At 35.2% G+C, this 288,358-nt stretch overlaps 2 pseudogenes; both read right to left on the bottom strand.

Moving 5' to 3' along the window:
• Positions 1–142,380: 142,380 nt before the first annotated feature.
• Positions 142,381–142,786, bottom strand: LOC140509091 (large ribosomal subunit protein eL32 pseudogene; annotated as a pseudogene).
• Positions 142,787–194,606: 51,820 nt separating this feature from the next.
• LOC140509090 (L-lactate dehydrogenase B chain pseudogene) lies at positions 194,607–195,744 on the bottom strand (annotated as a pseudogene).
• Between the last annotated feature and the right edge of the window lie 92,614 nt (positions 195,745–288,358).

The raw sequence follows: 288,358 nt of genomic DNA, 5'->3' as shown, positions 1-288,358 counted from the left end.
TTCTCCCTCCTCCCCCTTTCCACCAAAAAAAGAAAAGACAAAGAGAAAATGAGATTCCCAGTTCATATCTCATTGGGCTTTCTCTCTACATTTAATCACAATTCTTGTGAACACACAAAAGTCTCTGCTCAGAATCTTTTGGTAGCTAATTTGTAAATGCAATTTGCAACAGTGGTAGCTAAAATGCCATTAGCAACAGTGCGAATGGAAGCCACAAGATCCGAAGAACTGTTTTCTACAATATCTTTCTTAAAGGAGTAGGCAAGAATCAGAGCAATGTTGAGAACAGGAGGTGGTTTGGAGGCTAGCAATTATACAAATAGGCTTGGATATTGATAGGAGTTTGAAACTGAATCAAATCATTTATTTAACAAATATTTATTTAGCCCTTATCACGTGGAAAATAAAGTGGTTGGTGCAGAGAGTGACAAAAATTCTTTAAAAATATACTCTGCTGACTAGGATTTATAATGTAATAGATTGCATTAGCAAGGTTAATTTTTTTAAAAGAATATCTGAGTGGATAGTTTTGAAAAGCAAATAATATACTCTACAGGAACAATAGGGGTAGTTAGGTAGCATAGTTGATGGAATGTTGGGCTTGGAATCAGGAGGACTCATTTTCCAGAGTTCAAATCTGGATTCAGATACTTACTGGCTGTGTGATCCTGGGAAAGTCATTTCACCCTATTTACCTCAGTACCCCATTTATAAAAATGAGCTGGAGAGGCAGAGCCAAGATGATGAAGTTTTTAGCATGGACTTTTCAGAACACTGTCCCCAAGCCAAACCAAATACCTATAGAAAATGGCTCTAAACAAATTCTGGAGCTGCAGAACCCACAGAATGACAGAGTGAAGCAAATCTCCAGCCCAAGACAGCCTGCAAGTTCACAGGGAAGTGTCTATTCTGCATTTCTGCACACTGGGAGCAGAGCACAGTCTAGTGTGTGTTTTTTGTGCACAGAGGGGACCTGAGCAGGCATTGGGCAAATTGAATCTCTCACACTGTAGTTGTTTCCAGACTTCACAACCCCAAAACCCTGAGGATGAATTGAAAATTCAATGGGAAAAGTCTATGGGACCAGTGCAGGAGAGTAGAACAATCTGGCGCCAGCGCCAGGAAAGCAGAGGTAAGAGAGGGTGGAGGAGCCCATAGCAGCCGTAGCAGGAGAAGCTACAGCCATTGTTTTTGGAGCTGTAGGCCCACAGATTGTGGGAGAATTGAGCAACTGACAGTACACCCTCCACCTGTGCAGGAAGCAGAGAACTACCTTGAAAAAGAGCTCAAAAGTCAAGTAGATGACTGGGGAAATGAGCAAAAACCAGAAAAAGAATAAGAGTGTAGAATCTTACTTTGGTGACAAGGAAGATGAAAGCATGCAAATGCAAGAAAACAAAGTCAAAGCTCGTCCGTCCAAAGCCTCTAAGAAAAACATGAATTGGTCTCAGGCCATGGAAGAGTTCAAAAGGGATTTTGAAAATCAAGTAAGAGAAGTAGAGCAAAAATTGGGAAGAGAAATGAGAGTGATGCAAGAAAATCATGAAAAATGAGTCAGCTGCTTGCTAAAGGAGACCCAAAAAATGCTGAAAAAAATAACACTTTAAAAAATAGACTAACCCAAATGGCAAAAGAGATCCAAAATGTCAGTGAGGAGAAGAATGCCCTAAAAAGCAGAACTGGCCAGATGGAAAAGGAGATCCAAAAGCTCACTGAACAAAATAATTCCTTAAAGATTAGAATGGAGCAGATGGAAGCTAATGACTTTGTGAAAAATTAATAAATTATAAAACAAAATCAAAGGAATGAAAAAATAGAAGAAAATGTGAAATATCTCATGGGAAAAAAAACAACTGACAACTAAAAATTATGGGACTACTTGAAAACCTTGATCAAGAAAAGAGCTTAGGCATCATCTTTCATGAAATTATCAAGGATGATTGCCCTAATATTCTAGAACCAGAGAGTAAAATATTGAAAGAATCCACCAATCATCTCCTGAAAGGGATCCAAAAAGAAAAACTCCTAGGAACATTGTAGCCAAATTCCTGAGTTCCCAGGTCAAGGAGAAAATACTGTAAGCAGCCAGAAAACAAAACAAAACAAAACAATTCCATTATTGTGGAAATACAATCGGGATAACACAATTCTAGAAGCTTCTACATTAAGGGATCAAAGGGCTTGGAATATGATATTCCAGAAGTCAAAGGAGCTAGGATTAAAACTGAGAATCAATGAAATAGAGGACTTTCAAGCATTCTTCATGAAAGGACCGGAACTGGAGAGAAAATTTGACTTTCAAACCCAAGAATCAGGTGAAGCACAAAAAATTTAACAGGAAAGAGAAATCATAATGGAGTTACTAAAGTTGAACTGTTTACATTCCTACATGGAAAGATAATACTTGTAACTCTTGAGACTTTTCTAAGTATGTGTGTAGTTGAAGGGGTGGTATATATATGGAGAGAGCTGAATAGGAAGGGATGATATTTAAGAAAAATAAAATTAAAGGGTAAGAGAGGAATATATTGGGAGGAGAAAGGGAGAAATGGAATGGGGCAAATTATCTCTCATAAAAGAGGCAAGAACAAGCTTTTTCTTTTTTTAATTTTAAATTATTTCATTTGTTTTCAGTTTTCTATAATCACTTCCATATAGCTTGGATTTTTCCCCCTCCCTTATCTTCCTTCTCCCCTCCCTCCACACTCCCTCTCTGAGACAGCATGAAATTTTATATAGGTTCTATATATGCATTTCTATTAAATACATTTTTAACTGTCATGTTGCATAGAAAAAGTAAAATGAATGGGAGAAACTATAAAACAAAACAAAACAAAGCATAGCACAAAAGAAAACTGTCTGCTTCATTTTGCCATCCAATTCCATATTTCTTCCTCTGAATGTCAAAGGCATTTTGCCTCGAGTCCATTGGAAATTTTTTAGGCCGTTGTGTTGCTGTAAAGTAATAAATCTACCAGAAAAATTCCTCGCACACTGTGATTGTTGGTGTGTACAAAGTTCTGCTCGTTCAGATCCTTTCACTCAGCATCAGCTCATATAAGTCCTTCCAGGCCTCTCTGAAGTCTTCCTGTTCATTGTTTCTCATAGCACAATAGTATTCCATAACATTCACATACCACAACTCGTTCAACCATTCCCCAAGTGATGGGCATCCCCTCAATTTCCAGTTCTTTGCTATCACAAAGAGAGATGCTATAAATATTTTTGTATATGTGGAACGTTTTCCCATTTTTGTGATCTCTTTGAGATACAGTCTGAAGGGATACTGATGGGTCAAAGGGTATGCACACTTTTGTAGCCTTTTGGGCATAGTTCCAAATTGCTCTCTAGAATGGTTGGATAAGCTCACAGCTCCACCAACAATGAGTTAATGTTCCATCTCTCTCATCTTCTTCAACATTTATCGTCTTTCTGTTTTGTCATGTTAGTCAGTCTGAGAGGTGTGATATGGTACCTCAGAGTTGTTTTGATTTGCATCTCTCTAATCAATAGTGATTTAGAGCATTTTTCATATGACTATAGATAGCTTTAATTTCTTCCTCTGAAAACTGGCTGTTCATATCCTTTGGCCATTTATCAGTTAGGGAATGACTTGCGTTCTTGTAAATTTGACTCAGTTCTCTATATATTTGAGAAATGAGGCCTTTGTCTCAGACACTAGCTGCAAAAATTCTTTCCCAGTTTTCTGCTTCCCTTCAAATCTTGGTTTCATTGGGTTTGTTTGTACAAAGACTTTTCAATTTAATGTAATCAAAATCCTCCATTTTGTACTTCATAGTGTTTTTTCTCTGTAGTTTTGTCAAAAAATTCTCCATAAGTCTGACAAATACACTATTCCTTGCTCCCTTAATTTGTTTATCATATCAGTCTTTAAACCTAGATTATGTATCCATTTGGACTTTATTCTTGTGTACGCTGTCAGGCATTGGTCTATGCTCAGTTTCTGCTACACTGTTATCCAGTTTTCCCAGCATTTGGTCAAAAAGTGAGTTCTTATCCTAGAAGCTGGGGTCCTTGAGTTTATCAAACAAAAGACTGCTATATTCATTGACTACTGTGTCTTCAGTGCCTAACAGATTCTGGTGCTTTACCTCCCTATTTCTTAGCTAGTACCAAGTACTTTTGATGATTGCTGCTTTATAATACAATTTGAGATCTTGAATGGCTAGGCCACCTTCCCTTACATTTCTTTTCATTAGTTCCCTTGATATTCTGGACATTTGTTCTTCCAGATGAATTTTGATATTATTTTTTCTAGCTCTAGAAAGTAATTTTCTGGTAGTTTGATTGGTATGGCACTGAATAAATAAATTAATTTAGGTAGAATTATCATTTTTATTACATTGGCTCAGCCTACCCATGAGCCAGTGATGTTTCTCCACTTACTTAGATCTCACTTTATTTGTAAGAAAAGTGTTTTGTAATTCTCTTCATATTGTCCCTGGGTATGTTTTGTTGGGTGCAATCCTAGATATTTTATACATCTACCATAGCTTTAAATGGAATTTCTCTTTCTATCTCTTGCTATTGGACTTTGTTAGTAATATATAGAAGGGCACATGATTTCGCTGGGTTTGTTTTGTTACCTGCCACTTTGCCAAAGTTGTTTATTATTTCAATGAGTTTTTTTTTTAACTTGATTCTCTGGGATTCTCTAAGTATTTCTTCATATCATCTGCAAATAGTGATAACTTGTTTCTTCTTAGCTTATTCTCATTCCTTCAATTTCTTTTTCTTCTGTTATTGCTAAAGCTAAGTTTTCTAGCACCATGTTGAATAACAGTGGTGATAACGGAGACCCTTATTTCACCCGTGATCTTATTGGAAATTGATCTAGCTTATCCCCACTGAAAATAATGTTTGCTGATAGTTTTCGGTAGATATGGAAAGTTTCATTTATTCCTATGCTCTCCAGTGTTTGCAGTAGGAATGAGTATTTTATTTTGTCAAATACTTTTTCTGCATCTGTTGAGATAATCATGGTTTCTATTAGCTTTGTTTTTGATGTGATCAATAATGCTGATAATTTTCCTAATATTGAACCAGCTTTGCTTTCTTGGAATTGATCTTATTTGATCATAATGTATCATTCCTGTGATAAGTTGATGAATTCTTTTTTGATAATATCATATTCAAAATTTTTGTCTCTATATACATTAGAGAAATTGTTCTATACTTTCATTTCTCTATTGTAGTTTCTCCTATTTGAGGTATCAGAACTGTATTTCTATACTCAAAATATTTTGGTAGAACTCTTCCATAATTTTCAATTTTTTAAAAATGTATTTATTTATTTTGTTTTCAACATTCATTTCCACAAAATTTTGAGTTCCAAATTTTCTCCCCATCTTTTCCCTTCTCCATCCCAAAATGCTGAGCATTCTAATTAACCCTATCGCAAATCTACCCTCCCTCCTAACATCCCTTCCTTCCCTTATCCCCATCTTCTCTTTTGTCCTGTAGGGCAAGATAAATTTCTATACCCCATTACCTATATTTCTTATTTCCTATTTGTATGCAGGAACAATACTCAACAGTTGTTCCTAAAACTTTGAGTTCCAACTTCTCTTCCTTCTTCCCTCCCCACCCATCCCCATTGGTAAGGCAAGGAATTCAATATAGGTCATATATGTGTAGTTTTGCAAATGACTTCCATAATAGTCATGTTATGCAAGACTAACTATATTTCCATTCATCCTATCCTGCCCCTCATTTCTTCTATTCTCTCTTTTGACCTTCTCCCTCCAGAAAGTGTTGACTTCTAATTGCTCCCTCCTCCCATTGTCCTCCCTTCCATCATCCCCCGACCCTGCTTGTCCCCTTCTCCCTCACTTTCCTGTATCAGAAGATAGGTGTTAATACCAAAATGAGTGTGAATTTTATTCCTTCCTTGAGTCAAATGTGATGAGAGTAAGCTTCATGTGTTCTCTCTCACCTCCTTCCTTTTTCCTTCCATTGAAGTATTTTTCTTGCCTCTTTTATGAGAGATAATTTGCCCCATTCCATTTCTCCCTTTCTCCTCCCAACATATTCCTCTCTCACCCCTTAATTTCATTTTTTAGATATGATCCCATCTTATTTCACTCACCCTGTGCTCTCTGTCTCTGTCCCTCTCTCTACGTGTGTGTGTGTGTGTGTGTGTGTGTAATCCCACCAACTACCCAGAAACTGAAAAAAGTTTCAAGAGTTACAAATATTGTCTTTCCCCGTAGAAATGTAAACAGTTCAACTTTAGTAAGTCTCTTATGATTTCTCTTTCCTGTTTACCTTTTCATACTTCTCTTGTTTCTTGTGTTTGAAAGTCAAATTTTCTTGTCAGCTCTGGTCTTTTCATCAAGAATGCTTGAAAGTCCTCTATTTCATTGAAAGACTATTTTTTCCCCTGAAGTATTATACTCACTTTTACTGGGTAGGTGCTTCTTGGTTTTCGTCCTAGTTCCTTTGACTTCTGGAACATCATATTATATGTCCTTCAATCCCTTAATGTAGAAGCTGCTGGATCTTGTGTTATCCTGATTCTATTTCCACAATACTCAAATTGTTTCTTTCTAGCTGCTTGCAATATTTTCTTCTTGATCTGGGAACTCTGGAATTTGGCTACAATATTCCTAGGAGTTTCTCTTTTTGGATATCGTTCAAGAGGTGATTGGTGGATTCTTACGATATTTATTTTGCCCTCTGCTTCTAGAATATCAGCACAATTTTCCTTGATAATTTCATGAAAGATGATATCTAGACTCTTTTTTTGGTCATGGCTTTCAGACAGTTCAATAATTTTTCAATTATCTCTCCTGGATCCATTTTCCAGGTCAATTGTTTTTCCAATGAGATATTTCACATTATCTTCCATTGTTTCATTCTTTTGGTTTTGTTTTATGATTTCTTGCTTTCTCATAAAGTCATTAGCCTCCATCTGTTCCATTCTAATTTTTAAAGAACTATTTTCTTCAGTGAGCTTTTGAACTTCCTTTTCCATTTGGTGAATTCTGCTTTTCAAAGCATTCTTCTCCTCATTGGCTTTTTGAACCTCTTTTGCCAATTGATTTAGCTTATTTTTTAAGGTGTTATTTTCTTCAGCTTTTTTTTGGGGTCTCCCTTAGCAAGTTGTTGACTTGCTTTTCATGATTCTCTTGCATCTCTCTCATTTCTCTTCCCAATTTTTCCTCCACCTCTCTTACTTGATTTTCAAAATCCTTTTTGAGCTCTTCCATGACCTGAGACCATTGAATATTTATTCTGGATGTTTGGGATACAGAAGCATTGACTTTTATGTCTTTCCCTGATGGTAAGCATTGTTCTTCCTCATCTTAAAGGATAGGAGAAGATATCTGTTCACCAAAAAATAACCTTCTATTGTCTTATTTTTTTCACGTTTTTGGAGCATTTTCCCAGCCAGTTACTTGACTTTTGGGTCCCTTGTCAAGAGTAGGGTAGAGTCTGGGGATCTATAAGATCTCAGTTCCTCCAAGGTGGTACAGTCAAGTGTGTCCACTGGTCTGGGAGCAACAAGAAACTTTTGTGTCCAGAATCTGTGAGTAATAGTGTTCATTCTCCACAGTCACCTGGCCACTAGTTTCACCAAGTCAGCACTGGGGGCTGAGATTCAGATAAGCTGCTCAATTCCCCCAGGGGCTTTCAGTGGTGGCAAAACAGCCACACAGGGTTGAGGTAAAGGTCAACTCCTCAGTGCCCCCAAGGATTTTATGATCCAACAATGGATGTGGTTTGCTGTGGGTGCTGCTTTAGCCCAATAAGACCAGCTGATATCTTGGTCAACTGAAAAAACCCTCTCCCTGACCTTTGGTGCCTTTGGGTTGAGGGATTTGCAAATGGACACTACTGCTGCTGAGAATTCTGTCCCTGAGCCCTGCTCCAGTCCTCCTGGTGCCATGCTACTGCACAGCCAAGGCTGGGCTGTCCTCTTCTATGCATCCAGTATGACAGACCTTCCCCAATAGCCTTTCAGGTCACCCTGGGCTGGAACTCTCCTCCATTCCATTGTCCTGTGGTTTCTGCTACTCTAGAATTTGTTGAGAATCTTTCTTCACAGGTATTTTATGGGTTGTGGAATAAGAGCTATTGTACGTACATCTTTCTACCCTGCCATCTTGGCCCACAATTTTCACAAATAGTCTATATAGTATTGGTGTTCACTGTTCTTTAAATGTTTGACGTAATTCACTTGTAAATCCATCTGGCCCTCGAGATTTTTTCCTAGGGACTTCATTGATGGCTTGTTCCATTTCTTTTTCTGAGATGGGTTTATTTAAGTATTCAACTTCCTCTTCTGTTAATCTGGGCAATTTATATTTTTTAAAATACTCATCCATCTCATTTAAATTGTTGAATTTATGGGCATTCAGTTGGGCAAAGTAATTTCCATTTATTGTTTTAATTTCCTCCTCCTTGGAGGCGAGTTTACCCTTACCATTTTTGATATTGCTAATTTGGTTTTCTTTTTTCTCTTTTTAGTCAAATTGACCAAAGATTTATCAAATATATTGCTTTTTTTAAATAAAACTAACTCTTAGGTTTATTTATTGGTTCAATAGTTTCCTTAATTTCAATTTTATTAATCTCTACTTTGGTTTTCAATATTTCTAATTTGGTATTTACTTGGGAATTTTCAATTCATTATTTTTCTAGCTTTTTCAGCTGCATGCCCAATTCATTGATCTCCTCTTCCTATATTTTATTCCTGTAGGCATTCAAAGATATTAAACTTCCACTAAGAACTGCTTTTGCATTATGGATTTGGTAGGTTGTCTCATTATTGTCATTCTCTTCAATGAAGTTGTTGATTGTTTCTATGATTTGTGTTTAACCCACTCATTCTTTAGCTAGATTATTTAGTTTTCAATGCATTTTTGGTTTATCTTTCCATGTTCTGTTATTACATGTAATTTTTATTGTATTATTATCTGAGAAGGATGTATTGACTATCTTTGCTTTTCTGCACTGGATTCTGAGGTTTTTATTTCCTAATACATAGTCAACTTTTTATATGTGACATGTACCACTGAGAAAAAAGGTATATTCCTTTCCATTCCCATTCAACTTTCTTCAGAGATCTATCATATCTATCTTATATGGAGTTTTATTCACTTCCTTAACTTCTTTCTTCTTTGTTCTGAGGTTAGATTAATCAAATTCAGAGAAGTGGAGGATCAGGCACCTCCAGTAGTATAGTTTTCCTGTCTATTTCTTCCTATAACTCCCTTAACTTCTCCTCTAAGAATATGAATACTATACCATTTGGAGCATATATGTTTAGTAATGATATTACTTCATTGTCTATGGTGCCTTTTAACAGGACATAGTTTTCTTCCTTATATCTGTTGATTAGATCTATTTCTTTCTTTTTTTTCTGAGCTTAGGATGCAACTCCTCCTTTTTTTATATCAGCTGAAGCACTATATATTTTGCTCCAACCTTTTAACTTTAGCCTGTATTGTATGCCCTGTTTCTAATGTTTCTTTTAAACAACATATTGTTGGATTATAGTTTTTATTCCATTATGCTATCTATCTCCATTTTATGGAAGAGTTCATCCCTCTCATTCACAATTTTGATTGCTATCTGTATATTTCCCTCCATCTCTCCCCCCCCCATTTGTGGTTTTAGTTCTCCTTTCTCCCTTTCCCTCCACAATAGAGTTTTAAATTTTGACCACCACCTCTTTCCCTTTTCCCTACCTTCTTTGAGCTCCTCTCCCTTTTACTCACCTGTTACATTAGTGCTCCTTCCCTCCCCTTTAGTTTCCCCTCCCTTTTCTTTCCCCTTACCCCTTCTACTGCCTATAATGCCAGTTAGATTTTTATACTTAACCGAGTTTGTTGTTTCCTCTTTGAACCAAATCAGATGAGAGTAAATCTCAAACAATGCTCACCTCCCCCCCCCCCCTTTCCCTCTACTGTAATATATTTTTGTGTCTCTTCCTGCTCCCTCTTTCTATGTAGATTCCTTTTATACATCATAATAAATATACAATTCTCAAGATTAACAAGTATCATCTTCCCTTACGGGTATGTAATCTTTTTGCTCATATTGAATAACAAGTTTATTTTTCCCCAAGTTACTCATATTTTTATGCTTCTCTTGAGACTTGTGTTTGAAGACTGAATTTTCTATTGAGCTCTGACTTTTTCATCAGGAAGGTCTGGAAATCCCTTATTTCACTGAATATCTATCTTTTTGACTGAAATATCATGGTAAATTTTGCTGGGTAATAGATCCTTGGTTGCAGTCCCAGCTCCTTTGCCTTATGGAATATTTTATTCCAATTCCTTTGACCTCTTAATGTGGAAGCTACAAGGTCCTCTATGATCCTGACTATAGCTCCTAGATATTTGAATTGTTTCTTTCTGGCTGCCTGCAGGATTTTCTCCTTCACTTGATAGTTCTTTAATTTGGCAATGATATTCCTTGGTGTTTTTAGTTTGGGATCTCTTTCAGGAAGTGAATGGTGGATTATTTTCATGACTATTTTGCCCTGTGGATCTAGGAATTCTGTGCAGTATTCCTCAATGATTTCTTGAAAGATATTATCCAGGATCTTTTTTTTCATCGTGACTTTCTCTTAGACCAATACTTCTTAGATTTTTCTCCCCTGGATCTATTTTCCAAGTCAGTTGTTTTTCCAGTGAGATATTTTACATTTCCTTCTATCTTTTCATTCGTTAGATTATTTTTTGACTGATTCTTGATGTCTCACAGAGTCGTTAGCTTCTACTTGCCCAATTCTAATTTTTATCAAATTGTTTTCCTCAGTCAACTTTTGCATCTCCTTTTCCACCTGTCCAATTATTCCTTTTAAGGAGTTATTTTCTCCAATTAGTTTTTGTACTTCCTTTTCCATTAGTCCAATTTTGTTTTTAAATTCTTCCATGATTTCTTTTTTCATATTTTTAAAATCCTTGGCCAGTTTTTCTTCTACTTCCATAATTTGCCCTTTAAAATCCTTCTTTAGCTCTTCCAAGAATTCTGTTTTTGGTTGAGACCAGTTCATCTTCCCTTCTGAAGTTTCACATGGGAGTACAGTCTCAATGCTTCCCTCTTTGGTATTTGTGTTTTGGTCCTTTTCCCCCTAGAAATATTCTATAGTCTTATCTTTTCTGGTTTGCTTCTTGCTTATGATGATTGCCATTTTCTGTGCTTTCAAAGTGGATCTCTGCTTTCAGGGCACAGGGGCCTCTGTGCCATGGTTCTTGTGCTCAGAACTTGACACGTTGTTTATTGTGGCCTCTGTTTCTTTCAGTTAGAAGCTAGAATGCTGTAACTTATCTGATGTTGAGCTGGCTGATATTCCAAAGCAGAGGCCAGGTGAAGTCTTTCTGAGTTTCCCAGGAGTTACCCTGGAACTAGTTGTGTTAAGTGTGGGGGATGGGTGGTCTGGCCATAATAAATCTCTCCTGAGCACAGCCAGGCTCAGTAGTTGGTGAACTAGCGTCTTCCCTATTACCCTGGCTATGCTGAGGCACTCCTGAGGTGCTGGTGTTGATGATTGTGGCTCCAGCACCCACGGTCCCAGGATCTCCCCCTGGTTTGGCTGAGGTGGGGATATCTGGGATAGCTCTGATCCTGTATTGGTCCCCTTCATCTACAGCCAGAGAGACCCCCATTTGAGATTTTCCTAGCCTCATGGGCTTTTGGTTGATTCCACTCTTCCAGAATTTTTCCTGATGAAATATTCTATGGGTTTTTCAAGGTCAACAAGGGGAGAATTAAAGCATTTACTGATCACTCCACCATCTTGGCTCCCACAAGTTCAAGTAGGTGGCTTACAAACATTTATTCTGTGGGCTGATAGTCTCAGGAGTGGCTGCTGCAATCTCCTGGAGTTGTGTAGTTCTCTCTCACTCAGTTCCACTGGTCTCCAGTCTTGTGGCATTATGTTTGAGATTCCACAATGAGACTGTTGCTTCACATCACCTGGAGCTTCCTGCTTAGCTTTCCTATGTCAGGGTCTGCACTGGTATAACCTGTGTGCTGTGTGCTCCTCCAGCCCCATGAAACAAATCCTTCCTGTCGGCCTGGGTTGAAAATCTGTGACAAGCTATCTCCTATTGGATTCTACCACTCTAAAATTTGTTCAGATTCTCTTTTTAGAGGTATCTGAATGATTTTGTGTTAGAGATTAGGTGAGTAGTTGCTTTCATTCCACCATCTTGGCTCTGCCCCCAGAAAAAGCTTTTTCAATGGAGGAAAAAAGCAGGGAAGTGAGAGGGAAAAAGTGAAGCTTACTCTCATCATATATTTGCCTTAAGGATGGAATAACATGCACACTAAATTTGCTATGAAAATCTATCTTACACTACAGGAAAGTAGGGAAGAAGGGGGTAAGTGGTGTGTGGGACCAATTATAGAAGGGAGGACAAATGGGAGGAGAGGCTTACTAAAAGTCAGCACTTTTGGGGAGGGTCAAGGTCAAAAGAGAGAACAGAATAAATTGGGGGCAGGATAGGATTGAGAGAAATATAGTTAGTCATTTGCAACATTACTTTTATGGAAGTCTTTTGCATAACTACTCATGTGTAACCTGTATTGAATTGCTTACCTTCTCAGTGGGGATGGATGGGGAGGGATGAAGGGAGAGTAGTTAGAACTCAAAGTTTTAAAGGTGAATGTTAAAAGTTGTTTTTACATGCAACTGGGAAATAAAAATTACAGGTAATGAGCTACAGAAAACTGTCTTGCCCTACAAGAAAATAGAGGAGGTGGGGATAAGGGAAAAGAGGGGTGTGATTGAAGAGAGGGCAGATTGGGGGAAGTGATAATCAGAATAGATGGTGTTTTTGGGTGGTGGGAGGGAAGAGATGAGGAGAAAATTTGGAACTAAAATATTGTGTAAATGAATGTTGAAAACAAAAAATAAATAAAACAAAAATAAAGGTGAGATGGAGAAGAAAATGGCAAAACACTCTCGCATTTTTGCCAAGAAAGCCTCAAGTAGAATCATGAAGAATTGGACATGATAGAAACAACTCACCACCATCACCAAGAACCTCAACAAGAAGAATGATGCATAAGTTCTAGTTACACTCCACGATGCACACTGACTATATAATTTCTCAGTTGGCCAGTGAGCTCCCCAATATTAATAGTTAAATAACTAATACCAATCAACTTTGGCAAAGTAAGTTCCTCATTTGGAGTTTCGTACACCAAATGAAATGGGTATTTCAGTTAAACAAACAAGCAAATAAGTAAACTCATATTCTACTGTGAAGACTAAGTGAAATAATGCTTCCAAAGAATGTTGAAAACCTTAAAGAATTACATACTTTTTATTATACAAATTCTCTAACTTAAAAGAAGACAAGGGCATGTCTTTTATATCTTTGCATACATCCCTCATACCACCATGCATGCAATAGTACATAATACTAGACTGTAAGAAGTGACATTGTGTTGGTAAATGTTTCACAGCTGGTCCCCTGCACGAAAAAAATGTATGCATGAAATACTTTTAAGTCTGATCTCTTTTATTAATTTTTTTTACCACTTACTTAAGAGTAGATGATCAACAAAGCAATAAACCAAGCCCTAATTTATAGGTTTGCAGATTTCTAAGCTACGCATGCTCATAGCAGCACTAGAGTTCATGTGGCCCACTCCTGACTGACTCTGCCATAAGGGTAGAGATCATACCTTAATTTTGCAGTTTCCAAAGCCAAGCACAGTACTGTGTGTAGTACAAGAGTTTAATAAAAATGTATTGAATAAGCAAACACAAAGGAAAGCTCCATTGCAGGTACAATATTTATTGAATTTACAGTCTAGGTTTGTGTCTAAGTATTATTTTGTCCTTTACTTTATCAGTATGCAAATGTCCAGTGTAGAAACTTCCTCCATTGATGATCATTCATTTCATTTAACTTTGGAAAATCGCCTGGATCTGTGAGAGTTTAAATGCCTTGAGCACAGTCATATAACTATCATGTGTCAAAGGCAGTGCTTGAACCCAAGTTTTCCTGTCTTCAAGGTTGATCCTTTATCCCATGTGCCATGCTCATTTTCAGTCTAGTTGCAAAGATAATTTATACCTCATTATACATGTAGACTTTAGGTGAGAACATATATTATCGAGGCCAAATTTGCAGACTGCAAATTCAATAAATTTTTCATAAAGGACCATTTCAAAGTCACTTTAATTATTTCCCCTATCTTTGTAACTTCTTCAAAAAAAAAAATCCAGGAGCTTTCTGAATTAGTTGACTTTCACTTGGAAATAGAGAAAACCTGAAGAACAGCTTGACTTGAATACCATACTCTATAGGTGTGATTATGATACTTTGTTGAAACATTCTGAAATCTTAGCAGAATTAATTTAATTTTACATTCACTTACAATTTGTGCTCCTTTCCTTATTCATTATGCTGCTTTCCACTGATTAGGTAATTATAGTATAATCAGAAAAATGTAAGGAAAAATTACTAATCTGATATGCCTTCTTTTACCTCATGCTCATGATCCCATTACAAAGTGCCATGAATTAGATGGACAGGTACTATGGAGCAAATACAAAAACTAAAGCCATGAAATTAGATGAATTGTATTTAATAGACAGATAGATAGGTAGATAGATATAGATAGATGGATGAATGGATAGATGTAGATCAACATAGGTAGAAAGATGGATAGATAGATGTGTATATGTTGAATATCACATATTTGTCAAACAAAATGAATACAGTTTTTTTTTTTCTGTACTGGCATTCTTTGCCCATTTCTACAATAGAAAATAATCTCTAAAATGAAAATATGTTTAAATTAGATTAGAGCATTTACACTTAGAAGAGAACCCAAGGATCATACAACTGAAGTTTGTCCTATTACAGATGAAGAAACTGAATCTCAGAGATGCTAAATGAATTGCTCAAAATCACAGAAACACTAAAGATCAGAGTTGAGATTTCATAAGAATGCTCAGCCCCTATTAAGTACAATAATGTCTCCAAGATGTCATGATGGAACTCTAGTCTCCAAAAGGAATAAAATATAATCAACTATTTCATCTTTGGAAGAATCAACTAATTTGGACAGTTTTACCCCCAAACAACACTAGCTTCTTTAAACACCTATCTCCCTCTGATTTGATTTTTCATCAAAATTTGCTGTGAGGTACTTCATTGCCTCTTAATGTACTGTAGCTTCTTTCTGTTTAAACAATTCTGTTTACTCTCAGTACTACTTAGAGTGTTCAAAATAATCTCATTCCAATTTTATCTGAACCTCTTAATTCTTGGGACTCAACAAAAGGGATTTCATTTCAGATATTTTTCTCCTCACCACTGTCATCATTCAGAATATTTTTGTTTTGATCTTTCTTTTTTAAAAATAGAGTATACTTATTTTGATTAGTTTTCCATCTTTATCTTTCTACATTTCCTTGTGTTTTTGCTTATTTCCTATGATAAATTATATCTAATCAGTGGACAAAATATTGAATTAGTAATTGGAAGAAATAGTTTTTCTGTCCTTTCTTATGCACAGACATACTTGACAAGTTTTCCTTTACTTTTACTGATCTTAATTTCTTTGTCTGTAAAATGAAGTAGACTGGACTAAATGATTTTTAAGTCCCTTCCAGGGCTAATTCTATGAGCTTTTGTAATGGTGATTTAAATGGGAAGATCTTTCCCATTCATTAACAGGTCCATGTGACCTGCCTGAGTCACATGGAAGTCTAAGTCACATGGAATCTCTGGTGGGAGGACTTTACAGAATGGGTGGAGAAGGAAGGGTGGAACAGGTAGGGAAGTCATATTAGAGATGCAGAATGAAGAATGGTATTTCACAAAAGACTTCTTAGCACAGTGCCTGGCACATAGTAGGTGCTTAATAAATAATTGATTTAGTCAAGATAATGTGAATAAGCATGTCATGTTTCTCCTATTTGTTTTCTTTCACATGTCACTCATTCTCTTACTGAGATGGCATTTTGTAAGCCTCAAAATACTACATAAATGGGAATTGTTCAGATGGAGGTTTTTGAGCATTTTTACAATTTGGAGTTGAAGAGTTTTATGGAACTAGTTGTGAAACATGAAATTTCCACTGAAATGTTTATGATGTTGAAGTGAATTGTTTTGTTAAAAATGGATCTACTTTACACATATTGTTGATCCCACACATATCTTCCATGAATTTACATGTAAAAGTAGATTAATGACATGCTTCTTGATGGGAAATACTTCAAGTTATTCAGAGATCAGTGAAGTATGAATACTGGTTGTTCTTTTGCATAAATGAATTAATTTATGTAGGCCTGAAAGTTTTTAGTCTACAGATAGTAGAATCTTAGAATCAGGACAGGGTTCAATAACTCTATGGTGAATATATTTTTATATTTTATTTTGGGTCATTTTTTTTCTCAAGCCCTTTACTCAAATACTTTTTCCTAATAAAATGCTGACCAGCCAAACAATCATTTTGGGAGATGAATTTGGTTTTCTTGTGACGTACAATTGATTAAATAGCAAGAATGACTGCTTTTCAACTACTTTAGATGTTGTGTAGACAAAAGACTATAGTTAATTTGCTAGATATCTAACGACTTTGTTAATGAGAACTCATAGTCTCTTAGGCCAATGAGAAAAATATGGACATAAAGTAAAGGTTACGTCGTCTGCCTGTGAATGTATATGTATATATTGGGGGCAGGCAGGGCAAGCAGAAAGGATAGCACAGAAATCTTTTCTTCTATCCCATAAAGCAGATAAGCCTGTCTTCTGAATCAGAATGAGCCTCAGTGGGTGCTGAACCATAGAAGCTTCTGCAGAAGGCACCCAAGGAGACCTAATTTTGTGGTGAATAGAGTGAGCATGTTTCTTTATGGAGGTCCTCTTATCACAGACCTTGCATATGTACTGTGCAATTCGGCAATCCCTATGATAAGTAGTATCCCTTGTTTTATTGAAAAGCAGAGTAAATAGTCACATAAAACCCATATAATTTGCTGGCTTGTAAGTTAAGGCCCGAGGCATTCTACTCTTATCCTTTCTTTTGTTGAGTCCCCTGTACTTCCAGGGCAATTCTATCATTAAATTGCTCTATACTGAATGGACATTTTACACCAGCAACAATAAAAATGGTAACCTTCAAGGCCTTTCAAAAATGCTTTACATTTGATTTTTTAACTCAACTTATCATTTTCCTTGTTGTTTATTAAACTTTGAGCTAATCTGAGCTAAGTGTATGTAGTTAGCAAAAAATGCAATCAGAAGATATTTATTCTGAGAAAGTAGAATGGAAAAATACTGTTTGACTAACTTTAAAACTGAAAGTGAAAGTGTTAATGATACAGTGTTGGAACTGGGCTTACCTTAATACTGATGTTGAGGCAGATACCATATTTATCTTAAAGTACCCCAGAGCAAAGAACCTGTGAAGAAGACAGTTACCTTTGGAACCATATTTATCATGTAAATAGCTCAGAAAAGGATACTGCCAGTTACATCTTTAAAATACAAAAATGCATGCATTTCACTATTTTGTAAATGCCAGAAAGATGCAGCATCCGTTAGAGTTAACGGTGCGGCACTTTTGTGTTCAGTAGCATGAATCATTAATCATGAGACAGGCCATATTCTTGTACTGCTTCTGCTTTCATTACTTGGCCTAATTAAACAGTTCTCTGAACTGGAATCTCAGATTTCTCTGTTAGAGATTATCATTAATTACGGTGAAAGTGCTCAGAGATGTTGGACTCAATTATATTCTGCTCAACCCTGGCACTGTGTGATTCATTGCACAGCCTGCTCTGCAGATGTACTCTTTTCTTATCTTGCACTCCCACTTTTGTAAATTGGGCTCTGCCAGCCAACAAACTAAGAGTTATGTGCTGCGTTTTCATTAAAAACATGTTGGAGAAGCACAGACCAATTAAGGATTCTGTATTTTATAAGGAGTGATGAGATGAACAGTGGATTCTGGGAGAATTAGCTTGGTGAAGAAGCGATCCCAATTCCATTGCATTATAAAATTTTGGTGCCTATTTCTTGTTGCAGCCTCAGCTGGTTAGATTTCAGGCTGGAAAACTTTTATTTTTATTAAATCAAGTTGAGAACTGTGATTTGTCATAAGTGGATAAGAAAGGATGTATTTGGAGGAGGTGGCAGGATTTGTGTGGGCTACTAGTAAACATCTTAGTGACAGATGCCAAGCACTTTGAATCTCATAAAACATTAAATTCGTCAATATTGACACTTTTTTGTCCCCAATAACAGTGGTCTTTTCAAGACTTAGCACTATAAGGCTAAGAATGACAGTATTATAACCTAGCATTTTGCTTTATATGCTTGTTATGATCCCTCCCTCCTCATATTTTAAAAACAAGACTGTCTGGACCACTCCTATGCCAGTATCATATTTTCCATCTTTTTATACTTGTTTGTTGTACAAATCATACTTTCCCATTTTATGATAAGCTCCTTGAGGGAAGCAACTATTGTTTTTCATCTTTAGATTCCCTGAAGCCAATAAAGTGCTTCTTCAATGCAGTAGGTACTAATAAGCATTGAACTGAATTGCCTCTCTTTGCCTTGCCTTGTCTTGTCTTGCCATGGACTTGACTTGAATGGAATCAAACAGAACTACACTGTATTTAACCTATCATACAGCCACAGATTTTTAAAGGCTGCATATTTTTAAAATTTTGTTTTTATGAAAGAAAATAAAAATCTTTTAATTTTTTTTATTATTCTTAGAAATTATTTTGACTTACCTAAGAAATTTGTGTAAAAATCAATTTAAACTAAACGAACTAAACAATGGGATTTTTTCCAATGCCTGCTTTGCCTAAAAAACTGAGATTCACATTTTTTAAATAAAGAGTGACTTGCTGATGAAATATTATAACCACAATTTAGTTAATAATATATTAATTTTAAAAAGTGAAAATGTGGTGATATTATTTGTAGATAAAACATAAATAGAAACATATTATTTGGATATATACAATATCCACTGATAAAATTGACTGAGTTTCATTTCTTATAGGACCCCCAATTATCACTTGTGTATAAATTAAAATTGTTTTATACATGATGATCACGTACGTAAATTCATTTTGGACCTGGACCTAGTAGAATCTGCCTCAAACTTTTCTTTCATGAATTTGATTTGCTTTTTTTAATCCAAGTTTCCTTAAGTCATATCAGTCACCTGCCAAATTTTTTCTAGTTTTATAATTATCACCTGATTATTTTTAGATTGTAGGGTGCCAGAGCATATGGAAATAGTAATAGTAAGGGAAAAGAGGGCATGTAAATCAAAGAATTAAGTTGGATTTTGGTCATTTTATAAAACATGTTTGTCAGCAGTTCATTGTGATGGAAATATTTCCATAGACACAGATGATTATTTTGTTCACTTGAAATACCTAGATCTGCTTTTTTCCAATGGCAATATAAAGATTCAGTGTTTTATCTCCACTTAAAAATGCTGCTGTGTACCATGTCATTAACATGAGCAGATCACTTGTTTTATTTGAGCACTGTAGTCTGAAATGGGTAGTCCCTGTTTAGATGGTCATGAGAGTACCTTAATTAATTTCTAACCTGTGAGAGGAATTTCCTTATTCCATCTGAAGCCTTGCCTTGTCCATTTCAAATTTTCTAAGTTGGAATAATCTATTTTGGGGTACTATAACTCAGAGAGTTCTGAAGATTATCTTAGCTGTAAGCAAGAGGTATTGGTTACTGAAAGATTTGGTATTAATAACTAGTCATCCGACCTTAATGAAGTCACATCATATCTCTACATCCCAATATTCTATGAAGACATTCGATTAGATGATTTTCTTTTTGAATCCAAAATTATGTGAATGCATCTATGAATATTTCTTTGTATTCAAATTTGTTTCATAGTAAAGTTGGGTTTTTTCTTCCTATCCTTTCCTCTTTTTAAGAATCCTTGAATTCAAGTCTGAGTCACAAAATTTGTTTGATCTATTGTCCCTCTTTAGTTGCCACTTTTGTAAGTCAAAATCATCCCAGAAATGGCAAGCATTATGCAGTTATCCTCAGAGGCAGAATACGAGAGGTGATGCCTTATATGGCAGAGGTGCACTAACAGCGTATCTAGTCATCATTGTATGTCCCTCACTCTTATAACTGCCAACATAATTTACCTGACCTTAAAAAAATGCCACCATCACCATATAAAGCTTTATTTTCAAATCAAATGAAAAAAAGACAACACAATTTAGTGCATGATCTCTGTGTATTAAATATCAGCTTTAAATGTTACATTCTTTCCCTATTTTTAGATTAAAATATATTATTTGGAAATCTAAGCACTAAGTGCTTGTTTTCATTTCTATTAACTAAATATTCTTATTTCAAAAACCAACAGTCAGTAGGATGACAGAATTAAAACAATGTGGAAAAAAGTTCTGGATGGAAGCCTTTTGGCTTAACAGTTTGTAGGTTTTCATATCCTGCACTAGTTGCAGGTTTTAATATATATGAAAATCAGTGGTCTTGTATCCATGCATATGTGCCGTCTATAATATAATTTTGACAGATGGTGAGCTGGATAAATCTAGCTTCTGACTATAGAAAACCTTGGCTTGACTTGCACTTCACCAAAACTTGTTTAAAACGGCACTCACATTTATTTATTTTTAAGATACAGATTCATTTTTGGGGGTCTGCCCTTATTTCCATTCATGATGCCTAGCTTCTCCCATCATTGATAGAATTCTGCATATACATTTTACCTGAGCTGCTCTGATTTTTATAGTCTTATTCCATGCATATTGTCAATCACTAAACCAGTTTACATCCCCCCCTTTATTAAAAATAAATATGGTCTCTTGCCCCTGTTTACACCATCTAAAATTCTTACAACAATATCTGACTCAAAAAAAAAAAAATCAAAACAAAACCTCCACAAACCAGGAAGCAGTTTCTTCATATTGCAGCTCCAGACAGGCTGCTCATTGAAAATGTAATACACTGCTGCCATGTCACAGGTCAGCTGGCAAATGGCAATCTGAATTTTAAAAGGAATATGAATAAAATTCTGTTTTATTTTGAAAATGAACTTTCTGCCCTCCATCATGAATCCAATATATGTCTTAATCTTCTATGCTCTTGAAGCCTGCGGCTCCTGGCTGAGTCCTTTGACTCCTGAACCTAATAAGGAAATAGGTTGTTTTCTCATCCTCGTCTCATTTTTAGAAGGGCTGAAACAAACAGTCCCCTATTTCAAATGTAATTGACAAAGCATAAAAACATGTATGTTATATAATTTTAGGTTTACAACCGAGCTCAGCATGAGGATGTTTTATTTTAAAATTTGATTAAGATGTTATACCTTTGGAAATGTGCTGTCAAGATTGCAAATCAAAATTTGCCAAGTGTGCTATTGCATGTTTACCTTAGAACTATCCTCATGACACTGATAAAGGAGGGAATAGATAATAGGGCACATCAATTGGGGATATTTTCATTTAACCTGGACATTATTTTAGCTTGATATCTATAGGTTTGTATTTATGGGAATTCATGTTTAAAAACAACTAGCTATTTTTGTCTGTATTTGTGTTTGTGGTTCTCCCTCAAACTCATAAATACATACACACACACACACACAATTTCGTATGATACCTGCTTCTTTCCAAACATTGTTTTGTCTAAATTATTTTCTTTCATTTGAAATATATGGCTTCTTAATAAAGCTTAGAAAGTTGTATATATCTATATATCTGTAGATATGTGTGTGTATATATATATATACATATATATGTATATATATGTATATATATATATATATATATATATAAAATCTTCCATTGGAAAAATTATAAATGGCTATTTCTAAAATGTTTGTTTTTCATAAAATATATAAAGAAGAATGTTCTGTCATTTTCCTTAATTTGCTTATGTATATTTTGGAAAAATAATTATGAGAATCAATTTTTAATGTGAAAACCAGAGAATTTACACACTTTTAAGTAAGTATAACCAGGCATCTCTATGTTCTTCTCCTGTATCTTCCCTCATAATCACATCTGTATAACTTCAGCCTAGCTGCTCATTTGCAGGAAATCAATGCCTGCATTTGCTTATACAAGGAAATATAAGATTTGTGAACATATGTGTTATGTGTCTATGGGAGTGAATACATGTGTATGTTAGGAACTATTTTAGATGGCATGTGTATTGGACTAAAATAAGTAGTCTCTATAGACTATTATTCTTATTCTTTTTCTCAGTTAAATATTTAATTTCTTCTATAACAAACAATGTTATTGGAAAGCTACTCTAATTAGAAGTGATAAAATGTAAAACATTTGTAGGGTTTTACTAAAATTAATACTGTTAGTTCCCTATTTTTTAAAAAAAATAATTTAAGCCTAAATTTATTTAAGAGTAAAATTCCCTAAAGCTCCACATGGAAATAAGTAAACTCCCACAAATTCTGATATAAGCTCTTTTGTTTCATATCCTGATGCTCAGTGCACATGAAGCTATTTATGGAATACTTTTGAGACTTCAAATATTATGCAGAGGAGATATATTTTCTACAAACAAGAAGTAGAGCTGAAAGTTAATTCTTTGTATTAGATTCAAGAGGATAATTTCAGAGAGTTGATCAGTTTCTCCTGCTAAGTTCCCAACATTTAGCAGTGAATGCTCTCTAAATGACCATGGCTCTTTAAAAAAAAGTGTAGAGCCCAACATACATAACGGATAGGACATAACACAGCAGACAAAGTTCCCATATGATATAGAAGGGTACAGGAAAATTATTATCTCTGGTGTTCCTTCCAGGACTATGATTTGGGTAGTTCTCAAATCTGTAGCGGGAAGGTAGTATATGGTCTTTGAAGGCATTAGTCTTTGCCAGCAGGATTTTTTGGGAGCAGGGCATATTTGGCTGAAAGTGATTTGGGGCTAAATTTGAAGCTAAATTTGAAGCTCTTATTTATTGAGAAGGGGTAGAGGATGAAAAAGTACTGGGAAAGAACATAAGCACTCAAAGGACCAGTTTATCATTCAGTGGCATGCCAATATATGCCCTCGTCCTTCAGTCTCATGACCACACACTTTAACTTAAGCAGACAGGCAATGTACCTTGATGGAGAGCCAAAATCACCTAGGTCTCTGCCGTTTTATCTGATTATCTATTTTGGTGAGATTCACAAAGACTGAATGGGAGGGAGAACTTAGGAGCAGTCAAACAGTATGTGGTCCAAGCTGTAAACCCCTTTATAAATCACAAGGACATCATGATTAGTAAAGTTTATTAACCACATCTGTATTAGATGAAGTTTCTTAAGCTGATAGTTTGCTAAACTTGCATTCTTAACCTTAAATGTAGCTGACTACACTAGTTGCTGTGTACAGGGAAACTTCCTTGTGTATAGGTAGACCAATCAGTGGTCAAAAATGGAATTTCTTCCATTGTTAGGATCAAACAATAGGTCAGTTCTCATATTTATACAAAGAATATGTCTTACTTCTAACAGCGTGTTATCAGATTCTTTTTTTCCAATCCTGTTTTGTAAGTTTAAAGAGTAATCACTTGAGAGGGTCTACACCACTGAGCTCACAAGCAGTGGTTTCTCTTTTTTTAGTAAGCAAAATGCTTCTTTTTAAAAAATTTATTTATTTGTTTTCAGTTTTCTACAATCACTTCCATATGTCATGGACTTTGCCTCCTCTCACCCCTCCTCCCTCAGTGAAATGGCATGCAATCTTATATGGGTTCTACATATACATTCTTATTAACTACATTTTCACATTAGTCATGCTGCATAGAAGAATCAAAATGAATGGGAGAAACCATGAGGATAAAAGAAAAGAAAACATAACATAACACAAGAGAAAATATTGTTTCATTCTGCATTCCAATTCCATAGTTCTTTGAATGTGGATGGCATTTTGCCTCAAGAGTCCTTTGGCAATGTTTAAGGTCCTTGCATTGCTCTGAAGTGCTAGGTCTACCAGAAACAGTCCTTCTATACTGTGCCTGATTCTGTGTACAATGTTCTGGTTCTGCTCATTTCACTCAGCATTAACTCAAATAAGTCCTCCCAGGCCTCTCTGAAGTCCTGTTCAACATTTCTTATAGCACAATAATATTCCATTATATTCATATACCACAACTTGTTCAGCCATTCCCCAACTGATAGGCATCCCCTCAATTTCTAGTTCTTTGCCACCACAAAGAGAACTTCTATAAATATTTTTTTTTTACATGTGGAGCCTTTTCCCATTTTTATGATCTCTTTGGGATACAGTCCTAGAAGCAATATTGCTGGGTCAAAGGATGTGTACATTTTTGTAGCTCTTTGGGCATAGTTCCAAATTGCTCTCCAGAATGGCTGGATCAGCTCACAGCTCCACCAACAATGAATTAGTGATGAACAGTGTTTTCTGAACTCATGATTCATTGTCTGGACAATTTGTCCTGGGAATGTATTCAACACTCTTACTAATCTTGAATACAGGTGACTGTTACATAAATAAGAGACCTGTATTAGGCAGTTTTTCATAATTAGCCCAAGTATTGCTCTCATACAAGCTCCTAGGTGATGCAGTGAATAGAATATTAGGCATGAAGTCATGAACATTTGAGTTTAAATCATGCCTCAGACACTTAGTAGTTATATGATCCTGGATAAGCCACTTAACTTCTGTCTGACTTGGTTTCCTTATCTGTAATTGGTAGTAATAATGGAACTTCAGTAATAATAATATGAAAGTAATAATGGCACCAAAAGTTGTTGTGAGTATTAAATATTTGTAAAGCACTTGAAACAATGCTAGGGATATAGAAATTATTTAATTAATCCTTATCTTCCTTTCTTCCCTCCTTTGGCAGAAGCTGTTATATTGGGATGGTTTGACCAGAGCTCATATTAATAAAATAATTTTCCATATAATGACCTTGGAAGATAATGTTATCATCTGAGTGACAGATAGCAGTAAAGGAACTTGAGAGATGGCAAAGCCCTGTAACATTTCATGCAAAAGTTGACTTTTATTTAGAGGGAAGAGAAAGAGAAACTTGAAATTTTAGTAGGCCAACTAAGAGGTTACAAGATTACAAAATATCAACTCAACAAAGAATTAAGAAGAATTATAAGGGTGTTTTCTATTCAGGAAGGGAGTTTTCCAAAATGGAGGTGGGGGAGAGGTCACATGGGTGATTTTAGTGAATAAGAAGCTATAAATTTATATAATTCCATGACATGGCTTAGTGCAGAATGTAGCTTTACTTCTACAAGTAGATATTCATCCATTAGTAGCAGCTTGAAAATATGGGTGGGGAAACAAGATCATAGAAAGCCCATGAGGCAATGGTAAATTTTAAAAAAAATAAAGCTATTCAGACCTCTTTCTAAAACTACCTGGAAATTAATGGGTTCTAGAAAAGGGACATGTCTACAAAGTCAAAGTAATTTGATTTTTAAAGCAAAATCAATGGAAGATTAAATAAATCTATTCCTTTTAGATGTAAAGACCAGGAATAGCAGTAAAGAAAATAATGATCAGACATGAGAAATAAGTTATAGACCAAAGATCCAGCTAGTCAAGACCAGAGTCATAGATTTTTTTTTTTTTACCAATGTTGAATTATATTCAAAAAGTCAAGGAGCTAGGTAATCCAGAATTGCATTTAAGATGAAGTGGTTATCAGAGGTCAAAAGTCCAAAACACAGAGAAAGTTAGGTTGGGCCAATATGCCAGCAAAGCTCAGTTTATTGTGATGTACTTCCTGATTCTCAGGAAAAATCTCTTTTAAGGAGGGGCCTCTTTTGTATTCCTTGCCAAGGCATAAATTAACCCCAGGATATGTGTATGGCAGAATATTTATGGGTGGATAAATAAGTAGTCATCCCTAAGAAAGCAAATATCATTCTTGAGAAGATCAATGAAAGAAATAGGATATTAAAAAAGGAAAATCTTTTAAAAATTGTATGATTTTTAGTGATCTTTGAGAAATTGTAACACATAGGAGAAATGTGATGGAGCTGAACAAAGGGAATTTTCTTTTTCACAAAAAGAGTTAGAAAAGAAGATATTGATCTTGGTGTCTCAAAGTGGTCAAATTGGAGAATGGAGTACCAAAGAGACTGTGAACACTTAGAAAGGGAGATAGGGATAACTGAGTCAAGATAAATTCAATATTAAAGTCATGTCAATTGGTTCAGTAGAAAAATGCCCTAGCTATAGAATCAGAGAGTCTGTGCTCAAAATTACTCTTTGGTGATTATTTTATGGCATTTGACTAATGCTTTAATCTTTCTGGACCTCAGTTTCCTCATGTGTAAAATAATAGGGTTATATTAAATTAGTTTTGCCATCCTTTCCAAGTCTATTATTCTAACTTATCTTTTTTATTTTTTTAAAATAAAGTTTCCATAATAATAGCCCAGTACAAGGACATGAACATAGCATTCTTGAATTTTTGTGGAAATTTGAACAAAAGAGTCATAATACTATAATGGACAAGAAATCTGAGACGTGGGCTAGATGACAGTAGTCAAGGGATATGAGAACTATTTACAAATCCAAAGGGAGTTGATTGATGGATTGGGATTTTTACTGTCTTTAAAATCTTTATTGTAGTGCCTCAGAGCATGCCAGTAGTCTGATTCAGTCAACACTTTTATCTGTGACTAGAATGAAGGCATAGGAATTATCTTCAAATTTCTCAGTGAAAAGAAGTGTAGCTTAACTACACTTAAAATCATAGATTCATCTAATTATTGAGTTTCCACATCAGTCTTGAACTTCAATTGACTGAAATATTTACTAGAGTCACAACATTAGAGATTTTTTCTTTATAAGAGAGATTTAAGAATTAGGTTACAGGATCAAGATCATGGAGGACTGGACATTTTTTCCAATAGTTATAGTCTCTCAAATCTGTTCAGAATAGGAGTGATGTACAAGAAGTAAAGTGTTGCAATTTCAGCTGTCTCCATAAGTTAAGATATTAAAGGCCCAAATAAGGTAAAAAAATGAATGAACTAATTAAAAATAGAGATACCTAATAATCCCTAATCTCTAACATTATGATCTCCATTGCATACCCACCACCCAGCAGCAGGAGAATTATGGAGGCCAACTCAAAAGATTTCAGCCAAACTCAGTTCTATATGTCACTCTTGCTCTTCCCAGTGCCAAGGAAGTTCAAACGGTAGAAGCTAGCTTATGCTGAAACACCAGAACTCAGTCAGAGAACTGAGGAAGAGAAGGAACTATACAAAGATCTTTGTATAGATATGTGACACTCTATTAAGCCTAAGAAGGGGAAGGAAAAAACAAAAAAAAAATCAATCATCCTCCTAGGACAGATTTGTCTCTTGAGAAGTCTCTTTGAGCAGAGACTGAGTCTGGTAAAGAGAATTGTCCAGTGTCAGATGAAACTATCTTTGAGGTCTAGCCCTAAGAGGAACCATACTTAAAGGGAAGAGTCAAAAAGTGAGTGATAGGGAACTGTAAGAAAAACAAACCTTGAAATTACCGAAGTTCTTAAGAGGAATAAAATTCAATTTCAAACCTTTAACATAAGCAGATAAACCAACAGGGAAGATATTAATGACAGAAGAGAATATGGCCTCTAGATCAGGTTAAAGAGTTCCATCATTTTTAAATGAATATCATAAGACAAAGAAAAATGAATATCTGATCAGTCAAATGACCAAGTGTATTACCAAGAGATCATGAAAGCAGTGCAGGTTGATGTTAAGCATGGTTTAAAAATACACACACATATATGTATATATACATATACATGTATATATGCATATACACATATATATGTGTATTTTTATATACACATACCTGCACACATGTATATACACACATGTATATATTAATACATACAGATATTTATGTGTATATGCACATGCACATATATGTGTCTGCATATCTACATATATCTGCATAAAAATATGTATGCATATATTTATATGTATATACATGCATATACATATATACATGCATATGCACATATATACATAGATCCACATATTTATATGTGTGTATATGTATATATACACATACATACAATCATACATGTAACAAAATTTCTGACCTGCACAGCAAAAATAATTGGCAAAATAGAAACATTTGAATTCATGATGATAATTCTCACTATAGAAACAAAAGAGAAAATAACTGATTGAGAATGTCAGTACATGGAAGTGAAGAATAATCTGGAAGAAGAGAAACAAAAAGGAATAATATAAGAAGAAAATGTGATGTCCATATAAATAAAAACATATTGATCTTGAAGACAGGATGCCTAGGGGTAACAGGGACTACAGGTCTTCCAGAAGAAAACAAGTTAAAAAAACCCAAAAAACAAAAAAACAAACCTCTGAACATTCTATTGCAAGAAGTTACATAAAAAACAAACAAACAAAAAAAAACTGTCCCAAACTTCTGAACATAGGATATAAAGTATAATTGAAGAAACTGACATATTGTACCCAGAAAAAAAAAAAAAAGGTTGTTTGCTGCAAGCTCCAAGACACATAGTGACTGAACTAAACAGGTTCCTTAACAGATAACAAATTTTACAAGTGACCGGGAGAAAAACCTTCAAATATAATGGAAAGGAAATTAGAAGAACACTAGAAATCACAGGAGGGAATGGAATGCATTCTGATGATGAATGGAGTTCACAATGCAACTGAAGGTGACATGCCCTGAACATCTGAAACAATAATGAAAAAAAAATGTTGTTCAATAAAAAGAAATAGGTGTTCAAAATATTTCAAAGAAGTAAATGGTACCTGAGAAAATTATTTGCTTTACAAACACTACAGACAAAAGAAAGTAAGAAGAGTAAACCAACAGAGAAACCAAGAATAGCAACAATAATAAAATAACAGAGAGACCATTAAAACCATTTATTTTTTAAAAATACGACAAGGAGATGATGGTGAAAATAGAAGGCAGGTAGAAGTGTTGATGGAAAAACTAGCTTGAAATATCTTGAACTAAATCTCACAACACCCTATCTATAAGTGAATTAATGTATTTTTGTTGGTCTAAGATACAGAATAGGAAGGTTCATGAAAGGGGAGGAGGAAGATAATGGAGAACAAATGAGCTACCCTAGTCAAGTCAAAGGCTAACAATGAAAGTAAAATATCTCCAGGAGTGGCCCTGATGGAAATAGCCTCCAGGAAGTGGTTGAGAAGGTAAAAAGAGGGAATGAAAAAGAAGTAAAGAAATGGGGAACTATTAGTTCAGTGGTGGGAAGGGGGTCCCAGTGATGTAAGCTCCCATGGAAGAAGATTGATATCTATAAAGAGAGATCAGTACCTTGCAGAGGATATAACCATTAGGAATTTGGTAGAGACCACTTAGGGTAACCACAAAAGAAAGGGAACAGAGCACCTGTGGACAGCTGACATGTAGAAGAGTAGGAGAATATGGGGCCAGTAAGGAGATTTCAAGCAGACAGGGGCAAATGACAATGGGGAGGACAAAGATCGATAATGAACTACATTATCAGGAGCATAAGAAAATTGCTACCCTGGGACAATATTCTCTCTATCATTTGCAGGCACTGATATTTCTAGGAATGAAGAAGAGAAGGGGCGAGGAAGCATGATTACAAAGAAATAATGTAGAATCTGTTTTGAAGAAGGCACTAAAGTGCCTTAGATGTTTTAATTCCATGAGAAATAGAGATTAAAAAAAACTAAATAAGTGTGAAGACTGTAAATTAATAAAAAAGAAGTCTAGAACAAACAGCAATGGAAGATAAATAAATAAGTAAGAGAGTGAAGGAAGAAAAGTCACTTTTAGAAAAAGGTTCAGAATATTGAATTTTAAAAATTTAATTAGAGAAAAATTGAAGAAGAGGAAAGAAGGGGAATTTTATTTGGCTGCTTAACTGAAAGAGGTGGGGAAGAGAAGGAGAATCAAATAACTAGATAAAAGCAAACAAGAAAAAGGACTAAATAAGCAAAACTTTAAAGGGATTAGGGAAAGGGGTAACAAACTGAAGGGACAGAGGTTTTAGAGGAAGGTGAAGAAAGCTGGTGAGAATAGGATTGCCTGAAAATGCATTAAGTTAAAATAACTGAAAAGACATAGTGTAGTATTTACAGAGGAAGAAGGAAACAATCCTAATTTAGAAAACGAATCAATCTAAGAAATAAATGAAAGAAAACATCAACTTATATCTCACATATCTTTAAGTATGAATTGATAAAGCAATCCAATAAATGAAAAAAAGTTACACATTACGTAAGAAAACAATACCTTCCAATTAGTTGTTTACAAGGAACACATTTAAAAAAAAAACAAAAACATATGTAGAATAAAAATGGGGGGAGGCTAGAAAAAACGTATTGTTCATCATGTAAATAAAAAAAAAACAGGAGTTATAAGCATAATACCAGAGAAAACAAAAACAAACATAAGATATGATAAGCAAGAAAACTCATTTATGATGAAAGGAATGATATCACCATCAAACTTGTATGCTCCAAATGTCCTGGCATCTAAATTCATAAAGAAATAACTAGCTGAATTAAAAGAAAACATGGTAACACAAAAGGGGCAGAAGTTTCAATGTCCCTCTCTCAGACTTGGATAAGTCTAACAGAAAGATCAAAAGAAAAAAAATGTAGAACTGAACAAATTGCTGGAACAATCAGACCTAAATCAGTAAATCCAACACTTAAAGCCTTTCTCAGCTCCAGATGGAATGTTTATTAAACTGAACATGTATTAGAACACAGAGATATTGCAAGTGAATCTGAAAATGTGGAAATATTAAATACATACTTTACAAAGTATAATGTAATAAAAATAGTAATAATACATCCATGTCTACCTAACCTATGTGACTCTTATCTATATTCTCCCAAGACTTCACCACAGGGAATTCATCCAATACGTTCAGACATCCATCTCTTGTTTCATGAGGATACATGGAGCACTAAGGCTAACTATCTCTTATTCTCATCGTATGATCAACCCATTTTCCTTTATTTTCTTGATGGCATCTTTTACTTCTAGTCTCAAAAGTAGAACCCATAAGCAGAAATGTAATGTTGAAGAAACTTGTCTTAACTCATTACTCTTGGGCCGGTTTGTACCAAGAAAATTCTGAGAAAGTTGGTGTTCTGAATATTTTTACCTTTCAATATATAGATTTCAGTTCAAGCACTTGTAGAACCAATGTGATATTCACAGCACTTATGGTGTCCATGAATATGCCAGCACAGTTCTGAATCACAAAATACAACAGAATCTCCAAATGGAAGACAGAACCAAAACATTTATTCAAACACTCAAAAGATGTGTCCTAGTACTGGAAAGCCAAATCAATCATAGCAACAAAGATACCCATCATGGTAACCAAAAGGTCTATATTCATTTTCAGGTTTTCCCACAAACAGGCTTCCCTAAGCAAAATGTCCTTCTCTCGTTCATAGTCAGCTGCCTACTTTCTCTGTCTGCCCCAGCTCTGAACTAGTCTGAACAACTTCTTCTCAGCTCTGCTCCAGCTCCACCTGTTCCTGCTCCATCCTTTCTTGTTCCACCTATTCAGCAAACCACAGGGACCCACCACAGGCTTCATGTGACTCAAACTCATGTGACTTAGGCTTCCATGTGACTTAAGCAGGTCTCACAGGCCAATTAATGGATGGGAAAGATCTTCCCATTGCACTAAAAATAAATTAATTCCATGAAAAATACATTAACAATACATTTGGCCCCACGATCTTTCATATCCATTATATAGGTCAAAGAGGCAACTGGTATCAACAGAACTTTACAGCAATATAACAGGGACTACACAAAATAAGCACATAAAAACAATATCTTAGGGTGGGGCTTGAGTACAAGCACCCCATCACTCCCTCCTAGAATGAATAGGACTTGAAATCTTGGGGTAAGGAGTAAAAGTCTCTTCTTCTAGAGCTACTTTCTACTGAAATTGGATGTAGAGTTGTCCCTGCCCCAAGAGTTTCCATTTGAGAGCTCAGTTCTTTAGCTGGCATGCATAGCAGGGATGACACAACACAGTTGTGGACAAGGGGAGACATCCAGCTTAAGCAATCAGGCATCTGCATATGGAGGGTACTAACCTGCAGGAAAAAAAAATCTGACAAAAGAGGTGAACAGTCAAAAAAGTTAAAAATAAACAATGAGACAATAGAGAAGCAGAGTAGATACAGGGTCAGTCATGCTTCTGGAGTCCATGAACCCACTACCATAGCCTCATTCACTGTTGTTCACTGTTTTCTAATTGGTAGTTTTGTAGTCATCATTCCAGTTAGAGGTATACTTTCTTTAATCTGAGCTGGAGCCTGGCCAATTTCCTATTCTCCCTGCAGGTGTTATGAACTTATATACAATGTTTTAGGAGAATCTGTAAGGGGCAATTCTTATTTCCCTGCTCAGTCTTGTATGAAGTCCCTTTTCTTGACACATTTTGTTTAGTTCATTAGTTGGAATGCCATCTATTCTTCCAAAATCTATCCCTACTCACAATAGAGCAACAAGCAATTCTTTTTTTTTTTTTTTTTATCAATCTGTTCTCACTTTGAACCTACTGGCTATTTAGTCTTCTCTCTTCAGAAAACCTGTCACTGATTCTCACCATCCAAGATACCAATCATTCTTCCATCCTATGGGTGAACCCACTCAAATTCTATGAGCTTCTGAGCAGTAAAATCCTCAAGTACCTCCCCCCAAACTGTGTGCCTCCCCTGATTCCACTGCTTTCTTCTTAGTATTGGATGAACTTCAACCTTCTCATCTAACTTCATTTCATTCTCCTCCCACACATCCTGTTGGCAGGTGTTTGGTCCCCAATCAAGCCTGGCCTGTGCAAGAGGTATTTGCACCTTTCTCTTGTTACTTTTTTGCTTCTTTTTTGAACTAAACTAACAACAGCTTTTTCTTCTACCACCTGAAACTTTCTAGCTTGCTCTTCTAAAGGAGAGTTTGAATGCTGCAGTATAAAAGTCTTCTCATCCAAAACAGCCAACTCCCTTTCCATCTGAAAGTTCTCTTTCAGCAGCTTGTCTCTGCTTTTACACATATGGTGATAACTTGTTAGCAAGGCCCAGCCTATCCTACATACCCTTGCCAGTTGATTCCCCGCTTTCACAGAGCCGTGTGTTTTTAGCCCATTCTCTTGCTGGGGAGGAATAAAGTAAATCATCCCATACAAGAATATTCATTTTTTCTCAAGTCTTTCTGCCTCCAAATTAAGGTCTGATATTTCACGATCCCATCCTCTTCACCAAATATAGGACCAATCTGATATAGCACCTATGGCAGCCATGAACATGCCTGTACAGTTCTGAATCACAAAATACAACAAACTCTCCACATGAAAAGCAGAACCAAAACATTAAAAATACATTAATTCCATTAAAATACATTAACAATGCAGCACTCAAAAGAGAATAATTTAATTACAAATTTAAACTTGTCTGACAAAAGAAAGGTCTTTTTAGATTTGAATATATGCATGTAAGTGTACATATATGCATATGTGTGTGTATAATTTTAGTAGTAATCATGAGACTGCAGTTAAAGTATTGTCATTGAGGGGCAGAGCCAAGATGATGGAGTAGAAGCAAAGATGTGCTGGAGGTCTCCCTCCAAGCCCAGCCAAATGCTTTTAGAAATGACTCAGAATGGATTCTGGAGCTGTGGAACCCACAGAATGTCAGAGTGGGGCAGGTCTCCAGCCTGGGATAGCCTGAGGGGGGGGTCTATGAGAAGCAGCTGTCATGCTGTGGTGGGAACAAAGCACAGTCAGGCATGGGCCATGCTGGCATGGACAGGACCTGAGCAGGCCTCTGGGGAAGTGAGTTCCTGGAAGCTGTGGACAACCCCAAAACACTGAGGACAAATTGGAAGGTCAGTGGAACAAACCTGTGGGATCTGTGTGAGAGCACAGTGATCTGGCCTCAGCCCCAGGTTGGTGGAGGGGGTGGAGGAGTCTGTGGCAGTGTCAACAGCAGCAGCAACAGTTATTTCTGGAGCTCTAGGCTTACAGACTATGGAGGAGTTGAGCAGCTGATAGTACACTCCCTACCTTTACTAGAAGCAGAGAACTACCTTGACAAAGAACTCAAAAGTCAAGTAAATGGCTGGGGAAATAAACAAAAATTGGAAAAAGAAACTACACACACACACACACACACACACACACACACACACACACACACACACACACACACACACACACACACATATATATATATATATATATATATATATATATATATATATATATATATATATATATATATATATCTTTGAAAAAGACTATAGAATCTTACTTTGGTGACAAGGAAGACCAAAATGTTTAAACAGAAGAAGACAGCAAAGTCAAAGCTCCTTCATCCGAAGCCTCCAAGAAAAATATGAATTTGTCTCAGGTCATGGAAGAAGTCAAAGAAAATTTTGAACATCAAGTAAGAGAGGTAGAGCAAAAATTGAGGAGAAAAAGGAGAGTGATGCAAGAAAATCATGAAAAACAAGTCAACTGCTTGCTAAAGGAGACCCAAAAGAATGCTGAAGAAAATAATACTTAAAGTGTTGACTTTGGACTCAGAAACCACTGGGCTCAAGTCTCACTTCAGACATGTACTGCCTATGTGACCTTGGAAAATCCAATTGATCTCCCATTGTCCTGGGTAACTTTAAGAATGTGGATTAGGAAGTTTCTTTTATGGAAGTTTCCTTTACCAATAAGATAACAGCTATCCATCTTCATGTTAGCCAAGACTGAAAGGCGACAAAGTGGAACAAGATATCTGAGTGATACGAGATAAAAAGTTAGCAATAGGGGAGCTCTTGACAAATGACCTTAATTTCCTTTTTCATTTTTTTGATGATCTAGAAGACAATGTTTTCAACAAAAAGTATGAAAGTAGAAGGTAGCATGGGAGGCTTCAGGATGAATGAAAAGGTTTAGAAGAGCTACAGTGGTGAGTAGAAGAATGAGTCTATTCATCTATAAAAGAATTGCCTTGTGGTAAGGGACCAGTTGAGATTATATATAAAAAATTTCTCTTGGATGCAGATATTATGGTTTCATAATTTTCTCCACGTTTTTTCAGTAGTACATGAATAAGAGTAAAAGTGACAGACCATGGGAGTAATCAATGGTTTTGATTTGGGAAGGTGTGATCAGCAATCAGATAAGGGTACAAAAAATTTAAATAAAGATGGCATTATACAATTGAACTTATTCACCAAGGAGCTTAAATAGGAAAGGCAAAAGAGGCTAGATAACTGTATTGTTAATGTATTTTTTTTTTTTTGCTTAATATGAAGATCTTGCCAATCCAATAATAGGCCCATGTGACCTGCTTAAATCACATGTAACCCTAAGTCACATGTGATGAGAGGAGGTTGCTGAATGGCAGAACAGGAAGGGGTGGAACAGGAAGAGGTGGAGCTGGAGTAGAGCTGAGATGAAGTTGTTCAGACTAGTCAGATCTGAGAGAGAAAGCAGACAGCTAGGGCAGCAACTATATGAATGGAATAGGTTGTTTGCGATTTTATATAAGAGAGCTTGTTTGTGATTTATTTAAGGGAGGTGATTTGTGGGAAGCCTAACAGAAAGAAAGCTTGGGAACAGTAGCACCCCCTACATTGTTATTGCATATAGATTTCTTTGTTACAATGATGAATTTGTGTTTTTGGTGATGGAATTTGACTTTTGGTATTTGAATAAATGTTTTTGTTCTGCCTTCCATGTGGAGAGTTTGTTATATTTTGCAATTCAGAACTGTACTGGCATATTCATGACTACCATAGGTGTTGTGAATATCACCCTGGTGCTATAGTCCCTGAGTATAAGGGCAGGAGTAGAGTAGTAAGAAATACTGTGACCCAAGCACTGAACTCATTGACAAAGGAAGGGAGAGATTTGGGGGTACACAATGGTTACCAGAACATTGATTGGGTGATAAGTTTGGATTGAATGAACCTCAAAGGGAGATACTAAGTGATGGTGGTACAGAGAGAATCTGAAAGTGGTAATAGAGAGTAAGGGGAGTATTTTTACTCTCCCAGCACAACTAATGAGTTGATGAGTTTAAGTCAAAGTGTGACCAGTACTAAATAGTGCAGTCAGCAATGCACCGTCAACAGGGTGGGTCCAGGTGTCAGTGAAAGACAGAGAATGGCAACAGTGGGAAAGAAGTTTCAAGATGAAAGGGAGAACACAGTTTAAAGGGCAGGTAGATCTAATTTGGTGAGAGAGTATTGTTGAGGGATTGGAACTAAGTGAATCAGCAATAGAGATGAGGAAAGGAATTTGTACAGTGACAAATAGAAGGTCCAAATCCCTGGGATAAGAAAAGAAGATGGTATATGAAGTATGGTAACCTGTGAAGAATGAACCTAGGCATTTTATCAGTGGCCAGAAAGAGGTTCATTGAAGAACACAAAAGAACAGAATGCTCAGGGCACCCTCTTGAAGTCTAAACTTTTGTCAGGTCAGGATGCTGTTTCCTGTGAATCCTTGGTGGCCTATTTTTCTGCAGACAAGTACAAAGATATAGGGTGTGTGTGGATAAAAGACAAGAGCTTTAGTTCAAGGAGGGTGCAGTGATTATTGTTGCCTGTCTTTCATTTTCAGAGGACCCATGGCATCACAGGTGATGTCTTCACTTGTGCTTGAATTTGGTTTAAGTGAGGCAGAGTTGCACAGTGTCAGACTCATTCTCTCTTCCTAAGTCATCAGAGTTAAGTGGCAGGACAAAAATCAAAATGATTGGTGATGACCTGGAATGTATTGGATAACCTTGGTGTGTTCAATGCATGATCAGACTCTAAGCACTCCATAGCACCTACTGCAGCCACCTTTATGACTATTGGAATAAATTGTTCTCACCTATCATTTCCACCAGAGAAAGTCTTCACATGCTTGTGGTAGACATTCCCCCAACTCACCAACAGTTTCAAAACCTTTTGCCTACCTGTATCACCAAGGCAAGGCAATATTCACAGCATTGAAGGTGACTATGAATATGCCAGCATAGTTCTGAATCACAAAGTATGACAGACTCTCCATATAGCAAGAAGAAGAAAAACAGTTATTCAGACACCTGAAAGCCAAATTCATCATAACAATAAAGAAATCCATCATAGTAACCAAGAAATCTACATACATTATCAGACCTACCCATAAATGAACACCCTCAAGAAAAATGCCCTTCTCTTACCCACAACCAGCTGCCTGCTTTCTCTCTCTCAGATCTGATTAGTCTGACTCACTTCCTGCCCTACCTGTTCAGCAAACTTCTCCCACCATAGACTTCATGTGACTCAGTCTTCCATGTGACCCAAGCAGGCTACATGGGCCTATTGAACAAGAAAGATTCCAATTTAAATTACCATTACACTACCCTCAACCTGGTTCAGCCCATCTGCTAAAATGGTTGACTAGGGTGTGGCTGTTGTACATGCTACAGGTCCTTGGAGCTACAAATGAGAGTTGGGTGATAGGTGGACACCAAAGGTAGATGAACATCCCCAAAAAGTACTCAGCAAGCCCTCACATCAGGGATGCCAGTTCTTCTGAATACATAGTATATCCTTGGATGTCTGGAATGGCCTTGAAAAGATTCTGGGGTAAAGGCAGAATTTGGTGGGGATTTAATGTTGACACAGGGCCCCTAAGAAAGGCTCTGGAGCAAAGAAAACCAACGTAGTCTTGATTGATTGACTTGTGTCTCTGCTGTAATCTTTGGAGGCATTATTCTATTGAAATCAACAGGTATTTCAGGTAAAATACATTATTAGTAATAAAGATATATTTTTTCTGCCACCGTTTTGTTCCCATCATATTTGACAATTTTTTTTTATAAATAATCATGCCAGGTGACTCCAGATTGTCTTTCCATAAAGCTACACACTACAAGAGAAGTTGTACCTCTGAGACTCTGCATTAGTATTTTCACTTTTATCTTACACAATTGCATTCTACAGATTTAGTGTCTCTGATACCAGCCCAATCCAAGGCCCCCACTGTTGTTCTCCTGGAGGACATGGTTCGACTTTAGAGAAGATGCTCTTTTGGGGGCCCATTGTATAAGACTGCTGCAGTGGCTAAAGCCTCAGCTCAACTTATAGGTGTAGTTAGCACTTCTAGACTCGATAAACCCCTTTTATCTGTGGGAAAGCCTTCTTTACATAGTATAACTCCCAACCTTTTAAGAAGTTATTCTACCCCATAGAGTGTGATGATAAGTTGCTTTCCCATAACATTTCTTACAGTCAATACTTCAGGTAAACACTCACTAGAAAAACTTTCTGAGTTGTATCACTTGTTTTTATGATAGGAGTTTTAATTGTACAGTCTTATAAAATTTTCACATTCCTGCGCAATGTCCTTAATGTGTCTTTGTCTCCAAAATCTAGATCTATGCCTAATAATCAAACTTCTAAACTTTTCAAGCACAAATATGTAACACTGGAACTCAAAGGTCTTAGTTAAAGTCCTTTAGATATGTTGTATGATGAGTGATATTATCAATTCCCCAAATATAAATTTAAGCAAGAAAAGAATGATCTATGCAATTAATATACTGTGTATAAATACAATATAAACGCAAAAGGAGTGAATTCAAATTGTAAAGAGTACTAGTGACTTTTTTTCCTATAAATAGAACCCTGTGGCAAATAATTAGGCATACAGTGGGCATTCAGAACCTATTTGCAAACATATAGCACATCACTACTATGTAGCAATGAATTATTTCTTTTTTTTTTTATTTTGTAATGTTTAACAATCACTGCCATACAATTGTGATTTTATCCCCCCCACCTACCCCCCACTCCCCCCCTCCCTCCCCACGACTGCATACAATTCTGTATAGATTCTACATATACTTTCCTATTGAGTATATTTTCACTATAGTCATGCTATGTAGTCAGACTAAGATAAATGAAAGAAATCGTATAACAAATCAGAACATGATACACAAACACATACACATACACAAACATGATCTGCTACAATATGTGAGTGACTTCCATATTTCTCTCTCTGAGTGTGGCAGGCATTTTGCCTTGAGATCCTCCATTGGGATTTTTTTTTTTTTGGTAAGAAGTTCTTGTGTTATTACAAAAACCTAAGTCTACCAGAAAAAACTCTCACACACTGTGGTTGTTGCTGTGCATAAAGTTCTCCTGGTTCTGCTCCTTTCACTCAGCATCAGGTCATATAAGTCCTTCCAGGCCTCTCTGAAGTCTTCTTGTTCATCATTTCTTATGGCATAATAGTACTCCATTACATTCATATACCATAATTTATTCAGCCATTCCCCAATTGATGGACATCCCCTTGACTTCCAGTTTTTGGCAACTACATAGAGTGCTGCTATAAATATTTTTGTACATGTGGGACCCTTTCCCATTTTTATGATCTCTTGGGGATATAGTCCTAGTAGCGATATTGCTGGGTCAAAGGGTATGCACATTTTTGTAGCCCTTTGGGCATAGTTCCAAATTGCTCTCCAGAATGGTTGGATGCGCTCGCAGCTCCACCAACAATGAATTAGTGTTCCAACTTTCCCACATCCTCTCCAGCATTTATCATTTTCTTGTTCTGTCATGTTTGCCAATCTTATAGGTGTGATGTGGTACCTCAGAGTTGTTTTGATTTGCATCTCTCTAACCAATAGTGATTTGGAACATTTTTTCATATGATTATAGATAGCCTTAACCTCTTCCTCTGAAAATTGCCTGTTCATATCCTTTGACCATTTATCAATTGGGGAATGACTTGTATGATTATATATTTGGATCAGTTCTCTATATATTCTAGAAATGAGGCCTTTATCCCCGAGCTTAGCTGTAAAAATTCTTTCCCAATTTACTACATCCCTCCGGATTTTGGTTGCATTGGGTTTGGTTGTGCAAAAACTTCTCAGTTTAATGTAATCAAAGTTATCCATTTTGCATTTCATAATGCATTCTATCTCTCCTTTAGTAAAGAATTCTTTCCTTCTCCATAGATCTGATAAATACACTATTCCTTGCTTCTCCAGTTTATTCATGGTATCAATCTTTATACCTAAATCATGTACCCATTTGGACTTTATTCTTGTGTACGGTGTCAGGTATGGGTCTATGCCTAATTTCCGCCACACTGTTGTTATCCAGTTTTCCCAGCAATTTTTGTCAAACAATGAGTTCTTATCCCAGAAGCTGGGGTCCTTGGGTTTATCAAACAGAAGGTTGCTATATTCCTTGCCTACTGCATCTTGAGTGCCAAGTCTATTCCACTTGTCTACCTCTCTGTTTCTTAGCCAATACCAAGGGGTTTTGATAATTGCTGCTTTATAGTACATTATGAGGTCTGGTAGCGCTAGGCCACCTTCCCAAGCATTTCTTTTCATTAGTCCCTTTGATATTCTGGACCTTTTGTTTTTCCAAACGAATTTTGATATTATTTTGTCCAGCTCTAGAAAGTAATTGTCTGATAGTTTAATTGGTATGGCACTAAATAAGTGTATTAATTTGGGTAGAATTGTCATTTTTATTATATTAGCACGGCCTACCCATGAGCAACCAATGTTTTTCCACTTACTTAAATCTGACTTTATTTGTGCAAAAAGTGTCTTGTAATTGTGTTCATATAATCCCTGGGTTTGTTTTGGCAGGTAGACTCCTAAGTATTTTATACTGTCTACCCTAACTTTAAATGGGATTTCTCTTTCTATCTCTTGCTGTTGTACTTTGTTGCTAATATATAGGAATGCAGAAGATTTGTGTGGGTTTATTTTGTACCCTGCAACTTTGCCAAAGTTGTTTATTAATTCTAGTAATTTTTTACTTGAATCTCTGGGATTCTCTAGGTAAATCATCATATCATCTGCAAAGAGTGATAACTTAGTTTCTTCTTTGGCTATTTTAATTCCTTGGATATCTTTATCTTGTCTAATTGCTACAGCTAACATTTCTAGTACCGTATTAAATAATAGTGGTGATAATGGACAACCTTGTTTCACCTCTGATCTTATTGGGAATGCATCTAGCTTATCCCCATTGCATATAATGCTTGCTGAAGGTTTTAGATAGATACTGCTTATTATTTTATGGAAAGTTCCCTTTATTCCTACATTCTCCAATGTTTTTAGTAGGAATGGATGTTATATTTTGTCAAAAGCTTTTTCTGCATCTATTGAGATAATCATGTGGTTTTTGTTAGCTTTGTTGTTGATGTGATCGATAATGCTAATAGTTTTCCTAATATTGAACCAGCCCTGTAGTCCTGGTATGAATCCTACCTGATCATAATGTATTAATCTCGTGATAAGATGCTGTATTCGTTTTGCTAGAATCTTATTTAAAATTTTTGCATCTATATTCATTAGGGAAATTGGTCTATAATTTTCTTTCTCTGTTTTGTCTCTTCCTGGTTTGGGTATCAAAACCATATTTGTATCATAGAAAGAATTTGGGAGGACTCCTTCTTCCCCAATTTTCAAGAATAGTGTATGTAGTATTGGAATTAACTGTTCTTTAAATGTTTGATAGAATTCACTTGTGAATCCATCTGGCCCTGGAGATTTTTTCCTAGGGAGTTCATTGATGGCTTGTTCAATTTCTTTTTCTGAGATGGGGTTGTTTAAGTATTCAACTTCCTCTTCTGTTAATCTGGGCAATTTGTATTTTTTAAAATATTCATCCATCTCGTTTAGATTATCGAATTTGTGGGCATAAAGTTGGGCAAAGTAGTTTCTAATTATTGTTTTAATTTCCTCCTCATTGGAGGTGAGTTCACCCCTTTCATTTTTAATATTAGTAATTTGGTTTTCTTCTTTCTTTTTTTTAATCAAATTGACCAAAGGTTTATCAATTTTATTAGTTTTTTCATAAAACCAACTATTGGTTTTATTTCTTAATTCAATAGTTTTCTTAATTTCAATTTTATTAATCTCTCCTTTGGTTTTCAGTATTTCTAATTTGGTATTTACTTGGGGATTTTCAATTTGTTCTTTTTCTAGCTTTTTCAACTGCAAGCCTAAGTCATTGATCTCCTCTTTCTCTATTTTATTTATGTAAGCATTCAGAGACATAAAACTTCCCCTAATAACTGCTTTTGCAGCATCCCATAAGTTTTGGTATGTTGTCTCACTATTGTTATTCTCTTGAATGAAATTGTTGATTGTTTCTATGATTTCTTCTTTAACCCAACCCTTCTTTAGAATTAGATTATTTAGTTTCCAATTGATTTTTGGTTTCTCTTTCCATGGCCTTTTATTACATGTAATTTTTAACGCATTATGATCTGAAAAGGATGCATTGATTATCTCTACCTTTCTGCACTGGATTGTGAGATTTTTATGTCCTAGTACATGGTCAATTTTTGTAAATGTTCCATGTACCACTGAGAAAAAAGTATATTCCTTTCTATTCCCATTTAATTTTCTCCAAAGATCTATCATATCTACCTTATCCAGAGTTTTATTTACCTCCTTAACCTCTTTCTTGTTTATTTTGAGGTTGGATTTATCGAGTTCAGAGAGGGGGAGGTTGAGGTCCCCCACTAGTATAGTTTTGCTATCAATTTCTTCCTTCAACTCCCCCAACCTCTCCTCTAAGAATCTGGATGCTATACCACTTGGAGCATACATGTTTAGTAATGATATTGCTTCATTGTCTATGGTGCCTTTTAGCAGGATATAGTTTCCATCCTTATCCCTTTTGATTAGATCTATTTCTGCTTTTGCTTTGTCTGAGATTAGGATTGCTACTCCTGCTTTTCTTACATGAGCTGAAGCACAATATATTCTGCTCCATCCTTTGACCTTTATCCTATGTGTATCCCCCCATTTCAAATGTGTTTCTTGTAAGCCGCATATTGTTGGATTATGGCTTTTAATCCATTCTGCTATCCGTCTCCGTTTTATGGGAGAGTTCATTCCATTCACATTCACAGTTATGATTACAATCTGTGTATTTCTCTCCAACCTCTTTCCCACCATTTGTGCTTTTAGCTCTCCTGTCTCCCTTCCCCTCCTCAATAGTATTCACTTTTCTCCCCCTCCTACTGCAGCCTTCCCCTCCTTCTTTTGACCCCCCTCCCTTTTAGTTCCCTTTACTCTTATTGCTTCTTTCCTCCCTTTTAGCCACCCTCCCCTTTCTTCCCCCTTCCCCTCCTACTACCTATAGAGCTAGTTAGGCTTATCTACTTAAGATTATTGTTCCCTCCTTTGAACAAATCATATGAGAGTACCTCTCAAACAATGCTCATCTCCCTCCCCTCCTTCCCTCTACTATAGTTTTGTACTTCTTCCTGTGATATAATTTGCCATTTTCTGCTTCCCCCTTTCCACACCTCCTATTACATTCCCTTCTCATACTTAAATCAAATTTTTGACATGACATCATTTACTTTATGCCCGTTCCCTCTACATATATCCCTTTTATCATAATAGCTGCACAGTTCTCAAGATTAACAGGTATCATCTTCCCTTATAGGGAGGTAAACAGTTTGCCCTAATTGAGTAGCAAGTTTTTGTTTTTGTTTTTTCCCCTCTGTTTACCTTTTTATGATTCTCTGGAGACCTGCATTTGAAGATCAAATTGTCTATTGAGTTCTGGTGTTTTGGTCAGGAAGCTCTGGAAATCCCTTATTTCGTTGAATGACTTTCTCCTTGCCTGAAATGTTATGTTGAACTTTGCTGGGTAGTTGATCCTTGGTTGAAGTCCCAACTCCTTTGCCTTACGGAATATTGGGTTCCAATTCTTTTGATCTTTTAATGTAGAAGCTGCAAGGTCCTGTGTGATCCTGACTGTGTGTCCTTGATATTTGAATTGTTTCTTTCTGGCTGCTTGTAGTATTTTCTCCTTCACTTGATAGCTCTGGAATTTGGCAACTATATTTCTTGGGGTTTTGAGTTTGGGATCCCTTTCGGGAGGGGAACGGTGGATTCTTTCGATGACTCTTTTGCCCTCTGAGTCTAGTACTTCTGGACAGTTTTCCTTGATGATTTCCTGGAAGATATTGTCCAGACTCTTTTCTTCATCATGGGTTTCTGGCAGGCCAATAATTCTTAGATTTTCTCTCCTGGATCTATTTTCCAGGTCAGTTGTTTTTCCAATTAAATATTTTACATTTTCTTCTATCTTTTCATTCTTTAGATTTTGTTTGACTGATTCTTGTTGCCTCATTGAGTCATTAGTTTCTACTTGCCCAATTCTAATCTTCATCGTAGTGTTTTCTTCAGTTAGCTTTTCCATCTCCTTTTCCATCTGACCAATTTTTCCCTTTAAGGAGCTATTTTCTCCATTTAATTTTTGTACTTCTTTTTCCATTTGACCAATTTTCCCAGTTAGGTTTTGGGTTTCCTTTTCCATCTGATCAATTTTCCCAATTAGGTTTTGGGTTTCCTTTTCCATTTGATTAGCTCTTCCTTTTAGGGAATTATTCTCTCCAGTTAATTTTTGAACTTCCTTTTCCATTTCTTCAATTTTCTTTTTCAGGGTGATGTTCTCATCAGTGAATTCTCTTTTTATAGTTTTAAAATCATTGGCCAGTTTTTCTTTTATATCCTTCTTCAGATGTTCCAGGTAATCTAGTTGTGCTTGCGATAAATTCATAGTCCCATCTGAGGATTCAGATGGAAGTACAGTCTCAGCTCTAACCTTTTTGGTGTTTGTGTTTTGGTCCTTATCCCCATAGAAAGATTCTATGGTTTTTTCACTTTTCATCTGCTTTTTCCGATTCATGATGTTGGCTGAGTGTTGTAGCTTTTGGTTCTTTCAGTCAGAAGGTACAGATCTTTAAGTTGAGCTGATGTGTGTCTAGGCTAAAAGCAGGCTTTTGTTTTTTTTTTCCCCGATCAACCCTGGGGTTAGCTTGTTAGGTATGTGGGAGGGGTGGTCTGTCCTCAGGATATCTCCTCAGCTGACTTGAGGCAAAGGCAAGGTCAGGGGATGGTGATCCCAGCTTCCCTATTGTCTTCCCTTTTCCTCTGGAGGGCTGGGGCACGCCTAGAAGCTAACGCATGTTCCCACCCCTCCTTGGGCTCCTCTCCTGGCTCTGAGGCTTGCCTGGGTCTCAGTGCGAATTTTCTCTGCCCTGGGTCATCTGTCCCTCCAGCCGTCTCCACCACCGTAGGAAGAATCCCCCTTTGCCACTTTTCCAGCCTCTGGTGTTATGAGACCACCCGCCCCCTTCTGCTGTTCCCGCTGATCCAGGATTAATCTGGGGAAGAATTTTATGGTTCCCTCACGGTCATCAGGGGGGAGGAGAGAGCACTTACTGATCACTCTGCCATCCCACTTCCTGGAAGTTCAAGTAGTGACCCACCGAAGTCCGTCTTCAGGCTGAAGATTTCAAGGGCTGCTGCGCTGATGTCTGGCACTCAGCGGCTCTCACCGGCTCGGCCTGGCTTATCTCCTGCTCCGCTGGTCTCGCCCGCCACTCTCGGGCTCCTCTGGTTCCCTCCACCCTGCCGCGCCGACCGCGCTGCGCTGTGCGCCGGGGTCTTACCCCCGCGGAACAGATCCCTCCCGTGGACCCTCCGGTCCAGCCTGGGCTCCGAATCCGTCAAAGTCCGTCACCCACTGGATTCTACACCTCCAAAGTCTGGTCAGACTCTCTCCCCGGAGATATCCAGAGGAGTTTTTCCAGGAGCTTAGGTGAGTCGTTGCTTTCATTCCGCCATCTTGGCTCCGCCCCGCAATGAATTATTTCTTAAGCAATATTTCATCATGAGCATCAAATAGGTTATGAGAAGCCAAAGTAATCTTTAATAAAACTAGACGTTCACTAAAAAGAAATTAAAATAAATTTGGAAATAAGCATGGTAATCATGGAATAATCACTGGAAAAACAATCCCCATATAAAAATAAGGAAATGAAACAAAGCTATATATACTTAAAAGAAATAACAAGAAGAAGCACTACTGCTACTACTACTACTACTACTACTTCTACTGCTGCTGCTGCTACTACTACTACAAATGCTACAACTACTAGCATCACCACCACCACCACCACCACCACCACCACCACTACTACTCCCTATGGGAGAGATAATTCCAAACAAAATTGGAGAACAGAAATAATTAAATATCATTTTGAGGCAAATTGCCAAAGAAAATATATGAAAGAACAAAATGTAGGTGGGTGGGGTGGGGGAACAACAATAGATTCTGCAATTGTCCTGTTGGAAAATAATTACATTATTGTTTGGTAAAATATATTTTGGTGTAATCACTGAAACATTCTAGTCATCCAGAGCGGGGGAAAGGAGCTTGATAAGTGACACATTCAAATTTTAAAATAAAATTAAAATACAGAGGTTAAAATCAAAGATAAGTGAAGAAAAAAATCAAGACCTAAGTATGAGACCTAAAAGCAATGAAGCAGGATGTACTCTACAGACAAAGAGGGATGCTGTACCTTAGAAGGTGCTTATAGTCACAAAACATATTTGCATCAAACTACCCATTTAATTTGATATTATATTTGTGAAAACACTAGAGATTGAAAGGTCTGCTTACAGAGAGGGGAGGCACTGGCATCTTTTATTTTTATAAGATAATACAACTGGAAGAGACAGATAAAGTGGAGTCCTGTCTCTGACATATATTTGCTTAGTGACCCTAGGCATAAAGACATTTAAAAAAGTAATTGTCAATCACCTCATTTTGAGGTTCATAGAATCATTTCTATGTGGCTCATACCCTTTTTTTTGGTCTGGACATATGATTTATTGGGGGAACCTTCTTCTGTTTTCTATCAAATATGCAACTCTTCTGCAAGTTCTACAGCAATGTTAGAGAACTGCCTTGGCAATGAGAAGTCAAGTGACGTATCCTAAGTCACAGAACCATTATGAGTCAGAGTCAGGACTTGAACCCATGTTCTTCTCTCTCTAAGACCATCTTTCTATTCACTATACTATATTGCTACGTATGTAACTCCCAAACCTCAATGGGAAGAGATATAAAAAGCCCCATAGGTTTTTCAACGCAGATGGACTGAGGCTCCACTGAAACTAAAATGTGCTTCCTCAACAAATATTATACTGAAAACTTATTGCAATACTAAATGAGATCAGATTCCTAGTCCACTTTATAAAACATTTTAATTAATTAGTTTGTTAATTAATTGATGTGATTCCCTTAGTATGTGCGTTATACCACCAATTAAAGGGTATGCAGCTGGCCCTGTGGATATACACTGTACATTATGACATTTTACTGATGAAAGCAGAATATAATTATAGTGTTAACCACTAAAAAATGAAGGGCTCCCATTTGGCAAGAGCTGAAAATTTTCCAGCTTCCCATTAATCTCAATGAGTTTTCTGCTCTTTTTAACTTGCCTTGTGGGTGCTTTACTGTTTAAAGGTGCTAGTCAAAAGTCTCTGGTCCCCTGGTTTCTGAGTTAGTTAAGACAGTGCTGTTGATGTGATTCCTTTGAGACATGGTAAGGTTAAGAGGACTTTGGGCAAAGAACAGTATAATAAAGTGTACAATAAATCTCTCCATTATGTTTTCTTGAGTGACTGGATTACTTTCATCTGATGAAATGGAAATCTGGGAGTTAGCAAGGGCTCAGCCTTTCCCCACAGTGCAGATCTAGTATGAAAGGGTCCAGCCCACTGGAGCCTTCAATAAAAGTTATTTCCACTTTCAAGGTAAGAGAATTGCTGTCAGTCTAGAATAGGGCTAATGCAGGACAGAATGAAAGAAACGAACCACTCATTCCTTAACTGGTTACACTGGATACACCAGCTACAGAGATGTTACAGCACCCAGGAATCTGGCCTTAAAGAAATCTATTTGCTGTTAAAACAAGGTCTCTTAGCTACTTTGACGCATGTCCATCTGCCAGTATGGGACTGTGCCAGCTCACAAAATGGTCTGCTATTTTCAGTAAGGCAAGTGCCAGAACAGCACATGGTTTAGACTGGCAGATTGAATAATACTGCAAGTATCCACTATAATAATAATGCCATTTGCCCAATGTGTTTGATCTTTAGAATACTTGTCACACATTCACTAATTCTCTAAGAATTCCCTTGAGAGAGGTGAAGAGGCATGATGCCCACTTTATTGAAAATGGACCTATAGTACAAGACGAAGTAACTTAACCATGGTCATGGATCAGGAAGAAATGAGAAGATGGGGCTTGGTTCTGTTAGGCTTATGCTCAGTGATCACACTGTGACATTATTTACCTGAGATTTTGGGTTACATTTTTAAAAAAATATGTCTAATACAGATGAGCGTGTTTAGCTGTTAAAACAATACTATAGGAATTTAGTGAAATGCTAGTCAGTAATAGCAAAGATACACCTATCAAACGCAAAAGAATATATTACCAGATCACAATGATGCACACCAAAGGGTTGTGACTATTGAAGTCTTAAAGTTTGAACTCAGTAACCTCTCATATATTTTGAAGTAAGGCTAAACCTAACCACTCTGTAGTTGGTTTTCAATATGTGCATTTATAATTTAATACACCAATATTATATTTTTCTCCTGACTGTCTATCTCACTAGGACCCTGTAGAAGTACCTTCAAGCATAAAGGCCATGTCACTAAAGTTTTTCTTCTTTCTTTCCACCTGGGGCATATTAGCTAGTCTTCCAACCCAGCTTTTTACATGCCTTTTAAAAACACTAGGTAGACGCAACATAGACAATAGATTTAGGGTTATTTATGATCTGTTTCTATACAAGTTCATCTCAAGGAATAGAAATAAAACAGATTATTTGTAAAGTCACCATAATTGTCAGTTTTTCCACTGTAGGTTAGAATGTAGCTATTTCTGCCTTGACTTTTTTTTTCTGTTTCTTGTAGTCAAAACAGATCATGAAATACCAAGTAAAAAATACCAATCTTTAATTAATAAAGTGGGGCCACATTCATATCTGTGATTTTTTTGGGGTATAGGGCATTCCCATTATTGAAACTTCTTTCTCTGACATTGGTAGGCAATTTAGTAACCTGTCTGTAAATCCGAATTAAGAAAACTGCAGGGAATACAAAGAGATCAAATGACTTATCTGTGGTCATAGAAATTGTATGTGTCAGAGATAGGACCCAAATCTGGATTTTCTGACTGTAAGGTTGGTCCTCTCTCAATCTTCTGTATCATGTTGCCTCTGGGTCAAGCTATAATAGATTTTTCATAATAATATTAGGTATGGGATTTCTGGGAAATTATAATTTTCAACTGAAATAAGAAAGAGATATTGCTATTATATGTGTTTAGACATAATGGTCCCCATCTTTTGGTCCAGGTGAAGTGAGCTTCCTCATTGGATTATCTCCTTAGTTTTGCTAGTTACATTTTTGCATTACTCTTAACCATTTCTTGCAAAAACTTCTTGAGATTTATGCAATCTGAATGGATAGAAGAGGAAATACACATTAATACATGCATGCATACACATGTATTTATAAACACACACACCATACATGTATATGCTTATAAAATATACACATGCATGAACACATGCATTTATATACATACATTTATATACAGCTCAATAATATATACACATATGCACACATGTAGAATGAACTGAAAATTTAAAATCTTATAAAATTTAATAAAAATCTTAGCTTAGCTTTATTCTCTCTTTGAAAAGTTTGACCACATTCTTCTTCTTCATCTTTTTTCACTTATGCAGCTTTACTTTTGATATCTTCAGGCTGACTACTGAACCATACTATAGATTCTGCCCTGTTTATGTTGCTAAACCTTACCATAGATCATAGTGACAGCCTAGGCCAGAGTATGTCAGCAAGATAGGGTAGGAGGCCTGAGAGACAAGAGATAGGTGGGTTCCTTGAAGATGACAAGAAGAAGCTTGGATTTGCTGAGGGAGGCAAGAGGCCGCTAGTCAAAGGATTCTGAAGGGAATGGACTGGTCTGAACAACAAGAGGCAGGGAAATGTTAAGCTCTCAAAAGCTTCCCAAAATAAAAGGGACATGGAGAAAAAACAAGATTTTATATTTCCTAACCCTGCTATCTAACTGAGAGTTGCACAAAAGAAATGGGACAGATAAAACTGCCATTTATCAGGAATGGAGTAGATACACCCTTAACCTGATGACTCTATGGGCCAACTACAAGGAAGAAACTCGCTTGTTGTGGGAGGCCAGTTCAACATCTACACCAGGGGATAAGGCCTGAACAAAGAAAATAAACATGAATCCAAGGACCTGAGGCAGAAGCCTAATGGGATAGGATGACAATCTCCCTGTTCCATTGAGCTAAAGAGGATTTTCCATTAAACTCCAGCCAGGCACTGTATTTCTTCACAGTCAATGTACTACCTTGAAGGCTATAAGTTATTCTGCTTGATATTGTAACTCATGGATTTTGAGTGCCTCCAATTGAGGTTATACTTTATTTGCTTTATAATTAGCTTGGCTATTTTCTTTGAGTCTAGTTAGAAAAATCATCCTCAGTCTTCTTTTTATGCTATATACCCCACTGGTTACATGAATCTGAAGAAATGTGACTTTTCTGATAATTTCTGTGATTTTAAATTTTTGGAGGTAGTGTGGTATGGTGATAAGAACACTGGGTTTGGAATCAGTGGATCTCAGATCATAACCTGATTCTTTCACTTATGGCAAGTCACCTCACCTCCCTGGATCTGTTTTTCAATAGCAAAATTAAAGGCAGTAGACTAGTTTTTTGTCTAAGGTACCTTTAAGGTCTTACTTCATGATACTATAGTCTTAAGATGTCAAGAAATTCCAAAGCAGATGTTCTACTCTACTCCAACTAATAAATTATAATTATAAAGATAACTTTTTTTTTTATTTTTTAGGAAAGCAGAGTTATGTTAATTATGCTAATAAAACAATGCACTATTTACTAAATTAACGTATTAGATTATTTCAGATTTTATATCTTAGCTTCTACATGTTATGAGATGAGTATAAAAAGGTAAGAGTGAAACATGCACACAGGATACAAGGGAGCCTGAGATAAACCAAAATAACTAAGCTTGGGACAGCTCAATTACACCAGGAGCTATTTGACTATCATGCAATCAGTAACATTCATGAAATGGCCACTGTGTGGAGTTATAAGTGGGACCAAGAGGGTGGAAGGGTACACATCTTTTGTAACATTAGCATTTTGCATGCAATTAAATATCTTACAGTCTCCCAGGAGAGAGAGGGGGAAAGCACGTGAAAATGACTGAAGTATAGACAAAGTAAAACATAGGCAAGTGTGTAGATCAGTGGAAAGAGTTCAGAATTTGGATTTTTTAAAAAAATCTTAACTTGAGTCCTGGATCTAATTCTTACTGCCTATATGACGAGTAAATAATTTCACCTTCTTGGGCCTCAGTTTTCACATATGCTGAAAGAGGAACTTTCATTAGATGGCCCTTCCAACTCAGAATTTGTTGATTCTATAATCCTGCGATAAAGATATTGAACACAAGAGACTTCCAATATACCTAGATAATCTACAAGGCTTAAATGAGTATATTCCAATGGCAAGGTTTCCTACGGTGGATCATTCCTTTAGTTGAGGTAGAAGCAATGGTTGCCCCCACCATCTCAAAGAACTGTGAAGTGAGAACATACAGTCAAGATTAGTTGTAGAGAACAAGAAATAGTATAATTCTCTTGGCACTTACTCGGCACATCGGTTCCATCAATAGTCATGTCAATTTCTTTCCTTTTTGTTGAATTCTGCTACCTCAAAATACAAATAGGCTAGGAAAAAAACAGGTAGTAGGAGATAATATAAGTGCTGAAATAATTCAATGATGAGGAAAGGTGTAGAGTAGGGTTGGCCAAAAGTTATGTTGCTTGAGTGGCCAAATAACCCAAGCAGAGATTATTCATTCAAGAGAACTCCAAATCCCAGTCTTGAAGTTGACGAAAAGCTACTGAATAGACAGGAACAGTTATCCCTTTAGACAATGTTTACTTACTTAATAATTTTTTTTCTACTTTCAAAGAAGACCTGGCCTGAAATTGCTAAAAATACTGCAAAGAAAGCAATTTTTACTAATATAAACTTCCAAAGCAACCACAAAGACAGCAGAATTAAGAGACCTGTAAGACATTTCTCCATTATTGTTATCATCATATCATTTATTATTTTTATACTTCTTTTAATCCTTCACACAATTTTTAATTCTTCAAAAATTAATGCTCTATAATAATCCCTTTGAATGAATAGAATTGTACAAAAATACAATGATTAAACTGTAAATGGGCTACTAAACTCTGATCTGGAAAAGACTGTATAACATGTTCTAAGGGAAAATTTGAAATAAAATGCAATGGAATAGTGCTGTATATTTTATGCAATCTTTGACATTCTTTTCCATTCATCTAGTCAGTTTTTTTAAAGATTAAAACAGGAAAATGGACAGAAAAGAATAAAGTGCATGTCAAACTTAAATAATCAGGGAAACTTTAGTCAAGCAAGAAACACTGATTATAACAGAAGTACTTGAAATTACAGGAGAAACAGCTATGACAATTGGCAGATGATGATTCAGGTACCTGTAAATTTTTATGATATGAAAATGTTTTTAAAAAATGTAAGAGGAGAGAATCCATATGCTAGTCAGTTTCCAGTAAAATAATAAAATTTTGCTTCTTATAATCTACCTTAGGAATATTTTTGCAGTGCGTTCAGTTGAAGTCAAAGCATTTAAAATTATCCCATTATAATTACTGATAGAAAACCCGAGTAAAAGAAAAAGAAGAAAAGAAAACCTTGAAAAAAGTACTAACAGTAATACAGCCAGATACTGGCCTGCTGATATCTGACTAGTATAATATGTCATTTGCTATACAACAAAATAGTAGTCCAAGGTGCCCAAAGTCATCATTTAGATTTATTTTTTTCTTTTGTTTTTGTAAAGCTCTGATAGTATAATCATCTTTTGGGGGTTGAAACCTCATATAACCACTTGAATTTTGGTTTAGTAATCCAGTTTGCTTTCTCTTTTAAGAGGTAACCATTTACAATTAGTTTTAGGAGAGAGCTGAGAATTTGACTGCTCTGCAGTAGGAAGTAAGGGAAGGCCACTTTTCTAGAGTCTGCTATTTATCTTAAAAAAAAAAAAAACCACACTAAAGTTTGACTGACACTAATTTCCTGAACAAGATACCCTAGAAACTCCAGTTTATCTCATAAAATCATAACAGACAGGGTTTGTGATGTCCCCTCTGCAAGATTCTTTATTCTGTCAGTTTATAGCATTTGAAATGACGGAAAGGGATGCGTTCCTTTCATATGCCAGCTAGGAGAACAAAACCTGTCACCAATAGTGTAATGTGCTGTGTATTATCACTCTGACTGATCCAGAGGCCCAGAGACTGTCATCTTTTTAGACTGTACAAGTCAACACAAATAAAACTGAGGAGGCAAATGATAATGTCTGAGATAGAGCGAGGCTCATTCTGGCCATTACTTTTTATTCAAACCGTAGAGATGACATGATGTGAAAAATGAGCCTGTGTCTAGTTCAGTGCCCATTAGTGTGTGAGCACATTATCTTCCACTTTTCACATTGAATTTTCCTGTACATACTATGGCAGTTAGAGCTCCCCAGCTCATCAGCTGTAGACAATTTTGACTACCTTTTTTCTCCTACCCTCACTCTCCCCCAATTTATAGCAAACATTACCTCTACAGTGACTTATTACAAATATTTTCAGTTACCCTTTTAAAGCAAAATTTTAGGCATGATGTTTCCCTAAACTTTTTAAAAGATACTCCCCCCTCCCAACACACACACACACTTTAGTGGAGCAGTGTAGACATCTCCAAACCAGTTATTTAGGATTAAAAATTCACTCCCTCCTATACAGCCTCATTACACTTCAGCTCTCTTATGGGGTTCATGATAACTGGGTTCTATGCTGAAATTACCTGGTCATTTGCCTTAACCCTTTCTAGCTATCTTGGCCTCTGTTTAGACTACAGCTTCCTGAGGGCAGGATTTGTGTCATATCTTTTTACATACCTAGCATCACATCGTTATAGAGCAAATATCAACAACTGCTGTTACACTCACTTTTAAAACACTAAGATTCTAGAGTTCATGAAACTGTCTTCCATTATGAACACCTACGTATCACAGAATTTGGATTAAAACAATGATTAATATTAGTAACATTCTTTCAAAGTTAGAGAACATACCTCTGCTTTCTATTGCCAACCAATAAGTTATTTTTCAAGGAATGTGTGTTATAATGTGTTTGTTTGCTATAGATTTTTTTTCTGGATTATTTGCTCTGAAAAAACAAAATGCATCAATAAATTAGAAAAAAATGTGCCTCATTTCAACTAAGCAAAATGTATTCTTACTCAAGCAGGATTGCCCTATACTTTCCATTCTGTAATAATTTAAATACCTTTCCATGACTAGAGTCCTCAGCATTCACCTGTATAAAATGAAATGAGTGACATAATTTTGTGACATGTAAAGGATGCAGAAGTGTTTGTTTTCTATAGTAATTGATTACCTAAGAAACTTAGAAGAGATGGTTTTATACTTCCGGCAGCTGCCAGGACCCTCAGACAGATTCCATAGTCATAAAATAAACATCTTTGTGCCTGCTGATGTGGAGAAATCAATTAATTTCTCATATCATTCTTTAAGTGTCACATTATTTTGGCCAGGAATGGTGAATTGCTGTATGAAAATCTGTTTTTCAACAACTCTATTGGAGACAAAAACTGACAGACCTCAGAGTGTACATTTGCTGCCTTCAATAAATAACAGAAGGAAAAGCATCCCTTCAAATATGAATATTTTTCATGAAGTGATCTTAAAGTGCTCACTAAAGCCATCAATAACCAATTCTCATTTTTCTCCTGTAGTACCTTTAATTATCCCTCTAAATACTAAAAAATATCCTTCAATTTCCTTGAAGGCAGAATTACACATTTTTTAAAAAAGTTCTCCTAGGGACATAATGATAAATTTTGGGGTGCTTTGGTTCATTGGATTAAATTACAATTTATTTAATTAAAAAATTCTAAAACAATGACCTTGCTTTTTTGACATAAAATTATGACATTCAAAGACTTTGATTAGTGTTTTAAATATATATATACACACACAAATATATATATATATATACATATGTATATAAACATGCATATATATTACTATTATGACATATTTAACTTTGCTATCACTCTGTCAATTACTATTGACTTTATGTTAAATAAAAAAACAAACAAACATCACTTTGTGGCCACAGAAATGAAGTAAAAAAACTTGAAAGACCCTAGCAAAATCTTCAGATGGCAAATTTGGGCATGGATCCAGTAAGAGGACAGGAATGGTATTGATTATGGGAAGCCCATTTATGAGCATTAAATGATAGTGTGATCAACTTTATTTTATAATATAAATGGTAAGCCATTCCCTCTCAAAGTATAGTATTGTTCGGAATCCATGATTTCTTACATCTGAAAATGGTTTACAATGTTTTCGGTTTCCCTTTGAAATGTCAATGATAGGCATTACTGTCTGTAGAGAAGTTAAATGGTACCACATTGGAGGAATGGTAGAGGAAGAATATTTATTTTAACTTCATCTCCCATTTTCTTCTGCATGGATTATCATCCTGTTTTTTCTGGTGAGAATAATGCCCTGGATGTATAAAATTGTGTGCACTGTCAGAGAGAGATACTAACCTCACCCTGATCACTTGCTACAGGATATAGTGACTATTTTTGTGACGTATTAGAAAACAACTGGTGACATATCTGTGTCGATGTATGTGTTAAATTTTCATTTAGAAAAAAATAAGTATCTAAGCATTCTGAATAATGATATCATTCAGGATAACAAAGAGCACATTTTAAATCAAGATGTAACATGCCATGTTAAGTTGTGATAAAAAAAAACCAAATAAACAAACAAAAAAATAAACCTTTGTAACCCTGATATTTTATGAGTTCACTAATCTGAAAATTCACCTCCAGCTATGGAAACACTTAGTTTATGCCTATTTGAAAACAACAGAAATTAGATCACTTGTACTAACTAGTTAAACTAGTGTGCCTCTCAGCCCCTGTACATTATTTAGTTTATTGTCTTTTGCTCTTCTATGACCTCAATAATGACCCAACAAAGAGAACTGCATAACTATGAACTATTTTGATTGTGTATGTTGACAAGAAACTTTAACTTTTATTTCTTTCTGTCATTAATGACTGTGCATTAAGTGGAATGATTTAGTTACCTCTCTGTCCTTCCTGATGACATGTTGTTGAAGACTACTTGAAGTAAATATAAATGTTTATAATGACAGGTCACAATGAAGCCTGAGTGATCCATACAGAGAAGAAGATAAAATAGCAGGGACAGCTGATTCCCTAAAATGAAGTGAAATAGCAAATGATCTCGAGAATTGTGAGCCTCTCCCCAGAGCAATGTAGCTGGAATACAAACATACAAACAGTAACACTTTTAGCTAAAGTTGCCAGATGCCCAGAGTTAGGCACAGTAGTCCTGAATTTCTACTCCCTTCTCAAATATCCATTCTTTACATATTTTGTCTTTCATGAGTTTTAGCTTTGGTTATTCTTCTGTCTTCTTCCTTCCTTCCTTGTTCAAATCTGATCATAATTACAAAATTTTCAGATTCTCTTTTCATTTTTGAGAGGCATTTCTACTTCTTCTGAGCAGTCATTAAAAGTCTCTTTTATGACTCATCTCCATTTTTTAACTGAAGTATCCCCTTTTGCAAGATGAGGGGGAGCATCCTAAGGTGTCTCATCATTTGCTGAGTGCATCTACATTGAATGCAGGTGTTTAAAAAATTTCTGCACAATGCAATAAAAGGGGTTCTTGATTTAGTCTAAGAAGGCTTGAGTTTGAGTTCCAGCTCTATAAATTTTGTGATTTTTCATAAATTCCTTCATCTCTCTAAGCATCAATTTTCTAATCTATAAAATAAAAGAGTTGGACTAATTGACCTGTAAAATATGTTTTATCTCTAAATCTATGATGTTCTGATGCTGCAACCTCAATTCACATGTCCAAAACCTGAGTACTCTTGCCCAAAATCAACATACCAAAATTGATTGGCAAAAAGATCCTGAAGAAACGACACATTTCTTGCAATTAGGGATATGTTTATTTTCATTTCAAGAATTTCATATAGCTGGGCTGGAGTGGGAGGGGGGTGATATCTTCAAGGACTTTAAACCTGGCAAGAGGGCGGCAGCAGAAAAAGAGGGTCACCTATTCTAAAAGGTTTAATTGCTTAGGAAGAGTCTTCCTATTAAAGGTATTTATATTGCTGAAAGGAAACTTCCCTTGGGGATATGTTCTTTGAAACTGTTGCTAGCTCTGTCTTTCTCTAAAGGCTTTTACTTCATTAAAAGAAATACTCTTGGATTTTATAGATTCTCAAATTTCAGATGAGCTTTTTATTTTGAAGAATTTTCTACCACAAAAGTAAGTCATCGTGCCAGGAGATTCATGCTTGTTAGAAGGGGAGGTCCAGTTTTTCCTCAATAAATTTGTGACTCTCAAGCCTGCAGTATTATTCATGTGCTGAGGATCTGTAACGCATCCTAATTAGGTTTATGCAGGTAGTTCAAAATCCACTGCAAATGTATTATCATCTTAGTAAATTGTCATTTTATTATTCTTTCAGTGTTTACTGGGGAGGCAAAGTTGAATAGTAGGTATCTGGTCCTCCAACTAACCTGGACAAAGGAAGAAATGCTCCAAAATAATAGGAAGAAAATGACACAATGACTGTAAATTTGAACCCTAGAGGCTTCTGATTTTATTTACATTCTGTTGCTGGTTGATACAGAGCCAGGGGAATTGTCATTTTACAGAATAGCTAGAGTGTTGGGGAAGTGGAAATTCATGTAGAATGAAGATCAGTGACAAATGGTGAAGAATCACAATGTGTGTGCATGTGGTGTGTGTGTGTGTGTGTGTGTGTGTGTGTGTGTGTGCATGTGGTGTGCGTGTTTGTGTGTGTGTGTTACATTAAATTACTAAGCAGAATGATGCTATGATGATAATGCTAGGATCATGAGATCATAGATTTCGAACTGGAAAAAACTTGAGAAATTTTCTTTTCTGTACCACTCATTTCACTTTTAATCCTGTACTATACTGTAATGTCTTTCCCCAAGAGATTATCAACTCCTCAAGTGTTTGGTTCTTATTATTTCTCCTACAACACCCTGCAGAAAAATGATGGATATTTAGTAAGTACTCAATAAAGTGAAAGGCAACATGATGTAATGAAAAAAAAACTCAACTGAAATTTAGGAAAGTTGTCTAGAATATCAGACTAACAGTTTAATCTTCATCTTTTATGTAAGACAGAGCCATTAACAGATTTTTAGGGAAAATGAGAAAACAGAGTGGAAGTATGGAACTCAGAGAAAATAAGAGTAAGGGAGAATAAACAGCATAGGAAAGAGAGGAAGAGGGAACAGTGGGGAAGAGGTGGTATGAGAAAATTTTCTATCAATTCAGAAAAAAGACAACAAAATAAAATCTGGAATACCACTCCAACTCTGCTCCACATCTCATCCCCAAGAACTAGGTAGAGAGTATAATATTAGAATATTTAGAATAGGAAGGGACCTTAAATAAAATCTAGCATAACCTACTCTTTTTACAAAATCATAAACTGATGCACACAGAGGTGAAATGATTTGCCCAAGTTCACATGGAACAGTGGAAGAACTGGGATCCAAGCAGGTTTTCTGATTGTAGATACAATATTCTATTATACCATACTTCCAATGTATTCATTCTAAAGAAAAGTAAAATATGAAATGTTGAGTCATTGCAGGCAAGTTACTTTTGAACTTTCCCTTATCAGTTTAAACCCAGATAAAGCTCACTGTTTCTTAGATATTTATTGCAAATAATGACATGTACATGTATATGTAAATACATACACATAATCATAGGTATATATTCACACACAAACATGTAAGCATAGGTACATGTTAATGCATATGTTTTACTACTAAGTCCTCAAAGGTGAAATTTTCAAAATGTCCAAGATGCAGTGTCTTCATTAACTCTTCTTTGACTTTTTAATTGATACGCACTGAAGTCTCCTTGTATTTATTCACCAAGGTGTTTAATAGCTCATATTTACTACATAGCTCCTTTGAGGCTGCAAACTATATTATTTATATTATTGCTTTTGATCCATGCAATGACCCTTTAAGGACAGTGCTGTGCACATATTAGATATTTAAATCTCTATTAAATTAAATTGAATCTAATTGTGCCAGTGCAGGTAGTCTTATTATCTTTGTAGTTCAAGCTGTGAACTCACTCTCCCAAGTTCCACTGTGAGCAGAAAATTGGATCCCAAGAGGAAAACCACTACTTTTGATCTCAGGATTCTAGGGCTAACCCTGAGTGGTTTGGGTTGCTATTGCTTATGAGCATCCCACAATGTACTCCCTTTCTGATTATCAGTTGATATAAATTAACCAGCCATAATTAATTAGCTTTTAGCAGTGGTTATTTACCAAGGTAGTAAGGTACAAACAGTTAGTGTGAAACATTCTCTAAAATATCTGAGAAATAGCACATGACTGAGTATAGTCCAGGACCCAGGAGAACTTTCCCGACATTTTCATCCACAAAACTTTAAAATAATGTATCAAATCAAATTTTGGAGTGGTTGAGGCAACAAAAATTCAGAGAGGCACATTTTTCCAGCCTAATACAAATTAGGAGGTCTGCAGGTCTATCTATAACACTGAGGTTGATGCAGGCCTGGAGCATGGCTGTAACATGTGGTGAGTGGTTAGCCTTGGAGATGGCTAGGACAGTAGCAGAAGCTTTGGGAGCTCTCAGCCCAGAGACAAAGATGGTGGGGTGCAGTTGGATGATTGGTCAGAAAGATATTACAGTGGACTCTTTGCTGGCTTTGGTGCTAATTGGTAACTCTATTGCCTATAAGCAGTTCTGGATCACAGTTCCAGGAAGGAGGGGAGTGCTTTCATAGGTCAAAAGGGACCAGAAGTCCTAATGAAAATAATACCTGGATTTGCCTAAATAATAAAAGAACCCCAAAAATTTCCTGAAAAAAGCCACCTATAAAAGTAGAATAGGCCAGATGGAAAAGGAGGTACAAAAATTCACTAAAGAAAAGAACTCTGTAAAAAGCAAAATTAGCCAAATGGAAAAAGAGGTAGAAAAGCTCACTGAAGAAAATGATTCCTTAAAAACTTAAAATTGGGAGAGTAGAAGCTAGCGACTCTTTGAATCTTCAAGAAACAGTAAGGCAAAGCCAAAGGAATAAAAGATAGAAGAAAATGTGAGCTATTTAATTGGAAAAACAACTGACTTAAAAAATAGATGGAGAAGAAAAAAACATAAAAATTATTGAACTACCTGAAAGCTATGATAAATAAAAATACCTACACATCATATTTCAAGAAATTATCAGGGAAAACTAACTAGCTATCTTAGATCCAGAGAGTCAAATAGAAATTGAAAAAATCTGCCAATCACATAATTAAAAATATCCCCAAATGTAAACTCTGAGGAATATCATAGTCAAATTCCAGAGTCTCTATATTAAAGAGAAAACATTGCAAGCAGCCTGAAAGAAACAATTCCACTATCATGGAGTCAAATCAGGTTCATACAAGATGTACCAGCTACCACATTAAAGAAGCAGAAGGGTGTGGAATATGCCATTCCAAAGGAGGCAAAGAGCTAGGATTACTATAAAAAATAATCTACCCAGTAAAAATTGAGTATAATTCTTCAAAGAAAACATGGGTATTTAATGAAATAGAGGCCTTTCATGCATTCTTGATTAAAAGGCCAGAGCTGAACAGAAAATCTGACATTAAAACATAAATCTCAAGAGAAGCATAAAAATAATTATGAAAGAGACAAAAAATTAAACTATTTACATTTTTTATTGGGAGATGATACATGAAACTTCTAAGAACTTCATCATTATTAGAGCAGTTGTAATCAGCACAGAGAGAGGGCAGAGGTGCTAGTTGATCATGTTGGAATGATCTTCAAACAACAAAACAAAAAAGAATGTAGGATTATGAAAGAGAGATGCACTGGGAGAAAAGAGAAGGGAGAGGTAGAATTGAATAAATTCTCACATAAAAGAGGCATACAAGGAAGAAAATTTCTAGTGGAGAAGAAAATGTATACATATATATATATATATTCATACACATATATGTGTGTGTGTGTGTGTGTGTGTGTGTGTGTGTGTGTGTATACATGTAGTCAGTTGAGTATAGAAATCTGTTTTATTCTGTAGGGAAATAAGACATTTGTAGCAGTAGGGATTGGAGGAGGCAGTCATTAGATGAAGGACAGAATTTTGAGGATTCACAGGATAAATATAAAGAGAGAAGGGTAAATAGAGGAAAATGGGATTTGTTAAGGGATAAACTAACCCATAAAACCAAAGCAGATAGCATAATGGACTGGAAACCAGAATCCAGCAATATGTTGTCTGCAAAAGTCTGGGAAACAATCTCTTACAAGTATATAGAAAGTCTAAGAAAGAGTGCAATCAAGGCTAGAAAACACTTATGGCAAACTTATGGTAAAATACAGTTTCTGCTTTGATTTAAGTCCTTTTTTCCTTTTATGGAATCCTCATGACTTTCCTGTGAGGTGTGTGTAGCTACCTCCCTGTTAGGCTCCAAGATCTGGAGTCCTAGAATCCTGAGGCTTTTCTTCCCTATATATCTTTTTTCTGTCCTCTCTGAAGTATTAGGTGGATATCTCATTTGTTAGTGGTCCAGTGTCTAACATAATGGTTGATAGGGAACAGGGGATGACTGAGAATATGCTACTTCCTCTGGAGTAACTCCTTTGTATTTTTTTTAGAGTTATTACAGTTTTTATAGTTGTTTTTCTTTGCGGTGTTGCTGACCTTAAATAACTTGTTCACCATCTTCTGCTTCTCCTTGTTCTGTTCACTTCCATATGAATTAACTCATATTACTTGAGATTATCTGAATTCACTTTCATTATTTCTTATAGCTCAATAGCATTCATATGCCATAATCTGTTCAGTCATTCCTTAATTGTTTAAGAGGAACTTTAAAATATGTCATTAAATTATTTTCCTTTCTTTCTCCTTGTTAATATCTCCTCCAAGATTAGGAAGTTTGTCTCGTATCTTTTTCTTCCTTGTATCCTTTTCTCTCTTGCAACACCTTCCTCAATATTCCCATTCCTTATATTGTTGAGATTGATATGTAAATTTTCCATCTTCCTTCCTTCCTTCCTTCCTTCCTTCCTTCCTTCCTTCCTTCCTTCCTTCCTTCCTTCCTTCCTTCCTTCCTTCCTTCCATCCTCTTTTCCTTCCTCACTCCAATCCTTCCTTCCTTCTCTCCTTCCTTCTTTCCTTCCTTCCTTTTTTCTTCTTCTTGTCCTTGTTGCTGTTGCTGCAGCTGCTGTTTTTCTTCTTTTTCTTCTTTCTCATCCTGTTAACATCAGTATTTAATCTCTCTCTCCTCCTATTCCAAACAAGAATGGTTTTCCATTGATGTGATATGGCTTCAAATTATGGAGCACTGTGATTTCAGAACAATACATTTTCAGGAAAGTTGTGTGGAAGTAGGTCAAAGTTTATTATCAATAATGATTTCTCTGCCAGAATTGTCATGAAATACACTATAAAATATGTTAAGAACTAGAAAAAAGATGATTTAATCATGTAGCTTCAGTGGGGAATAGATTGACACATTGAAAGTTGTCTAGGTACCTACAAAATATTAAAATTTCTTGGGGCAAATTCACCTTGTATTATTTACAGAAAGATATAGATAAATTTTGCACAAGAGGAGAAAAGACGCATGATTACTTTGCAGAGATACTTTTTCTCATATAAGAAAAAAATCCATGGATATAATGAAATAGGTTTTTTAAAAATTAAATTATATTTAGAAGGCCTGGAAGAAAAGATATTTGGGACCTTTGAGAAACAAGCACCAACAGCAAATGCTACACTAGAAGAGAAAGAAACTAGTCTTTTATATGGTGGTATATGAGAAAATTATTTTGAAATAAAATTATTTTGTGGAGTTAGGAAGGTTGAAAACTGATAGTTAAAGTTAAAGTAACAGAGATGTGTTAATGATGTAATTAGCAAAAGCCATGAAGATCTGAAAATAAGCTGCAAGTAATCTATGTTGACAGAGAGAATTAGTCAAATGCTGTTAACAGTTAAGTGAGTGATGAGTCCACATTTGTACTTAAAAGTTTGTTTTGTTTCGAACCCTTACTTTGCAAAGATATTAGCAGTTATTAAGTTAATTTTGTCTATAACTACATTGTTTTCTTAAATAAAATTATATATTCAAGTTAAAAATGAATGGGTCATGCATGGTGCCATTCCTATTCTTATTTATCAAATTTGCTGCAGTCCAATAAGCATTATAATTCCATCTTGCTAGTTTAAATAAATGTCTGTCACCTGTTGGGAGTCATTCTATGTAAAGGCATATTACATAGGGCACTGGCTTCCAAACTTTAGGGAGCAGAGTTATCTTTTTTAAAACAAAAGTCAGTCTGATGCTGAGTGAAGCTAGAAGAAATAAGAGACCACGGTACACAGTAACAGCAACATTGTGCAATGACGAAACTTGATGGACTTAGCTCTTCTCAGCAGCACAATGATCTAAGAGAATTCCAAAAGACTCATGATGGAAACTGCTATTCACATCTAGAGAAAAAAAACTATGGAGTGTGAATGTAGATCAAATTATGCTATTTTTTCTCTATTTACCTCATGGTTTTCCCTTTTGTTCTGATTATTCTTTCACATGACTAATGTGGAAATATATTTAATATTATTATACATGCAATAGTCTGTTCCAGATTGCACACTGTCTTGGAGAGGGGAAGGAGGAAGGGAATAGAGGGTAAAATTTAGCATTCAAAATCTTATAAAAGTGAATGTTGAAAACCACAAATGAATAAATAAAATTTTAAAAAAGAATAAAACGAGTCAGTCTTCCCCACTTTTCATAAAACAATACACTCAGATAATTTTAGTTCATGTTCTATTTATGATAATTTTCTAACAACACTAATCTTTTCCCCTAAAGCAAAGTAACATTCATACATATTTGCTAATTGATAAAATCTTGTGTGATTTACATGCTTTTAGTTTTAAAAGCACAATTATAATCTTATTGATGTGATGAGGAGGCTTGATTTGGCACCAACTTTCCCAAAACTTGGTGTAATTTATAGTATTTCCTATCTTTCTTTTTCAACCACTGATCAATAATTAAATTTTCTAATAGGTGACTTCTTTTAATTCTCAGCTCAAATCTCACCTCTTATAAGAGGCCTTTCCCAAACCCTTCAGATGTTAAGTACTTTTCCCTTTGAGATTATCTTCCATCTTAGGGCAGAGACTATTTTTGTCTTTCTTTATGTCTCCAGGGCTTAGTAAAGTCTGACTCTTCATGACCCCATTTGTGGTTTTCTTGACAAAGATTCTAGAGTGGTTTGCCATTTCCTTCATCTCATTTTACAGATGAGGAAACTGAGGCAAACAGAGTTAAGTGACTTGCTCAGGGTCATACATCTAGTAAGTGTTTGATGCCAGATTTGAACCCAGGCCCTTCTGATTCCAGGCCTGGCACTCTGTCATTGAGCCATCTAGCTGCCCATGCTCAACTAACACTTGGTAAGTGCTTAATAGAAGCTGGTGACTGTCTGACTGGCTAAAATAGAAAATTTCAAAACTAAGTTGACAAACACAACAAGCATGAAACTGTATGCCACGAGCTTACATTCTAATGGAGGAGGTGCTATACTTAAATAGGTATGTTTAAAATGCACACAGAATAGATGAAATGTAACCTTAGAGAGGAAGATAATAGTAGCCTGGAATAGGGATAGGCTGGATCAGGAAAGACCTTCCGAAGAAAGAAGTATTCGGACTAAATGTTGAAAAACCTAGAGATAGTACTAGGTAGAGAAGAGAAGGGAGAACATTCCTTGTTCCAGAGATTGCCAGTAAAAAGATTGAAATGAACCACACTGTGACGAACCATAAATGTTAGTCGGAGAGTATTTATATTTGATCCTGGATATATAAGGGAACCACTGGAATTTATTAAGTAGGGAGGTGACAAAAGACAACCTGTGATTTTTCAAAAATTACTTTGGCAGTGAAATTGAGGTTGGTTTGCAGTGGGGAGGAAGTTGAGTCAGGGAGAAATTAAGAATACAACTTAGAAGGCTATTCCCATTTTCTCTTCTTGTGCAAAATTTATCCATATCTTTCTGTAAATAATACAAGGTGAATTTGCCCCAAGAAATTTTAATATTTTGTAGGTACCTAGACAGCTTTCACTGTGTCAATCTATTCTCCACTGAATCTAAATGCTAAAGGCTCTAGGGAGCCTTATAGGATGCAAGCTACTTTTTTGATGTTACTGAGATAGTTTTAAAAATGTTTGATTTCGTTGTAAGCATCTGGCTTTCTCTTAAGGAAAAACTGTCTTTTTTTTGAAGCATATAATTTTCACTTAATTTTTTTCAAGTTTTTTTTTTCCTTTTGCTGTGTTCTTTCATAATAACGTAATTAATGTGGAAATATGTTTTACATGATTGCACATATATAACCTATATTAAATTACTTACCACCTTAAGAAGGGGATTGATGGGGGGGGAGACAAATTTGAAACTCAATGTTTTAAAAAAACATATAATATATTTATTTTTCAGTTTTCCATATTCATTTCTACAAGAATCTGAATGTCAAATTTTCTCCGCATCTCTCCCCATCCCCCAGGATAGCATGCACCCCACTCACCCTTTCTTCCATTTTATACTCCCTTCTATCACCCCTGCTTCTTCTATCTCCTTCCTCTCTATTTTCCTGTAGGGCAGAATAGATTTCTATACCACATAGTCTGAACATCTTATTTCCCAACTGCATGCAAAAACAATTTTTAAAGTTCATTTTTAAAGCTTTAATTTCACATTCTCTCTCTTCCTGCCTCCCCACCAGACCTCATTGTAAAAGCAAGCAATTCAATATAGGTCATACATGTGTAGATATGCAAAACGCTTCTGTAATAGTTATGTTGTGAAAGACTAATCACATTTTCCTCTGTCTTGTCTTGTCCTCCATTTATTCCATTCTCTCCCTTGACCTGTCCCCCAATAATAGTGTTTCTTTCTATTTATTCCTTTCTGTAATTACTATCCCTTCTACTATCTTCCCTTTCCTATCACCTTCCCCCCTCTCCTTCCTGCGGGGTTAAATAGATTTCCATACCCAATTGAGTGTGTGTTATTCCCTTCTTAAGCCAAATCCCATGACAGTAAGGCTCATTATTCCCTTTCATTTCTCCCCTCTTCCGCTTCATTGTAAAAGCTATTTCTTGCCTCTTTCATGTGAGATGATTTCCTATATTTTCCCTTTCCTTTTCTCTTGCTCCTAGTACATTCCACTCTACAGTAAATTTGATTTTTTTTAGGCATTCCTCCTTCATATTCAGCTCACCCTGTACTTGCTGTCTAGGTGTTATATACATAGACCCAGACACAGACATCCATGTACATATACATATCTACACATATTCCTCCATGTATATAATATACACACATATGTATACTCATACACAACATATATACACACATATATGTATATATGTAAGTGTGTGTATATATGTATGTATATACATATATATATGCACATATGTGTATGTATGTTCTCTCTATCTACCCTAATACTGAAAAGGATCTCATGAGTTACAAATATCATCTTTCCATGTAAGAATGTAAACAATTCAACTTTAATGTGTTCCTTATGGCTTCTCTTTCCTGTTTACCTTTTCATGTTTCTCCTGATGCTTGTATTTGAAAATCAAATTTTCTATTCACCTCTGGTCTTTTCAACAAGAATGCTTGGATGTCCTTTATTTCATTGAAATTCCATTTACCTCCTGAAGTATTATACTCAGTTTTGTTGGGAAGGTGATTCTTGGCTTTAATCCTAGTTCCTTTGACATCTGGGGTATCATATTCCAAGCCCTTTGATCCCAAGCAGCAAAAGCTGCTACATCCTGTGTTATCCTGATTTTATTTCCACAATACTTGAATTGTTTCTTACCAGTTGCTTATAATATTTTCTTCTTGAGTTGGGAACTCTGGAACTTGGCTACAATATTACTAAGATTTTTCCTTTTGGGATCTCTTTGAGGAGATGATCAGTGAATTTTACCCTCTGGTTCTAGAATATCAGGGCAGTTTACCTTGATAATTTCTTGGAAGATGATGTCTAAGAGCTTTTTTGATCAACCTTTTGAGGTAGACCAATAATTTTTAAATTATCTCTCCTGGATCTATTTTCTAGGTCAGTTGTTTTTCCAATGAGATATTTCACATTTTCTTTTATTTTTTCATTCTGTTAGTTTTGTTTTATAATTTTGTGATTTCTTATAAAGTCATTAGTTTCCTTCGGCTTGATTCTAATTTTTTAAGGAACTATTTTCTTCAGTGAGCTTTTGAACCTCTTTTTCCATTTGGCCAATTCTGTTTTTTAAGGCATTCTCTTCCTCATTGGGTTTTTGAACCTCTTTTTCCATTTGAGTTAGTCTATTTTTAAGGATGTCATTTTATTCAGAATTTTTTTGGGTCTCCTTTCACAAGCTATTGACTTATTTTTCATGATTTTTTTGTATCACTCTCATTTCTTTTCCCAATTTTTCCTCCACCTCTCTTACTTGATTTTCAAAATCCTTTTTGAGCTCTTCCATGACCTGAAACCACTGCATATTTATTTTGGAGGTTTTGGATGCAGAAGCACTGAGGAATTGTCTTCCTCTGATGGTATGTGTTGTTTTTCCTCATCTAAAAGGATGGAAGAAAATAACTGTACATCAATAATGTAGACTTCTATAGTCTTATTTTTTTCCCTTTTTGGGGCATTTTCCCAGTCAGTTTGTCCTTTGTCAAGAGGAGGGTATATTCTGGGGACTTGTAAGTTCTCAATTCCTCCAAGGTGGTACAATCAAGGGAGAGGAGTTTACTCTTCTCCTGGCCTGCACTCTGATCTGAAAGCAACCACAAGCACTCTTCTGCCCAGGATCTGTGAGTAGAATTGTTTCTCCAGAGCCTCTACCAGTTCTACCATATCAGTGATCCTCCTCATCCCAGGACCACAGCTCATCCCTGAGACCCAGATCAGCTGCTCAATTTCCCCAGGGTCGTTAAGCTGAGGGTTCCAAAACTGGGCACTGCTACATTGGCTGCTGCTGATGGGGCCAGATGGTGTTCCCTTCTCACCCAGGTGAAAGATCTTTCTCACTGAACTTTGAAGCTATCTCTGGCATGTGTGGGTTGAGGGATCTGGGAACCACTGCTGCTCCTGGTGGCACCCTGAACCCTGCTCTGATCCTGCCCCTGCCACACTGCTTGATCAAGGCTGTGCTCTGTTCCATGCCCAGCGTGTTAGACCTTTCCTGTCAGCCTTCCAGGTTGTCTTGGGCCGGACACTTCTTCACTGTCGTTTTGTGGTTTCTGCTTCTCTAGAATTTGCTTAGAGTCATTTTACAGGTATTTTATGGGCTGTGGTCTGTCCTTCTACTCTGCCATCTTGGCTCCACCTGCCCCCCCCCCCCCAAAGATCTTTACTTTTACAAGTTTCAGCTGCACTACTAGATTTTCTCTTTCAATCTGGAATGTGTTTTTCTATCACAAAGGAATATTATTTCACTCTAAAGTGGAGATACTGATATACAAAAATAAATTTAAATGTAATTTTTGAAAATTTCAAAAGTTACTCTAAATTTGTTTTCGAATTTTCATTTTTTTAAAATACTCAATTTTGGGAAAACAATTTTTTACTTTGTACTTACAGGAGTGAATATCATTGAGAGATATTATAGCTGTTATGGTACTTTTAACTTACATGCAAAGGTTCTTATTTAAAAATGAGTATATGCAAGTGATATTCAAATGTAACAAGTAGCATAGTAACATAACTTATCTGTGTCACAAGCCATTTTCTGCTGGCAATGACACTGGCAGAATATATTGGTGTAGATATTTGATCAGTAGAGACTAAAAATTGACCTCATTTGTGCATACTGTGTTAACTAATCACAACCCTGTGTTCACTTAGTGGGAGCAAATTCATGATATTAATCTTGCTTTTCTCAACTAAGTTGAACTCTGCTTTTGCTGAAATAGTTGGACATGTTTATTTGGCTATTGCTTAACAGTGCTCCTTGGAGGTCTCACTCCTTTACTTGCTCTAGTGGTGCAAGCCCCACACTATAGGATTTTTATCTAGGTAAGTTAATTTATCTCTAATTTTTCTATGAAATGATTCAGGAGGGTTTGTTGTGTTTCCGAAAACATCTTTTTTTGCGGGCAGTTTTCTGAAGTATGTAAAGTTCATTATTGCAGGCTACTTCTGCTATTTGGCAGTTTCTAAAAACTTCCATAATCCATGATCTCTTTTCCTGCTTAATTTTCCAGCCAGTTACTAGTGTCTTCTTGACTGACATCAATGAGAAGCACTTAAGCATGAATCCACTCTTCAGTTCCCTGTTGACATCTGAAAGGGCTACCACTTTTGTGGCAACAACCTCATCCATTCCACATATTAGGAAGATTATTAGAGAGCTGGAAAAATATACTGTGTCACTTCTAAGATAGGGGTCTTTTATGGACTATTGCTGAATCACATTTCTGTGTTGTGAAAACCATTGTAGTTAGTCCTACACCCAAGTCTCCTTGGGCCATCATATATCTGAGTTAATGCATGACAAAAAGGCCTATTGCTTTGTGCATTGTTATCTTGTCAATACCATCATCTGTGTCCCTAAATTTCACGAATTATATGGAATAATTTGATGATTGATTTGATATAGGGGAATAAAAGAAAAAGGAACTAAGGATAACTCAGACTTAAAGCCTTAGTGACTAGAAGAATTATGAGACTTATCAGAGAAATGGGTCATCACAGAGAATAGGTGTATGTGGGGCTGATAAATTCAGTTATAGAAATGTTGAATTTTAAAGGATAAAAGTTTATGTCTCTACCTCCATATAAACACACATATATACAGTCCACATACATGCATACACATGCACACATATACATAAACATACATGCATATATACACACAATGTGTGAATGTATGTATACATACATGCATATATATACATATACAGAATACATTACATGCATTTACATACATATATACACATCTAAGTATATGTGTATGTATACACATAGATACACATTATATATGCATATCTATATCTATATATAGGTATATGCATGTATGTGTGGATATGTTCATATATACACACATGTATATATGCATGCATACTTACATATATACATATATGTATTTATTTCATATCTATGAGGTGATGGAGATGTATAATTGAATATCAATGAAACAATCAGTACTAGAAGCATAGATTTAGAGTCACTGAGCAACACTGGTGGGAAGAGAGGAGTTCTCTAAGGGAGAGTATATGGGCAGAATATCTAGTTAGGGCTCAAGATGAATTGATGAAAACAGAAAGAATGTTCAGCAAATTAGGGAATAAGGACTGTGTAATGTTATAGAGGTTAAATAAAAATTTTTCAAGGGGATGGGAGAGGAAGAGAGAAAGAGAAAGAAACAGGGACTGATGGAGAGATACAGATATGAGAAAGAGATAAAAGAGGAGAAGAGAGGAGAGGAAAGGAAGGGAAAGGAAAGAAAGAAGAAGAGAAAAAATGAGGAGGAGAGAGAAGAGGAGAAGAGAGGAGAGGGGCATCTTTGATCTTGTGTGTCTCAAAGGGTTAGGATGGCTTTAGATTCTCGTGCTTAATGCCAGTATCCATAGGTATAAAAAATGAAATACAGTATTTAGCTCAGTAATTAAAAGTTAGGCACACATCTGACAGTCATGTGACATCTGGGCATGAACTTGGGATAATCATTGCTATGTAGAAACTGAGCTAATAGTATGACCTCAAGGTGGTGGAGTGGAAATGTTTGTAAGTTTGTTCTTATCCTAATAAGTTCAAAGGAAATATCACCCTATAAAAAGCTAATTGATGTTAAGTGGTTAAATGGAAGTCAGGCACTAGTCACGGGCAACTCACAATCAGCGTACAGTTAATGGAGACTCAAACTGGTAATGGTAGAAACAGAGGTGTACCAAGAATCTTCAGTGGCAGATATAGTTCATGGAACCTGGAAATAGATAGGGAAGCAAACTTGGTGTTTTCTGCACCTATAAAATCACAGATCTCTTCTCTGCTCCTGAGTGCCCTACAGCATTGACCACAGTAGAATTCTGAACTTATAGGTTCTATCAAAATATTTTAAGTGTTGTACAATGAAAACAGTTTGACCAACATCACACTAGATGATTTCTAAAGTCCCTTTCAGTTTAAGAGTATTTTAGACTACTGGTCATGAGCAATGCTATTTCTTTACTTGAGGTTCAACTTCTCATTAACTGGAGGAAAGAATCTATAGGAAAGGTTCTACAACTTAAAATTAAGAGTGAAAAAAGGCTAAAGAAAGTTGTGAACTGTGGTACTTTAGTCATGATTGACTGGTCAGAATTTTCATATTTGTTAATCTATATCCCCTTCCCCACTGAGTTACCTCTCTGTCCATAAGGAATTTTAGTGCTATCCAGAGTGCAGAATCCGCTCATGTAGATTACAATTAAAACATTGCTGTATTTCTCTTAACAGGACTGGTACAGACAATAAATCTCACATAAACTGCAGAAATGACATTTCAGTAAGAGGTATGGGCCCCAAATCTACTGACAAAGCAAAATGAAAATTTGTAATTTTTTTAAACCAACTGAGTTCAGATTGCATGGGACAGGGGGGGGGGGCACAGTTATTTTAATTTAAATAATAAAGAAAAAAGAAGCTTATTTTACTTAGGTTTTGTTTTTCTTTGTATTGTAAGATGATTTATCTATGCTATTAAAGTAAATTAAGTATTTTATGTTATTTTATAATATAAAAATATTCAATATATTTAGACAATGATCAGAATTTCCTTGGGATTTCACAATTCCCTGGTTTTAAAGCCCTATCTGATGTTTCTGAAATTCTATTTAAAAATAAAATGAGCAAACAACCCAGTACCAACCCACATTATGAGGATGAATAAGTTAGTAAGAGGACCAAGGCATAAACTTGAACTATTTACTACCTGTGGGGACTTGGTCAAGTTCTTTAACAATATGGACCTTAGTTTCTCACTTGCAAAATGACAAGGTTAAACATCTAATATCTCTTTGAACTCTGAGACTGTGACAAGAGTTAGCAAGTACATGCTATTATTCTCCCCATTTTACAGATTGGCAAACTGAGGTAAGCAGAGATTTGAATACCAGTTGAGGGTTAACATAGCTAGGAAGTGGCTGAAGCAGGATTTAAAGCGGGGGTGGGGAACCTGTGGCCTGGAGACCATACTGTGTTTAGATTAAGTCAAAGGGCCATACATGAACACCAAGAGGGCTAAAAGTGACCTTGAGGCAAGGATGCATATCCCTGATTTAAACCCAGGTCTTCTAGACTTCAACTCCTGTACTCCATCTGCTGTACTACCTAGTCACCTAGCTACCTGTCATTCACAGTTTTTAAGGGCATGTACCTTATCCCCATCCTAAGTTAATGTAACTAACCAAAAGATTTCTCAGATATGAATATCTCTTTGATTGAGTTACAGAATCAATCAATCAAAAATAAAAAATAAATGGAAGAAATTTCTAGATGTCTCTGATGAATCAGTTATTCAATTAAAGACATAAACCAGCTGTCATAAAACCTACTTAATCAAATTGTGAAAGAATGAAATGTTGCCATTTGTACCAGAGAATTACTATATAAAATTAGATGAAAATGTATTAGAATTGATTGAAAGAATCATATATACTTCTGGGTTTGTGTATGTCAGAGGAGATTTTATCAGTAGCTTTCCAACACTTGTTCTTAGAGTGAGATCTTAGGAATACTTGAGAAGCCAGATCCTCTGTGCCTATACTAAGAAGGCACTAAGAGGGAGCGAGAGCCCTGAGGGAATGTGTATGAAATGCTAGAACACTAATAAACAACAGAAGCATGTTTTCTTCCAAGGAGAGAGAATAGTCTTAAGACTCTGCAAAGGTTTGGCTTTAAGCATCCAGCAGATAACTTAAGGGAAATTCATTGGGATTCCACAGATAGAGAAAAAAGCTTGAAGAAATCAGAAACTGTGTTATTCTTTTCTACATATGCTTTCTTTTTTTCCTACTTTTATGGAAATCTGACTTTATGGTAACATAAAAAATACACATTTTTTTGGCATTCTTAATTTGACAAAGATTAACAAATATGAGGAATCTTCCTGCACTCAGGGTTTATTGTGGGGAAGCAACAAATGAATAGAAAATTAAGAACAAAATGTATACAAAGTGTGAGGCTGGGAACTATCACCTGGGGAAATCAGGAGTTTTTCTGCAAGAGGAAGCAACATTCATAGCCAGCAGAAAACTACTTGCTCATTTGAAAACTTATGCTGTTAGGCTTCAAACTGCTCAAAATTTCAAGAGATGAAGTCTCACTAAGTACAGAGTAAAGGCCTCTTCCATCATGACAAAGATGGTACCAGGAAATTCCTTGGACAAAGGAGAATAAGAAGAAGCCATTCCATGTACAGCATCTTAGAGCTCTTGATCTGGATAGGTTTTATTTTTTTATTTATTATTTTTTAAAATTTTTTTTGTATTTAAATTTATTTATTTACATTTTCAACATTCATTTCCACAAAATTTTCTCCCCATTCCTCCCCTCCCCAACCCCCAAACCCTAAGCATTCTAATTGCACCTATCACCAATCTACCCTCCCTTCTAACATCCCTCCCTTCCCCTATCCCCATCTTCTTTTGTCCTGTAGGGCAAGATTACTTTCTATACCCCATTACCTGTATTTCTCATTTCCTAGTTTAATGCAAGAACAATACTCAACAGTTGTTCCTAAAACTTTGAGTTCCAACTTCTCTTTCTCCCTCCCTCCCCACCCATCCCCTTTGGGAAGGCAAGCAATTCAGTATAGGCCATATCTGTGTAGTTTTGCAAATGATTCCCGTAATAGTCATTTTGTGTAAGACTAACTATATTTCCCTTTGTCTTCTCCTGCTCCCCATTTCTTCTGCTCTCTCTTTTGACCCTGTCCCTCCCCAAGAGTGTTGACTTCTTATTGCTCCCTCCTCCCATTGCCCTCCCTTCCATCATCCCCCCACCCTGCTTATCACTTTCTCCCCCACTTTCCTGTATTGAAAGATAGGTTTTCATACCAAAATGAGTGTGCATTTTATTCCTTCCTTTAGACGAATGTGATGAGAGTAAGATTCATGTTTTCTCTCACATCTCCGCTTTTTCCCTCCACTCAAAAGTCTTTTACTTGCCTCTTTTATGAGAGATAATTTGCCCCATTCCATTTCTCCCTTTCTTCTCCCAATATATTTCTCTCTCACTCCCTAATTTCATTTTTAAGATATGATCCCATCCTATTCAACTCACCCTGTGCTCTCTCTCTCTCTCTCTCTCTCTCTCTCTCTCTCTCTCTCTCTCTCTCTCTCTCTCTCTCTCTCTCTCTCTGTATGTGTATGTTTTTAATCCCACCAACTACCCAGATACTGAGAAAGTTTCAAGAGTTACAAATATTGTCTTTCTATGTAGGAATGTAAACAGTTCAACTTTAGTAAGTCCCTTATGACTTCTCTTTGCTGTTTACCTTTTCATGCTTCTCTTCATTCTTGCGTTTGAAAGCCAAATTTCCTTTTCAGCTCTGGTCTTTTCATCAAGAATGCTTGAAAGTCCTCTATTTCATTGAAAGACAATTTCCGCCCTGCAGTATTATACTCAGTTTTGCTGGGTAGGTGATTCTTGGTTTTAGTCTTACTTCCTTTGACTTCTGGAATATCATATTCCACGCCCTTCGCTCCCTTAATGTAGACGCTGCTAGATCTTGTGTTATCCTAATTGTATTTCCACAATACTCAAATTGTTTATTTCTAGCTGCTTGCAATATTTTCTCTTAGATCTCGGAACTCTGGAATTTAGCTAAAATGTTCATAGGAGTTTCTCTTTTTGGATATCTCTTTTTGGAGAGAGGTGATCAGTGGATTCTTTCGATATTTATTTTGCCCTCTGCTTCTGTAACATTAGGGCAATTTTCTTTGATAATTTCATGAAAGATGATGTCTAGGCTCTTTTTTTGGTCATGGCTTTCAGATAGTCCAATAACTTTTAAATTATCTCTCCGTGATCTATTTTCCAGGTCGGTTGTTTTTCCAATGAGATGTTTCACATTATTTTCCATTGTTTCATTCTTTTGGTTTTCTTTTGTGATTTCTTGGTTTCTCATAAAGTCATTCCCTTCCATTCTAATTTTTGAACAACTATTTTCTTCAGTGAGCTTTTGAACCTCCTTTTCCATTTGGTGAATTCTGTTTTTCAAAGCATTCTTTTCCTCATTGGCTTTTTGGACCTCTTTTGTTAATTGAGTTAGCCTGTTTTTAAAGCTGTTATTTTCTTCAACTTTTTTTGGGTCTCCTTTAGCAAGGTGTTGACCCACTTTTCATGATTTTCTTGTGTCTCTCACATTTCTCTTCCCAATTTTTCTTCCACCTCTCTTACTTGATTTTCAAAATCCTTTTTGAGCTCTTCCATGGCCAGGGCCATTGCATATTCATTTTGGATGTTTGGGATATAGAAGCCTTGACTTTTATGTCTTTCCCTGATGATAAGCATTGTTCTTCCTCATCTGAAATGATGAGAGAAGATATCTCTTCACCAAGAAAATAATGTTCTATAGTGCTATTTTTTCCCTTTTTTGGGCATTTTCCCAACCAGTTACTTGACTTTTGGGTCCTTTGTCAAGAGTAGGGTATACTCTGGGAATCTGTGAGATCTCAGTTACTCCAAGGTGGCACAGTCAAGCGTGTACACTGGTCTGGGAGCATAGAGAGATTTTTGTGCCAAGAATCTTAGCAGTTTCCTCTCCACAGCCACCTGGCCTCCAGTTCTGCCAAGCCAGCACCAGGGGCCTGAGATTCAGTTAAGCTGTGGGGGCAGGGTCGTCATTCAGTGTGAGATAAATACTAGCTCTCCCAGGGCCTTTACACAGGGCTGACATAAGAATGGGTTGCTCAGTGCCCTCAGGGATTTTACAATCCAACAATGGATGTGGGCTGCTGTGGGAACTGCTGCCTGCCTGATATGGCCTCTACCCTTCTCCCTTCTGGGTCAGCTGAAAAAACCCTGTCACTGACCTTTGGTGCCTGTGGGTTGAGGGATCTGCAAACCACTATTACTGGGACTGGGGTATTCCCCTGCCCCTGAGGGCTGTTTGCCCTGAGCTCTCTGCTGGTAAAATATAAGTTCTGGAAAGTTTTACCAATTTGGAAAAGTCTTGATTACGAGCCTGCTAAAGGTCTGTTGGTCTGTCTTCTCAAGACCTGCGTAGCTTATTACTGAGCAGGTCATGGGGTGATGAATTCTTCAGTTTCAGACATTCTCAAAGATTATACACTAACTTGTAAAAGAGATGTGATCTGTGTGGTTTATTGAGTATTTTGTATCACTGAAATCATAGATCCTTGAAGTTTTGAAATTTAGAGTTTTGAAATTGAGGCCTTGAAGTGATGGAAAGGATTTTGCAGTACAGAAATTTGCCTGAAAAGTATTATTCTAGGTGAGCTGCAGCAGTGGGTGACCAGAAGGCACTTGGAGCCTGGGAAAATAGCAGAAGAATGTAAAAATGGGGTTAAAGAAAGAAGTAAAAGGAGGTAGGGTGAAAAGTAAACTGCAAATTTTGTCTATTTTAAAATTTGGTTAGTGCTTATCCTAGATTGTGCCTTAAAGACTAACCACTACTACATTGCTACATTATGTTTATTCGATATGTCCTGTTTAAGGCCTTTGCAGTAAGCATACAAAATTCTAAGCCCCTTGTTGAAGAAACCTGCAGCCAATGAAGCATCATGGATGGAGATCAGAAAAGCAACACTGAAATCCTGGTTCTGAAACTTGACCTTGTAAGGGTTCAGTTTCATCATCTGTAAAATAAATGAGTAGGAATATGTGATCTTTGAAGTCTCTTTCCATCCTCCATTATATAATCCTAAGTGGGGAGAGGGAATTCTCTTTAACTTTACTGAAGACATAAGAAAGCCCCCTAATTAAAAAAAAATACCTTCAGATGCTTTCTTTTAACAAACAATTGACAATATTTGCCTTCAATGCCATCAAAAAGGGTATGAGAACAGTTTAGGGAAAATATAGGAAAAAGAAAACTGTCTTTGATATCCAATATTAGCTACTTCCTTCTATAGTGAAGTAAACTGAAGACTAGTAAGGTAGTATTACTTACTTGAGGTCACAGAAATGTTCAAAGATAAGGCATGAACAAAAAACCCCTATGCCTTTTGATTCCCCACCTCATTTTCTTGACACTATCTCACTTTGCCTACCCCAATAACGTTTGACATCTCTGTCAAAACAGAATGTGTAATCAAATGCTGCTATATATTATTTATTTAGTATTTGTTTCATGAACATAAGGCATGTCTCCTCAGATTTCTCAGTGACAAGAATCATGGCCACTATTGCTTTTGTGATACTTTTAATTTAAAAAATTGACTTTGATTTAAAAAAAAATTAGATTTAAATTCTTTCCTTCTATCTCAACCTCCTCATTGAGAATTCAAGCAATATGAGATCAATTATACACATAAAGTCTTAAAAACGTATTTCTATGTTAGCCATGTTGCAAAAAGAAACATAAAGCATGAAAAATAGAGTAAAAATAAATATATTTTGTTTTGTACTCAGAGTTCATCAATTCTCTCACTGGAAGGGTAGGGCATTTTTCATCATGAGTCTTCAGGAATTCCCTTGGATGGTTTTATTGAGCATAGTAGCAAATGCTTTCAGAGTTGGAGGTGTATGGGAGCAGAGGCAAGATGGTAGAGTGAAAGCTGGGAATCACTTGAGCTGTGCCACAAACTCCTGCAGATACCTCTAAAAAGTGAATCTGAACAAATTTTAGAGAGGCATAACCCACTAGGAGATAGAGTGTGCCAGATTTCCAGCCCAGGAAAACCCAGAAGATCAATGGGAAGAATCTGTTACAAGGGGGTGTGGGAGTGCAGAGCCTATGGGTTATACCAGCCCAGATTGCACTGTAGCCATAGTAGAGTGGGAACATCACCAGCAGACTGAATCAGAAGCAGCAGTTCAGATTCCCAAGTCTCTCAGTGTGGAATGGAAGTCCAAGACAACTGAATGAGAGAGAAGTGCAGAGCCCACAGCAGCAGCTGCATCCAAAGACTAAATGTTTGAAAATCATCTCCTTGAACTTCTGGTAGCCAACATGATGGAGTAAACTGTAATCACTCTCACTCTCCCCTGGTTGACCTCAAAATATCCAGAGAATATTGCCCCAGGAAAAATTCAGGAATAGTCAAGCCAGGATTAGAGGAACAACAGTCTTTCAACTTGGGAGGCTAGAGAGATCTACAGGATGTTTTTCTCTTGTTGTGTCTGAAGGGGACCAGTGCAGGACCAGAAGTGTGCCAGCAAGTACCACCTCAGTGGACCAGCAGAAGAACTTGAGCCACAGGAAGGTGGAGATGGTAAGCACCAATATCAGGACCCCAGGATTGCCTTAGCACAGCAGTAGTGACTACTGGTTCCCCAGTCCCTGAGCCTACCTGTGCTGCAACATAGACCTAGGGGAAGAGGCGACTGTCAGATCACCCCTTCCCAACACCTCATGCCAAGAACTTCAATGTAACTCTGGGGAAATGCAGAAAGACTTCACCTGGCCTCAGCCTTGACACACACCAGCCAGCTCAGCACCAGGTAAGCTGCAACTGAAAGAACCAGAGGCCACAACACAGAAAGCCAGAAACCAGGCCCCAAACTCCCAGCATAAGAAATGTGGGACAGGGCCCTCTGTGATCCAGAAGCAGAGATCTACTTTAAAATCCAAGAAAAACTCAATCACCATAAGCAAGAATCAAATCAGAAAAACAAAGACCGTAGAGTCTTACTATGGGGACAGGAAAGATGAAAATATGAATTCAGCACTGAAGAGGCCAGCACTGACAATACAGACACATCTGAAACAACAAAAAGGAATATGAACTGGTGTCAATTCCAAAAAAACATTGATGGAAGAACTCAAGAAGGATTTTAAAATCCAAATTTTAAAAATACCATTGACAAAATGAAAAAAAAATCACTGAAGAGAACAGCTCTTAAAAAAGGAAAATTGACCAAATTGATAAGGAGGTTCAAAACTTAACTTGAAAAATTAGACAAATGGAAACAGAAAGACAAAAGCTAAATGAAGGAAACAATTTGTTCAAAATTAGAATTAGGAAAATAGAAACTAATGGCACAATGAGACATTACCAATCAGTGAAACAAAATCTAAAGAATGGAAAAAATAGAAGAAAATGTAAAATATCTCATTGGAAAAACAACTGATCTAGGAAATAGACCCAGGAGAGGAAATGTAAGAATTATTGGTCTACTAGAAAGCCTGGAAAGCCATGATGAAAACAAGAGCCTGGGCAATATCTTCCAGGAAATCATCAAGTAAAACTGCCCTGAGGTCCTACATCCAGAAGGCAAAATAGTTAATGAAAGAATCCACTGATCACCTCCCAAAAGAGACCCCAAATTGAAAATATCAAGGAATATTGTCTCCAAATTCCAGAATTATCAGGTCAAGGAGAAAATTCATATATCAAACAACTACAGTCAGGATCACCCAGGACCTTACAGCTTCTAAATTGTAAGACTGGGGGATTAGAATATGATGTTCTGTAAGGCAAAGGAGCTTAGACTACAAACAAGGATCAATTACCTTGCAAAGCTGAGCATAATCTTTCAGTCAAGGAGATGGATATTCAATGAAATAAGGTATTTCTAGACCTTCCCTATGAAAGGGCCAGAGCTCAATAGAAAATTTCATCTTCAAATACAAGGCTCAGGAGAGGAATAAAGAAGTATATGGGGGAAAATGTTATTCATGTAAGCAAACTCTTTATATCTCTATATGGAAGGATGACACTTCTGAATTTTGAGAATTTTATATTTATTATGATATTTAAAAGTGATATCTATAGATACAGGGAGAGGGTACAAATTAACTGATGGGAAGACAAAAAACATAATTAAAAGGTCTGAATGGATTGTAATGGAAGAAGAGGAAAGGAAAAGGCAGAAAAGCATAAATTACATCACATGAAGATGCACAAAAAATATGTTATAGTACAGGGAAAGAAGGGAGGGAGATGAGCATTGTTTGAGCTATACTCTCATTGAATTTGGTTCAGGGAGAGAACCACATACTCAGTTATGTATAGACATCTAACTTTCCCTATAGGCAGTAGGAGGAGAAGGAGGAAAGAAAAGGGAAGGATGATTAGAAGGGAGGGAAGAGGGAGCAGGGATAATAGAAATAAAGGAAGATTAAGAAAGATGGTAGTTGAAAATAAACTCTTGAAGAGAGGAAGGGAGAAATAAAAGCATGAACAAGAGAGGAAATAGGATGGAGAGAAAGACAAAGATAGCATTCAAAATTTTGAATGTGGAATGAACTCTCCCATAAAATGGAAGCAGATAACAGACTGCATTAAAATCTATAATCCTAGAATATATTGTTTACAAGAAACACTTTTGAAACAGGAGGATACACACAGGGTAAAGATAAAAGCCTGGAGTAGAATATATTATGCTTCAGCTGATATAAAATAAAAAAGCAGGGTTAGCAATCTTAATCTCAGACAAAGCAGAAGCAAAAAATAGATCTAATCAAAAGAGATATGGAAGGAAACCCTCAGAAATGAAATGCTATCATTACTAAACATATACTCACCAAGTGATATAACATCCAAATTCTGAGAGAAGTTAAGGGATTTGCAAGATGAAATAGATAGCAAAACTATACTTGTAGGGGACCTCAATCTCCCCCTGTCTGAACTTGAAAATATAACCTCAAAAAGAATGAAAAAGAAGTTAAGGAGGTGAAGATAATTCTGGAAAAGATAGGTATAATAGTCATCTGGAGAAAACTGAATGGTGATAGAGAGGAATATACCGTTATTTCAGCAGTACATGACACATACACAAAAACTGACCATGTACTAGGGCATAAAAACCTCACAGTCCAGTGCAGATAGGAAAGGATATTGAATGCATCATTTTCAAGTCATGATGCAGTAAAAATTACATGTGATAAAGGGTCATGAAAATATAGACCAAAAATTAATTGGAAACTAAATAATCTAATCCTAAAGAATGAATGGGTCAAACATCAAATCATAGAAACAACCAAGAATTTAATTCAAAAGAATGACAATAATGATACAACCTACCAAAACTTATGGGATGCAGAAAAAGCAGTTCTTAGGGGAAGTTTTATATCTCTGAATGTTAACATGAATAAAATAGAAAAAGAAATTAATGATTTGGGCATGTAACTAAAAAAGCTAGAAAAAGAATAAATTCAAAATCCGCAATTAAATACAAAATTAGGAATACTGAAAACCAAAGCAGAGATTAATAAAATTAAACTAAAGAAAACTATCAAAATAATAAATAAAATTGAGCTGGTTTTATGAAAAAAAATAAAATTGTTAAGCCTTGCTTCAATCTGATTAATAAAAAAGAATGAAGAAAACTAAATTACCAGTATCAAAAATGAAAAGCGTGAACTCTTCAATGAAGAAGAAACTAAAACAATTAGAAATTACTTAGCCCAACTTTATGCCCATAAATATGACAATTTATAAGCTGCCTAGAATAACAGAAGAGGAAGTAACATACAAAAATAACCCCATCTCAGAAAAAAGAAATTAAACAAGACATCAATGAACTTCCTAGGAAGTTCAGGGCCAGATTGATTTACATGCGCATTCTATCAAACATCTGTAGAACAATTAATTCCAATACTACATATATTATTTGAGAAAATTGACGAAGAAGGTGTCCTACCAAATTCTTTTTATGATACAAATATGGCTCTGATACCTAAACTGGGAAGAGCCAATACACAGAGAGAAAATTATAGACCAATTTCCCTAATGAATATAAATGCAAAATTTTAAAATATGATATTGATAAGAATATCAAGGGAATTAATGAAAAGAAATGCTAAGGAAGGTGGCCTAGTCATACCAGATCTCAAATTGTATTATAAATTACCGATCATCAAAATGACTTGGTACTGGCTAAGAAATAGAGGGGAAGATCAGTGGAATAGGCTAGACACACAAGACACCATAGTCAATGATTACAGCAATCTACAGTTTGTTTGACAAACCCAAGGACCCTAGCTTCTGGGACAGGAAATCACTTTTTGGCAAAAACTACTGGGAAAACTGGACATAGACCAATGCCTGACACAATATGCCAGAATTAAGTCCAAATGGGTATACAACCTATGTGTAAAAGTTGATATTACAAACAAATTAGGGGAGTAAGGAAGTTTATTTGTCAGATTGATGAAGAATGGAGGAATTTATAACCAAACGAAAGGCAGAGAACATTGTGAAATGGAAAAAGGATGATTTAGATTACATTAAATCGAAAAGGTTGTGCACAAACCCAATGCAACCAAGATTAGGAGGGAAGCAGAAAACTGGGAAAGAATCTTTACAAAGAGTATATGTGATAAAAACCTTATTTCTAAAATATATAGAGAACTGAGTCAAATTTACAGGAATAAAGTCATTCTCCAACTGATAAATGGTCAAAGGATATGAACTGGCAGTTTTCAGAGGAAATAATTAAAACTATCTGTAGTCATATGAAAAAGTACTGTCACTACTGATTACAGAGATTTAAATCAAAACAGCTTTGAGGTACTACATCACACCTATCAGACTGGCTAGCATGACAAAACAGGAAGATGATATATATTGTAGAAGATATGGGAGAGTCAGAACACTAATTCATTGTTGGTGAAGCTGTGAGTTGATACAACCTTTCTGGAGAACAATTTGAAACTATGCCCAAAGGGTTATAAAAATGTGCCTATCATTTGACCCAAAAATCCTGCTTTTAGAGTGGTATCCCAAAGACATCATAAAAATGGAAAATGGACTCCCATGCTATTTATAGCAGTTCTTTTTGTGATGACCAAGAACTGGAAATTGAGAAGATGACTATTAATTGAGTGATATCTAAACAAGTTGTGGTATATGAATGTAATGGAATACTATTGTGCTATAAGAAATGACGAACAGTTGGACTTCAGAAAAACCTGGAAAGATTTATACTAACTGATGCTAGCTGAAATGAGCAGACCCAGGAGAACACTGCACACACACAGTAAAAGTCACAGTATGTTAGAATGATATCTTATAAATTTAGCCCTTCACAGCAATGCAAGGACCTAAAACATTTCTAAAAGACTCAAGATGCAAAATGCCATCCACATCCAGAGAAAAAACTATGGAGTCAGAATTCATAAGGAAGAGGACTATTTTCTCTTTTGTTATGTTTTGTGTTGTTCTGGTTTTTGTCATGATTTCTCTCATTCATTTTAATTCTTCTATGCAACATGACTAATGTGAAAAATATTTTTAATAAAAATGTATATGTAGAACCCAGAGAAGATTGCATGTTGTCTTGTGGTGGGAGGGGATAGTGAAGGGGAGAAAATTAAAAACTTATGAAAATGATTGCTGAAAACTAAAAACAAAGAAATGAATTATAAAAAAAATAAAAATAAAAAAACCCAATAAAGTCTTCCAGAGTTGGACGTTGCTAAAATGTTTCTAGTACTGTCTACAATGTTCTCTTGATTCTGCTTACTTCATTGTGTATCAGTTCATATAAATCTTCCCATTTTTTTTCTGAAATCATCTTGCTTGTCATTTTTATAGCACAATAACATTCTGTCACAATCATATAGCACAATTTTTTAAATGATTCCTCAACTGATGGGCACCTTGTGAATTTCCAATTTTTGCCACCACAAAAAGAATTGCTATAAAAATATTTGTACTTATAAGTCCTTTTCCTTTTCTTAAATCTCCTTGAGACAAGATTTAAGAACTGATTTAGCAATTTAGATGCTGTTGGGTCAAAGGGTATGCCCAATTTTATATCCCTTTGGGCATAGTGCCAAAATAATGCTTTGGTAGTTTAATTGTTATGGCATTGAATAAGTAAGTTAATTTTTGTAGAACTGTCATTTTATTATTTATTAATTATATTCAATATATGTTTATTACATAGCCATGTCATATATAATAATCATATATAATTAACTATGTAATTAAATGTATTCACATTATCATTTCTTTATGACTTGGTCTGTCAATATAAATTGGTATTTTTCTGTTTTTCAAAACTGTATTTGTGTGAAAGTGTTTTATAATTTTGTTCATATAGTTCCTAGGTTTGTCTTGATATGAAGAGTGTAGAGTATTTTATATTGTCTGGAGCTTTTTGTTTTATTTTTAGATTATATATGCGAAACCATATTAAACATTTCCACATTATTTAAGTTTTGAAAGAAAAAACAGAACACAGGAAAAAAAACTATAAAAAAAATCCAAAGAAAGCAAAAATAGTGTGCTTTGATCTGCATTCAGATTCCATCAGTTATTTCTCTGGATACGGATAGCATTTTCCATCATGAGTCTTATGGAATTGTCTTGGGTCATTGTATCGCTGAGAAGAGTTAAGTCTATCATAGTTGATCATCATACAATGTTGCTGTTACTATGTATAATATTCTCCTGAATCTGCTCATTTCCCTCAGCATCAGTTCATATATATCATTTCAGGTTTTTTTCTGAAATTCACCTGCTTATCATTTCTTATAGCACAATATTATTCCATTACATTCATATGCCACAGCTTGTTCATCCTAATTCATGGTCATTCCATCAATTTCTAGTTTTTGACACCATAAAAATAGATGTTATAAATATTTTTTGTACTTCTAGGTGGTTCTCCCTTTTTTATGATCTCTTTGAGATGTCTATAGTTATATTAAATGGAATTTTTCTTTCTACTTTTTCCTGATTTCTTTGGTAATACATAGGAAATCAAATAACTATATTTTGCCACCTTGCTAAAGTGGCTGTTTTAACTAGCTATTTTAGTTAATTTTATAGGATATTTATATATCTATACATACACCCATATACACACACTATATTTTTATCTGCAAAATGAAAGTTTTTGCTTCCTCATTGTCTATTTTTATTCTTTCAATTTTTTTCTTCTAATATAATTAGCATTTTTAAAGAAACATTGAATAATAGTGGTGATAATTGATATTTTTATTTAATCCTTGATCTTATTGAGAAGGTTTCTAGGTTATCTCCATTAAAGATAATGATTGCTCTTGGTTTTAGATATATATTGCTTAGAATTTTAAGAAAAGTTCAATTGTTTCCTGTGCTTTCTAGTGTTTTTTTAAATTAGAATACACATTGTATTTTGTCAAAAACTTTTGCTGCGTCTATTGATATAATTTTTTGTTGTTGTTCTTGATGTGGTCAATTATGCTTAAAGTTTTCTTAAAATTGAGCCAGTTCTACATGGCTGGCAGAAATCCCACCTGGTCATAGCGCATGATCTTTGTAACGTATTGCTGAAATCTCCTTGCTATCATTTTACTTTAAAAATTTGCATCAATATTCATTAGGGGAATTGGCCTATACTTTTCTTTCTCTGTTTTTACTCTCTCTCGTTCAGGTATCAAAAATAAATTTGTGTCATGAAAGGAATTTGGTAGCACTCCTTTTCCTATTCTTTCAAATAGTTTATATAGTATTGGAAATAATAATTCCTTAAACGTTTCACAGAATTCATTTAAAAATCCGTCTGTTCTTGGTGATTTTTCTTTAGGGAGCTTATTTATGGGTTTTTCAATTTCTTTTTTTTTAAATGGGGTTATTTAAGAATTCTATTTCCTCTTCTTGTTAATTTTAGTTGTTTATATATTTGTATATATACATTTTGCTTAAATTTTCAGTTTTGCTGGGATAAAATTGAGTAAAATAGATCCCAATAATTGCTTTAATTTCATCTTCGCTGGTGGTGCACTCAGTCTTTTCATATCTGATACTCATAATCTGGTTTTCTTCTTCCTTTTATAAAATCAAAATAGCCAATGTTTAACTATTTTATATTTTTCCCCATAAAAATATCTCTTCATTTTATGTATTAGTTCAGTGCTTTTGTAACTCAGTTTTATTAATCTTTCCTTTGATTTTCAGGATTTCCAACTTGGTGTTTAGTTACAGTTTTTTTTTTCATTTTCTAGGTTTCTGAAAATTGCATATCCAATTTGTTGACTCACTCCTTTTGTCTTTTATTGGTGTAAACACTTAAAGATAGGATTTTCCCCCTAAGTAGTGCTTCGACTGCATCCCATAAATGTTTACATGTTGTCTCATCTTTGTCATTCTCATTAATGAAATGATTGTTTATATGACTTGTTCTTTGACCCACTGATTGTCAAAGATTAGATTATTTCATTTCCAAATAATTGTAATCTATGTTTTCAAGGTAATTTTTGAATATATTTTTTTACTATATTATAGTCTGGAAAGAGTACATTTAATATGCCTGCTTTTCTCCATTTGTTCATGTTTTTTTTTATATCCTAATAAAAGGTCATTTTTTGTGAAGGTGCCAAGTACAGCTAACAAAAAGGTATAATCCTTTCTATTCCTATTCAGCTTTCTATAGATTTTTGTGATTTCTAATTTTTATAAAATTCTATTCATCTCTTTAACTTCTTTTTCATTTATGATTATATTTATCTACTTCTGAGAGGGGAAAGTTGAGGTTCCCCTGTAGAATAGTTTTATTGTCTATTTCCTCCTATAGCTCATTTAACTTTTCCTTTAAGAATCTGGATGTGATGTCATTTGGTGCATAAATGTGTAGTAGTGATATTACTTTATTATCTTTGTTGCCTTTTAAAAATGTATTTTCCTTGCTTATCTTTTTTAATTAGGTCTATTTTGGCTTTTGCTTTGTCTGAGATTATAATTACTGCTCTTGAATTTTTTTTTTTTGCTTCTGTTGAAGCATCAAAGATTCTGCTATTAGCTTCTTCTGCATCAAGTCTTCCGTGTGTGTGTGTGTGTGTGTGTGTGTGTGTGTGTGTGTGTGTGTGTGTGTGTATGCTAGTCTTAGAATCAGGCAACAGTACTGTAAACAGTAAGAAAAGTAGCTTTTCAACAGAAAACAAAACTCTTGTGACAACAGTGCTCTTATTCCTTCTGAATATGGTGGATCTCATGACCTGAAGGTCAAACCCTTGTCTTACTGACAAAACAATTAACTGAGCACCACAGTCATGATTGCTTTGTAATTTTTAACATTGAAACTTCCTCTGAGTTGTCTATTGTCTTTTATTTTATTTACTAATCTTATACTAAATTTTTTCCTTTTATGTCTCTGAGCTTAAACCAGCTGGTCTAGGAAGCTTTTCCTGATTAAACCCCCTTATTCTTTACCTTGCCAGTATAACATGAGAGATAGTCACCCTTATGGACTTACATAATGACTGAACTTAAATACAATATTTAATTCGGGTAGCTAATTTTTATACAAACCTTTAAGTTTTACCAAGCACTTTACATATGTTATTTCATCTCCTTACCCAAACAACCATGTGAGGGAGATGCCTTTATTATCCTCATCTTATAGCACTTATTTTGCCTTGATTCTTCTATATAATCTCTCCAATGTTTCAAGAATTTATTTGATCTGTAAGGACCTATTTTCTGTTTCTCAGTAGACTATTTCATGAGAATTGTGGTCCAATAGTAAGTGTAACCTGTTTCCTGAACCTGTGAAAATCAGGTTTGATATCTAATTTATCTACTTCTTCATCTGAAATTACTAAGAGTAATCTTCACACATAGATGTATGGTACAACACAACATTTCAGCTTCAGTTTGGTAAGGATCTACTGGAGTTTTTAACTCATGCTTTTCTGATTTCAAGTCCAGCATTCAATTCTATTGTCATGTACAACTTAATAAATAATTCTTGTGACAGGGAGTGTTGCCTAGGGCACAAAGAGGTATAAGTGTGTGTGTTCATCCTTCGTTGTCGAAGAAGACTATGCCATCAGAGAAATGGTGACATGACTTGCACTTGACTTTACTTTTTGAGGGAGAGCTGTGCAGGTCACCAGCCTCACTTCTCCTCCAGAGCCATCTGAATCCAGTGACCAGATATTCATCAGAATGACTGGAGATGATGTAGGATGAAGCAATTGGTGTTAAGTGACTTGCCCAAGGTCACACAGCTAGTGAATGTCAAACGTTTGAGGTGAGGTTTGAACTCAGGGTGTCCTGACTCCTGTGCTAGTGCTCTATCCACTGCACCACCTAGCTGGCCTAGTTGAACATTGTAGAACAGCATCCTGTATCCAAGGATATACTACTTCACAGGAAATAGGATTTCTCTAGGAGTACTCTTTATGATTCTAAATCAAATAATCTATTCACTTCACTTTATTGTCTTCATCCAAAAGTTATACCATAGAGGAAGACATGTACATTTCAGTGAGTCAAGCTTTTATAGGGCCAAAAAGGTTTTAACAAAATAGAATGTACTCTGAATACACTGACTGAATGACTCTGGGAAAGTCACTTAAATTCTCAGGGCTCTCAGAAACTAAAACTATAAGTTATGGAAAAGATTATGACTTGCTTTGTGAGAGGAAGCTTCATCATCCAGTAGTTCCTTATATCAATGAAATCACAGGTCTGGTACCCTCTATATTTTTATTATCAAGATAATTGCTGACTTAAGTTGCTGTATCATGCTCCAAAAAAGAAGTCACCCATATTACTGGAATTACTGATGCTTTTTATGTTAGTGTCTTGAATTTAGTCTTTCTGTTTTGATTAAGATTTAGTACAAAACTATCAAGGTACACAAGTCACATTGTGAGTCTCACATTATTGATGCTCTGCGGTTGTTTCTATTTTTTTTTTTTATGAAAGACTTAAGGACATAATGCTAGTTGAAGTACTGTGGGTTTTATTTTTTTACATCTTTGATTTGATAGACTGAACTTGATACTTCATTTCATCTGAGCCTTTACTTGCGTAGGAGGAAACTCAAAAAATGGTTAACGCATCTGCTAGAGTTTGATTGGTAGGCATCATCCAGCAGCAGTGAAGGAAAAAACACTCCAGCTGCATTTCTTTTCCAGATTGCCAATTCCCTGCTCAGATGATTTGGCACAAGACAATATCCAGTGAGTGAATTTTTTAGCCAATTAAAGAATAAGATCTCTTCCAGGATTTTCCAAATGCCCAGTATTACAGCATGTGACGTAGTAATATACTGTGGACTTGCAGAACTCTTTCCCTAAGAGAAAAGTGAGCCCATGTGACAATGAATAGATGCTAGTGTTGAGTTTTCCCAAGCCTTCAGGGACATTGTGCCCAGTCCTTCACATGGAAATAAATAAACTAAGAACAAAAACACACAGTCTAACATCTGTGGCAAATCCTTCTATTAAAAAGTATAAAAAAGTTCTTTTTCATCATAAATTTTCTTTCCAGTTGTTTGACTAGTTCATTTGTACCATAAAATGATTTGCATTTTTATTTGGGGATTGCAGGTGGGCCAAGGGATAGATATTGAAATTAGAAAAAAGCCAGGAAGAAAAGGTGAGAGGAAGAGTAGAGTAGGGAAGTATGTATGTGTGTGTGTGTGTGTGTATGTATGTATGTATGTATGTATGTATGTATGTATGTATGTATATATATATATACATATATATGAAAAAATGCCAATTACTGTTTATGCTTAATATATTTTCTCATTAGCTTTGGTGATATGACATGGGAACAAATAAACAAATAAGCTTGGGATCATAGAAGGAAATGGTGAGTTTTAGATATGATATGAGAACTTCTAAAGAGAAAGTCAATTACGTTTTATCCCTAGAAAAGAGGATAAAACTAAATGATTTTTAAAAGACATGTTAGCAGTCTCTACTGTCAGATTAATTTTAATTCAGAGTAGAGGACATGAACAAAGTGAACAAAATTAACTTGTTGTTGATACATATTATTTAATTAAAAGTATCACTTTTGGCAAGTTAAATTGCACATTTTTATTGGACAAATGAGTGACAGCTTCACAGTTGAGATAGGACAAAGCCCTTGGGGAGGTAGTTAGGCTGCACCAGCACCCTGGAACATGGCCAGAAAAATGAAGAGATAAAAGCAGGTCTGATCCACTCACCTCTCCCTGGCTTAATAAATAACTGAGAGGAGATTTTCCTTCTTTCAGGTCATTGTTCTCAATAGCATATACTCTTACTTTGGTCCTTTGGCAACTGAAGTACTCTCCATTTGCTACAGAATAATTTGACATTAGGAGTATGATATGAAACTCATTTCCCACTCTAGCAGTTCATGGAATAGTCTCTGTCTGCTCTATGGTGTGTGTGCGTGCGTGCGTGCGTGCGTGCGTGCGTGCGTGTGTGTGTGTGTGTGTGTGTGTGTGTGTGTGTGTTATATTCAGGACTGAGGGAAAAGATCACTTGCTCAGGAGAGGGTCATCATGCCTCTCATTAATACTGAGAAGACAGGGGCATCAGTCTATTGGGTAAACTAAAGACAGGCAAACTAAGAAGAAAGAATGCCTAGTAGTAAGATTGCTTTTGTAGGATGGTGGCTGAGATAACTACTTCTAACTAGCTACATAACTCTCATCTCTTTGTCTATTGTGATAATATAACCAGTTGTTTGTTTGTTTTGGGAGGGGGAATGGCCAGTGGTTCCAAGGTTTGAGGCCTGTAGAAAATGAGTACAAAGTAGAAACAATAATCCTGTTGGGACTGCAGTTGGGAAAAAGAATTAAAGAATTGGTTCCTTTTCTGCTTGACATTATTATTTAGAGAGATTGGCTATGCCTAGTTCATAGAGGTTTGGCAGCACCACCTTGAGTCCTTACAGTTCATAATGAACAAAGCCTTTCTAATGTTTCAGCAGAAGAATAACTAATATAGATTGCCAGTAAGGAAAAGAATAAACATTTGCCAAACTATCAGCCCCAAGATTGCCTAATCAATTCTTCATCATATATATCTCCTCCCAACCCTCCCATCATAGTATAATCTTTAAAACTGAAGGGGCAGCTAGGTGGTGCAGTGGGTAGAGCACCAGTGCTGGAGTCAGTAGGACCTGGGTTCAAATCTCCCCTCAGACACTTGACACTCACTAGCTGTGTGACCTTGGGTAAGTCACTTAGCCCCAATTGCCTCATCCTGGGTCATCTCCAGTCATCCTGATGAATATCTGGTCACTGGATTCAGATGGCTCTGGAGGAGAAGTGAGGTTGGTGACCTGCACAGCCCTCCGTCACTCAAAACAAAGTCAAGTACAAGTCATATCATTTTTTCTATGACGACTTAGGATTCTTCAGCAATGAAGGATGAACACACACACACACACGCACACACACACACACACACACACACACACACCATTTTAAAACTCACCAAAAGGAAATGGAGTGCCTTGGTGGAAGTTGCAAAGAAGCATATTTAGATAAAAGTAAGAAAAAATACTAAAAGTGTTATCTAATCATAGAATGGTTTGCCCCAGATGGTAGTTGTTTTCTCTTATTATTACATTTTCTTTTTAATTTATGGAACAAAACAAGTGCATATAGAAGTGTAATAAAAAAGATGATTGCACATGAAACTGTAAATATATTATGTACAACTTGGCATTCCTTTCAAATATACAAAATTGTCATGTAAATTTATTTTTTCTTCCCTTCCCCCCACCCTAGAAATGGCTACCATTAGACCCAAATAGGCATGCAAACATATTTGTATGTATATGTCTGTGTCTATATACAAATATATATATATGTATATGTACATATAGAGAGAGAGAGACAGTACATATATTTACGATTATTCTATATATTTATTTATTGTTTCTTCCTCTATATGTAAATAGTGTTATATATTTTATAAATAATTTGGGTATTTTATTATCAAAAGAACTCATTAGTACTGTCATTCTTAAAGCAATATTGCTGTTACTGTGTACAATGTTCGCTTGGTTCTGCTCATTTCTCTTTTCATTGTTTCATGCAAGTATTTCCAAGTTTTTTCTAAAATCATTGAGCTCATCATTTTTTATAGCACTGGAGTATTCCATCACAATCATATACCAAAACTTGTTCAGTCATTTCTGAATTGATAGGCATCTCTGCAATTTCTAGTCCTTTGCCACCACAAAGAGAGCTGCAATGAACATTTTAGAACATATAGGTTCTTTTCCTCTTCCCTTAATCATCTTCAGATACATATCTACTAGTAGTATTGGTGGGTTGAATGGAATAGGTAGCTTAACTCTTTGGTCATAATTCCAGATTATTCTCCAAAATGACTGGCTCAGTTCTACCAACAACGAATTAGTGTCCCAATTTTTCCATGTGCCTTCCATCATTTGTCTCTTTCATCTTCTATCATTTTTGCTAATCTGGTAGGTATAAAATGATATCTCAAGATGGTTTTAATTTTCATTTCTCTAATCAATAATGATTTAGAGCATTTTCCCCAAAGACTACAAATTGTTTTGATTTTTTCCATCAGGACACTGACTGTTCGTATCCTTTGACCATTTATCAATTGCTGAGTGATGTATTGTTTTATAGATTTGACAAAATTCTTTATATATTTTAAACATGTGAATTGTATCTGATAAACTATCTATAAAGTGTTTACCCAGTTTCTGATTTCATTCTGATCTTGGTTACATTTGGTTTAATTATATGAAATGTGTTTAATTTTGTGTAGCTGAAATTTTCCATTTTATATCTTACTTGGCTCTCTATCATTTTCTCTTAGGAAGGTCTTTAAGAAAAGGTAGGATAATTGCAGCAAAGTAGTATAGTACAAAATAGCAAACTTTTTTTCATCTGCAGTTATTTTATTTTATTTATTTATTTTATTTTCAGTGTTCTACAATCACTACTACAAAGCTTAGATTTTTTTTGTCCCTCCCTCCCTGAGATGGCATACAATTTTATGTAGATTCTACACATACATTCCTATTAAATGCATTTTCACCATAGTAATGTTGCATAGAAGAATTAAAATGAATGGGAGAAATCAAGTAATAAACCAAAATGTAATACAAAAGAAAATGATCTGCTACATTCTGCAATTGAATTCCATAGTTCTTTCTCTGGATGTGGAAGGCATTTTGCCTTAAAAGACTATTGGGTCTTGCCTTAAAAGACTATTTAGGTCCTTGGATTGAAATGAAGTTCTAAGTCTACCAGAAAAATCTTACACACTGTGGTTGTTGCTGTGTACAAAGTTCTCCTGGTTCAGTTCCTCTCACTCAGCATCAGATCATATAAGTCTTTCCAGGACTCTCTGAAGTCTTCCTGTTCATCATTTCTTAGAGCATTATAGTATTCCATTACATTCATATACCATAATTTATTCAGCCATTCCCCAATTGATGGGCATCTCCTTGATTTCTAGTTTTTGGCCACTACAAAGAGTGCCGCTATAAATATTTTTGTACATGTGGGACGCTTTCACATTTTTATGATCTCTTGGGGATACAGTACTAGAAGTTGTATTATTGGGTCAAAGAGTATACATATTTTTGTAGCCCTTTGGGCATAGTTCCAAATTGTCCTCCAGAATGGTTGGATCACCTCACAGCTCTACCAAAAATGAATTAATGTTCCAACTCTCCCACATCTTCTCCAACATTTATCACCTTCCTGTTCTATCACGTTAGTAAATTTGATAGGTATGATGTATTATCTCAGAGTTGTTTTGATTTGCACCTCTCTAATCAATAGTGATTTAGAGCCTTTTTTTTTACATGACTATAGATATCTTTAATTTCTTCTTCTGAAAACTGCCTGTTCATATTCTTTGTCTATTTATCAATTAGGGAATGACTTGTATTCTTGTACATTTGACTCAGTTCTATATATATTTTAGAAATGAGAGCTTTATCATGGAAACAAGTTGCAACAATTCTTTCCCAGTTTTTTGTTTCCTTCCTAATCCTGGTTGCATTGGGTATGTTTGTGCAAAAACTTTTCAGTTTAAAGTAATCAAAGTTATCCATTTTGCACTTCTTAATGTTTTCTATCTGTTGTTTAGCCAAAAATTCTTCCCTTCTCCATAAATCTGATAAACACACTATTCCTTGCTCCACTAATTTGTGTAAACTTCAAAAATAAATAGCATTTCTATATGATAATAAAATCCAAACGACAATCATAGAAAAGGGAATCTTATTCAAAATAACTACAAAATACATGTGAGGTTCAATTTACCAAAGCATACTTGATACTTGTATGGATTTAATTACAAAGTATTCCTAAAGGAAATAAGTAACAACATAAATAACTGAAGCATTATTCAGTGCTCATGGTTGTGTCATGGAAATGCCATAGCAATGATGATAAAGATTTACAGAGCTCTACATAGCTAGATAAAACATTTAAAAAATTCATTTTGACAACCAAATGGCCTTAATTCAAGAATATAAAAGGATATTTTAAAGGTAGTAATGAAATGGAAATGGATTTTCTAGACCTCAAAGTATATTATTAATTAAGAAACTTAAAATTTTAGTTTTACTTGTTAAAAGTAGGAAAAAAAGAACAGATGAAACAGATTAGCTAAAGGAAAATTGGAAACAATAGAACTCAACAATCTAATGTTCAATAGCCCCCAAACCCAAATTATTTAGAAAAAAATAACTTAGAAAAATAATTTAGACCAACATCTTATACTACATTCTGCAATAAAATTAAAAGGGATACATGATCTTAATGTTGAAGACCATACTATAGAAATATTAGAAATGAAACAGATCATGTATCTTTTGCAGCTATAGATAGGTGAGGAATACTTAAACAAAAGACTGGAGCAATTACAAGAAATAAAAGTTATAATTTGGATTACATGAAATTGAAAGGTTTTTTGCACAAATAAAAGTAAAACATTTAGGTCAAAATATTGGTGAGAAGACTTTAGTGTGTAAGATACAAAGAAAATTAACAAAAATATGGCAAAAGCTCATTCCTAAATGGAATAATGAGAAGATATGAATAAACATTACTCAAAAGAATTGTATAAAATTAAAAATAATATAAAATACCAAATCATTAAATAAATGAAATTCAAAGCAAATAATCCTGACATTTCACCTCCTCCACAGAAAATTGGCAAAGATGATAGACTATGGGAATAGCTAATCATAGAGGTATTATGGGGAAATAGAAACACTGATGAATCTATAGTGGAATTTTGAACTCAAGCCTTTTGAAAATTAACTGAGAATTATACAAGGATAGCCACAAAATGTTCATTCCATTTAACCCAGAGTTTTCACTACTTGTCATGTACCTTATGAATGGCATTGATTTTTTAAGGAAAGTCTCCATGAATACCACAATATTGATAACAGCAGTTTGATATTTTGGCATAGAAATAGAAGCAAAGAAATCCACTAATTGAGGAATGTGAACCAAATTGTACATAAATGTCATCAAATATTACTGTCAGAAACAACAAACCATGAAAAACCTTACATGAACAGATTCAATGTGAAGCAATTACATAGAGAGATGAAAACAATATACAGAAGTCTGTCAGTGTAGCTAGATAAAATCAGCTATAAATCAATCAAAATACTGTGAAATTATTCAGAAAATGTGGACCTCGAAGACCCCTGAGCAAGCATTTCTCCATTACCCCACTTTCTTGCAGAGTTAGTGGTAAATGAGTTTGAGAAATTATGTATCATCATGATATTTTTAATGTATTGATAACTTTTGTTGATTTTTCACTCTTCTTCCTCTTCTTTTTTTTTTAATTTAAAAATTCTTCATCATAAAAGATGTCCCTTTGAGGAGAAAGAGGGATACAAGGAACAATCTGAAGTCTTTTTAAAAAATGGACGAAAGTAATAAGAACTTGGAGAAATAATTTATACATCAATATGAGAATATAAGAAAAAATTGCAATTTATGTATCAGTGGTCTTATTTGTGACCAGTTGTGATTTCTGAGGACTTCCAATGTAGCATGACTCTCATCAGCTGTTGAAGAAGCGATAGATGATAGATGTTGAATGAAATATATATTTTCAAGTATAGATAACATATTAATTAGTTTGTTTACCTAAAGTTTACTACAAATGTTGTACTTAGGAGAGAGGTGGCAGAATAGAGGAAAGAAATTTGAGGAAAAAATAGGAATCTATAAAAAGAACTTTAAGAAAATATTTTTAAGTCAAGAAAAACATTTTTTCGTTAAGTATAAGTTGTACTAAAAAAGAAGAAAATGCTGGACATTTACTTGTTGAGTGTAATGTAGCAGGAATTAGTGTTCATGTGGGCATTGAAATAGATGGTCTCTGGCATCTCAACTCAGATTTGCTGACTTTTCATATTTTCTAATAGATAGTTATTTGCTTTTCATATTAATGAAGGGTAGGCAACTAGTCACAGATTTAAAGTTGGGAGGAATATTACAGGCTATTTAGGCCAATCCCCTTGTTTCACAAATGAAGAAACTAAGGACAAGAGAAGGGAAATTGGCTTTCTCATGGTCATACAAATTGGAAAAGTTAGAATTTTAAAGCAGGCCTTCCAACTCCATAACACCTTTCCTACTGCACCATCTTGCCATTCCAGGTCCTCCATCATTGATCAGTAACCTGAATGATAAAAGATTCATTAGGCAACCTTGGGGATGATAGTTTGATATGTATTTATTGTTTTCCTTACTGACAATTTATATTGGTTGTTCTTCTTCTTTTTTTTTTTTTTTTTTTTTTTTTATTAATTTTTTTATTTTTTTTAATGTTTAACAATCACTGCCATACAATTGCGATTTTATCCCTCCCCACCCACCCCCCGCTACCTCCCTCCCTCCCCACGACTGCATACAATTCTGTATAGATTCTACATATACTTTCCTATTGAGTATATTTTCACTATCGTCATGCTATGTAGTCAGACTAAGATAAATGAAAGAATCCGTATAACAAATCAGAACATGATACACAAACAGATACACATACACAAACATGATCTGCTACATTATGTGAGTGACTTCCATATTTCTCTCTCTGAGTGTGGAAGGCTTTTTGCCTTGAGGTCCACCATTGGGATTTTTTTTTTTTTTTTTTTTTCAGAAATTCTTGTGTTATTACAAAAATCTAAGTCTACCAGAAAAAACTCTCACACACTGTGGTTGTTGCTGTGCATAAAGTTCTCCTGGTTCTGCTCCTTTCACTCAGCATCAGGTCATATAAGTCCTTCCAGGCCTCTCTGAAGTCTTCTTGTTCATCATTTCTTATGGCACAATAGTACTCCATTACATTCATATACCATAATTTATTCAGCCATTCCCCAATTGATGGACATCCCCTTGACTTCCAGTTTTTGGCAACTACATAGAGTGCTGCTATAAATATTTTTGTACATGTGGGACCCTTTCCCATTTTTATGATCTCTTGGGGATATAGTCCTAGTAGCGATATTGCTGGGTCAAAGGGTATGCACATTTTTGTAGCCCTTTGGGCATAGTTCCAAATTGCTCTCCAGAATGGTTGGATGCGCTCGCAGCTCCACCAACAATGAATTAGTGTTCCAACTCTCCCACATCCTCTCCAGCATTTATCATTTTCTTGTTCTGTCATGTTTGCCAATCTTATAGGTGTGATGTGGTACCTCAGAGTTGTTTTGATTTGCATCTCTCTAACCAATAGTGATTTAGAGCATTTTTTCATATGATTATAGATAGCTTTAATTTCTTCCTCTGAAAATTGCCTGTTCATATCCTTTGACCATTTATCAATTGGGGAATGACTTGTATGATTATACATTTGGGTCAGTTCTCTATATATTCTAGAAATGAGGCCTTTATCCCCGAGCTTAGCTGTAAAAATTTTTTCCCAATTTACTACATCCCTCCGGATTTTGGTTGCATTGGGTTTGGTTGTGCAAAAACTTCTCAGTTTAATGTACTCAAAGTTATCCATTTTGCATTTCATAATGCATTCTATCTCTTCTTTAGTAAAGAATTCTTCCCTTCTCCATAGATCTGATAAATACACTATTCCTTGCTTCTCCAGTTTATTCATGGTATCAGTCTTTATACCTAAATCATGTACCCATTTGGACTTTATTCTTGTGTACGGTGTCAGGTATGGGTCTATGCCTAATTTCCGCCACACTGTTATCCAGTTTTCCCAGCAATTTTTGTCAAACAATGAGTTCTTATCCCAGAAGCTGGGGTCCTTGGGTTTATCAAACAGAAGGTTGCTATATTCCTTGCCTACTGCATCTTGAGTGCCAAGTCTATTCCACTTGTCTACCTCTCTGTTTCTTAACCAATACCAAGTGGTTTTGATAATTGCTGCTTTATAGTACAGTTTAAGGTCTGGTAGCGCTAGGCCACCTTCCCAAGCATTTCTTTTCATTAGTCCCTTTGATATTCTGGACCTTTTGTTTTTCCAAATGAATTTTGATATTATTTTATCCAGCTCTAGAAAGTAATTGTCTGATAGTTTAATTGGTATGGCACTAAATAAGTATATTAATTTGGGTAGAATTGTCATTTTTATTATATTAGCACGGCCTACCCATGAGCAACTAATGTTTTTCCACTTACTTAAATCTGACTTTATTTGTGCAAAAAGTGTCCAGTAATTGTGTTCATATAGTCCCTGGGTTTGTTTTGGCAGGTAGACTCCTAAGTATTTTATACTGTCTACCCTAACTTTAAATGGGATTTCTCTTTCTATCTCTTGCTGTTGAACTTTGTTGCTAATATATAGGAATGCAGAGGATTTGTGTGGGTTTATTTTGTACCCTGCAACTTTGCCAAAGTTGTTTATTAATTCAAGTAATTTTTTACTTGAATCTCTGGGATTCTCTAGGTAAATCATCATATCATCTGCAAAGAGTGATAACTTAGTTTCTTCTTTGGCTATTCTAATTCCTTGAATATCTTTATCTTGTCTAATTGCTACAGCTAACATTTCTAGTACCATATTGAATAATAGTGGTGATAATGGACAACCTTGTTTCACCCCTGATCTTATTGGGAATGCATCTAGCTTATCCCCATTGCATATAATGCTTGCTGAAGGTTTTAGATAGATACTGCTTATTATTTTATGGAAAGTTCCCTTTATTCCTACGTTCTCCAATGTTTTTAGTAGGAATGGATGTTGTATTTTGTCAAAAGCTTTTTCTGCATCTATTGAGATAATCATGTGGTTTTTGTTAGCTTTGTTGTTGATGTGGTCGATAATGCTAATAGTTTTCCTAATATTGAACCAGCCCTGTAGTCCTGGTATGAATCCTACCTGATCATAATGTATTAATCTCATGATAAGATGCTGTATTCGTTTTGCTAAAATCTTATTTAAAATTTTTGCATCTATATTCATTAGGGAAATTGGTCTATAATTTTCTTTCTCTGTTTTGTCTCTTCCTGGTTTGGGTATCAAAACCATATTTGTATCATAGAAAGAATTTGGAAGGACTCCTTCTTCCCCAATTTTCAAGAATAGTGTATGTAGTATTGGAATTAACTGTTCTTTAAATGTTTGATAGAATTCACTTGTGAATCCATCTGGCCCTGGAGATTTTTTCCTAGGGAGTTCATTGATGGCTTGTTCAATTTCTTTTTCTGAGATGGGGTTGTTTAAGTATTCAACTTCCTCTTCTGTTAATCTGGGCAATTTGTATTTTTTAAAATATTCATCCATCTTGTTTAGATTATCGAATTTGTGGGCATAAAGTTGGGCAAAGTAGTTTCTAATTATTGTTTTAATTTCCTCCTCATTGGAGGTGAGTTCACCCCTTTCATTTTTAATGTTAGTAATTTGGTTTTCTTCTTTCTTTTTTTTGATCAGATTAACCAAAGGTTTATCAATTTTATTAGTTTTTTCATAAAACCAACTATTGGTTTTATTTATTAATTCAATAGTTTTCTTTATTTCAATTTTATTAATCTCTCCTTTGGTTTTCAGTATTTCTAATTTGGTATTTACTTGGGGATTTTCAATTTGTTCTTTTTCTAGCTTTTTCAACTGCAAGCCTAAGTCATTGATCTCCTCTTTCTCTATTTTATTTATGTAAGCATTCAGAGATATAAAACTTCCCCTAATAACTGCTTTTGCAGTGTCCCATAAGTTTTGGTATGTTGTCTCACTATTGTCATTCTCTTGAATGAAGTTGTTGATTGTTTCTATGATTTCTTCTTTAACCCAATCCTTCTTTAGAATTAGATTATTTAGTTTCCAATTGATTTTTGGTTTCTCTTTCCATGGCCTTTTATTACATGTAATTTTTAATGCATTATGATCTGAAAAGGATGCATTGATTATCTCTACCTTTCTGCACTGGATTGTGAGATTTTTATGTCCTAGTACATGGTCAATTTTTGTAAATGTTCCATGTACCGCTGAGAAAAAGGTATATTCCTTTCTATTCCCATTTAATTTTCTCCAAAGATCTATCATATCTACCTTATCCAGAGTTTTATTTACCTCCTTAACCTCTTTCTTGTTTATTTTAAGGTTGGATTTATCGAGTTCAGAGAGGGGGAGGTTGAGGTCCCCCACTAGTATAGTTTTGCTATCAATTTCTTCCTTCAACTCCCCCAACCTCTCCTCTAAGAATCTGGATGCTATACCACTTGGAGCATACATGTTTAGTAATGATATTGCTTCATTGTCTATGGTGCCTTTTAGTAGGATATAGTTTCCATCCTTATCCCTTTTGATTAGATCTATTTCTGCTTTTGCTTTGTCTGAGATTAGGATTGCTACTCCTGCCTTTCTTACATGAGCTGAAGCACAATATATTCTGCTCCATCCTTTGACCTTTATCCTATGTGTATCCCCCCGTTTCAAATGTGTTTCTTGTAAGCAGCATATTGTTGGATTATGGCTTTTAATCCATTCTGCTATCCGTCTCCGTTTTATGGGAGAGTTCATCCCATTCACATTCACAGTTATGATTACAATCTGTGTATTTCCCTCCACCCTCTTTCCTACCATTTGTGCTTTTAACTCTCCCGTCTCCCTTCCCCTCCTCAATAGTATTCACTTTTCTCCCCCTCCTCCTGCAGCCTTCCCCTCCTTCTTTTAGCCCCCCTCCCTTTTACTCCCCTTTACTCTTATTGCTTCTTTCCTCCCTTTTAGCCACCCTCCCCTTTCTTCCCCCTTCCCCTCCTACTACCTATAGAGCTAGTTAGGATTATCTGCTTAAGGTTATTGTTCCCTCCTTTGAACAAATCAGATGAGAGTACCTCTCAAACAATGCTCATCTCCCTCCCCTCCTTCCCTCTACTATGGTTTTGTACTTCTTCCTGTGATATAATTTACCATTTTCTGCTTCCCCCTTTCCACACCTCCTATTACATTCCCTTCTCATACTTAAATCATATTTTTGCCATGACATCATTTACTTTATGCCCGTTCCCTCTACATATATCCCTTTTATCATAATAGCTGCACAGTTCTTCAGATTAACAGGTAGCATCTTCCCTTACAGGGAGGTAAACAGATTGCCCTAATTGAGTTGCAAGTTTTTGTTTTTGTTTTTTCCCCTCTGTTTACCTTTTTATGATTCTCTGGAGACCTGCATTTGAAGATCAAATTGTCTATTGAGTTCTGGTGTTTTGGTCAGGAAGCTCTGGAAATCCCTTATTTCGTTGAATGACTTTCTCCTTGCCTGAAATGTTATGCTGAACTTTGCTGGGTAGTTGATCCTCGGTTGGAGTCCCAACTCCTTTGCCTTACGGAATATTGGGTTCCAATTCTTTCGATCTTTTAATGTAGAAGCTGCAAGGTCCTGTGTGATCCTGACTGTGTGACCTTGATATTTAAATTGTTTCTTTCTGGCTGCTTGTAGTATTTTCTCCTTCACTTGATAGCTCTGGAATTTGGCAACTATATTTCTTGGGGTTTTGAGTTTGGGATCCCTTTCCGGTGGGGAACGGTGGATTCTTTCGATGACTATTTTGCCCTCTGAGTCTAGTACTTCTGGGCAGTTTTCCTTGATGATTTCCTGGAAGATATTGTCCAGACTCTTTTCTTCATCATGGGTTTCTGGCAGGCCAATAATTCTTAGATTTTCTCTCCTGGATCTATTTTCCAGGTCAGTTGTTTTTCCAATTAAATATTTTAGATTTTCTTCCATCTTTTCATTCTTTAGATTTTGTTTGACTGACTCTTGTTGCCTCATTGAGTCATTAGTTTCTACTTGCCCAATTCTAATCTTGATCGTATTGTTTTCTTCAGTTAGCTTTCGCATCTCCTTTTCCATCTGGCCAATTTTTCCCTTTAAGGAGCTATTTTCTCCATTTAATTTTTGTACTTCTTTTTCCATTCAACCAATTTTCCCAGTTAGGTTTTGGGTTTCCTTTTCCATCTGATCAATTTTCCCTATTAGGTTTTGAGTTTCCTTTTCCGTTTGATTAACTCTTCCTTTTAGGGAATTATTCTCTCCAGTTAATTTTTGAACTTCCTTTTCCATTTCTTCAATTTTCTTTTTGAGATTGATGTTCTCATCAGTGAATTCTTTTTTTATGGTTTTAAAATCATTGGCCAGTTTTTCTTTTATATCCTTCTTCAGACATTCCAGGTAATCTAGTTGTGCTTGCGAGAAATTCATATTCCCATCTGAGGTTTCAGATGGAAGTACAGTCTCAGCTCTGACCTCTTTGGTGTTTGTGTTTTGGTCCTTATCCCCATAGAAAGATTCTATGGTTTTTTCACTTTTCGTCTGCTTTTTCCGATTCATGATGTTGGCTGAGTGTTGTAGCTTTTGGTTCTTTCAGTCAGAAGATACAGATCTTTTAAGTTGAGTTGATGTTTGTCTAGGCTAAAAGCAGGCTTTTTTTTTTGTTGTTGTTGTTGTTTCCCAGATCAACCCTGGGTTTAGCTTGATAGGTGTGTGGGAGGTGTGGTCTGTTCTCAGGATATCTCCTCAGCTGGCCTGAGGCAAAGGCAAGGTCCAGGGGGATGGTGATCCCAGCTTCCCTATTGTCTTCCCTTTTCCCCTGGAGGGCTGGGGCACGCCTAGAGGCTAATGCGTGTTCCCGCCCCTCCTGGGGCTCGTCTCCCGGGCTGAGGCTTGCTTGGGTCTCAGTGCGAATTTTTCTCTGCCCTGGGTCGTCTGTCCCTCCAGATAGCCTCCACCACGGTAGGAAGAATCCCCCTTTGCCACCTCTCCAGCCTCTGGTGTTATGAGACCACCCGCCCCCTTCTGCTGCTCCCACTGATCCAGGATCAATCTGGGGAAGAATTTTATGGTTCCCTCACGGTCATCGGGGGGGAGGGGAGAGCACTTACTGATCACTCCGGCATCCCAGCTTCTGGATGTTCAAGTAGTGACCCACTGAAGTCCCGTCTTTAGGCTGAAGATTTCAAAGGCTGTTGCGCTGATATCGTTGGCTTGGCCTGGCTTATCTCCTGCTCCGCTGGTCTCGCCCGCCACTCTCGGGCCCCTCGGGTCGCCTCCGCCCTGCCGCGCCGACCGCGCTGCGCTGTGCGCCGGGGTCTTACCCCCGCGGAACAGATCCCTCCCGTGGACCTTCCAGTCCAGCCTGGGCTCCGAATCTGTCAAAGTCCGTCTCCCACTGGATTCTACACCTCCAAAGTCTGGTCAGACTCTCCCCCCAGAAATATCCAAAGGAGTTTTTCGGTTGTTCTTCTTCTGCTGAAACAATAGAAAGGCACTGTTCTTTATGGATTATAAGGGCTCCAGGTGGTGTTACCATACCTTTATGAACTAGGCATAGGTCAAGCTCTGTAAACAATAATACCAAGCAGAAAGGGAATTGCATTCCGAATTGCAATCCCAACAGGGTTATTTTTCTTACTTTGTACTCAGTTTCTATGGGCCTCAAACTTTGGAACCACTGGCTATTCCCTATGAAAAACCAATCAACCAACAAACAAACAACTGGTTATATTGTCAAAACAGGCACAGTTATGAGAGTCATAGAGCTAAGCAGAAGTGACTATCTCAGCTACCATCGTAAAAAACCCAACCTTACCACCAGGCACCTATCCTTTTTAGTTTGCCTCTCAATGTTCCCCTAAAGGTGTTAAAATATTGTTGGAAAACTGATTTGTAAAACTACAAAAAATTATCACTGGGTGCATAGTATGACCATTCCTCATACAAAAAGTCAGCTTTTGTTTTTATTCTTAGTTATGAAACAGGTTATGAAGCCATTCCAAACATACCTACTCATCTCCCTGCAACAAATCCATTTATATGAACCTCAACCCCTTGAGCTTCGCTAAAATATCTCTTCTAAAGAGAGGGGATCAGTTTTCTTAGCATAAGACTGACACGTATTGCCTAGGGGAAAAAAAAACTATACAAACCAACAACATAGTGTATGTATATATGTGAATAATAGCATTTATATAGTGCTCTAAAATTTCCAAAGTGCTTTACAAGTGGTAACTCATTTGATGCTTACAACAGTCCTTCGAGGTCAGTGCTACTACTAGCCTCATTTTAACAATAAGGAAAACTAAGCACAGAAAAGGTAGGTAATTTGCCCAGGATCACACATCTAGTAAATATATGATGCAGGATTTGAAATCACGTATTTCTGTCCACAATTCTTTATCCACAGTTCAACCTAGCTGAATTTCTAGTTTTAAACTCTAAAAGTTTTGTGGACAATCTGTTCGTTCACAATTAAACTTTTAGGGAAGATAAGGGCAATATTTAAAAGCTTAGGTTGTCATTCTGAATATTGTATAAATTCAGCAGAGTACAGCCATACTCAGGTCACCAAAAAATCTTATTTCCTACAAATAATACTAAGACATTTTCCTTAGAAAAGTCTAACTCAATTCCTATTGCAGTTTTTCTAGTCGTACTGTCTTCACCGTATTCAGCTGTTTCCTCACCAGAAAAAACCCTGATTTTCCCCACCTCATATTGTCTCCATGTCAGATAACTCAGATAGTTGTACCTCGCTGTCACTTTAGCATAAAACATTTCCTAATTTCAACAGTAGAAAGTTCTGATTTTGATAGGGTTAAAGTTCCCAAGTGTTTCATCTAACACAAATGATGTTAGCTGAGATATTCCTCTAGTGAAGATGAGTTGAAAAACAACAATGTTAAAGAAAGTTTCCTCCCCCCCCCAACTAATTAATATCTCAATAGGACAAATTCAGAACATGTTATATTTTATATTTTGTACAGTATTTGGAACACTGGGAATAATAATGATGCTAACTAAAATGATAGTTGTTACATGCATAGCAGGTGATTTAATTTCTTCATACTAAAAATCTTTTTTCTCATGCACCTTTATTTATTGGAAAGGAAATCAAATTCTCTTTTTAAAGGAATAGCTGGTTGACCAAATGATTCTGCATTTCAATTTAGTCTAAAGAATTTTATGCTAAAAATACTTTGATGCAAGCTGCTTATTGACACATAAAACCAACACCAGAAGTCTTTTGCTTTGAATAATTCTATTTGATTATTTTTGCTTATGATAAATCTCATGTTACCACTTCCACTTGATATTAAATTAAATATTAACAAAATTATTTCTTTCTGACATTCCATAGGTATTTGTAACTATGCAGCATGTGAGATCTGAATATGAGATTCTTATATATATATATGTATATGTATGTGTGTATGTATATATGTATATAAGTATGTATGTATACACACACATGTGTGTGCCTGTGGTTGTGTGTCTATTTTGGTATGGTTCAGATTATCCATTATGAAACATCTATTGTGCATGTACCCTGTGCATCTGGGGATTGGGAGGAAGGTAAAATATTAGAGCAACAATTTTCACTTCTCTGCAAATTATCTGTGCTTCAGGACCGAGTTCTAGCAAATCCCTATGTTATGTGTATTCATCACTTCTTGAACTCCGGAAGTTTAGAGCAGTGACTTAGTAATTCAGTATTCACCTGCTGAGTCCTCAGAGTCATTATTCTGAACTTCTGCAATGTCCAACATTACGCATGCATGTACTGCACCTTCATTTACAGATGCAATGAGATAAAGTCTGATAAGATGAGTCTTTGGGAGAAGGAAAGGCATATAACAAATACAAAAATTAAAACACTCGGGAATAAGGTAAATACTGAGAGTAAGAACTGGGAATGAGACAAATATTGGATTAAGACAAATACTGCTGCAGATTCCAATGTCAATTCTAACAGTGCTGGTAAAGATTGGATTGTGTTGACAGTTGAAGATGAGGGGCTAAAGCAGAAAGCAAAAAAAAAAAAATCTTCTCCACTTGAAGCCTAAGTCGTATTATTTGACTCAGTTGACTTAAATTACTGGGACATAAGAGAATAAATTTAAGGATGGGAAGTAGCACATGTGTGTGTATCAAGGGTAATAAATTAAGTCACATTTTTGAAAACTATAAATTGACAGCTGATAGAAAATTTTGAGGGTCATCTAGGTAGGTGCATTAAGCTTGTTCATTTTGATTAGTGGTAACTGGAGTGCATAAAATATTTAAAAATCCAATAATTGTAATGTATCATGATTTTGATTATAGGAAATATGATCAAGAAAACTAAAATAAAAAATCCCCCTTCTCTCCCCCAAAAGAAAGCTCATAGATAAACTTTATTTCTCCAGGAAGAAATTCTAGAATTCTGTGTTCATATCACTAGTCTTTTGGGGTTTTAGCATAAGGAAATGGCACATTTATTGTATTTAATCTTTCAAATAACTCATACAAAGTTAATACTAAATAGAATGATGCAATCATGTCACTGAATTTTGCTTCTTGCCAATACTATGGGGGTTGAATGGAAGCTGGTCTACTTGATAAGACAGAAAGTATGTTGGAAAAATATCTCTATATACTCCACTTTATAAGGATGTTTTGGTTGAGCATGGGTAGTGTAAGCCTCTAGCTGCTGCTATTGAGGTTACAGGGGCTTATGGAACATTTGAGCTTAAGAGTTCTGGGCTGCAGTAAAGCTAATGCCAATCAGGTATCTGGACTAAGTCCAGACAACAATACAGTGAGCCCCCAGGAGAAGTGGTACACCATGCTGGTGAGGGAGTGCAGGTGAACTGACTGAAGGTAGCAGTGGTATAGCTGAAAACTTTCATATCAGTCAGCAGTGATGGCTGCATTTTCAGCCTGTGTGAGATTTGGAGATTTTATCACAAAAGCGATACAGAGAATACATAAGAATGAAATATAGATGGAGAGAAAAAAGTGAGCCATTAGTTTTCTGTTTCACCTGATGTTGTCCTAGCCATAGAACATAATTTCCCAAAACAATTTGGCTATAGCTTAATATAAAACTAGAAACGTCCTATCCTGACCACTAGAGGTTGAATGTACATATGTATATATACATACAAATATATACACATGTCTATAAGTGTGTCAAATATATGCATATATGAATCTATACATACACATATGTATACATATATGTATATAAAACCAAGGTCCTCCCCCCACAGACGTGGTCAAAAGATATTAATAAACAAGTTTCAAAAGAAGAAATGCAAATTATTAACAACTATATCAAAGAATAGTCCACATCATTGAAAAGAGAAATTGAAATCAAATCAGTCCTGATATTCACTTAAAATCTTGACACAGGCAAAGGTAAGAAATGGTAGGAATAGTTAGTTTTAAGAGTTATAGGAAAATAGGTAGACAACTAGTACATTGTTGATCTAGCTGTGAATTAGTATGACCATTTTTGGAAAGCAATTTGGAATAATGCACGTAAAATGACTAAAAATCCATATTCTTTTGATCCAGAGATTTTATTAAACTTATACACCATGGAAATTGTTGATAAGAAAAAAGAAATGCCCATATTTACCAACACATTTAATACAGCTGTTTTTGTGATAGTGAAGATCTGGAAACAAAATAGATATCCATCATTTGGGAAATGGCTAGACAAATTGTGGCACATGAATGTAATGGAATACTATTTCGAGGAAAGAGATTAAAAAAAAAAAAAACTTGACTGAGAAGTATGGAAAGATCTACATGAACTGATGCAAAGTGAAGTGAGCAGAACCAAGAAGACAGTGTACACAATGGTTACAACAACATAAGAGGAAAGAACTGCCACAAAGCAATCTGAAGTTAATGTTGCAAGTTTACAAAGAAATACTGCTCCAGAAAAGAAAAATGAGAAGAGATGCTACCTTCCACCGCTTTCCCTCTGAAGATGTGGAAGGTACACAAGTGTGGTACATTAGAACATTTTCTGATTTTTCAATATATTGACTAATTTTTATGTTTCTCTTTCTTATTTAAATATTTTATTTGCTATATTGTATAGCTTTCTCTGTCAGGAAGCTAGAGAGTTACAGTGTAAAGTTTTGGTGATGGAAAAAGACATCAATAAAATATCTTTTAAAATATATTTTCTGAAAGAAAAATTATATTTTAAAATACTATCATATTTTAAATGTTGAGAATTGTTTTTTCATACAGCTGGGAAATAAGAGATACAGGTAATAGGGTATAGAAATCTATCTTGCCCGACAAGAAAAGAAAGAAGATGGGGATAAGGGTAGGGAGGGGATAGAAGAGAGGGCATATTGAGGGAAGGGGTAATCAGAATGCAAGGTGTTATGAGGTGGGGGGAGGGGAGAAGAGGAGAAAATTTGGAACTCAAACTTTTGTGGAAATGAATGTTGAAAACTAAAAATAAATAAATAAACAAGATAAGGGGAAAAGTACTGTCATATTTTAAATAAAAATGACCTATTTTATAAAAATAACCTATACATGTTTACTCTGAATGTTTTTAAGTCAATATTAAAAAAAATCTTCATTCCTATCCTCATCTTTATTGTTGCTCTCCTGCTCCTGATCTCTCTACAATATACATTAAAAGTAGGTCAGACGTATTTAAAAAGAAAAATAGATTTGAAAGGAAAAAGGTATAGTTTATATTCATAGAAGATCAATACTATGTTAATATCATCCATGAATGCTAGTCTGGTAACTCTGAAGGTAAGGAATATCCCTAGGATAAAGGTGGATGGGAAAATATTACAACAGGTTGGGGGAAATAAATCAAAGAATCAATAAGCATGTATCACGTGCTTGTAAATGTTCAACACTACATTTGGTCCTGCAGACACAAATATAATGGGTAAAATCATGTCTATTTGTAAGGAGCTTATCTTCTAATGAGGAAGACAGCAGTTAAGTATATGTATGTATATTTTAAATATGAAATAAATACAATGCAGTTTGAGAAAGAAGACAATGAATGGTGGAGATCATAGAAAGCTTCTGGTAGAAGGGAGTACTTGAGCTGCATCTTGAAATAAGAGATTTCCATGGTATAGAAGTGAGATAGGACAGCATTCCAGGAATGGGGAACTACTAATGCAAAAACATGGAAATATGGAATGTCACATATGAGGAAGATGAGGGAAGCAGAGTAACACTCAACAACACTGGAAAGATATACTGAGGCTAAATTGTGAAGGAATTTAAGAAGTAAGGAGAAGGGTTAATATTTGATTTTACAGTCAAAAGCATGCCACTGGTGTTTACTAAATAGAGACATGAAATGATCAGAGATATATTTAAAGAAAATCACTTATTCAGAGCTACTGAGAATGGGGTAGACTGGAGAGAGACCTGAGGCAAGGAAATAATTTAGAAGACTTTTTTCAGTAATCCAGGCAAATTGTGATAAGAACTTGAATTAAGATGGTAGCTGTGTGAATAAAGTGTGGGATATGAGATATCTAGTGGAGGCAACAACGGAAAGATTTGACAACTGATTGGAACCAGTCTATTTTCATATCAAATAATTATATATATATATATATATATAAACATATATATATAAAATCTGTATCATTTATAAATAAATTAATGCACATAAATTTATGTTAAATTGCTTGCTAATAGTAACTTTTTTCCTCAAAGAACTTTTACTCACATCATCACATGGACCCTTGAATTCCAAGGAAATTACAGCATGGAACAAAAATTGGAAATCTCTTGTAGAAGCAATATATCATGTTTTAGAGAATTAGAAGAATTCATGAGTACTCTCAGATATAAGTAATCCCATTACTAGACACAGATGGAAATATGTGATAGCATTCACTGCTAAGGAAGACAGATGTCACCTAGAATGATCAAAAGATGTATTGGTTTTCTTGGAACATGTATTCAAGATATGACCAAGAATTTGAAAGGGCCTATCAAACCTGATGATGTATACCTGTATAACCTATGTAGAAAAGAATGGCATTATGAAAGAAGCATATAATATATATCAAGAGCATTTGATGCCCCAGGTAGGAAACTAAAAGGTTAATAGTTACAGATGCTAGTTTTATTTCATCCTTCAATTGAAGTTTGAGACTTTGGGAAAGGAAGAGAGACATGGAGATAACAGGGGGCTAAGTTAATGGAATCAAATAAGAGAAGGTGACTTCATGAATCATGGCTTAGAATATAAGAATGAGAGATTACTGGCAAATTATGCACTACATTTTATTCTAACATGTTGTAGACTTGTTAGTAATTTGTTAAATTGATCAAGAGGATTATAATGATAATGTAGGAAGGAGAAAAAAATCCAGATTAAATCCAGATTAAAGTTATATGCTATAGTAGATAAGAGGTTGTAATGATAATGAGAGTTAAAGATCTTCCCCACTCATTAATGGGCCTACCCATTAAGGGAAAATTGATTAGGGAAGATTTTTTTGTTGTGGTTGGAAGGTCCATACCTTTTGTCAGTTTCTAATGAGGCACTGGTTCTCAAGGGTTATGATGCCCTCTAGCTCTGTATATACTCTGGGGTGAGGTTTTATTTTGGAGCTTAGTTTTTGGAAGGTTTGTGAGCCACATGAGACTCTGGAAAGCTGCTAGGAATCCCTTCCCCCCTTCTGGCTTTAAAAACCCAGATGTTGGTGCTTCTCTCTCTGGTAACTATGTATGTATTTCTTATGGTCAGATAGTTGGAACCCCTGTCTGTTGAGCTTTATGTCTCTGTATTTTCTCTGAAGTTCAGGATGCTGACTTTCCCCCCTGAACTAAGTGAATGATGTATGTGCTTGATTAAAGTAGATTGGTGGTCCCTCAACAAACAAATCTAAGAACCTTGTACAGTAGGCCCTTCTGTGTATGTTGGGGTCTTTGCTGTTACAGAAGTATAATAGAGAAAGAAGAATGACTAGTATATTTTGGGTAGCACAATGCATAGAAAATTATAGAAGAATTTCATGAGCAATATTTATAGTATTAGATATTTATATTCCAATGCAGACAATTTGGCTAAACCTGAAATTTTCACAGAAGACAGTAAATACGATAATATGGATATAAATGAGAGTTGCAAGAATTAAACTCATGACTGGAATGTGTCAGTGAAAGACCATTGTTATTTGTACAAAAGAAGTAGGAACTAGTAGAGCAGTACTGTGTGTTAAAAGGATATATATATATATATATATATATAGATATAGATATAGATATAGATATAGATATAAATATATAGATATATATGTATAGATATAGATATAGATATAGATAGATCAAGTTAAAAACTGGAATTCAAAATATGTTTGTGCTAGAGGATTTCAGTATCTCAGCATCTGCTAATTATCTCATTCTACTGAAAACCAAATGGGAGAAACTTATGAATTTCTAACATGTCTTATTAAAATTGTTTCTACTCAGGTTGTTTTTTTAAAAAACCAAAACTTTATGGAAGTGGAAATACTAATATCTATAAATGACTGGATTAATTTATCATTCATAATAGCTAAGGAAGAGGAACCCAAGACATATTCAGACCTCTATTGTAGACTTCAGAGGTGCAGATTTTCATTAGTGTCAAGTATTGTCTTCACAACATGACTAGAGAGTCTAAAAGGGAAGTTGATTCAAGAGAAATCAGAGGCCATGCAAAATTAAATTCTGGCAATTCAATGCAAAATGGTCTAGAGGAAGAAGAAAAGAGGGAGGTAGACAAATTAATGTTGGCACATAGTAAGCTGTCTAATGAGTTCATGTTTTGAAAAGACTTACACAAAAGGCACGATGAATGAAAGAGTGGCACAAACCTATATGAATTATATTAAGACAAGAACCCTTTGACTCAGAGATGCTGAACCTTGCAAAATATATTAACATTAATAAAAATATATCTTTTTTGTTTAGAGGAAAGAAGAAAAAGGAAGCTATAGGTCTGTTATGTATGGAAGACGGTATAAAAATGCAGAACCAGGGTATTCAATTTATGCATATTTTAAAATTTATTGTCAAGTTCTTCAAACTGGGGTAGGGGAAGCTAGAACAGTTATGAATGAAAAGGAAATGAAACAGGGGATACGTAAGGAATTGTAAGAAAGTACCTATTTCGGAACCACTGAGGGTGGAGTCAAAATGGTGGACAGCCCACCTCTCCCAAAATTCCATCCCAACAAATTCAAAATAATATCTCAAATCAAACTGTGGAGCAGCAGAGTCAACAAAAGATCATGGTGAGACGTTCTTCCAGTCCAAGGTAACTTAGGAAGTAGGAAGGAGAGATTTGCGATTTAGGAGTTGAAGCTGGCTCAGAGCCCATGTAAATGCAATAACAATAGAGGGACTTGGTAGTCATGATAGCAGCAGCAGCAGCTTTGGGAACTATCACGCCAGAGAGGTAAGGGGATCAGGCAACTGATCATAAAGAGATAACAGGGAACTCCTGTGCTAGCACTGAAAACAGCAGTGCAAAACTATAAAATGCTCTGTTTAACAGAAGAGGAAATAAAATACCTAAATGACCCTATCCTAGGAGAAAAAAAATAAACAAGATATAAATGAGTTCCTTAAGAAAAAATATCCAGGACCAGATGGATCTATAAGTGACCCCTATAAGATACTTAAGGAATAACTAATTTAAATACTATATAAACTATTAAAAATTGGGAAAGGATTATTACTAAATTCCTTTTATGACACAAATATGGCTTTGAAACTTTGAGAGTATAGTAAAAAAAAGAGAAAAAATTATAGATCAATTTCTGTAATGAATATCATTGCAAAAATTTAAATATAATCTTAGCAAAGAGATTATAGTAATATATCACAAATATCATACACTACCACTGGTTAGGGATTTGTACGAAGATTGCAGGGCTGTATTAGGTAACCTATTGGCATAACTGACCATGTCAATAACAAAATATCATATGATGAACTGCAGAAAAACCTTTGACAAAATGCAATACCTAATTTAAAAAAAACATTGAAATCACAGAAATCAATAGAAACTATTTTTAATATGGTAAGTAACGTATCAAAAATCAAGAACAGGCATTGTCTGTAACTGGGATAAACTAGAAGCCTTTCCAAATAAGATCAAGATCGAAGTAAAGCTGTCCTTTATCCCCACTATCATTCAATATTTTATTAGATATGCTAGCTATAGCAATAAGACAAGAAAAATAAATTGAAGAAATAAAAATAGGAAACAACAAAAATGAGGCAGAAAAAGTATCGGTCTTTGCAGATAATATAATGATGTGTCAGAGAGTCAACTAAAAAAATCTAGTTGGAACAATGAACAACTTTAGCAAAGTTTCAAATATACTATTAGTCCACATAAGTCATCAGCATTTCGATACACTACCAGGTACGATACAACAATGCCAGGTAGCAAGAGAAAGAAAAGGAAATTCCATTTAAAATAACCACAAACAAAATACATATACTTGTGAGTCTCCCTGCTAAGACAAATTCAGGGACCCTATGAACACAATTACAAAACACCCTTCACATGAATAAAGACGTCTGAACAACTGAAAAATATTAACTGCTGATGAGTGGGCTGAACCAATATAATATAATTCTATCTGTTAATTTACTTATTCAGTGCTTTATCAATCAAACAATCACATAATTATTTTGTATAGCTAAAAACAATAACAAAAGTCATCTGGAAGAGCAAAATTTCAAGAATACCAAGGAAGGAATTTTTTTAAGGTGAAGGAAGGCAACCTAGAAGTACCAGATTTCACACTATATTACAAAGTAATAATTGTGAAAAAAAAATGCGATCTGACTAAAAAATGTCGTAATGAAAATTGGAATAGATTAGGTACACAGTAGTAACTAGCAATAGTGGTCTAGTGTTTGATGAATCCAAAGATCCAAATGTTTGGAATAAGAAATCTTCATGTGTCAAAAATTGCCTGGAAAATTAGAAAGAAGTTTGGCAGAAACTAGGCATAGAACAATATCTCACCTGCATGAATAAATGATTTAGACATAAATATAATATCACAAGTAAATTAGAGGATTATGGTAAATGTACCTGTCAGATACATGGATGCATGATGATTTTATGACTGAAGTAAAGATAGAGAGGATGACAGGAAATAAATGGATAATTTTTGTTTCATGAAATTAGAGAGATTCTGCACAAACAAAACTAATGCAGTCAAAATTAGAAGAAAAGAAGGACACTAGCAAGAAATTTTAGAGCAAGTCTCTAAGGTAAAGCTTCATTGCTCCAATATGTAGGGAACTTTTCCAAATTTATAAAAATAAGAGCCATTCTTCAGTTGACAAATGGTCAATGGACATGAATGGCAGTTTTTTAAAAGGAAAACAAATCAAGACTAACAATAATCACATAAAAATACTCTAAATCATTATTGATTAGAAAAATGCAAGCTAAAACAACTCTGAGCTATCACTTTTCACTTATCAGTTTAGCTAACATGCCAGAAAAAGGAAAGTGACAAATGCTAGAGGGGCTGCAGAAAAATCAGGAGAAATATATATTTAAAACACAGAGAAATATCAACCAGTCTATGGTGCATTTATTTGTATCACTGGTTTATCAGATTATCTTTTTCAACAGAGTTTTAATTAATTATTTATTGCCAACCTTAATATTCCATAGTACTGTTACTTAGCCTTTACTACTCAACATTTTCATCAGTGACTTGGCTAAAATTATTGATAGCAGTTATCCAATTTATTGATGATGCAATGCTTGCTGGGACAGCTAATGTTTTTAATAATTAAATCAGAATTTTAAAAACTTTTTGAAAGGCTAGATAGTGAGATGAAACTAATATGATGAAAATTACATCAATTATAAAGTAAACATGATATGAATTTTTAAAATTGAATTACAATGGCAAAATGATAGTGATTTTAGATGAGTACTAGATCAATATAAAGGGATAGTCATTATCTTATCCAATCCTATCAGGATTAATTTTGATCTCTATGCTGATTACTCACACATCTATATATCCGTTTCTAAACTTGCTCCAGATTTCTAAGCTTACACTGCTTTCTGGATTACTCTACCTGGACATCCCATCAGTATTCCAAGCTCAATATATTCAGATTGTAGCTCATCATCTTCCTAAGATGACATCTACACTTTCTCATTATAACGCAGGTTAACACCATTTTTCCTAGGCATTCAGTATTATAACCTCAAAATTATCCTAGATTATTTCTTCTTTACCACCCTCATATATTTTCAGTAGTTCCTATAATACTACAGCAATATTTCTTGAATTTTCCTTCTTTTCCTTTTCCAAAATTGCTTTCCTATGATATGGAAATATGAAAATAACTTTCTACTTCAAAGTGTATAGTTGTATACTAATAACACCAAACCACTGTCTTATCTTGTATTCAAGAGCCTCAACAACCTGTTTCATTTTCCTTTCTAGACTTATTTCATACCACTCCCTTTCATGCATTATATTTTTCAGTCTAACTTGATGATTGGTTATTTTTCAAACTTGGCATGTAATTTCCTAGTGGAGCTCAGGAGGCCTTTTCTTTGTGAAGCCTTTCCTGATCCAATTCTTGGTGCTCTTTACCTTTGTGGTATTTATCTGTACACATATTATATTTCCTCAGCAGATGTAAGTACCTTCAAAACAAGAGTTATTTTGTCTTCATTTCATTCACAGAACCTAGCAGAGTACAACTCACATATTAAGGGCTTAATAAATAGATATTTAAGTTGAATTGAATAATATGATCACTTTACAAAACAAAAACTACAGTGTTGCCCAGAACAATGAAATTTGTTTCACTATGCTCTTTGTTAGAGAGAGTGAGGAGAATTGTATTATTCCGTTTGGGGCATTATGTCTGAAATGTGACTGATATCCAGTCCAGAGGACTTTAACCAGAATGGAAAGAGAACATGAAACCCTGTCTCAGGAAGAAGAACTAAAGAATAGGGAATTCATGATAGAGAAGAAAACACTCAGAGGTACACGTTATTTAGTCATTTTTCAGTTGTGTCTGACTCTTCGCGACTCCTTTTGGAGTTTTCTTGGCAAAGATACTGGAATGGTTTGTCTTTTCCTTCTCCAGCTCATTTTACAGATGAGGAAGCTGAGACAAACAGGGTTAAGTGATTTGCTCAGGATCATACAACTGGTTACTGTCTGAGTCTGAATTTAAACTCAAGTCTTCCTGGCTCCAGGCCCACACTCTCCCCACTACACCATCTAACTGCCTAGCTATATGAGGAAATACACACAAACTCTTTATATGTTTCTCAAAGACTAACAGTGTTCTGGAAAAATAAATAATGCATATTTTGTGCATAGAATTGAAATGGTCCTTGATAGGTTCCCCCTCCCACAAGTACACACACACACACACACACACACACACACATATATATACATTTACATACCCACATGTAGTACTGAGACTAAAAAATTAATATTTATAAAGATTGTGAATCATATAGTAAATGCACAAGTAGAAAATGAGAAAATTAGTAGAAAATGAGATAAACAGACTTTCTAAAAAATGGCACAAGAAGTAAAAAGAAAGAAGTTAAAAGAGAATGGAAGTCCTGCTACATCAGTCTTCTAGGATCATATTATATTCTTAAAAGCATTCATTAGAACAATAGAAAAGGAAAACATTAATAAACTGAATTTGTATTTTAAAAAGTAGAAGACCAACAAATAAGCACAAAGTAAATGCAAAGATGGAAATATTTAAAATGAGAGGTGAAAAATTTTCATAGACTATATAAATTTCTAAACTAAAAAATAGTTACTATAGGACTGTATCCCAAAGAGATCATAAAAATGGGAAAGGTTTCCACATGTACAAAAATATCTATAGCAGCTCTCTTTGTGGTGGCCAAAACCTGGAAATTAAGGAGATGCGCATCAATTGGGGAATGGCTGAACAAGTTGTGGTATATGAATGCAATGGAATGCTATTGTGCTATAAGAAATGATGAACAGGAACACTTCAGAGAGGCCTGGAAAGATTTATATGCACTGATGCTTAGTGAAAGGCACAGAACCAGGAGAACTTTGTACATAGTAACAACCACAGTGTGTGAGGAATTTTTCTGGTAGATTTAACCATTCACAGAAATGGAAGTTCTTAGTACATTTTCAAAGGACTCTTAAGGCAAAATTCCATCCACATCCAGAGAAAGAACTATGGAATTGGAACACAGAATGAAGCAGAGTCCTTTCTCTTATGTTATGTTTTGTTTTTTTCTCATGGTTTCCCCTATTTATTTTAATTCATTTATGCAACAGGACTAACATGAAAATGTGCTTAATAAGAATGTATATATATAGAAATGATATAAGATTGCATGCTGACTTGGGGAGGGAGGGGGTAATGAGGGGGAGAAAATCTAAGACAAATGGAACTGATTGTAGAAAACTGAAAGTTAATAAACTAATAAAAAAAGAAAATTACAAGATGGTATTTCTTGTACTTAGGTGTACATGTACATGGGTGGGGAAACAAAAGAACAATGAAATAACTACTTTAAGTTATGAAATTGAAAAAAAAAAAACTTTGATAGACTTAACTGTTCTAAGCAATGCAAGAATCTAAGACAACTCCAAAAGACTCATGATGGAAAGTACTATCCACATCCAGAACCTTTCTTCTGGTTTGTTCCATTGGTTCTAATTCTTCTTTACAACATGAGGAATGTGAAAATATGATTAGTATGAATATATTTGTACAACCTATATCATATTGCATACAGTTTTGGGGACATGGGAGAGAGAAGGAGGGAAATTTAAAACTAATATCTTATGGAAGTGAATATTGAAAACTAAAAATAAGTAAATAAATATATTTTTTTTAAATGCTTTCCTAACAAGCAAAGGGGTAAAGCAAATATACTCAGTTTCCTTGATAGCATTTGATATACTTCCAGAATAGATAACAATGGTCATAAGGAAAAGATAAAGGAAATAAAAGCATAAATCTAGGAAACAGATGTGATAAAAACCATCTAGATCTGTTGAGAAGATTGTTAACTCAGAAAACTCTAGGAATATAATTTTAGCTGAGTATCAGACTTCAAAATAAGACCACAGAACAATATTTAACATAATAATAGCAAAATCTAAGAGGCAATGATTAAAAATGGAAATACATCCAAAATAACTTTAAGATGCATAAACTATTGTGTGGTCAATCTACCAAAGCACACAAAATATTTGCATAGATTGAATTACAGAGTGCTCTCATTAGGAATAAACAACAATTTAAGTAAGTGGAGGAATATTCACTGTTCATGGTTAGTCCGTGTCAATATAAGAAAAATGACAATACTACCAAAACAAATTTATAGGTTAATACTCTAATGGTCAAGCTATCAAATGCATATTTACAGAATTCTGTAGAATACTAATAACATTTACCTGGGAAGATAAAATATCTGGATTTTAAAGTAACATCATGAAAATTATGAAGATGAAGGGGAAACCAAAATCATTTGGCTAAAATAATAAAAAATTAATAGAATAGACTAGAAAAGTATCAGAAATAATGGAATGTATTTATCCAGTGTCCAAGAAACCCTTAAAACATAAATTCCTGTTAAAGTACTACCAAATTCATAAGACCCAACAGAAAACTGCCAGAAAAGCAGTCTTGTAGAAATTAGAATTAGAACAACCTACATGATAATCCAGAATAAATTCAAAATGAACATACGATATGAATATTAAAGATCATTCCAGGAAAAAATTAGAGGGAAAGCAGATCATATACCTTTTTATCCTATGAATATCAGATGTCTTAGCCAAACAAGCATTAGAAGCAATTATTAAAGATAAAATAGATAATTTTGATTACATTGATTTGAAAACTTTCTTTAAAAACAAAATTAAAATATCTAGGATAAGATAATTAGTCAAATGCGAAGAAAAAAATTTGTATCAAATTTCTCAGATAGATGATAGATAAATAGATCTATATGTGTGTATATATGCATACATAATATGTGTTTGAATGTGTGTATAGGTAGATAGGTAGGTAGGTAGGTAGGTAGATGATAGATAGAAAGATAGATAGATAGATAGATAGATAGATAGATAGATAGATAGATAGATAGATAGACAGATAGATAGATAGAAAGATAGATAGATAGATAGATAAATATTTTCCCCTACTTCTTACATAAGAAAGACCAATTTTTTCTCTTTCCATTTTCATTGGATTCTTTTTCTTCTTTGCTTTCTGAATATAATTATTTCCCAAGATTCTACCGTTACCTATTTTTCTCTCACTACATATTTTCTCTCTTGTCGCCTCATTCATTTCCATGACTTCAACTTTTACCTCTCTATCTATATCTGTCCTGTGAGGCAAATTTCAGAACTTCAGTTCAGTCAAAACTTGTTGGAGAGGAAAGAGAATGATTTTCAAAGAGTATTCATGAAACCCACACGAGTCCTTGATCTTCTACAGAAAGTTTTTCAATATTGTGGGGAAAAATCCACTTAATATCTTTAATTTTCAGTTTTTATTTTTGTAAAATGAAGGAGTTCAATTAGACAATAGCCTACCTCTAACATACTATTTGATGCCCAAATGCCTATAGATAATCTTCACTTAAATATTATGCTGACACTTCAAACTGAATATATCAAAAAAGCAAATTGTCTTCCCATGAAAATTAATTTCTTCTATTGTTTCTATTTCTGTTATTGACACCATGATATATCATATTGAATAAATCTCTTGTGTCATAGTTTAAGGGTATTTATTTACTCTTTGTCTATCTTTGATAGAGATCATTCATTCATTCTTGAACTATCTCTTGGAATATTATGTATAAGTTTCTTTGCTATACAGTGAGATGACTGGGGTAATCATCAACTGGAACACTGAAAATTATATTATTTGTCTGTAGAATTTTCTTCTTTGGCCTGGAGATCTCAGTTACTTTCTCTAGTCATTTGACACCTAATTTTAATGACTGTATCCATCATGTTGACTCCTCTTCATATACTCCACATTCCCATTAATTTTAATTTAAAAAATAAGCTGAGTTTTAGTTAAAATATGATCACCATTTAGCATAAAATACCATTTGATATATTTGTTTTAGATGGTTATGTTATTAAATTTAGCCATATAGAATACTATTATAGTTTTTTAAAGATAGCTAAACTAATTGTTAGTTAAATTAGGATAGTCCCTTCCTTTTAGTAAATTTATATTTAAATGCATCTCTATTTTCATTTAATGAAAGTGGATGCCATTTAAAACATCAATAGATTTTACTTCAAGTACTTTATTAAGGTAGATCCTGCACATGATGGGATAGATATTCCCATATCTGACCATTGACAATTTTGGATATACATGCCATGGAAAAAATGAATAACTCAATTTGTTTCATTCTACATAACTTTTATAAATGTTCATTGATGTAGCCTATGGCAAGCAAAACAAATATGGTCATTTCAATATAAAATATATAGACAATTTTTGCAAATGCCAATATAAACACATGTAAGTATCAGTTTGCTATTTATTGAAAGTGAATCTTGAATCGTTTTTTAATATAACATCTCCAGCATATTGAAAATTTCATTTGAATCACCATTAAAGTAGAGTCAACTATTATCGAGGGACCAATTAACCAGTTTCTGGATTATTTACACCCTGCGGTTTTTTCTTCTTTCCTCTTAATCCATGCCTTTTGACCATTTCATAGTTTGTTAGCATACAGGAAGAAAGGTGAACAATTGGAATGCTGAGAAAAAAAAGAATATAAAGTAATTAAAAATCAAACCCAGTAAATTGGGCTTATTTTTCCTGCTCTGGCAAAGTTCAATATTTTTGTTATTTTTCAGTGTTTCTTCTTTACTCTGCCTACACAGAATCAGGTTCAACCTTTTAAGTCAATATGAATTTTCAACTGGATAAAAAAATAGAGTCAATTCATTAAAAAAAAAAAACACAATCAAATCGTGCGTTTTCTTCTTCAAGAAAAAGTGGTACCATAAAACAAGCACTGGATGTGGAGTCAAAAGATCTGAGTTCAAATTCCAGCTTTGCTATTTATTACTTGATAATTTGGGATAAGATAATTATCCTCTCTCATTCTCATTTGCATCATTTGCAAAGTGAAGACATTGGATTAGAGGATTCATTTCAATCCCATTCTAAATCTGTGATCCTCTTTGGCTCAAGTATACAATTTCTTCCACTCATGGCCTTCATATTTGTAAATTTTGTGTAGTAGTCAAAACTATTGTAATTAAATTTTGTTAATCTGTAATGTGTCAAATTTTCATGGAATCAAAAGTTATATTTACATACCCTATAGATCTAATAATGCAAATAGTCAAGTATGATAATTCATTTTGTATACGTGTAAACTGAGACCTAGAGAAATGAAATAATTTACTCAAAGCCCTGTGATCAGTAAGTGGGAGAGCAGGGACTAGGAATCAGGTTGCTTAATTCCTAGTTCATACTCTTTCCATTAACCCACAATGTTTGGAAATCTTGCTAAATAACAAATGTTTCATAATATTTTTGATAATTCCCACCTTATATCATATCTAATCAAGTAATATGTTGACAGTTTTTCTATCTTTCTTTTACTTTTCATAAAAAAAGGCCTCGATAGATTTGAAAAGTACATATTTCGTTGATATCATGTAGTTGTTCCTCATATACATAGGTGGAAGAGGTCCTAAAAAACAAGTGTTCCATTGTCCTTTGGAGGAGTAATTTCTTTATTCTTGACTTTTGTTTTTAGCAGAGGAAGATTTGCTTAAGAATGTTTTAAATAATTTTTATCCAGCATTCCAAATCCTCTTATTTTGGGCCACCTTAATGTTGGAATCTCCATGGAGTTTTCCCTTTTCCCTGGAGTGCATTCCTCAGTGTATCATGAACACAATACAGAATTTCCCTTCTTAGCTGTCCTAGAACTAGCCTTGTGTCTTCTAAGAATAAAATTCTGTCCTTGACATATAATGATTTTCCTTTACCTTTGTATGGAGATTTAACGACTATTCTCTCTTTCTTTTGCAGTTCTTTTATCATGTGTCTGTTGTCAGAAAATTATTCCTTGCAGACTGCAAAATTTGATAATTGAATTGGTCTTTAAATTTTTGCCAAGGCTTTTTGGTCCCTTCTCCTAATTAACTAAATAATAAATTCCCTAGTGTTCTCATTCCCTAGATTTTTAATTGTACCCTTCAGGCTCAATATTCCAAATATTCAAGAAAAATTTCCAACCTCACCTGAAAATGTATTCTTTGTCCAGGGTCTCATATGGCAGCATGGGAATTAGTTTTATTTACCAAACTATAGAAACTAAAGCTTAACTAAATTTATTTAATCAAGCATAATTTTAAAATGCAAACTTAACAATGAAACAAAACTCCATTTGTTTTTGTGAAACTTGGCTCATTTTGTATGCATGCATGTGGGTCCCACATAACTTTTAATAAAAATGAATATGTGTAACTATGCAGATAGGATTATCCTTCATACAGTCTCCTTTATTTCTTCCATGGAAAGGTATATTATTTATATCTTCCTAAGTTAGTGCCAAATGGTATTTTTTAAAAGTTTGTTGTTCATTTAATCTCCTGGTCCCTATAAAGAGAGGCAGATATAACATATGAAAACTTATTTGCTATAGAATCAAAACACCAGAGTACCTGGGTTTCAATCCTGACCCTGCCACTGCCACTTCATTTGAGACTTTTTACAAGTCACTGAAACTTTCCAGATTTCAATGTCTTCATCTATAATATGAAGTGGATGGACTAAATATTCTCTAAGGTCTTTAATAATTAAATTCTATGATCTCAAGTAAACAGCGATCAGATAGGACCTGGTCATAGATAATACCTTCCTTTGCAAAAGATTTCCTAGAGAGCAACGTCATTCTGTGGTGATGATAATTTCTAATGCACCAACCTCTGATTGGAGACTGAGTCAACATTTTTATGACAATCGAATAAAAATGAAAAAAAATCTCAGAGGTAAGACATATTTGAAGGACAAAAAAGATGTTTTATTTCCCCAAAATGTTTGATTTTGTTTAATGACAGAGACACAAAAATCACTTATAGAAACATCATGTGTTAATGGAAAGAGTATTAAATTTCAATTTGCAGGATCTGAGTTCCAATTCTGAGTTTGTTCTTTACTGCCTATATGAATTTAAGCAAGTTACTTAATTTCTCTTCAGGCTCATATTCTTCATCTATAAAAAACAGGGTGTTTCAATAATTTACATCTACAGTCTCTTGTAGTTCTAAAGCTATTATGTTAACTAAAAGGTACTTTCCATTGCCTTCTGGATGCACACATATACACACACATCCCACACATATACACATATGCACACATATATGAATATATACATGCACGTTTATGTGTACATATATGTGCATGTGTGTATATATTTATAGGCTCAGGCATGCATACATGCAAATGTATACATGCATATGTATGTGCATGTGAATATACACACAGAGCATATGTAAAAGCAGAAACATGTAAACATAAAAGAACCATTATTCTAGTGTGGATAAAGTTTGTTTTAAAACAAAATCATTGATAATAAAAAGGTTTACATGGCAGCTTGGTGGTGCAGTGGATAGATCCCTGGAATTGGAGTCAAAGAAGAGCTGAATTCAAATCTAATCTCAGACACTATTTGTGTACCCCTTATGATGTCACCTAACCTCTTTGTTCCTCAATTTTTTCCAAGTGCAAAACAGGTTTAATAAAAACACTTTACCTCGCAGGATTATTGTGAAGATCAAATGAGTTTATATATGTAAAGTGTTTGGCTAAACTTAAAGTTTTGTAAGCACATATACATAATGCACACATATGCATATCTGTGTATTTGTATATATGTATGCATATATATTTGCTAACTGGTTTGATTATTATGATATTATGAGAAAACAATATGAAATTGTTGGTTTACTTGTTGGCTTGCACCAATCTTAATATGCTTGAAGATAAATAGAAATTATTCTTTCATTAAAATGTTTAGAAGGATAGTTCATTTGATTTAATTATTATATATAGTGATGATAAATTTCAAAATATCAAGAAGAGGAAAAAACTAGAAGATACAAAAAATGGAGTGGGAATTTTCTTTAAAATGTTAGAATGTTAGGAATTTCAGTACCTTTGCCTCATTACTCCATCAGCAAAATGTAAAATAAATAGGCCAGAGAAATGTCTTATTAAATCTTTCAGAGTTCTTTCTTGGTGTTTGCTAGTATTCTTAAAAATTGAAAAACATGGAAGTACTTTTGATAATCATGACAGAAGTATATAACCAAAAAGTACAATATGGAATGTAGGTACTGTATGCATTTTTATTAATTTTGCTTTTTGAAAGGAAAAAGTCAACTAGTGACCATTTGCACAAGTACCTTGTTGGCTGAAATTGGAGGCTATCTAATTTAAATTGTTCCAATACATTATTGAAACTCTGCTCTCAACAATAGAATTTTTTCCATGGAGGATACTGATGGTAATCCATTCACAGGTGTTCAGCTTCTGTGAATTTTACTCAGTTCTTTCCAAAAGTGTTTTCTCTATGCATCTATCCAAAAGACTAGGGACTTTGCTTCTGTTCTCTTGAGCTCAAAATGTAATCCTATTTATGGAATTACGGGTCACATATTGGAAGAGTACTCTCTTTATCACATGATTGAATCATAGAATATTAAAGCAGAAAAAGAGTTTATTCAATATCTAATTTAACCCCTTCATTTCAGAAAGAATAAAGAAAAATGAGGCTTAGTGACTGTTCAAGACCATGTAACAATTTGACGTTACTCCTCAGAAGAAAAGCCTGGTGTTCTGAACTTCAGACTCATCCTTCTTCAATTATCCTATCTTTTTTGAAATTATATTCATTGAATAAAATAAATTCAATCTCAACATGAATATAAGTAGCTTAGATAGGCAGGGGGCAGAGAGAAGGCAGTGAAAGGAAGACTGAAGTTTTCTGACATGGAAGTTTGAGAAAAAAATATATGAGCAGATGGGAACAAGGAAAATTTTGTGTCTATTTCTCCTACTCAATTTCATTATCATCATTATCATCAATAAGCATAGGATCATAAAAAGTACATTCATTTTAACTTTCATTTCAGAAAATGCTCAACTTTGTGCTTCTTTGGAATTGCAAACAATCTTTCCATTGAAAAGATTGCAGCAGATGCTGATGTTGTGAAGGCAAAACTCCCATTGCCTTCAATCTACTTGAGAATTATAAAGCAAATATGGTGACACCAACTCGATGTTCAAAAATGTAGTCATGCTGAAAATATTCACATTGAAGATGTCTCAAAACATAGAAAATATCCTAAAGGATGATTGTTAATGTTTGGAAAAAATGAATGTAGGAGAGATAGAAAGATTTCAATTGAAAGATGCTTTTAATAACTATGAGGGAAAAAAGAAAACACTAGTAATCAGTTTTCAAGATAAGTCCATCCAGTATTGGTGGATGGCGTTTTATTGTTTCTGTTGGATAGAACATTTGCAAGTAAAAACAGATGAATCAACACATGAATTACACTGAAATCTTTGCTGCATAAGATGAAACTTAAATTACATAACTGGCTTAAATTATGAAGGGTTCATAATTGGTTATAATCAAATTATCATGAATACATATATGGTAAAGAAAAAAAAACAGAAGTGGTTTTCTAATAGCTGAATGTGTGTAAGAGCGAGAGCGAGAGCGAGAGCGAGAGAGAGAGAGAGAGAGAGAGAGAGAGAGAGAGAGAGAGAGAGAGAGAGAGAGGAAAAGGGAAGAAAGGAAGAAAGAAAGAAAGGAAGAAAGAAAGAAAGAAAGAAAGAAAGAAAGAAAGAAAGAAAGAAAGAAAGAAAGAAAGAAAGAAAGAAAGAAAGAAAAAGAAAGAAAGAAAGAAAGAAGAAAGAAAGAAAGAGAAAGAAAGGGAGAAAAAGAAAAAGGAAGGAAGGAAGAAAGAAAGAGAGAAAGAAAGAGAGAGAGAGAAAGAAAAAGAAAAACATTAATAGGTGTATGTACTTGGAAAGGCAATAAGTCTAAAATATAACTGAGTAAGTGAAATAGAAAACTAAGCAGGGGCTTATGATGCCAATGTCAACACAAAGACACATGGCAATGGTTGATGCTAATGCTAATTGAGAATCTAATCAAGAAATAATGTATCTAGTTCTCAATTCACCTGCTTAAATTTGACAAAACTGTTTAAGAACTGCTAAACTCGATTAGAGAAGTGACATAGCAAGTTCAGTATTGTGTCCTGACAGAGCCACCATGGGACATATTCTGAAAGTATGGTTTGGTTTGTTCTTCATGATGTCAACTTCAAAAAGGTTAGGGATATACTAAGAAGATCCCTAACTTCCCCTTAATAACTCACTAGAGCCACACAGCTAAAATAGATTTTTGAAAGGTCATCTAGTGCATCTAGTCTATTCCCCTGCCTCTGCAAAGTACACCACCCTTTCTAGAGGTGTATTGACTAGCTAGACTTTTTTATATGAGGAAACTTAGAAAAAAATATGTGCTTCCTCTTGACCCTATTCTTCCAGTCACTGAGGGAAAGCAATATAACTACTTAAGAAAGCAAAAAAAAAAAAAAAAATCCAACTATATATTTTTTTAGAAAAATGGATTCAAAACCCTGCTCCATTTCTTTCTATATTTGGGTAAATGTTTCTTCTAACTTTTTCTTGTTGCTTATCAGTTTTCTTTAGATTATTACCTGGAGAAGAACCTTATCTGGATTTACCTTTACATTCTATGTCTCATATATACATAATTCCATGTTCTATCAAATATGTTTTCTTTCATATACACTTACATATCAAATTTGTTAGCTAAACCACACATTTCAATAGTCATATATATATGTATATGACACTTTGTCTTCACAAACATTTCATATAATTATTTTTAATATAGTAGTGAAGTCTCAAGAAAGCATAATATAGTCTACTGGGAACAGAGAGGTTAAGTGAATTGCCCCAGGTCACACAGCAAGCTGTTAGCAAAGCTGGAAATATCATATTTGAATAAGAAAACATTAAGATGGTAAAACAATTATTTAGGGTCATCAGTAGAGGTGTAACTTGAAATTTTGTGATAAGGGAAATGTATTCTGAATCATAAAGCAAATTCATTCATGGTAAGATCTGGTAGAAGGAAAAATAGAATCCCAAATTTCATTCTACATAATTTAGTCCTGAAGTAGATAAAACATGTGCGAATGAACTCTATTTAATCTAAATTGGTAAATGAGAAATATTAGATAATCTTTATTTATGTGGACAGGTGCAGTCACTCTTTCTGATAGCTAAAATCAATCATTTTTCTGCACATTTAATTTTCATGATAATATAAAGACCAAAAACACTGAAGCATAAATAATACTTAAATGTATTGACTAAAGTATATTTGGTCTTTTAGAAAGCACTATTTAAGGACATTTATAACACAAATAAATAATATCCCTCATTGCCTTCATTTCTTCTTCATAATGAAGCAAATTTTTAATGTGTTTGTACATAAGTATGTGTGTGTATAACACAAAAATGATAGAAATTCATTTCTTAATTTAAGGTTTAATTTAAATGTTAGATGGTAAGAGTCTTCTACAAAGGGAAAGAAAAGTCTTATGAAAAAGTTTTTGAAAGAATAGGAAAAAAATGCTACTTGAATATCAATGCACTGATTGCTTCCAGAACTTTGTGTCTTATAACGCATGTTTAGAGCAGCATTTCTCTCCTGTGCCAGAATAATGCTCATAAACAAATAGGACATTGAAAATCTACATCAGGTATATCTATTACAGAGATCAGAAGCTTACAATAGAGGAGATCAAATGGACAGCAATGTAGGTCAATTGGAACACATTCTTGATGATTCATATTGTTTTGTTCCATTCATGGGAAATCCCCAACCCTTCAGAATCCTTGATTTTTTGTTGTTATTGTTGTTGTTGTTGTTGTTGAGTCATTTTCAATCCTGGCCAACTCTTTGTGACCTATCTGATCTTTTCTTCGCAAAGATACTTGAGTGGTTTGCCATTTCCTTCTCCAGCTTATTTGACAAATACAAAAGTATTTAAGCCAAAAGAAGAGAAGGTGGCTTGGAAACTTAAATACTTGTTAACTTGTTCTAAATCTGCTACTGTATACCTGGGTTACCCTGATGGTATGAATTAACTGCCCAGTAAACTTAGGTGATATCCAATTAATAGCTCCCTCATAGGGTTGACTTGAGGTTATATTTTTAACATCAATTTTATACTGTCAGTCATAGACATAGCATACATAGTTCAGACCTTTGCCTCCATAAAGGTGAGTCCTAAAGACAAAGCTAAGCGTGTCAAGGAGTTGAAGTGAGGAAAATCACTTTGGCGTGCAGAAACAGTATTTCACCTGCTCAAGTATTTATCACTTATATCCTTTAAACTTCTTGAGGGAAGCAATATGCGTTTGGTCAGAGATGAATAATCAGCATAAAAAGTTCTCTTGCAAACCTGTTGTTCTATCCTCTTGACAGTTAAAAACATAGCAGAGAGAAGAATTAGATCAGGAAAGATACAATCTAGCCCAATTTATAGGTGAACTGCAAATGGTTAGCAACTGAATCCATTATAGGAAGTGTTATTTGTTTAAAGAACAATATATGGCTTCAAAAAGCATTAGAGGATTCAGTATGGTGCATTTTAAAGAATTTGGAGTCACAGGACTTGGATTTAAATCTTGTGCCTCAGATATGTGACCATGGGCAAGTTACTGATGTTCACTTCAGCTGTGAAATGAATGACTTGGGCCATGTAACTTCTAAGATCTCTTCTTTCTCTAAAATTAGGAACCTCTTTTTTAATATGTGCAGAGTCAACATCATTCTGTGAATAATTAGATAATTACTAAAAGCATGTTATAAGTTCTATACTTTTATATATATATATATATGTTATATACATATATGTGTGTGTTTATTTAAGTCCATCCCACAATTGTGGATTTTCAAAGACATGACCCAATAAAATATCTCTATCTGTATCTATGTCCATATCTATATCTATCTATCTATCATCTATCCATCTGTCTGTCTGCCTGTCTTTGGCATCTGTTCTATTTTTGTCCATTTAGGCCCTGATTGATGGTAGTACTAAAGAAAAAGAAAGAAAGTCCTAATGCCAACTGGTAGTAGTTCCCTTGGTTCTTAAAAAATGTAAACTGAAATCATCAAAAGGAGAAGTGAAAATCTTTTCCATGGTATGAAAAGGTTAATAATCTTACTTGACCTGCAGGCAGTGGAGTGAGGAAAGGGGAAAGAAAAGAGAAGGGTGGTTAGAAGGGAGGGAAGAAATAGTAAGAAAACAGGGAACAGGGTTGATAGAAGGGAAGAAAGAATAAGAAAGGTGGTGGTTGAAAGTAAAACTCTTGAAGAGGGGAAGGGAGAAAGGAGAAATAAAAGTATGAACAGGAGAGGAAATGGGATGAGAAGAAAAACAGATTGCAATCAAAAGTTTCAATGTGAGTGGAATGAACTCATGCATAAGAAAGAGGCAGATAGCAGACTAAATTAAAATCCAAAATCCTGCAATACACTGTTTACAAGAAATACTTTTGAAATGGGGGGATGCACACAGTGCAAAGGTAAAAAGCTGGAGTAGAATATATTGTGCTTCAGCTGATATAAAAAATCAGGGATAGCAATCCAAATCTCAGACAAAGCAAAAGCAGCAATAGATCTAGTGAAAAAAGATAAGGAAGGAAATTATATTCTGCTAAAAAGCACCATAGACAATGAAGTGATATCATTACTAAGCATATATGCACCAAGCGGTATAGCATTCAAATTCTGAGAGGAGAATTTAAGGAAGAAATAGACAGTAAAACTCTATTAGTAGGAGACATCAACCTCCCTTTCTCTGAACTTGATAAATCTAACCTCGAAGAAGAAAGAAGTTAATGAGGTGAATAGAATTTTAGAAAAGGTAGATATGATAGATTTCTGGAGAAAAATTGAATGAGGAGAGAAAGGAATATACCTTTTTCTCAGAGGTACATGGTACATACACAAAAACTGACCATATACTAAGGCACGAAAACTTCACAATTCAATGCAGAAAGGCAGAAATATTAAATGCATCCTTTTCAGATTGTGATGCAATAAAAATTATATGTCATAAAAGACCATGGAAAGATAAATTAAAAATTAATTGGAAACTAAATAATCTAATCCCAAAGAATGAGTGGTTGTAGTATTATGATACCAACAGGAGCCACTATGGATAAGAAGGAGTATTATTAGGGTAAATTTGCAAAATATAAACTCTCTTCATCAAAGAAGAAATCAAAATATTTATTCAGATACAGAAAGCCAATTCCCCCATGGTAGCAAGGAAGTTTACACAAATTACCAACAGAAGAAGGATCATCATTTCCAAGCCTTCCCTCCATCAGGCCACCCCACAAACAAGTTCCCTTAGGCAAAATGCCCCTCTCTCTCATCCAGGCTAACTACTCTGCTCTGCCTGCTGCCTCTCTCTCAGCTCCTCCTTACTCTCCCTTCCTGCTGCACCCTTCCTGCTCCACCTGTTCAGTAAGCTCCTTCCACCATGGGCTTTATGTGACTCAGGTCGTGGGCAGGGCCAAAGCTCAAAGCAGGTCATGTGAGTCTATTAAGGGTAAGGAAATATTTTCAAATTCCCTCAACATTACATTCAGTCTCAAAATATTTCATATCCATTAATAGGTCAATGAGAGTTTAGGAATAACTGGTATCAACATAACTGCACAACAATATAACAGGGATAACACAAAATAAACACAGGAAATAATATCATAGGGTGGAGACTTGAGAACAAGAACCCCATCATTCCCTGCTCAAATGACCGGCACCTGAAATCCCTTGGCGTAAGGGGTAAAGGTCTTTTCTCCTATAACTATTTCCTGCTTAAATTGGACATAAACTGTCTCTGCTTCAAGAGGTCCCGTTTGAAGAGTCAGTTCTTTAGCAAGTTTCTGGAGCTAGGTCAATGCCAGGTTCAGGGTGATGTATTGTAGCTTTGGACAGAGGGTGACATCCAGTTTAAGCAGCCAGTCATCTACAAGTGGAGGGCACTAATCCTATAGAAGACAAGTCTAGCAAACAGGCTAAATAAACAATGAACAAAAAATATGAGACCTTTAAGAATAATGAGAACTGGGGGTGGAGCCAAGATGGTGGAGCAAAAGCAGGGATTTCTAGAGCTCTACCCCCAAGCCCAAACAAGTATCGATAAAAATGACTCTAAACAAACTCTGGAGCTGCAGAATCCACAGAATGATGGAGTGAAGCAAATCTCCAGCCCAAGACAGACTGAGAGGTCAATGGGAAGCATCTATTGCATCGGGTTAGGAGCAGAGTGCAATCGAGCATGGGCTGAGCCAGGACAGACAGGACCTGAGCAGGCCTCAGGGAAACTGAATCTCTGGCACCTGTGGTGTTTTCTAGACTTCCCAACCCCAAAATGCCAAGGACAAATTCGAAGGTCAGTGGAAAAAACCTGTTGGACCTATGTAAAAGAGGAGAGTTGCCTGGCCCCAACCTCAGGCCAGTGGAGGAGGTGGAGAAGACCTGTGGCAGCAACAGCAGCAGGAAGGGCAGCAGCAATTGTTTCTGGAGTTATAGGCCCCACAAATTGTGGGGGTAATCAAGCAACTGACAGTACAACTCCCACCCCACTAAAAACAGAGAACTATGTGAAAAAGAACTCAAAATTCAAGTAAATGGCTGGGGAAATGAAGAAAAACTGGGGAAAAACATCAGACTATAGAATCTTACTTTGGTAACAAGGGGGACCAAAACATACAAAGAGAAGAAGCTAACAAAGTAAAGGTCCTGTATCCAAAGCCTCCAAGAAAAATATGAATTGGTCTCAGACCATAGAAGAGCTCAAAAATTATTTGAAAGTCAAGTTAGAGGGGTAGGGCAAAAACTGGGAAGAAAGTGAGTTATGCAAGAAAATCGTGAAAAATGAGTCAACTCTTTGATAAAGGGGACTGAAAAAAATGCTGAAAAAAACACCTTAAAAAACAGACTAACTCAAACGGCAAAGAGATCCAAAAAGTCAATGGAGAGAAGAATGCCTTAAAAAGCAGAATTGGCCAGATGGAAAAGGAGGTCCAAAAGCTCACTGAAGAAAATAATTTCTTAAAGATTAGAATGGAGCAGATGGAAACTAATGTCTATGAAAAATTAAGAAATTATAAAACAACACCAAGGGAATGAAAAAATAGCAGACGTTGTGAAATATCTCATTGGAAATACAGCTGATCTGCAAAATAGATCCAGGAGAGACAATTTAAAAATTGTTGGTCTACATGAAAACCATGTTAAAAAAAAAAGAGCTAAGACACCCGCTTTCGAGAAATTATCAAGTAAAATTCTCCTGATTTTCTAGAAACAAAGGGCAAAATAAATATTGAAAGAATCCACTGATCACCTCCTGCAATATATCCCCAAAGTTAAACTTCTAGGAATATTGTAGCCAAATTGAAGAATTTCTAAGTCAAGGAGAAAATATTGCAAGCACCAGAAAGAAACAATTCTAGTTTTGTGGAAATAGATTCAGGATACCACAAAATCTAACAGCTTCTACATTAAGAGATCAGAGGGCTTGGAGTACGATATTCCAGAGGTCAAAGGATTAAAACCAAGAATCATCTACCCAACAAAACAGTATAATATTTCAGGGGGAAAAATGGTCACTCAAGGAAATAGAGAACTTTCAATCATTCTTGATGAAAAGACCAGAGCTTATAGAAAATTTGACTTTCAAACACAAGAATCAAGAGAAGTATGAAAAGGTAAACAGGAAAGAGAAATCATAAGGGGACTTACTAAAGTTTAGCTGTTTACATTCCTACATGGAAAGATAATATTTGTAACTCTTGATACTTTTCTCAGCATTAGGGTAGTTGGAGAGATTATATACATATAGACAGAGGACACAGGGTGAGTTAAATATGATATCCAAAAAAAAAAATAAAGTTAAGGGATGAGAGAGGAATGTATTGGAGGAAGGAGAAAGAGAGAAATTGAAAGAGGTAAACATAAAAAAGACGTTAAAATGCTTTTTCAACAGAGGGGAAGAAGGGGGAGGTGAGAGGAAAAGAGTAAACCTTACTCTCATTGAATTTGGCTTAAGGAGAGAATAACATGCACACTCAATTTAATATGAAAATTTGTCTTACACTACAGGAAGGCAATGGGGAAGGAGATAAGTGAGTGGTGGGTGGGTGTTAGAAGCAGGGCAATGGTAAGAGGAGGTAATTAGAAGTTAATACTTTGAGGAGGGAGAGAATAGAATAAATGGGGGAGCAGCATAGAATGGAGGGAAATGTAGTTAGTCTTTCACAACATGACTTTTATGGAAGTGCTTTGCATGACTACACATGTATGATCTATATAGAACTGCTTGCTTTGTCAGGGGTGATGGGTGCAGAGGGAGGAAAGGAGAAAAGTTAGAACTCAAAGTTTTAAAAACAAATGTTAAAAATTGTTTTTTCCAAATGAGATTTATAGACAATGGTGTCTAGAAGTCTACCTTGCCCTACAAGAAAACAGGGAAAGAGGATGAGAGAAGGGAGGGATGTGATAGAAGGGAGGGCAGATTGGACTAAAGGATAATTAGAATGCAAGATGTCTTGGGGTGGGCACAGGGGAGAGATGAGGGAAAAATTTGGAATTCAAAATCTTGTGGAAGTGAATGGTGAAAACTAAAAATAAATCAGTTCCTTTATAGAAAAAAAAAAGAGTAATGAGGCCTTTCTCAGAGACCTTGACTTTAAAAATTCTTTCCCAGCTTTTTGCTTCCCTTATCATCTTTGTAGCAATTGGCTTTGTGTAAAAAAATTCTTAATTTGTTGTAATAAAATCATCCATTTTGAATTTCATAATGTTCCCTATCTCTCGTTTGGTCATAAATTCTTTTGTTTTCCATACATCTAACAGGTAAACTATTCCTTGCTCTCCTAGTTTGCTTATAGTATCAGTCTTTATATCTAAATCATGTACTCATTTTGACTTTATCTTGTGTAGTGTTTAAGATCTCAGTGTATACCTAGTTTCTGCCATACTATTTTCCAGTTTTCCCAACAGTTTTTGTTACACAGTGAGTTCTTATCTCAGAAAATGGAGTCTGGGTTTATCTAATAGTAGATTACTATAGTCATTGACTACTGTGTCTTCTGTACCTAACTTATTCTACTGATCCACCACTTTATTTCTTAGTCTTCCTATTGTGTAATCAAAATTTGTCAAAATTCAGCAAAAAGTTATGCGTCATCAATGTGGGAGACTGTTGTAGGCAATACAAAGGGAAAAAAAAAATGAAAGTTACTTCCCATTCTCCTTTATGTATCTCTCTTTGTCACTTTTTCCATTTTCTTTGCCAAGAAATAGTATAGCCACTTCCTGATCTTTCCTTTAATTAGGCTCTTTCTGTCACATCTGATGATCGTAGAATTCAGTATTAATCCATTTATCATCGCCCCATATTAGAATGCAAATAGTTTATCTTTGTTAAGTCCTTTTTGATTATTTGTGTTATTTCTCTTACCTTCTTTTTATGGATTTTATTGTTTCTCTCTTTTTATGTTTCCTCTGAACTCCTCAATTTGAATTTTATTATTTCCTGGTAGCTGTGGTTTTGATCAGGAGAGTCTGAAAACCCTCTGTTTCATTAAAGATACATCTCCTCCCTCCCATATGATTATATTTAGTTTTGTCAGGTGAGTTATTCTTCCTTGTAAGCCTATATGCTTTACCTTCTTGAATATTATGCAGCTAGGTGGTGAGGTAGATAGAGTGTTGCACCTAGTCAGGAAGAATTATCTTACATAGTTCTTACATAGTTCAAAGTTAGGAACTTACTAGCTATGACCCTGGGCAAGTTGCTTGACCCTGTTTGCCTTACATCCTCATTAGTAAAATGAACTGGAGAAGGAAATGGCAAACCTCTTCACTATTCTTGCCAAGAAAATCCCAAATGGGAATAACAGTCAGAGACAACTGAACAAACATATATCATATTCTAAACTCTCCTCTCCTTCATAATCATGGCTGCCAAATTGTGTGTGATCCTAACTGTAACAAAATGAATATTTTCTGGCTGCTTGCTGCATTTTTTTTCTTTAACCTGGAAGCTCTGAATTTTGACTCCAATATTCCTTGCAGTTTTCATTTTGACATTTTTCTTAGAAGTCAACTGGTGGCTATCTTTTAAGACTTATTGAAATACATTGTCTAACTCTTTCCTGATTTTTTGGTGAAGGCTCACAGGTAGTTCAATGATTCTTTTTCCTCATCCATCTATTTCCAATGCCAGGTGATTTTTTTCTATGAGATACTTGATTTCTTCTATGTTTTCAAGTTTTTAATTTTGTCATAACATTTCTTATCGTCTCATGAATTATTACCATTAATTTGATCCATTCTAATTTTCAAATAGATTTTTACTTTTCCCATTACCTACACCTTCTGTGCCAAATCACCAATTCTGTGCCAGTTCTCTCCTCTGAAACTCTTATTTCCTTTCCATTTTTTACTCTAGCACTCCCATTTCATTTAAAAATATTTTAAAAGTAATTTTAACACTTCTTTCATCTCCCTTAGGAATTCTAGTTGAATTTCTAGCTAATCTGTGTTTTCTGTGAGGCTTTGCTTGTATATATTTTGGAATCATTCACTTCCTCTGATTTTTTGCTGTCAGCATGTCTATCATCATAGTGGATTTTTATGTTATAATTCTTTATATGCTCATTCTTTCAGACTACTTTCTGATTTTAGGCTTAATCTTAGGGCCAAATTCTGTGTATCTCCAGACAGAAGGTCTAGGGTTATTCTGGGTTTATTTTTTAATTTATTTATTTTCAGGTTTCAACATTCACTTCCACAAAATTTTCAATTTTGGATTTTCTCCTGGTCACCCTCCCCCCACTCCAGGATAGCATGTATTCTGATTAACCTTTCCTCCAATCTTCCCTCCCTTCTGTCACCCCCTACCTTTATCGCCTTACCTAATATTTTCCAGTGGGGCAAGATAGATTTTTATACCCTATTGCCTATACATCTTTTTCCCTAGTTACATGTAAATATAATTTTTAACACTCATCTTTAAAGCTTTGAGTTTCACTTTTTCTTCTTTCCCCCTCCCCATCCACACTCGTTGAGAAGGCATGTAACTTGATGTAGGTTATGCTTGTGTGGTCATGCAAAACATTCCATAGCGGTTGTGTTGTGAAAGACTAACTATACTTCCCTCTATCCTGTCCCTCCCTCCATTTATTCTATTCTCTCCTTTGGCCTGTTCCTTTTCCAAAATGTTTGCTTCCAATTACTCCTTTCTCCAATCTGCCATCCCATCTGCTATCCCCCCTCTCTTATCCCCTTCCTCCCTGCTTTCCTCTAGGGTAAGATAAACTTCCATATACAAGTGAGTGTGTGTGCTAGTCCCTCCTGATGAATCTGATGAAAGGTAGTTTCATTTATTCCTCTCTCTATATAAATACACACACATACACACACACACACATTCCCTCCAACTAACCTAATACTCAGAATGGTCTTATGACTGACAAATATTATGTTTCCATATAGGAATGTAAACAGTTCAACATTAATAAGTCTCTTATGTTTCTCTTGATTCTTGTACTTGAAAGTCAAATTTCCTATTCAGCTGTGGTCTTTTCAGCAATAATGTTTAGATGCCCTCTGTTCACTGAAGTTCCATTTTTTCCCCTGAAGTATTACACTCAGTTTTTCTAGGTAGGTGATTCTTGGTTTTAATTTGAGCTCCTTTGACCTCTGGAATATCATATTCCGAGCCCTCAGATCCCTTAGTGTAGAAGCTGATAAATCTTGTGTGTTATTTCACAATACTTGAATTGTTTATTGCTGGCTGCTTATAATGTTTTCTCCTTGACTTGGGAACACTGGAATTTGGCTACAATATTCCTAGGAGTTTTCTTTTGGGGATGTCTTTCAGGAGGTGATCAGTGAATTCTTTCCATTTTTATTTTGGCCTCTGGTTCTAGAATATTTGGGCAGCTTTCCTCAATAATTTCTTGAGAGATCATGTCTAGGCTCTGTTATCTTGGCTTTCAGGGAGTCCAATAATTTAAAATGCTCTTTCCTTGATCTATTTTCCAGTTTAGTTGTTTTTCCAGTGAGTTATTTCACACTGTCTTCTATGTTTTTCATTCTTTTGGTTTTGCTTTATAATTTCTTGATTTCTCATAAGAGCGTTAGCTTCCATTTCCTCCATTTTACTTATTTTTAAGTAATTATTTTCTTCAGTGAGTTTTTGAACCTCTTTTTTCCATTTGTCCCATTCTACTTTTTAAGACATTCTTCTCCTTATTGACTTTTTGGACCTTTTTGTCATTTGAGTTAGTGTAATTTTAAAGTTGTTATTTTCTTCAGCACCTTTTTTGTATTTCCTTTAGCAAGCTGTTGACTCATTTTTCATGATTTTCTTGCGTTACTCTCATTTCTCTTCCCAATTTTTGCTATACTCTCTTGCTTGGTTTTCAAAATTCTTTCTGAGATCTTCCATATCCTGAGACCAATTCATATTTTTCTTGGAGTCTTTGGATTCAGGAGCTTTGGCTTTGTTGTGTTCTTCTGGTTATATGTTTTAATCTTCTTTGTTACCAATGACATAAGAAAATTCACTGAGAATGTAAGAATCTATAGTCTGTTTCTTTTCCCCCTGTTTGTTCATTTCTCCAGTCAGTTACTTGACCTTTGAGCTCTTTGTTAAGTATAGGGCTCCAGAAGCAGCCTCTGCTTCAGCATTTGCTGCTAATATCCTGGGACTGAGGCCAGGGCTAGGGCCAGGACTGAGACCAGGACTGGGCCTGAGGCATGGGCCAGACCATATTCTCCTCTCAGCCAGGAGAGAGAATCTTCCCACTGACATTTGCAGCTATCTTTGGTGTTTGTGGGTTGAGAATTCTGGAAACTGCAGCAGCCACTAGCAATTCAGTCCCCTAATGCCTGTACCAGCTCTGTCCATGCTGGCACGGACCACACACTGAACTGTGCTCTACTCCCAGTCTGTGCAATAGACCTTTCCTATTTATCTTCTAGATTGTCTTTGCCTGGAAATTTGCTTCATTCTGTCATTTTGTAGCTCTTGCTGCTCTAGAATTTGTTTAGAATTATTTTTGCAGGTTTTTTTGTGGGGTTTGGGGGGGAGAGGTCTAGCAAGTACCTACTTCTACTCTGCCATCTTTTTTCTGCCCCCCCCCCCCCTTCCCAGGTTGTCCTGTTGTTGCTGTATTGGGGAAGGAGTTCTGAGTATTCTCTGGCTTCAGGTTCTCAGTGACAGCTCATACTGAGGACTTGCAAGGTAATAAGGTTCCCAAAGGAATTTGATACTAGGAAATATCTGATGATTATCCATTTTTCTGAACTCTACAAGTTCCCTGCTTGGGTTATTCCAGAGGTTAAATGAGCTATGATTTAAACCAAGAATAACCTACCCAGCAAAACTGAGAATAATACTTCAGGGGGAAACAATGGAACTTCAATGAAATAGAGGACTTCTAAGCATTCTTGCTAGAAAGATTAGAGCAGAACAGAAAATTTGATTTTCAAATATGAGAATCAAGAGAAAAATGAAAAGATAAACAGCAAAGAGAAACCATAAGAGTTCAACTTATTAAAGCTGAACTGTTTACATGCTGCTTAATTCAGGCTCTATCAACCTACTCTCTTTCTTTTCCTAATATATGTGTTGGATTGAACTAGAAGCTAGAACTAAGGCTCTGCTCCTTGGGTTTAACTCATACTTCTGCTCCTTGCTTGCTTTAAACTTTATCCTTGCTCATGGTATAGGAGAGGGGCTGAGACTACTCTTTTAATCCAGCACACCATTCCTGGGCTCAAGTTCCCTCCTCATAACGTTCTGCATCCTATGACGCAGACTTAGGTAGTGAATGATAGACACATGCTGAGTGCTCCTGGGTGTGTTCCACTTTTACCCACCCCTCCTTGCCTCCTTTCAGTGTCTGAAGACCTCTCCATTTCCTTATGCCAAATTGCAGGGAAAATGACTCACTATGATTTTTCTCCCTTGAAATCCTCATCAGGATTCAGTTTGGTATATTTTCTACATCTATTTGGAGGAAGTATTTGGAAGAGTTTGGTTATACTTCTTCCTGCTACTTTGACATCTTGGTTCTACCTCAAAATAAGTATTAATGCAAAATTGTCATACACATATATGTACACACACACATATTTAAAATTCGGTTCAGATTCTTAAAACTGATAAATGAGCTCTTTTCATAGATTACTGTTATGATACTAATCTGCCTTCTTTTGGATACACAGATTGAGTTGTTTTTTCAGTAGTATTGAGTTTTTGCTAATTTTTTCACACTTTTCCTTTGGGTCATTCTTATAAATAATGACGTATTGTGTTTGTCCTTCATTCTTGAAGAGGAACATGACATCAAGATGATGATATGACTTCCAGTTGACTTTATTTCAGTGAGGGAGGGTTTTGCAAGGTCACCAACCTGACTTTCTTCTCCTCAGACATCAAGAAGGGGAAGGAATCCTTTTTCTTGCTCTTCCTCTTTTACTTTAACTCTGGTAAACAGGTCTAGGGGTATTGTTTCTATTCTGTAATGAATGTCCTCCTCAGAGGTGATCCTCACAGGACCCAGGAGTTCAAGTCATGATTTCCTTGGAGACAGTGTTCTAGGCAGTTGTAGTTGTCCAGCCCTGAGATCCTGGATGGCTGGGACTTGAGTCTATGAGGGTTTTTGGACTTAAAACCAGGAGTGTCCTTTAAAGGAACCAAGCTAAGATATGAATCTAATCTCCTTCCCTTTTCCAGAGACTAAAGTAGTACAAAGGACAGGGTGGTAAAACTATGCCTCCCATAAGTTTGTATTTTTGTGATTATACCTCTTGAAGTTAATATTTCTGTCTAAAAGCTAATTTGACTTCAAATGAAATTTGTAATCTGTCTAGTAGTATAGCGTAATCTCTTTAATGCAAATCTGTCTGAGTGAATTCAAGTGCAAGGGGACTATACTTCCTTCTACAATTGAAAGAATACCATTGGTAGAGAACCTAGGTACTCCCAAATCCCAAATCCATATTGCTTCCATTATGCCATATTATCTCCTTTTTATTTTTATGGATATAGGAAAGAAAGTGTTTGTTGGTGAGAAAAATGTAGATGATGAAATTCTTGTTTGCCCACTTCAGGGAAAGTAGGATGGAAGGGTATACTCCTTCTTAAGATACACAGTTAGTAGGGGTCTTACAGATAATTTAGTCCCATGTTCATTTTATAAATGAGGAAATCAAAACACAAAGGCCTGTCTAGAATTGACAGCTAGCAAATGTGAAAGCCAACAGGTACCCAGACCTTCTGACTCCAGATATAGAGTTCTTTTGAACATATCATGTTACCTCTTACTGTGTTGTTGTGGAGTGGTCAAGCTACTTGTTAGTTACCACTCTGTAAATCCTGTTTATGAGACCCTTTAAAGCTCTTTAAAGAACATCTCAAGCATTTTTACTTGAAAGACTCAATGTCTTCTGTATAAAACCTTTTGTCTATGGTCAACCTCACTAGTGATTCATGGAACCTAACTTTTCAAGATGACTCTGCCTGCCAGATAACTGTCCCTTAATTCTACAGGTAATCCCAAGTATAGGGGACAAAACTCAGTGAAATGGCTACATAGGAAGTTCTTTCAGGTTTTTTTCCCCCTCTATACCAGAATCTAAGGAAACTATACATTTTTTATTTGTTTAACATTTTATACAGAATCTTAGATGTATGGTGAAATCTGATCATCAAGGAAACCTTTCGATGTATGTAGTTTTTGTATGTATTTTTGTATGCATTTTTGTATGTATTATTGTTCTAATTTTCAAATGAACAAATTAAACAGCAAAAGAAATAAATGATTTATCCAACATTTGGTTCTTCCATGGGTCATTGGTGGAAATCATAACTATCTGTATATCATCCTGTGTGACTCTTATCCATGTTTTACCATTACTGTTCTAATGAAGAGCTTCCCAGTGTGTTGAAGAACTGCTGCACACAGGAAATACTTAATAAATATTTGCTGAAGAGACAGAATTTTGATAGAAATTAAATTAATCAGTATCTTACATCAGATACCGTAATATGCTCCATATGATTGGCAACATAAATATAAAAGATGACACACATATACATACACAAACATATGTATATATTGCTATACTTACATATGTGTATTATGTATGTATGTATGTATATATAACTAATAAGAGGCTTCTCTTTTCCAAATGCAGTGACTTTTTACTATATTTCAATGCCCTACTGTCCTTTTGCATGAATAAGGGAGAATAGAGATCATTAGATATAACAAAGATAGGTTACTTCAGAAGTGTTTGCTTAAAGAAAAGTAGCAAGACTAGGAGTCAGAAAGCTTGTGTTCCAATCCTGACTCTGATATTACTTAAGCATATAATGTTCAAAAATTCAATTAATTTCTATACTCCTAAATTTCTTCATATGACACATGGAGATAATACTATTCTATTTCCTCCACATAATTATAGCAAAGATTGAGAAAATTGTATGTGGAAAATGTTTTAAATTTTAGTATGTTGCATTATGTAAGAAAAAAGTAAAACTATAGAACAACCAATACAGTTCCATATTCAGATTTTCTTAATGATACATTTTGCTATCTCATAACCCTTGATTGGAAAGTTCCTTCTAATGCTCAACTGTTCTTATGAAAATTCTTTTTTCCCTTATCCTATCTCACAATAATCCAAGTTTATATTCTGGCAGCACTTTAAAGGTATGAACTGATTTGAATACATTATTAACATTTTTGATAGTTTGAGGGTTTATTTAACACAAATAAAAAAGTGCAAAGCTTTTTACTCATTTTCTTCACTCTTCAGTCTAGCATTTGGATTGGTGATCGGGATGACTAGCTGAGTTGCTCTCTCAACAATAACTTTCTGATTCTTAGAGGAAACATTGTGAGCGATCTCAGCACAGTAAGATTTGTTGTATATCAGGAGTACGTCTAGCACTTTGACATTATGAACAAAATCTTCCTGAATTGATTTGGCAGTATGTGTTTTGTCTTCTTATTACTTCCATAACCATATTGGGCATCAAGATCTGACACTTGAATCATCTTTGCACCCTGCTGTCAATGACTCTTGGTTTATGGAAGTTTCTCTCGATCTTAACATTTCTGTCAGACTCATGCTAGATGAACTTCTTGGTCTTCTTCTTGATGATTTTAGGTTTCATAAGGGGTCTGAGGGAAGGCATGGCTTCCAGTATAGAGACAGAGGTCCTCCACAGGAAGTACCGATGGAAAGACAGAAGGATTATTAACATTTTTTAAAGCTAATTTATTTATTTTTATTTTTCAACATTCACTTCCATTAGTTTTAAATTTTTCTCCCCTCTCTCCTTTCCTCCCTCCCCAAGATGGCATATAATCTGATACAAACTCTACATATACATTCCAGTTAAACATATTTTCACATTAGTCACATTGTACAAAAGAATTAGAACAAATGAGAAGAATCATATAAAAGAAAAAAACAAACAAAAAAAGAAAATAGTCTGTTTCAGTCTGCATTCATACTCCATAGTCCTTTCTCTGGATGTGTATGGCACTTTCCATCATGAGTCCTTTAGAAGTGTTTTAGGGTATTACATTGCTGAGAAGGGCTAAGTCTATCAAAGTCAGTCACTGAACACTGTAGCTGTAACTGTGTACAATGTTCTGGTTCTGCTCACTTCACTAAGCATCAGTTCATCTAAGTCTTTCCAGGTTTTTCTGAAGTCAGCCTATTTGTCATTTCTTATAGCCCACTAGTATTCCATTATATTCATATATAAACAACTTGTTCAGCCATTCCCCAAATGATAGTCATCCCCTCAATCCCCAGTTCTTGGTCACTAGAAAAAGAGCTGCTATAAATATTTTTGTACATGTGTAACAGCAAGCACCCTGGCATACACAGGAGGGCCTGCTGTACAGGTTCTAAGATCTGCTTTTCTAAGGAATCAACTTTATAAAGGGTAAACAGTCTTACTTTAATCAAACATATGTGTTATTCACTTAGTTCAGGGGACAAAGTCAGAAACTTCAGCTTCAGAGAAAACGCAAACAGAAATTATAAGCCAAAACTACAAACAGAAAGACCAACAGATAGGGCTTCTGTCTGTCTGACCACAGACAATACATGCATCATCATCAGAGAGAGAAGCACCAACATCTGGGTTTTCAAAGCCAGGGTCTCCTTAATGTCTACTTAGGCTCGTCTGGCCTAATCACACACCCTTCCAAAGATCTGATCCCCAAAGCAAAACCTCCCCTGGGAGTACATATACACTTTTCAGAGCCTGAGAGCAAAACCCTCTTGACCCAGGGCTTCATTAGCAATTAACAAAAGGTATGGGACTTCATACAAAACAAACCTCTCCTAATCAAGCCTTTCTCAAAAGCCCTGTCTGAGGCCTATTAATGGGCAGGGAAGATTTTTAACTCTTGTTATAACATGTAGGTCCTTTTCCTGTTTTTATGATCTCTTTGGGATATAGCCCTAGAAATGATATTGCTTGCTCAAAGGGGTATGCACTATTTTATAGCTCTTTGGGCACAGTCTCAAATTGCTCTTCAGAATGGTTAGATCACTTCACAACTCCACTAACAATGAATTAGGGTTGTAAATTTTCTACATCTTCTCCAGCACTTATCATTTTCCTATTTGGTCGCATTATTAACATTTGATCCTTGTAACAATCCTGTGAAGTCTATAGTGAAAGTGTCATTATACCTTTTTGAAGATGAAACTGAGTCTCAGAGAGGTCTTTTAGAACTGAGATATGAATTCAGGTCCTTTAACTCTCACTCATGTGCTCCAACTGTGATACTAATCTCATGTTCAATATTAATGAATAGCTAATTGCTATTCATCATCTCACTTTCATTGTCATCACACACACCCACACCCACACAGATACCCACACACACACCCACACACACACACACCACTCCAGGATTCTTTTCTACATTAAACACACTATCAATTTCTTTTCTCATGATTCCTATTTTCCAGTCTTAAGGTGACAAAGCAAACCTTTCAGTATATTTTCATGCAGAAGAAAAAGTGGTTGAGGGATAGCAAAGCATTCAATTTCCCATTAGATTTACTTTGAGAGGAGACATGAGGTAGTGGATAGAATGCTAGACTCATAGTAAGACTATATGGATCCAGATTCTTCCTTTAGTAGATAAAATTTATATGATCAGGGACAAGTGACATAACATAATTAAGTTTTAGTTTCCTCATCTCTAAACTGGTACTTTATAAAATCTTTGCTAAGATGAAATGCAATAAGTTATGTAAAACATTTCTCATTTCTTAAATTTTTTTATAAAAGTCTGTTGTTATTTTCACTATTGTTCTTCACTAAACCACTATGGGTAGAAAGTAGATCTGATTAAAAAAAAATGACATGAAATTGAGTACGTGATTTTCATGTAAACTCAGTATCTTGTGGGTATGCTTTTTGTTTTCCTTAAAATCATTTAAAACATGTTAGGAAAATCTTGTATAAATGATACCGCATAATCATTTCGCTTGCTCCTACATTTTTAATCTACAGACATTTTCTCCTGCTTTAAAATTGCCCCCTTATTGACTTTGGTACCAAGGGAGATATGCAACCTAGTGTTAGCGGTGTATTAATAGTAAAGTATGAACACTGTGCACTTCAGAAATGCCAATAAATGTGAAAGAGAACGGAATGTGATTTTCAGAGTTGGGAATTGCTGGTGGCGAGCAGAGTGGGAATAAATATCAAATGTCTCCTCTTCAGCACTAAATGTAAAGTGTTCCAAGTCGTCTTAACTCCAAATCTTAACTGAAATGTAAACGCACATGTTGAATGCAATGGTGGGATAGCAAACATGGCTTGTGACAGAACAGGGAGTGTACTGGGAGGCAAAGATTTACTGTACATGCTCAGCCTTGAGAAATAGTAGTTGCACTTCATTATTTAATAAAATCGGTGACTTCGTCATCATGGGTACTCCCTCCCCCTGTGCAGATTACAACCCTACAAAATTTAATAAATGGTTTTTCTGAATTCCCATGTATGACAAAAGAACCAGATAGGCCTCTCTACCTTAGTTTTACTGGTTCTGAGATAGATGTCATAGAATGGATAACAGCTTTGCACCTAAAGCTTTCTTGGTAGCATTTGTCACAGTTTGCAATTTATTGGCTTAGCCCTTAAGAAACCAAAACACAGTCAGGCATAAGAAGAAACACTCTACTATTTATTTAAAAAAATATCTCAAGAAGGTCAAAGTTGAAATGTATCAATAATACAGTGATAGCAACATAGATCGAGGTATATGTCAATTCAATTAATACTGAAAAAAAACTTTTTATCTGTCAATTTTCCATAAGTACAACTAATGTCTTTTATTTTTATAGTATCATCATTTCATAATATATATCCCCCTCTTGATTAATCCTTTCTTGTCACAAAATAAAACAGAACAATGAAACAAAAACTAAAAATATGACCACTATCTGACAGCATACAATAATCCACACCTATAATTGACTTCCTTACTATGGAAAGGAAGAAGATATGTTTCACATTTGTCATCTCTTCTCTGAGGCCAGGGTTGATCACTACAATTAATTAGAATTCAGTTGCCTCTTGGTAAATTGTTACATTAATCTGGTCATAGATATTGCTCTCCTGGTTCTGCTAACTTCATCATGCATCAACTCATACAACTTTTACTACAAAACCATGAATTCCTGATATTTGTTCATCATTTCTTATAATGAAATAATATTATGCTACATTCATATAATAATAACTTTTCAACCATTCCTTAATGATAGGTGTCCTCTGTGTTTGCATTTTTTTTTTTTGCCACCAAGAAAAATGCTGCTAAGAATATTTTTATATAGAGAGTTCTTCTGTCTTTGGCCTCCTTCAAATGAATGCTTACATTGGGACCACTTGTTTGAATGGCAGAAACAATTTAATCACTTTATTCCCATAATTCCAAATTGGTTTTTTCCTGAAAATTAGTACCCCGAGTATATTGATCTACTATCTTCCCAAACCACGAACATTAGCTGTTTCTGTCTTTTTTATTGACCATTTTGAGAATTGTGACATGAAAATTACATGTTGATTTAGTGTGAACTTCTCTTTATAATAGCTATTTGTTATATTTTTTTTATGTGGGGCATTGAAAGTTTGCAATTGTTCTACTGAAAATTATTCACATATCTTTGTCACCTATCTGTCAAGGTCACATTAATTTATATCATTTCCTTATATGTCATGAAACTCTTTATTTTATCAGGTATTTGATACAAATCTAATTTCTCAATTAACACTTCTCATTTTAACTGCCTTGAAATTTATTTGTGCAACGTTTTTATGTAATTAAAATTGTCTATTTTTTTTTCAAAAAAATCACTGTTATCTGTTGTTCCCCTGGTTCTAGTTTCACTCTCTCTCTCTCTCTCTCTCTCTCTCTCTCTCTCTCTCTCTCTCTCTCTCCATCAAGGCTTGGGGGGAATCTGTGTTAGCCTCAACTGGCCCTCATTGAGGTTTGGAGATTTAGGGGAAGCACAAGTTCTACCTGTCTTGATTGATCCCATTGAGACATAGGGGTAGTTACTCCCGCTTCTCACTGGCCCTGTGAGAAGGATGATTAGGGAATGCTGTAGGAGTTTGTGCTCTCACCAGCAGCAACCTCTTCTGAGAGAACTAGACTAGAACAAAGTAAGATTATTAACTCCTTTTTAGTGTCTTTCCTTTCTGACCAAATCAAGAGTGAGCCTGTGCTAACAACCCTCAAGTGTGCTGTGTTTTATCTGTCTTAACAATGGTTTACTCCTCTAGTCCTGGTACATACCACTCATAGACTCTGGAGCATCACTGACACCCAAGGATACACCAGTTCGCATTAATGACTACATAAAAGCAGAAAGATCCAGGACAAAGTGCAGAGTGCCAAAGCTTTGCCATGCTTTTCAGTTTGTACAGTTCTCCTTGCATTTACTCTGTTTAATCTTGTCCCAAATAGGTAATTCTCAGCTCAGCTTAAAAAGTTGAGTTCAATCCAATTAGGCTTGTACCTTGCTCTACCTCCGCTATGCCACTGCCATCCTCTAGTTCAAAGATATATTTTAACCTAGGATCTGTCACCCTTAATATCTCTTCATAATTTTATTTCAATATAATTGACTTCCTTTGTAATTTTATGTATTTCATCTTATGTATTTAATACTATTATTCTTTAGAAGGGTCTGTAGTCTTACCTGACAAAGGCATCCATGACAAAAAGATTAAGATTTCTGCTATACTTTATTTAGATACTCTGATTATCCTTGGTAGTTCTGGCATAATGATAACCTCTTAGGAGAAATTTTATTCACTGTAGCCCTAAGTCTTGCCTTCATATCTTGTACTCAGCAATTTTCAGCATTCCTTTTGTCCTACTATAATAACCAGGTCCTAACTATTAAATTTGTGCATAATATTTTTGTGATGTCCTTTCTTACAGAAATTAAATCAGCTTATGAAATAGACAATGATCTACAACTCTTCTTTTGACTTTTACAACATGTTTTTTCTGACTTTACAAACCTGGTTTCTTCTCTACAATTTTTCTGTGTTGTTCTCTACTATGACAAGATAAATAAGGAAATTAACAATTAGGACTCAGCACAAGCACGCAGTGTATCTTCTCCAAATATAATGATGAAGATGTCAAGGAAGAAAGAAGCAGTACTCCTCTTCAAAGGACTGTTTTTTCTAATTCGTTTCATCTAGTGTAGTATCATTTGGTACTGAACATATCACTTATTTTATGTCCATTCAATGCTTGGTCACTGAGCTGAGAGTGCCAGCAAGGAGTCATTTCTTATCTTGAATGAAAAGTCTCCAAACTTTAAATTTTCTCTTAAAAATATTTTCTGGAATTGTCAATCACTATTGGTTCATAGCTATAACATTCTTTATGTTTATTTAAATTTTGCTACAATGTTTATTTAAATTTTAAATGCAAATCAAAGAAATCTGTATGAAACTAGTCCATACTATCCAGTTGATCAACCATTGTTTTTATATATGTGGTAATAATGCTCTGACTATGACAAGGCTCTCTATAGGAATTAATTCATTAATTAAACCTCATCTGTATATAATGCCAGTGAAAATCTGAGCATATTGATAAAATAAGGAATGAAATACCTTGTTGCTGAATTAACCCTTTTAAGCCTCCAGGGTGCTTTTTTTTTTTTTTTTTTTAGTGTTCTGGAAGACTTAGTTGTTAAAAGTAAAACTACTGGTCTAAAATTGTGTAGATAAAAAGGAATAAATAAAAATACATGCCAAGTACTTAAATACAAGGTAGTTTCAGAGGGAGGGTACTAGCAGTTGGGGGTGGAGAGATCAGAAAATGTATCAGGTAGAAGATGTTGCTTAAATTGAATTATTAAGGAAAAAGAGGTACTCTGTGAATCTTTACTAAAATCAAATTGAGTTCATCAATGCAGATATAGTCATTAGGAATGTTTTCAGTAAGGAAAGAAAAGGGATTTAGAAGTCAGAAGAAAATTCCAAAGACATTCTGAAATATGATTTTCTCTAAAAAATGCTTATTGAATTAAGGATGATAACAGAATTGGAAGATTTCACAAACTGAATTGGACAGTTGTTTTGGTCACAATATATCCTACTCATTAATCAGAGGATTTCATAATAAGATTATAGAATTGTCCAGGTAAGGATCCTTTATCATAGCTGAGCATCATTTTAATTCAGTAGTAGTAAAAGAGAAGAGAAATAGACTGCCTGATGTTTCTCCATGATAAGCAGCTATTTTAACTATATTCTAGTCTGTTTCCCTCAAAATTTTATTTCACTTTCAATTATTTTAATCTCAAATATAAAAATACCATTTCTCTCCAATATATTTAATAAGTCAAATTTGTCTTCTGGGTATGTTTCTTGTTGTTCATTTAATTTACTATGAATGTTTGCACATCCTTTTTCCTATACGTGATTTTTATTTTAGCACAAGTTCAATAATCTGTGAATCGTTTATAAAGGACCAGCATGACCACTCTCCAACAGAGAGCTTGTTGATAGAGATCAATATGGAAAGGAAATGATAAAATCTAATTTATTTAAAAGATTGTCATTGCTAGTGAAAGGTAGGATTGATGATACAGAGTTTTAATCATAACAATGGTATATAGAATTCCCAGAGAGAAGAATGTTGCCAGGAAGTTAGCATTATGAACTTTAAAATATTTTTTTCTAAAAAACTTGAAGACAGCTAAGAGAATTAAATGATCACAGTACACTATATTTATATAGCACTTCACAGTTTGAAAAGTACCTGTTACATTCTCCCTTACCAAGGACTCTTGAAGGCTAGACTCTTTTTTTTCCACAATCTTCCATTTCATAGAGATTGAGATCTTATGATTAGGAACAGATATTTGAATCTTAACCTAGGTACTTACAAACCATGTGATCATAGGTAAATGACTCAGTTTTTCTGAACCCCACTTTCAATTTCATCATCTGTAAAATGGAATTAATAATACCTACCTCAAAGGATGAATATGACATAAATGACTCAAAATTTCATCCATATCTACACACACATATACATGTAGGACTAAATATATATATGTAGAGAGAGAGAGTATATTGATATATGAGTGTATGTGTGTAATATATGTGCAGATATGTGTATATATCTATCTATATCAATACTGATGTCACTATCTATATATCTCTAAATTTACATAGACATATATATCTATATTTGCATACATAAACAAATGTGTAGTTGTATATATGTATGCATTTATACACATATATATCTGTATTTACATACACACACATATATATGTATATATGTTTGTATAGATATGTGGGTATATACAGATATGTGAGTATCTATATCTATATATTTATGTCTATGTATCTATGTATCTATGTATCTATGTATCTATGTATCTATGTATCTATGTATCTATGTATCTATGTATCTATCTATCTATCTATCTATCTATCTATCTATCTATCTATCTATCTATCTATCTATCCATCTATCTACAGTTCCCAGACAGCATCATAGTGGCTACTACCTGTTCCTTTTATAAAGCATTTTATTTTTTTCCCTCAATTACATGTAAAGACAATTTTTAGAAGATCTGAGTTCCAAACTTTTCTCCCTTCGCTTTCTATAATTATAGGCAATTTGGTATAGGCTATACATGTGTGATAGCACATATATGTAAAAGCATACAAATATGTAAAACACATTTCTGTATTAGTCACATTTATGAAAGAAGAAACATATTAAAAAGAAAAAAAATCCGAAAAAAGAATAAAGTGAAAAACAAAAAAGGATACTTCGAACTGCATTTGAGGACCATCAGTTCTTTATCTGGTTGTGGATAGCTTTTTCATCCCTGAGTCCTTTGTATCTGTCTTGGATCATCATGTTGCTGAGGATAGCTGAGTCATTCATGGATGTTCATCACAGAATGTTGCTGATACCATGTACAATGTTTTGCTGGTTCTGCTCATTTCCCTTTGCATCACTCCACGCAAATCTTTACAGTTAATTCTGAAATCCATATATCATAGCTTGTTCATTCATTCCCCAACTGATGAGCATCCCCTCAATTTTCAATATTTTGTCACCACAAAAAGAGTTGCTATAAATTTTTTTAGAGCTTTAATATATAATTTATTTTTCAGTGTTCAACATTCACTTCCACAAGAATTTGAATTTCAAATTTTCTCCCCATCTCTCCCCATCCCATCCACCCCTTCCTCCAGTCTGTCCTCCCATCTATCACCCTCCATTCTCGCATTCCCCTTCCCTCTATTTTCCTGTGGGGTAAAATAGAATTTTGCATCCTATTGCCTATACATCTTATTTCCCAGTTGCATGCAAAAGCAATTTTAACATTCATTTTTAAAGCTTTGAGTTCCATATTCTCTTCCTTTCTCCTTCCCCACCTGCCCTCATTGAGAAAGCAAGCAATTCAACATAGGTTATACATGTGGAGCCATGCAAAGCCCTTCCATAACAGTCATGTTGAGAAAGAATACCCGTATTATCCTCTGTCCTGTTGTAAAAGCAAGGAACCCAATATATATATATATATATATATATATATATATATATATATATATATATATATATATATATATATATATATATATATATATACATATATATGAGAGGGACTGCTGTACAGGATCTTTGATCTGCTTTCTAAAAGGAAAACAACTTTTGAGGGGTCAACAATCACTTAGTTCAGGGATAAAAGTCAGCACCCTGAACTTCAGAGAAAATATAGAAAAATAAATATCAACAGACAATGCTTCCAGCTGCCTGACATAAGCAATACATACACCACAGATCAACAGACAAGTAACTGTCTGACCATACATACATGGTTACTAGGGAGAGAAGCACCAACATCTGGGTTTTCAAAGCTGGGCAGGGGGGGGGGGGGGGGGGGGGTTGCTGCTTAGCAGCTTCCCAGAGTCTCATCTGACACACAAACCTTCTTCCAAAAACGAAGCCCTAAAACGAAACCTCACCTCAGAGTACTTATACATTTTTCAGAGCCAGAGGGAATCACAACCCTTGAGAACCAGTGCCTCATTAGAAAATAACAAAAGGTGTTTGCCTCCCCTACAAATCTTCCTTAATCAAACTCCCCTTAATGGACAGGCCCATTAATGGGTGGGGAAGATCTTCTTTAATCACATTAAAATAATAAACAATACAAATGCATATGTGGTTTCTAGTTAAAGACTCTTCATTAATTCAATTAAAGACAAGATTTAGTCAGAGGCACTTGATTATACTAAAACAAAAACTATCAAAAGATCCTACTTTGTTTGATATTACATTCCACCTTTCCATGATCCTTGGCCTTACAATCTAAATGGCCATGGATTCTGGAACAAACATTGCAATCCCAAATTCAGGTGATTTAAGCAGATCACATGGGTCTTTAAGTGGATGGGAAAGATCTTCCCATTAAGAAGCAAAATTATACTAAAAATAAGCAAAAAAGTATTATCAATATACCTGTTCTCCCCTCCATTAATTCCATTCTCTCCCTTAACTTGTACTGTCACAATAGTGTATGCTTCTGATTATCCCTTTCCCCAGTTTACTGTCCCTTCTATTATCTTCCCTCCCCTATCTTTTCCCTCACCCCTTCCTTCCTGCAGGGTAAAATAGATTTCCAAGCTTAAATGAGTTTGTGTTATTCCCTCCTCAGGCCAAATTCCATGAGAGTAAAGCTTACTTATTCCCTTTCATCTCCCCCTTCTTCCCCTCCATTGTAAAAGTGCTTTCTTGCCTCTTTTATGTGAGATGATTTGCTACATTCTACCTCTCCCTTTCTCTTTCTCCCAGTGCATTCCTCTCAACAGCAAATTTTATTTTTTAGTTATTCTCCCTTCATATTCAGCTCACCCTGTGCCTGCTGTTTTACACACACATACCTAAACACATACATACACATATACACTTACATACATGCATGAATGCATACACATACACACCTACATATATATGTACATAATACATACAGACACACACACAAACATACACACATGTATTTCACATTGTCTTCTTTTTTCACTTTTTTAATTTTATTTTATAATTTCTTGATTTCTCACAAAGTCATTAGCTTCCATCTGCTCCATTCTAATTTCTAAAGAACTATTTTCTCCAGTGAGCTTTTGGACCTCCTTTTCCATTTTGTCAATTCTGTCTTCTAAAGTGTTCTTCTCATTGGTTTTTGAACCTCTTTTGTCATTTGGATTAGTCTAATTTTAAAGGCATTATTATCTCTGGCATTTTTTGGGTCTCCTTTAGCAAGTTGTTGACTCTCTTTTCATGATTTTCTTGTATCACTCTCATTTCTTTTCCCAATTTTTTCTCTCTACATTTCTTACTTGATTTTCAAAATCTTTTTTGGCCACTTCCATTGCCTGAGATCATTTCAATGTTTTATTGAGACTTTGGATGTAAGATCCTTGACTGCGCTGTCTTCCTGTGGTTATATGCTTTGTTCTTCTTCTGCTTGTATGCTTTCATCTTCTTCATCTGAAAGGAAGAAGGAAAATACCTTTATACCAAGAAAGTAACCTTGTATAGTGTCATTTTCCCCCTTTTGGGCATTTTCCCTGCCAATTACTTGAATTTTCAGCTGTTTGTTAAGTGAAGCATATACTACCCCACATTTCAGAGGTCTTATGCAGCTGTTTTCATAGATATCTCTATGGACCTATAAGTTCTCAGTTTCTCCAAAGTGGTATAATCAAGGGTGTTTACCACTCTACTGGCCTTCACTCTTCTCAGTGAGCAACCATATGTACTCTTTCCTGCCCTGGAACTGCAAGTAGGATTCCCTCTCCACAGCTGCCACCAACTCTGCCATACCAGTCCTCCTCCTTGCCCCAGGACAGCCAGCCAGGATTGCAACCTAGTCAACTGCTGGGTTCCCCCATTGACTGTAGACCAGGAGCTCCAGAAATGGCTACTGCTGTGGCAGTGGCTGCCATCACCCTGGGGCTAAGGCCAGATCACATCCCCTTTGACCGAGGTGAGAGAGCTTTCTCACTGACCTTTGAAGCTGTCTTTGGCATTTGTGGGTTGAGATATCTGGAAACAGCAGCGGATTCACATGCCCTGAGGCCTGATTCAGTCCAGTCTGTGCAGGCCCAGCCCATGCTGGGCTGCACTCTGCTCTAATCTCGGTGAAATAGACCCTTCCTGTCAGCCTTTCAGGCTGTCTTGGGCTGGAAATCTGTTTCACTCTGTCATTTCATGGCTTCTGGTGCTCTAGAATTTATTTAGAGTCATTTTTGCAAGTATTTTAATGGATTTAGGAAGAGAGCTCAACCAGGTCCTTGCTTCTACTCTACCAACTATTGCTAAAAATATTTTTGCACATGTAGGTCCTTTTATCTTTTTATGATCTCTTTGGGATACAGACTTAGTAGGTGTATTGTTGGATCAAAGGGTATGCACAGTTTGGTTGCCCTTTGGCCGTAATTTCATATTGTTCTCCATTATTATTGAATCAGTTCACAACTCTACCAACAGTCCATCAGTGTCCCAGTTTTCCAACATTCTTTCCCAAATTGGTCATTTTCCTTTTTTGTTATAGTAGCCAGTCTGATAGTGTGAGGTGGTACCTCAGAGTTGTTTTAATGTGCATTCCTTTAATCAAAATGATTCGGAGCACTTCTTTATATGACTTTATGAAGCTTTGATTTCTTCATTTGAAAATTTCTTATTCATATTTTTAGGCATTTGTCAATTGGGCAATGGCTTGCATTCTTTTGAACTGGACTTTACATATATGAAAAATGAGCACTTTATCAAAGACACTTACTATAAATACTGTTTCCCAGCTATCACCTTTCCTTCTCATCTTGTTTTGTTTGTGCAAAGTCTTTTAAATATAATAATACAATCAAATTATCTATTTTACATTTTGAAATGCTAACTCATTTGATCATAAACCTGGACTTAACTTCTCCTTTGAGAATTTCTATGCTATACCACTTGGTGCATATTAGTTTTATATTGCTATTACTTTATTTTCTATGGTACTTTTTAGCAAGATGTGGTTTCCTTTCTCACCTCTTTTAATTAAGTTGATTTTTGCTTTTATATTGTGTGAGACCAGGATTGTAATCCTTTGCTTTTTTTTTTTTTTTACTTAGCTGAAGCACAGTAGATTTCTGCTCCATCCTCTAACATTTACTCTATGTGTGTTTCCAAGCAAGTGTAAACAAAATATTGCATGATTCTAGTTTTTGTTCCCCTCTGCTATCCCACTTCTATTTTATGGGACAGTTCATCCATTCACATTCAAAGTTATGATTACTGTGTATTTCTCTCCATTATATTGTTCCTCTTGTTTGGCCTCTCCTTTCACTCTTTCCCTCCTCAACAGTGTTTTGCTTCTAAAAGCTCCTCTGGTCTGCCTTCTCTTCTGTGAGTCCATGCCCCCTTTACTTAATTTCCCTGCCCTTCTATTTTCCTGTCAGGTAAGATATATTTCTATATTTAACTGTTGGTATATACAATTTCCCCTTTGAGCCAATACTAGTAAGAGTAAAGTTCAAACAATGCCCATCACCTTCCTTCCCATCTTTGCTGAAGCAGAAGGTGGTCTGACTGCTGGAGGCTGTCTGTTTGCCTGGAGCTTTGTGGAAGAAGATGGGGCATAACCTGGTGTTGTTTTTGTCTGCTCCACACCATTGGGATTCACTGGTTTGCTGAGGTGGGAATTGCGGCTGGCTTGATGGGATGCTTCCTGTCCTAGATTGCATTCCCCTTTTATGCAAATGAGATATTTTATTTTTGTTTGGAAGTGAATATAGGAGAGTTATAGTGATTTACTGCTAACCCTGCTACCTTAGTTCCTGGAAGTCCTACCTATTTCTAACTATAAATCAAATCATTCATCAGTAAGAGGTAAGCACCTAACATTTTCCAGGGAATATATAAGGTGTTCAATGAGGACCATTACTTCTAGCACCTTCCCTGATGTAAAGCCCCTCCCAGCTTGATTTATTTATTAATTTTTCTTTTCTATTTAAAAAGACCATCTCCTGACTACTTAAAGAGGCCTATTCACTGAATGGGCATTACCCCACTTTAAGTGAGTACCTGAAAAAACCTTAGACTAAAAGGTCAAGGTCTTCCATTGCATCCTGGGCCATCTCCAGTTATACTGATTAATATCTGGTCACTGGATCCAGATGATTCAGGAGGAGAAAGTGAGGCTTGTAACCCTGCACAGCCCTCCCTCACTCAAAACAAAGTGAACTACAAGCCTGTCATCATTTCTTTAATGTCATGGTCCTCTTCAAAAACAAAGGACCAACACAACAACAACCTGCTGTGAGAGTTTGCTGACCACTTTTCAGAACTATGCAACCACCTTTAATGTTCATTGGTCACTCAACTCTCACCTGTGACTCCACGAAGCTCTAGTGCCCACAGTACCCACACTCTAATAAAGCCATCTCAGCAGAGGGGCTATAACAGGTTGAGTGTAACCAACAGGCCTCAGACCCATGGGTGAGTTAGGGAGAAGAATCCCCAAGCATCTGAAAACTTTCCACATGGAATGGGGGAATGAAATTTGTTCCAATGGCCATGAAGGTGGCAGAAGCAAGAAGAAATGTTGTATAGGACCTAGAGTTTGGTTAACTTTTGAAGATGATCAGGTCATCCACTGCATTTTGGGACACTACCAGTCATTCTGACTTTTATACTGCCACTGGACTCTGCTGACTGTGGATGAGAGAGTGAGGATAGACATATATGTATATATTTAATATATACTAATATGTATTTAATATTTTAATAATATATTAATATAGAGTATATACATATAATATGATATATTATATATAATATAATACATATAACTTATTATATCTAAGTAATAATATATTATATGTATAAAATACATATATATTATGTATATAATTCACTCCTTAACCTTACAGAGTTTACATTCCTTTGGCGAAAATAACACATACAATGTAGGCAAATGCAAAGTATATACAAGGTACAGTTTTGTTTTCTTTTTTGTATCTCCAGTACCTGCATATAGAAGTTAATTAGTGAACATCTGTTGGTTGGTTGATTTAATTCATCCTGGGTGGTGCAATAGATCTTGATTTATTCCCTTAAGTAATCAGATTAAAGGTGAGCAACTGCTATTTTTTAATAGTACATGATACAATTATTTCCAGAGTTGTTATTGACTTGTTTCAGTCCTATTGACTCTTCATGACGACATTTGGGGTTTTCTTAGCAAAGATAGAGGAGTGGTTTGCCATTGTTTTCCCCAGCTTGTTTTACGGATGAGAAACTTGCCAGGCCTAGAGGCCTGAGGGCTACCCGAGTCTTACCTTACCTGTATTGCAGGTCTTCAGTTGGCCAAACCGGATAAACGTATGAGAGAAGAGACTTTACGGAGTTGAACAAGGGTTAGGCTTTTATTCAGGGTCCTGGTTACAAGTGCAGGGGGAATTCTTCCTTAGGAGGGAGCGAGGAATCTCCCAAGGAGGCAAAGATCTTATGGTAAGAGATTGGAAGTAGAAGTGTAAGTGGGGAGAGAGGGGGAGGGGAGAGCGAAGAGAGGGAAAGGGAAGAGGGGCCTTCTGTCCTGTAAGGGCCCCTCAGCGCTAAGAGAGCCTTCAGGCTTTCCTGATCCTAATTAAGCTCTCCGGCCGCATAGTTTGCCCTGAATACCGTGCCTGTTAGATAACAATAGGTGTGCCCAGATCCGGGACAGTCTCGAGGGGGATGCTCCTCCCACCATGTTTCTCACAGGAAGAGGCGGAAATACACGAGATTGCTCAGTCTCACTCCTCGATTCCCTGCTGTTTTCTGGGGGGCCTCATGAGAACTCTAAATTTAGAAGTTCCCACCTTTACCCGCCCGAGACTGTCCATATGGAATTGAGCTTCCACCCCCAACATCTGAAGCAAACAGGGTTAAGTGACTTGACCAGCATTACACAGTTAATGTCTGAGGCCAAATTTGAACTCAGGACTATGAGCCTTCCTGACTCCAGGCTCTGTACTACATCTCTTGTACCTTGGAGCTGTTCTATTTCCAGAGCAGTCATGCAGCAATGAGGGGAACTTTGAATGTCACTAATATCTGCTACATACCAATATTAAAAATTAGATGAATCAATTTTAAAGTAAAACACTGTGGAAACGCAGAGGGTTTTGCCTCCATTTCTGGTTCATATATGTTACAAGGGTAAATTGGCAGTAGAATCCATGAAATCTTTAAAATAGAGAAACTAAAATATGAAATCTTTAAATAGTGAAACTGAAATGGCCAATAAAAATGAAATTTCCCTCATAATACTTTAAGAGAAGGAGGTGGCTATTTTTGTTTTCCTTTGGCCAAGGAGCACTGACTGTAGGAGAAAGTCACAGAAGGAATAAAGGTTTAAGGAAGATGATGTATTTTTCAATTTTAATAGCCTGTTGTTTGGAACTTTTCCTGAAGATGAAATTTTGCTTTTTCTTCTAAATTCCTAGGTGCAATCCAAAAGCTTTGTGTTTTCTGCAAGTTATATTTAAATTCTAGGAATTCCAGTGTTAATTTTCATACGCCATATATTCTTCAAATACATGAATGCATTCTATTCATTCATTCATCTATTCAATAAAGATTTTTTAAGTTAACATTGCATGTAGAACATTGGGTTTGGTTGGGAGGGATAAAAAGAATAAATAAATTCAGACCCTTAATCTCAAACTTGAGGTGTGAGTTTCAGGCTTTTCTTTCTATAATCCAACTCTTTGCAATTATCAGCTTCTCCTGAGCCTTCAGTATCTAATATAGTTATCTATATGTCTGGCAAATCTCGCTACTAGCCTATAAGGTCCAGGAAGGCAGAAAACTTGGTTTTGTTTGTTTGACTTTTTTGCAGAGAAACTAAACTATTTTAAACTAAACATTTTGTACTTAAATACAATTAATTACTTATTCTGTTCTCTTCACCCCGCTCTGCTCCTTTACTCTCAGACAAATCAATTGCATTTCCTTTCCCAGCACACAACATTAGGACCAGAATTTCAGATTCACGTTGTTTCATGGCCCAGAAGGGTGTTTGCTCAGTTGAAATTCCTTTGACCAGATGCTCTACACCCTGAAGAAAAAGTGTCTCTTGCCGGTAGGGAAAATTATCCATTAGACAAAACTTTGAAGTTGTCCGTGTTTGTCTTCCATGACATTGCTATTTCTTCCTCTCCATATTTGTTATCCCTTTTTGGCATATTATATGCCCCCATATATACAGATATCCAGTGGCACCAAATGCCCTAATGTTATTCCACTGCCTTCCCCTTGCTGATTGTAAGTGCCTTGTAAGAGATCATATGTGTGCCCTAGGCTCTAGATCAACGATTCTTAACATTTTTAATGTCATGGATACTTATAACAGTCTGGTGAAATCTATGCACCCCTTCTCAAAACAATGCTTTTAAATGCATAGAATCAAATAAGTATTATTATAAAAGAAACTCAATATATTGAAATAGTTATCATGATACATGTATACAAATATATATACATATATACACATATATACCCCTATATGCACACATATACATATATATGTGTGTATATTTATATGTGTGTACATACATATACATATATACATATATGTACACATATATGTATATGTGTGTGTATACACATATACATATATACCCTAAAGTATATACGTATGGGATTTTAGGTTCAGGTTTTTCTTCTTCCTCTTATAGATAAAATTTGCCTTCTTTGTGTCCCATTTCTTCCAGATCCTGCCAGCCACTAGACCTATGCTTGGCACATGCTAGGCACCTAATACATGGCTATCTATAATAATTAATGAAGACCATCAATAAATATTTGTGGATTTTATCAAATATAATAATATGCTAATGTGTTAGCTAGTTTTTCCTGCTTGTTTGGTAGATGTTTTGCATCCCTTAGGGTAAAATATTACTGTTCATAGGTAACATCATGACTTATCCTAGTTCAAGAGAGCATATTTTCTGGAAAACTATAAGTAATGATATACATAAGGATGGATGTAAAGCCTTGTGGCAGACATTAGTCCCTCAAACTATGTCAAAATTACAGCTATTTATCTATTTTCTAGGGTAACTTTACTATTAAACAAACTCACCAAATATCTAAGGTCAGTTTTCAGAGGTAATGGGGAGCTTTTCCACCAAAACCTATTCATTCATTTATTCATAAAATATTTATTAAGTAAATATTTTATATAAAACATTTTGGTAGGCTGAAAGAAATATGAGGAATAAATAAGATATGATCCATGTTCTCCATTTATGTTGTAAATTCTGTCCTTCTCTTTCCACACTCTAACACTTGGAAATTATCATTCACTTCCATGCCTTCAATGTGTATTAAAATTAATCTGTGTATGTGTTATATCTCTCTACTAGACTATAAGGTACAGGAAGGTAGAAAACTTGTTGTTTTTTTTGTTACTGTTTTTATAGAAAATATGGTTTGATCTAAGCATTTTATGTCATTCAGAGCATAATATAGTGGTTTGCCCATGTAGATATGGCATATTTTTTGTCATTAAATTCAATATCTAAATATGCTTGGACCAAGGAAAATCTGCCCTCTTATTTTATTTTTCCCTCCCCTGACTATTCATGCTACTATTTCTTTATCCCCTCAACTAAAATTCCCACCCTGCTACATTTTTTTTCTGTCATACATATTGGGCAGATGTCTCTAATAGTTGTTCTTTTCTGATCTTGCTATTTAGGTAAAAGGTATGGAAAGCACTATGGTGCAGAGAAAAACCTTTTGGATTTGAGGGTATAACACATGTGTAAATCCTTCCTCTACCACTTTCTACTTGCATTAGTTTGGACAAGTCCTTTAACCTCTCTTGGCATCAGTTCCCATATTTGTTTAAAAGAAATGATGGTATTAGAGTACATGATCCATGAGGTCTCTTTCCCTTATTACTCATAATTGTTATAATTCCCTGCTGCATTTTTTTCCAAGTTGAAATTTCAGGGACACTGAGAACTGAGTAGAATTCTTCATCTCAGTGCTGATATTGAATATTTGTAGAAAGTTAACAAAGATGAATTTTAAGAAGCAACTCAGTGTTTTGTTTTTGTTTTTACAAATTCTGGAGAAAGTTATCAGGAGCCCTCAGAACACTTCAGGAAGCAACATATTTCCAAATGGATGTCTTCACAATGCAAAATAAATGTATTCAAACACGTTGTTATACCAAGAAACATTAAAACTTCCCCTTGGTGTAAAAATGGTTTTCCATGGATATTTCCAAGTGTGAATCACTGTCCCATTCTTCTCACATCTACATGTGTTTACTTGGTTTGTCTGTTCTTAATTTAGACAATGGGTGTCCTGGATACAAAACCTTCACCAATGCAGAGCATGTTTGATGGCACAATTCTTGTATAAGAACTGATCTTTTTGTAGGTGTCTGTGCATATCTAGAAGCAGCTGTTGTGAGAGATGATACGTTAAAACTTTCTGTGTCCAGAATGTATGTTTAAGATTCTAAAGTGTTTTCTATAGTTCAAGGGACTTTCCCCACTGTATTTTGCAACCCCACTTTAGGGTTTCTGTATGTTTTCTTCACAAGGAACCTGGATGAATTTCTCTCTTCATATCTGTTCTGTGGCACACTTTGGAATATGTCTCAGTGAAATATTATTAGCATATCCAAACGCAACTCAGCGATTCAATTACGTCAACTCAGGATTCCTTTCTCTATACTTTTATCTGTCACGTTATCAGTGTTCCTTAATGGTTTTGAGAACAGTCTTCACAACAAGTTATGATTTAAAAAACAGAGATCAAAGAATTTTAAGAGAATGAATGATACCTATTCTATTCCATGATATGGTACAAGTTTACTGCAATCATTTTGAATACATTAGAGTGAATTTAATGGGATTGTTAAAGATGAATTCACTGATATCTATGAACTCTTTACATTTCAAACTTCTTACATATATGTATATAAAATTGAGCATTAGTCAATAATCATATATATGCATTAAATATTTCTTCTTCTATGTAAATCAATATTTGGGTATAGTAGGAATATCATTTAAATACTTCTAGGAGAAACAATTCAAGGAGAATTATTCCAACTATAACGAAAGGAGCACCCTAATACTTAACCCATGATAAAAACCCATACTTTTGAAGGATGTTAAAAACTGTTCTTTAACCTGTCTTCAAAAAAAAAAAAAAAACACGTGAAATAATTTGCTTTTGATAGATACAGGATAGGTTCACTTGAATTACAGTCAGCCTGCAGTGGCCTGGGGATAAAGGCTGGAGCTAACTGCCAGCCTTGGAGTGGTTGATAAGTATAATTTATCTTCACCATTTACCACTCCCCAACCTCCTTGGTAATCACAGGAGGAAGTATTCATGGATGCACAGGTTAAATATAGTAACTAAAGAGAAAATGCAAATAAATTTGCTATTGGGCTCTGGGTACAATAAAAGTAGTTTCCTGAATATAGAGATTTTTAATGCTTAGTGAATTGAAGTAGAATAGATAAATATTTGTGATATCATGGCAGATTTTGTCAATGACTAGTCCTATTCTACTCTGTCAAAATAAATCCTTGATGACTGCCAGTCCCATGCTATAAATGCTTCAAAATTTTTACTCTGGAGAAGAACTGTGAAATGCTTGCATAAGAATGGAATAAACAATGAGAAAATGAAAATATTGTGTAAATTACTATAGAACTCTAGAAACTTGGAGTTTGACATGATCTCAGAGGTCACATAGCTGAATGCATACATGGAAAGGAATCCTCTCTAAAACATGCCTGACAAGGGGTCACAAAGCCTATTAAAGCCCTCCAGATGGGAAATCTATCTTCTCATGAGGCAATCTGTTGCACTTTTGAACTGTTACAATTATTTTTAGGGAGTATATTGCTAATCACAAGCCAAAATCTACCTCTCTACTATGTCTACTCCATTATATCTGGCCTGAGGCCAAGCAGAACTAGTATTAGCCTTCTTCCACATGATGACTGTCTTCATGTATTTCAAGGAATTTGTACAGAGTCTCTGAACTGGAAGAGATGTCAAATACTAATTAGTCCAACCTGTACCTGAGCAAGAATTTCCACTGCAATATGCCTGACAAGTGAACATCTCATCTTTGTTTGATAGCCCCTAATGATGGGGAACTGAAAACCTCCCAAACCAGTCCATTCCATTTTGAATAGTTTGAATTTTTTTCTTATATCAAACTTTAATCTACCTCTCTTTCAACTCCACCCTTTGCTCCCAGTTCTGCCCCTGAAGTCTTGTAGAAAATAAAATCTAATTTCAATATAAAGGACATTTTTTTCAACTTAAAGACTGCAATTTTTATCACTCTCCATCCCAATTCCACCTCCAAATTTTCTCATCTCTAGGATAAATATAAACAACATACACAGTTTGTATAACTGTCATTTTTTTTTTCTCCTTCATGGTGAATTCATTCACATTCTTAAGACTATTGTCGATATACTTGTTGATTCTTCATTTTACATCAGTGCATACATGCATTTTCATATTTCTCTGAATTCTTTACATTTGTTATTCCTATGGTGCAGTTATATTCAATTGCAATCATACATCACATTTTTTCATACATTTCCTTAATCATCATGAACAAAATTTGTGATCAGCATTGTGTAGACAAATATGTCTTTTTCTTTAGAGTATTGGCTTTAGAGAAGATTCTGGACTCTGCTACTTAATACCTCTGTGACTTTGGGCTAGTCACTTCTTTGGGGGACTCAATCTCTTCCTCTGTAAAATGAGAGGATTGAAATAGATTACCTATTGAGGTCCCTTCCAGCTCTCAGTCTATGATCTTATACTCAATAATCTTCTTGGCATTCCAATAGTGGAATCCTTGGGTAAAATAATAAGAAAAAATAACAGTTTTTCTTGCATGATCACAAATTGATGTCCAGAATGGTTTAGAAATGGAATGATATTGAGAAATGAATTCACAGCTCTGCCAAAAGTGACTTTGCATAGCCCAGGGCAACTGAAGGACACCACTCATAGCAGGAGACAAGGTAACTCTATCTTCCAGGCAGATTGTTCCAGGTCCATTGTTGAACTAGCATGGAAATGAACTACTACAAGAAACATGTTGAGACAATCTCAAAGAACTCAGGACATAGAATTAGCCACCTAAGGTCTATGGAATATCTCTCTACACTATCCAATAGTATTTGGTCAGAGGTTGAACCCCATATTCTTAAGGCATTAATTAAGAAATTGTAGCTTATGTTTTAAGTAAAGAGAGGAAAATGCTGAGCCCAGTGAAGGAATTTGTTGTATTGAGATAAGTAGAAAATGCAAATGTAAAAAACGTAAAGAAAAGAAAAGTAATTCTATTGCGTCCAAGAAGAGTCTTAGGGTAAAGAATGACCTGGATACAAATACTGCAAAAATGCCTAGAGGAAGTGAAACAAGAGACACAAATGAGGTAGCTATGGGGCAAAAAAAAAAATGACATGTGGGATTTAATACCTTAGAACAGATACTAGTAAACTAAGAACTTAAAATCTCTAAAAATTAAAATGTGTCAAATACAAAGCAATATTTCTATATAATACAATAAAAATGTTAAAAACAAAAAACAAAAGATTAAATAATAGAATTAAACATAAAGTATATTATCAAAACCAAATGGCATGGAAAATTGTTTACAGTTATTGCATATATTTCTGGTTCTTTCTTCATTCTCTTTCAATTCATATAAATATTCCCAAGTTTTTCTTTTTTCTTTTTTCACATTTTATGAATCCTTATAGTGAGATAATCAAGAATCAATGTGAAAATTATGACCAAAAAAAGTTTGTATACCATATTTTAAGAAGTTGTCAATGAAAACTTTAAAGTTTTTTTAGAACAAAAGAACAAAGCAAAAATAGAAAAAATTCATTCATCACCTCCTGAAAGTGTCTCTAAAAGAAAAATTCATAGGAACATCACAGACAAATTCCAGAGATTCTTCGTCAAGAAAGAAGAGTACAAGTAGCCAAAGTAGCCAAAAGATAGCATTCAAGTGCTAAGAACACAGTCTAATAATAGTCATATTAACTTAAAGGAGAATTGAGAATATGACATTCCAAAAACACATTGTAACATGTTTAGACCATGGATAACCTATCTGACAAAAAAGAATGTCATGATACGGGGAGGATAAGGATCTTTGGATCTTTTGTAAAGTAGAATATTTCTGTACATTCCAGATGAAAAGGTAAGTATGGAGTAGATATTTTGAAATGGAAATTCAGGTAACAAGAGAAAAAAGATGCAAAAATTTCAAGTAGAAAATAAAATGTGAGGATGAATTGATTTCACCCTAAAAGAAGGAGAAGAAATGAGTGTCTTCTCAGAAACTTAATGCTTCTAAAGGTGATAGAGAACATTAAAGAGGATAGTCAGAGATTCTGGGAATAATTTTTGTCCTATTTTAATGACCTTGGGAGAAGAAATTGAAAGGGCAGGGGAAGAGGGGGAAGAAAAAGAGAAGCAATGGGCATGACAATTCATTAAGGACAAAAAATAGTATATAAGTGTGGAAAAGTGATCAGGAAAATGTACATTCTATAAGTTTCATTTTTGTTGAACTACAAGAAAGAAGGTTAAACACAAGCACAAATCTATTCACATTCAAAAAGCATGGTATAGAAGTATACTAAACTCAACTTAGAAATCAAATGACTGAGAAGAGGGCAATTTAAGAGAAAGCAAGAAAAGTGAAAGATTAAAATGGAATAAAGTAAAAGTGCATGATTAGGGGGTGAAACAAAGGGAAAACGAGTAAGAAGCATATCATATTGGACCACTTATAGATTACAAAAATTAGTAAAAATCCTCTTTCTCTGGGTTTTTGTATGTAAAGATGAGGGCACTAACAGAAAGAGGAACACTTCTGAAATGAAAGGATGAGGAAAAATAAAAAATAATAAAAGAATGGAGCAATCATAACTGTGAATGTAAAGGGAATGATCTTACTACAAAACAGAATAGAAGGGTGGATTAGAAGTCAATGTTCAACAATGTGTTGTTTACAAGAAACACACTTAAAATAATTGTGTGTGTATGTGTGTTTATACAGATAGTAATCATAATTTCAGAGAATTCTACAGGAAAAAGTAGACATGATAAAAAATGATAGACAGAAAAATCATGCTATGTTTGAAGTCTCAGAGAAAATGAATTGACATAAATACTTAATATGTATCCACCAAACAGTATAGTATCTAAATTTTTAAGGAAAAAATTAATTGAATTGTAGGAAGAAATAGACATTAAAACTACAACAATAGGGGACCTTAATGTCCCTTTCAAAAAATATCTGTCAGCCAAATAAATAAAAAAGAAGTAAAAATTAGATATGTAAAGTCTGATGACTGATTACAAGTGGAAAATAATTTACATATTTCTCAGCTGTACATGGCATCATTACAAAACAAATAACTGTGTATTGTATTTTGGCATAAAAATCTCACAAACAAATTTAGAAACAGACAAATATTAAATATATCCTTTGTGGACTACAATAAAATAACATATGGAATGAATGATCTTAGAAAAACAACAAAATAAGTTTAAAAATTCAGTAATTTAATAATTCAATCATAAAGAACTGGGGAGTGAAAAACAAAATCATAGAAACAATATGAAAGAAAATGACAAAAATGGGACAACAAAAAGTTCAATAAGAAAGTGTTTATTAAGCACATGATCTATACCAGACATTGTAGGAAGCAATGGGGATACATAGAAAGGCAAAAGTTTTCAAGGAGTCCAATGGAAGACAGAATATGTAAATAACAATGTGAAAATAGGACATATACAGAATAAATTGTAGATAATCAAATAGGGAAGATACCAGCATTAAGGGGAATGAAGAAAAGTTTACAGAAGATAGGGCTTTATCTGAGACTTCAAGGAATCTTCACTAGGCTGATGACAGTGCCAGAGAGGATAAGGGAGGTATATATGAAATATGTTATGAAGATAGGAAAGACTTGGGATTTGACTATTCTTTGGACATAGGGGAGAATTAGGAGTTGAGAATGACACCTAGGTTGTGAGCTTCGGTGCCTCGGAGAATGCTGGTGGTTTTCAGGGGGTAATAGGATCATTAGGAAGAAGGGAAAGTTTTTTACTTGTTGAATTTAGGATGTCTTGAATGTCTGGAATATTGAGTTTAGGATATCTGGGATATCCAGTTTGAGATTTCTGATAGACAATTAGAGAGCTCAAATCAAAAGCCATCTACATAGAAATAATCATTGAATCTGTGGGAGCTGATGGGATCACCAGATGAAGTAGTATTGAGGGAAAAGAGAGTGCTGCACAGAACCTTGGGATAAACCCATAGTTAATGGGTATGTCCTAGAGAAGATCCAGCAAAGAAGACTGAAGGGTAATCAGATAGGTAACGTGAAAAACAAGAGTGAGCAGTGTCATGAAAACTTGAAAAGAAGTATCCAGGAGGAGAGTGTGCTTGACAGTTTCAAAAACTGAAGTGAACTCAAGTAGGATGATGACCGAAAAAAGACCATTTACATTCAGTAATTAAAACATAATTGAAAACAAAGATATCATTGATAACCTTGGAAAGAGTAATTTCAGTTGAATGATAAGATTGGAAGTCTGATTATAGAGATTTAAGAAGGGAGTAAAAGAATAAAAAGTGGGTGAATCAATTATAGACAGCTTTCTCAAAGAGTTTGGTTAGAAAAGGAAGAAGAAATATGGAACAACAGCACACAGGCATGCTTTTATCAAATGGATATTTTTTAAAGATGCAGAAAATACTCACCTTTGTGGGTAGAAGGGAAACAGTCAGTAGACAGGATGAAATTAAAGCTAAGTGAGAGAATGGGGAAGACAGAGGAAATAATCTGCTGGAGACAGCAGGATGGGATGGGATCATTTTCTCAAGTTGAGAAATTTGCCATGTGAAGGGGAAGTGTCATATCTTGTCAGGCAGGGGTAAAGGAGGAGAAAGTGTCAGAAGACATCTTAGTGTTGTGAGATAGGAGGGAAGATGAGGAAGTTCTCAGAAAATGGCTAAGGAAGTTATGGAAGAAAAGAGGAGAGCTACAGAAGTGTAAAAGCCTCTATGGTGAGTAGTATAGTGAGTCACTTGGGGAGATTAAAAAAGGGATTCCCTTTCTTCACTGAAGGCTTAGTTGAAATTATGCAACATAAATTTAATGTGGGTCCATTTGGAACAGTTTTGTGACTATCTCTAATTTCATTCAGCAGAGCATGTGAAGGAAAAAAAGGCAGTAGATGATAGGAGCAATCCAGGGTTGAGGTTTAGAGGGCAAGATCTGTGATAGGATAAAGGGAAAAGAGACTTGAAAAAAGATGACCTTGTATGGTTGAACTGATTCAATGAAGGGTCTATGTGAGAAAGGGAAAAGAGTAAAGTTGCTTCAGGTACAACAGCCCAGGAAGCCATTAAGGGGGTGGACTAAACAGGTGTCCTAGCATAGATAAAGAACAGATTTGGCCATTTTGAGGCAGAAAAAGAGGTAGAATTATAATAGAAGGTATTCAAATAAAAGAATTTTAGAATTTGTCAATATGCGTGTAGGCATTCTAGGTGTTTGTTTTGGCCACTCACATTCTACATCAATCCACTTTTATTGTCCTGCCTGGGAGCTCCCTGTACTTCCAGGGCAAACACTGGAGAACAATCCAGGCATTCTTTCTGACCACTTAAACTCCACAATGATCCTCTTGCCTGATTCCCTAGGCCAGCTCCATCCCCAACTGACTCTCTGAAGACAATGATAACCTACCTGCACTTCATTTCTTAATGATTAATCTATAACCACTTTCTCATTCTTTCCTTATCCCAGTGATTTTAAACCCCATTCCAAATCCTCCATTGTTCAAACACCTTTCTTGTCCCCTTCCACTGACTATTATTAATTCCCATTCCTCTCAACTCAACTCACCCATGTCTTTTCTAATGTCTTCTACCCTTTCTTCTGTGCTATTTAAAATAACTACTCCATAAATAACAAACTAGTTTTCATGTTAAATCTTTTCCTTTTCTGTTCCTTTCATCTATTTGTACTCACTGATACCTGACTTCTTCCTGATGACAATTTTCCTGGCTATCCTTTCCAGCACTGGCTACATTTTTTTCACCCCCTTTCTCAACTAACTGGTTGTGGGTACAGGAGTTGCAATACTTCTTGCTAGCTATTGCCATGTTCTTCTACTATCACTTAGTAACCTCCCTCCCTTTGAGGTTCGTTTGATGCATAATTTATCACCCAGTCAAGATTCTTATAATTGCTGTCCACCAACCTGTAGGACAGTCACTTTCCTTATTCAATAAGTTCAATGCCTAGGTCACTCTTTCTCTCTTCTGTATTATTCTCATATGGGGGGATTTTGACATAATGCTGCTTTCTTGAACATTTTCTCTTCTCATTTCCTTAACTTACCCATTTCCTATTCCACTCAACATGAGCAATACAAAGAAACTGTCATACCCTTGATCTTGACAACACTAGCAAATTTACCACTTCCATGTTCATGTTGGACTAAACCCTATTTCTAACAAATTCATTTCCAATTTCCCCAATGGTTCTTGTCAAATAGGAAGGAAATTTTTGTTTCTATTTTCCTCAAATAATTTATATTCTTGTCATTATCAAACATTGAATTATGGTATTTAATTATTTCTGATTCTTCCTTATATATATAATCTGCTCCATTCATCTACTTTTTTTCATTTTTTAAACAGTATAAAATAGTTTTGGTAATTGTTGCTTTATAGTATAAAATGAGTCCTTAAAGAGCTGTATCTCCTTTATTTTTACTTTTTGTCTTTATTTCTCAATATAGTAAAACTCTTACTAGCATAATTTCTTACTAGCAAATTTCTTCAAATTTGATAATTATTAAATGAATAACTTTGAGACATTATTAATAATGATAAATAGAATTTGGAAAGACTTTTATTTCCCCTTTGAATTTCTAGTGTGATTAGCAATTTCTTTCAACAATGAAAATAAGAAAAGTAACTCTGAGATTTTAATAATGCTTCTTCTAATACTTAGTTAGCCTGTTTCCAGTGATAGTGAGTTGTTTAAAGAGAACACACACACACACACACACACACACACACACACACACACAGAATTACCAAGCAGTCAATTCATGCAAACAACTGGTTAATAACTGTATAATAATTGTGCCGTTCTGCCCAATTGATCAAAATCATTACCTACACAAACATTGCTGAAGTTCATTTTCTAGATAATAATAATGCTTCTTTTGCTCATGCATGAGATTTGTTGTCTTCTCTATATCTAGCCCCAGCCTTCTCCTGAGGTTCAATCCCACATCATCAGCTGCCTATTAAGCACTTCAAACTGTAAGTCCTAGAGAGATCTCAAACCTAGTATGTCTAAAACAAAATTCATTATTCACCCCCTTCCACAAAAATCCACTCTTTTTCAATTTCCCTGTTTCTATTGAAGGCATCCCATTCTTCCAGTTTTCCAGCTTTGTAACTTTGTATTTATTCTTGTATTTATCCTCATTTTCCTATATCCCCACATATCAAATCACTTTCCACATATTGCCATTTCTATCTGCACATAATCTTTTCATAAAAGTACCCCCTTAGTTCAGCGACTTGTTAGGTCTTGTCTAACTTGCTTCAGTGGTCTCCTAATTGGTCTCCTTACTTTATCTTTCCCTGATTCTTTCTATCCTCCTCACATCTGCCAAAATAATTTTCCTCAAACAAAAATATGACTGCTAATACCCTATTTAATAATGACCAGAGACTCCTTATTGCCTCTAGACTGAAATAAAAATTCTTTTTTTAATTTTATTTTTAATTTTTTTTAATTTTTTGTTTCTTTTTTAAATGCTTATTTATTTATTTTTAGTTTTCATCATTTCTTTCCACAAAATTTTGAGTTACAAATTTTCTCCCCATCTCTCCCCTTCCTCACCCCATAACATCTTGCATTCTGATTACCCCTTCCCCCAACATGGTTTCTCTTCTATCACACCCCACCCTTCCCTTATTCCCATCTTCTCTCTTTTCTTGTAGGGCTAGATAGATTCCTATATCTCATTACCTGTATTTTTTATTTCTCAGTTGTGTGCAAAAACAATTCTCAGCATTCATTCCTAATGCTTTGAGTTCCCACTTCTCTCCCTTCTTCCAACTCCACCCATCCCCACTGAGAAGGCAAGCTATTCAATGTAGGCTGTATATGTGTAGTTTTGCAAAAGACTTCCATAATACTCATATTATGTAAGACTATATTTTCCTCCATCCTATGCTGTCCCCCATTTATTCTATTTTCTCATTTGACCTTGTCCCTCCCCAAAAATGTTTACTTCTAATTACTCCATTCTCCCATTTGCCCTCTCTTCTATCATCCTCCTCACCCGACTTCTCCCCTTCTCCCCTATCATTCTGTAGTGCAAGGTATACTTTCATGCCAAACTAAGTGAACATGTCATTCCCTCCTTAAGTCAAATGTGAAGAGAGTAAGCTTTTCATTTTCCCTCTCAACTTCTCCCTTTTCTTTGCCACTGAAAAAGGTTTGTCTTGCCTCCTATATGAGTGATAATTTGCCCCATTCCATTTTTCCCTTTCTCCTCCCAATATATTCCATTTTCACCCCTCAATTTTATTTTATTGTTTTAGGTATCATCCCTTCTTTTTCAACTGACTCTGTCATTTCTGTCTATGTGTATGTGTGTGTGTGTGTGTGTGCATGTGTGTGTGTGTATTATCCCTCCCACTACCCAAATACTGAGAAAAGTTTCAAGAGTTACAGATATTATCTTTCCATATAGGAATGTAAACAGTTAAACTTTAGAAAGTCCTTTATGATTTCTCTTTCCTGTTCACCTTTTCATGTGTCTCTTGATTCTTATGTTTGAAAGTCAAATTTTCTATTCAGTTCTGGTCTTTTCATCAAGAATGCTTGAAAGTCCTCTATTTCATTGAATGACCATTTTCCCCCTGAAATATTATACACAGTTTTGCTGGGTAGGTGATTCTTGGTTTTAATTCTAGTTCCTTTGACTTCTGGAATATCCTATTCCAAGCCCTTCGATCCCTTACTATAGAAGCTACCAGATTCTGTGTTATCCTGATTGTATTTCTACAATATTTGAATTGTTTCTTTCTAGCTGAATTTTAGTGTAAGTAAGGTGGATTTCGTTATTATTTCTCAGAGTTACTTTTCAGGACTCTTAGCCATAGTAATCCTGGGTTCCAAGGTTCTAGATATGAGTTCCCACAATTGTGGTTCAAAACATCTCCACCGTGCTTGCACATAATTATATATTGATAAATAATATAAATATCCACTGTGACTGCACAGTGAGATACATGGATGAAGTGATATAAATTTGTGAGGCTATTACTGGCAATATGCCTTCTTTGATTGTTGGCCTATAAAACAGGTGGTCACTAGATAGTGAATGGGGAACCCTTAGAATTGAATGCACAAATGCTGTGTGTGCCTCAACTAGCCCCCATTGAGGCTTGGGGGAAACCTTAGGATTGAATGGCAAGCTGGAATGTTGTGTGTGCCTTGATCAGCCTCCATCAAGGCTTGGGGAGAATGTCTGTTTGCCTCAACTGGCCCCCATTGAGGCTTGAGGGGACTGAAGACAAGCACAAGTTGTGCCTGTCTCCATGGAGACATAGGGGTTTTTGATCCCCTCTTCTCGCCAGCTGCTGTGAGAAAGGTGATTACGGAATGCTGTAGGAGTTTGTGCTCCTGTTATCAGCAATCCTAGAAAGCTGGATTAGAATAAAGTAAGATAATTAAATCCTTCTGAGTGTCTTTCCTGTCTGACCAAGTCAGGAATGAACCTCAAGTGTGATGTGTTTATCTGTCTTACAGTCAGCTACCACTAGCATCCTGCTCCCACTATTGTATCTCCCTTTAGAGTATAAGCTCCTCAGAGGCAAGGATTGTCCTTCTTTTTGTTAATTGTATCTCCAGAAATTTGCATAGTGCCTTTAATAAATGTTTATTGGATTAGATTTATATATATATATATATATATGTATATATATATATATATATATACACATATATTTATATATATATATTCCCATTTTTCTTTTAAAAAAATGTACTCAGTTTCTGAAATAAAGCTAGCATTTCCATAACAGTAGGATAATAAAAAGATGATTGCACATGAAAGTGGAAATCTGTCATGTACAACTTGCTATTCCTTCTAAATATATAGTAAATTTATCATGTAATTTTTTCTTTTTTTCTCCCCACCCCCAAGATCATTCCATACAAACTGCTATTTATCAGTTCTTCCAGATGCAGTTAACATCTTTCTTCGTATGTTCTTTTAAGCTGATTTAGGTATGTATAATAGTCAAAATAACTTAGTCACTCAAAGCTGTTCTTAAAACGATATGGCTACTAGTGTATAAAGCATGTTCCTATTTCTGCTCATTCTGTTCTTCATTATTTCATGCTAAGTCTATGTTTTTCTTCTTTCTTTCCCAGTTTATTTATTTATTTTTAGTTTTCAACATTCATTTCTACAAAATTTTGAGTTTCAAATTTTCTCCCCAACTCTTCCCTCCTCCCACCCCAAAATGCTGTGCATTCTGATTACCCCTTCCCCCAATCTACCGTCTCTTCTATCACACCCCTCCTTTTCCTTATCCCCATCTTCTCTTCCTTCCTGTAGGGCAAGATAGATTCCTATATCCCATTACCTGAATTTCTCATCTCCTACATACATGCAAAAACAAATCTCAATGTTCATCCTAAAATCTTGAGTTTAAACTTCTCTCTCTTCCTTCCTCCCCAGCCCTCTCCACTGAGAAGGCAAGCAATTTAATACAGGCTATATATGTATAGTTTTGCTAAAGATTTCCATAATAGACATGTTATGAAAGACTATCTATATTTCCCTCCATCCTATCCTGCCCCATTTATTTTATTCTTCTAGATAGTGAATGGGGAACCCTTAGAATTGAATGCACAAATGCTGTGTGTGCCTCAACTAGCCCCCATTGAGGCTTGGGGGAAACCTTAGGATTGAATGGCAAGCTGTGTGTGCCTCAACTAGCCCCCATTGAGGCACCCCAAGGGTGTTTACTTCTAATTACTCCCTCCTTCCCTTCTATCACCCCCCACACCCCACTTATCCCTTTCTCCCTTACTTTCCTGTAGTGTAGGATAGATTTTCATACCAAATTGAGTGTGCATATTATTCCCCTCTTAAGCCAAATGTGATGAGAGTAAGCTTTACTTTTTCCCTCTCACCTTCCCCTTTTCCCCTGCATTGAAAAAAATTTTTCTGGCCCTTTATATGAGAGATAACTAGCCCCATTCCATTTCACCTCCCAATATATTCCTCTCACCCCTAACTTTTATTTATTTAGATATCATCCCTTCCTATTCAACTCACCCTGTGCCCTCTGTCTATATGTATGTGTATAATCCCTCCAACTACCCAAATACTGAGAAAAATTTCAAGAGTTACAAATATTGTCTTTCCATGTAGGAATGAAAACAGTTCAGCTTTAGTAAGTCCCTTATGATTTCTCTTTCCTATTTACCTTTTCATGCTTCTCTTGATTCTTGTGTTTGAAAGTCAAATTTTCTATTCAACTCTGGTCTTCTCATCAAGATTTTCTTGCATCACTCTTATTTCTCTTCCCAATTTTTCCTCCACTTCTCTTACTTGATTTTTGAAATCCTTTTTCAACTCTTCCATGGTCTGCATATTTAATTTGAAGGTTTTGTAGGCAGAAGCCTTGACGTTAATTCTTCCTCTGAAGACCTAAATTATGCCTCCTCTTCAAAAAGGATGGAAGAAAATATCTGCTCACTAAGAAAGTAACCTTCTATTGTTTTATTCTTTTTCCCTTTTGGGGGCATTTCCCAGCCAGTTACTTGATTTTTGAGTTCTTTGTCAAGGGGAAGGTATACTCTGGGGATCTGTAAGTTCTCACTTCCTCCAAAGTGGAGCAGTCAAGGGAGAGGATTTCATTCCTCTCCTGGTCTGTGCTGTGGTCTGTGAGCAGGATTGCCTCTACATAGCCTCCACCTGCTCCACCATGCCAGCTAGCACTCTTCCTCACCCCAGGGCCTCCACTCAGGGCTGTGATTCAGACAAGTTGCTCAATTCCCCCAGGGGGTTTAGGTCAGGGCTCCAATAATGGAAGCTGCCTGTGCCTGAGCCTGGGGCTAGACCACTGCTTTCCCTTCTCACCCAAGTGAAAGAGCTTTCTCAGTGGCTTTTGGCATTGGTGAGTTGAGGAATCTGGGATCCACAGCTGTTGCTAGTGGCCTAGTGCCTTGAAGCCCACTCCAGTCCTGTCATTGCTGCTGTGAATGCACATGCTTGGCTGCACTCTGTGCTATGTTGATCCTACACTGGGTTGTGCTCCACCTATCTATGTTTTCCTAAGATCATTGAGCTCATCATTTCTTATCCACAGTAGTATTCCATCACCATCACATACTACAACTTGTTCAGCTGCTCCCCAATTGGCTTCATCATCATTTCCCAAATTGCTTACACATTGCCTTGTCTAAGCTTTGTCCGTCTCCCAAGCTGATGGACTCTTGAGTCCTGTTGAATCATTCCCTGGCATTGTTTGTGTTAGTTTGAGCTAGCATATATTATTTTGGGTTTCCTCAAATCAGGGCTCTGGGCCCTGGTTCATGTCCAGACTCTAGGTCAAGACAGCTCTGCCATTCTATATCTAAGGTTCTCTGAGATGCATGATGATGGAGTTTATGTGTAGAGAATGGCACATGTTCTGAAATCAGAGGGAAGGAATTGCTTGATGAAGAGTGCTCAATTTGGAGCCACAGTGGTCTAGCTAAGGCATTGGTTGTCTGCCATGTGTCAGGAACTGTGCTAAGCACTGGGGATGTGTGATCCCAAAAGACATTCTGTGCTCTCCAAGAACTTACATTATAATAGAGGGGGATAGCACTTGAAGGGGGAAGAAAAGAGGAAGAGGAAGGAAGAAGATCCCCACTTAGAGGCAAGAGTTCCCATATCCTGATCCTGCTACTTGCTGTTCATATGCCCTTAGGCTACACACTTCTCTGCTCTTGGGGCTTCTGTTTTCTTATCAGCAAAATGAGATGGCTTCTGTCTATGCTGCTGTGGGCCTTCACCCTTTTTAACGTTTCTCTTGATTTTTGTATTTGAAAGTCAAATTTTCTGTTCAGTTCTGGTCTTTTCAACAAGAGTGCTTGGAAATCCTCTATCACATTGAAATTTCATTTTCCCCCCTGAAGTATTATACTCAGTTTTGCTGGACAGGTGATTCTTGATTTTAAACCTATCTCGTTTGGCCTCTGGAATGTCATATTCCAAGCCCTTTGATCCGTTAGCTGCTAAATCCTGTGTTATCCTGATTATATTGCCACAATACTTGAATTGTTTCTTTCTCACTGCTTGTAATATTTTCTCCTTGACTTGAGAACTCTGGAATTTGGCTACAATATTCCTAGCAGTTTTCCTTTTGGGATCTGTTTTAAGGTGACCAGTAAATTCTTGCTATTTTATCAGTTCTAGAAAATCAAAGCAGTTTTCCTTGATAAATTCTTGGAAGATGATATCTAGGCTCTTTTTTTTGATCATGGTTTTCAGATAGACCAATAATTTTTAAAACATCTCTCCTGGATCTATTTTCCAGGTCAATTATTTTTGCAATGAGATATTTCACATTGTCTTCTATTTTTTCATTCTTTTGGTTTTGTTTTATAATTTCTTGGTTTCTGATAGTCATTAGCTTCCACTGCTCCATTCTAAGTTTCAAAGAACCATTTTCTTCAGTGACCTTTTGAACCTCCTTTTCCATTTGGCTAATTCTATTCTTTAAAGCATTCTTATCCTTATTGACTTTTTGGACCTCTTTTGCCATTTGGGTTAGTCTGTTTTTAAAGATGTTATTTTCTTATGCATTTTTGGGGGTCTCCTTTAGCAAGCTGTTGACTTTCTTTTCATGATTTTCTTGCATCACTCTCATTTCTCTTCCCAATTTTTTCTCTCTTTCTCTTACTTGATTTTCAAAATTCTTTTTGAGCTCTTCCATGGCCTGAGACCATTACAGATATTTTTTTTTAGAGATTTTAGATGTAGAAGCCTTGACTTTTATGTCTTCCTCTGATAGTATACTTTGTTCTTCCTCATTGTAAGGATGGAAGAAAACCCCTGTTCACCAAGAAAGTAACCTTTTATAGTCTTGTTTTTTCTCTTTTTGGGGCATTTTTCCAGCCAGTAACTTGACTTTAGATTCCTTTTTCAAATGAAAGGTATACTCTATGGACCTGTGAGTTCTCAGTTCCTCCAAAGTGGCACAATCAAGGGAGAGGAGGTTACTCCTCTCATGGACTGCACTCTGGTCTGGGAGCAAGCATGAGCACTCTTTTCTGCCCAAGAACTGTGAGTAGAATTCCCTTTCCAAAGCCACCACCAGCTCCACCAAGTCAGTGCTCCTCCTCACCCCAGGACTGCCACTCAGAACTGGTACCTAGATCAGCTGCTGGATTGTCCCACGGTTTTTAGGCCAAGGGCTCTAAAAGTGGATGCTGCTGCTGCTCTGGGGCCAGGGCTGGGGCCAGAAGGCACAGTCCTTTTACCCAGATGAGAAAGCTTTCTCACTGATCTTTGAAGCTGTCTTTGGCATTTGAGGTTGTTCATAATTCAAATAAAGAATATTGTAGGTGAAGCAAGGACTACAAATCTCCCCTTTTTATATGGAAGAAATGGACAAAACCTGGCTGCTTTAAGTTCAGGGCCACCAACCTCTCTTTCCTTTCTAATATCTCCCCATAAACAGTAGCCTTGGATATAAATAAAAAATTTACCCTGTAGGATTATACTGATTCTGTCTCAAAAAACAAAACAAAACAGGGCTTCACTCTGGTTCCATATAGATAATCTGATGAGATTAACTAGAGACTGCCTTAATCACACCAAGTCAGTTAGATGAGATTAACTATAGGGAAATATCTCTATGTAAACATCCCTACATGAAATGTTTCTTCTCCTTTTTCAAAAAGGCAGAGTGATGTCTTGCCTTGAGAATTAATTGGGTTTAAGTGAGGCAGAATTGTACAAAGTCATCAGGCTCACTTTGTCTTCCAGAGTCATCAAAGACTACTGGTTAGACAAAGATCAGGACAAATAGATACAACCCAGGATGCAGTAGATGACCTTGGCATCTTTGATGCTGACCAAACTCTAAGCACTCCACAACACCTGCTTCAGCCACTTTCATGGTTGTCGGAACAAATAGTTCTCATCCACCACTGCCAACAAGGGAAGTCTTCACATGCTTGGGGTGGCCATCTTCCTAACTCACCAATAGATTTAAGGTCTATTGGTTATCCTTAATTTGGTGTAGCCCATCTGCTGATACAGTTTAACCAGGGTATGTCTGCTGCACATGGTACAGCTTCTTGAAGTCACAAGTGAGAGTTAGGTGACAAGTAAACACCAAAGGTAAATGAGGAGCTCTGAAAAGAGTTCAACATGGTCTCACACCAGAAGTGGTAATCCTCCCTGAACACCCTGTATACACATATATATGGTTTTATATAGCTTTAGGAAGAATAGCAAAAGGAGCTTAGCAGAGTATTTGGGTATTCAGGGAAGATTAGCACCTCTGGGGTAAGCACTTGCTGAAAACTTTTTGGGGCTCCTCATTCACCTTTTTTGTCTGTCTGTTACCCAACTGTCACCTGTGGCTTCAAGAAGTTGTAGCATTCACGGTGGCCACAGTCCAGTAAAACTATCTCAATTACAAGAGTCAGAATGACTAGCAATGGCCCAAGATACAGTGGTTGACCTTGGCATCTTTGATGTCTTGCCAGGTTGAGGGTAACCAATATGCCTCAAACCTGTTGGTAAGGTAGGAGTATGTCTACCCCAAGTATGTGAAGCCTTCCCTCCACAGAATGGGTGGATGAGAACAGTTTATTCTGGTGGCCATGAAGGTGGCTAAAAGAAGGTGTTGTGAAGTGCTTAAAGTTTGGTGCTTAGAGAACTTGGTCAAACATCAAAGATGACAGACATCAAGGTCATCCATTGCATCCTGGACCATCTCTGATTGTCCTGACTGCTTTCTTGCCACTGGACTTTGATGACTATGGAAGAAAGAGTAAGGCTGATGACTGTACCACTCTCCTTTACATAAATTCAATTCACTCCAAAGTCAAGACATGACCCCATGATGTCCTTGTTCCTGTTAAAAAATGATGACCAAATAAAAATAATAACAGTAGGTATCATTTATATAGCAATTACTATGTGCCTGACATTATTAACTATGTGTCTTACAATTGTTATCTCATTTGATTTTCACAATAACTCTGGAATATAGGTGCTATTATTATCCCCATTTTATAGATGGGGCAGAGAATGATTAAATTACTTGCCTGAGGTCACACAATTAATAAGAATCTTAGGCCCAACTTGAAGTTAGGTCTTCCTGGAAAGCTGGTTCCCCAGGGAAAAGGATGATCATCGTTTACTAAGAACCGTAGGAAGTAAGAGCTATAAGCAAAGCCACATAGGATAGTATAAGGGACTACAATGGAGAATAATGATTGACAGTAAATGTGAGCTTCCAGGAGTGTCAGTGACAGGACTGGTAAACCCCTCTAGACCATCACAGAGAGGAGTTCTGACATGATGAAAGAAACCTCAGATACCACAAGTTAAATCTCTCCACAAAGCAAGTACCCATGTAACTTATATTGTATAGGCCTCTGGGCATAAAGTCATTCCCTGGAGGTATTGCTATTATTATGGATTCTGAAGAGAGTTCTGTTTTCTTCCCTTAACCTCTCAATGAACCTATTCAGATTTTGCCTTTTGATTTAAGCACAGACCTTATACAGGGATTTGATGACTACAGAATTATACCAAAGCTCACGTGTTGTTTTGATAGGGGAAATAAGTCAGAGAAGAAAGAAGTCTTCCAAGATGTACCCAAATTATTCAAGTTAGGAGGGAGTCTTAGATATACGAGTTTCATATATGTAATCTTTAAAGAGTTCATTAGCAATGCATAGGTAAATTAAACGTCATAAAACTATGATGGAAATTATGGAAATTAAATATGATAAAACTATAATGGAAAATTATAGTGACACCCTTTGTTCTAAATGTGAAATGTAGTTATTTGAACTATGTTTCCTATAAGATTGTGCATAAGCCTTCCTTTTGTTGATTTCACTCAGTGCACATCCTCAATGAGAAGACACACTACATGAGCAAGTGTTAAAAAGTTATAGGAATGTCACAGAACTCACATGAGCCAGGCTAATGCTGGCACTGGAATAGATAAGGATGGAAAAACAGTAGTCATAGGTAGAATACGCCAAGGATTAGGCCAAACATGGTGTAGGTATGTGAGAAACATTAGTCAGGAGCTGTAGGTGGAGAAGAGATTGATTCTCAGAAAAACAGCATGAATGGAACTGGAATCACACTCCTGAACTCCAATGCCCTGTATAAACTTTAAGTGCTTATTAGTCCAAAGCTGGTAGCTTCAGTAAAGCCAACCTGAAATGGTTACTATTCTCCTCAGGCATAAATGAAAGAAGGGTAAGATTAACGTTAGATTCTGAGATGTACCACAAGTGATATGAGTTTATATCAAAAGCATCCTGTTTCTCCAAGGTTGGAAGTACAGAGGAATTGAGTGGAGAGATGACTTGCCTTTTCCATTGGAGGCATGGAAGGTAGCAGATATTCACTGGAATATAAAGTTCTTGTATGGATATGAAATTCTTGAAAATAGATTAAGTTCTATATTATGATCACGTTGTATTTCATGAAATACCTTTTGTAGATTTCACTTCTAATCTGGTTTGATCTAATAAAGGGTCATTAAGTAGGGGCTCAGAACTTTAGATTTCAATAGTTGCTGTACTGAATAGCATACTGAACCAAAGGAAGTAGCAAGTGTTTGTGTATTCCTTTGGGCTGAGTATGCTAAATATGGGAGAAGGAAGAGGATGAAGCAAGGGGGCAGAAGCGTAGCTGCAGAGATCAGTCTGGCTCCATAGCATGCTTTGCCTAGGGCTCTTCAATGGGTAGGTCTATCACTTGAAAGGTTAACTCAAATATTTACTTGAAATTTCCAATACCGCATTGCTTAAATCCATTCTCTGAACTGAAATGAAGCAGCCATTGTCATCTTGCTCTTCTTTAAGATTTTTTTGATATCAAATACTTTCATAAAAATGGAGACACAGATAAGCAGAAAACATTCCAGTGTCTAATTCTGCTTGTTGCTATGTTCTATATTATGTTGTCTTTTTAAATGTAATATGTCTAAACTGCCATCAGGAAGAAGCCCATTGTGAATAAGCTGTCAGGTTTAATTGGGTTTGCTGTAAAAATATTCTTGATAAATAAAACTGTCTCTCCTTGAGTTTGACTCAAAAAGGGCCAAATTTGGGTGTATTCAAAAGAAATTCCAGTAAGCTTCACCAAGAAATAAGCCTCTTAAAACATTATAATGGAAAAGAAGTGAATAGCTTTGCTGTATCCGGGGTTATAAATGAGTGCACAGGAACACTCAGCATGACCTGCTCATGTGAGAGAAAGTGCTGTTCTCTGTGAGCAAACTAGAATTGAAACAGCTAAAAGGAAATGCAGGATGCACAAATTTAGAGAATCGACCCCAAATGTTCACATGGAAAATTTGTGCCTAACCTGTGGTAGAGGATTCCATAATCATATTGGTCTGATTAGCCACAGGGAGGTACATGGAAACTTGACTCTAGTATAGTGATGTCATTTTGGTAGTCTTTGAGAACAAAGGATAACAACCAATGAACTATATGCATGTGTGTATGTGTATATATGTGTACGTGTGCATATATACATATTTTATATATAAAATAATTCTATACATATGTAATAGCAATCAAATTAGGATCTCTTGCTGTTTTTGCCTTACTAAAAGTGCTACTAATTGAATAATATGATTAAGGAGGATCCTTCCCTCCCATTGTGGGAAGCTTGATTAGGAGAGATGTTTTTTGTAGGAGGGTCCCAGGTACCTTTTGTTTTTTTTATTGAGGCACTGGGTCAGAGGGTTATGCCCTCTGATTCCAAAAAGTGTATGAAAACTCTGAGGGTGAGGTTCTGCTTTGAGGCTTTCTGACTGGAAGTGATTGTTTGACAAGATGTGGACTCTGGGAAGCCACTTTAAGGATCCCCACTGCCACCCCTGCTTTGAGAACCCAGATGTCTTGCTTCCCTCTCTGGTAATTATGGTCACAGTTGTCCACTGAACTATGATCAGACATTTTGGAGGCATGTCTGTTGACTTTTGATTTTTCTATATTTTCTTTGAAGTTTGGGGTGCTGACTCCCCTGAATTGGGTGAATGATATATGTGCTTGGCTAAAGGACTGATACATGTGCTTGATTAAAATGATTGTTAACCCCTGCAAAGTTGCCTTTCCTTTTGTGAATGCAGATTTAAGAATCTGTGATAGAAGGCCCCCGTATATGTTGGGGTACTTACTGATACAAAATGCTTTTATTTATCAGTTCTCTATTTGGATGCAGATAGCATTTTCCTTCATATGTCATTTGTGGTTTATTTGGACATTCATAGTAATTAGAATGACTAATTTGCTCAACATTCTTCTTAAACTGTTGTTGATACTGTATGTAACGTTCTCTTGGTTCTGCTCATTTCACTCTTCATTATTTCATGCAAGTCTAGCTGTGTTTTCCATGATCATTGAGAGATTTTTCAACATCTGCTTCCCATTTCTTTCCTTAGATTACTGTGAGAAGCATGAGTGCATGATAGTGTATGTTGACCTGAAAACTTGTTAAGAAAAGGCAACAGGCTAAATGCATACATTTTATGATTTAATTAATTAATCAATTCCCCATAAAGAAAACAGTTACATAGTGCTATGGAGCCAGGATCATAACTGGCTGACTTAGTACAGAAATCAACTGTCTTAAGTACATTTTGCCATGAGAAAGGAATTCTCTTAGACACATTGTAAACAAAAGTGGCGTCAGTTGGGTTTTATGATCCCAAGCTATGGGCATCTTCATTCTGTAGCATATCTCTGTGATTTAAGATAAGGAAAAGGTCCCATCACCCAGATAACAGATATCTTGTCCTAATCAGGCCTTTGATTATCACTAAGACGCCAGAAGAAGGGTCTGGTAAGGAAGTCCCATTTGTTTGCTTGACATCAAAAGGTATCTTCTAAGTTAAACAAAGGAGACTATTAGGTCCAGGCTCTTCTTAATTCAAACTTTGACCCTTATTAAAGTCTAAAATTTATATTAAATATTAACATGTAGCATTGTTGCCAGCCTCCCTTGATTTCCCTTGACCTTTAGCTATTGCTCCATTTCTCTAAACCCTCTTACTGAATTTGAATTTCTTTGATCTGATACAACTCGGGTGATATATTGGTATGATAAAAGTCTTTTCCTTTCTGAAAGGGTATTATAGAGAAGTGATGAAACTGAACAATTCTTATCTCTTTCACAAAAATTTCAGCTACCATTGTCAATCAGTCAATCAGTATGTGCTAAACACTATGCTAGGCACTTGCAAAGGCAAGAACAAAATCACCCCTTCCCTCAATGAACTTACCTTCGGTATCAGAGGAAAAAAATGTACGGATAGCAGTTATATGTCAGATGTAACCTTCTAGAGATTACATCTCCTTTCCTAACAGCCACGACTTCTTTGGAACATGCCATTCCTTTTACAGGATATTTTATGTCAGATTATTTTATCATAATATTTAGTGAAAAAAAGTAAGTTTAGAGTTGTTGAAGGGAGCCTCCTTACTGTAAGTTCTCTCTAATTCTGTTCCAAAAGCAACAAAATGCTTAAAAGAGAAGATGAGTAATGTAGGACACCAAAAGCAAGAACCTGGCAGATCTACTCAGAGCAAAGAAGATAGGAGAACATTTTCCAATTCCTCCTAAAACATGGGCAATATTGAGATTAACAAGGAAAGATTATTGATAGTATTAGCAGTAAAGAAATCCTCATTTCTATCTAAGTTCATCCACATATTGTTACACATTCACTAAGGATTATACTCAACATTTGAACTGTGCTTAAATTTAAGATGTTTGCAATGAAATCCCTAGTATCTTTTGTTCTACAAGTCAACTCCGTTGATATTTTTTCTTCTAACTTTTAAAATGAATTCTCTCTAGCAATTCAAGGGTGTTGTTTGTTAAGCCTTGTATGTTACCAACCTTTTTTGATATGTAAAACTCACTCCACCTCCCACTCTCCCCAGGATGTTTTCTAATAGCTGGCTATTAACAAACCATCAACCAATGAACTACCATTTTAATAATTGGGTACAAAAATACGAAATAGCTGGATGGAGAACTCATGTGAAAGTTTCTCTAAGCAAATCAATTGGTCTGATTTCAGTTTTATTTTCAATACATGAGTTAAGAAATATGTTTTTGATAAAACTGTCAAAACAGACAAAGGAACTATAAACATAAACACAAACCACTTATTATACAAATAAACTCAGATATAAATAACTGTTGTGATATTTGTCATTCATGGCTAGGTGAAGTAAATATAACTATTAAAATTACAATTTTGCCTAACTAATCTGCTAATTCAATGTCATTCCAATTAAATTACTGAAAATAAATTTACTGAGTTAGAAAAAAACAAAAACAATGTTCATTTGGAAGAGCAAAAGGTCAGGAACTTCAAGGAAACCATGAGAAAAAAGATGTAAAGGGAGTAGATTCGATAATATCAGATCCTAAAATATATTATAAGGGACAGCATTGTTGAAATATAAAAATGATAATTTCAATTATTTTAATTTAAATCCAATTTTCCTCATATAAATAAAATCTATGTAGCCAAGAATAGAAATAATGCAAAAAATTGAATGGGGGAGAACTTTCATAGACAATCTCTCAGATAGGATATGATTGGGTTGGAATACTGCTGTAGTATAAGAAATGATAAGCTTGATGTTGTAGGAAAAAACATGGAAAAGCTTGGACCTGTGGAGGAAGTTGCTATCCACCTTAAGAGAAACAGATGCCAGGTGAAAATAAGCATAGTATAGTTTAACATATATGTGTGTGAGTTGATATGCATACTGTGTATATTTATAGATATCCATGTACATGCATATGAACTCACACTTAATTGCAGCTTTCTTTAGAATGGGATGGGGAGGGAGAAAATAAAGTAAAAAGTACACAGCAGAGAACAAAAGAAAACCAACCAGGAAGCAAAGAACATTTAGCCAACTTGGGAAAAAATGTGTAGCGTTTATTTTATAGGTTTTCTTTATTTTATATTGAATCCTCTCTTATGGTCTGCTCTGTACATGGCAATTTTTTTTTCTTATTTTACACTTAAGTGTAAAATTTTTTAAAATTACAAAAAAGTAATGTTTTTGAAATAAGAACAAACCCAATGGAGGTTTTTGGTTTTGAGGGTTTTTAGTTTTTTTTGGGGGGGAGAGAATCCAATGAGGTTCTGTTAAATAACAGCAAAGAAAATGAAAATGTAAGACTGTCCAGGAAATGGTTCTGCAAAGCACAGGAGTTTTTAAAGTATACAACCAACATTTTCCCCCACCTCTCCTCTGTACAGTTTTGCCACCTCAAGCTTTTGTGATGTCTTATCTTCATTTCTTTTCCTCTCCTTCAAATGGCCTTGCCTGGCCTTTCTCTCAATCTCACTTACATGATCAGTAGTGTGCACAATAGGGATGGTTAGCATCAGAAGAAAAATCTATTCACCAAAGATAATTGAAAATCACTGACTTGTTCTCCATTTTGTTCCCTTGAAGCCTTTCCCTCATATAGCCATTATTGTGGAAGGTAAGTTCTGTCAGAAGCAGAGCCTTCTCAAGTTTGATTCTTCCTTTAACGAAAGACCCTCCACTATTGTGGAACACAATGTAGGTCAAATTACAGATAAAAATCGTCCACTTCATACATACAGAAGTTTCCATGGGGGTGGGGATGAGTTTATTAGCATGTACAAGAAATTTGAGGGGAATATAGTCACTTTTTCTTCTTGATTCCATGCATTCTGGAGTCTTTATTATAGGCTTATGCACACAGTGTTGATAAGTATAGATACAGTTGGTATTTTTTTCCCACTTTCAATGCTATTTTAGTGATTTAGCATCCATGATAAACTTGATTCTCTCATATTTGGGAAGGATGGATAATCTACCTTTTAGAGAAGTTCTGGGGTCTACTAAACATAATAAAGTAATACTAATATTTGAGGGCACACATAGTCCTCTGTTTGCATTTTGATTTCTTTTAGTATCTAGAAGAAAATAAGCAAATTACTTTTAAGCACCTATTATACTAACAGTGACTCTTTAGCTAGCCTATTTGGAAATTACTAAGCTGTGTTTTAGTAGAACTGGCTTACTAAGCTGTCTTATAACCAGAAAACTATAAAAATATGTTTTTCAGTGACTTTTTCTTATTGAAAATATGTAGTGAGGAGGGAAAGGAGTTTGTCATTCTTTACTTATCAGTTTCTAATACCTTAAAGGTGAAGGGGAGGGATTGAGAGAGACACAGTGATCTTTTAGGTGACACTTTCACCCCTGCTATGGTTGTTGAAATTGTAGACTACTCTTCCTCTCCCAATTATACAGGGATAGCCTTTTAAATCTCAATTAATATTCATATCCCTGTAAATGTAGTCTGAATATGGGCTGCCACCAAATTTAGGCCATAGATGTAGTAGAATAAGCTATTTTTCAAAGGAAAACAGGGAGAAGAGTGGTAATAGAATATACTTTATCTCATCTTGCTTTTTTTCCCTTTTAGCTGTGTCTGATTCTTTGTGACCCTACTTGGGGTTTTCTTGGCAAAGACACTAGAGCGGTTTGCCATTTCCTTCTCCAGTTCATTTTACAGATGAAGAACTGAGGCAAATAGGATTAACTGATTTGCCTAGGGTAACACGACTAGTAAGTGTTTGAGACCAGATATATACTCAAGAAGATAAGTTTTTTAGACTTTTGGCCTGGCATTCAATAAGTTGTGTCACCTAGTTGCCCCTACAATAGTTCTCATGTATGTATGTGTGAGATTAATATATACATACACACATATATACATATATATGTATTACACATATATATGTACACACATATATACTTACACACATGCATATGTACACATACATGCATATATTGTATCGTGTCCCTAGGAATTTTTTAGTTGAAATACCTTTTTCTCATCTGGAGGGATCATTAACCCTTCAAAAGTCTGACAAAATGATTTAGTATACATAGATTAAAAAAGAGAGATATTATATCATCGTCATTATTACCATTATCATCTCACCATTAGCTCCTTTTAAAAGCATAAAATATAACAATCTATTGCTTAACTAAAAGTATGCTGATGATGCAGTGAGTGTCCAGAGCTGTGACATGACACTAAAATAATCTGTTAAAAATGAAAAAACATTCAGCTAAGGCATTTATCTGGTATCTTTAGTAAGAAAGGCAATGGCTGTCTTACTGAATTCAGTTTTTTTTGTGTGTGTGTGTGTGTGTGTGTGTGTGTGTGTGTGTGTGTTATTTTTTTCAATTTGATTCAAGCAGCCCACTTGTGGTTATCAACAGAACTTGTGAATACTATCTTCTGAATTGTTATATGATAATATTCCTTCAGTAAGATTTTCCCCTAACAGGTGTGACATCACGTGTATATAAAGGCAGTGTGTCGACCATTTTTGTTATTGTTGTTCAACTTTTTGAGTCATATCTGACTCTTTCTGACCCCATTTGGGGTTTTCTTGGCAAAGATATTGAAGTGGTTTTCTATTTCCTTCTCCAGCTCATTTTGTAGATGAGTAACAGAGATAAATCGGGTTAAATAACTCACCACAGTGAGTTAGTAAATGTTTAAGGCCAGATTAGAACTCAGGAAAATGAGTCTTCCTGTCTTTAGGCCAGTAACTATAACTGCTATAGCACACAGCTCCTTGCATAAATCACAGAACTGTAGAAATAGAATGGGAAGAGATCTAACAGGTCCGTTAATACTACTCCTTGATTTTAAACATGAGGACACCAGAGCATAAAGACACTAAGTGATTTTCTCCAGATGACATGGATGATAAGTGGTGAAGTTGGATTTTGAACCCACATATTCTAAATCCAAATCTAGGGCTCTTACCAATGCACTGTGTAGCACCAAACTAGTTATGCTAAATCACTTAGAAGAGCTCTTGTGTTTGACTTCAGTTGTTTGGCGGGTCACTGTTTCTTATAGGGAGGTAATCCAGAATTTTGGAACATTTTTCAGGTAAGGAAGACATAACAATGCACATTGTGAAGACCAAATAAAAGTGTTTTACTCCTTATAAGAGGGACATTTGTGAAATATTTTTATGTGTTCCTGATTAAATTCAGGACAATATTTTATTCAGTTATAATTCTAAAGTTCCAGCTTGAGAATTATTCAATCAAAATAATTGCAAATGTTGCAAAAAAGAAATTGCATAATATAAGTTTACTGGTTCCCCACCCCTCCTTGCTCTGATCTACCCAATACTCAATAAAAAGTTGTTCTTACTACATCACCACCTTGGTGCAACACAGTCTGCATATCAATTTCATTTAGAAAAAAAACTCTGTAAATTCCTGCATCTCTCCTCTCAGTCATATGACTTATATAATTTTGAGAACACAGCAGCCCTGCAGCAAAGCTTTCAATGAATTATTAAAAAGTGCTGAGAACTGCTTTGTGGGTGCAAAGAGCTAAATAGGCATCATATAATTCTACTAGGTATTAACATATAAATGCAAAATAAAAAAAAGTCTACTTATAAGTATTTTGTTCAAAATGATTGTTTCTTACCTTTAACAAAATTATGGGAGAAAGAAACAGATATAAACTTTAGGCATACTTCATTACACACCCTTATACGTTCATCAATATATCTATAACTAAACTTTCTAACAGAATTACAAAGATTTCACAGCACAAACAGAAGAGAGACAAATTCCTGGCATAAGTAAAAGAGTAAAAAAAATTGAGGACAGAAAATGAAAAGATACATATATAAAAATATATGTATGTATCTTTTCATTTTTTTCCTATACACATACATATGCACATATATGAACACATTGAAATTCACTAGAGAAAAGATAAAGCCATACATACCTTAGAGTACAGTTTGAAACTATTGCATGTGGACACATAAATATATGAGGAGACACATTTGGTACAGGAAGTAGATGAATGAAGTGAGTTCAGAGAACAGCAACAAAATTAATGAAAGTTTTAGAAAATAAAATCTGTGAGGAAAGGTTAAGGGAACTGGGCAGATTCAATCTAGAGAAAAGGCTGAAGGGAGACATGCTAATTGGCTAAAAATACATAAAGAGATGTTCACATGAGGACAAGGATCAATTTTTCTAGTCACTGAGGATAGAATAAGAAGAAATGGGCTTAAGCTGCAAAAGGGAAAATGCGTTTAATATTAGGAAAAACTAACTATGAGATCAGTAAGGCAAAGAAATCTGGTGCCACAAGGGAGCTGCTATTATTGGAGGTTTTCAAGACTGATATCAGACACCTGCTATTAAGAATGGTTCATAAATAATTAAGTAAGTCCTGCTATGCTATGAGGAAGCGAACATTGCTAAACAGAGAATTCCTTTTTTCCCCCTCAGTACCTAGGACAATATTTTATTGTATGTCTTTAGGTACTTATTCTATTGATGGTGACAGTGTTTCACTAACTCACTTGATCAGCTTACTAGAAAAAAGTATGGTTTACTATTACAAATGGGATGAGGTCCATGGGGAAAAAGAGAGGGAAATTTATTCGGGGAAATGCAAAGATGGGAAAAAACGAATGCAAAGTGATTTTACATAACTAAGAATGAAGATGGATGAAGATGGACTGGAAAGATCTAATACCATACAAATTAAATTGGAATTAATCCTGTTCTTGGCAAAAGTTAGAGGATGAGTAGCAAGAAGTGAGCCCAGGTCAGGCATCACAAAAGATGACTTCAAATTAACTTGTCACAGGTAAGTCTATTTGAGGAAGAGTAAGGTATGAATAAGAGAAAGAGAAACAGAGAGAGAAAGAGAGAGAGAGGGCAAGAGAGAGAGAGAAAGGGAAGAGAGAGAGAAAGAGAGAGAGAGAGAGAAAGAGAGAGAGAGAGAGAGAGACAGAGACAGAGACAGAGACAGAGACAGAGACCTAAAGACACACAGAGAAAGGGAGCTTTGTGACACAATTCCCCTCAGGAAGAGTCATTCTAGTACACTGATGCATAGTGTGCTATGTTATGGTAGATAGAGACCCCAGTATACTATAGGCTATCACAGTAGGAGTAGAATAGTCCAAAAATGGAGAGGAGCTCACCCAGAGTATAATAGTATGAAGAAAGGTATAAAATAAGGAAACCCATGACCTGGTAGTTTGCTTTTGTCTAAATATTTTTGCTAACTAAGTGTGAACCTTATTGTTTCTCCATTCCAAAAGAATACAAATGCTGTCAAAGATCCCTTAAATTCAGAACTCTTGGGAGTAATCCCAATCTTACTACCTTATTTGCAGCTAGTTTTGGTTTCATACTCATTTGACATCTATCCTTCTATCTGTTATAAATCATCTCATAATTAGATACCATTGGTAGCAAGGGGGACCACAACATACATGACACTGCAAATCCATAATCACAATTGGGGGGAAATATCCCAGCATTTGGCCTTACTATCATTAGTAGTGTTAGTACTATGTTTACTATAAGTAAAATGGCAATCATGTTATCTGAAAAAATTTTCTGGAAAAAAAGTCCTTTAAAAACTAAGACCTAAACTGCTATTAATGAGTGAGGTTCCTAATCTACACTAACTTTAATATTCATCCATTTTATTCTAAATATATTAAGTACCTACCAAGGATAATATCTTTTCCAGTTTGAATTGCCAGTACATAGCAATGAGGTATACATGGTAACAAATTACAGAAAAAGTACATTAATCAGATTTTACTAATTTAAAACTTCTGGTCACTTGAATCAAGGTTGGGTGGCATTGTGTTTGTTTGTTTGTTTGTTAAACTCTGTTAATAGTATATTTTTCTGTTAACTTATGATTTATACTGGGAGATAGTTATTCATCTTAAAATCTGGTATACATTTCCAAAGGAAATCTGTCATAATTCTATCAGATATAGTTGATATAAATATTTACAAATCCCCATATTTCTACTTTATTCTAGATTCATTTGGTTGGTGTGAAAGTTACTATTGTTTTATTGCTATTATTAACATTATTAATATTAGTTGAGACCTTTGATTGCTTTGGTGAAGTGAATTTCCTGTATTAACTTCCCCTACCAATGAAGACAGATAATCATCTTGAAATTTTTTAGTTGCTTTGTAGTACTTAATAATACAGAGGAATTTTTTATATTTTTTGGAACTTTCCAAACTTCCTTAGGCTCCAAATAAGTATCCAATTCCATACATACAAAAAATCTATTTTATTTGTAAACCATTACATCATAATACCCAAGTAGGTATATGGATAAAATTGATTCCTTTGAATTAGTTGAATGCATGTACTTGAAAGTAATAGGATCAAATTTGTTACTTTTTTATATATAGTTCTTCACACTTCTTAAGACTATTCATCCCAAGTAGTACAAATCAGTGGCCTAGTGACTTGCTTCTGAAATATAGAACTAAGGTGTCAGGGCAAAATTCTTTATCTTAAAGATCAAAAATTGACCTTTTTTCTCTACAGAGATTGTTTGGTTTGGGCCTAGTCATTTAAAAATGAAATGCATAAAATTTTGAGTATTCTAAAGAAGTAGAACTAAAACTGTCAGATACCCAACTTTATTCTACACAAATCTCCTCCACGAACTCCATAGTCTTACTGAACTGAACTACTTACTTTTCTCAAGTTTTTTTTTTATCTTATTTCCCATATCTATGCATTTGCCCTTGCCATTCCTTGTATCTGAAATCGAATCCCTGCCCTCTCCCCTCACTGAAAGCCTCTAAGACCCAGTTCAACTGCCTCTTCCTCCATGATGTCTAAATTCATCTTTTACTCTATCTCTGGTTAGAAAGAATTTATTCCTCCTCAGATCTTATAACATGTTTGGGGAAGGGACTATTTCTAATTTTTTGGAGGGTAGGAGTGGATTCTGGACCTGTCATTCTTTTGGTAAGGGGAATTCCAGGTATCCCAATGGTTCTCAGAGTGTGGTCTAAGGAATTCATACAAGTGTCCAAGACCCTTTCAGGGAGTGCTGAAGGTCAAAACTACTTTCAGTATAGTGCTCAAATGTTTTAATTTATCATAAGGTATATTTCAATAGACACAATCCACATAAAACAAAGTTTTAGAGTATAAAAGCTTCAAAGAACATAAAGTGTGAATCATCTTCCTATTCTGATTACTAACTTATTTCTACTTTATAGTCTTAGAACATTGTCTGACATATTGACTGATTAAATGGCTCCCCCTTGAACATTCTTCTAGTTTGTATCAAAGGCAAGAATTTATCATAGATCTTCCTGACTCTCAGAGTATCTCTTCTTCTATTTACTATCCCATATTATATTTTATTATATGCTATTTTATTAAATGTACCTATAGTTAATCCTCCCTACTACACTATAATTTTCTTAAGAACAAGTTGGTGAGCATTTTTTTTTTTACTGAATATGCTGAAAGACTGAAAAAAAAAATATTTATTTAGCCTAATGAAGCAGATAGGGGAAGCCAAAACAATCTTTAACTATATAAAGTTAAAGCATATACATGATAATGTATTCTTTAGGTATACATCATCAGTCTGTGAACTGCACATAATAATGCATGTGTCAGGTCCTTAGTGTATGATGGAAGAATGAATAAAAAAGTTAAAGAAAGGTAGGAAACTGACACATGGACGTTTGATAAGTAATTATTTGTTAACAAGAAACATTTCAAAAGAAAGTCAGGAAAAATCTTAAGAGAAATAGCGTAGGTTTAGAGCATTAAATTATTGCTAATCATTTATGTGTACTACTCTAGTCTGTGATGGAACATTCGTATCAGTAGTTATACAATCTTTCTTGGAGAATTTAAGGAAAGAGAAAAAAAGACTCTTCCCCTTATAACCTTAACTGCTTGTAATAATCATCTCAACCCTTTGGCCTGTTGGCTGTTTTTTAGAGCCCTTCCTCCTACTAGCACCTTCTAAAGTCATATGTTCAACCAATCAATCAACATTTATTAAACACTTCCTTTTTGTCATGCTCTATACCAAGCTAAACAGTATTTTATATTTGAACCTAAAGGTAATAAAGAGCCACTGGAGTTTATCAAATAGGGATATGTCTTATGAAATGATGTTTCTTATTAACCTTGGGCACAATATGAAAACAACTCCACCAACTCTTTCATTTACATCTCCAAATGGAACATGTGATCCATCCTTCCATTTGGTATAAGTGAATTCCTCTGAATTTATTTGCAGCAGGAAATTCAGGATTGCTCTGCTTTAATTCTTCCAGTGATGTGCAAAATCAATCATCAGTTGCGATCTTAAATTTAGATTACAAAATATTTAGATTACCCTCATATTCATATTTAGAGATACAATAATATCTGTTCACTTCCTAGCATCTACTTCTTTCTTATCACAAATTCTACCATTATTGGTGGTGAAAATTGCAGATGATGCAAAACAGAGAGGGGTAGGTACCTTGTATGACAGAAGTCAAGATCCCACCAAATCCTGAAGGTCTGGAACAGTTTTCCAAATGAAAAAGTCAATATTCAATAAAGACAAACTTAAAACTACACTAGGAGTCAAAAATCAGCTCTTATAAAAGATGGTGAAAATGTAGCTAGATAACAATATATTTGAAATTGAACTTTATTTTAAGGAACTATCTGCTCATTACTTGACATGTAATATGTTAACCAAAATTATTAGAGGTGGTTTCCAGAAAAGAGGAGGCTATTCTATGTCCCATCCTGGTCTACTACATATGGACTACATTATGCTCAGTGTGCATATAAAGGGATAATGACAGTTTGGAGTGCATGTAGAAGAACTTGCCCAGCATGGTGATAGAATTAGAGGTGATACCATGATTCAGTTAGTTAAACTAGGGATATTCAATCTAAAGAAAAGAAAACTTTGTTTTCTTGGTCCATACTTTCATATAGCAAGCCTTTTAATCATATATTTTGATACTGTGGCCAGAGTTGAGTACAAGAGAAAAATTCTATCCATCAAGATAAATAGTTACTAAGAGAGCACAGCGATTCATATCATGCTGATTGGGTTTCTACAGAATATTGCTGTGAACGTTACAGGTCTTTCAGGTCTTTTTGGATTTCCCACAAGGTATTTGCATTCTTCTTGAGTTGAGCTACCTCATCATCTTTCAGCCTCTGGTTGATAATGGTGCTCAGTCCTCAGGCATTCAGAATATGTGGAAGGCTATGGAATACTTCATTCTTGATGCCATAAATCCCCTTCACCATAGCAGATACAGGATGAATCCTGGAGAGACTTTTTATCACCTCAATAAGATCAGCAACACTTAATCCAGTATCCCAGTTAGTGTATCCTTTGAGTTTGATCACTTCATAGGCACTTTCAATCACCAACTTATGAACTTCCTTCCAGTTTTCACTGTCATTGTCAGTTCCCAGTTCTGGATTCAGGTCTTAGAGGGAAACACCTGCCACATTGACTCTCTTCCACATGGCCACACTTGAGTCTCCATGTTCTCCAAGGATCCAGCCATGGAAGTTGCTTGGATGGATGCCAAGTTTTTCAGAAATAAAATAGCAGAATCTGGCAGAATCCAGATTTCATCAACTATCAATCACTGCGTGCTTTGGCAGGCCACTCAGTTTCCAGGTGACATATGTAAGAATATCCACCGGGTTGGAAACCACAATTATGACACAGTCTCAGCTATACTTTACAGTCTGGGGAATAATAAATTCGAAGACATTCACATTCCTTTGTACCAAATAGATACAATTCTCTCCTTCTTGTTAGTGGACTCCTGCAGTGACTACAATAATCTTGGAACCAGCAGTGACAGAGTAATTTTTATCAGCCACAATTTCAGGAGTTTGAAGAAATAAGCTCCCATGCTACAGATCCATCATCTCTCCTTTGAGTTTGTCTTCCGAAACATCAATAAAGGAAAGTTCATCAGCAAGACTCTGCAAGTATACTGACAGCACAGGCCATACCAACTTATCCAACACTCACAACAGTAATCTTATTGTCTGGGGCTTCTGCCCCCTCTTTTGCAAATAGAACAATCAGTTTTTCTTTAAGAGTAGTCATTTTCTTGTGAACTGATGCAAAGTGAAGAGAGCAGAACCAGGAAAATATTTTAGACAGTATCTACAACGTTATATAATGATCAACCATGAACAACTTGGCTTTTCTTAGCAATACAATGATCCAAGACATCTCCAAAGAACTCACGATGGAAAATGCTATCCACATCCAGAGAAAGAACTTCCAGAATCTATCTGTAATCTCATCCAGATCTTCTCATTGTCTTTTCTAGTATATAAATACCAATTTTTCTCCCATTAAATTGCACAGATTCACTTAAAAATCTTGCCTGCTACTATTGGTGATACAATAAACTTCCCTTTAACTGAAAGAAGTCTTGAGTGGTTGAATTCCTTCAAGGCAGAACCTTTGCACTCTTGCATTTCAGGGTTCCCAGGATCCCAAACTGTTGAGGTCAAGGGACCATAATGAGATTTAGGGTGGGTGCTCCCAAATTAATTCTACACAAGGCTTTTTTCAGCCAAAGTAAAATGAAGTTTATTAAAGATTCACCATATTGAGCTGACTCTTAAGAAGCCTAAGCATTTGTAACACTTATATTGACAAGTGTGCAAGATAGAATCTCAGCTAAACAGAGTCAGAGCTAGATTGAATCTGAGTCGGAAGAGAAGGGGAGACATGGTACAGAGGCAATGTGGTATGCTAGAAAGAATGTTGCACTTAGGGGTCAGGGAAAATTTGACTTTGAACATCACTTTTGACACTACCTGTGTGTCAATAGGAAAGTCATTTAAGCTCTTAGTTCCTCAACTTTGTCATCTATAATGTTAGAATAAAAATATTTACATTATCTACTTCACAGTGAGGATTATTGGGAAGATGAAAATTTATATATAAAGAGTTTTACAAACCTAAAAACAAATATTATTATGACAACTGTCCAAGTGCTTTCAGGATTGTCATATGAAAAAGCATTAAACTTGCTCTTCTTGACCTTATAGAGCTGAACTGTGAGCAATGTATGGAAGGAAGGAAAGGCAGATTTCAGCTCAACGAAAGGAAAAATCTTCAAAGTTTTAGAGTTATTGAAAGGTAAGATGGACCATCTAAAAAAGGCAATGAAGTTCCTATTTCTGGAGGCCTCTGATTTACACAGCCTAATCTAAAATGTTGCAAAAGGGATTTCTGTTAAGGAATAATAGGTTGGACTAGATCACACAAGAGATGCCTTCCTACCCTAAGATGCTATGGTTCTGTGACCTTAGAATAAGGAATTTCATTTTACCTGTCCTTGTAATTTTATCACTTCTAGCATTTGTTTGACATGATTATGGATAGCTTCAATGATATTTCTCCTTAATTTCTTTTCAACATCAAAAATACGACTTACAATCAAGTTTTACTGAAGCAAACTATAATATACCTTTTGAAATTGCACAAATATTATAAACCAATCAGATATCAGGGAGCACTAACTCTGTTGTCAACTAGCAATTACAGAGGTTTAAGTACAATGATTTTTAAAGAAAATATATTTTCCTTTCTTTCTTTTTTCTTGATCTACATCAAGCTTGCTCACTTCGGCCAAAGTATTCTGGCTACCCAATGATAAAATTTCAGCGAGCTATAGATAATTTTGGAATTCAACTTTCTTCTATCCTTTATCTTAACAACTACTATGATGCACAACTAAACTTTTTCAACTAGGGACAGAATTCTAAGACTTGACAGGAAAATCTTGTGTTGTGAATGAAAAACTCTAAAGTTTTGTCCAGAGTTTAGACAAACTGTAGTCCTCCTGTAGGGACCTTGATCTTGAATGTGTTTATTTCATTCAAAAGATGTTGATGCTTGAAAGAATGAATATCATACTCTGAAAACTTTTAACAGTTGGTTGAAATCTACCTGAGTAGTGAGAGGATCTTTTCTTTCATAATAAAGCATTCTCTGAGAGGTTCCCAACATATACAGATAGTCATTAGAAGGTAAACTTTTCTTGGAGTGAGTATCGTGTCAATCATCATTTTCCTTGAAAACCTGGTTACCTTTTTCTCTGTCAGAAGCAGTTATCATCTTCAAAGCTATATCAAAACAGTGTTTGTTCTATGCTTTGATTTCACTCACACAGTGAATTCAAAGAAGACAGGTCTATTTCAGAGTAGAGAAGAGACTCTTTCTGATGTGTGAGTACTGTATTTGTTTTTGCATGTTTGAAAGCTTGATTTCATTGGTTACTGTGTAATAAAGTATTCCTAAATATAAGGGAATGTTTTAAAATGTGGAAAAATTCAGAATTCTGTATTCCATGCCTCATAAATATACATGCCCTGTATTCATCATTTTACATATAAAACTCCAAAAGGTTCATATAAATGTTATATAAAAATAATTCACTTCAAAGGGTTCAGTGCTTTCTTTTTTTTACCCAAACCTATTTCAATTTAAAAATGAAAAAGCAGATTTTAAATAACAATTTCTGAATATCTGGCACAAATGAACAAGTTTTACTTAAGAAAAAAGTCATTAGAAAGATAATGTTACTTAAGGTGCATTTTGCATTGAAAATATTTGACACCATTCACTGAAGATAAACAGATGCATGTGATTTACATATGAAAACCTATCAGATAATGCAAAAATTTGTATGTGAAATGCTTTCATTCACTGAATTAGGCTATGGTAATCTCTCTTTATATGAAAAGGAAAAATGATTACTAGAAATGTCTAAATAAATATTAATGTGATTATATTGTTTTTAAATAAATAAAAATTTAATGAAAAATGGAGGAAAACCATTTTAAAATAGAACTACTACTTCCAACTAATTCATCTGCCACGTTATTAGAGAAGGATTGGAAAAATTCAAGGTGGCATCTAAGAAGATAAACAAATCAGCAATCTGTTTTTTATTTTTGGTTCTATTTTCCTTTGTTTTGTTTTAGGTATCATTTTCTCAGGCCAACCTTTATCAGAAAAGGAGGACATAGGGAATATTAGTGTATAATTTTTCCTGTTTGTGAATCTTTTTAGGCAGTGGAGGAGGGGAGAGACTAGAGAAGCAAATATAGTTGATAAACTTTCAAAACTAGGTTGAGCTAAACAAATATGAGTGGGGCTAAATTTTTCCTGTATAATTTTCTTCAGTATGTTCCACTCTCACCTTCCATAGTTGTTTGTATCTGATTTTTCTCCATTTTTCACATTTTTCCTGTTCTAATATGCTTTCTAATTTTATAAGTATCATTCCTAGAAAAATGGATTCAATGACCTAAATGAATCTTAAATACATAATTCAATTCAATTTTCACTCTCTTCCGAATAAATTTTTGAGAACCTACTGCTGTTGTAGGGAATATCCAGAATAATAAGCCTAGTCTTAGATATTCTGGAGGCCTAGAATAATATAGAGTCAGGTTTCAAGTGGTACATAAACTAAAAATAAATCAACTGCATCCCTTGGTAGTGACATAGTCCCAGCATGGTGCTTAATAATTACCATCAAATTGGGAATACAAAAGAAAACATTTAAGAACAATGTATTATATTCAGCATGATTAATTGCCAAACAAGTAACACAGATCATTGATGTGGAAATCAAATTAGATATTTATTTTATATCACTAATTTTTTTTTTTTGTAAGACATCCACCTAAATCTGCTTCTCTTCACAAACAGTACAAATGTACAATCATATAATATATGTTCAAAATTGGGGAAACCAACTGAGCAACTAGATGACACAATAGATAGAGTGCCAGGCCTGGAATCTGGAACACCTGAGTTCAAGTCCAGACATTTACTAGTTATGGGGAAATCATTTCTAACTGTTTTGCCTCAATTTGCTCATCTGTAAAATGGAGATCATAATAATACTTACCTCCCCGAGTTGTTGAATCAAAGGAGAATAATTTCAATGCATTCAACACCATGCCTGGCTCCTAGTAAGGGCTTTCTAAATTTAGCTATTATTATTTTCAAGCCCTTATAACCTGGTCCTTTCCTACATTTTCAGTATTTACAGCTTTGCTGTAGTTTACTCTTCTCTGAATATTCAATAATGTAGTGACACAGACCTTGCTATTTTTTACATGTGGCAGTGCACTTCCCAAGGTCTTGCATTTTCATGTTTATCGCCCATTCCTGAAATGCTCTCCCTCCTTGACTGTACACTAGTGCCTCTGGCTTCCCTGGCATTCTTCAAGTCCCAGCTCAAATCTTGCCTTCTATAAGAGATCTACTCCAGCAACATGACTTCCTCCTGCTGCTAGTGCCTTTCCTCTAAGACTAGATGCTGTATATATCATGGAGGTATGAGGTAGTTTTATGTTGTCTCCCCCATTAGACGGTGAGCTCCTGAAAGGTAAAGACACTAATTTTTTTCTTTTTTGAATCCGTAGTATTTGTTATGTACTTAGCATGCAATGAATGCTTAAAAATGTTTGTCAATGACACTTGATAAGATACTCCATTATCTCTCACTGCAGGAACTTTAACATAAAAACTATTATGGAAATAATTGCAACTTACACAATTATATGTGTTATATATGTGTTAGAGATAAATTAGAGAAACTCAAGGAAGAGCTCAAGTTCCTCCAAATTAAATGGCATAAAAGAGAATGATAAAAAATATATGTTGCAAACTAGAGTTCAGAATTAAGAAAACAAAGAGGGCAAATAGATATAAATTACAGAAAAGCCTGATGCTTTTTGATATATACATAGATAAATGGATACTCACACATCTTTGCAGTTATGTTAAAGCATAAAACTTCTCTTTCTGTTTTATTCATTCACTTATAAATAAATATAAACACATGTATATATATAGATACAAACATACATTTTGCCTTTCATTTTCTTAATGATATATAAGTATTCATATATATTTATAAATATGCATTTTAAATTAACATATATGTATATGCCATTAATACATTCTTTACAATGATAGTAAGGAATTCTAGGATTATAGCTAAGTTGCTGAATAAAACCCATCTTCCCTTAATCTTCTATTTAGCAAGATAGGTGACCGATAAACAACAACAAAAAAAAAAACCATAGAAAAGGAGAAAGGACAGAAAAGCTCTCAAAGAAAATTCTAGCCCATATGGAAAATGACTCAGGATTATTTGAAAATGGTAATTAAACATATATTTTCTTTAACTCAGCAATCTTGAATCTTTGTATAAACCCTGAGGAGGTCAAAGACAGAAATATATTATAAACTTTATTCTCTCTGTGTGTGTCTCTGTTTCTCTGTGTCTCTGTCTCTGTCTCTGTCTCTCTCTCTTTCTCTCTCCCTCTCTCACATGTGTGTATGTTTGTGTGTGTGTGTGTGTGTGTGTGTGTGTGTGGCAGTACAATTTATAATAATAAAAATCTGGAAGTAAGGAAACAAATGAGTGCTCAGTAGTTGGGATATGGTTGAAGAAACCACAATATATTGATGCAATAGAATACTATATTTAAGTTACAATAAAAATTAGAAATTCATAGAAACATGGAATGCTTTTTTGTTAATGGTACAGCATGAATAAAGTGACCCAAGATAACAATATACACTGTTACTATAATAGTGCAGGTGAAAAAATGATAAAATATGGTGAACTTAGGTCAAATATAGTGACCATCTTTAATCCTAGAGATCTCATAATGAAATACACGTTCTTCTTATCCATAAATAGTAAGGGGAGTACAAGTATTTAATGTTACATATGCTATTGGTAACTGGATCTTTTTTGTTTTATTTTTTAAAGGAATTTTAAAGAAATAATCATTATGTTAATACTTAATTTATTCACAGATGGGTAAAATAAATCTCAAAAACAGGGTTCTTTTTATAATGATTTCCAATTTATAATTTTTCTTATGGGGTCATTTTAGCACAAAAAAACCCTGCACTTTTGGTGACATAGTAGAGAAATCTGGGCAAAATTCCTTATTGTCCCATTATAGATAAGTAATCACATTAAGGGCATAAGAACATAACAAAAGAAGTTATCTTCTTCTGACTTAAAATTTTAAATTGACCTGGTAAACATCACCTGTCCATGTCACCTGGATGCTTTCAGAGAGGAATAAATAGATTAAGCTTATCAGGTGCCTTAGAATAAAGGGCATAAGGAGAAAAAGAACAGATTGGTCATCTGAGTAAACTGCTTTTATTTGTTCCAAGGGAAGTTTCTATGATAATGGCTATATTAAGAAATGACTGTGTTATATAATCAATGTTATAAAATAAGTGGTAATTAAAAATTTAATCATAGAAATCATTAAAAAGCATATCAAAGCCAATATCAGTAGTTAACACTCATAAATCTATGTTTTCTTGTCCACAAAATGAAGATAATGTACATATATACTAACAGGATATTCAACATATGTATATAATAAGGGAACGGAATCATTCTTTTCTAAAGAGCCATCCTCCAACAAATTTTCTCTCATACATATGTTAATATCACAGAGATTATATTTAGTAATTGAGGAAAGAACAGAGTTAACTTTCTTTAATGATGCTTTGATTAGAAATATCAAGTGAGATATCAGTCAAGTAAATGAGCATTTACAGAGCACTTAGGATAAGACAATATCTATACTGTGTTAGGCACTGAAGATACCAGTAGAAATAGAAGTAAAAAGAATACCAGACCTTGCCCTTGAGAAGATGACATTATAACAGAAGATGACATAGAACAGGAATCGGATGTTTGTTCAGCAAGGGTGATTGCCTCAACCATGGACAATGTTCAATATAGAGACTAAATAAAAATTAAATTAAAAATAAGACCAAAGAGGTATTTCCAGGGATTAATGAGGACCTACAGATGTTCCTCTTTTTCTCATACAATGTACTAATTGCATCAAAGCCTACAGAATTATAGAAACTGCTAAATGACCAGTTCCATATTCACTCCAAAGAATTTGGATATTCTCATAGGGGAAAGAAAAGTGGATGAAGGATTCCTATTGTAAAGACTTTGATATGGAGCTTGATTGACAGTTCGTAGAGCTTGTATCTTGGTTGATAGTGCAGGTGGATAGGACCAGAGCATTGCAAGAATGGAGAGAGATGGATTACATTTGAGAAAATACACAGCTCTTTCATTGACTTCAACTTCTTCCTGAAACAAAGGTCCATCATTTTCAATAATCCAATTGTTAAGCATTTATTAAGTGCCTACTATGTGGTAGATACTGTACTAGGTACAAGGCATCCAAACACAATTAATGAAACAATACCTACTCACAAGGAAATTATATCCTAACAGAGGAGAAAGCAAGGACCTATTTCAGTATAGAAATAGGAATTGAACTTGTGATTATAGTGTAGGTGTCAAGGTTGCCTCTCCCAATGTAGTTGCGTACTCTCTGTCTCTCTCTCAATGTCTTAGAGAATTGCCTAGAGGAATGTTGTCAAACTCAAATAGAAGTGGATCTTTGGGGCTTAACATACTGACTTAGAAAATTAACATTATTTCTGTGGTATTATAATTTATTTTATAAAATAATTTCCCAATTACATTTTCATCGGGTTCAGACTGCACTCCACAATCTTGTAGTTTACAACTAGCAGCTACGCTACCCCTGGCCTAGAGTACTAAAAGGTTAAGTGACTTTCCCAGAGGCACATCCCCACATGTGTCAAACTTATATAAGACCATGATCTCAGCTCTTCCTGGCTTCAAAGCCAGCTCTCTATTCATTACTATGTATAAAATAAATATAAGTAAATATTTTGGCATAGTTCTTTCAATGATGTGATATAATTGTGAGCCATAAAATGTCACAAATTGTGAAGAATCAGAACTTCAGGCTATCTGAAAGCTAATGGATGGATGTGTAGGAGGCATGACTAGATTGAAGTCTATCACCCCCAATAATTTGACATGGAAGCAGTAACCAAAATCAAGTTCAGGAAGATCAATTTGATCAAATTGACCAGAAGGTAGAATATGTGACGGGCATAATGTAAAATAAGCTTGGAAAGGCATACTAGAGAAAAATTTGTGAAGGTCTTGAAATGCTAAAATAGCATCTTGTATTTTATCCTAGAAGCAACAGGGAGACACTGTAGTTTCTTCAGCAGGGATGTGACATACACCTCTTTGGATAATTTTTTTCTCTTTATTGTCTTTTAAAATACTTTTTCCCCTGATTTTTTCAAGAAATACTGCATTCTTCCTGATAACCTAGACAGTTAGATGAACTTCCTTTAAACCTTTCACTTTTCCTTTCTGTAGGCACACTGGTTCATATTTTGTGTAGAAGTAAATTTTATTCATAGGGGGGATAGAGAATATGTGGGGATTATTCAGCTAGACCTTAATCTCTCTTTTTTAAAAGTTAATATTTTGTGCCTCATTTTTCAAATTTGTATTTGAAGTAAAACAATTATTAATTGAAATACAATTTTAGCAAAAAATTTTAGTTTCTTCAATTTCCCTGATATAACAACAACAAAAAATGTGTGCATTCAATAAGCATTCACCTTTAAAACAAAAATTCCCTAGATGCACATACTGAGGAAATAAACTGAACATGCTTTTGGTTTAGTTCTGGTAAAAACCAGAGTCCATTTTCTTCAAGTCACTGAAAATCCCTATTGACATCCATACTTAATGGTACTGAGAACCTCAGTTGTGGTTCACTTGTTGCCAGCTCTCATGACTTACGGCACAGTAAAATTATCTGTTTTGTGTCTCATTTCTATTCTTGCATTATCCTTTAAAGATTTTTTTCTGTCACTCCCAGCTTCTGGCCATAGACATTTTAAAATCACATTTCAGGAATGCCAGATATGCAATACATAGTACTAAATCATTTGTATACTATGGATTCAAGTAAAATCTTTTCTTGCCTTTACTCTTTCACTAATTTCATTAGTGTACATTTGTCTTAGCCCATGCCAACCTTCCTATTAGAGGGAGGAACCAAGTGGAATGTTTATATTAATTTTTCCCATATGGAGAAGTTGTATTAAGACCTGGATAGGCTTTTCTCATGGGAAACATTTTGGAATCTTGGGATTTTCTTAAAAATATGTGGGAAATGTCAATCAGCAATGATAAAATCTAAACCTCTTTCTCTGCTCATGATTTCCTGGATTCTGGCTCAAACATTTGAGCAAACTTAATTTGTCAGTACTCTAGTGGAGAAGACACAAGGGAAGAGGCTTGACCCATATTTCTGTTTCTAATTTTATATCTTTGTCCCTGAGCCTCAGTATGCTGAAGCATAACTTAAAACAATCCATTACAGCTATGGTATGCTAAGCACTTAGAGCAACACGCAGCAATCTGAAACGGTGTAGGTAGTCCTTGGGGTGAAAAAAAGAGTTACAGATGGTTTAGCATAGCCTCGTATCAAAGGGCAATGGTCAATCATGTACTATATACTGCATGGACAAATTCAGTGTTTTGCACAACCATGCCTACCTGTACATGGACCAGTAGGTCCTGCCTGAATGCAGAGAAGCACTCAAGGACTTTCAAAACCATTATAGTTATTGGACATTACTTCAGACACACAAGATAACATATTTCTGCCTACATGGGAATTAATTCTACCCATTCTTTGTTTTTCTAACTCACAAAAGGCAAGTTTTCAAAGCCAAAAATTCCTGCAAGTATAAGCTATCCTCATTTTTATGTTTGTGTTGCTGAAAGTCTGTAAGTCAAAATGATATCAAGTCTACTTTTTTTCCATAGGAAAGATGGAATCAGAGTTATCTTTGAAATGTATCACTTTGTTGAAGGGTATGATGGCAAACTTCACAAAAGAAACCATAAATATGACCAAATCTAAATGTTTTGGTCATGGAGATCTCACCAGCATCTTGGAGAGCAGGAATTCCCTATTGCTAGTGCAAATGCTGAAGAAGGGAGAGTATATCTTGAGTCCTAGTGTAGGATCTCCTGAGGTGAAATTCTAAATGTATTTTCCCCACACTGAAAGACATTTAAATATAGTTGTTATGTTTTATAACACTAACAAATTAGCTCAATGTAATAGTGATTACTATTTGAGCATACTGAAAACATGTCATGAGCAAAATAGGCTAATGTGGCCTAGCCTAAGTACCTAACTGCCTCTTCAGACATTGTTTCTCTCAGAATGTGCTTTTGAAATTCATATGGTTTTGTAGCAAATAAACTTCCAGAAAGTAGGGGATTGTCATTGCTTTCTGGTGTGTTTTATTATTGGGATTATACATTTATTAGATGTGATCGATTCTTTAGAACAGGGATTCTTAACCTCAAATCCTTGGATAGATTTCAGGGGTTCCATTAATTTGGATAGTAAAAAAATGCAGTTTTATTTTTATTAACTTCTAGCAAAAATTTAGCTTTTCCTTCAATTATTTAAAAGTATTATTCTCAGAAAGAGTCCATATACTTCAGCAGACTGCCAAAGGGTTTCGCGAAAGAAAAAAAAAAAACAAAACAGTTAAGACTCCCTGACTTAGAATTAGAGAACTAAAGAATTGGAAGGGATCTCAGAAGTTATTCATTCATTCACATAGATAAAATTATGTCTCTACTGGATACAAAAGCTTGTGGTAAGCCTTAAGGAAGGTATCATATTTAGAAAAAACAAACTGTTTTTGTTTATGAACTTTGCATTGTGAGATAGAGATAAAATCGAAAGAGAAAACTATAAAAGACAATATATTGTAGGTCCATCAGAGAGTTGCAAAGTGAAGGGTTATATGTGATTCATGAGGCATGATTAATAAATTAGGGAATTGGGGAAGGTTTCGTGGAGCAACTACTCTCTGATCTGGGATTTAAAGCTTGAATAAGATTTTAGTAAGTGAAGAATCAGTGGATGAATATCCCAGTGATGGGGAATGGCATATGCAAAGATAGAAAAGTAGAACATCCCTGGCTTATCTAGGGACAGAGATGATCCAATATGATTCTTCAGAGAGTTCTTTGGTTATTGGCCAATATGAAAGAAGATTGGAAAGGTAAGTTGGTGCCAGATTATAGGTTTTGTTTTCAAGCAAAGACTACAACCTTATGTCAGGTAAACTACAGAAGAGATTATGTTTTTCAGGTATGGGTTGGACTGGATGGCCCCTGAGATTTGATTTTTTTTTTAAATTAAAAGTAATTTAATTTTTTTACTTAAAAAATAGATTTGCAATTTGATTGCCATTTCCAGTACAGAAATTATCTCTACTGTTAACACTGTCAACTCTTTTCTAACATAGAGTCTAGGAGAGGTATCTAAGGCACTGAGAAGCTAAATAACTCAACAATAGTCACAGCAAAGTAGTTAGCATTTATGTAGCACTTTAAGGACTGCAAAATTATTATCTCAGTTGATCTTCAGTGATCTTTGTGGGAGCAGTGTCATTTTAATATATTTGTAATTTTTAAAATTTAGCAGTTTATTTTTTATCCTACTTTAAAAAATTTTAATATATAATTTATTTTTAGTTTACAGCATTCACTTCCACAAGATTTTGAATTCCAAATTTTTCCCCATCTCTCCTCACTCCCCACCCCAACATTACACATCCCATCCAACTCTTTCCCAATCTGTCCTCCCTTCTATGACCCCCACCTTTTCCATCCCTCTCCCCTCTATTTTGCTGTAAGGCAACACAGATATCCATACCACATTGTTTGCCATCTTATTTCCCAGTTGCATACAAAAACAATTTTTAGCATTCATTTTGAAAGCTTTCATTTCCACCTTCTTCCTCTCTACGCACCCACACTCATTGAGAAAGCAAGCAAGTCGAGGCAGATCAAAATGAGTAGCCATGCAAAAACACTTCCATAACAGTTATGTTGCAAAAGACTAACCACATTTCCCTCTATCACGTCCTGCCCTCCATTTATTCCATTCTTTCTCTTGACCTGTCCCCCCACAATACTGTTTGCTTCTGATTACTCCTTTTCCCAATCTCCCATCCCTTCCATTATCCTCCCTCTCCTATACCCTTCCTCCCTCCCTTCCTGCAATGTGAGATAGATTTCTATACACAATTGCTTATGTGTTATTCCTTCCTTAAGCCAAATATGATGAAAGCAAGACCCACTTATTCTTTTTCTCCTCCCCCCACTCCTTTCCATTGCAAAAGTTCTTTATTACCTTTCTTATGTGAGATGATTTGCTACATTCTGTCTTTCCCTTTCTCTTTTTCCCAGTTTTTTTCTCTTTCTACCATTTCTCTCTTCAGTTAATTTTATTGTTTCAGTATTCTTCTTTAATATTCATCTCTCTTTCTCTTTCTGTCTCTCCATATAACATAGACATACTCATATATATCACATATATATGCATATATACATACATATAGACATTCACACACATATTACATATATACATATATAATGTACAAATGCATACATACACACATTTTATATATATGTGGTTTGAAAGAATATATATTTATATAAATACATATTTACATATGTCTATATAAAATATGCATATATAAATACATGTTTTATGTACATATATGTACACTTACATGTCTATATGTGTGTATATGAATGTATATCCATATATGTATAATTTTTTTTAGTTTACAACATTCACTGCCACAAGATTTTGAATTCCAAATTTTTTCCCATCTCTCCTTACTCCCCACCCCAACATCATGCATTCCATCCAACCCTACCTACAATATGTTCTCCCTTCTATTACATACATACATATATATGTGTATATATACATAAACATACACATACACATATATAAATTCCATATATTCCTTCTACTCTACCCTAATACTGAGAAAATTCTCATGAGTTACAAATATCATCTTTCCATGTAGGAATACAAACAGTTCAACTTTAATAAGTCCCTTATGACTTCTCTTTCCTGTTTATATTTTCATACTTTGTTGGGGGACAGCTCTGGACCGGGGTCCCCCGTGAGGACCGTGAGACGCCTGAGGGTCCGAACCTACCCCCTTGTGGGGTACTGGGATGGCCCTGGTAACAGGCTGGCTCCACCCACGGGGAGGCACTTGGGAGGAGCTCGCCCACCCATGGGGGAGGAGACAGGGGATAATAAAAGGGGATGACTACGAGAGCTGGAGGAGAGAAGAAACGCAATAAAGCTTGCTGGCTGCAACTCCTTTCGGGTGCTCTGCCTGTTCATTCCCCTCCCCCAACAGGGAGAGGGAAGTCCCCTTCCCCAACCAGGAGAGGGGCCGGAGATGTCCGAAGACCGGGGATAGGTAAGTAGAAGGTGAAGGCCCGGGAGTCGCCCTGGGCAATACTTCTTTAAGTCAAAGTTCCTATTTAGTTCTTGTATTTTCAAAAAGAATCCTTGGAAGTCCTCTATTTCATTGAAATACCATTTTCCCCCTGAAGTATTATACTCAGTTTTGTTAGGTAGGTGATTCTTGGTTTTGATCCTAGGTCCTTTGACCTCTGGAAGATCATATTCCAAGCCCTCTGATCTCTTAGTGTAGAAGCTGATAAACCTTGTGTTATCCTGATTGTCTTTCCACAATACTGGAACTGTTTGTTTCTGATGGCTTGTTATACTTTCTCCTTGACAAGAGAATTCTGGAATTTGGCTGCAATATTCCTAGGAGTTTTTTTTTTTTCTTTTTGCAGATCTCTTTCAGAAGGTGATGGTGGATTCATTCCATTTCTAGTTTATCCTCTAGTTCTAGAACATTAGGGAAGTTTTCCTTGATAACTTCTTGAAAGATGATGTCTAGGTTGCTTTTTTAATCATGGTTGTCAGGCAGAACAGTGAGTTATGAGTTATTTTTCCTGGATCTATTTTCCAGGTCAGTTGTCTTTTCAATGAGATATTTCACATTGTCTTCTATTTTTTAATTCTTTAATTTTTTTTTTGTTTTTATAGTTTCTTGATTTCTCATAAACTCATTAGTTTCTGTGTGCTTCATTCTAATATTTAAGGAGTTATTTTCTTCAGTGAGGTTTTAGAGCTCCTTTATCATTTGGCCAATTCTGATTCTTAAGGCATTTTTCTCTTCATTGGATTTTTGGTCCTCTTTTGCCATTTTAGCTAGTCTAATTTTAAAGGTGGTATTTTCTTCACCATTTTGGGGGGGTCTTCTTTACCAAGCTGTTGACACTTTTTTCATGATTTTGTTGCATATCTTTCTCTTCTCAGATTTTCTCTGCTTCTCTTAGTTAGTTTTAAAAATCTTTTTTGAACTCTTCCTTGACCTGAGACAATTTCATATTTTTCTTGGAAGCTTTGGAGGAAGGAGTCTTGACCCTGCTCTCTTCCTCCATTTGTTTGCTTTGATATTTCTCCTGTTGTATACTTTGATCTTCTTCATTGTAAGAAAATGCCTTTTCACCAAGAAAGCAACCTTTTATAGTCTTATTTTCCCCCCTTTTGACCATTTTCTCAGGCAATTACTTGACCTCTGGGCAACTTGTTAAATGGAGGGTACACTGCCCCAAGTTTCAGGAGCTTTGTGTAGCTTCTTTCACAGATATTTCCATTGACCTGTAAATTCTCAACTCCTCCTATATGATATTATCAAAGGAGAGTGGTTTACTGCTCTCCTAGCCTACACAATGATCTAGTAGGATTCCCTTTCCATAGTCACTACTAGTTCTGCCACATGAGTGCTCTCCTCATCCCAATATTGCTACCCTGGAATGTGACCCAGATCAGATGCTCAGTTCTCTCACCATCTATAGACTGAGAGCTCCAGAAGCAGCTGCTGCTACAGCAGTGGCTGCTCTTGCCCTGAGTCAACGACTGGACCACTGACCTTTGAAGCTGTCTTTGGTGTTTATGGGTTGAAAAGTCTGGAAACCATCTCAGCTGCTAGTGATTCACTGCCCAGAGGTTTGCTTTGGTCCAGTCTTTGCCTGCATGGTCCTTGCTGGACTGCACTAATCTCTGAGCCCAATGCAATAGATCCTTACTGTCAGTCTCCCAGATTGTCTTGGGCTGGAAATCTGTTTCACTCTGTCATTTTGTGGCTTCTGCTGCTCTGGAATTTGTTCAGAGTCATTTTTTACGGGTATTTTGAAGGGTTTGTGGGGAGAGCTCAGACAGGTCCCTCCTTCTGCTCCATCTTCTCCAGTGCTCTTTCTACTGAACCATGCTACATTCCCCAAAGGAACAATTACTAAAACTATTCTTTTAGTGCTTTAGTAGACCAAGTAATATATCACATTTTTAATATGTGCACTCTAGTACATTCTTATTAACATTCTTAGTGATGTGTTTAATCACTTAATAATCTTAATTTTTTCAAAGTAAAAAAAGAAACAAGATTTCGATAAAGAGCTTAACATAGTCCCTGAGATATGGCAAATTGGTGCACAATGATATTTTGTTTATAAATTGATTGATGATTGGCATGAGACATATGGAAACTTATTCTAGATTTACACATATTGATATGAATTCTCAGTTCTGCACTTTGTCTTCATTGTTGGCCGAATAAAAGTATCATAGTAGTATGCTATGTTAGTTATCCAACCAGGCATTCAGTTGTAGAAAACACATTTCCCTTTTGTAGGTAAAAATATATGCAGAGTCTGTTCCAAACCTTTAAATGGAATGGTGTTAATTTTCCATAAAATGCAAAAGTAAAATGCTCTGAGCTTAAAATGATATACATTCTCAGTTGTAGATGCTAGATAAATTGAGTGGCATAAATTATAATCTCATAAATTTACTCTCTGCATTAAGAATCAGGATTTCTAGTGTTAAAACAACAATTAATTTAACTCATGAAAGCTGTTCCTTTATAAGAATGTCCCATATACATATATACATACATGTATGTATATATATGTATGTATGTATGTATGCATGTATACAGGTTTTTAGATAGCATATTAGACATAAAATACCAAAGAAACCATTTTAAAATTGTTTGTCTTTTGCCTTTTCCCTCTGACTTCTTTAGCTTTTTTCACAGGAGGTTAGCAACTGAACTCAGGCAGTTTTTCATAGCTTACAACCCAGCTAAATTCATAATAGTTTAATCACCAGACTTGTAGTCAAGGTAGTTTCACTAATATGCTTAAATCTCTTTAAGATATTCAGATGAAAGTGAGATATAGAATAAGGGCAATGCTTTTTCACTGTTGGCAGAGGCAAATTTGCAACTGTCATAGGCATTGTACTTCACAATCCTGCAAAGAGCAATTCCATCCCAACAGCATGAAGCATGGGAGAACCATATAATATGCACATTTACCATGTGCTTCTGACTCCAATAGAGAACAGATCTGAGAATATATCTGGTATTGTGCACAGTTTTAAAGTATGTCAAATTAAAATGATGGTTTCAGTAAATATCTCTTTTGGCTATTTAAAGTGTTTGTATATAGAAGTACAAGGGCAGACATAAATAGGATAGCTTTGAAACTGTGTGGAATATATTATGAACATTAAAAAAACTGCGTGCAGTAGAAGTTTGCAATTTCACATACAACCCTCTTCTTCTCTTCTTCTTTGCACATGGAAATATTCATATTGGTACACGTTTTTGTCAAGTTTAGAATAACTAAAAGTAAGGGATGAAGCCAAGATGGCAGAGTAGAAGTAAGGACCCACTTGAGCTCTTTCCCAACACCTTTCAAAAAACCTGTAAAAATGACTAAACAAATTCTAGAGCAGCACATTGAAACAAATTTTCAGCCCAAGACAATTTGAAAGATTGACAGGAAGGGTCTATTGCTCCAGGCTGGGAGTGGAGGTCAGTCTGGCACAAGTTATGCCAGTACAGATGGAGCTAGAGCAGACCTTAGGGGACTGAATCACTGGTGGTTGTGGTTTCCAGACTTCTCAACCCACAAATACCAAAGACAGACTAGAAGGTCAGTGGGAAGGGTCACTCACCTAACTGAGAGGTGAGCATTATCAGGTCTCAGCTCCAACCCCAGCCCCAACATGACCTTATGACAGTGACAGACACTATAGAAGTAGAGGGTGCTTCTGGAGCCTTCCACTTAAGAAAAAGATCAAAGGTCAATAATTGGCTGGGAAGATGAGAAAATGGGGGAGAAAAAAACAGACTATAGATTCTTTCTTCAAGAAATGGCATTTTCTTATGTCATTTGTGACAATGAAGATCAAGAGATGAAACCAGAAGAAGACAGAAAAGTCAAGGCTCCTACATTCAAAGTCTCCAAGAAAAATATAAATTGGTCTCAGACCATGGAAGTACTCAAAAAAGGTATTTTGAAAATCAAATAAGAGAAGTAGAGGAAAATTTGGAAAGAGAAATGAGAGTGATGCAAGAAAATCATGAAAAATGAGTCAAAAGTTTGTTAAAGGAGATTCTCCAAAATGTTGAAGAAAACAGCACCTTTAAAATTAGACTAATTCAAATGGCAAAAGAGGTCCAAAAATTCAATGAAGACCAGAATGCCTTGAAAAGAAGAATGGGACAAATGGAAAAAAGAGGTCCAAAAGCTCACTGAAGAAAATTATTCCTTGAAAATTAGATGAGACCAAATGAAAACCAATGACTTTATGAGAAATCAAGAAAATTATAAAACAAAACAAAAAAAAGAATGAAAAAATAGAAGGCAATGTGAAGTTTCTCATTGTAAAAACAACTGACCTGGAAAATATGTCCAGGAGAAATAATTTTAAAATTATTGGACTACCTTAATGTCATGATCAAAAAAAGAACCTAGACATCATCTTTCAAGAAGTTATCAAGGAAAACTTCCCTGATGCTCTAGAACCAGAGGATAAACTAGAAATGGAATGAATCCACCAATCACCTTGTGATAGAGATCTGCAAAGAAAAACTCCTAGGAATATTGTAGCCAAATTCCAGAATTCTCTTGTCAAGGAGAAAATACTACAAGCCATCAGAACGAAACAATTCCAGTATTGTGTAAACACAATTAGGACAACAGAAGATTTATCATCTTCTACACCCAAAAGATCAAAGGGCTTGGAATATGATCTTCCAGAAGTCAAAGGACCTGGTATTAAAACCAAGAATCACCTGCTCAGAAAAACTGAGTATAATACTTCAGGGAAAGAATGGAATTTTAATGAAATAGAGGACATCCAAACATTCTTGGTGAAAAGACCAGAGCTGAATAGAAAATTTGACTTTCAAACACAAGAATCAAGAGAAGTATGAAAAGGTAAACAGGAAAGAGAAGCCATAAGAAGCTCATTAAAATTGAAATGTTTATATTCCTACATGGAAAGATGATATTTGTAACTCATGAGACTTTCTCAGTATTAGGGTAGTTGGACAGAATATATACATACATATACATATAAGCACATGCAGCATGCATGCATACATACATATATACACACATACATATATACACATACTATATATGTATGTAAATATGGGCATACATATGTATGTGTGTATGTGTGTATCTATCTAGATAGATGGATATAGATATGTAGACATGGGAGACACAGGGGGGCACAGCATGAGATGAATATGAATGGATGATATCTAAAACATAAAATTAAGTGTTAAGAGAAATGTCCTGGGAGAGAAAGAAAGAGAGAAGTAGAATGCAATAAATCATCTCAGATAAAAGAAGCAAGAAAGAGCTTTCACAATTGAGGGGAAGATGAGAATGAATAAGGAAGCCTTACTTTCATTGGATTTGGCTTCAGGAGGGAATAACATAAACACTAATTTGCATATAGAAGTTCATCTTACCCTACAGGAAAGAAGAGGGAAAGAGGATAAGAGAGAGGAGATAATAAAAGGGACAGCAGATTGAGAAGGGAGAGGTCAAAGGAGACAATGGAATAAATGGAGGGGAGTCAAGGCAGATGGAAATATAGTTTGTCTTTCACAGCACGACTGTTATGGAAGTGTTTTGCATGACTACACATGTATCGCCTATATTGAATTTCTTGCCTTCTCATTGAAGGTGGGTGGGGAAGGGGAAGGGAGAAAATATGGAACTCAAAGCTTCACAAATGAATATTAAGAATAGTTTTTACATTCAATTAGGAAATATGATATATGGGCAATGGGGTATAGAAATCTATCTTGCCCTACCGGAAAATAGAAGGGAAGGAGATCAGGAGGTGAAAGGAGGGAGGGTAAATTGGAAGAAAGAGTAACCAGAAGACACACTCTCCTGGGGAGGGTTGAGAAAGGAGATGTGGAAAAAATTTGAAATTCAAAATTTTGTGGAAGCAAATGTTGAAAACTGAAAATAAATTTTATTATAAAAACATAATAAAAAATAATAATTATTTTCAAACAAAATGTGTGCACAAATCCTCATGTTGAATGAGATTACTTGTTTATTTTGATGTTTAAACTGAGTATAGGAAATAACAGTTGATTTAGTAAATTTTGAAGTTAAATTTATTTTGTAAGAATTGGGCCAGAAGGAGAAAAAACACTGTAAAACCCTCTAATGATGTCACATCTGTTACATAGTAGGTGTTAAGTGATTTTTTTTTTAATCTTAGTAGTTATTTTTGCTATGTAGAAAAGCAGGCAAGCACTTGTATTTCCCTTTATTATTAGGATGAAGGTGGAAAGGTGATGCCCAGTATTGAACTAAGACAAGGAGACCTGAAAGATACCATCTTTCAATGAGTATGCTGGTTTCTTCTTTTAGGCCAGGAGTGATGAACAGAAAGGGCTACAGAAGGACAGAAAAAGAAAATCATATTGAGAGAATAAGATGACAGTGAGAAACTAGAAAGAAAATATTTAGAACCTTATAAAAAGAGAGAATTCTGGAAGAAGAAGAAATAGTGAGAGAAAAATAAAATTATAAAATTGAATGTGATAATGGAATAGACCTCTTCAAAAAAATACTAGAACATGGAAAGCAAAGGGAAAAACACCAAAAGTTGACAGATAAAGAAACAATGAAGAGATAAGAAAAGACAGGGGAGATGGGCAGGAGGACTCAAGCTTCTTCAAACCACATAATCATGTTTGAAGTCAGTAGAAGCATCTGAAATCATAGGCAAAGGATGCCATTGCTCAGCTGCCTTGAAAAAAAAAGGAATCTACTTATTTTTCACCTAATGTGTTACATACTACTTTCAAAAGATTACTATAATAAAAGAACTTGTATTAGCAACATTATCCATATGACCCAAATTACATGAAAACAAAAGTTTATGACTTAGTATTTTAAGGGTAAAATAATATGTTAAAATTTCAAAGTTTACCTCATTTGTGAAGTCAGCCTAAAAGATTTTTGAACCATTTATATTCCCGAATATATGCATACATTAGGGAAATATACCTCTGGTATAGCAAAAATTGTATATTTATGGGAAAGGAATTAATATGCAAAATTCAAAAGAGGAAAAAGGCAGGCTACAACCATATATTAAAGCCAGTCATTGTGCTGAGCAATTTAACAAATACCTCATTGGATCCTCACAACAAGCCTGTGAGGTCTCTGCTATTATTATCACTATTTTACACCTGAGGAAAATGATGCAGTCAGAGGATAAGCTGGGGTCACACAGCTAATAAATATCTGAGGATGGATTTGAACTTGGGTCTTCCTGCTTTCAGTCCCTGGGCTCTATCCACAGTGTTGCATAGCAACCTCTATGGAAACTCCACCTGGTTCGAATTTCTGGGATTAGATTAAGATACTCTACATTAGAAGACTAATCTGAACTTGCTCTTTTTACTCTGCTATGATTTTAGAAACTTTTATTGTATTCACATAAGATGGAGGAGAAGAATTTAGTTATCCTGATCTCTCTCAAATCATTAGATGCATTAAGACGGAGAATTCCAAATTGCTGGAAAGTCTGAAATACTGAAAATTTCAAAACAATGTAGTGTTATCACTTTTCAAAAATATATAATAACTCAAATTGAACTATTCCAAAATTGACTTGTAGAGATCCTTAGGTATTTGCTTTAATGAATATACAAGAATGATTTTTAAAATTATTTTTTTTATTTTTTTTAATGTTCTTCAATCACTACCAAAAAGCTTAGAGTTTTACCCCACCGCCTACCCCCCATCACCCCTCTCCCTCCCCAAGATGGCATAAAATTCTATATAGGATATACATATACTTTGCTATTGAATACATTTTCACTATAGTCATGCTGTGTAGACAAACTAAAATAAATGGAAGAAATCATATAGCAAATCAAAACATAACACACACACACAAACATTTACACACTTCATCTGCTACATTCTACAAATGAATTCCATAGTTCTTTCTCTGAGTGTGGAAGGCATTTTGCCTTAGAAAGCCATTGGGAATTTTTTTTTTTTAAGTTCTCGCATTATTACGAAGTTCCAAGTCTATCAGAAAAAGCTCTCACACACTGTGGTCATTGCTGTGCACAAAGTTCTCCTGGTTCTGCTCCTTTCACTCAGCATCAGATCATATAAGACCTTCTAGGCCTCTCTGATGTCTTCTTGTTCATCATTTCTTTTGAGGCAATAATACTCCATTACATTCATATACCATAATTTATTTAGCCATTCCCCAATTGATGGACATCCCCTTGATTTCCAGTTTTTGGCAACTACAAAGAGTGCTGTTATAAATATTTTTGTACATGTGGGACTCTTTCCCATTTTTATGATCTCTTGGGGATATAGTCCTAGTAGCAATATTGCTGGGTCAAAGGGTGTGCATATTTTTGTAGTCCTTTGTGCAAAGTTCCAAAGCACTCTCCAGAATGGCTGGATGAGCTCACAGCTCCACCAACAATGAATTAGTTTTCCAACTCTCCCACCTCCTCTCCAACATTTATCATTTTCTTCTTCTGTCATGTTTGCCAATCTTATAGGTGTGATACGGTACCTCAGAGCTGTTCTGATTTGCATCTCTCTAATCAAAAGTGATTTATAGCATTTTTTCATATGATTATAGATATCTTTAATTTCTTCCTCTGAAAATGGCCCGTATATATCCTTTGACCGTTTATTGATTGGGAAATATAGAAGAATGATTTGCAGTTATCATAGCAAATACCAGATCAAATGTTTGCATGCAAATGGATCCTTCTAAAAGACTTTCAGGGTGCTTGAGAACACTTTGTCCTACTAAATATTTGAAACACGCTCCAATAATCTTGTTTACAGTCTTACTTTGCATGATCAGAAAAAATATATTGCACTGATAGTTAAAGAATTATAGAATTAATAACTGAAAAACAAAATAGTTGCTAAGCATACAGTAAACTTCCACCAAACTCATTCCTATTTTATAAGGATACTGTTGTTGTTGTTCAGTTGTTCTGAACTCTTCATGACCCCATTTGGGACTTTCTTGGTAAAGATACTGAAGGGTTTTGCCATTTCTTTCTCTAGCTCATTTTATAGATGAGGAAACTGAGACAAATAGGATTAAATTACTTGCCCATAGTCACACAGCTAATAAGTGCCTAAGGCAGGACTTGAACTCAGCTATTCCTGACTCCAAGCCTATTGTCTATCCAGTGTGCCATCTGAATACCATAATGATTATGATAAATTTCCCATTAGAGTAGTCTGAAGTCATGAGAATTTTGCCATACAAATTCACACTAGAATCATTATTCTTGTCATTTCAATCAACAATCCTTTTAGGGATGGGAAAAGTGAGCATGTGATGTAGCAGAGAAATCACTGAAATTAGGATCAGAAAACTTGTGATCAAGTTTCAACTGTGCTATTTATTGACAAGTTCCTTCCTTTCTCTGAATTTAAATTCCACACATCAAAAGTAAGAATGATAATATTTGCACAGCCTCCTTCAGCTTTAAGGATGAAAATGGAATTAAATAGAAAGTTTTTTTTTATATTCCTTGCAATTCTTTTTTAAAATTAATTTATTTATTTTCAGTTTTCTACATTCGTTGCTGCTTCTGATTCATTTGTCCTTCGATTCCTTCTCAGCTCTGCTATGGCATTTGTGCCAGTGCAGCTTGTGCACTCTGTGATCCCCAATCCTATGTAATAGATCTTTCCTGTCAACCTTCTGGGCTGTCCTGGTCTAGAAATCTGCCACATTATATCACCTAGTGGATTCTGCCACTCTAAAATTTGTTCAGATTCTCTTTTTAGAGGAATCTGAAGGATTTTCTCATAAAGCTTAGGTGAGTACATGTTCTCACTCCACCATCTTGGCTTCCTCTCCCCAGGAGAACTTTTTAAAAAGGGCAGAAGCCCAAATGGAAAAAGAAGTAGAAAATCTAATAGAAGAAATCAATTCATTAAAAATTAGAAAAAAATAGAAGAAAATATAAAATACCTCATTGGATAAAACAACTGAACTGGAAAATAAATCCAAGAGAAATAACTAAAGAATTAGAATTGGTCAGTGGAAGCTAATGTCTTTATTAAATATCAAGTATCAGTCAAACAGAAACAGAAGAATGAAAAAAATATCATGGAACCACAGTGAGGATTATACAGGAACTTGTAGTTTCTACATTAAAGATTTGGAGGGCTTGGGATATGATATACCATAACGCAAAGGAGTTTGGATTACAAGCAAGGATCAACTACCCAGAAAAATTCAGAAGTAATGGGTATTTAATGAAATAGGGGAGTTCTAAAGCTTCCTAATGAAAACACCAGATCTCAACTGAAAAGTTGATCTTCAAATTCAAGACTCAAGAGATGTATAAAAGGGTAAATAGAAAAAAAAAAACAAAACAACAACAATACCACGTTATATAATGAGGGCAAACTGTTTGTACCCCTGCATGGGAAGAGGATACTTATAAGTCTTGAGAACTGTGTCTTTATTAGGACATTTAAAAGTTGTATTCATAGACAGAGGGCATGGGTATAAGTTGTCTTTGATGTGATGATAAAAATACTAAGTGGTAAGAAGGGTTTGTACTGGCACAAGAGGAAAGGAGTGGCAGAAAAGGGTAAATTTTATCACATGAAAAGCTACAAAGACCAATTACAATAGAGGTGAAGAAGGGAAAGAGATGAGTATCGTTTGAACCTTAATCTCATCAGATTTAGCTCAAAAAGGGAATAACATACTAAGCCACAGAAATATAACTTACCCTCTAGGAAGTTCGGGAGGAAATGGGAAAGAAAAGGGAAGGGAGGACAGAAGAGAAGGCAGATTGAGGGAAGCAGTAGTCAAAATCAAAACTCTAATGAGGAGAGAAAGGGAGAAAGGAGAGAGAGAAAAGCATAAATGGGGGGAAAGTGGATGGAAGGAAAAACACAGATGTTTATTATAACTATGAAGGTGAATGGGTTGAACTCTCCCTTAAAATGTAACTGAATAGCAAAGTACATTAAAAACCTAAATGAAACAAGATTTATTTTTTTTTAAACAAGAAACACATTTGAAGCAGAGAGATACACAGAGTGAAGGTAACATATGTTTGCTTCAGTTGAAGTAAATAAAATCAGGGCTAGCAATCCTAACCTCAGAGGAAGCAAAAGCAATGATAGTTCTAATTAAAAGATATAGGAAGAAAACTATATCCTGCTAAAAGTCACCACAGACAATGAAGCACTATCATTACTAAACATATCTGCTCTAAGTGGTGAAGCATCCAAATTGTTGGAGGATAAGTTAAGTGAGTTACAAGAAGAAATGGACAGCAAAACTATACTAGTGGGGGACCTCAATATTCCCCTTTTGGAACTAGATAAATCTAATCACAAAATAAACAAGAAAGGTGAATAGAATTTTTAAAAAGGTAGATCTCTGGAGAAAATAGAATAGGGATATAAAGGAATATAGCATTTTCTTAGTAGTACACACTACCTACAAAAAATTGACCATGTATTAGTGCATAAAACCTCACAATTCAATGCAGAAAAGCTGAAATATTAAAGGCATCCTTTTCAGGTCATGATGAAGTAAAACTACAAATAATAAAGAGCCAAGGAAAGATAAATTAAAAATTAATCATAAAGAATGAGTGGGTCAAACAATAAATCATAGCAACAATCAATAATATCATCCAAGAAAATGAAAATAATGAGACAATATTACAAAACTCATGGAATGCAGTGAAAGTGGTTCTTAGGGAAAGTTTTATATCTCTAAATGTTTCTGTCAATAAAATAGAGAAAGAGGGGATCAAAGAACGGTGCATGAAACTAAAAAAAGTTGGGAAAAGAACAAATTAAAAATCCCTAGTTAAATATAAAATTAGAAATTTTGAAAACCAAAGGAGAGATTAAGAAAACTATTGAACTGTGGGGTGAAGTGAGAGCAACTACTCACTTAAGTTCTTAAGATAAAATCCTTCAGATACTTCTATGCAGAGAATCTGAACAAATTTTAGAGTGGCTGAACCCAGTATGAGACAGAGTGTAGCAGATTTCTAATGGAGGACAGACTGGAAGGTTGACAAGATGGATCTGTTGCACGGGGCTGGAGGAACACACAGCACACAGGCTGTAGCAGTTCATACCCTGCCATAGCAAAGCCAAGCAAGAAGCCAGGTGATCTGAAGCAACAGCAACTTTGTGGAAACTCAAACATATCAGTCCAGGATGGGAGTCCAGTGGAACTGAGCTAGAGAGAACTACAGAGCCGCAGTTAATAGCAACAACCATTCCCAAGAATATCAGCCTACAGATTAGATGTCTGTAAGCCACGTACTTGAACTTCCAGGAGCCAAGATGGAGGAGTGATTGGTAAATGTTCCACCCTTCCCCTTGTTGACCTTGAAAGACTCAAAGAATGTATACCCTGGAAAAATCCTGGAACAGTGGGATCAGATGAAAGGATAAACAGTCTCTTAGTTGGTAAGGCTAGGAAAATCACAAAGGGGGTCCCTCTTGCTGTGCCTGAAGGGGATCAATGCAAGACTAAAGTTGTCCCAGAAAGCCTTACCTTAGAAAACCAGGAGGAGATCCTGAGCCTCAGGGAAGTGGAACTGCAATCATCAACACCAGGACCTCAGGCCTGCCTCAGCACAGCCAGGGGAATAGTGAAGACATTAGCACAAACTAGTTTCACAAACCACTGAGCCTACCTGTGCTCAGGGGAGGAGACCTTCTGTGGCCAATCCACCCCTCCCTTGCACTTAACACATCTAGCTCCAGGATCACTCTGTGGAAACTCAGAAAGACTTCATATGGCCTCTGCTTTGGCACATCAGCCAGCTCAGTAGCAAGTAAGTTACAGCATGCTACCTTCTAGTTGAAAGAAACAGAGGCCACAATACACAAAGCCTCAAGTTATAAGCACAAAAACAGGGGTATATAGCTCCCTCTGCCCCAGAAGCAGATATCCACTTTAAAAGTCAAGAAAAGGGCAGTCATCAACAGCAAGAACCAAAGCAGAAAAGATAAGACCACAGAATCTTTCTATGGGGACAGGGACCAAAAGACAAATACCAAAGAGGTCAGCATTAAGACTGTATTCCTATCTGACATGTCAGAAGGGACTATGACCTTGTCTCAAACCAAAGAGCTTTCTTGAAAGAGCTCAAGAAGGATTTTAAAAGCCAAATTATGCAAGTAGAAGAAAAACTGACCCATGACTTTAAAAATATGGAAAAAGAAATCATGGAAGTATTTTAAAGGAAAATTGGACTAATGGAGAAGGAAATATAAAAACTAATTGGAGAAAATAACTCCTTAAAAGGAACAGTTGGACAGATGGAAAAGGAGATGCAAAAGTTAAATGAGGAAAACAATTTGATAAAAATTAGAATTGGGCAAGTAGAAGCTAATGACTTTATGAAACATTAAGAATCAGTCAAACAGAATTTAAAGAATGAAAAGATAGAAGAAAATGTAAAATATCTTGTTGGAAAAACAACTGACCTGGAAAATAGATCCAGGAGAGAAAAATCTAAGAATTATTGGTCTACCAGAAAGCCATGATGAGAAAAAGAGCCTAGAAAATATCTTTCAAGAAATCATCAAGAAATACTGCCCAGAATTCCTAGATACAGAGAGCAATATAGTCATCGAAAGAATCCACCTTTCACCTCTTGAAAATTATCACAAAATGAAAACATCAAGAAATATCATTGACAAATTCCAGAACTATCAATTGAAGGAGAAAATACTTCAGGCATCCAGAAAGAAACAATTCAAATATCGAGGAGTTACAGTAAGGATCACACAGGACCTTGCAACTTCTACATTAAAACACTGAGGGGACTGGAATATAATATACCATAAGGTAAAGGAGCTTGAACTGCAACCAAGAATCAATTACTCAGTTAATTTGCATAATATTTCAGACAAGAAAATGGACATTCAATGACATAAGGGATTTCCAGACCTTCCTGGTGAAAAGTCCAGAGAGTTCAACAGAAAATTCAGTCTTTAAACACAAATCTCAAGAGAGGCATAAAAAGATTAACAGGGGGGAAAAAACTTGTTATTCAATATAGACCACATGAATTTACAAGTGAATTCTATCAAACATTTAAATAACAGTTAATTCCAATACCGTATGGACTATTTGGGAAAACTTGTGAAGAAGGAGTCCTTCCAAATTATTTTCATTATATAAATATGGTTCTGATACCTACACCAGGAAGATTCAAAACAGAGAAAGAAAATTATAGACCAATTTCTCTAATGAATAAAGATGCAAAATTTTTAAATAAGACATTAGTAAAAAGAATAGAACAACTTATTACAATAATACATTATGATTACATAGGATTTATAACAGTACTGCAGGACTGGTTCAATATTAGGAAAAACATCAGCATTATTGATCATGTAAGCAATAAACTAACAGAAATCACACGATCATCTCAATAGGTGCAGAAAAAGCTTTTGACAAAATACAACACCCATTTCTATTGATAACACTGGAGAGCAAAGAAACAAATGGAACTTTCCATCAAATAATAAGTGATATCTATCTAAAACCATCAGCAATCATTATATGCAATGGTAATAAGGCAGATGGATTTCCAATAAGATCAGGGGTAAAATAAGGATATCCATTATTACCACTGTTATTCAATATGGTACTAGAAATGTTAGCTTTAGCAATGAGAAGAAAATGAAATTGAAAGAATAGGCAAAGAAGAAACTAAGTTATCACTCTTTGCAGATGATATAATATACTTAGAGAATCCTAGAGAATCAAGTAAAAACCTACTTGAAGTAATAAACAACTTTGGCAAAGTTGCAGGTTACAAATTTATTTGCATAAATCATCTACACTTCTATATATTACTTACAAGGCACAACAGCAAGAGATATAAAGAGAAATCCCATTTAAAGCTATGGTAAACAGCATAAAATATCTGGCAGTCTACCTGCTAAAACAAACCCAGGGACTATATGAACACAATTTCAAAACACTTTTCACACAAATGAAGTCAGATCTAAGTAAGTGGAAAAACCTCAGTTGCTCATGGGTAGGACAAGCTAATATAATAAAAATGACAATTCTACATAAATCAATTTACTTATTCAGTGCCATACCAGTTAACCTACCAGATAATTATTTTCTAGAGCCAGAAATAATAATATCAAAATTCATCTGGAAGAAAAAATTTTCCAGAATATCAAGTGATCTAATAAAAAGGAATACTACAGAAGAAGGCCTAGTCCTACCACATATCAAATTGCAATAAAGCAGAAATCATCCAAACCATTTAATACTGGCTAAGAAATAGAGGGGTAGACCAGTAGAATAGGTTAGGTACTCAAGACACAGCAATTAATGAATATAGCAACCTACTGTTTGATAAACCCAAAGACTCCATCTTCTGTGATAAGAACACACCATTTGACAAAAATTACCGGAAAACTAGATAACAGTGTGGCAGAAACTGTGCATAGACCAATGCCTGACAACTTTCCCAAGAATAAAGTTCAAATGGATACATGATCTAGGTATAAAGATCGACACTATAAATAAATCACAGGAGCAAGGAATAGTGTTTTTGTCAGATTTATGGAGAATGGAGAAATTTTTGACCAAACAAGAGATAGAGAACATGATGAAATAAAAAATGGGCAATTTTGATTACATTAAATTGAAAAGTTCTTGCACAAACCAACCCAATGCAACAAAGAATTGGAGGGATGCAGAAAACTGGACAAGAATTTTTGTAACTAGTGTCTGTGGTAAAGGCCTCATTTCTAAACTATATAGACAACTGAGTCAAATGTACAAGAACACAAGTCATTACCTAATTGATAAATGGTCAAAAGATATGAACAGGCATTTTTCAGAGGAAGAAAGTAAAGCTATATCTAGTCATATGACAAAATGCTCCAAATGACTATTGATTAAAGAGATGCAAATCGAAACAACTCTGAGATAGAGCATCACATATATCAGATTGACTGGAGAAGATGTGGTAAAATACATTTTTGGGGGGTTTTGAACTGATCCAACCATTTTGGAGAGTAATGTGAAACTATGTGAATGGGTAAAAAAATTATGCATTCTCTTTGTCCCAGCAACCCCACTTCTAGGTCTGTATCCCAAAAAGACCATAAAAATGGGAAAAGGATTTACATGTACAAAAATTTGTATAGCATCTCTTTTTGTGGCGGCCATGAATTGGAAATTGAAGGGATGTCCAATAATCAGGGGATGGCTGAACAAGTTGTGGCATGTGAATGTATTGGAATTCTGTTGTGCTATAAGAAATGATGAGCAGGTAGAAATCAGAACAACTTGGAAAGACTTATACAAACTGATGGAGAGTGAAATGAGCAGATCCAGGAGAACACTGTACATAGGACAGCCACGTTGTAGGATAACTAACTTTGATAGACTTAGCTCTTCTCAGTAATGCAAGGGTCTAAGACAACTCCAAAAGTCTCATAATGGAAAATGTTATCCACATCTAGAGAAAGAACTATGGAGTCTAAATACTATTTGTTCTCTTTTTTCTTTTGTTTTCTGTTGTTTCTTTTTTCTCATGCTTCCTCCTATTGCTTTTAATTCTTCTTTACAACATAACTAATGTAATAATATGTTTGATAAGACTGTACATATAGAGCCTATATCAAAAATATGAAATTGCATGCCATCTTGGGAGGAGAAATGAAATGGACATGGAAAAAATTCAAAACTCAAAATCTTATGGAAGTGAATATTGAAAATTAAAAATTAATTAATTAAAAATTAAATAAAGCAATTGTTAGTATCTATTTTGTGCAATTATACGCTAAAAATTTGGGAATCTAAATGACATGGATGCTTTTTTACAAAAATGAATGACCCAGCTAATTGAACAAGCAGTAGGATTCTTAAATAAATCTAAGAAACAGAATTAGAGAAGTCATAAAGGATATCTGTAATAATAAAAAGGACTATATGCATTTACAAGTGAATTCTACCATACATTTGAAAAATAATTGATTCTATTACTATATAAACATTTTTAAATGGATAAAAGCCTACCAAACTTCTTCATGACGTGAATATTGTCCTGATACTTAAACAGAGAGAACCAAAACAGAGTAAGAAAATCACATTGACCAATTTCTCTAATGAATATTCATGCAAAAATATTGAATAAAATGCTAACATGAATATTACAATAGACCACAAAGATCATACACTCTAACCAGGCTGAATCCATACCTGTAATGTAGATCTGGTTCTATAATAGAAAACCTAATTGAATATATCAATAGCAAAACCAATAAAAATCATCAATCTAGTTCAATAGATGCTGAAAAGAAACTTTAGACAAAATAAATGTCCTTTAAAACATTGGAAAGCATAGGAATAAATGACACTCTTCTTAAAAAAACAAAAAAAAAGTGTATATCTAAAACCAAGAGCAAGCAATACCTCTAAAGAGTGTAAACTAGATGCCTTTACAGAAAAGATCTGATTAAAACTAGGAAAGTCTATTATCACTATTGAAATTATACTTATAGCAATAAGACAAGAAAATAAATTAAAGGAATAAGCACCATCAATACAAAAACAAAACCATAATTTTTTGTAAATGACATGATTATTTGTTTGGAGAACACTAGAAAGTTCACAGTAACAACAGCAACAACAAAAACAACTAGCGAAGAATAATTAATAATTCAGCAAAATTGCAGGATGTAAATAACCCCATTCAAATAAATTGCCTTTCTATATATTAACAACAAAATCCAGTTGAAGAACATAGAAAGAAAAATTTCTTTTAAAATAACTACAAAGCATAAAAAATACTTGGGAACCTAAAAGACACACACACACAGGAATTATATGAACACAATTATGAAACCTCCCTTAGAATTAAGGCAAATCTAAAGGATGGGGATCAATTGTCCATTGGCAGGCCAAGTCAATATAATAAAAATGCTATTATTACCTAAATTAATTTATTTATTCCATGTCATACCAGCTAAACTACCAAAGAATTGATATAAAGATATAGAAAAATGATAAAGGTCCTTTGGATGGACAACAGGTCAAGAATATCAAGGAAATTATTGGGGGAATAAAGGAAGGAAGGGAATCTTGCAGTAACAGAGCTCAAACCACAAAGCTATAATCATCAAAAACAAGTTGTTACTGGATAAGAAATAGAGGGTGATCAACGGAACAGATTAGGTACACAACAAGCAGAAAGAAATGAATAGAGTAGATTAGTGTTTCATAAACACAAAGATACAAGCTACTGGGGCAAGGACTCGCTATTTGACAAAAACTGATGGTAGAACTTGAAAACAGTCTGACAGAAAGTATACATAAACTTACAACTCATAGTCAAGATAAGGTCAAAATGTTTACGTTTTGGACAAAATGAATTATATAATAAGCAATTTTTTGGAGAATGGAAGAGCTTTCTTATCATATCTATTAATAGCAGCAGAATTCATGATCAATCAAAAGTCTGAGATCCTCATGGGAGGTAAAATAAACAATTTTGATTATAAAAAAATAAAGTTTTTCCATAGGCAAATGCGTTGCAGCTTAAATTATGAGAAATGCAGGAAAATGGGAACAATCTTTGAAACAAATTTCTCTGAATAAGATCTCATCTCTCAAATATGTATGGAGCAGAGCCAAATTTATAAGAATAGTCATTCCCAAATTGACAAATGTTGAAAGGACATGAATAGACAGTTTTCAGAGGAAAAAATCCAAACTATCCATAGTCATATGAAAAATGTTTTAAATCAATAATTAGAGAAATGCAAATTTAAAAATTCTGAATAATTGCCTCATACATATCACATTGGCTTAAAGGACAGAAAAGAAAAATGATAAATGCTGAAGGAGATGTGGAAACACAGGTACAATAAAGGCACTGTTGGTGGAACTTTGAACTAGTTCAACCATTCTGGAAAGCATTTTGGAACTATGTGCCAAAAGCTAATTAACTGTGCATACCACTTGGTCCAGAAATACCAATAGTACATCCATACCCCAAAAAGATTAAAGGAATATGAAAGAATATTTAAAGCAGCTCTTTTTTCGTGGTAGCAATGCTTTGGAAATGGGCGGGATGTCATCAATTGGGGAATGGCTGAACAAGTTTGGGTTTATGGGTGTCATGGAATACTATTGTGCTGTGAGAAACAGAGAATGGTATCAGAAAAATCTGGGAAGATTTATATGAACTAATGCAAAGTGAAGTAAGTAGAACCAAGGGAATAATTTGCACAGGAATAGAAATATGGTAAAGTAATCAACTTTGAAAGAGTTAGTTACTCTGATCAAGCAACCACAATTCCAAAGGACTCATGGTGAAAAATAATATCAACCTCCAGAAAGAAAACTTATGGACTCAGAATACCCATTGAAATATTTTTCTTTCTTTTTTTAAAGCATAGTTAATATTAAAATTTGTTTTGCAAGACTTTCTATTTGTAATGGGTCTTTTATTTCTTGCCTTCTCAGTGACTGGAGTAAGAGGTAGGGAAAAAATGAACTAGAAACAAAATAAAATTCAATAAACATAGTACAGAAAGAGAGAAACCTTATTGAAAAATGGACTTAGTGAGTTATCACAGGCAAGAAAACATAACCAGTCACCTTTTGGCCTTAAAGTACTGAACCTCTCTATACTTAATTGGACTTGTCCTCAAATATCAGAAAAGAAAACCACCAGGTCCTAATTCAAATCTTCCTACTTGAAAGTCAGAATCTATCAGAGTTTGCACTCTCTTGGAATAGACTTTCAAAAACTAGGGTCACTTCCAAACCATGATGAAGTATCACTCAGATGAATTAATTACATTATCTATTTTCTTCTATTTCTAGGAAATAGCTCTATTTCTAATAATAATATTTCATATCTAAGAAAGCTTCAGTTTGTATGTTTGCATCAAACATGGGAAGGGAATATGAATTTGTAGAGTGGTCAGCATTATTAAACCTCAGTTTAAAACAATGCTTTAAGAAGTGATAGGTCCAAGTTTTCTTAGGGAAAAACAGAAGCAAGGATTGACTTCTTTACCCTAGTGTCTCTGTGAAGCCAGATTAACTGATGTGTCAGTTGGTTTGAGTGAATTTAATAAAGTGATGATTTATTTGAAATTCCTTAGGTCCAGAGTGAGCTGTAGACACAGAACAGAGTCCTCTGTTTAGTACACTTTACTCCTTTAGAGGTGCTACATCCAGTTCTCATTTGTCTATGATATATGAATGTGAAGACAATAAAGAATAAATGAAATTCACAAATAATCCCCAAATTTCACTTTAGCAATGTTCAAATTCCTTATTCTCTAGTATTTTATTGAAAATATTGTATGAAATAATATCTATTGATTACATTTCACAACTTTTTTTCTTTTCCTTCCCAGATTCACTAATAAGCTGAAAATGGAAGTCTTAGTCTAACTACCAACAAGGACAAATATGGCCAAGAAGTGGGAAGCAGCAAGACAAACAAGAGGAAGAAAAATGCCTGAATAATTGACCACCTGGAAAATTAGTCCCTTAATAATTGCAATGCAGTTGTGTTGCATATTTGATTTTAGTGGATCCTTAAACATTTCAGAGATATTATACAGAAAATTAATGCTTCCTGTCATATTACAATCACAATACATTTATTTTTTAAATTACTATTTCCGAACAGATAGAAGCATAATTTGAAGGTTGTTTATTTTTCTCTTCTAATATTGAAAGCCCCAGATGAATAAATGTCCACTGGAGAGTTGTATAAAAGTTATACTGAAATTTGCTGTAATTCTTTTCTTGAGTCTATATGAGAAATGCATGAAAGATACTTAACAATCTTGCTATTTTGGCAGAAATCCAAAACAAACATATGTAACAGTTTTCAAGAGAAATATTGGGCAGGCTGTGCCAAATCAAGGCATTATATTTAGTTTGCTGTAAATAATATGGTGTTTGCACATACTTCATTCTGAGACTGGTCTTGTATACTTTCTAAAATTAGCAGAAGTAAAGGACCGCACCTTTCTTGGAACTCAATTGTAACTCATTTCTGATTCATAATCAGGGCCAAAGAAAATGGGAGGAAAAGTGCACACATGCATACATATCATGGTAGAGAGTTAATTGAGGACAGTAACACATAAAGCAAACATATTTGGGTCATGAATAATGTGGGTTAAATTATCAAATCTAGTTCTGTGAATACCACAGGAAGAGTGTAACTACTCCATACTTATCAAACAGATTACAAAATGTCATTCCTATATTTGCATGTAAAGATGCATTGGTAATGACAGACATGCTGGGACCTCTTAAGAAAGTACTATATGTGCAACAGCAGAATTGGCCTAACTAAAAGTATACATTTCAGTATGAAAATTTTAAAGTAAGGTAAATTAGTTGTCTTCTTGTAGTTGCATTTTGGTCCTCATGTAATGCAAGTTGGGCTCCCTGAATCTTTCATTGTGCTTGAGACAAAGTTCTAAGGCTCTAATCTTTTTATAATTATGTTTTAGGTACTTAAAAGCAATAAAGCATATTATTGTAGCATTATATATGAGCAGTAAGGGGATTCAAGACAAGGAAAGATTTAAGAAAAAATCTGTGTCATAATTTTTACTGATGTGTCTTCCTAAGAACAAACTTCTTTTTTAAAAAGGTGCTAGAATCACTCATTTGTTATTTTTAAGCATACAGTAAGATTTGAAAAAGTATCTGTACAACTTCGCTCATTGTTGGTTGTAATAGTTATTCAAGGTCTGTAGTTTTATTGATAGGGAGTTACAGAAACCCCCTTCACTAATGCAAACTAACAAGTCATTTGTGATTTATAGTCTTACAGACTTGCCTTGGTCACTAGGATATTAAGTGATGACCATAGTCACATAGCCAGTATGTACCAATGCAAAATCTGAACTCAGTTCATCCAGGCTCTAAGACTGGTCCTCCATCTAATCTATCATAATGTCTCTCCCTTGCTGCATTCCATTTGGAGTTCTTTGATTTCTCCATCATACTCATGAAACCAGATATGTTCCACTAACTCCCTGCTTTTCAGTTAAGTCTGTGTGTGTGTGTGTGTGTGTGTGTGTGTGTGTGTGTCTTTTCTGACCTCATTCAATTGTAAGCTTCTTGAAGGAAGAGATTGTCTTTCTTCCTTTGCATTTGTTTTCCCAGGGTTTAGCACAGTGACTGGCACATAGTATGTGCTTAATGAATGTTTATTGATTGAATGATTTATTTACTATTAACACACTTAACAGTACATCATAGATTGACAGCTGAAAAGGATCTCAAAGGGCATCTCGTTTAACTCTCCTTTTATAGTTCAGAAAACTAATGAAGACTAATGAAGTGAATGACTTCTATAAAGTCACACAATAAGCAAAGGGCAGAGCTGATATTTTAATCAATGTCCTCTGGCTTCTAATCTCATGCTTTGAATTAATGTAATAAGAGAACCATTATGCAGTGAAATAATACTGATTTGGTAGTAACAGAATCTACACCAATCACTATAGATACTTCTACTGGTTGTATTCTGATAATGATCACCATTTCAGAATGTTAGTATTTCAATCCTTTTCAGTCTTTGATGATGTGAAAAGTGACCTTTGACTTCTGACTACTTCAGTTATTTCCTAAGCTTGACATTATCTGAAGCTTTGTCTACTCATTGCCTAACTGTTTCATGAATTTGTTTGAATGTGCTGGCTACTCTATCTCTGATTCATGCTGGGTAGATTGGCCCATATGCCTCACAGGTTTCCTAGAAGCTTCCTGACATATCCCATCATTTGAAGTTGTGCTTTAGTATGTCTTGAAGCGTTCCTTCCTCCTACACTATTTACAGCAACTTCAGTAAAGCTCATCATATGAGAGAAGCTTGAATATATTGCTATAATACATTCTTTTTATGGTGGCAATCCAAAGTCATTAAAAAGCTACAATTAACTCTTTACATTTTTTAATGTTGAATCCCAAATTCTTTCCCTCCTTTCGTCTCCTTTCTCTACCCATCTATAAGGAAAGAAACAGGATACCAATTAGACATGAGAAGTCATTCAAAATATATTTTGTTACTAGCCATGTTACAAAAAAAGACTAGAAAAGGGTAAAGAAAATAGAAAAGTATGCTTCAGTTTCTACTCATAGTTCATCAGTTTTCACTCTGGAAGTAGATAGTACTTTTCATGATTCCTTTGCAATTGTTGTGGATCATTGTATCAGAGTAGCTAAGTCTTTCACAATTGATTATCCTTATAATCTTGTAACTGTGTGCAGTATTCTCCTGGTTCTGCTCAGTTCAATGTGCATCAGCTCATAAAGACTCTTCAAATTTTTCCAAAAAGATCCCTTCAGCAAATTTTAGAGCACAATAGTATTCAATCCCAATAATATAACACACTCTGTTAAGCCATTCTCAAATGGATAGGCATTCCCTTCAGTTTCTAATTCTTTCAAATCCATCAAAAAAAGCTGCTATAACTATTTTTGTACATTTGTGTCCTTTTTCTTTGATTTCTTTGAGGTTCAAAACTAGTAGCATTATTACTGGAGATTGTTCCAAATTGTTCTCCAGGTTGTTTGGACAGTCAATATATTAGTATTTCTGTTTTTCCATAGCCCCTCCAACATTTGTTATTTTCCTTTTCTGTCATTTCAGTCAGTCTGGTGGATGTGAGATAGTACCTTAAACTTGTTTAAATTTGCATTTCTAGTATTATTAATAATTGAGATCATTATTTCACATTATTATTGATAGCTTTATATACCATGATGATTGATTAATTGGGTAATGATTATTTTTATAATTTTGAATAAGTTCCCTATATAATTGAAAAATGAGCCCTTTATAAAAGAAACTTGCTGCAAATTCTCTTCCCTTCCCAGACACTTTCTTCCTTTTCTTCTAATTTTGGCTGCATTGGTTTTGTTTTTGTGAAAAATCTTTTAATTAAATGTAATCAAAATTATTCATTCTCTCTCTTAGCATCTTTTCTACATTTTGTTCAGTCATGAACATTTCCCTTATCCATAAATATGACAGGTACATTTTTACCATGAGCCACTAATTTACTTATGATTTCATCCATTTTGGCTTTGCATTCATTTTGAGCTTATCTTGCTACGCAGTGTGAGATGCTGATCTATAGTTTCTGCCACACTGCTTTCTAATATTCTTAGCAGTTTTTTGTCGAATAGTAAGGTCTTATCCCAATAGCTTGGATTGTAGGGTATATTTAGTGCTAAGTGACCACGGTCATTTACTTCAGTGTTTTGCATACCTTATCTATTCCATTGTTGAAACATTTATTAATTTTTCCCAATTATTAATTACTTTAAAATACTAAAACTCAAAAACACAATCAGAAAAGAAAATGAAACATATAAACAAATATCAAATAAGAAAAGAAAAAAAGCACTGACATGTGCACAGCAAAATGTAAGAAAAAATTGAAAATATACAGCAATAAATCTCCATTTCAAGAAAGCCTATATAATAAATATTATAGATTATGTTCCAAACTGTCCATCTTTTCCTTGCTTCTTTGTAAATTTTCTTCTGTTCGCTGTTGTGCACTTCTTACTTTGTTTTTTCCCTTCCTTCCCCCCATCCCTAAGAAAGCTACAATTAAGCGTGGACGTATGTGTGTATGTATGCATATGTATACATGTGTGTATGCGTATGTATTGTGTAAGTATATATACACATATATACACAGAAACCTATAAACATACATGCATATACACATGCATAGCTATACTTGCATACTCATACATGTACTTAGACATCTATAATTATATTCATACATAGACATATACATTCATATACATCTGTGTAAGACTATTCTATACTTGTCTTCTCTTTCTCTGAAAGTAGGTAACATCTCCTTTCATAGGTCCAAGTCTTGTCATATTTTTCTAAATTTACCAACTCATCATTTCCTATACCATAGCAATAATCCAACCATATACTGTCTGCTTATTTTAAGTAGACAATATTGATTAGCATGGCTGACATATAGCATGGTTTTCCTATTTTTCTCTTTTGATTAAATCTATTTTAGCTTTAACTTTGCCTGAGATCATTACTGGCCCTGCTTTTTTTCCTAATAGTTCTACTCCTAAACTTTATTTTATGTTTTTGTGTAGCTCTTATTTCCTATGATTCCTTTTCTCTGTTTTACTTCTACTTATTACTTTGTCCTCCTATTACTTATTCTGCTTATATATTAATTACTTTATATACATATATATGCACATATATATGTACATATATATATGTATATATCCTTGTAGCCTTTTATTTCTTCATGAATTTAGAAGACTTTTATGCCCTTCTAGGTATATAAGTATTGTTCCATCTTTAACCCATTAACAAAAGATAGCTAGTTCCAGGATTACCAGCCCTTCTCTCCCATCTAATCCCTCTCTATCATTTCATCCTCTCACACTTCATTTTTATAAGATAATTATTCTTTTTTTACCTTTTCCAAGATGATTCAATTTTTGGTATTACATCATACTCAGCTCTACCCCAATTTTTCATTTGAGCAGTCCAATTATTAATAACAGTCTTACACATATGATTTACATTTTCTCATACAAAAGTAAACAATATATCCTTATTGAGTCCCTTTTAATTAGTCTTTGATGTTTACCTTATATTTCTCTTAGATCTTGTATGTCAAATTTTCTATTGATTTCAGACTTTTTTGCAACAAAATCCTGAAAGTTTGGCAAGTCATTGGATATCCATTTTTTTTTTTCATTTAGGATTATGTTTCATTTTGATAGGAATGAAAATTTTGGCTATAACCTCAGTTCTTTTGCTCTTTGATATATAGTGTTTGAAGACCTATGGTCTTTTACTGTAACCTTTGCTACATCTTGTGCAATTCTAACTATGATTCTGCCATATTTTAATTGTTTTTTTTTTTAACTATTAGTCATACCATTTTATGCATAAGCTAGGAGTTTCAGGAATCTAGTCACACTATGCCTGGAGACTTTCCTCCTAGGATTTCTTTCAAGTGATGATTGGTGTATTTTTTTTCTATTTCTACTTTCTCTTCTTGTTCTACATTTCAGGACAATTCTTGTTAATTATCTGTTGTATTATTGTATCAAAATTCGTTTCTTTTTGATTGTAGCTTTCAGGTAATCCAATTATTCTTAAGCTTTCTCTTAATCCATTCTCCAGACTTTCCAAAAAGCTGTTTCACTTTCTCTTCTATTTTTCATTCTTTGTATTTTGTTTTGTAATTTCTTGGTCTCATACCTTTTTCAGCTTTCCCCTTGTCCAATTCGAATTTTCATGCACTGATTTTCTTCCTTAAGATTCTGGATCTTCTTTTCCAGTTAGCTGAATTTTTTTTCATAATCTTCCTGTTTTTCTTGGATTTTTCTTGTTTTTAAAAGCTTTTCCTCCATGTCTCTCAATTCATTTTTATCTTTTTGAAGCTCTTCTCTACATTCTCTCGAGGCAGGTGACCATTTGATGTTGGTCTTATTTTGGCTTGAATATCCTCCTCTGAAGATGAAACCCAGTCTTCTCTATCCCACAGTAATTTTCTACACTTGGGTTCATTGTCTTTTGATGCTCATTTTATTTTATATTTATATTATGTTATTGTAATCACCTCTACTCCTGAGGTATGGAGGATGGTCTCTGGCCTCACCCTCCTTCAGTTCTCACTTCCGACCTGGAACCAAAACAAAGAACTCTGTCCTCCTGAAAGTGTCCACAGCCAGTGACATCTTCATTCCACTTTTCTGCACTAACCAGGTGTGTGCTGGTTCCTTCTCACCCAGGGCCTGATGTCCCTTATCAGGAGAGGTTCCCTTAATCTTCCCATGCTCAGATGCCTACCAGACTCCTCACACTGCCTGGGAGCTGAAAATTCCTGTAACTAGGGTGGAGGCCATTTTCTAACTAATCTAGTTATTTGTTGCTTGTTGTTTCAGCTGAACTAGCTTGGATGTGTTTACCTTCACAGGGACCAAACCTTGGATCTTCTCCAGTTATCCCAGGAGGACCACTGTTGCTCTCCTTCTCTTATTTATTTTTACCACTCTGTGTTCATCCTGAGTGATATTTTGCCTTATTTGTGGAGGAAATCTGGAGTGCTTGGAATTTTCTGATCTACTCTGCCATGTTCCTAGAATCTTGCCCCAACCATTTATTTCTTATTCAGTGCCAGATTACTTCGATGACTATTGCTTTGTAGTATAGTTTGAGATCAAGTAATGGTAGGCTAAATCCCTTTGCATTTCTTTTTATTTATTTTCTTAATATTCTTGACCTTCTAGTTAAATATTGCTATGTCCAGGCACCTCAGCTTAAAGCTTCTGGTGGAACTGAGCAGCTGATCTGAAACTCAGTTCTCAGTGGTGACCTTGCCCCCACCCAAAGCCTCTGAAGGAGTTGAGCAGCTGATCTGAATCTCAGCCTTGAGCAAGGCACTGGGGAGAGGAGGAGCACTAGGACCCTCCTCTTGACTAAGGATTTAGAAGTCAAGTAACTGACTGGGGAAATGCCCAAAAAAGGGAAAAAAATAAGACCATAGAAGGTTACTTTCTTGGTGAACAGGTGTCTCCTTCCATCCTTTCAGATGAGAAAGAACAAAACATACTGTCAGAGGAAGTCAAAGCCTCTGCCTCCAGTACCTCCAAAATGAATATGAAATGGACTCAGACCATAGAAGAGCTTGAAAAGCATGTCAGTAGCCAGCTAAAGCAGAACCAAAAAAAATATTGAGAAAAATAACACCTTTAAAAAGAGACTAGCTCAATTGGAATAAGAAGTCCAAAGAGCCAATGAGGAGAAGAATGCTTTAAAAAGCAGAGTTAGCCAAAAGGAAGAGGTTCACAAGCTCACTGAACAAAATAGTTCTTTGAAAGACAATTGAGTTCAGAGAAATGAATGACTATGAGATAAATTAAGCAATTAGAAAAATAATCAAAACTCTGAAAAAAATAGAATATAATGTGAAACATCTCATTGGAAAAACAGCTGACCTGGAAAATAGATCCAGGAGAGACAATTTAAAAATTATGGGACTACCTGAAAGCCATGATCAAAAAAAGAACTTAGACATCATTCTTCATGAAATTATCAAGGAAAACTGCCCCGATATTCTAGAACCAGAGGGCAAAATAAATATTGAAAGAATCCACTGATCACCTCCTGAATGAGATCCAAAAAGAGAAACTCCTTAGGACTATTATTGCTGAATTTCAGAGATCCCAGTTCAAGGAGAAAATACTGCAAGAAGCTATAAAGAAACAATTTGAGTATTATGGAAATACAATCAGGATAACACATTATCTGGCAGCTTGTATATTATGGGATTGAAGGACTTGGAATAGGATATTCCAGAAGTCAAAGGAACTGGGATTAGAACCAAGAATCACCTACCCAGCAAAACTGAGTATAACACTTCAAGGAAATAAATTAAATTCAGTGAAATAGAGGACTTTCAAGCATTCTTGATAAAAAGACCAAGACTGAAGAGAACATTTGACTTTCAAACACAAGAATCAAGAGAAACATGAAAAAGTAAACAGGAAGGAGAAATCATAAAGGAACTTCTAAAGCTGAACTGTTTACATTCCTACATGGAAAGGTAATATTTATAACTCTTCAGACTATTCTCAGTATTTGGGTACGTGGAGGGATTATACACACACACACACACACACACACACACACACACACACACAAAATATAGATTGAGTTGAATCAGAAGAGATGATATCTATAAAAAAGTAAAATAAAAATCAAGGGGTGAGGGAGGAAAATACTGGGAGGAGAAAGGGAGAAATGGAATGGGGCAGGCTTTAACTCATGAAAGAGATAAGAAAAATCTTGTTCAATGGAGGAGAAAAGGGAGAAGGTGAGAAGGGAAAAGTCAAGCTTACTCTCTTCACATATGGCTTAAGGAGGGAAGAACATGCTCATTAAATTTGGTATGAAAATCTATCTTACACTACAGGAAAGTAGGGCATGAGGGGACAAGTGGGGTGAGGGGGATGATAGAAGGGAAAGCAGAAGGAAGAAGAGAGTAACTAAAAGTAAGCACTTTTGGGAAGGGAGAAAATCTATGGAAATGATATTGTATATGACTGGGAAATAAGAAATACAGGGAATGAGATATAGACATTTATCTTTCCCTACAAAAAAAGAGAGAAGATGGGGAGAAGGGAAGGGTGGGATGTGATAGAAGAGAGGGTACATTGAGGGAAGTGGTAATCAGAATGCAAGATATTAGGGGGTGGGGGGAGGGGAGAGATGGGGAGAAAAATTGGAACTCAAAATGTTGTGGAAATGAATGTTGAAATCTAAAAAAAAAATAAAATACAAAAGAGAGAAAAGTACAACTCTTGAAAAAATATGTGTGTATGTATATATATGTATACGTATGTATATTAAACAAAGCAAATTCTTATCTTTGCCATGTTCAAAAATGTATACCTCAAATTGCATCTTGAGTTTATTACCTCTCAGTCATAAGGTAAGTCGCATGCATCACCACATAGAATTGCTGTTGATCATTATATTGAGCATATCCCTTGTCTTGCAAAGTTTTGATTTTTACATTTTTATTGTATGTATTATGCTCCTGTCTCTTCTTACTTTGCATCAGTTCATATAATTCTTTCCAGGTTTCTCTGAAAATATTCCTTTATCCATTCATATAGCTCAATATTTCAATGTAATTATATTCCATATGTGCAGACATTCTGTCTTCTTTGTCATCTCCTTAGTATCTAATTCTTTGCCACTATAAAAAGAGCTGCTGTAAATATCTTTGTGCATAAAAGATTGTTCCCATCTCTCTTTTGGCTGAGTTATTGATCTAATAGTGATTTGTTTGATCAAATGGTATGCGTGGTTTAGTAGCTTTTGGAATATAGTTCCTAATTGCCTTTTAGAATGGTTAGACAAATTAATACATAGCTCCACCAATAACACATTACTTTTCGTGTTTGCTAATAGTTCCTCCAACATTTATCACAGTAATCTTTTGTAATCTTTGCCAATCTGATGAGTGTGAATTAGAACCTTAGAGCTGATTTAATTGACTTGCATTTGTCTAGTTATTAGTGATTCAGAGCATTTTATATGCTTGTAAATAGCTTAGATTTCTTCCTTTGAGAAGTGTCTGTTTATTTCCTTTAACAATTTATCTTTTGGGGAATGGGTTTTGTTATAAATTTGAATCAATCCTTTATTAACATTTGTAGAAAGAATACATACAAAATGTGTTGTGGAGTTAGAACAATAGGAAGTAGTAGAAGTTTGGATATGAGAAGTGAAAGGGTAGAAAGAGGCAAAAATAATGACAAGATTAAAAAAAATGAGACAAGATGAATAGTGAGTGGTACCACTAAAAAAAAAGGTTGAATTCAGGGGAGGAGGATGTTTTAAGACAAAAGACATATGTATAGATATAGATATAAATATAGATATAGATATATATATATATGTATGTATAATAAAAGGTTTTAGACAAGTTGAATTTGAGTTGACAGTGGAAGATTCAGATTGATATGTTCTGTGTAGATAGTTTTAAATGTGAGTTTGAACTTCAAAAGAGAGGTCAGGACTGAAATATAAATAAGGGATTCATCTGAATAGAATTGTTATTTGAAACTATAGGACTGAATGAAATTGCTGAGGAAGAGAGGTAGATAAGGAGTTTAAGGGAAATGTCATGAATTTGAGAGAGAAAAAAGATACACTTTAGAAATAGGAAGAGAATGAGTCAAAAATGTAGAGGAGCAATGAGAAAAGCAGTATTAGACAAATATAGAATCAAAAATATGGGATCTCTGAAATTCAAAAGGGCGAGAGTTAAGTATAAGGTGGTCAACAGTCCCAAAAGCTAATGAGATCACAGAAAATTAGGGCTTTGATTCTGTAATTTAAAAAGTTATTGATGATATTAGAAAATATAGTTTCTGTACATTGCCAAGGACTGAATAGAACTTGGGTGGAGAAGGAATACTGGAATTAATTGTCAAAAAAAAATTTCCTCTCATAAATTGGCAGGAAAGGATAAGACAAATGTGGAATAGTTGTTGGATATGATAGAAGTATCCAAAGGAAAAATGTTTTTGTTGGTTATTGAAGAAATTGATGATTCACAAAAAAGAGAGAGATGGTCATGACTGATAAGTTATTTTAGGAAGATAAGCTAATCATCGTTTTTTAAATTCACCTCTCATTTTCCTTGACTTTTCTGCAGCTTTACACTATAAATCTCCTCCATCCTTTCTTATCTTTCATAAAAAACTGCTTTCTCTTACTTTTTCATTTGGATAATCATTCTTCTTCATTCTCTTTTTTCTGGATAATCATCCATCTCTTTCACTGTAGGTGTTCCTTAATGCTTAACGTTGGGCATTTTTCTTATCTTTCCTATACTCAGAAGAGAGTATTGAGTTTGTTGGTCTTATAAACTTCCAGTAAAATAATTTATCCACATTTCTTCACAAATTGCTGAAAAATGTGTATGTCCAGTCCCAGTCTAGCTTCTGATCTTCATGCCTGCATCATCAATTTCCTGAGAGTCATCTCTACCTTGATGTTCCTTAAGCTTATCAAATTTTTTATATCCAAAATAGAATTCCTTATTTTCCCTCCACTCAATAAATCTAAATGTATTTCTTTCCTAAGCTTCCAATTTTTTGTTAAAGATGTCACAGATTCTTCTGTCATCCAGGTTCATTTTCTCTTTATCTATGCCTATACAATTCTCATTTTATTTAAAAATTAGCATAACAGTTTCTTAAAATGAAACTTTCCTTGAGCCGCATTCCCCCAAGTTTTAGCCTACTCTCTCTTAAAATTACCCTCTCTAGTTATTTGAGTGTATGTTATGTTTATCTAGAATTTAATGAAAATAATGAATGGAATCTCCTTTACAGCAAAGATTATTTCATTTCTGTCTTCATTTTTTCAATACCTAATATGAAGCTTTTCTTATAATAGGCATTTAATCAAGCTCTATTGAATTGAAACATACAGGAATAGCACCAAGGGTATAGATGGAAGGATTGGTTCAGGATATACTGGAGCCAGCTCAAACCATCTCACAAGAGGTGATTGGTAAATTTTCTGTATGAGCATTTATTCCTCAGAAATCAGCAAGCACCACAAATCAGGCCCCAATTTGATTTTCTGTTGATTGTTTAGACCTAAGAAAGTGATGAACTAAATATTTATAAAGCATAAAAATGCTAATGTAAAAAATGCTTAATGTTAATGTGCTTTCCCCCAGAGGGCTGGTCATTAAACATTTACTAGTACTCCACTATATTAGCCTTTTCAAACAGTATACATCCTTCTTATCCAATGGTCAAGGGAAAGAAAAAAAGAATAAGTACTGATGTAGAAAAGCATTAAGGAATGATGAAAGGAAGCAGATAGAGTTCATGCTTGGAGGCTTCAAGATTTTCAATAAAACAGTAGAGTTGGTTATTTACTATAAGTTTGAAAGAGCAGTTATGGATATGAAGATAGGTGAAACAATATTGAACAGTTGCTGTAGAAAATATGATAAGTACGCAATAATATCAGTAGTATAGTAGAAGTTATTCTATATAGCTCCTTCATATACTAGTTAAATTATCTCAGATATCTGTAAGCAGCATCATTAATCCTGATCAGCTGTCTTAACAATTCATGCCATTGGTCACAGAACATAACAAAATAAAAACTAATCACTCTAAATTGCTAGAAAGAAAACCTAAAGTGCATCATTTGAAATAATTCAATGTAATTCCATTAAAATTCAACTCACATTAATTTTGTTAAAAATAATTGAATAAAATAGAGCATTTACTATGTACCTAAACTTTACCAAAAGTTAGCTGTGCAAAGAGTAAAAGTAATAGAGTCAATGGATAAAAGTTATAAGCATAAAGTATGGTGTTTATATCTATCTCTTGAATGTATTTCTTTGGATCAATATCTAATTTTAAAAAAAGGAACCACAGATTTAAAAAAAAAGCAAAGAGAGATCAATAGAATATGAATTCAGTATTCAACTGACAGAGAACAGACTGAAAAAAAACAAACTAAAAAATCTAACTGACTCTGGTCAAGTCAGAAATTTTGAGTCAAAGTTATATCAGTAGATTCAAACACTCATGATTATTTCAGTCAACAAAAGCATATCAAAACTTTATTTGTCCCAACCAATATGCACAATACTCTATGTCTTTTATCTTCATGTTTATAGGAAGTTTTAAAGCATGGGAAATGTTTACTTAATAACAAGTGTGTAAAATAGATAGTACATGCATTAGAACTCTTATTTTATAAATCCTGAAAGAAGCCAAATCATGATTAATAATGAAACTCTCAACTCCCTACCAGAGAGGAAGAGGATAAGAGATGCACCCTGTCACATTTTAAGATATAGTCAATTGATAGATTTGTTTTTGATGTCTATTCTTATTTCTTACAGGAGAGAACTTCTGTTTGAGGGAGGTGAAGATGGTGAATAATGCTAACATTTAATTTTTTTTTTAAATAGGATCAATGGAATATATAAAATGCATTTAAGGAAAAGGAAATTCAAAAGGGGTACAGACAAGGAAGTCAGTTTAATTATCATTTTACTAAATCTAAAATCTATATAAAGACTGTATTTAACAAGTTCAATACTTCATTTGCAATACAATTTTTCCTTGCTTCTAAATTGAAATTATTATCTTTGTTAAGTTGACAATACAAATATAATTAATTTTATTTTTGTCAGAATTATATTTGGCATTACTTAATTTAACAATACTATCATAAAATCTATTTTATCATAGACTTGTATGTGCACACTAGCAAAGAGTTATTATTCTTTTTTTTTGTAAATCTATTCAAGTTCATATTTCCAATGGAAAAATTGTACTTTGTGAAGGGATTCTTTTTTCCTAATAAAATTTTAACTTGACTGATTTCTGTAATCTGTTGACTGGGCCTTTAAAAATTGATATCCCAGGAGCCTGTGAAACTAAATCAGAGGCAAGGAGCCCTTGCTGCCTTTCAGAATTCCAAAGGTCTGACCCACAGCTCTGGGAGGTCAGGGGGTGGGATTAACCTTTCACATCCTAGTAATGGTTTTAGAGCAAGTCAGAAAATTCACTGATGATTAAATACACCCAGCTGACCAGCCCTATACTTCAAGAAAAAGTTAAAAGTAAATTACATTTGTTTAAGAGGTATATCTAATGCAACTCAACCAAGATATCTGAGCCATAATCAGTGGTCTGGTTTAAATTAAATATATATTTGCAACCCTTTTATCAACCTACACTCAACCCCCTACCCAATACAAGCTGCTGAAGACATTTCAAATAATTCATTAGCTGTTATGTAGTATATTTCATAGAACCATATAATATAATCATGCAATTTTCAAAGTGGAAGAGGACTTAGAGAACATTTGGTACAATTCTCTCTCTCTCTCTCTGTCTCTGTCTCTCTCTCTCTCCCTAAATGATGTTCAGTAAGACTGAATGATACTAGTGTCAGTATCCAGGAAGTAAAATAGGTATAGGGCATTTCAGTGTAGTTCATTATCAAACAGCGACTAATGGAAAGTACAGTTTTTCTCAGCTGGAAGCAAAGACTGAAAGATCATGGAAGTTTACAAGATCTGGGAAAACCAGAAATTTTTGAAGGATGGAAGGATGAAGAGATGGCTCAGGTGCACTGCCAGTGCCAATGACCAGCCAGCTGCAAAGGAAAGAGTCTGCTACCAAGAACGAATAAAATCATGAGCAGTTGGAGTCTAATCTGGTTCACTGATTCCCTTAAGGAGTGAACTGCCTCAATAAAATTCCCTGCTTCACTGGGACAGAGTGAATTTACACCCTCTGACTCCTCCCTTTCCCTCTTCCTCCTCACTTGCTCCCTGGCTAACTGGCATTGCTAACCTAAATTTTGCTTATCTGCTGTTTTTACTTTTATAATAGATTTTATCTCTAGATAAAGATAGGATAACATTTTATAGCTTTCTGAGCCATGCAAGGTAGGAAAGATCAAAAGCAAACCTGAGACCAACTGCTTTCAAGTTAATCTGGAGCCTGAAATAAGCCCACCTGTTGTCTCTGCAAAAATGAGCTTCATTAAAGAAACCATTTAATGCTTGTGTAGAATGCAATAAAGTTTCTAAAGTGATCTTCTTCTGTGAAAACTCATAGTATTCATGCACTTATTCAACTTTGTACTCAGGTGTCATGTCCCCTAATTGACTGAAAGTTTCTTGAAGACAATAGTCTCATTTATCTTTATGTATCTCCAAGTGCTTCACAAATTGAAGTTGCTCAAAAACCTTGTTTAATGAATAGATGAATGACTAAGACACATCTCTTATAAAAAGGTCCAGTTTCCCAAGGATACTTTCTGTCCACCTCTCTATTTGCTAGATCAAGGAAATAAAATTTCAATTTACACTGGAAAACAAAAAAAAAATTCAAAAAATCCTTTAGTAAACTAATGACAACATAATGAAGAAGGTTTATCTGTTCAAAAAGCAAACATTGAAAGATGTTCCAAAGCTATACAGGATTTAAATTAAACATTATTTACATTAGTCATGCTTTTGTTCTACTCTATGAGTACTGAAGATAGAAAACTGACCTGACATTGTAATAACACCGTTCTTTAACCATATTTCTAGTACCAGAAAAGTAGTAGGTTCTTTTCCCCTCCTTCAACTTATCTATGTTATTTCACATACTCTATATGATTGTGGATTCAGTGAATGTGAAGGTGTGATTTTCTATGACTTGGAGATATTTAACATTACTAGAAAAGTTATTAAATAAAAAATAACTTTTGTTTTAAGTTGAAGTTTTCGTTATCAAAATAACTATGCAATATCCAAAAAGTAGTCAGATTTACTCTCAACATTCTATTCCATTCTAGGCATAGTTCATTGTGGATCCACAGTGTCTGTCCAAGATATAGTAGTGATGGACTAATTTAATGGACTGTCTTTTTAATTGCCTGTCATGATCAGAGGAATAGTCATTCTACATTAACTTTATATATACTGATTAACTACTCTGTGCTGTTGTCCATTCAGATGCATATCATTGCCTGAATGGTAGGCATTCTTCATGCCCTTGATATTTCCCGTTTGAATAACTGGGCCAAATGCTTTTGAGAAATTTTTCAGACTAGATGTATGACTTCATTGGTTTAGGAAACTCCTAATGAGAAACATTTAATGTTGCTCAGCACTTCTGCTAAAAAGCGATAATCTTTAAGAGTTGCCTAGGGCACTGAAAAGTTATGTGTCTTACCTCATAGACGTTATGTACCAAAGGCAGAACTTACACCCAAGTCTTCCTGACTCCAACCCGAGCTCTCTTTCCAGTATTCCAAGTTGTCTCTTTGATTGATTATTGTTCTCATGTCGCAGTCCCCACAATATTCTGGGTCTTAATACAATTAGCTTAATGTCATCTACAAATAAAAATGTAGGACCTTATAGTGCAGGCAGGTGGTCCAGTGGAGAGAACACCACTCTAAGCCTGGAGTCAGGAAGATCTGAGTTCATATATGACCTCAGACACTTACAGACTGTGTGACCCTGGGCAAGTCATTTAGCCCTCTTTGACTCACATTCCTCATCTATAAAAATGAACTGGAGAAGGAAGTGACAAAGAACTCTAGTATCTTTTCCAAGAAAACCCCAAATGGGACCAAGAAGTGTTAGATATGGATGAAATGACTGAACATAGGATCTTGTCATTAATCTGAAGGGAACCCCTCTTCAGTTTGGGCCCTTGTTAAATGTCTTCCATTACAGCAGCATATACCATTGATTACTGCCTTCCTATTTTATTACTTGTTCGATATTAATAACAAGAAAATCATTGACAGTTCTGTTGTTGTATCTTTTAAGGATACTTGCATGATTTTTACCATCATGGGACACATGATATACCCTTGTGGGAGGAAAGCCTTTAAGGTAGTGCTTTTTCCCCAATGATTCAAATACTTTGTGTGTGTGTGTGTGTGTGTGTGTGTATAGACACACATATAATACATATTATATATAAACATTTATGTGTATACATACATATATACATGCATATAGATTCAAAACTCAAAAAACATAATAATATCTCTGTATTCTCTGTATCTTTCAGTTAGTCATTTAATTATAAAAATGTGCTCTGCTATAGAATATAACTTGTAAAATCCTATCTCTTGCCATTTCATACCTTTCTCAACCATGTATTCAAAGAATATTTATATTATTCTTGAAAAGTCTGTATAGAGATGGGGAAATAAGAAGTGTTTAAATGTGAGAAAAAAACAACTTCCTAATAATTGGAACTCTCCAAAAGTACAATAAAATGCTTCAAGGAGCAGTAGGTTTCCCCTTCCTGCATGTTTTCTACAGAGTCTGGTTGACCCTTCGTGCAGTATACTAGAATGTGTATCCCCTTTGTGTATGGGTTGGACTAAATGGTTTCTGAAGTTTCTCCCTCTCGACTCTCAAATTCTATGATACTGTGATGCTCGACATATGGGCCGGTAGTTAGTGATATTTCCTTCATCACTTATTTTTGGTCCATGACTTTTTCTGAGCATTTTGTATCAGCTCTTATTTCAGATATCTTGAGAATAGATCCCTCAACACCCTCAAAATTGTGTCACTTTCAGCATGGGCCTCATCACTGCATGTTTGGTCCAGTCCAGCTGTTGTTTCCATCTATTTTTCTTTAGTGCCATTTCTACTTCTTCAGACAAATCATAGAGGAAGATGAAGTTAGAATTTCAATATATCAACTTTTCTTTCATTGATGATGCAAAGAGTTTATTATAGAAACCTTTCCAAATTACTTCCATTTTTTACCAGTTCATCATCCTTTCGTTTTTAACCTTAAATATTTTTGGATTATCTGGGTTCTTCAAGTATAAGAAAAAATGTTTAAAATTATATTCTTTGTGGAATTATTCTGATGAATTTTTAAAGCAAGTAACTATCTGAACTATTAAGCAATTGATATTAAAATAGTCAGGAAATGCATATGTATAGGTACATATATGTATATGTATATGTGCACATATACATATACATATATTGCATTAGATAATTTCCTCAAGATTATAATATAATGTAATTCATTGCTTATTGATTCTCTAAAAAAAAAAACACATTTGATTCAGAAGAGAAAAGTCAACCTTAAAATCTCTGCTTCAAAAAGATGTCTTTCATATGTACGTTAAGGATTATTGAACAAATGATCGTTATTGTTACTTTCATATGTATTATAAGGTTTATATTTGAGTGTGTCTGGGGACCTTTATCATCTTTGGTTGGTTTGATTTCCTAGGAGGTAGAATAGAGGAGACTAAAACTACCATTACATAAGGGGTGTAGGAGAGTAGAAAGAGCTCCAGAATGAGAGAGCTAGGTTTAAATTTAAGCTCTCCTACTTAGTAATAAGTATACTTGAGTAACTACCTCAGTTTCCTCATTAAAATGAGGAGTTTTGACTAGATACTTTTTTGTAGATCTCTTCCATCTCTAAATCACAATCCTGTGATAACTAACTCTTGATTTCCCCTTGCTAATGGAAGATGCAAGTTCTTTGAGCTTTTGCTCTGCCTTTTGATTGACTGTAAACTGCTGAAGGTGCCACTGAGAGACTCAGCAGGGCTCAGTCCTGTTAATAGATTTTTATCCCCTTTGTTGAACACCTAAAGGTAAAGTTAGTCATTAGAGGTTATTGTTTTGAAATGTTTGCAATATAAAATTTTGTTCATTGGTTTGTAGAAACTTACACATATTGTTTATCAATAGAATAATTTGAATAAGGGGTTGCTCTTTGTTGTGGTTGATATTTGTATACACAGTCTTTAGTCCCTGGAGACAATGTAAAACAAACCATATTAATTTAAATTATCTTTGCAATTTGGGGTTGGAGATTTTAATGAAGAATGAAAAGATAAGGGTGTGTGTGTGTGTGTGTGTGTGTGTATACACACATATCTGTGTACATGTCCATGCTTGTGAAGTGAGTTGGGAAAAGGAATGAGACAAGAATTATTTTTTTTAAATTAAGAAAGAGGAATGAGGTCTTTAGGTCACAGGCAAAGGGTGCCCCCAGATAATCAAAGCACAGTCATAGGAGATTAGTGAGGAGGAGGTGGGAATGTGTTATTGAAGCCTGCCCACCTCCTCACTAATCGCTCACTTTGCTTAGATTACCAGACATCATACTACCTCAATTCCTGGGCTTTTGCTTTCTCTCTGATGTGATTCCATGCAAGAGATCCAGCATCTCACATTCTGTGTCTCCTTTTTTTTCTCACTGTCTGATGACTCTTGAGCTGGCTATGCTGCCATGGGAACCTGAGTGAGACAGTAGGCTCCCATTACATTTATTCCCTTTCATCCCTTTTTGAAAATGAATTAAATGTGTTCTGTTTAGGTTGGCATTAAAATGTGTCCCCACTCTAAAGACCTAAAATTTGCTCGTTCAGAAGAGTTAATTTTGAATTGATAAACCAAAAAAAATGTAGCTCCCTATCACTGTGAACCTCTAAAGCAGTATCTTCAAAAAACCTGCAATTAATCAACATTTACACATTTGCATGGTCACCATTCAGTAATGAGCTTAATCTGCCAGTTAGAAATAACTTGGGAATGAAAGGCCTGTGCCATTGAGTGATATGTGGGTGGTAAATCTAAACATGCTTCAATACTTGGTTACAACCAAGAAGGGTATTCTTGGTTTCTTAGGGCTGGATACTTTCCCCTTGACAGAAATTGATAAATAAAACAAAATTATCAGGATAAAATTAAATGCCTAATTTACCCATGGCCAAATAGTCCTTGCATGATATCATAATGTATCTATTCTCTAAGAATGATTCAAAAAAGGTAAGGTAGTTGGGGGAGGTAAAGAAAAATGATATTAAAAAAAACTGAAAACTTTATATTAAGAGATAGAAGGTCAGAAAGGAAAACAGTTCTTTATCATGATATACATAGCACTAACCTTCAGTAGGGAACCAGGTTTATATTTGTTTAAGTTACTTCAAAATTAATTTCATATATGAACCATCTTGGGAAAAAAATCGCTTATATATGGGTTCTTGACTTTGTTTCCATTTTCATATAGAAAATGTATCTCTTGCTGAAATATATCCAGGGTCACTGTAGACATGTCCTTTCTTCTCATATCTTGCAAAGTATTATTGCTCTCCGTTGCCTCATTTGACATTATCCTGCAAAACTGTCTTTTATACCATTTCTAAAAAGAACTAAACTGAGAAATGTGGATATTTTTGTCTTTGAATGTTTTAATATGGCATCTCTGAGCTGATACTTACCATATCTAATTAGTAAATTGCACAAATACAACAGGAGTTTGAATAACATGTTATGAATTTTCATTTGTACACATGTGGCTTTTGGAGTCCTGCCATTTCCTGAAATAGGAAGATTGTTCTGAATAGTAAACAGTAAGATTTTCTGTTTTAGCTCCAACTTTAATTTGTATCTGGCTTGAAAAATGTGATCAAATTATCTAATCAAAATCTTTGACACCGTCAATAGGCTTTTTAAAAATAAAGACAATATTAAAATGAAGTCTGTAAATTAATCTCATTATCTGCATCAAATTGAATGAGGAGTAAAATAGGGTTTATGCCTGGCAAAGTTTAGTTTACAAAGATGATGTTGACACACACATTTGTCTGTTCCGTTGTGGTCCCTGGCTTAATTTCAAAACTGATATTCAAAATGAAGACTAAGTATCTGATTCTAGAATGGTCTTTTTTTTCCTTCCAGTTTTTACTATCTCATTGTGGTGTTATAGGCTTGTGAATGTATATGTTAGCTTCTGTTAATGAATACTAATAGTATAAGCTGATATTTTTAGAAGAATATCCCTATGTCTGGAGAGTATAATCTCTTCCAAAACAATCTACTTGGCTTTCAAGTTCATACTTGTAGTCTTTCCATTTTTAACAAAATGCCAGATTATTTTTGGTGAGGAAAGGAGATTTTACTCCCCAGGTAAACCAATAGATTGTATACCTATCTGCTGAAAGTGTTCATTACCAAACAAAAAAATCAGGTACAAGATATCTTTCTTTAGTCTTCAGTTTCTAGTCCATAGGGACACTATCAGGGTAAGGAATTACTCCTCAGCCTCCTCTTAACACAATATCAGATCAAATAAAAAAATACTTTTGTTGTTTATGTGTTTTTGAAACAAGTTCAAATTGTTGGTGAATGTTATGCCTTTATAAAAACCACTTCTAAAGAAGATATCAAAAAACATCTCCATTCTTTTCAACAAAAAAAGATTCAAGGGGCTTAAGATTTTTAAAATCCAGTATTACTGATCCACTTAAAAATGTGTTTTCTAAGTTTAAATAATTTTAATAAGCCATTCCAGTAATCAAAAGTGATGTTTTTCCTCTCTCTTCTCCACTCCTTTTTCAACTGCAGTTTGCCTTGTGGGTTTTTTTTCTCCTTTAAGGTAATTTTTAAAAACAGTTGTAAACATGCTGGCTGCAGACTCACTGACCACTGTACACTCTTGTAACTATGATAGACTTATTAACAAGCAAATCATAATTTTAAAAGCTCTCATGTACCAATTTGTTGGGTTAATAGCCACACATTTCAAATGGCAAGCTCAGTAAAGACAAGGTTTATTTCAACTTGCTACCTTTAAAGAAAAATAAAGGTATAGAGTGAGAGAATGAGACAATTTAAGCAAACTTTGGGCCGACAAAAATCAAGTAGGTTATATATTACATCAGGGCTTTGCGCATAGCAGGTACTTGGTAAAGATTTGCTAAATTAGATTCAAGTGAACTGCTACTAAAGGAACTCCATTTTGGTTTTGGAATCTGGACCTGAACAGTTCTGTCATACTGTTCTGTTTGGCCACTGACACAAACTTGAAATAAATGCTAAAGAAAGATGTAATAATTTCTGGGAAACACTGATACATATATAATGTGTCTCTGTCTAAGTCACCACCATTTCACTCCTTTTGGCACTACAATGTTGAATTTATAAACCTCTCCTTAGGCAGACCATTCTTTCAAGATAGGTCATATCTTTGTTTTAAGAGATGGGGGAGGTGGTTGAGTAAGCTAACTTATGCTTTTGATGTATTCAGTTTATGTTTATCCTGAAATATAGGGTGATATCCCCAAAACAACATTAAAAAATTGTTGATTCAGTAGCACTATAAAAAAAAAAAACTTTCATATGTTCACTATACATTTTTTTTTTCTGATACAAAACCTTAGCCCACAGAAGGAAGTAGGTTTCATTTGTAGTATCAGAACAGAATAGACCTCACTATCAGGATGAAAACCTACAAATAAATAGTTCATGTAATTATTTGATGGGAAAACCTCAACTCTAATTTGCAAGGCTGAAGATATTCTCATGGAATATTTTAAATGGAGCCTGGAGTTATTCTGAATAAAATTTATTTTATAATACATAGGCACACTATTTTTAATCATGCAAAATCATTCTTGGGATGGTATATATATATATATATATATATATATATATGTATATATATACATATATATACATATATATATACATAAATATATATTCATATATTTAAAAAATCCATATTGCTACTTATCAGAACAACCTCAGTTGTTAAGTGATCCTATACAAATAGTAAATTTGGTTAAAAAATAAGAACTAATTTGGGTTTATATATAATATTGGACATCTAAATAAAACTCAAAAGTTTTCTATTATGCTGATTTTTATCCAAAAGAGAAATTGCTTATAGTATATTAATGTGTTGTTTCTTATTATGAACACATAAGACATTCCCTTTAGAAATTCTAATTACAAACTAGTCAGATTTTTCTAAGCAGTTCTGAATTTATGCATTTAAAATTTTTAAAAGGTTTTTACTCTTTCTTAGAGGGAATTAAAATTAAACATGACCTAAGAACTTGAGAGACACAGAATATAGGATAATAATTAATAATAATAACAATAATACATTTTATAAAACGAAAGCCAAAAGATCAAAAGAAGGAAAATATCGGCAATGAAATTCACTGAATTTTAAATACTGAGCTAAATAAGATATTTTTTATTCCAATTTATTATAAAATTCTTTCACGGTATGAGAGTATTTCTAAATCCTATAGAGCTCGAACAAAAGTAAAAGGGCATAAGCAAGTTTTAGCTCAGGGGGACTTAATCTCAGCTATTTTTTCAGGAAGCTTCCAAGTCATATATTCATGTCTACACAACTGGCTGCTAGAAATTATGGCAAAGAGCCTTAGAACTTTTCTTAAAGATTCCACTTGATTGCAAACTGCTTTTCTGTTTTGTTTTGTTTTGTTTTACACAGAGATATAGCCCTCCATCTCAGTTTCCCTCAATTATTGTGGACAGCATCCTGACAGAAGCTCATGTTAAATCATAAATTCCTATACAGATACAGCCACACACTTGTAACTAGTGTGCATTTATATACACAAGTATCACTTGCTGTTTATTGGTGAAACTTTAATGGGTCTGGGGAATGGCCTTGATGTTAACACCCACTTTATTAATTAGAAGCTTATACTCCTTAACTGTTCCCCCCACTCTCAGTTCCCTAGTCTGACTCGTGAAATTCATTTCATGACATATTAGCAGGGATTCAAAACATATGTCCGGAAAATTGAATAGGATTCATGTGAGAAGAGTAGAAAGAGTTAATCCTCAAGTGGAAGAAAGGAAAAAAAAAAACAATTAAGGAAAGTAGCAAAGTAGGAGTCCTAGTTAGAAGAAGTATACCATGATTTTATTATAGGATTCCAAAACAACTATTCTCCACTGTCTTCGTAAAATAGAAACTATCTTACGGTGATTTGGGAGGTTATTTTCAGTATCACAGTTATGTACTCTGAGACCTACACCCATTTGTATTATACTTAATTGTTCTGAACTGTGTACATATGATGTACAAGATTCACACACACACACACACACACACACTCATAGTGTGTTTTTATGGTACAAAAATAAGAGTGTGGGCTGTTCACAATTTACAATGCATTTTGAAACGTATTCATTTAAAAATAGTACTCTATTGACTTTTGATAACGTTTGTAACGGAATGATTTAACTTACCCTGTGAGTTTTCATTTAGGACAGGAAAAGTGCTAGATGGTGATAACACAGGAAAACAAAGCTACTGGAGAGTATTTATTCCAAGGCAGAAAAGGGGTTGCTAGGTTTATTGAACTGGTCTTGTTGATCTAAAAAAAAAAAAAAAAAAAAAAGAAGAACGAAAGAAAGGAAGAAAAAAAAGAGGAGCCTTTTTTTTCAATAGAAATGCCACTTAACTTGATTTATAACATGAATCGTTAATGGATCTGAATCATAAAAATACCATGCGTCAACATTGCCCTGCCTGTCTCATGGTCTTCATTAGCTTACCACGGACCCCTCAGAAATGTTAAAATACCAACAAGCACATGACAAAAATCACTTGTACTGGGGTACTGCTCTCACTTTTCCAAACAAAGTTTTTTTGCTGTTGTTGCTGCTTTGTTTTTTGTTTTGTTTAGATGGCCACCAATATGGGAAAAGAAAAAAGATGCTCTGTCTTGTAGACTGACGAATGCCAGGATACAGCAAGTAATGTTTAAGGGAAAGAACCCTGGCTGTAAATGTGCACAATATTCCACATTATATACATGTCATTTCTGAGTACTGTTGGAACGATGCAGTGTCAAATCTGTATGACAGATTGAGGTGAAAGCTGGGAAGAGAGAGCTTGTGAAAAAACAGCCCTGACTGAGTGGGGCACCCTATAGAATTTATCCTGCAGCTATAAGTAACCAGTTTCATCACATAAAAGGAGGAGTGGAACAGGGATAATTGTCTACTAATTTAACTATCTCATTTGGTCATAGTTTTATTTAAATTATATTTAAGTGTAACAATGCCATCTAGTGATGAAAATAAAAACTGATTTTTTTTTTTAACAGCTCTAGAAAGATGCTGCACACTTCGCTATTTTATAACCAATTAACTTAATAGTATATAAAATAAGAGATTTTCTGTATTAGCTTAAGTATTGCATTAATTTTGGATGATGAACAGAATACAAAAAGTAAAAGACAGTAAGTAGTAGTGTTTTGTCATTTCTCATTCTGTCAAGTCTACCACCTTTATATTTAAAAAGCAAATATCTTCAGTCTCCATCAGCCTGTGACCTCAGCTTGAGAAATCCCTATTATTTGTTATTGGAAATCTCTTTAAAAATCATTTGCATCCAAAATATATTTTTGGAGGTTTAATCTTTACTTTTCAAAAATAGGCATCCTAGGACTATATCTATCCAAACCACAGAGACACTTTGCTGTTCTGCCCTTCTCAGTTTTCAGCTTTCAGAATGTAACTACTTCCTCTAAGGAAAGAAGTCAGAGTTCCTCAAGATTATAATACCCACTGCCCCAGTGCAATTATCACTCATTGACTGGCTCTGAAAAACATACAATTTACCTATATCATTTCCTTATTAATGGAAAATCAGAATTCACACAAATATACTTTTCACTTAGTCATAAGTATTTAACTGAACTGACACAGATTTAAAAAAAAAAGGTGGCTACGAGATGTAGTAGAAGGAGAATGAGCTGAATAATGTTTTTGTTGCTGACTGATGCTAGATAGCCATGTGACCTTGACCAAATTCCTTGGTGTTCATTGTTTCATCTGTAAAATGGGCTGCTTGAACCAGATGCCTCTCTTCTAGCTCCACAATTCTATCACTTTAAGTAGGTAACCACTGAAAATAAGAACGATTTGTGATGAAAAGCTGTGTATAATTTTGCAAAGTGAACTTTTTCTTACTGAGTCTCTATATGCTTCCTATGTACCTTTCACATACTGCATTTCAAATTTAGCAAAACATAGATTTCCTTGACAGATTATATAGAACAAAAAAAGAGGGGAAGGAAAAGAAAACCTAAAAGTTATTCAGCAAGAAAAAGTCACAATGAAGACAAAAGTGTGTGAAATGTTTGGTACATACCAAATTTGTTTTATGTAGATCTTTCATTCCAAACAAGACTAACATATGGTATAAATGAAAGAAAGCAGTAATATAGAGACATTGCAACTGGAGAGCCCTTTATGACTTTCAGCTCCCAGATCTCCCAAATTTGGGATGGTTCCATAAATATCTTTCCTTCTCATTCTGTGTGAATGTATGAAATATATGTATATGTATCAAAAGGTCTGACATTGTAATCCTCAAGCCTCAGTTACCAATGGCTTTTAAAAGGGTTTAATTCGTCAGCTTTTTATAGGAGAAAAAGGTACTGCCTACTGTCATGGAGACATGTATATTTTCAAGTTGTGCTACAGGAAAATTAAAATGCCCAAACTCCAAAATACACCTCAAACTCCATTTGACTTCTAATGTCTTACTGGAATGTTAAAATTTATTTTTATCAAAACAGTAATAGTCATTCTTAACACAGAGATTTTGTTTTCTCCTCTCTTTTTCTGGCAAGTTGCTACCATATATCTGCATCTTCTGCAAGGCATTCATTATGCCATCTTAAAGGATCCATTAAGAAACTTTTCTACTATTTAATACTCATTAAAGGAAATGCTCTAATTAAGCTGTGATTACTTCCCCACTTTACTGAAAAAGTTACATATTCTGATGTGAGTAATACATGAAAACTCATACTTGTCAGGCAGGTAGGCAGGCAAGCAATCAGCTTTTATTATGAAAGTTACAAATAAAATAACATCCATAGTCCCTTTGCCCCCAGAGCTTACAAGGTATTTGCAACTTAGAATGTGAGTGTTGCAGTGAACTTCATATGAAAGAAGAACTCAAACTAAGAGAGGAGAAACTGTCACTATGGTTAGAAGGCAGAGAGAATAATGGCACACATGAATGTAAATATATAGGTGTTTTCGGGGGGATGGGGGTGGGGTGTGATATGCCATTACAAACAGTACCAAATTTATGTCTATTGTTTTACACAATAGATCACAGAATCAGAATGACAGGATCTTGGCAATGGAATGGCTTTCATTTAGCCAAATCTTCAGTCAAATAAAAAGTCTATGCATTATATGCATTTTGCCTTGTAAAATGTAAACACCTTAAAGACAATTAGAGAAAAAATAAAACTTTGTTTCCCAGTACCTAGCACAATGCTTGGCACTTGACAGATATTAATGAATTTTTAAAAATCATTTTCACCAGTCTAACATAGAGGAGACATGGAAAGGCATAAATTGCTCTAAAAATATTTTAAGACTTTAGAGGACTGCAGTCAATATATTATTTATTAGCTGGTTAATTGATTATATATATCCAACAAATGGTTTTCCAGTTTTTGTTTGAAGACAACCAGTGAGATGAATCTCAGTACCTCTCAAGGTAGCACATTTCATTTTTGAATAACTCCAGCTGGAAAATTTTTCCTCTTATCCAGCCAAAGTCACCCTCTGTAACTTGTACATATTCCTACTAGTTTTACCATCTAGAACCAAGATGAATAAATTGATTTGCTTTCCACATTAAACTTTTCATATAATTGATGCTGGTAATCACTGCTCCCTTAAATCTTTTCTTCTCCAGGCAAATTATACCCAGTTCTTTCTACCATTTCTCCCATAACTCATGGTACAATAGAAAGAGTCCAAGATTGAGAATCAGAAGAGGTAGGTAGACATTTTGACTCTGATTCTTACTGCTTGTGATCTTATATGAGTTATTTAACATTTCCAGGACTCAGTTACCTCAGCTGTAAAATTAAAAGACTGAACATGATCTCTCAAGTCCTTTCTACTGTGAATTTATGACCCTATCACTGTCCCAGTTACTCTCTTTGGGATGTTCACCAACTCATTCGTGCCCTTTCTAAAATGTGACTTCTGTATCTGAACATGATACTCCAGTTATGTTCTGGCCACCACAGACAAGAAAAAGACTACTATCTCCCAACACCTGGACACAACACATCTCTTCATGTAGCTTAAGATCAGATTAACCTTTTTGGTTAGAGAGGGCTGCTTTATCACATTATTGACTCATATTAGTGGTAGTTCTCTTAAACCCCCAAACACTTTTCAGACTAATTTTTTTTTATGATTCCTTTATCTTAGACTTGGGAGGTTGATTTTCAAATCTAAGTGTAAGACTAAGTCCCTGTTAAGATATACACTTTTAGACTTGGTCTTAATCCATTGCTATCTTCATCATCTTGACTCAGGTGTCCAACGCATTAGCTCTCCCTCTAACTTTTAGCATTTAAAATTCAATAAACAACATTCACACTTGTTTTCAAGTGATTGGCAGAAGAATCAATGATCTAGGACCAAAAATAGACTCTGCCTTTAAAGATGTGTGCTAATTTTTTTTTTAAATAATAACTAGATTTGAAGTTGAGGGAACTGAATTCAAATACTAAATCTTAATACCATCTTTGAGACTTCAGGTAACTCTTCACATCTCTGGATTTCAGTTTACTTGTATTTAAGATGTTATGACTGGCCTAGATGATATCAAGGTTTGTCCTAGATCTGATACTAGTAAAATAACAATTAAATACCTTACATGTGATGATTTAAAAAAAACAAAACGCTTCTTATGAAGTGATCATTTTGGTATGTCAATTTAAAACTTTTAATGATATAGACAAAATCTATATTTTTATGAATTCCATGTATTTAACTATCTGAATTTAACATGGACAATAGTATTAGACTAAAGGCCATCTTCTAAATAAGATGTCATGTATATGTATATATGCATATGTATATGAAAATTTTCAATGTCTTTGGAAAAGGAGATAAAATTTCAAGTTACTATCAGCTATTATTATTAGCTGATGGGTCTGCCAACTCTAATAAATTCTGAGTTTGACAACTCAAGCTAAGGCACAGACTCCTTCTGGCTCTATGGTTTGTCAGTTCTGTCCCCAAACTGTTCACAGGTAGTGGGACAAGCAATTACCCAGTGACAGAGTTTTCATTTTGTTTGCCCACTAGCACAACTTCACTTCTCAGCCCACTTAACTGTTATATTTTCGTTAAAGATCTTCATTAAAGTTTCATGAAGTACCCTAGCCCCTAGTTCATTAACTTTCATTCATTCAAAACATTTATTAAGTACCTATAAATGGAAGCCACTCAAAAAATTCTTCATATCTAAATGTGATGCCAAATTAATCATAATAGTAAAAATATCTTTAATATAAATACTTTCCCCATTGCAAAGTGTCTACTCAAAAAGGATGAATTTTTGTTTAAAAATTCTTCTTTATAGTTGATAACCTGAGGTATTCTGACATTTGCTATAATGGACCAAAACACTTTGTTCTATTAGCATTATATAAGCAGAACGCACTTATAAGAACTGCAAAAGTCCAGCTAAGAAGGTGCATCTTTCCTAAACAGAGGTTATGTCTATATGTTGTAAAACCATTTGGTCAACGAAATGGAAAAGGGGAGAAAAAGTCAATTCAGTGAAAGAAATGAAGCAACCTGTATATTTGATGTCTTGTAGAGCAAACAATTGTGTGACTGACCAAATTTATTACTTTTCAAGCAAGTTGTTTTCTCATCCTATTGAAGTAGCCATAACAATATAAACCAATAAAGTCAATTTACCCAACTAAGTAAAAACATATTTCCAAAGGAAAATAGTCACAAAATCCCTCAAATTTTTGCAATTGTCTTAGAATTTAGTATGCTGCTGAATATAGCAAGAACATCACCTAATTTTATTTTAGAATAAGTGAAATGTGGTTATAAGTGATTTAGGATTTGAATGTATTAAAGGTCTTCCATTCCAGGATCATATATACTAATGTTCAAATGATGTATTTGATTAATAAATTCAAAGAATTTTCTATTTCATTGGGAAAAAAGGCAGTAGGGTTCTTTAGGGGGTATGATTCCATGGGTAATACTTCCCTATGTGGGTACTATATTCCCTTTAAAGTTAATGAGATTTTGAAAATGAAGAGAAATTCATATCCAACTTTATTCACAAAGATCCATTAAATAGGAAGGTGAGAATAATTATTCAAATGCTCTTGCAAACAGAAGATTCTAAACCAGAGCATCTGGCTGAAGCTTAGGAAAGAGTAGGAACTTTGTTCAATACTGTGGCAAGAAACCCAGTGGCATTACATCTGTTGTGAATTGTTCAGAAATGACTGTCTTTAAATATCCTAAATCATGACTTTGGATTCAATGAGATAATTGCAAAAATGCATAGGATCCAACCCTGGGTAGAAATATAGCATCAGTGGAAACCCATCTATAATATTTAAGTTTCTGAGGGACAATGCCCAAGAGCAGATTGGAAGAAATGTGATGAAAAGGCAGGTGGTGTATCTGTGGAACATTTCTCTGGGCTGCAGTTATTATCCCACTATTCGGGAAAACTTTAGCAGAGGATAAATGGTATCTTCACTCAAGAATTGTCTTGTAAAGAGGGAAAAAATAGTCTATATGAACAATAATAGCTAGCATTTGTGTAGGGCTTTGAAGTGTGCAAAGTGTTTTACAAATCTCATTTTATTCTCACAACAACCCTGAGAAGTAGCCCCAAACATCATCGTCGTCGTCATCATCATCATCATCATCATCATCATCATCATCATCATCATCTTTCCCATTTTACTGATGAGATAATTGAATCAAACTGGTTAAGGGACTTTCCCAGATTCAAATAGCTAGTAAATTTCTGAATTCACTTATTTCTGACACCAGGTCTAGGACCAGCATCTGTTCATTGAACCATTTGGCTGACTCTAAAGACAACATAGAAAGAAGAGAAACCAACAGAAGTAAAATCAGCTATAGTAACATTAGCCTGCTTAGTCTGACTATCATATTGATGATTCTAAGAGTCATATATTATGTCTTCAAATTTTTAATACATGCTGTTATGACCAATTCAATAACTGCTATAAACAAATAAAAAGCTCAATTAGACTTAAAATATAATATAAGGTACAAATTAAGTATTTATAATGGATGGGTAGGCTTGATTTTTCTTTCAGGTTTTTCTTCTGTTTGAATTGTAAGCTATTTTCTATTTTAATATGATAATATATGTAAAGTGCTTTGAAAGCCTTAAAGCAGTGTATATAGTAGTTGATAATAACTACATTAACAGTGATAGTAACAATGACAGCAAATACTCAAATTCCCACTTCACTACTATTGCTTCTACTCAATATATGTCCATTATTTTATCTTTTCATCAAAAACAGGGTCTGATAAATATTTCCAGGAATGATGACAAGGTATTTTTAATAGTATTAGTTAAAAAATAATTTTTTTCTATTTTTTAAAAGAATAGTTAATACATGTTTTCATTTTCCCTTCATATTACAGCAGGAAAAAAAACCACTTTCATTTAATCAGTAATTTTTTAACTATTAAAGGAATACTTAACAAGTTAAATAAATATATCTAAAATCTGTCTATATCATCATGATTTCAGTTTCTTAGTATCCTGAAGCACTCAAAGATTTGTCATTTTCTTGTGGTACTCTTGTTTTAATATCTTTAAAAGCTGTTTTAGTTTAAGATAAGTATGATATGTGGATCTGCACAATGTGAATTAGGAGATAAGTGGATGTATTTTTTATACTTTACTGCCATCTAGCAGTGACTAAAGAAATTACACGAAGAACTAAGTTTCAAATCACATGTTAAGACCCCATTTCATTAAAGCAGGAACAGTGATGAGTAAGAAACTTATTGGAGGATTTCATCATGCCGTTTTGTGAGCAAATGTCAAACAATGAATGCATCTTTATATGCACTTCTTGTAAAAAGTAATCTTTTAGTCTGAGTAATGTGGGTCTTTCCAAATTTAGGATGAAAAATTTTTGCTTTTTTTTTAAAATTTGAATCTTACTTCTTTCATTTCCCTCTATCAGTTCATATACTAGGATATGAGTAAAGCAGCCAAATATAAGAAAAGAAACAACTCCCCACCCTATCCCCATGTGCATATATACATTTCACAGCTCAAATGTGACAGCCAGCAAAGATGAGCTGAAGTGTGACATGGAAGCTTGTGCAACAGTAAACATTATTTTGAATGAGGGCTATGTATTGGGTAAGTTTCTGTGATGGATAAGGATAGACAAATGATGTATGTTTTTAAAGGTTATTTTAAAGTTACCACTACCTACAAAAAAAATTCCTTTTCATTCTCATGTGAGGAAATATTTCTTCACTCCTTTTCTTTCCTTTTCCTTTTTTGAAGGTCATATTAGTTGCTTGACTGGTATGACTGTGATATCTGCAGAACAAGAACATAGGTGTTCTCTGTAATTACTCTAAACAGGTAAACACCACTGATTTAATCAAAGTGGCCATTCACTCTAAACTGCAGATTATTTAATCCTGGAGCAACTATTATGTTTTACAAATAGCAGTCTTTAGCTTGTAGAGAGGGTGAATAATTCAAAGTACTAATAGAAATGACATTGCTAGTCATGCTGCTCCAAATCTAATTGCCAATAAGAATTTCACTATAGATTCACTAAGGTAAATTGTCTGCACTGAAATCCAAAGCATGACACAGTGACCAGTACTCCGTGATCTCAGTCATTTACTGCTGGCAATGATCTTTATAGCTCAATCAGCTAAGTTCAATGAGTATTGATCTTGAAAATGGCTGGAATGATTGGGTCACCAGCTATGTAGTGAATAGAACATGGGCATTGTCGTAGCCTTTTGTAGATTAAGCTAGTGAACTTCATACTTGCCTGGGGAGCCAGTGGATTTTTGTTTGTCAGTTTCTAAACTAAAATGTACTCACCAGCACCCCCACATTACCCCACTTCCTGCCAAAAGACAGAAAGGGATTTCTTCTGAAAGGAAAATTTTCTAAAGATTTCAGCATTTTCATGATTCTAGGACATCAACTTGATTTTTACAAAATAACATGTCTATATAAAACCTTACTAATTGGAGTAAAATCAGTCAGTATGAACAATCATAAAAATAATAAATATTGCCTATGCAAAATTTTAAGAAATTGATGTAGTTTATTTGATATCATTTCAGTTTCATAGCCCCTTGTGCAGTAAGAAACCAAAATTATGAATATTATCTCCAAACTATAAGTATGAAAATGAATGTTTTTATTTAAGCGCAATATTCTACAAGTGCCTACTATGTGCCATTATCTATGCTTGGCACTTGAGACACAGAAACAAAAACAAACAGCTGCTGTCTTCAAAGATCCAACAGTTGACTGGAGCATATTAATGATGTTTCAGTTTATAACATGCTTAGTTTGATTCATCTATGTTCACTTTGGCCAGATAATTATTACTGATAATAATTACATTGAATTGTTATCTAGTTAATATTTCTTTCTTCCCCAGTATGTATATATGTGTGTTTTTGTCACCGATAATGTATATTTCTCACAATGATTTGTTCGCTTGTTTTTTTCATAAAAAATACATTTTTGGAGATGTGTCTTTTTACATTATAGGCATTTAACAAGTGTTTATTAAATAAATGAAAGAATGATATCATAGTAAGCAAGAGAACATAAATAATTTAAGTAAATCAAATACTGTACCTTTCTTTGAATTAATTGATTAAATACCAAAAAAGTAACTTTTGTCCTTTAGACTATATGAGAACAGAGAAATAAGGCATATAAGAATATATATATATATATACACACACATATACATACAATATGTTTCCTAAGAAAACATCCTGTCCCTAGGTTTAAAATTTGAAAATCACTTTTTCTAATGATTATTCTGAGGCTGGCTATACAAGAGAAAAACTTTTTATAATATTTCCCCCAAAGAAATCTTTCTTTACTAATCATTTTCTCCATACTGTAAGAAAGCAAAGAAATATTTGGGAAAATGTCACTGCTCTAAATAAATACTTACAGAAAATATTCATGTTAGATTTTAAAAATCATATAATATACATTATCTCATTTAAATTCTATCACAATGCTGGGAGAATATTATAAAAGCTATGAGATAGATAAAGTTCTACCTTATACAGAAATAAATTGAGATTCAAATGAGAAGCTCAAGAACATGCTTAGTGAGCTTCTGAGAAAAGAATTCAAGTACAGGGCTTATGAATTTTGAGCCCCAAAGCTCTTTCTATCTGCTATAAAAGTTTTCCATGCTTTTTTTTTTTTTGAAAAGCATACGTCTTTCTGGATTAAAAACAATTCTAGAAATTAGGTGTCATTTTCATCCTTATTATCATTCTTATTATCATCTTTATTTTACAATTAAGCAAACAAGAAGAGTGGTAGATAGTGTCTGAAGTCAGATTTGATCTCAGGTCTTCCAGACACTATCCACTGAACTGAAACTCAAAGGGATTGACATGCCCATGATCGCACAGAAAATAATCCACAAAGCCAGGATACAAACTCAGGTGTAGCATTCTTGCCACTATACCATGCATCCTTCTAAGGTGTGTATACCTTTAAGTATATGACTTGGCCACACATGTTTCTGGCATGTATGCTTTCATAGGTGATCCCTATGGGTATTTCTTCTTCTTAACGATAGTGCTATATATTTGTGAAGGGGTGTAGGGTGCGTTCAAGGGGAAGTAATACCTTTGGTGTGATGGCTGCTGAGCCCTTTTCCGGGCTCTTTCTGGGCACCAACTTTGGTGTCCACTTGTTCCACCTAACTCTCACCTATGGCTCCAAGAAGCTGCAACATGCACATTGGCCACACCCTGGGAGACACTTTTGGCAGAGAGGACAAACCAGTTTGAGGGTAACCAAGGGTTTTCAAACCCATTGATGAGTTAGGGGGGTGTCTACCCCAAGCATGTGAAGACTTCCTCTGGTGGAATGGGTGGATGAGAACAATTTGTTCCAATGGCCATGGAGGCAGATGAAGCAGGCGATGTGGAACACTTAGAACTTGGTTAGACACCGAAGACCCCAAGGTCATCCACTGAATCCTGAAACATTGCCAGCCATCTTGACTCTCTCCTGCCACTGGACTATGATGATTGGAGGAGAGAGTGAGGCTGACAACTTCGTGCAAATCTGCCTCACTTAAATCCAATTTATGCACGAATCAAAAGACATCACCCATACAATTTCATTATTACACCTCAAAGTCCTGTGGCGACAGGTGAGTGATGAAGTAGCAGGTAGATACAGTGGGAGCTGTAGTCACAACCCTGCACACAGACAGCCCAGGACATAGGGTTGTTTCTCACTGGAAGCAGCAGTGGGACTCAGCAGGCCCCTGGGTGTCTGAGCAACCTTTTAAGGATGTCACTGCTCACCTCCTGGTGTGAGCAAGGGGGCTAGAAAAGGTGCCCTAAACACTGTCTGCTTACCCAACCCTGGCCTGATTATCACAGCAGGCAGGGAATCCCACTACGCAGTTGAAACGCACAAAAAAGCACAAAACATATGAAAATATCTGCAAAGATGATTCCACTCACCATTTGCACATGAAACATGTGCACACTAATAGACAACACAAAATCCAGTAGACCTGAAAAAACTACTCTTGTTGCAAGAGAACTCAACAGATATTGCATCCAAATTGCAGCCCTGAGTGAAACAAGGTTGGCAAATGAAGGCCAGCTTACTGAAGTTGGAGCTGGATACATCTCTTTCTGGAGTGGGTGCAGCAAAGGGGAGTGCCGTGAAGCTGGTGTGGACTTTGCAGTCAAAACTAATCTAATCAGTAAGCTGGTATGCCTGCCAAAAGGAGTGAATGACAGACTCATGACAATGTGATTGCCACTTGCAGAAAAACGTCATGCAACCATCATCCGTGCCTATGTTTCCACCATGACAAACTCTGATGAAGTCAAAGAAAAATTTTATGAAGACCTAGAGACAATGGTATCGTCAATGTGCCAAGCTTATAATTCTGGGTGACTTTAATGTTAGAGTAGGGTCAGACTACCAGATGTGGCAGGGAGTCCTAGGAAGGAATGGAGTTGGAAATAGCAACAGCAGTGATCATTTACTGCTGAAGACTTGTGCATCACATGACCTTCTCATCACCAACATTGTCTTTCATTTAACTAAATGCAATAAAACTTTATGGATGCACCCTAGCCGCAAACATTGTCATCTAATAGACTATGTGATTGTAAGGAGAAGAGACAGTCAAGATGTGAGAGTGACAAAGGCAATGTGTGGTGCAGAGTGCTTTCCTGATCACAGACTTATGCTTTCCAAACTAAATATTCACATTCATTGAAAGTGCCACCCCCCAAGGCAAAATGACTACCAGAAGAATCAACAAATTAGAGCTCTTCTCTGAGCATGAGCAGTTTGATCTGACTTAAAAGAAAAGTTGAACCAACACACAGTTGGCAACAGTGGTGCAGAAAAGGAGTGGACAGCTTTCAGAGATTTGGTGTACAGCATTGCATTTGCTCATCTGGGTCAGAACACTCGCAAACACCAAGACTGGTTTGATGAAAGTAAGGGGGAAATGCAGAAGCTGCTAAATGAAAAATGAGAACTCCACAGGATTTACCAGTAGGATAGTTCATCCACCTCTAAGAAGGCAGCATTTAATTCCATCAAAAGCAAAGTACAAGCAAAGCTTAGAGAGATGCAGGATTCCTGGCTTGGTAAGAAGGCAAATGAAATTCAGTTTTATGGTGATAGTAACAATCCAAAGCACTTTTATCATTCCCTGAAAGCTATTTATGGACCAAAAACCTATGGTCCATCAAAACTACTCAGTGCTCATGGAGTCACATTGATTAGTCATAAGGACATGATCCTAGAGAAATGGGTGGAACACTTTCATTGTATTCTCAACAGACTATCATTAATCAATGCTGAGGCCATTGACCATTTGCCTCAGTTGAAGTTAATCCCTCCTTAGCTGAACTTCCAACTGAAGAAGAGGTTTTGAGGGTCATTAGGCTCCTTTCATGTGGGAAAGCACCTGGTGTTGATTCTATTCCAGCTGATATTTACAAGGTAGGGGGACCATTGCTCATACAAAAGCTGCCTGAAATTTTCCAGGTTATATGGCAAGAGAAGGTTATCCCCCAGGAGTTCAAGGATGCCTCCATTGTCCATCTCTATAAGGGTAAAGGGGATAGATTGTCCTTATTGTTATATGCTTGTGAAACATGGGCAGTCTACCAGCACCATGCCAAGAAACTGAATCGCTTCCATTTCAACTGTCTTAGGAAGATTCTGAGGATCATTGGCAGGATAAGGTATAAGACAATGAAGTCCTTGCTCAAGCTGAACTGCCAAGTATTCAAACTATGCTTCAAAGAGTGCAAGTCTGATGAGCTGGCCACATTTTTTGAATGCAAAATGTACGCTTGCCAAAAAGATTATTTTATGGAGAACTACCTTGGGGCAGGTGATCATATGGTGGCCAGAAGAAATGATAGAAGGATACTCTCAATGTCTCTCTCAAGAACTTTGGATTTGACTCTGCAACATAGGAGATACTTGCACAGTACCATTCTGCATGGAGTGCCCACATTAGAAAGGATGCTGAGCTCTTTGAGCAAAGTTGAATTGAGACAGCAGAAAATAAATGCAGGATGCGCAAATTTGGGATATCCACCCCAAATATTCACAGAGACTTTCTGTGTCCATCCTGTGGTAGAGCATTCAAAGTTCATATTGGTCTGATCAGCCAGTCAGACAGACTGAAATTTCACTTTATCATGGTGATGTCATTTTGGTCCTCTTTGAAGACAAAGGAAAACAACCAACCATGTATTTGTGGAACAACATGACCAAGGTTTATGGGGGGGGGAGGATGTTCTTTTGTTCCCTTTCTTCCTGTGCCATGTCATTAGGTGTTTTTAATTTGAACAAATTGCTGTCTCTGTCTCATTAATAAAAGAAAATACCTCAGTGGAGGCACATACACACACACATGTGTATAGCATTCAAAATCTCTTCTTCAGTTGGAAGTTCAGCTAAGGAGAGATTGACTTCAACCTGTGGTAAATGGTCAATGGCCTCAGCACTGATTAATGACTTTGGACCACAGAGGGGCTTGAGCCTTCTGTCTTTGGATGAGCACAGTGTCTCCTGAGGAAAGATGCCTTCCATCCTTACAGAGAAGCTTCCACTTTCTCCTGTACTTCATAACCATCTTTCTCAGGTAAAAAGACTGCAGGTGAGCTAATGCTCTTAGCTATCCATCTCCTGCTGGGCACAACATAGTCCCTGAGGAAAGGATCCTTGGAGCCAGGCTAGCCCCCAAAAGACCACTACCATTTGTACCAGTACAAGGTGTCTTTCACCTACTGCTGCCAGTCAAATCTCCTAACTGGGATGTGGAGAACCTTCAGTGCAAAGAAAAGAAACCTTTGCTTTGATTTTAGGTCTCCAACCTCCTATTGCACCTGTCCTTTGAGGGGAGAGGAGCAACAATGAATAGTCTTATAACTAGTCATACTCATCACATCCCAGTGACTCTGAACTCCTGTAGATCATCATCCCAACCCCATTCCTCATCCTGTATCACCTAATTCCTCATTTCCATCCCCCTCAACCTGCTTGCTCCTAAGTTTTATCCTAATTCCACCCAGCCCTTTCACTGTGCTCTCTGGAATAACTATTCATAGACTACAAAATTTACTTGATCTTTAATGTGTTCCTCTCCCACTCCTTCCATCTACTAGCTCTTACTGAAACTTAGTTTACCCTGATGACACAGCCTCCCTGGACACCTTTTTCTGTGCTTACTGCACCTTTACTCATTCTCTTCATCTCATTAGTTGAGGTGGGGGAGTGGGAATTCTCCTTGAACCCCATTGCCACTTGGATATTCTTCCCTTCCCTCCATCACTAAGTAACTTCTCTTCTTTGAGATTCATCTTTTGAAATCTACCATCCAATCAAAACCTTTGTAGTTGTTGTCTACAAATTCCTAGGTGATTGCCATCCCTTTATCAATGAATTCAATAACTGACAATAATTTTTCTCTCCTCCTCAATTCGTGCCCTCATACTAGAGTATATCAACACATTTTTATATATATATTCTCCCTCAAATACTCTAACCACTCATTTCCTCAACCTACTTGCATCCCCTAAACTCAGCCACACTCAAAGTTGATTGTACCTTTGATCTTGCCATTACCCACATAATGCACCAGCTCTGAAATCCCCTTATCTGACCAGATGCTATTGCCTTTTCACTTCTTACTCTGCCTTCCCTTACATAATCTTACTCTTCATCCACACTGTAACCTCCAATGCCTTGAACCCCTCAGTTCTCTTTCAGGCTATCTCCCTACACTAGTCACTCTCTCCTCTTTTACCCACTTTGACTCCTTGGTTATCCATTTCAATTCCACACTGTTCTTCTCTCTTGAATTCCCAGTACCCTTATCATTTCACTACTTTAACCTTGGCTCACCCCTACCATCACTACTTTTATGCCTACACACTTGCTGTTGAATGAAGGTAGAGAAAAATCACAACCATTTGGACTGGATTGACTACAAATTTATGTTACATAGCCCCAACTGGGCCATCACTACTACTAGGCAATTTTACTATACCTCCCTTATCAGTTTACCATTCTAATCTCCATAGCAATTCTTCAAAACCTGTTTTTCCCTCCTCAAACTTTCCATGGATCCCCTTCCCTCCACTCTGTCAGCTGATAATATTATTTCCTTTTATAGAAAAAAAGTTGAAGCTATTCTCTATGAACTGTATCTTCTCCCCTCTTACACATCTATCATGCTACTGCCTTCTGCCACTTTCTCCTCAACTCCTGTTTCACGTGATCAATTAGTTTTACTTCTTATCAAGGCTGACTCCTCTACTTGTCCAACTGTTCTTCCATCCCATCTCCTCCAACAGATTGCCCCCTCTCATCTCTACTGTCTCGACTATTTTCACTTTCTCCCTGCTTCTCTATTGATTAATTTCCTAAAAACATGCCCATGTTTCTCCTGTCCTAAAAACAAACAAAAAACCCATCCTAGCTTCATCCTTTCATCCTTCCTATCACCCCATATCTTTTTTCTTCACTTTTTAACTATGCTTCTCGAAAAAGGCCTTATATAACAATAGATGCCTCCACTTTCTTTTGCTTTTTAATCCCTTACTATCCATCTTCCAACCCTGAAATTTCACTGAAACTGCTTTCTCCAAAGTTATTAATGTTCACTTAGTTTGTAAATCTAATGGCCCTTTCTCAGTCCCCACTCTCCTTGGCCTCTCTGTAGTTTTGACACTGATAATCACTCTCTCCTCTTCGATTTTATCTTCTCTCTAGATTTCTAGTCTTTCCTGGTTTTCCTGCTATCTGATTTTTCCTCCATCTCCTTTGCTGGATCATCCTCTAGGTCATGCCCTGTAATCATAAGTATTCCTTAGGGTCCTGTACTAAACCCTCTTCTTCCACCAAAATGGTATGAGTAACAATATTTCACCTTAAATCTGTTTCTAACATATAATATTCCTTTTCTTACCCTTTCCATTCATTATCATTCTTTCTTGAACAGCATTACATATCCTTTGAAATGAAAGAATCCTAATATTTAGGATACCCTCCCTCATCACTTCTCCCTATAAACTCTCTAGTTTCCTTCAGTGCACAGCTTAGATGATACCTCAAACACGTCCTTTTCTGAAACCCCTAGAGGCTAGTGCTCTTCCCCTCCCCACTGAATAACTTTGTGTATTCTTGCTATTCAAATATGGATGTACTAGTTTGTGCATCTAACTCACCAGCAGAACACAGGTTCCTACAGGTCTCAGGGACTTTTGCTTTTTGTTTTTGTATCTGTATGGCTTTACAAGATGCCTGCAACTAGGCTGCAGTAAATAGATTTTTGTTGAATATAATTAAATTTAATTTCACATGGCTCTCCCTGAAATATAGTTACTTCCTAGTAACAACACCCATATCTTTCACAAAACATAATGATGTTGATGATATCTCACATTTAAATAGCACTTACTATATGCCAGGTACTTTGCTAAGCGCTTCACAAATATTGACTTATTTGATCCTAACCAAGTTGTCTGCTACTTAATTCATCAACTAAATAAAAACTCCAGGTTCAGATTTCCTTAGTTTTCTTCTTCTTCTTCTTCTTTTTAATTCAGATTACATCATATGTTTTGTTTATTAAATCATGTTTTTTCAGCCATGAGAAAAAAAATGTACCAGAGCTGGCTCTAGCATTAAGCAGAGGAAGAGATTGCTTATAAAAGGACTGCTAACATTTACATAGTTTTTTAATTACTATAAGGCTCTTTGAATATATTCTCTCATTTGATTTTCACAGTCTTGTTAATGCTATCCCTATTTTACAGAAGAAGAAACTAAGGCTACCATAGGTTAAGTGACTTATCCATGGTCATGAAGCTAGTAAAGGTTTGAGATAGGATTAGAACTTAACTTTTCCTGATCTTTGAAAAGTATGGGGTACTATGAATAGAGTATCTGAACTAGAATCAGGAAGACTCACCTTCCTGAGTTCAAATCTGGCCTCAGACACTTACTAGCTGTGTGACCCTGTGCAAGTCACTTAACCCTGTTTGCCTCAGTTTCCTTATCTATAAAATGAGTTAGAGAAGGAAATGGCAAACTATTCCAGTATCTTTGCTAACAAAATTCCAGATGGAGTCAAGAAGAGTCAATCAGGACTGAAAGTACTGAACATTAACAATCCCTTGCCCTCATGCCCCAGTACTATTTCTCCACTATACCACTTAGTTGGCATGTGGAATGATCAGAGGAGTGCCATGGGCCTGCCAAAAATTTTTGTCATCATTTAGGTAAAACAAGGCATCAGTAAGGCTCAAATTAAGTTGTTGTGTTCATCCTTCATTGCCAAAGAAGACCATGCCATCAGAGAAATAATGACATGACTTGCACTTGACTTTTTTTTGAGTGAGTGAGGGCTGTGCAGGTCACCAGCCTCACTTCTCCTCCAGAGTCACCTGAATCGAGTGACCAGATATTCATCAGGATGACTGGAGATGACCCAGGATGAGGCAATCAAGGTTAAGTGACTTGCCCAAGGTCACACAGCTAGTGAGTGTCAAGTGTCTGAGGTGAGATTTGAACTTAGGTGTTCCTGACTCCTGCACAGGTGCTCTATCCACTGCACCACCTAGCTTCTTGGACTCCAATTAAAATGAAAATATGTATACCTAGAATTGGTTACAGATAAAAGTCATTAGCAAGCCTTAACGCTTAATCTAGTTTTCTTCATGAGATTACCTTAACAAAATATAAGAGTTCTGAGAACCTAGGTGGGGTATGTTTTATTGGAAGAAACAACTACTTCCTAATCAAGAAGTAGAATGAGGGACCTACCCAGACACTAAATCTGGATGTTTAGGGGGAAGGTCTTAGATAGGGGAAAGTTGTTGCAAATAGTGCAAATTAGACATCAAAGGTAATTTCCTATTTCTTGATCTTTTCTAAGGACTAGTTCTACAATGATTGCTTATATCAATATACTCTCTCTCTCTCTCTCTCTCTCTCTCTCTCTCTCTCTCTCTCTCTCTCTCTCCACTTTCTAATGATCATATCAATGTATTTTTCTGTTAGTTTTTTCATTTTCTAAATTTATTTTTAGTTTTCAACATTCATTTCCACAAGATTTTGAGTTTCAAATTTTCTCCCCATCTGTCCCTTCTCCCCACCCCAATACACTATGCATTCTGATTACACTTTTTCCCAATCTGCTATCACTTCTATCACACCCCTCCCTTCCCTTATCCCCTTCTCATATATTTTCTTGTAGGGCAAGATAGATTTCTATACCCTATTACCTGTATTTATTATTTCCATGTAAAAACAATTTGTTAACACTCATTTTTAAAACTTTGAGTTCCAACTTCTCTCCCTTCCTCCCTCTCCACCTATCCCCACTGAGAAGGCAAACAATTCAATATAGGTTATACATGTGTGGTTGTGCAAAAGACTTCCATGAAAGTAATATGGTAAAAGACTAATTATATTTCCCTCCATCGTATCCTTGCTCCCATTTATTCTATTTTCTCTTTTGACCTTTTCCTTCCCCAAAAGTATTTACTTCTAATTATCCCCTCCTCTCATTTGCCCTCTTATCATTCCCAACACCCCATTTATCCCCTTTTCCCCTACTTTCCTGTAGAGTAAGATAGATTTTCATATCAAATTAAATGTGCATGTTATTTGCTCCTTAAGCCAAATGTGATGAGAATAAGCTTCACTTTTCCCCTCTCCCCTCCCCCCTTTTCCCTTCCACTGAAAATGCTTTTTCTTGATTCTTTTATGAGATAATTTGCCCCATTCCATTTCTCCCTTTTTCTTCTCAATATATTCCTCTCTCATCCCTTAATTTTTTTTTAAATATCATTCCTTCCTATTCAACTTACCTTGTTCCCTTTGTCTGTGTGTATGTAATCCCTCCAGCTACCCAAATACTGAGAAAAGTCTGAAGAGTTATACATTTTATCTTTTCATGTAGGTATATAAACAGTTCAACTTTAGTAAGTCCCTTACGATTTCTCTTTCCTGTTTACCTTTTCATGTTTCTCTTGATTCTTATGTTTGAAAGTCAAATCTTCTTTTCAGCTCTGGTTTTTTGATCAAGTATGCATTGAAACTCCTCTATTGTTTGAATGATCATTTTTTCGCCTGAAGTATAACACTCAGTTTTGCTGAGTAGGTGATTCTTGAATTTAATCCTAGCTCCTTTGACTTCTGGAATATCATATTTGAAGCCCTTTGATTCCGTAATGTAGAAGCTGCTAAATCTTGTGTTATCCTTTGGATTGTATTTCCACAATATTCTAATTGTTTCTTATGGCCTCTTGCAATATTTTCTCCTTGACCTGGGAATTTTGGGATTTGACTACAATGTTCCTAGGAGTTTTTCTTTTTGGATCTCTTTCAGGAGGTGGTGAGTGGATTTTTTTAATATTGATTTTATACTCTGGGCAGTTTTCCTTGATAATTTTAAAGAAGTTGATGTGTAAGCTCTTTTTGTTATGATAACTTTCAAGTAGTCCAATGATTTTTAAATTGTCTCTCCTGGATCTATTTTCCAGGTCAGTTGTTTTTCCAGTGAGATATTTCACATTGTCTGCTATTTTTCATACCTTTGGTTTTGTTTTATAATTTCTTGATTTTTCATAAAGTCACTAGCTTCCATCTGCTCCATTCTGACCTTTAAGGAATTATTTTCTTCAGAGAGCTTTTGGATCTCCTTTTCCATCTAGTCAGTTCTTCTTCTTAGGTCATTCTTCTCCTCATTGGCTTTTTGGATCTCTTTTGCCATTTGGGTTAGTCTGTTTTTTAAAGTGTTATTTTCTTCAGGGTTTTTGGGTCTCATTTAGCAAGCAGTTTATTAATTTTTCATGATTTTCTTGCATCACTCTAATTTCTCCTCCCAATTTTTGCTTCAAATCTCTCACTTGATGTTCAAAATCTTATCTGAGCTCTTCCATGGCCTGAGACCAATTCATATTTTTCTTGGAGGCTTTGGATGGAGGAATTTTCACTCTGTTTTGTTCTGTTTGTATGCTTTGGTTTTCCTTGTCACCAAAGTAAGATTCTATAGTCTGATTCTTTTTTCCAGTTTTTACTCATTTCCCCAGCTATTTACTTGACTTTTGAGCTAATTGTCAAGGTAGTTCTCTGCTTCCAGTGCAGGTGGAGAATGCACTGTCAGTCACTGGATTCTCCCAAAATCTGTGAGCCTAGAGCTCCAGAAACAGTGGCTGAAGCTACCTCTGCTGCTGCTGTGGTTGCTCTGGCTTCCTCTGCTCCCTCCCCCATCTGCTGCCTTGGGGCTGGGCTGGGGCTCAACCACTTCACCCTCCTACACTGGTCCCACAGGGTTTTTCCAATGACTTTCCAATTTGTCCTCATCATTTTGGGGTTCTGAAGTATGGAAACTGCCACAGGTGAGAGATTCACTGTCCCCAAATCCTGCTCATGTCCTGTCTGTGCCAGAATGGTCCATACTGGACTGCCCTCTGCCCCCTACATGGTGCTATAGGCACTTCATGGTGACCTTTCAGGCTGCCTTGGACTGGATATTTGCTTCACTCTGTCACTCTGTGGGTTCTATAGCACCAGAGTTTGTTTACAGTCGTTTTTACAGGTATTTTCCTGAACTTGAGGCCAGAGTTCTAGAAAGCACATGCTGTTACTCAGCCATCTTGGCTCAGCCCCTTTCTGTTTTTATATCAATATGTTTTTACATGCATCTACATCTACCCACAAAAAGTGATGTTCAATTTATACCACATCATCAGTGAATTTAAAGAATAATGTCTCCTGTAGATAACTCATACACAGAGAAAAAATAGCTCTGAGGATTACACAGTTCTCCTACTCATTTAAGCAGCAGGGTTGGTCCTGGGGCTGCTAAGTGGAATTGTGGAGTGGTGAACTTGGAGTCAAGATGAAATGGGTTGAAATTCTACCTTAGACATTGTCTATAGCCCTCTATCAAATAATTTAACTTCTATTTTCTTATCTGTAAAATGTGAATAACAAAACACCTCTTCCCAGCCTTTTGTGAAGATTAAATGAGATTATATTTGTAAAGCACTTTGCAAACCTTAAAGCATTATATATCATTCATTCCTATCTGATTCTTTGTAACCCTATTTGGTGTTTTCTTGGCAAAGATACTGAAGTGGTTTGACATTTCCTTTTCCAGTTCATTTTACAAATGAGGAAATTGAGGTAAAGTGAGTTGTGACTTGTCTAAGGTCACCAACTACTAAGTGCCTAAGGCTTGATTTGAACTCAGAAAGATGAGTCTTCTTGACTCTAGGCCTGGCAGTCTAACCACTATATTACCTAGCTCTCCTAGTTGATAGGGAGCTCCCAATATCTTCTTGGCTTACAAAGTTCAAGATCAGTCCTGATGGTTGACTCAAGGGGACAATATTCCCTCTTTAACTCATTATGACTGTAAATAAATTTTACACAGGGAAATCTGACTATAGCTAACTCATAGTAATAAATAATAAAAAAAATATTTTTTGTCCTCATGTTGTGACTTTAACCCTTTGTTTCTGTTCTGAATGGAGAATCCTTATGAATATCTCTTCTTTTTTCAAAAAGCAAATCATTCAGCAACTTCCCTTCTCTTTTAAAATATCACGTAGTTAAATTTTTGTTCTTTGATTTCAAGGCATCCCTTAGACTGATGACCCCTCCAAAAATTTCCCTTTCTGTTAAAAGACTGTGTTATGGGATCACTCTTCCTAGGAAATGTAGATCCTATTCTTTTTTGCACCATTTATATGGGAAGTTGAAGTTCAATATGAAGTCAAGTTGGTCAATTAACTTTCTTGGACATGTGGAAAAATGCATAGTCGATTCTGCCATGTGACCTTATAGAAACGTTTGTCATTCCATACATATCCATATACTCCCATAATTTCTGGATTGAAGTCTATTTTCAGTCCTCTAGTGGCCTGATTTTCTCCATTAAAAGAAACAGAAGGGAAAAGGTAGCCGGAAATATGAAGTACAAGAAATCCCTTTTCAGGTCACTTAGCCACACATAGTCAGCTTGCTATGCAGTATTGCTCTAAGGTAAACCAACTCCTAAGAAGCTGCAAGGAGTGGCACCAAATTAATAAATTCATCTTGAGAAATTCTTAGTCTCTGAGGTGAAATCAGAAATTGCCTTTATCTTCTAAATAAGGTTTCCATAGGCATGTCACTATTAGGAGAAGTGATTTAAAAGTGCCAAACAAAGACTTAGTACCTTGTAAAGACAGTAAACTGATTGGAGAAACCCTCTGAACAATACCCTTATGAACAATAATTTGGCAGCTCTGAAGGATGGATTAGAGAGAGGGTAGATTGGAGGCCAGAATATCAGTTAAGAGACCATTACAATAGTTCAGATAGGGAAGTGGAGCCAAGATGTTGGAGTGAGAGCAATGGCTCACCTAAGCTCTTAGATAAAGTCCTTCAGATACCTCTAAAAGGAGAATCTGACCAAATTTTGGAGGTGCAGAATCTAATAGGAGACAGACTGTGACAGATTCACAGCTCAGGACAGTCTGGAAAGTCAACGGGAAGGATGAATTATGCTGGGGTGAGCCCACAGCAAACAGTACAACACATCCCACAGCAGTATGGCCAAGCAGGAAACCCCCAGGGTAACCTGAGGCAGCAGCAGCACAGCTGAACTGTGGAGTAGCAGCCCAGGGTGGGATCCCAGCATGGCTGAATGAGTGACAGCCACTGAGCCCCAGGTATCAGCCATGACAGATCTTGAGAATAACAACCCACAGATTAAAAGTCTGTTAAGTCATCTATTTGAACCTCTGGGAGCCAAAACGGCAGAGTGATCAGTAAATGCTCTCTCTCCTTCCCCGTGTTGACCTCGAAAGAACCATAAAATATTTTCCCAGGAAAATCCTGATCAGTGGGATCAGCAGAAGAGTCAAACAGTTTCATAACACTTGAGACTGGGAAAAATAGCTAAGGGGTATTTCTTTTACTGTGGCAGAGGTGAATCAGAAGGAGAGGTGCCCCAGGGTGGTGGAAACTCGCACTAGGACCAAAGTGTGCCTCAGCAATAGGAGAGGAGCCCTGGGTGGGGGGTGAAAACTGGCACTAGGACCCAGGCATACCTAAGAACTGCAGGGGAAAGAGGAAGACAATAGGGCAGTCAGGATCATCAACACCTGAGCTTGCCTGTGCCTCAGCTCAGGTGAGGCGATCTCCTGGAACCAGACCACCCTTCCCCCAACTTAACAAGCTAGCTCCAGGACTGGTCCTGGAAACACAAAACTTTTTTCACACTAGCTTTTTCACACTGGTCAGGTAAACACCGAGTTCTTCAGCTTCTAACTGAAAGAACCAGAAGCCACAACACACAATCACCATCATGAATAAAAAAAGCAAAATAGGTGCAAAAAAAACATAGAACCTTTCTATGGGGATAAAGACCAAAACACAAATACCAAAGAGGTCAGTGCTGAGACTGTACGTCCATCTGAAACTTCAGAAGGGACTATGAACTGCTCACATTCACAAACAGCTCTCCTGGAACAGCTGAAGAAAGAAATAGAAGAAAAACTGGCCTATGATTTTAAAAGCATGAAGAAAGAATTCTATGAAGAAAACACCTCTTTAAAAAGGAAAATTGAACAAATAGAAAAGGAAATACAAAACCTAACTGGGAATATTTGACAAATGGAAAAAGAAACATACAACCTAACTGGGAAGATTGAAGAAATGGAAAAGGAGGTACAAAAACTAATTGGAGAAAATAATTCCTTGAAAGGAATAATTGGACAGATGAAAAAGGAGATGCAAAAGTTAACTGAAGTGAATAATTTGATAAAATTTAGAATTGGGCAAGTAGAAACTAATGACTCTATGAGATATCAAGAATCAGTCAAACAAAATTTAAAAAATGAAAAGATAGGAAAAAAAGTAAAATATCTAATTGGAAAAACAACTGACCTGGACAATATATCCAGGAGAGAAAATTTAAGAATTATTGACCTACTAGAAAGCTATGATGAAAAAAAGAGTCTGGACAATATATTCCAAAAAATCATCAAAGAAAACTGCCGAGAAATGCTACATCCAAAGGTCAAAATAGTCATTGAAAGAATCCATTGTTCACCTCCTGAAAGGGATCCCAAACTAAAAACACCAAAAAAAATTGTTACTGAATTCCAGAACTATCAAGTGAAGGAAAATACTATAGGCAGCCAGAAAGAAACCATTCAAATGTGGAGGAGCTACAGTCAGGATCACATGGGACCTTACAGTTTCTACATTAAAAGATCAAAGGAAATGGAATATGATATTCCATAAGACAAAGGAGCTGGGACTACAACCAAGGATCAATTACCCAGCAAAGTTCAGCATAACATTTCAGGCAAGGAGATGAACTTTCAATGAAATTACGGATTTCCAGAACTTCCTAACAAAAAGTTCAAGACTCAGTAGAAAATCTGATCTTCAAAGGCAGGTCTTAAGAGAGGCCTAAAAAGGTAAACAGGGGAAAAGAAAACCTTGTTACTCAATTTGGGCAAACTGTTTACCTCCGTATGAGGGAAGATTGTACTTGTTGATCTTGAGAGCTGTACATCAATTATGAAATATAAAAGGGACATACATAGAGGGAGGTATAAAGTAAATGATGTAATGCGAAAAATATGATTTAAGCATGTGAAGGGATTGTAACAGAAGACCTGAAAAGGAAGACGCAGAAAATGGTAAACTACATCACAGGAAGAAGTACAAAATTATAGTGGAGGGAAAGAGGGGAGGGTGATGAGCTTTATTTGAAAAGTACTCTCATCTGATTTCGTTCAAGGAGGGAAAAATAAACTTAATTAAGTATATAAATCTAACTAGCTCTATAGGCAGTAAGAGAGGAAGGGTGAAAGAAAGGAGAGGGAAAACTAAAAGGGAGGGAAGAAGTTCTAAGGGTGAAGGAGAGTAAAAGGGAGATGGGGTAAAAGAAGGAAAGGAAGACTGTGGGAGGTGACAGTCAAAAGTGAAAACTCTATTGAAGAGGGGAAGGGAGACAGGACAACTAAAAGCACAAACAGTGGGAAAGAGGATGGAGGGAAAGACACATTGTAATCTTAACTGTGAATGTGAATGGAATGAACTCTCCTATAAAATGGAGATTGATAGCAGAATGGATTAAAAAACATAATCCAACAATTCGATGTTTACAAGAAACACATTTGAAACTAGGGGATACACACAGGGTAAAGGTAAAAGGTTGAAGCAGAATATATTACTCTTCAACTAATGTAAGAAAAGCAAGTGTAGCAATCCTAATCTCAGATAAAGCAAATGCAGAAATAGATCTAATTAAAAGAGATAAAGAAGGAAACTATATACTACTAAAAGGCATGATAGACAATGAAGCAGTATCATTACTAAACATGTATGCTCCAAGTGGTATAGCATCCAGATTCTTAGAGGAGAGGCTGTGGGAGTTGCAGGAAGAAATAGACAGCAAAACTACAGTAGTGGGGGACCTCATCCTCCCCCTCTCTGAACTTGATAAATCTAACTGCAAAATAAACAAGAAACAAGTTAAGAAGGTAAATAAAACTCTGGATAAGGTAGATATGATAGATCTCTGAAGAAAATTGAATGGAGATAAAGAGGAATATACTTTTTGCTCAGTGGTATATGGCACATATACAAAAATTGACCATGTTCTAGGGCACAAAAACCTCACAGTCCAGTGCATAAAGGCTGAGATGATCATTTCATCCTTCTCAGAACCTAATGCAATGAAAATTATGAATCATCAAAGGACATGAAAAGAAAGATCAAAAATGAATTGGAAACTAAATAATCTAATCCTAAAGAAGGAGTGGGTTAAACAATAAATCATAGAAACAATCAACAACTTCATTCAAGAGAATGACAATAATGAGGCAACTTAGCAGATCTTATAGGATACTGCAGAAGCAGTTCTTAGGGGAAATTTTATATCTTTATATACCTACACAAATAAAATAGAGAAAGAGGAGATCAATGACTTAGACATTCAGCTGAAAAAGCTAGGAAAAGAACAAATTGAAATTTCCCAAGTAAATACCAAATTAGAAATGCTGAAAACCAAAGAGAAATTATTAAAATTGAAATTAAGAAAACTGTTGAACTAATAAATAAAACTAATAGTTGATTGTTGGGATTGGAAGCTCAATTCCGTGTGGACAGTCTCGGGCGGGTAAAGGTGGGAGCTTCTAAATCTTAGAGCTCTCACGAGACCCTCCCAGGAAACGGCAGGGAATAGAGGTGAACCGAGCTATCTCGAGTAATTCCGCCTCTTCCCGTGAGAAACGTGATGGGAGAGAGATCTCCCCGCCCTCGAGATTGTCCCGGATTGGAGCACACCTAGTTACCTAACAGCACGGTATTCAGATGCAAACTAAGCGGCTGAAGGTTAAGTAGGATTGAGGAAGCCTGAAAGCTCTCTTAGCACGTAAGGAGCCAAGAGGACAGTAGGCTCCGCTTTCTTCTTTCCTCTCTCCCCTCCCCCTTTCTCCCCGCTTGTACTTCTACTTCCAATCCCTTAAGATCTTAGCCTCCTTAGGAAATCTCCCCCTCTTCCTCCTAAGGAAGACCCCCCTGCACTTGTAACTAGACCCTGAAATAAAGCTCAACCCTTGTTCGACTCTGAAACGTCCTTTCTCTCATATGTGCATCCGGCGTGGCCAGCTGAAGACCTCGGAGGTGAGGTAAGAAAGACTCGGGTAGCCCATACAGGCCTCTAGGCCTGGCAGTTGGCTCCCCAACAGGGATTGGGAGCGCAGATAATCCTGGGTGCTTTTGGGGTACACCCGGAAGGGGCTGTGAAAGAAGCGAGTCCCGAATCCTAGATTCAGAAGGAGAGAAAGTGGAGAGAAGGAAGTACAAAAATTAACTGGAGAAAATAACTACTTAAAAGGAACAATTGGACTGATGGAAAAGGAAATGCAAAAGTTAATTGAAGGAAACAATTTGATAAAAATTAAAATTGGGCAAGTAGAAACTAATGACTCTATGAGATAGCAAGAACTAATCAAACAAAATCTAAAGAATGAAAACATAGAAGAAAATGTAAAATAACTAACTGGAAAAACAAATTACTTGGAAAATAGATCCAGGAGAAACAATTTAAGAATTATTGGCCTAACAGAAAGCCGGGATGAAAAAAAGAGTCTGGACAATATCTTCAAGGACATTGTTAAGGAAAAAAATCCAGAAGTTCTAGATCCAGAGTGCAAACAGTCATCAAAAGAATGCACTGTTCACCTTCTGAAAGAGATCTCAAACTCGAAACCCCAAGAAATATCGTTGCCAAGTTCCAGAGCTATCAAGTGAAGGAGAAAATACTACAGGTAGCCAAAAAGAAGCAGTTCAAATATCTAGGAGCTACAGTCAAGATCACACAGGACCTTACAATTTCTACATTAAAAGATCAAAGGAACTGGAATATGATATTCCTTAAGGCAAACAAGCAGAGACTATAGCCAAGGATCAACTACTCAGGAAATTTCAGCATAACATTTCAGGCAAGTAGATGATTATTCAAAGAAATAAGGAATTTCCAGACCTTCCTGATAAAAATGTCAGAACTTAATAGAAAATTTGATCTTCAAATGAAGGTCTCAAGAGAGGCATAAAAAGGTAAACAGGGGAAAAAAACCTGGTACTCAATTTGGGCAAACTGTTTACCTCTCCATAAGGGAAGATGATACCTGTTAATCTTGAGAATTGTGCATCTATTATGAAATATAAAAGGGATATACATAGAGGGAACAGGTATAACGTAAATGATGTGATGATAAAAATATGATTTAAGCACATGAAAAGGATTGCAATAGGAGGTGTGAAAAGGAGGAAGCAGAAAATGGTAAATTACATCACAGGAAGAAGTAGAAAATTAAAGTAGAGGGAAAGAGGAGGGAGATGAGCATTGCTTGAGAGGTGCTCTCACCTTATTTGGTTTAAGGAGGGAACAGTAAATGTAAGTATATAATTCTAGCTAGCTCTATAGGCAGAAGGAGGGGAAGGGAGAAGAAAGTAGTGGGTAACCTAAAAGGCAGGGAAGAAGCAGTAAGGGTAAAGGGAAATAAAAGGAAAGGGGGGTAAAAGAAGGAAAGGAAGACTGTGGGAGATGGTGGTCAAAAGTGAAAACTACTGAGGAGGGGTACAGAGACAGGAGAACTAAAAGCACAAACGGTGGGAAAGAGGATGGAGGGAAATATACAGACTGTAACCATAACTCTGAATGTGAATGGAATGAACTCTCTCATAAAATAGAGATGGATAGCAGAATGGGTTAAAAGCCATAATCAAACAATATGTTGTTTACAAGAAACACATTTGAAATGGGGGGATACACACAGGGTAAAGATCAAAGGTTGGAGCAGAATATATTGTGCCTCAGCTCATGTAAGAAAATCAGGACTAGCAATCCTAATCTCAGACAAAGCAAAAGCAGAAATAGATCTAATCAGAAGAGATAAGGAATAAAACTATATCCAGGTAAAAGGCACAATAGACAATGAATCAATATCATTACTATACATGTTTGCTCCAAGTGCTATAGCATCCAAATTCTTAGAGGAGAAGTTAGGGGAGTTGAAGGAAGAAATAGACAACAAAAGTATACTAGCAGGGGACCTCAACCTACCCCTCTCTGAATATAATAATAAATCAAACCTCATAATAAACAAAAAAGAGGTTAAGGAGGTAAATAAAACTCTGGATAAGGTAGATATGATAAATCTCTGGAGAAAATTGAATGGGGATACAAAGGAATATATCTTTTTCTCAGCAGTACATAGCACATATACAAAAATTGACCATGTACTAGCACATAGAAACCTCACAATCCAGTGCAGAAAGTCAGAGATAGTCAATGCATCCTTCTCAGATTATAATGCAATAAAAATTATATGTAATAACAGGTCATGGAAAGATAAACCAAAAATCAATTGGAAACCAAATAATCTCATCCTAAAGAAGGAATAGGTTAAACAAAAACTCATAGAAACAATAAACAACTTCATTCAAGAAAATGACAAACTGAGATAACTTACCAAATCTTTTGAGATACTGCAAAAGCAGTACTTAGGGGAAGTTTTATATCTTTGAATGCCTACGTAAATAAAATAGAGAAAGAGGAGATTAATGATTTAGGCATGCAACTAAAAAAGCTAGATAAAGAACAAATTGAAAATTCCTAAGTAAATACCAAATTAGAAATACTGAAAACCAAAGGAGAAATTAATAAAATTGAAATTAAGAAAACTCTTGAATTAATAAATAAAACCAATAGTTGGTTTTATGAAAAAAACTAATAAAATTCATAGACCTTTCGTCAACTTTATTAAAAGAAAGAAAGAAGAAAATCAAATTACTAACATCAAAAATGAAAGGGGTGAACTCACCTGCAATGAGGAGGAAATTAAAACAATAATTACAAATTACTTTGCCCAGCTTTATGCCTACAAATTCTACAACCTGAGTACTATAAAATTGAGTGCTATAAAAAATACAAATTGCCCAGATTAACAGAAGAGAAAGTTGAATATTTAACCAATCCCATCTCAGAAAAAGAAATGGAACAAGCCATCAATGAACTCCCTAGGAAAAATCCTCCAGAAGAAAATGGATTTACAAGTGAACTCTATCAAACATTTAAAGAACAGTTGATTCCAATACTATATAGACCATTTTTGAAAATTGGGGAAGAAGGAGTCCTTGCAAATTCTTTTTATTATACAAATATAGTTTTGATACCTGAACCAAGAAAAGACAAAACAGAGAAAAAAATTATAGACCAATTTCTCTAATGACTATAGATGTAAAAATTTTAATAAGATTTTGGAAAAATGAATACAGCATATTATCTTGAGAATAATACATTATGATAGGGTAGGATTCATACCAGGAATGCAGGACTAGTTCAGTATTAGGAAAACTATTAGCATTATCAACCATATTAACAACAAAACCAACAAAAACCACATGATTATCTCAATAGATGCAGAAAAAGCTTTCCACAAACTACAACACCCATTCCTATTAAAAACGCTGGAGAACATAGGGATAAAGGGAACTTTCCATAAAATAATAAGCAGTATCTACCTAAAACCTTCAGCAAACATTACGTGCAATGGAGATAAGGTAGATGCATTTCCAATAAGATCAGGGTGAAAGAGGGATGTCCATTATCACCACTATTATTCAATATGGTGCTAGAAATTTTAGCTGCTGTAACTGGACAAGGTAAAGCAATTGAAGGAATTAGAATAGGCAAAGAAGAAACTAAGTTATCACTCTTTGTAAATGATATGATAATATACTTAGAGAATCCCAGAAAATCAAGTAAAAAACTACTTGAAATAATTAACAACTTTGACAAAGTTGCAGGTTACAAAAAATGAACCTGTACAAATCTTCTGCATTTCTATATATTAGTAACAACGTCCAACAGCAAGAGATAGAAAGAGAAATCTCATTTAAAGGTAGGGAAGTCACTATAAAATATTTGGGAGTTTGCCTGCCAAAACAAACCCAGGGCTATATGAACACTATTACAAGACACTTTTTGCACAAATAAAGTCAGATCTAAGTAATTGGAAAAACATCAGTTGTTCATGGGTAGGCTGAGCCAGTGTAAAAAAAATGACAATTCTACCTAAATCAATTTACTTATTTAGTGCCATGCCAAATAAGCTATCAGATAATGATTTTCTAGAGCTGGATAAAATTATATCAAAATTCATCTGGAAGAACAAAAGATCCAGAATATCAAAGGGACTAATGAAAAGAAATGTTCGAGAAGGTGGCCTAGTGCTACCAGATCTCAAATTGTATTATAAAGTAACAATTACCAAATCCACTTGTTACTGGCTAAGGAACAGAAGGGGAGTCAAGTGGAATGGGGTAGGTACTCAAGACACAGTAGGCAATGAATATAGCAATCTACTGTTTAACAAACCCAAGGAAGAACTTACTGTTCGACAAAAATTGCTGGGAAAAGTGATAGCAGTGTGGTGGAAACTAGACATAGACCAATGTCTAACACCATACACAAGAATAACATACAAATGGGTTCATGGTGTAGTTATAAATATTAATATTATGGACAAATTGAAGGAGTAAGGAATAGTGTATTTATTAGATTTATGGAGAAGGGAAGAATATTTGACTAAAGAAGGGATAGAAAGCATTATGAAGTGCAAGATGGATAATTTTGACTACATTAAACTGAAAAGTTTTGCACAACCAAACCCAATGCAACCCAGATTAGGAGGGAAGTAGAAAACTGAGAAAGAATTTTTGCAGCTAGTGTCTATGATAAAGGCCTCATTTCTAGAATATATATAGAGAACTGAGTCAAATCTATAAAAATACAAATCATTCCTCAGTTGATAAATGATCAAAGGATACAAACAGACAGTTTTCAGAGGAAGAAATTAAAGATATCTATACTCATATGAAAAAATGCTCTAAATCACTACTGATTAGAGAGATGCAAATCAAAGCAACTCTGAGGTACCACATCACACCTATCAGATTAGCAAACATTACAGAACAGAAAAATGATAAATGTTGGAGAGGATGTGAGAAAGTGGAAACACTAATTCATTGTTGGTGGAGCTGTGCGCTGATCCAACCATTCTGGATAGCAATTTGGAACTATGTCTAAAGGGCTACAAAAATGTGCATAACCTTTGACCCAGCAATATCGCTTCTGGGACTGTATCCCCAAGATATCATAAAAATGGAAAAGGGCCCCATATGTACAAAAATATTTATTGCAGCACTCTTTGTGGTGGTCTAAAACTGGAAATCAAGGGGATGCCCATCAATTAGGGAATGACTGTATAAATTGTGGCATATGAATGTAATGGAATACTATTGTGCTATAAGAAATGATGAACAAGAGACTTTAGGGAGGCCTGGAAAGACTTATATGACCTGATGTTGAGGGAAAGAGCAAAACCAGGAGAACTTTGTGCACAGCAAGGATCACAGTGTGTGAGAGTTTCTTCTGATAGACTTGGAACGTCATTGCAATGCAGAGACTTAATAAAAGTCCCAATGATCTTTTAAGGCAAAATGCCTTGCACATTCAGAGCAAGACCTATAGAATTTAATCGCACAATGTAGTAAATCTTTGTGTGTGTGTGTGTGTGTGTGTGTGTGTATTATATTTTGGTTTGTTATATAATTTCTTCCATTTATTTTATATCTTCTGCACAGCATGACCGTAGTGAAATATATTTAATAGGAATGTATGTATAGAACCTATACAAAGTTGTATGCTTGTCTCAGAAAGGGAAGGAGGAGCTCAGGGGATGGAGGGGGAAAAAAAATCTAAGTTATATGATAGTGATTGTAGAACACTGAAAATAAATAAAAATAATAAAAAATAAAAAAAATAGTTCAGATAAAGGTGATGGGGAAGTCAATTCAGGTAGTAGCCCCATGATTGGAGAGAACAGGACATATGTAAAAGATTGATTGTACTGTCTATTGACATATTTAATAACTCTTTGTAGTTGTCAAAAAAGGTGAAATATAAATATAATTTAATTAAGACAGAAACAGAAGGGAGAAAAATGAAAGTAATTTTTAGCACAGCAGGCATATTTGCCATTGCCTTTGTGAAACAAATCAAAACAATAAAACAACAAAGAAAAAAAGAAAATGGCATATGTTTAATAAATGAAGATGCACAATTCAACACTTGGGAGTTAATCGGGAGGTGATGAATCTGCAGGTATATATTGATGTTTATATTTATAAGGCATAGAATTGACTTTAAAATGTGATTTCTCTTGTACCTCAGTTTTCTAGCTCATACATGCAGGGGTTGGTCTATGAGATTACTAAATTTTCCTAGGATTAAATTCTGTAATCCTATAGTCCAGAATATAATAATATTTTAGACTATGTAATGCATGTTAATTGAATAGTGTGATAAAAATACGTTAAAAATCAAATCTTTACATGATGTAAAGCTTCCTGCATACTTACAATGCTTTAAAATCTGTTTTTGTACCTAATGTACTGTTATATGATTCAATGTCATTATTGTTATTGATACCACTAATACTAGCATTTTGATAGAGCTTTATAACTTATAAAGTCATTTACACACTATTTTTTTACGTAGAAGCTTGTTTTTTCATGTAATCATATTCCAGCATGTGCAATTATGCATTTCATTTATTAGTAACACACTGTTCAGAGAAACTGCTATGAAAATATTTTACAGAAAAATATTAATAATTATGGAATTATGAATGAAATGACTGAATTACTGTTTCTAGTCATGGATTTTCCTACTTATTTCAATTTCGGTATTAAAATGTTTAGAATGCCAGCACTTTAAACTAAGTATCTCAAATAAGCATTTAATTTAGATTTAATAACACTAGTTTTGCTTATGAAAACTCAGTCAATTATTGAAATCAATTTCCAAGCTTTAGCAATTATTTAAGAGGTGCATTAACTCAAATGGCATGTTCATGAAAGTAGAATATTTAAGACAACTTTATGAATTGGATAGTGAGAGCAAATATTTTATACTAATGTGTTTTGAAAATATTGAAATTATTTTATCAAGTTGGCCTTTTTTCAGTAAAGGAATAAATATATATTTTAACATCATTAAGCAAAAACATCCCAGTATGTATAAGAGAGATTTGTTTTGAAAATAGGAAAATTAAAACGAATCAGAATTCTACATCATTGTAGGTATTATTATAAATGAGGGACATAGTAAGGGGAAAAACTTTCATTTTGATACCAATAGTTTACATACTGTCTCAGTCATTTTACACTAAATTTATTCTTGAAGAAACTATTTTCAGTAAAGACTATATGGGGCTTGGGCGGAGGGGTGCGGAGCGGACAGGACAACAAGGCTCCGCTTTTCCTCTCTCTTGTCTCCCCTCCCCCTCTCTCCCCACTTATACTTCTACTTCCAATCTCTTATTGTAAGATCTTTGCCTCCTTGGGAGATTCTTCGCTCCCTCCTAAGGAAGAATTTCCCTGCACTTGTAACTAGACCCTGAAATAAAGCTCAACCCTTGTTTGACTCTGGAGCGTCCTTTCTCTCATACGAGCATCTGGTTTGGCCAACCAAAGACCTCGGGATAGAGGAACCTACAATGAGCAAGGCACTGGAAATACAACTACAATAAACGAAGCCATCTCTACTTGCAAGGAACATTCTTTCTAGCATGGAAGACAAAGTCATCGAGAAAATGTCATTGTGCAGCTCTAAGAAAGTTTAATGATGTAGGAGAACAAAGATGAAAAGCAGCTGCCAAGCAACCAGAATCCAGGACATATGAGAAAGAAATGCATACCATCAGAGGAAGATCTAAAAGTCAAGGCTTCTGCATCCAAAACCTCCTAAATAAATGTGCAATGGTCTCAGGCCATGGAAGAGCTCAAAAAGGATTTTGAAAATCAAGTAAGACAGTTGGAGGAAAAATTGGGAAAAGAAATGAGAGCAATACAAGAAAATCATGAAAAGTAATCAGCAGCTTGCTAAAGGAGATCCAAAAAATGGTGAAGAAAATAATATCTTTAAAAATAGGCTAACTCAATTGGCAAAAGAGGTCCAAAAAGTCATGGAAAAGGAGGTTCAAAAGCTCACTGAAGAAAACAGTTCTTTAAAAATTAGAATCGAACAGATGGAAGCTAATGACTTTATGAGAAACCAAGAAATTACAAAACAAAACCAAGAGAAGGAAAAAAAATGGAAGATAATGTGAATAATATCTCACTGGAAAAACAAGTGACCTGGAAAATAGATTCAGGAGAGGCAATTTAAAAATTATGGGACTACCTGAATATCATGATCAAAGAAAGAGCCTAGACATCATCTTTCATGAAATTATCAAGGAAAACTGCCCTGATATTCTAGAACCAGAGGGCAAAATAAATATTGAAAAAATCCACTGATCACCTCCTGAAAGAGATTCCAAAAGAGAAACTCTTAGGGATATTGTAGCCAAATTCCAGAGTTCCCTGTTCAAGGAGAAAATATTACAAGC

Source organism: Notamacropus eugenii, chromosome 5 (assembly GCF_028372415.1).
Source record: "Notamacropus eugenii isolate mMacEug1 chromosome 5, mMacEug1.pri_v2, whole genome shotgun sequence".
Lineage (NCBI taxonomy): Eukaryota > Metazoa > Chordata > Mammalia > Diprotodontia > Macropodidae > Notamacropus > Notamacropus eugenii.
Note: the sequence above shows the minus strand (reverse complement) of the source record. Positions and strands in the feature narration are given on the sequence as shown.